A 212,175-nucleotide genomic window follows, 5' to 3' on the forward strand; every position below is an offset into this window, starting at 1 on the left:
GACTAGTAGTTTATGGGAAAGCTCACATACAGATGCTAATGCTCTTTCATTATTTTTTACTTTTATTTCTTATTTTTTACTTATCTATTTTTTTTTAACTTAACACATAGTTTTTCTTAAAACTGCATACTGCAACTGTAAATCATTTCACTGTAAATGATCGACACCTGTTGTATTCGGCGCCTGTGACAAATACAATTGATGGTAATTGTATTATTGTGGAAGAAATGATGGAAACAAGATCATTAGTGTGTCATGACGATGCGTGCAAGAGTTGATGTCGTTACAGGTTTTTTAAAAATTGTTATTTTACCTTTATTTAACTAGGCAAGTCAGTTAAGAAAAAACATTATTTTCAATGACGGCCTAGGAACAGTGGGTTAACTGCCTGTTCAGGGGCAGAACGACAGATTTGTACCTTGTCAGCTCAGGGGCTTGCAACCTTCCAATTACTAGTCCAACGCTCTAACCACTAGGCTACCCTGCCACCCCAGGTGTGGAAGGAAATTACATTGTAGACCAGTTAGCCAAAAGAGTTTTGAAATGAGATATCATTGATATGAATGTTCCACTGGGTAGAGATGAGGACAAATGTAAGATCAGAGCCATTTTGATAGATGTGTGGCAGAAGAGATGGGACTCTGAGCCCAAGGGCCGGGATTTATATGCCCTCTAAAGAAAGGTTGTGGACCAAGATGCAAAGGAAGAGGTGGTGTTTGCTCAATTGCGCTTTGGACATTGTACATTGAACTCGTCATTACATCTGTTTGGCAAGCATGTGAATGGCTTGTGTCTCGAGTGTATGGCCGATGAAACGATGGAGTATGTGTTGTTATATTGTTGTAAGTGTGTTTAAGAGAGGGACAGATTGAAGTATAGGGTCATTGAGGTTGGAAGGTATTTTGAGGATGGGGAAGGGTCTGTTAGAAGTTAGTAGGCTCTTTTTTATTTTCTCAGAAATACTGAGTTAGGTAGGAGGATTTAGAGATGTTGTAAACTGTGATTGACCACCCACTCCAGCACAGTAGGTGGCGGCATGCACCTTTAACGTTGGTTTGCGGACCGCCATTATATCATAGAAGAAGAAGTGGCCATAGGAAAGCGGAAGTAATTTCGCTTCCGGCCTACTCTGGCGATTCTTCACCAAATATGCTGTGCTTGGCATACTTTATACACTCGATCTATAAAGTACAGCGACAAACTGACCTCAGAGCAAAGACAATTCAATCTCAACGTCAACGAAAGTAACGGTCATCCCGTGGAAACTTTGGATTTGTCCTTTTACCGCTGGTGAGTTAGCATGCTATCGTTAGCTAACTGTAAGCTAAATAGGCAGCGCCAACTCAATGAATATGTGCGGTAAATTTATGTGACTTTACTGGACGCGTCTTTATAGAATAGTGGAAGGTTTATATGTGTCTTATTCAATCAAGGTTAACGTTTTTTAAATGATTATTATACACGTATGATATAGTAATGTACTAGAGACGATTTGATGAATTACGTCACGAAATGAGATGCGTTCCCTTAAAATGGTTCCCTCCACACACAACTTTTTAAATATAGCTTCACAGAATACAGTAGATAGTATTATATAAATAACATCTATGGTCCTCTCTTTATAACATCCTAAAATACACTGGAGACATTCAGAAACATAATTAGAATGCATCAATTTAACCTTTTTTGTTTGTTTGTTTGTTTGTAAAAATGAGTTCTCTCTGATATGAAAGATAAGGTCCTTATGCTTCCAAACCTTACCGCACGTGTTGTGTGTTAATGTTCAGACCAAGCATCGGGGCTATTAACAAAACTCCCCTGTACAGAAGATGCTTCATCCAATTACTGTACTTAGCTACAAAAATAACAAACGTGTGTTTTCCGAGCCACTTCTGATACCATGTTTCAGAATGATATGTTAGATAAAGGAATAACGACCGACACCAATGTCAATTTCAATAGCCTTGTTTGTGCTTGGGCTTGGGTAGGTGCAACTAAGACCCCAGAAATGACAAGGGTTTCAGTAAGAGGACTAACTGGTGTCTCCAAGTGGCCACACACCTCTTCAATGTGTGCTCTGTTACGAAGTCATCTCATTGCACTTTGACACAGCGAAAGAGCCATCATCTTTAAGGTGTTTAATTTTTTTTTTTTTACTCTCCTAGCTTTGCCATTGAGGAACTGAAGTAAGCACTTGTAGATTTTTTTGGTTTGGAACCCAGCCCTGCATCTCCATATCCACCCTGCATCTCCAAGATGCTTATATGAATGACATCAGAGTGGAATTTATTCTAATCCTTAACTCAGAACACATCGAGTCCTCTCTTACTCAGACGACACAATGCACAGAAGTCCCAATTAGCAGGAGGGATGGGGGTGAGATCTTGTTGTGTGTGTGTGTGGTGGTCACGTTTTTAGAGCATCTATCAGTTGACTCTCATACTGCTCTGAGCTCTGACATCATGTGTAGAATGTTACTGTACAGCCACTGCGTTCCAATGTAATTCCCTTATCAGTGACCTAATCTGCCATTTTCAACCCGTTTACGGGGTAGAGTGTAAAGTGTTGAGATTACTAGCCTCTAAATATAAACGTTATATAAACCTACAATATACATAAAAAGCATTCATTGATATTACAACAGCATGTCGGTTTCACATCAAAGGTTGAAATGCCATGGAAATATTAAATCGGTAACATGTGATCAGTAAACCTCAAAGTATTGGATATATATATATTTTGACACTATCCTTATACTACAGGTCATCTAAAGTGTTTGGACTTCCTGCTGTCTTCTACTACAGGTCATCTAAAGTGTATGGACTTCCTGCTGTCTTCTACTACAGGCCATCTAAAGTGTATGGACTTCCTTCTCTCTTCTTCTACAGGTCATCTAAAGTGTATGGACTTCCTGCTGTTTTTTTACAGTTAATTTACTTCCTGCTCTCTTCTTCTTCTTCTACAGATCATCTAAAGTGTATGGACTTCCTGCTTTCTTCTTCTACTACAGGTCATCTAAAGTGTATGGACTTCCTGCTGTCTTCTTTTACAGGTCATCTAAAGTGTATGGACTTCCTGCTGTCTTCTTCTACAGGTCATCTAAAGTGTATGGACTTCCTGCTCTCTTCTTCTACTACAGGTCATCTAAAGTGTATGGACTTCCTGCTGTCTTGCCATTGACTGCATTGTTGTTGTTCCCAACAGCAGGAAAACATGAGTCTAAAGAGGGACAAGCTGTTGGATGGACTGGAACAGAGTTTATACACCCTAACCAAGGACAACTTATGTTACCTGTGCGTTCGTTGTGGAATAGGATCCGAGGATCGGTTCAAAGGTAAAGAAAACAGTGAACGCACGCTGCGGCGTCAAATCATGGAGGAAATCTGGGAAAATGAGGATTCAAAGTCTTGGTTACTCCGACTGAAAGAGGACATCAGAGGTATACAGGAGGATGGTATACAGGAGGATGGTATACAGGAGGATGATAGACATGTAACCGTGAGCTCCAGTGCATCAAGCAGCGTGTCCTCGAGTCCCAGCCAGTCTGATGGTGATGGGGACGCTGCAGACTGCCGTGAAGCTGGGAAGCCTCGACAGTCGGAAGTGACTCAGCGAACACACACTGGAGAGAAGCCTTACAGTTGTAATCAGTGTGGGAAGACATTCACACAGTCAGGAAGCCTGGCAACTCATCTGAGAACACACACTGGAGAGAAACCGCATAGCTGTGATGTATGTGGGAAGACTTTTAACGTAGCCTTCAATCTGAACCGACACCAGCGAACACACACTGGAGAGAAACCCTACAGCTGTGAGAAGTGTGGGAAGAGCTTTTCTCAGTCAGGCCTACTGGCCAGCCACCGTCGTTCGCACACAGGAGAGAAACCGTATGTCTGTGATCAGTGTGGGCAGAGCTTTGTCAATCCGGGATCACTGGCAAAGCACAAGCGAAAACAACATGCTGGAGAGAAGCCTTACAGCTGCGCGGATTGTGGGAAGAGTTTCTTTGAGTCACATACCCTGGCTAACCATCGGAGGACACACACAGGAGAGAAGCCTTACAGCTGTGATCTATGTGGGAAAAGTTTTGCTCTGTCAGGAACCCTGATTAAACATAAGCTGACTCATACAGGAGAGAAACCGTACCGCTGTGACCGGTGTGGGAAGAGCTTCCGTGAATCAGGCAGGTTGAAAGTTCACCAGAGAATGCACACTGGAGAGAAACCTTACGGCTGTGCTCAATGTGGGAAGAAATTTGGTCATTCGCAACACCTGAAAGAACACCTGCGAACGCACACAGGAGAGAAGCCATTTAGCTGTGATCAGTGTGAGAGGAAATTCACTCAACCACAACACCTGAAATCACACATGAGAACACACACTGGAGAGAAGCCGTTTGTCTGTGATCAGTGTGAGAAGAGATTTGCTCATTCGCAACAACTCAAAGCACACCTGCGAATGCACACTGGAGAGAAACCTCATATCTGCGATCAGTGTGAGAAGAAATTTGCTCATTCGCAACACCTGAAAGATCACATGCGAACACACACAGGAGAGAAGCCATACATCTGTGGAGAATGTGGAAAGAGCTTTGCTAGAACAGGAACATTGAAAGTGCACCAGAAATCACACGCAGCAGGTGAAGTGTGTACAGATCTGCCTCCCCAGGATCAGTTCCAGAACCCTCAAATAAATCTGAACAGCACAAAGTTCCAGATCCATCTGCCTCCCCAGGATCAGTTCCACAACCCTCAAATAAATCTGAACAGCACCAAGTTCCAGATCCATCTGCCTCCCCAGGATCAGTTCCAGAACCCTCTAATAAATCTGAACAGCACCAAGTTCCAGACCCATCTGCCTCCCCAGGATCAGTTCCAGAACCCTCCATAAACTCAGAAAAGTCCAAAGTTCCACTGCTGGACTCCTCTAGCACTAGGCAATTATGACACCTATCTATTCTATATATATATATATATATATATATATATATATATATATATATGCGGTAAAGAGGTCAATGGAACTCGACCAAAACAATAGAAATGCCATGGACACAGGTGGGAGAAAGATGCCATGGGGGGGAAAGATCCCCAATCTCCTCATGGTCCCCTCACTATATGTTGAGGTAAAAATCAGATTATACTGCTTGTATGGATGTCAACCCCCTAACACATGTTCATGTCATCATCACCAAATCAACTGCATTATAGTAACAAAAGGACTTTGACTAACACAAATCGTTGATGGATGCTACAAGCTCATAAGAGCAGGATGTCAGCGTTTAGCAGTTACTTCTTCTCAACAGGGAAAGGGCCAACTTCAAAAATGTATCATGCAGAGGAAACAGACAAATATTTAGAAACCGGACTTCAGGAACCACTTTGTGGGCCTGTTTACATCACATAAATCACACGACGGATTGGACGAATATATCCACTTGGTTGGGTCAGATTTGTTGAATGTGAGCCAACGACGCCGTCACAGCGTCCTGCGTTTCAGTGACCTCTTTTCCCACATCTGTGCTTGAATCCAGTTCTACAGATTATGAATTTGGTTTTAATTGATTAAATATGAACCCCCCCCTCCAAATTCACTGTGTACAGAAACATTGGTTCATTAAAATCATTGAGTTACGTGGTGCGTGACCTTTTTTATTGTTTTGACTCCTCAGTTCAGTCTTGGTACCTAATATTATTAATGCATTTTATACTTGTACATTTCCTATGTGAATCACACCGTTGTTGTAAAGAACCACACCATTCTATGTGAAGACCCGTTAGAGATGACATCATCAACTACCATCACCCTGAGGCATATACAGAGAGAGAGAGAGTTCGGCCAGGTTTTAGAACGGCTGCCATGTTGGTGCCTTTATTCAGCTATGGAGAGTGTATGCAGACCGGAAGAATATCGTGTGCCAGCTGAGGTTATGCTGCAACTGTAAGTGGCGAACATGTGCCTTCATTTCCCGGATTGTCCAGTTAGGGGGAAGGAGACAGAGGTGGTCAGAGTGAAAGATGTCCAGTGTGTCTCCTACCAGTGTGTCTCCTAGGCGGTGAGAAGAGTGGAAGGGGCGAGTGGCGTTGAAGACGCCATGGTAATAGAGCCTTGCGCCAGTGAATGTTTCTCGGCAACCAAGGAATCCTGATATATTGCACGTGAAAAAAGTTGGTCTTTGTTGCATTTAGTGCATCGTCATAAACTACGCAGCACATAACAAAGAAGAAATCAGAGAACATTTTAATAATTTTTTAGTGCATACAGAACGCTCTTTTGTGACTCTGAGTTTACAGCCGAGGCCTTGCAAGAAATCCTGTCACATAATGTTCTGTCCTCACAGGCCACTGAGCCGTTGTCAGGATGTGACTTGAGTTGGACTGACAGACGGAGTAGGATAGGTTTTTAATGTTTATTTCCAACAATTTAGTTTTTTCCTTCTTCTATCGTTTACCACTTGTACAGGAGGTGGCGGAATACACCCAATACTTGTTTGCGCGGACCGCAAAAATACCGTAGAAGAAGAACAACAATGCCAGTCAAGGCGGAAGTTGCTACCTCGCAAGATAGTAGCTGAAAATAGTAGCTTGGAGCCAACTTTAAATATATCCTATTTTCAATCTCTGAAATGCAACAGCCACATGACAACTTTGTTTGAAAGTCATAAAGGATTCTTAGCCAAAACTGACGAGATAAAGCTAGCTAGCTACCTCATTTTCCACGTGGAAAAAAAGGGAGGACAGGGACTTGCTAGCTACATTAGCTTGCTAGCTAGCTGTCTATTCTACAAGGAATTTGGTGAGTTAAATAGCTAGCTTATGTTCAACAACAGCTGTAGGTGCATTAATATTTTTGTGCATTTAAGAACGACTAATGTTGACTGTCTAGATATGACGATATCGTCAATAATTCCAGTTTAGTGGTTCGTGAACAAACACGGCAGTGCAGGCCCGGTCCTGGCCGTTCTTCCGTCCTAGACGAGACAACAACAACAAAACATCCGCCCTACACAACTAAAATAGTGTAGCCAGTGTCTGCGTGGTACCGGTTGTAAAACATACATTTGCATTGTGTTATTAGTCTTGATTCCTGTGACTAATCATTTTGGCTGTTTAAGCTCTGAATATCGGCTACCCAACTTGATCAGTGAGCCCATTTGCAATGAGTCCATGTATTTACACAGCAGGAAATGCTGAAGTATTGTATTTTGTTGTTGTTATGATCAGTTAGTCAAAAACCATTAAGGAATATAAACTTGTAATCACTGATTATCATGATTTTGTCCGCAGGGTGAAACTCCTGGACAGCAGGTGTGGGTAGCCTGATTTTTAGGATGTAATATTTGTTAACATGTCATTCACATCGAATATCTTTTTTTATGGCCTTAATTTTGTTTAGTCTATTTTATCGGAGAAGCGTGCTTGTATGATGTAAAAAGTGTCTGTTTCACGACAATGTCATAGATGATGTAGCCTACCGTAGGCTGCATGATTTATGCAGATAATTTTTTGACGGGACGTTGATGGAGCGCCATAGCGACGCATCTCCAACAGCACCCTGGAGAAACACCGACCAGCTAAATATTTAGCGAAAATAATGAATTAGTTTGTCTGCCAACAATTAAGAATCATAAATGACTTAATGACTCCTTATAAATCGTAAAATGTATCAGTTTCACTTAGTCAAGAGTGTTGACAACTAAGCGACATAAAACGGATGTCTCAGTACCATGGCAACGGGTTTGAGCTGTTATACAAAACAACAGATGCATCAATTTGTATTTTTAAATTTAAGCTATTATATAAGATTCTCTCCAGAAATAATGCTCAGTATATATTGGGTATTGAACAGACAGACCGGTGCAGAATCAATAGCATGTATCTCTGGTACTGTCCTGTAGGTCTGGGCAGTATGGCTCAATAGCATGTCTCTGGTACTGTCCTGTAGGTCTGGGCAGTATGGCTCAATAGCATGTCTCTGGTACTGTCCTGTAGGTCTGGGCAGTATGGCTCAATAGCATGTCTCTCTGACACTGTTCTTTAGGGCTGGGTGATATGGCTCAATAGCATGTCTCTCTGGTACTGTCCTGTAGGGCTGGGCAGTATGGCTCAATAGCATGTCTCTCTGGTACTGTCCTGTAGGGCTGGGCAGTATGGCTCAATAGCATGTCTCTCTGGTACTGTCCTGTAGGGCTGGGCAGTATGGCTCAATAGCATGTCTCTCTGGTACTGTCCTGTAGGGCTGGGCAGTATGGCTCAATAGCATGTCTCTGGTACTGTCCTGTAGGGCTGGGTGATATGGCTCAATAGCATGTCTCTGGTACTGTCCTGTAGGGCTGGGCCATGGCTCAATAGCATGTCTCTCTGGTACTGTCCTGTAGGGCTGGATGATATGGCTCAATAGCGTGTCTCTCTGGTACTGTCCTGTAGAGCTGGGTGATATGGCTCAATAGCATGTCTCTCTGGTACTGTCCTGTAGGGCTGGGCAGTATGGCTCAATAGCATGTCTCTCTGGTACTGTCCTGTAGGGCTGGGCAGTATGGCTCAATAGCATGTCTCTCTGGTACTGTCCTGTAGGGCTGGGCAGTATGGCTCAATAGCATGTCTCTCTGGTACTGTCCTGTAGGGCTGGGCAGTATGGCTCAATAGCATGTCTCTCTGGTACTGTCCTGTAGGGCTGGGCAGTATGGCTCAATAGCATGTCTCTGGTACTGTCCTGTAGGGCTGGGTGATATGGCTCAATAGCATGTCTCTGGTACTGTCCTGTAGGGCTGGGTGATATGGCTCAATAGCGTGTCTCTCTGGTACTGTCCTTTAGGGCTGGGTGATATGGCTCAATAGCATGTCTCTCTGGCACTGTTCTTTAGGGCTGGGTGATATGGCTCAATAGCATGTCTCTCTGGTACTGTCCTGTGGGGCTGGGCAGTATGGCTCAATAGCATGTCTCTGGTACTGTCCTGTAGGTCTGGGCAGTATGGCTCAATAGCATGTCTCTCTGGTACTGTCCTGTAGGGCTGGGCAGTATGGCTCAATAGCATGTCTCTCTGGTACTGTCCTGTAGGGCTGGGCAGTATGGCTCAATAGCATGTCTCTGGTACTGTCCTGTAGGGCTGGGTGATATGGCTCAATAGCATGTCTCTCTGGTACTGTCCTGTAGGGCTGGGCAGTATGGCTCAATAGCATGTCTCTCTGGTACTGTCCTGTAGGGCTGGGCAGTATGGCTCAATAGCATGTCTCTCTGGTACTGTCCTGTAGGGCTGGGCAGTATGGCTCAATAGCATGTCTCTCTGGTACTGTCCTGTAGGGCTGGGCAGTATGGCTCAATAGCATGTCTCTCTGGTACTGTCCTGTAGGGCTGGGCAGTATGGCTCAATAGCATGTCTCTGGTACTGTCCTGTAGGGCTGGGTGATATGGCTCAATAGCATGTCTCTGGTACTGTCCTGTAGGGCTGGGTGATATGGCTCAATAGCATGTCTCTCTGGCACTGTTCTTTAGGGCTGGGTGATATGGCTCAATAGCATGTCTCTCTGGTACTGTCCTGTAGGGCTGGGCAGTATGGCTCAATAGCATGTCTCTCTGGTACTGTCCTGTAGGGCTGGGCAGTATGGCTCAATAGCATGTCTCTCTGGTACTGTCCTGTAGGGCTGGGCAGTATGGCTCAATAGCATGTCTCTGGTACTGTCCTGTAGGGCTTGGTGATATGGCTCAATAGCGTGTCTCTCTGGTACTGTCCTGTATGGCTCAATAGCGTGTCTCTCTGGTACTGTCCTGTAGGGCTGGGTGATATGGCTCAATAGCATGTCTCTCTGGTACTGTCCTTTAGGGCTGGGTGATATGGCTCAATAGCATGTCTCTCTGGCACTGTTCTTTAGGGCTGGGTGATATGGCTCAATAGCATGTCTCTCTGGTACTGTCCTGTGGGGCTGGGCAGTATGGCTCAATAGCATGTCTCTGGTACTGTCCTGTAGGTCTGGGCAGTATGGCTCAATAGCATGTCTCTGGTACTGTCCTGTAGGTCTGGGCAGTATGGCTCAATAGCATGTCTCTCTGGCACTGTTCTTTAGGGCTGGGTGATATGGCTCAATAGCATGTCTCTCTGGTACTGTTCTGTAGGGCTGGGCAGTATGGCTCAATAGCATGTCTCTGGTACTGTCCTGTAGGTCTGGGCAGTATGGCTCAATAGCATGTCTCTGGCACTGTTCTTTAGGGCTGGGTGATATGGCTCAATAGCATGTCTCTCTGGTACTGTCCTGTCGGGCTGGGCAGTATGGCTCAATAGCATGTCTCTCTGGTACTGTCCTGTAGGGCTGGGCAGTATGGCTCAATAGCATGTCTCTCTGGTACTGTCCTGTAGGGCTGGGTGATATGGCTCAATAGCATGTCTCTCTGGTACTGTCCTGTAGGGCTGGGCAGTATGGCTCAATAGCATGTCTCTCTGGTACTGTCCTGTAGGGCTGGGCAGTATGGCTCAATAGCATGTCTCTCTGGTACTGTCCTGTAGGGCTGGGCAGTATGGCTCAATAGCATGTCTCTCTGGTACTGTCCTGTAGGGCTGGGCAGTATGGCTCAATAGCATGTCTCTGGTACTGTCCTGTAGGGCTGGGTGATATGGCTCAATAGGATGTCTCTGGTACTGTCCTGTAGGGCTGGGTGATATGGCTCAATAGCGTGTCTCTCTGGTACTGTCCTGTAGGGCTGGATGATATGGCTCAATAGCGTGTCTCTCTGGTACTGTCCTGTAGGGCTGGGTGATATGGCTCAATAGCATGTCTCTCTGGTACTGTCCTTTAGGGCTGGGTGATATGGCTCAATAGCATGTCTCTCTGGCACTGTTCTTTAGGGCTGGGTGATATGGCTCAATAGCATGTCTCTCTGGTACTATCCTGTGGGGCTGGGCAGTATGACTCAATAGCATGTCTCTGGTACTGTCCTGTAGGTCTGGGCAGTATGGCTCAATAGCATGTCTCTGGTACTGTCCTGTAGGTCTGGGCAGTATGGCTCAATAGCATGTCTCTCTGGCACTATTCTTTAGGGCTGGGTGATATGGCTCAATAGCATGTCTCTCTGGTACTGTCCTGTAGGGCTGGGCAGTATGGCTCAATAGCATGTCTCTCTGGTACTGTCCTGTAGGGCTGGGCAGTATGGCTCAATAGCATGTCTCTGGTACTGTCCTGTAGGGCTGGGTGATATGGCTCAATAGCATGTCTCTCTGGTACTGTCCTGTAGGGCTGGGTGATATGGCTCAATAGCGTGTCTCTCTGGTACCGTCCTGTAGGGCTGGATGATATGGCTCAATAGCGTGTCTCTCTGGTACTGTCCTGTAGGGCTTGGTGATATGGCTCAATAGCATGTCTCTCTGGTACTGTCCTGTAGGGCTGGGTGATATGGCTCAATAGCATGTCTCTCTGGTACTGTCCTTTAGGGCTGGGCAGTATGGCTCAATAGCATGTCTCTCTGGTACTGTCCTTTAGGGCTGGGTGATATGGCTCAATAGCATGTCTCTCTGGTACTGTTCTGTAGGGCTGGGCAGTATGGCTCAATAGCATGTCTCTCTGGTACTGTCCTTTAGGGCTGGGTGATATGGCTCAATAGCATGTCTCTGGTACTGTCCTGTAGGGCTGGGCAGTATGGCTCAATAGCATGTCTCTCTGGTACTGTCCTTTAGGGCTGGGTGATATGGCTCAATAGCATGTCTCTGGTACTGTCCTGTAGGGCTGGGCAGTATGGCTCAATAGCATGTCTCTCTGGTACTGTCCTTTAGGGCTGGGTGATATGGCTCAATAGCATGTCTCTCTGGTACTGTTCTGTAGGGCTGGGCAGTATGGCTCAATAGCATGTCTCTCTGGTACTGTCCTTTAGGGCTGGGTGATATGGCTCAATAGCATGTCTCTGGTACTGTCCTGTAGGGCTGGGCAGTATGGCTCAATAGCATGTCTCTCTGGTACTGTCCTTTAGGGCTGGGCAGTATGGCTCAATAGCATGTCTCTCTGGTACTGTCCTTTAGGGCTGGGCAGTATGGCTCAATAGCATGTCTCTCTGGTACTGTCCTTTAGGGCTGGGCAGTATGGCTCAATAGCATGTCTCTCTGGTACTGTCCTTTAGGGCTGGGCAGTATGGCTCAATAGCATGTCTCTCTGGTACTGTCCTTTAGGGCTGGGCAGTATGGCTCAATAGCATGTCTCTCTGGTACTGTCCTTTAGGGCTGGGCAGTATGGCTCAATAGCATGTCTCTCTGGTACTGTCCTGTAGGGCTGGGCAGTATGGCTCAATAGCATGTCTCTCTGGTACTGTCCTTTAGGGCTGGGTGATATGGCTCAATAGCATGTCTCTCTGGTACTGTCCTTTAGGGCTGGGTGATATGGCTCAATAGCATGTCTCTCTGGTACTGTCCTTTAGGGCTGGGCAGTATGGCTCAATAGCATGTCTCTCTGGTACTGTCCTTTAGGGCTGGGTGATATGGCTCAATAGCATGTCTCTCTGGTACTGTCCTTTAGGGCTGGGCAGTATGGCTCAATAGCATGTCTCTCTGGTACTGTCCTTTAGGGCTGGGTGATATGGCTCCATTTATGTTCAAATTTATTGGCGATTCACGATATGTCTTGATATTTTAAAACGTTATTCTCTAAATAAACTTTGTTGTACAATTTTCAAGGTAAAATACACTTCATTTTTAAAAACGGTCATCAATAATAAAATAACTTCAGGGCTTGTGAAATTATACCAAGGCTGAATATATGCCTTCCACAACCATAAGACCCCACTAATAATTGAATAAAAATAGTTGTACCTGCTTTTTTTTTTATGCTGTCACTGATCTGGCTTTCAGGTCTGTCTGTACAAATGCTCTTTTTGTTACAGCTTTAACCAGAACTGTGCATGATGCACATTCACTAACAATGTAGTAGTCATAATAGGATATTAACACTGTTCTCATAAACGATCTCTCCAGCACAAGCCCACGTGCTAGTGAGTAGCCAGCTCATATTTTATATTTCAAGTTTAGAATCTATTTGCTAGCTAACAAGGCAGAACAGTTCAATTGCTATTAAAAAAAACACACCTTTCTGTCCGCCTCCAGCTGTTTGAACAGCAGGCTAGCCTGTCCACTTTGTTCACATGTTGACATCAAGTGGCCAGGCTAACCTGTCCACTTTGTTCACATGTTGACATCAAGTGGCCAGGCTAACCTGTCCACTTTGTTCACATGTTGACATCAAGTGGCCAGGCTAACCTGTCCACTTTGTTCACATGTTGACATCAAGTGGCCAGGCTAACCTGTCCACTTTGTTCACATGTTGAAATCAAGTGGCCAGGCTAACCTGTCCACTTTGTTTACATGTTGACATCAAGTACCTTATTTCTCAGAATGAGAACGATTAGCCAGTTTCTTATATAATTGTTTATAATGCTTATTGCACATTTTATAAAACACAGACTAAACAGCCAGTATAACAGTCTTTATTTGACTAAAATGCTGCTAGTGGTACGTGGTACTGTAATGCGCTCGCCACAAAATGAGCATTCATTTAGCATCTGTTTTGAGTGGTGTCTGCTCTGCTTGTGTCTAGTGTGTGTGTGTGTGTGTGTATAGTGTGTGTGTGTGTGCTCTGTTTGAAATGTGAGGAGTTGAAACATAGACAGGCATTGGTTAGAGAGGTTAACTTCTCTATTACAGTTAAATAATGTCTCCCTGTGTTTCAGGGTCCATATGACCGAGTGTTAGACCAAACCTCAAATGCAAATAGCGGGTTGAAACTGCTTGTCAGTGACGAAGAAGTGATCTCTCATCTTTGTTGTGAGTGGTAGGGACTTGGGAGAAAAGAGGCAGAGAGAGAGAGGTTTCACTCTCGCCAAAATTTTATTTTGAACCTAAACTTGTCACCTGCCTTCACTTTGGGACGACAACTCCTGTTGTTAGGGAGGAGACATGAGCATTTCGTCATCATATACAGATATCTGATGTAAAATGGGGAAAGTGCACACAGCACAGAAGGAGCAAAGGAGACCAAAAAGACAACATGAGAGCAAGTGGACATAAACCCGCATTAAAAACAAACAAAATACAACAAAAAATGTATTCTGCAATACAGGCATTTGGATTTTTTTGCAAAAACATACATTCAAATAAATGTGATATCGCCCAGCCCTACTGTCCAATTTCTGGAGTCAGGTTCAGGAATAATATCGGGGTGTGGTCGGACCTGCACACTATATTGCTGGGTGACTTGAAGGACCATGGTCAGTCAACAGGAAATATCATTGTGCTCTTTGGGTTAAATGTTTATTTTTGGGGACGTGGTCAGAAATATTGCAGACGGCGGGGTTCAAGTCCCTAGTGAGACACCATGGGAGAATGGGAGGGATGTATTGTGAGAAGAAATGGTAGAATGATGATTTACTGGGAAAGATTGAGGTTGACCTGATGCTGTCTGAAGGGTGGAATTGATGTGTGTTGGAAAAATTATATACACCAATGTACAGTATAAAAGTTTGAGGTCCTCCAATCAGGTGTGAGGGTGGGATGGGATTATGGAGGTCCTCCAATCAGGGGTGAGGGTAGGGATGTGATTATTGTATGTTTTACATTTAGCTATCTGTTTTGTGTTTTTGTTTCATGCTGTGTGTCTGCTGGTCCTGGTAGATTCATGCTGTGTGTCTGCTGGTCCTGGTAGATTCATGCTGTGTCTGCTGGTCCTGGTAGATTTATGCTGTGTGTCTGCTGGTCCTGGTAGATTCATGCTGTGTCTGCTGGTCCTGGTAGATTCATGCTGTGTCTGCTGGTCCTGGTAGATTCATGCTGTGTGTCTGCTGGTCCTGGTAGATTCATGCTGTGTCTGCTGGTCCTGGTAGATTCATGCTGTGTGTCTGCTGGTCCTGGTAGATTCATGCTGTGTCTGCTGGTCCTGGTAGATTCATGCTGTGTGTCTGCTGGTCCTGGTAGATTCATGCTGCGTGTCTGCTGGTCCTGGTAGATTCATGCTGTGTCTGCTGGTCCTGGTAGATTCATGCTGTGTGTCTGCTGGTCCTGGTAGATTCATGCTGTGTCTGCTGGTCCTGGTAGATTCATGCTGTGTGTCTGCTGGTCCTGGTAGATTCATGCTGTGTCTGCTGGTCCTGGTAGATTCATGCTGTGTGTCTGCTGGTCCTGGTAGATTCATGCTGTGTCTGCTGGTCCTGGTAGATTCATGCTGTGTCTGCTGGTCCTGGTAGATTCATGCTGTGTGTCTGCTGGTCCTGGTAGATTCATGCTGTGTCTGCTGGTCCTGGTAGATTCATGCTGTGTGTCTGCTGGTCCTGGTAGATTCATGCTGTGTCTGCTGGTCCTGGTAGATTCATGCTGTGTGTCTGCTGGTCCTGGTAGATTCATGCTGTGTCTGCTGGTCCTGGTAGATTCATGCTGTGTGTCTGCTGGTCCTGGTAGATTCATGCTGTGTCTGCTGGTCCTGGTAGATTCATGCTGTGTCTGCTGGTCCTGGTAGATTCATGCTGTGTCTGCTGGTCCTGGTAGATTCATGCTGTGTCTGCTGGTCCTGGTAGATTCATGCTGTGTCTGCTGGTCCTGGTAGATTCATGCTGCGTGTCTGCTGGTCCTGGTAGATTCATGCTGTGTCTGCTGGTCCTGGTAGATTCATGCTGCGTGTCTGCTGGTCCTGGTAGATTCATGCTGCGTGTCTGCTGGTCCTGGTAGATTCATGCTGTGTGTCTGCTGGTCCTGGTAGATTCATGCTGTGTCTGCTGGTCCTGGTAGATTCATGCGGTGAGCGGTGTGTTTGTTGGTCCTGATAGTTATGGGTGCACTCACTTCCATGCCCGCCTGGGCGTACCAAGTCCCGCCCTTGAAAAATCCCTTTGGGCCTGGGCGGGGCCTTACCGATGTCTCTGGGCAAGTGGGGGCACGAATACCCTCTGATCAGAACACCCTTTGATGTGTGCGGCCATTGGTATTGTCTGTGTTTTGTTGTTTTAAAGAAAAGAAGAAAATCAATCTACATACAGTATCAGTCTAAAGTTAGGACACACCTACCCATTCCAGGGTTTTTCTTTATTTGGACTATTTTCTACATTATAGAATAATAGTGAAGTCATCAAAACTATGAAATAACACATACAGTGGGGCAAAAAAGTATTTAGTCAGCCACCAATTGTGCAAGTTCGCCCACTTAAAAAGATGAGAGGCCTGCAATTTTCATCATAGGTACATTTCAACTATGACAGACAAAATGAGAAAAAAATCCAGAAAAATCACATTGTAGGATTTTTAATGAATGTATTTGCAAATTATGGTGGAAAATAAGTATTTGGTCACCTACAAACAAGCAAGATTTCTGGCTCTCACAAACCTGTAGCTTCTTCTTTAAGAGGCTCCTCTGTCCTCCACTCGTTACCTGTATTAATGTCTCGTTAATTAATCATTAATCAGAGGTTTTAAATGTCCAAATTCATCAATATGCTGAAATAATTTGTGATTTTGTTGAAGACCAAGACATACAAATTCCTCTACACACACACACACACACACACACACACACACACACACACACACGTGTCACACTTGTTCAGATTACTTGTATTTTGCTAAAATACTACCTTTTACAAACTGCTCACGCACCAATATTTACCAAGCTGTCACTCCAGACTGAAATGGATTAGTTTGTTCTACTGTAATAAATAGCGAGCATATTAATCACTCACATCGAAATCTATGAAAATGGGACAATTGTCTTCTAAAAAAAAAAACGACCTTGGGAATATTTCCACACCTGTTGAAGGATGACCTGTAGTAGCCATTTATCAACTGGACTTCCTGCTGTCTTCTACAGGTCATCTAAAGTGTATGGACTTCCTGCTGTCTTCTACAGGTCATCTAAAGTGTATGGACTTCCTGCTGTCTTCTACAGGTCATCTAAAGTGTATGGACTTCCTGCTGTCTTCTACAGGTCATCTAAAGTGTATGGACTTCCTGCTGTCTTCTACAGGTCATCTAAAGTGTATGGACTTCCTGCTCTCTTCTACAGGTCATCTAAAGTGTATGGACTTCCTGCTGTCGTCTTCTTCTACTACAGGTCATCTAAAGTGTATGGACTTCCTGCTGTCTTCTACTACAGGTCATCTAAAGTGTATGGACTTCCTGCTCTCTTCTTCTTCTACAGGTCATCTAAAGTTTATGGACTTCCTGCTCTCTTCTTCTTCTTCTACAGGTCATCTAAAGTTTATGGACTTCCTGCTCTCTTCTTCTTCTTCTACAGGTCATCTAAAGTGTATGGACTTCCTGCTCTCTTCTTCTTCTTCTACAGGTCATCTAAAGTGTATGGACTTCCTGCTCTCTTCTTCTACTACAGGTCATCTAAAGTGTATGGACTTCTCTTCTTCTCTTCTTCTTCTACAGGTCATCTAAAGTGTATGGACTTCCTACAGGTCATCTCTTCTTCTTCTTCTACAGGTCATCTAAAGTGTATGGACTTCCTGCTCTCTTCTTCTTCTTCTACAGGTCATCTAAAGTGTATGGACTTCCTGCTCTCTTCTTCTACTACAGGTCATCTAAAGTGTATGGACTTCCTGCTCTCTTCTTCTACTACAGGTCATCTAAAGTGTATGGACTTCCTGCTCTCTTCTTCTTCTACTCATCTAAAGTGTATGGACTTCCTGCTCTCTTCTTCAACAGGTCATCTAAAGTGTATGGACTTCCTGCTCTCTTCTACTACAGGTCATCTAAAGTGTATGGACTTCCTGCTCTCTTCTACTACAGGTCATCTAAAGTGTATGGACTTCCTGCTCTCTTCTTCTTCTACAGGTCATTCAAAGTGTATGGACTTCCTGCTCTCTTCTTCTTCTACAGGTCATCTAAAGTGTATGGACTTCCTGCTGTCTTGCCATTGACTGCATTATTGTTGTTGTTCCCACCAGCAGGACAACATGAGTGGAGAGAAGGAAACATTGCTGGAAGAAATCGAACAGAGTTTACACCCTCTAACGGAGGATAATTTACGACACCTGTGTGAACGCTGTGGAATAGATGGCTCCCAAGTTAAAGGAAAGAACCATCGCTCGTTGCGACGTAAAATCATGGAGGAAATGTGGGAAAATGCAGATTCAGTCAAATCGGAGGAGCAGGGAATGTCTTGGTTACTCCGACTGAAAGATGACATCAGAAAAATACAGGAAGTATCTAGCGTGGCGCCCATGAGTCCCAGCCAGTCTGATGATGATGATGATGATGCTACAGACTGCGATGAAGAATGGAACGTGGAGGACAACGATGGAGATTCAGATTCGATGTCAAGTAGGAACAATGGTGTGTATTAGACTACAATCTGCTTTTGTAACAGTTCATTGATTGGTCAATATTTATTAATTGACCTGTATTTGCTCAACGTAACTATTCAGTGTTGTATAGCAGCTCATCTGTGTTGGATGGGGAACATACTTCAACACGACGTCATTGTGAAATACTTTGGTACATGTGAGGAACCTTAACTTCATGTCTTTGTTTCACAGGGGACAACCCTAACGGTCGCTCGCTCAGTGGGAGAGCCTTATCATCTGGGAAGGCTCCAGGGTTGAAAGTGATCCAGCGACCTTACAGCTGTGATGTATGTGAGAAAAGTTTCCCACATTTAGGAGACCTAAAAAGACACCAGAGAATACACACAGGAGAGAAACCTTATGGCTGTGATCAATGTGGGAAGAGTTTTCGTCAGCCAGGGCAACTGACGAAACACAAGCTAACACACACTGGAGAGAAATCTTATCGCTGTGATCAATGTGGGAAGAGTTTTGCTCGAGCTGATACCAGGACTGAACACAAGCGAACACACACAGGAAGGAAATCTTATGTCTGTGATCAATGTGGGAAGGGTTTCACTACCTTAGGAGCACTGACTATACACCAGAGAATACACACAGGAGAGAAACCATATGTCTGCGCTGTATGTGAAAAGAGTTTTCGTCAGTCAGGACAACTGACTATACACATGCGAACACACACGGGAGAGAAACCATATAACTGTGATCAATGTGAGAAGAGTTTTGCCGAAGCTGGTTCCCTGACTGAACACAGACGAACACATACAGGAGAGAAACCATATGTCTGTGATCAATGTGGGAAGAGTTTCACTACCTTAGGAACACTGACTATACACCAGAGAATTCACACAGGAGAGAAACCTTTTGTTTGTGCTATATGTGGAAAGAGTTTCCGTCAAACGGTACAACTGACAAGGCACAAGAGAACACACGCGGGAGAGAAATCTTACAGAAGCTTTGATCAATGAGGGGATTCGATCATCTCGCCTGGGTTGCACACAAACTCACAGTTGACGATGCATCAGCGAACACACACTGGAGAGAGACATTACAGATGTGTGGTCTGCTGTGAGTTTTTAGTTTATTAGGATCCCCATTAGCTACAGGATTTTGGATCCCCATTCTTCACGGTTTTGGTACCGTGATGAAACTCAGTGGTGTGTCTGGTGGGGTATCTGCAGTCTATTCGGGAAAGTATTCAGACCCCGGGGGAGAAGGACCTTGGTCAGGGCGGTGACCAAGAACGCAATGGTCACTCTGACAGAGCTCCACAGTTCCTCTGTGGAGATGGGAGAACCTTCTAGAAGGACAACCATCTCTGCAGCACTCCACCAATCAGGCCTTTATGGTAGAGTGTCCAGACAGAAGCCACTCCTCAGTAAAAAGGCACATGACAGCCCTCTTAGAGTTTGCCAAAAGGCACTTGAAGGACTCTTAGACTATGAGAAATCAGCATCATGCTTTGGGGATGTTTTTCACCAGCAGGGACTGGGAGACTAGTCAGATTCGAGGGAAAGATGAACGGAGAAAAGTACAGAGAGATCCTTGATGAAAACCTGCTCAGGACCTCAGACTGGGGCGATGGTTCACCTTCCAACAGGACAATTACCCTAAGCATACAGCCAAGAAGTGGCTTCGGGACAAGTCTCTGAATGTCCTTGAGTGGCCCAGCCAGAGACCGGACTTGAACCCGATCTAACATCCCTGGAGAGACCTGAAAATTGCTGTGCAGCGACGCACCCCATCCAACCTGACCGAGCATGAGAGGATCTGCAGAGAAGAATGGGGGAAATTCTCCAAATACAGGTTAGCGTCATACCCAAGAAAACCCAAGGCTGTAATCACTGCCAAAGGTGCTTCAACAAAGTACTGATTAAAGGGTCTGAATACTTATGTAAATGTGATGTCATTTTATTTTATTTGTATAAATTTGCAACAATTTTGGAGAGAAAAGAATCAGATTTTTTCTTTGTTTGTCATTATGGGGTATTGTGATGTCATTACTATTGTGATGTCATTACGGGGTATTGTGATGTCATTACGGGGTATTGTGATGTCATTATGGGGTATTGTGATGTCATTATGGGGTATTGTGTGTAGATTGATGATGGAAATCAATTGAATCCATTTTAGAATAAGGCTGTAACGTAACAGAATGTGGGAATAAATCAAGGGGTCTGAATACGTTCTGAAGGCCCTTTGTCTGTTCTGAAGTGTATACAAATACATTAAACAAGTGGTTCGGGAATTAACACACATATTTCTTAAGACAAGACGTAGTCCATTTCTCCTCAACCCTCAACCATAAAGACTATCATCCATGTTGTTGATGTTAGTTATATGTGTGTAGTTAAAGGGCAAGACGTGCTGTTTTGTTTTGAGACAGCTTTGCTAGGTCTTTCTTTTCTGCACCTGACCATATTACCAGACAGTCCTCAAGATGGGACAAGACCAGAGTCTGAACAACTAGTACAGTTGATCTTTGCATCAGAAACACAGAACATATTTTTTATAACAGACAATATCCATCCCCATCTTCACAATAACCTAGTCAACAACTTAGTCTAACAGTTGACCTTGACAACTTCACCTCATCTTCACAACAACTTAGTCAATATGACCTGACCATGTTAACTACACCTCATCTAAACAACTTAGTCAATATGACGAGACCATGTTAACTACACCTCATCTAAACAACTTAGTCAATATGACCTGACCATGATAACTTCACCTCATCTAAACAACTTAGTCAATATGACCTGCCATGATATTCACACTCCATCTTCACATGCACAACCCCAGGTGAGGTTTAGGTCTAAGAGATGGTTGGAACCAAATACAATATGGCCTGACCATGATATTCACACCCCATCTTCACATGCACAACCCCAGGTGAGGTTTAGGTCTAAGAGATGGTTGGAACCAAATACAATATGGCCTGACCATGATATTCACACCCCATCTTCACATGCACAACCCCAGGTGAGGTTTAGGTCTAAGAGATGGTTGGAACCAAATACAATATGGCCTGACCATGATATTCACACCCCATCTTCACATGCACAACCCCAGGTGAGGTTTAGGTCTAAGAGAATGGTTGGAACCAAATACAATATGACCTGACCATGATATTCACACCACATCTTCACATGCACAACCCCAGGTGAGGTTTAGGTCTAAGAGAATGGTTGGAACCAAATACAATATGACCTGGCCATGATATTCACACTCCATCTTCACATGCACAACCCCAGGTGAGGTTTAGGTCTAAGAGAATGGTTGGAACCAAATACAATATGGCCTGACCATGATATTCACACCCCATCTTCACATGCACAACCCCAGGTGAGGTTTAGGTCTAAGAGATGGTTGGAACCAAATACAATATGGCCTGACCATGATATTCACACCCCATCTTCACATGCACAACCCCAGGTGAGGTTTAGGTCTAAGAGATGGTTGGAACCAAATACAATATGACCTGACCATGATATTCACACCCCATCTTCACATGCACAACCCCAGGTGAGGTTTAGGTCTAAGAGATGGTTGGAACCAAATACAATATGCTTTTAGATGTATTTACGCCCAGTTTATTCTGTAAGTCATTTTGCTAAGAGTCTCCGTGAGCTCCCTGGCTGTAGGTGCTGATGTATAGAGTCTGCAGTCATCAGCATACATAGTCATTTTAGCTTCTTGTAAGACAAATGGCAAATCCTTTGTAAAAATAGAGAAGAGTAAGGTGTGTTGGTTTGACAGCATGTTGAGGGGTTCACACTCTGTGGGGTTATATTTACTTTACCACCTACTGTTTGTGCTTTCATAAGATGGCTGAGAGACCGTCAATTAAAATGTTATAATGTAGAATGTTTTGCCAATGTTATAGGTAGAGTTCTCATGTTGGAATTCAATGTTATAAGTAGAGTTTTCATGTTGTAATTCAATAGGTAGAGTTAATGTTTTAATTCAATGTAATTAAAATTGAACGCATATGTGCTTGTAGTTAATACATGCCAATGTATTTCTGTTTTTAATGAGAATAAATACGAAGCTCCAATGAACCTTGGCATTCTTTTTTCCAACTTATTCTTCTGAGAACAACTAAAAATGCATTATTATTATTTTTTTTAACCTAACGTAAGATTAGCTACACGAAACATCATCGACGTAGACACACAATAGTGTTATATCTCCTATTGGGGAAAGACTAATGAACGGGCTGCACAGTCACTATGGGAGCTGTCTAGAGCGCCCGGTTAAATTGTGTATACAAGCAATTATTTTTTTAAACTCTGCAAACGGTTAAACTCGTGAGATAGAAGTTTTATGTATAGTGGGTAACATAATACTATCATCCTACATTGAAATTTGTACATTATTATTATTTGTACATATTAGATTATTTTATATTTCGCCGTCTTCCTTGATGTTTTGATCCAAATGGACAGCATACGTTTACGACTACATTACGCAAGCTCACGTTTTGACGGCATCGAATGGAAGGCATACGTCACGACTACATTACGCAAGCTCACGTTTTGACCGCATCAAATGGAAGGCATACGTTACGACTACATTACGCAAGCTCACGTTTTGACCGCATCAAATGGAAGGCATACGTTACGACTACATTACGCAAGCTCACGTTTTGACCGCATCAAATGGAAGGCATACGTTACGACTACATTACGCAAGCTCACGTTTTGACCGCATCAAATGGAAGGCATACGTTACGACTACATTACGCAAGCTCACGTTTTGACCACATCAAATGGAAGGCATACGTTAAGACTACATTACGCAAGCTCACGTTTTGACCGCATCAAATGGAAGGCATACGTTACGACTACATTACGCAAGCTCACGTTTTGACCGCATCAAATGGAAGGCATACGTTAAGACTACATTACGCAAGCTCACGTTTTGACCGCATCAAATGGAAGGCATACGTTACGATTACATTACGCAAGCTCACGTTTTGATCACATCGAAATATGGTTAATTACACTTTTTTTTTTACTTCAGATTGGTGCTGTTAATGTAAAAGTTTATAGTTATCGCTATGACACAATCGATGGCTTCATAAAACAGATCAAAATCTTTGGTTTTGGTCCGCTTGGCGGTTGCAGGACTTAGAACGCAGCTGTCAATTTCAAACGGCATGAATAATGTGGGACACTGTATAAACTATCACTAATACAGTGCCTTCAGAAAGTATTCAGATCCCTTGACTAATGCGGGACACTGTATAAACTATCACTCAAATACAGTGCCTTCAGAAAGTATTCAGACCCCTTGACTAATGCGGGACACTATAAACTATCACTAATACAGTGCCTTCAGAAAGTATTCAGACCCCTTGACTAATGCGGGACACTGTATAAACTATCACTCAAATACAGTGCCTTCAGAAAGTATTCAGACCCCTTGACTAATGCGGGACACTATAAACTATCACTAATACAGTGCCTTCAGAAAGTATTCAGACCCCTTGACTAATGCGGGACACTATAAACTATCACTCAAATACAGTGCCTTCAGAAAGTATTCAGACCCCTTGACTAATGCGGGACACTGTATAAACTATCACTAATACAGTGCCTTCAGAAAGTATTCAGACCCCTTGACTAATGCGGGACACTATAAACTATCACTCAAATACAGTGCCTTCAGAAAGTATTCAGACCCCATGAATAATGCGGGACACTATAAACTATCACTCAAATACAGTGCCTTCAGAAAGTATTCAGACCCCTTGACTAATGCGGGACACTATAAACTATCACTAATACAGTGCCTTCAGAAAGTATTCAGACCCCTTGACTAATGCGGGACACTGTATAAACTATCACTAATACAGTGCCTTCAGAAAGTATTCAGACCCCATGAATAATGCGGGACACTGTATAAACTATCACTAATACAGTGCCTTCAGAAAGTATTCAGACCCCTTGACTAATGCGGGACACTATAAACTATCACTCAAATACAGTGCCTTCAGAAAGTATTCAGACCCCTTGACTTTTTCCACATTTTGTTATGTTTACAGCCTTATTCTAAAATGGATTAAATAGTTTTTTTCCTCATCAATCTACACACAATACCCCATAATGACAAAGCAAAACCTGTTTAGACATTTTTGCTACTTTCTTTAAAAAAAAACGGAAATATCACATTTACATAAGTATTCAGACCCTTTACTCAGTACTTTTGTTGAAGCACCTTTGGCAGCGATCACAGCATTGAGTCTTGGGTGTGATGCTACAAGCTTGGCACACCTGTATTTGGGGAGTTTCTCCCATTCTTCTCTGCAGAAGGGCTTGGTCTTTGCTCTGACACACACAGCCAACTGTAGGACCTTATATAGACAGGTGTGTGCCTTTCCAAATCATGTCCAATCAATTGAATTTACCACAGGTGGACTCCAATCAAGTTGTAAAAACATCTCAAGGATGGTCAATGGAAACACGATGCATCTGAGCTCAATTCTGAGTCTCATAGCAAAGGGTCTGAATACTTATGTAAATAAGATATTTCTGTTTACAAACATGTCTAAAAACCTGTTTTTGCTATGTCATTATGGAGTACTGTGTGTAGATTGCAGATTTATTTTATTTAATCCATTTTTGTATAAGGCTGTAACGTTATTTTTAATGTTTATTTGACCTTTATTTAACCAGGCAAGTCAGTTAAGAACAAATTGTTATTTGTACCTTGTCAGCTCGGGGGTTTGAACTCGCAACCTTCCGATTACTAGTCCAACGCTCTAACCACTAGGCTACCCTGCCGTCCAAATGTGGGAAAAGTCAATAGGTCTGAATACTTTCCGAAGTATACTTTCCGCACTGTACTTTCCCAACCCTTGTCGGTTTTGATATCTCATGTCAAATTAAACAAGTTAAATATCGAAGCAACTTATTTATCAGCCTTCCAGAATCTCCATCCGACATTCTAGAATTTAGATGACTGTCTTCAACTAATTATCTTCTAACCAGTGATGTAAAAGTTCTTCTCAGATTCCGTGTGGCTTTTGAGTAGTGCTAGTTTGATTTCAAGGTGATGTTGATCGGAGTGATGAACAAAAAAGTGTAGCGGTTACACTTATCGTGATGTGCGACCCACTTGAATCAAAACGCAACACATTGAAATGTGTCCTGCCTGTCTTCTCCAGGTTGTCCTCTAACCAGTGATGTAAAAAAAAATATCTCCAGTTTCCATGTGGGTAGGGAGGTGACCGAGAACCCAATGACCACTCTGACAGAACTACAGAATTCCTTTGCTGTGATGGGAGAACCTGACAGAAGGACAACAGTCTCTACAGCACTTCAACTAGTCTGGGCTTTATGGGAGAATGGCTAGATTGAAGCCACTCCTGAAGATGGAAGCCACTCCTGAGAAAAATGAAAAAGTTACATGACAGCAGGCCATAAATCTAAATATTCTGTGGTCTGATGAGACCAAAATATAACTCTTCAGCCTGAATGCAATTTCTGGAGAAAACCAGGCATAGCTCATCACCCGTGTAACACCATCCATACCTTGATGCATGGTGGTGGCAGGATCATGCTACGGGGGTGATTTTCAGTAGCAGGGACTGGAAGATTGGCAAGGATAGAGGGACAATGAATGGAGCCACATCCTTGATGAGAACCTGCTTCAGAGAGCAAACAACCTTCGGCTGGGGTGGAGATTTATGTTCCAACAGGACCATGGCTCCAAGCATACAGCAATGCTGGAATGGCTTCAGAACAATAATGTAAAAGAATGTAAAAGTCCTTGAGTAGCCCAGCCTAAAATCCCATTGAAAATCAGTGGAAAGACTTGAAGATTGCTGTCCACGTCGTGCCCCATCTAACTTAACTGAGCTTGAGAAGATATGCAAGCAAGAAAATCCTCAAATCCAGATGTGCAAAGCTGATACAGACATACCCAAGACAACTCAAAGCTGATCCAGGCATACCCAAGACGACTCAAAGCTGATCCAGACATACCCAAGACGACTCAAAGCTGATCCAGACATACCCAAGACGACTGAAAGCTGTAATCACCACCAAAGGTGCTTCTACAAAGCATTGACCCTGGGGTTTGAATACTTATGCATTTCCTATTTCAATTTCAATAATTTAGCTAAAATTGCTAAAAACATGTTTTAACTTTGTCATGATGGGTGTAGATGGGTGAGACAAACATATATTGAATCCATTTTTGTAAGACAACTAAATAAGTAAAGGGGTGTGAATACTTTCTGAAGGCACTGTATAAGTATAGAATAGATAGTAGATTTTTTCCCTACCCATTCTAAGCAATTGATACTCGATTGCTCCAGCCTGAACGCAACAACGCCAGTCAAAGCGGAAGTTGCTATCCTGCTAAATATGGTAGCTGAACTTGTGCCACAGGACAACTTTGTTTGGACGTCGTAAAGGACCACTAGCCTTAACTGAATAGATATAGCTAGCTACATACTTTTCACGTGGAAAAAAATACGTTAGCTGGGATTTTCCACAAGGAATCTGGTGAGTTGGCCAGTTTCTGTGCACTTAAGGACTACTACTGTTTGCAGTCTAGCTATTTATGTCGACAATGTTACTAATTTGTGTTTTGTGAAGTGCAAGCACTATCACCCTGAAGTTATGTTCCCGCCCAACTAGTCGTCGGTGCATGTTAGCATGTTTGTAGAAATGTTTGTTCCCTTTAAAATATGAACAGCTCAAATGTATTTTCAAGTCAACGCCTTTAAACGACGTTATGAATTTCTGCCAAAATACTAACGAGTTTTGTAGTTAATTTGGTTGCGTCCATGTTGAAATGACGTCATTAGTCGAGATCCCAAGATTTCCCTTATTTGGCAAAAAATATGCAAGACAAACTCGTTTTGGAGATATCTGGTTATCATCAAAATAAATAAATCACGTTTTTGGAATCATTCAGCAGTTTTTACCTGATAGAAAGTACGATTGGCAATGAATGTTGAAAGTTGCATTTATAATTCATAACACTTAAATTGAAAATGATGCTGTCATTGCTTCCTGTTCACGATACATTTTGATAAATAGCCTAATGTCATAACACAGTTTTAATGTCACTCCATAACCAATACGCAGGAACAGTTCGTGATATATTGAAAACCTAAACGTACAATTTACTATCTAAAAAATTAGAATGATTGCGCCGGAGGGGATGGCTTCCGTTTATGGGCTCCTAACCATTTGTAGTGTTTTTTTTCCGCGTTGATAAATACATTTAGTAAATATTGTTTCTGCCACCGGCTCTAATGACCATAAAGTGCTTATAGTTATCAGAATAGCGATTACTCACCTCGAACTGGAGGTCAGTCGTACGCAAAGGACTTACTGTTGGGCCCGGACCAGGCACAAATCCCCTTCATTCGCAGGACGCCGATACAGGGGCCACAGATCCGGTTGTCTTGTGAGAGTCCTTCGTCAAGTGGGTAAACCGCCTCTACCATTCGTCCTATTGACGAACGTGCAATCATTGGAGGATAAACTGGATGCGCTCCGTTCGAGACTATCCTACCAACGGGACATTAAAAACTGTAATATCTTACGCTTCACTGAGTCGTGGCTGAATGACGACATGGATAATATACAGTTGGCTGGATTTTCCGTGCATCTTATTTGTCAATAACAGCTGGTGCGATCTCTGATATTAAGGAAGTCTCAAGGTTTTGCTCGACTGAGATAGAATACCTCATAATAAGCTGTAGACTACACTGTTTACTGGAAACACTTATCTCCCTCACTAGCTTTAAGCACTAACTGTCAGAGCAGCTCACAGATTACTGCACCTGTACATAGCCCACCTATAATTTAGCCCAAACAACTACCTCTTTCCCAACTGTATTTTATTTATTTATTTTGCTCCTTTGCACCCCATTATTTTTATTTCTACTTTGCACATTCTTCCATTGCAAAACTACCATTCCAGTGTTTTACTTGCTATATTGTATTTACTTTGCCACCATTTTTGCCTTTACCTCCCTTCTCACCTCATTTGCTCACATTGTATATAGACTTGTTTATACTGTATTATTGACTGTATGTTTGTTTTACTCCATGTGTAACTCTGTGTCATTGTATGTGTCGAACTGCTTTGCTTTATCTTGGCCAGGTCACAATTGTAAATGAGAACTTGTTCTCAACTTGCATACCTGGTTAAATAAAGGTGAAATTAAAATATTTAAAAAATACCAAGAGTTTTCATTTCAAGTTTTTTTGTAGCTGTCTATTTACCACCACAAACCGACGCTGTCACTAATACCGCACTCAATGAGCTGTATAAGGCCATAAGCAAACAAGGAAACGCTCATCCAGAATTGGTGCTCCTTGTGGTAGGGGACTTTAATAACAGGGAAACTCAAATCTGTTTGACTTAATTTATACCAGCATGTCACATGTGCAACCAGAGGGGGGGTGGACTCTAGACCACCTTTACTCCACACAGAGACCTATACAAAGTTCTCCCTTGCCCTCCATTGGGCAAATCTGACCACAATTCTATCCTACTAAAGCAGGAAGTACCAGTGACTCGCTCAATACGGAAGTGGTAAGATGACGCATATGCAAAGCTACAGGACTGTTTTGCTAACACAGATTGGAATATGTTCCGGGATTCACCCGATGGCATTGAGGAGTGTACCACATCAGTCACCGGCTTCATCAATAAGTGCATCGTTGACGTCATCCCCATAGTGACCGTATGTACATATCCCAACCAGAAGCCATGGATTACAGGGAACAACCACATGAGATAAAGGCTAGAGCTGCCGCTTTCATGGAGCTGGACACTAATCCAGACACTTATAAGATATCCAGCTATTCCCTCTGTTGAACCACCACATGAAGACGCACCTCCTCGTCCACACTGGCGGCAGGCCACAGGACGTTGTGCGGCCCTAAGTGTTCCAGGCTATAGTTTAGGCAAAGCGCCTATACAGGACTAAGATTTCATCCTACTACCACTGGCTCTGACGCTCGTATCACAAAGGGAAGCCCATCTGCGAGCTGCCCAGGAACACAAGCCTACCAGACAAGCTAAATGACTTCTATGTGCGCTTCGAGGCAAGCAACACTGAAGCATGCATGAGAGCACCAGCTGTTCCGAATGACAGTAATCACGATCTCTGTAGCCAATATCAGTAAGACCTTTAAACAGTGTAACATTCACAAGGCCGCAAGGCCAGACGTGTACTCGGAGCATGCGCTGACGAACTGGCAAGTGTCTTCACTTCCTGTTCCTGACAGATTCTGTACCTCCACATTTCAAGCAGACCACTATAGTCCCTGTGCCCAAGAACACCAAGGTAACCTGCCTAAATCACTACCAACCAGTAGCACCCACGTCTGTAGCTTTGAAAGGATTGCCCCAACAAATCCACAGATGACTCAATCTCTATTGCACTCCACACTGCCCTTTCACACCTGGACAAAAGGAACACCTCAGTATTGAACACCATGGTGATCCTCAAAGCTCATTGCTAAGGACCTTGGAACAAAACACCTCCTCTACAACTGGATCCTGAACTTCCTGATGGGCCGCCCACAGGTTGTTGCTTACCCTTTCCACCTATCTGCCACGCTGATCCTCAACATGGTAGACTCTCAGGGTTGCGTGCTTAGTCCCCTTCTGTACTCCTTGTTCACCCACGATTGCGTGGCCAAACACGACTCCAACACCATTAAGTTTTCCGACGGCATAACGGTGGTAGGCCTGATCACCAACATCGATGAGACAGCCGATAGGGATGAGGTCAGAGACCTGCATCCAACCGCAATGTGCAACAGAGGTTGGTGCTTACGGCACAGCACTTCCAGGACCTCTATACCAGGCTGTATCAGAGGAAGGTCTTAAATATCTTCAGAGACTCCAGCCACCTCAAGACTGTTCTCTGCTGCTGCATGGCAAGTGGTACCGGAGCACCAAGTCCAGGTCCAAAAGGCTCCTGAACAGCTTCTACTCCCCCAAGCCATAAGACTGCTGAACAGCTTCTACTCCCCCAAGCCATAAGACTGCTGAACAGCTTCTACTCCCCCAAGCCATAAGACTGCTGAACAGCTTCTACTCCCCAAGCCATAAGACTGCTGAACAGCTTCTACTCCTCCAAGCCATAAGACTCCTGAACAGCTTCGACCCCCCCCAAGCCACAAGACTCCTGAACAGTTCATCAAACTACTACCAGGACTATGGTGGAACAAACTCCCTCCGACGCCAGGACCTGAGTCAATCTACCCCCAAGCCATAAGACACCTGAAACCCCACCTCTTTAAGGAATACCTAGGATAGGATAAAGTAATCCTTCTCCCCTCCCCCCTTAAAAGACCTAGATGCACTATTGTAAAGTGGCTGTTCCACTGGATGTCATAAGGTGAAAGCACCAATTTGTAACTCCTCTGGATAAGACTCTGCTAAATGACTTAAATGTAAATGTAAATTTGCATTACCCCCACCCCCGTGCCTGACTCCTGAACTGTTTATTAGCCATAAGACATTAACAGCTTTACTCCTACCTAAGATGTACATATTACCTCCACTAACCTGTTTATTATCGATGCATTCAGTCACTACTCCTATTTGCATTAACATATTACCTTCACTAACCTGTTTATTATCGATGCATTAGTCACTACTCCTACCTGCATGTACATATTACCTCCACTAACCTGTTTATTATCGATGCATTAGTCACTTTACTCCTACCTGCATGTACATATTACCTCGACTAACCTGTTTATTATCGATGCATTAGTCACTTTACTCCTACCTGCATGTACATATTACCTCGACTAACCTGTTTATTATCAAATCAAATCAAATTGTATTTGTCACATACACATGGTTAGCAGATGTTAATGCGAGTGTAGCGAAATGCTTGTGCTTCTAGTTCCGACAATGCAGTAATAACCAACAAGTAATCTAACTAACAATTCCTAAACTACTGTCTTATACACAGTGTAAGGGGATAAAGAATATGTACATAAGGATATATGACTGAGTGATGGTACAGAGCAGCATAGGCAAGATACAGTAGATTGTATCGAGTACAGTATATACATATGAGATGAGTATGTAAACAAAGTGGCATAGTAAAAGTGGCTAGTGATACATGTATTACATAAGTATGCAGTCGATGATATAGAGTACAGTATATACGTATGCATATGAGATTAATAATGTAGGGTAAGTAACATTATATAAGGTAGCATTGTTTAAAGTGGCTAGTGATATATTTACATAATTTCCCATCAATTCCCATTATTAAAGTGGCTGGAGTTGAGTCAGTGTCAGTGTGTTGGCAGCAGCCACTCAATGTTAGTGGTGGCTGTTTAACAGTCTGATGGCCTTGAGATAGAAGCTGTTTTTCAGTCTCTCGGTCCCAGCTTTGATGCACCTGTACTGACCTCGCCTTCTGGATGATAGCGGGGTGAACAGGCAGTGGCTCGGGTGGTTGATGTCCTTGATGATCTTTATGGCCTTCCTGTAACATCGGGTGGTGTAGGTGTCCTGGAGGGCAGGTAGTTTGCCCCCGGTGATGCGTTGTGCAGACCTCACTACCCTCTGGAGAGCCTTACGGTTGAGGGCGGAGCAGTTGCCGTACCAGGCGGTGATACAGCCCGCCAGGATGCTCTCGATTGTTTATCTGTAGAAGTTTGTGAGTGCTTTTGGTGACAAGCCGAATTTCTTCAGCCTCCTGAGGTTGAAGAGGCGCTGCTGCGCCTTCTTCACGACGCTGTCTGTGTGAGTGGACCAATTCAGTTTGTCTGTGATGTGTATGCCGAGGAACTTAAAACTTGCTACCCTCTCCACTACTGTTCCATCGATGTGGATAGGGGGGTGTTCCCTCTGCTGTTTCCTGAAGTCCACAATCATTTCCTTAGTTTTGTTGACGTTGAGTGTGAGGTTATTTTCCTGACACCACACTCCGAGGGCCCTCACCTCCTCCCTGTAGGCCGTCTCGTCGTTGTTGGTAATCAAGCCCACCACTGTTGTGTCGTCCGCAAACTTGATGATTGAGTTGGAGGCGTGGGTGAACAGGGAGTACAGGAGAGGGCTCAGAACGCACCCTTGTGGGGCCCCAGTGTTGAGGATCAGCGGGGAGGAGATGTTGTTGCCTACCCTCACCACCTGGGGGCGGCCCGTCAGGAAGTCCAGTACCCAGTTGCACAGGGCGGGGTCGAGGGTACTATGGTGTTGAATGCCGAGCTGTAGTCGATGAACAGCATTCTCACATAGGTATTCCTCTTGTCCAGATGGGTTAGGGCAGTGTGCAGTGTGGTCTGTGGACCTATTTGGGTGGTAAGCAAATTGGAGTGGGTCTAGGGTGTCAGGTAGGGTGGAGGTGATATGGTCCTTGACTAGTCTCTCAAAGCACTTCATGATGACGGAAGTGAGTGCTACGGGGCGGTAGTCGTTTAGCTCAGTTACCTTAGCTTTCTTGGGAACAGGAACAATGGTGGCCCTCTTGAAGCATGTGGGAACAGCAGACTGGTATAGGGATTGATTGAATATGTCCGTAAACACACCGGCCAGCTGGTCTACGCATGCTCTGAGGACGCGGCTGGGGATGCCGTCTGGGCCTGCAGCCTTGCGAGGGTTAACACGTTTAAATGTCTTACTCCCCTCGGCTGCAGTGAAGGAGAGACCGCATGTTTTCGTTGCAGGCCGTGTTTTAGTCTGCCAGGGAGCAAGACATCCTGGTCCGTGACTGGGCTGGATTTCTTCCTGTAGTCCGTGATTGACTGTAGAACCTGCCACATGCCTCTTGTGTCTGAGCCGTTGAATTGAGATTCTACTTTGTCTCTGTACTGACGCTTAGCTTGTTTGATAGCCTTGCGGAGGGAATAGCTGCACTGTTTGTATTCGGTCATGTTACCAGACACCTTGCCCTGATTAAAAGCAGTGGTTCGCGCTTTCAGTTTCACGCGAATGCTGCCATCAATCCACGGTTTCTGGTTAGGGAATGTTTTAATCGTTGCTATGGGAACGACATCTTCAACGCACGTTCTAATGAACTCGCACACCGAATCAGCGTTTTCGTCAATGTTGTTATCTGACGCAATACGAAACATATCCCAGTCCACGTGATGGAAGCAGTCTTGGAGTGTGGAGTCAGCTTGGTCGGACCAGTGTTGGACAGACCTCAGCGTGGGAGCCTCTAGTTTTAGTTTCTGTCTGTAGGCAGGGATCAACAAAATGAAGTCGTGGTCAGCTTTTCCGAAAAGGGGGGCGGGGCAGGGCCTTATATGCGTCGCGGAAGTTAGAGTAACAATGATCCAAGGTTTTTCCACCCCTGGTTGCGCAATCGATATGCTGATAAAATTTAGGGAGTCTTGTTTTCAGATTAGCCTTGTTAAAATCCCCAGCTACAATGAATGCAGCCTCCGGATAAATGGTTTCCAGTTTGCAAAGAGTTAAATAAAGTTTGTTCAGAGCCATCGATGTGTCTGCTTGGGGGGGGGATATATACGGCTGTGATTATAATCGAAGAGAATTCTCTTGGAAGATAATGCGGTCTACATTTGATTGTGAGGAATTCTAAATCAGGTGAACAGAAGGATTTGAGTTCCTGTATGTTTCTTTCATCACACCATGTCTCGTTAGCCATAAGGCATACGCCCCCGCCCCTCTTCTTACCAGAAAGGTGTCTGTTTCTGTTGGCGCGATGCGTGGAGAAACCCGTTGGCTGCACCGCTTCGGATAGCGTCTCTCCAGTGAGCCATGTTTCCGTGAAGCAAAGAACGTTACAGTCTCTGATGTCCCTCTGGAATGCTACCCTTGCTCGGATTTCATCAACCTTGTTGTCAAGAGACTGGACATTGGCAAGAAGAATGCTAGGGAGTGGTGCATGGTGTGCCCGTCTCCGGAGTCTGACCAGAAGACCGCCTCGTTTCCCTCTTTTTCGGAGTCGTTTTTTTGGGTCGCTGCATGCGATCCATTCCGTTGTCCTGTTTGTAAGGCAGAACACAGGATCCGCGTCGCGAAAAACATATTCTTGGTCGTACTGATGGTGAGTTGACGCTGATCTTATATTCAGTAGTTCTTCTCGACTGTATGTAATGAAACCTAAGATGACCTGGGGTACTAATGTAAGAAATAACACGTAAAAAAAACTAAAAACTGCATAGTTTCCTAGGAAGCGAAGCGAGGCGGCCATCTCTTTCGGCGCCGGAAGTAGTTATCGATGCATTAGTCACTTTACTCCTACCTGTATGTACATATTACCTCCACTAACCTGGTTATTATCGACGCATTAGTCACTTTACTCCTACCTGCATGTACATATTACCTCGACTAACCTGTTTATTATCGATGCATTAGTCACTTTACTCCTACCTTTACACCCGTTTTAAATGTATCCTCATCAATACTAACCTGTTTATTATGTTGATGCATTAGTCACTTTACTCCTACACTGTCACTCTTGTGTACATATTACCTCCACTATTTTGTTTATTATCGATGCATTAGTCACTTTACTCCTACCTGTTATGTAGATGTTACCTCCATAACCTGGTTAGTGAAATAGTGAAATGCATTAGTGCTTTATTTCCTACCTGCATGTAATATACCTCGACTAACCTGTTTATTATCGATGCATTAGTCACTTTACTCCTACCTTTACACCCGTTTTAAATGTCCAAATCCATCATCAATATGCTGAAAGGAGTTGTGATATGTTGAAGACCAAGACATACAAATTACTCCCTACAAACACGTGTCACTCTTGTGCTCAGATTACTTGTATTTTGTTACTACACAATTCAAATCAAATTTTATTTGTCACATACACATGGTTAGCAGATGTTAATGCGAGTGTAGTGAAATGTGTAGTGAAATGCTTGTGCTTCTATTTCCGACCATGCAGTAATATCCAACGATTAATCTAACCTAACAATTTCACAACTACCTTTTACACACACGTATAAAGGAATGAATAAGAATATGTACATATACAGATAGACACAGGCAAGATGCAGTAGATGGTATAGAGTACAGTATATACATATGAGATGAGTAATGTAGGGTATGTAAACATTATATAAAGTGGCATTGTTTAAAATGACTAGTGATACATGTATTACATCAATTTTTCCATTATTACTTAACAAAATACAAGTATCTTAACTACTCACACATCATTTACCAAGTGGTCACTCCAGACTGAAATTGATGAGCCTTTTCTAATGTAATCTATAGTGAGCAGAAATGAATCACTCGCATCAATAATGTATTGAAATCAATGAAACTGAGACAATAGCCGTGGCAGCACCTACCATTTGCTCTCTTCTAAAAGACAAACCAACACACTCTTGGGTATACTACATATATTGATAGATATATGTTGATAGATGAGAACCTCATACCGAGCCATTTACCTGTTGATGGATGAGAACCTCATACCCAGCCATTTACCTGTTGATGGATGAGAACCTCATACCCAGCCATTTACCTGTTGATAGATGAGAACCTCATACCGAGCCATTTACCTGTTGATGGATGAGAACCTCATACCCAGCCATTTACCTGTTGATAGATGAGAACCTCATACCGAGCCATTTACCTGTTGATAGATGAGAACCTCATACCCAGCCATTTACCTGTTGATAGATGAGAACCTCATACCGAGCCATTTACCTGTTGAGGGATGAGAACCTCATACCCAGCCATTTACCTGTTGATAGATGAGAACCTCATACCGAGCCATTTACCTGTTGATAGATGATAGCCATTTACCTGTTGATAGATGAGAAACCATTTACCTGAGGGATGAGAACCTCGAGCCATTTACCTGTTGATAGATGAGAACCTCATACCGAGCCATTTACCTGTTGATAGATGAGAACCTCATACCGAGCCATTTACCTGTTGATAGATGAGAACCTCATACCCAGCCATTTACCTGTTGATAGATGAGAACCTCATACCCAGCCTTACTGTGTATCAATACTGTGTTGTGATGTTTCATTCTTCTACTACAGGTCATCTAAAGTGTATGGACTTCCTGCTCTCTTCTTCTACTACTACAGGTCATCTAAAGTGTATGGACTTCCTGCTCTCTTCTTCAGGTCATCTAAAGTGTATGGACTTCCTGCTCTCTTCTACTACAGGTCATCTAAAGTGTATGGACTTCCTGCTGTCTTCTACTACAGGTCATCTAAAGTGTATGGACTTCCTGCTGTCTTCTTCAGGTCATCTAAAGTGTATGGACTTCCTGCTCTCTTCTTCAGGTCATCTAAAGTGTATGGACTTCCTGCTGTCTTCTACTACAGGTCATCTAAAGTGTATGGACTTCCTGCTGTCTTCTACTACAGGTCATCTAAAGTGTATGGACTTCCTGCTGTCTTCTTCTTCTTCAGGTCATGTAAAGTGTAGGGACTTCCTGCTCTCTTCTTCAGGTCATCTAAAGTGTATGGACTTCCTGCTATCTTCTACCACAGGTCATCTAAAGTGTATGGACTTCCTGCTGTCTTGCCATTGACTGCATTATTGTTGTTGTTCCCACCAGCAGGACAAAATGAGTGGAGAGAAGGAAACATTGCTGGAAGAAATTGAACAGAGTTTACACCCTCTAACGGAGGATCATTTACGACACCTGTGTGAACGCTGTGGAATAGATGGCTCCCAAGTTAAAGGAAAGAACCATCGCTCGTTGCGCCGTAAAATCATGGAGGTAATGTGGGAAAATGCAGATTCAGTGAAATCGGAGGAGCAGGGAATGTCTTGGTTACTCCGACTGAACGATGACATCAGAAAGATACATAAAGAATCTACTGTGGCACCCATGAGTTCCAGTCCAGTACAACCTGCAGTGATGTCACAGAGAGGCATACCCCAGAGAGTTCCAGCCAGTCTGATGATGATGACGACGATGCTACAACCTGCAGTACCCCAGAGAGTTCCAGCCAGTCTGATGAGTCATCTGCAGTGAGGAGGCGGAGTCATCTCCAGAGAGGCATACCCCAGAGAGTTCCAGCCAGTCTGATGATGACGAAACGGGTAAGAAGAATGGAGTCGCGGCAGGGGTCCATGTGGGTCACGGGATGAAAATAGCAATGATAAAAAATTAAAAAATACATGTTATAAATAGATCTCCGGGATAGAAGAGCGCTGTCAGTGTAAACGACTGAAACAAAATAAAATATGTAGAAAAAAAGAATGGAGATGGATATATATATATATATATATAGACCTGTAGTAGAAGAGCCTATTATTGAAAAGTATATATATATACTTTTCAATAATAGGCTGTGATCTATGAAGAACATTGAAAGAGAAAAAGCTCCTAGACAATCGGGCCCTTTGATAGAGTTCTAATGTTTGAGCATAAGAATACAGCATTGGCCATGTCACAAAGGGTAGAATTGTAGGAAATGATCTTAAAACGGCAACATGTTCTTTCAGTTCCATGGCAGTGTGTGTGTGTGTATGTATGTTTTCACTGCCCAACTCCTATTGGTTGGTTGTGACTCAATACATCAGTATTGGTGGGTCAAGAAGCAAAAAAACAAAAAAAAACAAAAAAAAACTACAATCTGCTTCTGTAACAGTTCATTGATTGATCAATATTTATTAATTGACCCGTATTTGCTAAATGTAACTATTCAGTGTTGTATAGCAGCTCATCTGTGTTGGATGGGGAACATACTTCAACACTAGGTCATTGTTAAGTACTTTGGTGCATGTGAGGAACCTTCACTTCATGTCTTTGTTTCACAGGGGACAACCCTAATGGTCGCTCGCTCAGTGGGAGGGTCTTATCATCTGGGAAGGCTCCAGGGTTGAAAGTGATCCAGCGACCTTATAGCTGTGATGTATGTGAGAAGAGTTTCACTCAATCAGGAAACCTACGAAGACACCAAACGGTACACACAGGAGAGAAACCTTACAGTTGTGATCAGTGTGGGAAAAGCTTTGCTCAACCAGGAGCCCTGACTATTCACAAGCATGTACACACAGGAGAGAAACCTTACAGCTGTGATCAGTGTGGGAAAAGCTTTTCTCGTCCAGGAGCCCTGACTACTCACAAGCGTGTACACACTGGAGAGAAACCTTACAGCTGTGATCAATGTGAGAGGAGCTGCAGAGATGCCACGGCCCTGAATGAACACATGCGTACACACACAGGAGAGAAACCTTTTCACTGCCATGTCTGTGGAATGAGTTTTTCTCGACAAAGCAACCTGAATGTACACATGCATACACACACAGGAGAGAGGCCTTGCATCTGTGATCAATGTGGGAAGAGCTTCACTCGGTCAACGGACCTGACCAAACACAGACTCATTCACACCAGCGAGAAATCCTACAGCTGTGACCAGTGTGGGAAGAGATTCACTCAGTCAGGACTGCTGACTGAACACAAGAGAAAACACACTGGAGAGAAACCTTATAGCTGTAATCTATGTGGGAAGAGATTCGCTCAGTCAGGAAACCTGACGAGTCATCAGAAAACCCACACAGGCGGAGAGAAAAACGAGGCGGGTGGACAGGGAACCCACACAGGAAAGATACAGGAAGAATCTACTGTGGCACCCATGAGGCCCAGCCAGTCTGATGATGATGATGCTGCAGACTGCGATGAAGAATGGGACATGGAAAACAAGGATCGGTGTCTTAGCAACGGGATGGAGGCGGAGTCATCTCCAGAGAACCACACCCCAGAGCAGAGGCAGAGGGGTGTGAGTATTTTCCCAGAAAGTCTCAGCAGTATTTCCTTGATTCCTCTCATTCTCTGGACCTCCTGTTCTAAATAAATTAAATTAATTTGGAGGAGAAAGTCCAAGGAGGAACCTCAGGTAGTCTCCTTAATGCATTTTGTAGCAGGAGGCCCAGAGAAGTGAGAGGAGTCAAGGAAGTACTGCCGAGACTTGAGGTTTCTAAATCACTTGACCAGTAGGAGAGTGTTTCCTTCCTGATTTATACTGGCTCCCTTTTTGTGGTTTTCAGGACATGTCTCTCCCACCCGCCTCCCCTCTCCCCGAGTCCCCAGGTCCTGCCTCTCCCACTGGCACATTACTACTGGGTTTGAAGAGGGTGTCTGTGCGGCTGGTTGACTGCAGGAAAACACTGGGGCTGAGTGGAACTACGAGAGGAGGAGAAGAGAAGGGATATGGAGATTCAGTTTCAATGTTATCAAGTAGGAACAATGATGTGTATTAGACTACAATCTGCTTCTGTAGCAATTCATTGATTGGTCAATATTTATTCATTGAGGAAAATTTGCTAAATGTAACTATTCAGTGTCGTATAGCATCTCATCTGTGTTATATGTGGAAGATACTTCAACACTAGGTCATTAAGTACTTTGGTGCATGTGAGGAACCTTAACTTCATGTCTTTGTTTCACAGGGGACAACCCTAACGGTCGCTCGCTCAGTGGGAGAGTCTTATCATCTGGGAAGGCTCCAGGGTTGAAAGTGATCCAGCGACCTTATAGCTGTGATGTATGTGAGAAGAGTTTCCCTCATTTAGGAGATCTAAAGAGACACCAGAGAATACACACAGGAGAGAAACCATATGGCTGTGATCAATGTGGGAAGAGTTTTGCTCGAACTGATTACCTGGCTGAACACAAGTTAACACACACTGGAGAGAAGCCTCATAGTTGTGATCAATGTGGTAAGGGCTTCACTCGGCCTAACTGCTTGGCTGCACACAAGCTAACGCACACAGGAGAGAAGCCCTACCTCTGCTCAGACTGTGGGAAGAGCTTCTATACACCAGCAAAGTTGAAAGAGCACGAGCGATCACACACAGGAGAGAACCCTTACAAGTGTGGTCTGTGTGGGAAGATCTTTGCTTGTTCAGGTTCCCTGACTAAACACAAGCGTGTACACACAGGAGAGAAACCTTACAGCTGTGATCAGTGTGGGGAGAGCTTTTCTCGTTCAGGAGCCCTGACTATTCACAAGCGTGTACACACAGGAGAGAAACCTTACAGCTGTGATCAGTGTGGGGAGAGCTTTTCTCGTTCAGGAGCCCTGACTATTCACAAGCGTATACACACAGGAGAGAAACCTTACAGCTGTGATCAATGTGGGAAGAGCTGCAAAGATGCCACAGCCCTGAATGAACACATGCGTACACACACAGGAGAGAAACCTTTTCGCTGCCATGTTTGTGGAATGAGTTTTTCTCGACGAAACACCCAGAAAGGACACATGCGCAGACACACCGGTGAGAAGCCTTACAGCTGTGACCAATGTGGGAAGAGATTCGCTCATCCAGGTGATTTGAAAATACACATCAGAGTACACACCGGAGAGAAACCGTACAGCTGTGACCAGTGTGGGAAGAGATTCACTCAGTCAACAAACCTGACTAAGCACAGACGTGTTCACTCTGGAGAGAAACCCTAAAGCTGTGCTCTATATTGTATGAACTTCACTCAGTCAACAAACCTGACTAAGCACAGACGTGTTCACTCTGGAGAGAAACCCTAAAGCTGTGCTCTATATTGTATGAACTTCACTCAGTCAACAAACCTGACTAAGCACAGACGTGTTCACTCTGGAGAGAAACCCTAAAGCTGTGCTCTATATTGTATGAACTTCACTCAGTCAACAAACCTGACTAAGCACAGACGTGTTCACTCTGGAGAGAAGCCCTAAAGCTGTGATGTATGTGCGATGAATTTTAGCTTATTTGTATCTCATTTCATGGGCTCATATTGTCAATTAAATCATGTAGAATATTTTATAATTGTTATAATAAAAGTTAGTTTTGATTCTATTCAATTCAAATTGAATCCATATGTTAATACATACCACTATTTTAAATACAATTTTAATAAAAGGTTCTTTATTATAAATAGCTGTTTTGAACTTTGGCATTCCTTTTTCTTCACTTTGACCCTGCTGGTCATCTATGAACAGTTGAACATCTTGGCCGTGTTCTGTTTATAATCTCCACCTGGCAGAGCCAGAAGAGGACTGGCCACCCCTCATAGCCTGGTTCCCCTCTAGGTTTCTTCCTAGGTTCCCGGCCTTTCTAGGGAGTTTTTCCTAGCCACCGTGCTTCTACACCTGCATTGCTTGCTGTTTGGGGGTTTTAGGCTGGGATTCTGTACAGCACTTTGATATATCAGCTGATCTAAGAAGGGCTTCATGAATAAATTAGATTGATTGACTTGACCTATTCTTCAGAGAACAAGACAAAATGCAGCCGATTGTTTCCTGAAGTAAGACCACAGCTACACACAGCATCATGTGTTAACTGAAGTGTTTCATCTCCTATTGGGGAAGTGTCATGAACGGGCTGCTGCACAGTCACTTTCTATACTGATGTAGAGTTAAACAACAAGTTAAATAACAAAAAGCAACTGATTTATTTTCCTTCTCGGTTTTATCAGCCTTCCAGAATCTCCATGTTTCAAAAATGATGACCATACTGTTGGCCTGGTTGTATGCAGAGCTGATGACAGTACTGTTGGCCTGGCTGTATGCAGAGCTGATGACAGTACTGTTGGCCTGGCTGTATGCAGAGCTGATGACAGTACTGTTGGCCTGGCTGTATGCAGAGCTGATGACAGTACTGTTGGCCTGGCTGTATGCAGAGCTGATGACAGTACTGTTGGCCTGGCTGTATGCAGAGCTGATGACAGTACTGTTGGCCTGGCTGTATGCAGAGCTGATGACAGTACTGTTGGCCTGGCTGTATGCTGAGCTGATGACAGTACTGTTGGCCCTGCCTGGCTGTATGCAGAGCTGATGACTACTGTTGGCCCTGCCTGGCTGTATGCTGAGCTGATGACAGTACTGTTGGCCTGGCTGTATGCTGAGCTGATGACAGTACTTTTGGCCTGGCTGTAGGCAGAGCTGATGACAGTACTGTTGGCCTGGCTGTGTGCAGAACTGTTGGCCTGGCTGTGTGCAGAGCTGATGACAGTACTGTTGGCCTGGCTGTATGCAGAGCTGATGACAGTACTGTTGGCCTGGCTGTATGCAGAGCTGATGACAGTACTGTTGGCCTGGCTGTATGCAGAGCTGATGACAGTACTGTTGGCCTGGCTGTATGCAGAACTGATGACAGTACTGTTGGCCTGGCTGTGTGCAGAGCTGATGACAGTACTGTTGGCCTGGCTGTATGCAGAGCTGATGACAGTACTGTTGGCCTGGCTGTATGCAGAGCTGATGACAGTACTGTTGGCCTGGCTGTATGCAGAGCTGATGACAGTACTGTTGGCCTGGCTGTATGCTGAGCTGATGACAGTACTGTTGGCCTGGCTGTATGCAGAGCTGATGACAGTACTGTTGGCCTGGCTGTATGCAGAGCTGATGACCATACTGTTGGCCTGGCTGTGTGCAGAACTGATGACAGTACTGTTGGCCTGGCTGTGTGCAGAGCTGATGACAGTACTGTTGGCCTGGCTGTATGCAGAGCTGATGACAGTACTGTTGGCCCTGCCTGGCTGTATGCAGAGCTGATGACAGTACTGTTGGCCCTGCCTGGCTGTATGCAGAGCTGATGACAGTACTGTTGGCCCTGCCTGGCTGTATGCAGAGCTGATGACAGTACTGTTGGCCCTGCCTGGCTGTATGCAGAGCTGATGACAGTACTGTTGGCCCTGCCTGGCTGTATGCAGAGCTGATGACAGTACTGTTGGCCTGGCTGTATGCAGAGCTGATGACAGTACTGTTGGCCTGGCTGTATGCAGAGCTGATGACTACTGTTGGCCTGGCTGTATGCAGAGCTGATGACAGTACTGTTGGCCCTGCCTGGCTGTATGCAGAGCTGATGACAGTACTGTTGGCCCTGCCTGGCTGTATGCAGAGCTGATGACAGTACTGTTGGCCCTGCCTGGCTGTATGCAGAGCTGATGACTACTGTTGGCCCTGCCTGGCTGTATGCAGAGCTGAATGACAGGAATGCTGTTGGCCCTTTCGGACAAAATGCAGTTTAAGAAAAATCCTAAATGTTGGCCCTGCCTGTAGATCCAATGACAAAAGTTTGGGGAAGAACACTACTGGCTGATGACTACTGGCTGTAAGCTGGGGACCCTACCTGACCACTACTGGCTGTAAGCTGGGCGACCACTACTGGCTGTAAGCTGGGGACTACTGGCTGTTGGCCCTACTGGCTGTATGCAGGGGATGACTACTGGCTGTAAGCTGGCCCTGCCTGGGGACCACTACTGGCAGAGCTGATGACTGGGGGACCACTACTGGCTGTTGGCCCTGACCACCTGGCTGTTCATGCTGGAGCTGATGACTACTGCTTAAGATGGGCGACCACTACTGGCTGTAAGCTGGCGACCACTACTGGCTGTGCTATGCTACTGGCTGTAAGCTGACCACTACTGGCTGTAAGCTGGCGACCACTACTGGCTGTAAGCTGGGCGACCACTACTGGCTGTAAGCAGAGCTGATGACTAGCTGGGCGACCACTACTGGCTGTAAGCTGGGCGACCACCTGGCTGGGTATGCAGAGCTGATGACTACTGTTGGCCCTGCCTGACCACTACTGGCTGTAAGCTGATGACTACTGGCTGTTGGACCACTACTGGCTGTGCAAGCTGGGGGACTACTACTTAAGCTGGGGACCACTACTGGCTGTAAGCTGGGGGACCACTACTGGCTGCTGGGGGACCACTACTGGCTGTTCACTACTGGCTGTAAACTGGGGGACCACTACTGGCTGGGGGACCACTACTGGCTGTAAAGCTGGGGGACCACTACTGGCTGTAAGCTGGGGGACCACTACTGGCTGGGGACCACTACTGGCTGGGGGACCACTACTGGCTGTAAACTGGGGACCACTACTGGCTGTAAGCTGGGGGACCACTACTGGCTGGGGACCACTACTGGCTGTAAACTGGGGGATCACTACTGGCTGTAAACTGGGGGACCACTACTGGCTGTGGCTGTAAACTGGGGATCACACTGGCTGTAAACTGGGGGATCACTACTGGCTGTAAAGCTGGGGGATCACTACTGGCTGTAAGCTGGGGGACCACTACTGGCTGTTCACTACTGGCTGTAAACTGGGGGACCACTACTGGCTGGGGGACCACTACTGGCTGGGGGACCACTACTGGCTGTAAACTGGGGGACCACTACTGGCTGTAAGCTGGGGGACCACTACTGGCTGTAAGCTGGGGGACCACTACTGGCTGTAAGCTGGGGGACCACTACTGGCTGTAAGCTGGGGGACCACTACTGGCTGTAAGCATGGGGGACCACTACTGGCTGTAAGCATGGGGGACCACTACTGGCTGCATGGGGGACCACTACTGGCTGTAAGCATGGGGGACCACTACTGGCTGGCATGGGGGACCACTACTGGCTGTAAGCTGGGGGACCACTACTGGCTGTAAGCATGGGGGACCACTACTGGCTGTAAGCATGGGGGACCACTACTGGCTGTAAGCATGGGGGACCACTACTGGCTGGGGGACCACTACTGGCTGGGGACACACTGGCTGGCTGGGGGACCACTACTGGCTGGGGGACCACTACTGGCTGGGGGACCACTACTGGCTGGGGGACCACTACTGGCTGGGGGACCACTACTGGCTGTAAGCTGGGGGACCACTACTGGCTGTAAGCTGGGGGACCACTACTGGCTGTAAGCTGGGGGACCACTACTGGCTGGGGGACCACTACTGGCTGGGGGATCACTACTGGCTGGGGGACCACTACTGGCTGTGAGCCGGGGGACCACTACTGGCTGTGAGCCGGGGGACCACTACTGGCCGTAAGCTGGGGGTTTAGGATCACTACTGTCTGTATCCAAGGCTCAGCCAATCGTTCACATAACAGAATGCAACCCGCGACTGATGAGAGAAGAGACAACTAATGTGCTAGTTACAGCATCATCGGCTCTCTGGAAAGACCTCGGGAGAGTAGGAAAGACCTCGGGGAGAGTAGGAAAGACCTCGGGGAGAGTAGAAAAGACCTCGGGGAGAGTAGAAAAGACCTCGGGGAGAGTAGGAAAGACCTCGGGGGGGAGTAGGAAAGACCTCGGGGGAGTAGAAGGCAGTTTGTCAGTTACAGCAGCATGTCCCCTGAATGATAAAGAAGAGGTACTGTTGGTGAGAAGCCTGACCACGGGGGTGAGAAGGTGATTGATAGCGTACTTCCTGAGCTGTTACCAAAAAACAACTGGCATTTGGAAAGTTTGAGGTGAGGGAGAAAGTGTGGTGGAACAAGTATTTGTTAGCATTGTTAAGTTTCTTGCTCACTGGATCGAATTCCCGTTAGCTAGCCAGAGAAATGTAGATCAACATTAGCCAACTTAACTGATCAATTAATTGAGTTGATGGTGTGAAAAATTACCTGGCTAATGAAGTCAGACAGCTAGCTAACGTTACAACATCAGATGAGCTAACGTTCGTAACCTAACCAATTCACTATCGTAACTGGTATACGAATCCTTTCCGTTCCTCAAGTTATAACATGTTAGTTGATTATTGGACCCTGGCAATCTGTGAAATGTTAGTTAGTTAGTTCATTAGCTAGTTAGTTATGTGTACTGATGTTTTCCCTCTAAAGTTTGTAGTTAATTTTCAGAATGAGAGAATTAGGTGAAAATGAGGTGTTGCTTGTTAAACTTCTTATGGCTGCAATCCCGTTAACGGGATCGATATGACAACAGCCAGTGAAAGTGCAGGGCGCCAAATTCAAAACAGAATTCTCATTCAAATTCCTCAAACATGTATTTTATACCGTTTTAAAGGTAATCTTGTTGCTAATCCCACCACAGTGTCCGATTTCAAATAGGCTTTACATCGAAAGCACCACAAACGATTATGTTAGGTCACCACCAAGCCACAGAAAAACACAGCCATTTTTCCAGCCAATTAGAGCAGTCACAAAAAGCACAAATAGAGAAAATTAATCACTAACCTTAAATCCTAGTTCCACAATAAATGCTTGATTTGTTTGATAATGTCCTTTATTTATGTCCAAGTAGCTACTTTTTTTAGGGCGTTAGGTACACATATCCAAACGCTCATGCAGGTCCAGCATAACTTCGGACAACAAAAAACAGACCGATACACTGTGGTCAGTATGAGAGAGACTGAGATCCAGTATGAGGGAGAATAGTTTACAGAAATTGAGTTTAGTGTTTACTGAGTAGAACATCATTTTACAATCGCCAATCTTTTTATATAATTTTTTAAGAGAAATTAGGCAGGCAGGTTGTCTCTGGCCCACCCTCCAGGTGGGGTGGTGATAATGCACTATTAACGTTGGCAACCAAACATCAATAAACTCCACCGAAAAATAAGTTTACTAAAATAAAGTATGGTGGATAGAGTTCCCTCGGGCCCCGTTTACAATTGAAAACCATTTGGGGGGGAAATGATCCGTTCTGATCTACTTCACTCGTGGACTTCAATTGAACCAGAAAAAAAAACGTGACTCCCTAAAAACACCCCACTTCAATTTAAGTGACTTCGTAGCAGGTAGGTAAAGCATTTTCATAACCTGCTACATTAATAATCCTAACCTGCGGGGTAAAGTCGTTGCTGTATTGAAGTGGCGTGTTTTAGGGAGTCCCACAAAAAACACACAGCGAATGTGATGTCTCTGATCTGTCGATACTCGATTGCTCTGGCCTGTGACTGAACGCAACAAAACCAGACAAACCGGAAGTTGCTGCTCTGCTACTAAAGATGGTAGCCAGTTAAGAATTGAGCTAATGAATAGCTTTCAAGCAAGCTATTCATCTCAATATAAAACATACAGCGCCGTAGAAAAGGACCATTAGTCGAAACTGACGAGATATAGCCTACCTGCCTTTCCACGTGGAAGAAAACGGAGGACAGAGACGTGCTAACTACGGAGTTGGCTTTTCTACAAGGAATCTGGTCAGTTGGCTAGCTTTTGTTCAACAACAGCTTTAGCCGCATTTATGTTTTTGTGCCCTTATGAACGACGAATGTTTAGTCTAGTTATGGCGGTAATGTTATCAATTCTAGTTTTGTGAGGTCCAAACAAACCCGGCATTGTGAGTATGACACGGAAGTTTACGCCCAACTAGTACTTGATAAAGATATATTTTTGTAAAACCTTTAACGTTAGAAGGTCTGATATTGCTCCGTTTTAAAAGATAAATAGCTCAAATTAACCATAACGTTATTTTTTTCTTCATGTCGATGCCTTTTAAACGTCGTTATGAATTGCTCCAAAAATTATACCGTATGAAGTTTTGTAGATGATTAGGTTGCGGCCATGTTGATGACGTCATTAGTCAGTCTGAGTTCAGTTCTTTACATCGGCAGAGTGTACGGAAGCGTTTAGTTGCCAAAAACTCAATTGGGATTGCAAATGGACAAATGATAAGTCAATATCATGTTTTCGATTCCTTTTCCTAACTGGTATGCATTTCCTAAAATTGGTATTTTCACGATTGAGTATGCATATTGTCTGCCAATTTGCAAAATAATTCGCAAAGTGTGTTTGATATTTAAGTTCCATGGTACTATCCAGTACAACACCGATACATTTGAAAATCAAATGTAAATGGCTTAAATGACAAATAATTTATCATGTTTGCCATTTCATTTCCTTGTTGTGATAGCATGAATTGTGACAAAAATCTAAATAATTCTCAATCGACAATGCTTTTCCATACTCTGTGGTTTAAGACTCAAAATTCTAATGATCAATCAAATTCGATAACTCAATTGCAATGCTTAATTTTGCTATTTTGTTTCCTCATTAAGTGTTATCGTTTTCGATCTGTGCTGATTGTCAATCAAACGCTGTGAAGCTGTGTCAGGAGAAGTGCAGTATTATCATAAGGAGACTTGGAATATGGAGGGGAAAAGAGAGGCAGGAGGTTTGAGAGGGAGGAAGAGGGTGAACTTGAGTTGGTTAAAAATGGTGGGGAAAATTGAGATGGTTTGTTAAAGAAGAATGGTAGAAAGTGTAAGTAGAGTGAGCTGAAGACAGGAGGAGAAATGGAAGTGAATGAGGGCAATGTGGGAGGGAAATGTGAATTGTTTTGAGCTCAAGAAAAGGGCGCCATTAGGCCTCCGGAGTGGCGCAGCGGTCTAAGGCATCGCAGTGCTAGCTGCATCACTATAGATCCTGGTTCGATACCGGGCTCCGACTGCGACCGGGAGACCCATGAGGCGGCGCACAATTGGCCCAGCGTCGTCCAGGTTGTCCAGGTTAGGGTTTGGCCAGCTGTTTGCTCTATCATCATTTGAGATAGGTGTAGCGTGGTTCATTCTGCATTGTGTACTTTTAATTAGGACGCTGCCACAACTGAAGGTCTGCTAGTTGAATTATTTTTATTTGCCCTGCACACGAAGAGACAACACACATTATGTTAACCATTGGCGCAGCTCTCAGGCACCTGCGCAAGTACATGGACACTCAAACACTGTCAAACACTGTCCCAAGTACTCACAAGTTACAATAGATACCCTAGTTAGCGAGCTTTAAAACTTGTAAACATAAATCTTTTATATTATCCACATTGTAACAAACTTATGGCAGCGTAGCAGTACATTGTGTAACATTACCACGGTTTTATATTGAACAATTTCGGAGCCAAGGACAACATACCTTGCTAGCTGAAGGTCAGGCAAAAGAGAACAATAAGAGGGTACGGAAATACAGATGGACCCGCGATGGACCAAACCAAAATATACAAAACTTTTACAATCACATGTATGTACAATATTGATATGAAAAAGTGTTTGTACACCAAAGAAAAACATTAGCTATGCAGCTGTAATCGACTAAAAATAATACACTGAATTATTATCATCCTTGACCTGGCCTATTTGAATTGGTCCTTGTGTGCAACTTGGTGCATCATCTAGGGGAACAACATCACACTGCTACTTTGGCAACAGCAGTAAACATCAGTTGATCATGTAATTTCAGATACTTGAGGGTAGCCTCACGATATCTCAATACAAATGACACATGTTGTTTACTTGTCTAGGTAGCTACGTGCCAAATGGATCTAGCTGCCCCTCACGTATCTGAAAATACATGATCCATTGATGTTTACTGATCATGAAAAGCATGCAGCTCCTTGCTGTATAACTCTGATAGAGATACATGTGGAATAATCAGAAATGTATAGTTCTGACTATGAGCTTAAAAGAGGTGATGATATTAAAACCAAATAGTTACAAACATTTATTTAACAATCACCTGAAAACGGCGCGTAGTTGTCAAGGGTTTTAGTGGCGCTGGGTCTCTTTACCCCCCAGCAGCCAAATGGAACGATCAGCACCGTATTGTGACGTTTTATTGATTAGGACCTGTTGAGGATAGTATCTTCTGACTGTGGGGAGGGTTTTATTAAGAGGCCTGACGCTTGCTCTAAACATTATTAACACGCATCGCTGAAGTTCTGTATTTGGTACGTATATTTCAAATATCAGCAAAGAAAATATATATTTTTTAAACGTTTAAATGAGTACATATCGTTTTAAAGGGTTATGGTTCCAACACCTTCCATGTCTTCATGTTACATCGCTTGTTGAACTGAGAAGAGTTCCCTAAGCAAGCTGGTCCTGGGGCTCTGTTCACAAACACAAACACACCCTACAGAGCCCCAGGACAACAGCACAATTGACCCAACCAAATCATGAGAAAACAAAAAGATAATTCTTCATTGGAAAGAATTAACAAAAATCGCTTGTTGCTATTTGGTTCCCAGAGAGTACACACGGCCGTGTCTTCATGTTACATCGACCCAAAACTGAGGGTTTGACACGGCCAGTCTTCATGTTACATCGCTTGTTGTACTGAGGGTTTCCGTAGGCAGACATGGCTTCAAGAGAAGACAGGCTTGCTTGTACTGAGGTGGAAACTGAGCTGCACTTCCTAACCTCCTGCCCAATGTGACCATATTAGAGATACATATTTCCCCCAGATCACACAGATCCACTGAAAACACCTTTTGAAAAACTCAGTAACTGGGAGGAAATTCCACAGTGTGCCATCACAGCAGCAAGATTTGTGACCTGTTGCCACGAGAAAAGGGCAACCAGTGAAGAACAAACACCATTGTAAATACAACCCATATTTATGCTTATTCATTTTATCTTGTGTCCTTTAACTATTTGTACATTATAATTGCATTATAGTATGACATTTGTAATGTCTTTACTGTTTTGAAACTTCTGTATGTGTAATGTTTAGTTAATTTTTGTTTTTCACTTTATATATATTCACTTTGTATGTTGTCTAAATCACTTGCTTTGGCAATGTTAACACATGTTTCCCATGCCAATAAAGCCCTTGAATTGAATTATTGAATCTTCTGACTGGGGAGGGTTTTATTGGATTGACGCTGCTCTAAACATTATTAACAGGCATCGCTGGCAGTGTATTTGGTACCTATATTTCATATCAGCATCTAAATATATATACTTTTTAAACTATATGAGTACATATATGAGTCATCTAAAGTGTTATGGTTCCAACACTGCCATGTCTTCATGTTCATCTAAAGTGTATGGGGTTCACTGCCTGTCTTCATGGTCATCTTGTTGTACTGGGGTTCCTACACGGCCGTGTCTTCATGTTACATCGGTCATCTAAAGGGTTCCCACATGGACTTCCTGCTCTCTTCTTGTTGTACATGACTACTGAAGTGTATGGACTTCCTGCTCTCTTCTACAGGTCATCTGGGGAGGAATGGAGTTCCTTCTTCTTCAGGTCAAACACAGTGTATGGACTGGGCCAAACTTCTACAGGTCATCTAAATTTTTTTGTTGTTGAGATTCTGCTCTCTGATTAGAGGTCATTCTAGGTAATTGCATTAGGTCATCTAAATTAGGTAGTTGGATTAGGTGATTAGGTAGTTGGATTAGGTGATGAGAAGAGAACACTCTAAAGTAAATGTTGTAAATCATATTACACTGTCAATACTGTCTATCAATACTGTGTTGTGATGGTCATCTAAGGTGTATGGACTTCCTGCTCTCTTCTACTACAGGTCATCTAAAGTGTATGGACTTCCTGCTCTCTTCTACAGGTCATCTAAAGTGTATGGACTTCCTGCTCTCTTCTACTACAGGTCATCTAAAGTGTATGGACTTCCTGCTCTCTTCTACTACATGTCATCTAAAGTGTATGGACTTCCTGCTCTCTTCTTCTACTACAGGTCATCTAAAGTGTATGGACTTCCTGCTCTCTTCTACTACATGTCATCTAAAGTGTATGGACTTCCTGCTCTCTTCTTCTACTACAGGTCATCTAAAGTGTATGGACTTCCTGCTCTCTTCTACTACAGGTCATCTAAAGTGTATGGACTTCCTGCTCTCTTCTACTACAGGTCATCTAAAGTGTATGGACTTCCTGCTCTCTTCTACTACAGGTCATCTAAAGTGTATGGACTTCCTGCTCTCTTCTACTACAGGTCATCTAAAGTGTATGGACTTCCTGCTCTCTTCTTCTTCTACAGGTCATCTAAAGTGTATGGATTTCCTGCTGTCTTGCCATTGACTGCATTGTTGTTGTTGTTTCCACCAGCAGGACAACATGAGTGGAGAGAAGGAAGCATTGCTGGATGAAATCGAACAGAGTTTACACTGTCTAACCAAGGACAATTTATGATACCTGTGTGAACGCTGTGGAATCGATGGCTCCCAAGTTAAAGGAAAGAACCATCGCGTATTGCAACGTAAAATCTTGGAGGAAATGTGGGTAAATGCAAATTCGGTCAAATCGAGGAGCATGTAATGTCTTGGTTACTCCAACTGAAAGATGACACCAGGAGGATACAGGAAGAATCTACTGTGGCACCCATGAGTCCCAGCCAGTCTGATGATGCTACAGACTGCGATGAAGAATGGGACATGGAAAATAAGGATCGGTGTCTTAGCAACGGGCTGGAGGCGGAGTCAGCTCCAGAGAACCACACCCAAGAGCAGAGGCAGAGGGGTGTGAGTATTTTCCCAGAAAGTTTCAGCAGTATTTCCTTGATTCCTCTCGTTCTCTGGACCTCCTGTTCTAAATTAATTTGGAGGAGAAAGTCCAAGGAGGAACCTCAGGTAGTTTCCTTAATGCATTTTATAGCAGGAGGCCCAGAGAACTGAAAGGAGTCAAGGAAGTACTGCCGAGACTTGAGGTTTCTAAATGACTTGACCAGTAGGAGAGTTTCCTTCCTGATTTATACTGGCTCCCTTTTTGTGGTTTTCAGGACATGTCTCTCCCAGCCGCCTCCCCTCTCCCCGAGTCCCCAGGTCCTGCCTCTCCCGCTGGCACATTACTACTGGGTTTGAAGAGGGTGTCTGTGCGGCTGGTTGACTGCAGGAAAACACTGGGACTGAGTGGAACTACGAGAGGAGGAGAAGAGAAGGGATATGGAGATTCAGATTCGATGTCATCAAGTAGGAACAATGGTGTGTATTAGACTACAATCTGCTTCTGTAGCAGTTCATTGATTGGTCAATATTTATTAATTGAGGAAAATTTGCTAAATGTAATTATTCAGTGTTGTATAGCAGCTCATCTGTGTTGTATGTGGAAGATACTTCAACACTAGGTCATTAAGTACTTTGGTGCATGTGAGGAACCTTAACTTCATGTCTTTGTTTCACAGGGGACAACCCTAACGGTCGCCGCTCAGTGGGAGGGTCTTATCATCTGGGAAGGCTCCAGGGTTGAAAGTGATCCAGCGACCTTACAGCTGTGACGTATGTGAGAAGAGTTTCACTCAATCAGGAAACCTACGAAGACACCAAACAGTACACACAGGAGAGCGACCATATGTCTGTCCTGTATGCGGAAAGAGTTTCCTTATGTCAGGAACACTGTCTAGACACAAGAGAACACACACAGGAGAGAAATCCTACGGCTGTCCTATATGTGGAAAGCGTTTCCGTACGTCAGGACAATTGACTGTACACAAGCGAACGCACACTGGAGAGAAACCTTATAGCTGCGATCAATGTGGGAAGCGTTTTACTCAAGCTTGTTCCCTGACTGAACACAAGCGAACACACACTGGCGTGATGTTCCACTGCTCAGACTGTGAGAAGAGCTTCGCTACATCGGTGAAGTTGAAACGGCACCAGCAAACGCACACAGGAGAGAAGCCTTATCGCTGTGATCAATGTGGGAAGAGTTTTGCGAGAGCTTATTCCCTGACTGAACACAAGCTAACACACACAGGAGAGAAACCATATGTCTGCGATCAATGTGGGAAGAGATTTACTAACTCGGGAACACTGACTTTACATCAGCCGACACACACTGGAGAGAATCCTCGTAGCTGTGCTATATACAGTTGTAAGCACTGTGAGTGGAGTTTTGCTCATTCAGAAGACCTAGCAAGACACCACCAGAGAAAACACATGTGGGAGGGTATTCATGTCTGTGATCAATGTGGGAAGAGTTTTGCTAGTTCTGGAGACCTGATTATACACAAGCGTATACACACATGTGAGAAACAATATGTCTGTGATCAGTGTGGAAAGAGTTTTGCTAGTTCGGGAAACCTGAATATACACAAGCGTATCCACACCGGAGAGAAACCATATGTCTGTGATCAATGTGGGAAGAACTTTGCCTCATCTGGATTCCTGACTAAACACAAGCATATCCACACCGGAGAGAAACCTTACAGTTGTGAACGGTGCGAGAAGAGATGCGTTTCCAAAGGAGAGTTGAGGACGCACCAGCTTGTACACCCCAGAGAGAACTCTCTCTTCCTGTGTGATCGATGTGGGAAGAGCTTCACACACATGGGATCCCTGAATGTACACATGCGTAGGCACACAGGAGAGAAACCCTACCGCTGCGATCAATGTGGGAAGAGCTTTATTCAGCCAGTAGAATTGAAAATGCACCAACGAGTGCACACTGAGAGAAACCCTACAGCTGTGATCTATGCAGGAAGAGATTCGCTCAGTCAGGACTGCTGACTGTACACAAGAGAACACACACTGGAGAGAAACGTTATAAATGTGATATATGTGGGAAAAGATTTGCTCAGTCAGGAAACCTGAAGAGTCATCAGAAAACCCACACAGGCAGAAAGAGAACCCGCACAGGCGCAGAGAAAATCCCCACAGGCGAAGAGAGAAGTCAAACAGACAGACTGAATCACCACCACACCTCCATCCTCTCAGGCATCAGTTCTCATGATCCCTTTGTGGATTCTGGGTAAACATCACAGGATCCTTGTATTGACTCTGGGTAAACATCACAGGATCCCCTCTGTAGACTCTGGGTAAACATCACAGGATCCTTGTATTGACTCTGGGTAAACATCACAGGATCCTTGTATTGACTCTGGGTAAACATCACAGGATCCCCTCTGTAGACTCTGGGTAAACATCACAGGATCCCTGTATTGACTCTGGGTAAACATCACAGGATCCTTGTATTGACTCTGGGTAAACATCACAGGATCCCCTCTGTCGACTCTGGGTAAACATCACAGGATCCCCTCTGTAGACTCTGGGTAAACATCACAGGATCCCCTCTGTAGACTCTGGGTAAACATCACAGGATCCCCTCTGTAGACTCTGGGTAAACATCACAGGATCCCTGTATTGACTCTGGGTAAACATCACAGGATCCCCTCTGTAGACTCTGGGTAAACATCACAGGATCCCCTCTGTAGACTCTGGGTAAACATCACAGGATCCCTGTATTGACTCTGGGTAAACATCACAGGATCCCTCTGTAGACTCTGGGTAAACATCACAGGATCCCCTCTGTAGACTCTGGGTAAACATCACAGGATCCCCTCTGTAGACTCTGGGTAAACATCACAGGATCCCTGTATTGACTCTGGGTAAACATCACAGGATCCCCTCTGTAGACTCTGGGTAAACATCACAGGATCCCTCTGTAGACTCTGGGTAAACATCACAGGATCCCTGTATTGACTCTGGGTAAACATCACAGGATCCCCTCTGTAGACTCTGGGTAAACATCACAGGATCCCCTCTGTAGACTCTGGGTAAACATCACAGGATCCCCTCTGTAGACTCTGGGTAAACATCACAGGATCCCCTCTGTAGACTCTGGGTAAACATCACAGGATCCCTGTGTAGACTCTGGGTAAACATCACAGGATCCCCTCTGTAGACTCTGGGTAAACATCACAGGATCCCCTCTGTAGAGACTCTGGTAGTAAACATCACAGGATCCCTCTGTAGACTCTGGGTAAACATCACAGGATCCCCTCTGTAGACTCTGGGTAAACATCACAGGATCCCTGTATTGACTCTGGGTAAACATCACAGGATCCCCTCTGTAGACTCTGGGTAAACATCACAGGATCCCCTCTGTAGACTCTGGGTAAACATCACAGGATCCCCTCTGTAGACTCTGGGTAAACATCACAGGATCCCTGTATTGACTCTGGGTAAACATCACAGGATCCCCTCTGTATTGACTCTGGGTAAACATCACAGGATCCCCTCTGTAGACTCTGGGTAAACATCACAGGATCCCCTCTGTAGACTCTGGGTAAACATCACAGGATCCCCTCTGTAGACTCTGGGTAAACATCACAGGATCCCTGTATTGACTCTGGTTAAACATCACAGGATCCCCTCTGTATTGACTCTGGGTAAACATCACAGGATCCCCTCTGTAGACTCTGGGTAATCATCACAGGATCTCTGTATTGACTCTGGGTAAACATCACAGGATCCCCTCTGTAGACTCTGGGTAAACATCACAGGATCCCTGTATTGACTCTGGGTAAACATCACAGGATCCCTGTATTGACTCTGGGTAAACATCACAGGATCCCTGTATTGACTCTGGGTAAACATCACAGGATCCCCTCTGTCGACTCTGGGTAAACATCACAGGATCCCCTCTGTAGACTCTGGGTAAACATCACAGGATCCCTGTATTGACTCTGGGTAAACATCACAGGATCCCCTCTGTAGACTCTGGGTAAACATCACAGGATCCCTGTATTGACTCTGGGTAAACATCACACGATCCCCTCTGTAGACTCTTGGTAAACATCACAGGATCCCCTCTGTCGACTCTGGGTAAAATAGCCCACTCTGTATTCCATATACAGTGTACATTGAAGGTGGCAGAGTATGAAGTGCTGCTGGATATGTACGACACCAAGTAATATTGGTTAGTATTTTGTTACAATACGAATATCCGCAAGTGATTTTAATGTGCGTTTGTGTCTGACCACGTCCACCGGGAATTCTTATTGGTCAATAGTGGCCATGGTTTTAAATTTACTAGCCTAGAATATATTGCCTTACGAGACTTTTGTCCATAGAGGGACACCATTATCAAGTTTCCTGCAGATCAGGTCATTCGGTTGCAGAGGAGTAACGGTTGTAAAGTGTTTTTTTCCATTTTTTTCCCCATACAATTCAAAATGGCAGAAAATTCATCATGGCGGCACTTCTGGTTCTGAGGCAAATGTGTTCCTTGTGAGGAGAAGGATCTATATATATATATCTATATCTATATTCTGCATTTCATGACTTTAGGTCGAAACGGGGGTGAAGAGAGCGCAACCTTTTCAAAGTTTGCATTTTCATTCTCTTGTTATAGCGCCACCATCTGGTCAAATCAGTGTGTGTGATCTCTAAAAAGGGCAGGATGCATCATTCATCCAAGTTTTGTCAAAATCGGGCCAGTAGTGTCAGATAATTGCGTGTGACAAACCTAAAAATGTACAAACGGGATAAACAGATAAACATGGTGCTTTCAAGATAACTGGGAACTCTGGGAGGGGGGGGGGGACAAGGTCAATATATTCCAGATGAGGTCATGACATTGGTGATCTGTAACGGCTGAACCGTGATGCAATAGGGGTGTGTTCCTACCCTTAGACGCTGCTGACTACTGACAGCTCTTACAACGCCTGGATAGGTATTTCACCTATCAGCTAACCTACTGACAACTCTTACAACGCCTGGATAGGTATTTCACCTATCAGCTAACCTACTGACAGCTCTTACAATGCCTGGATAGGTATTTAACCTATCAGCTAACCTACTGACAGCTCTTACAATGCCTGGATAGGTATTTCACCTATCAGCTAACCTACTGACAGCTCTTACAACGCCTGGATAGGTATTTCACCTATCAGCTAACCTACTGACAGCTCTTACAACGCCTGGATAGGTATTTCACCTATCAGCTAACCTACTGACAGCTCTTACAACGCCTGGATAGGTATTTCACCTATCAGCTAACCTACTGACAGCTCTTACAATGCCTGGATAGGTATTTCACCTATCAGCTAACCTACTGACAACTCTTACAACGCCTGGATAGGTATTTCACCTATCAGCTAACCAACCACATATTGTTATAGCCTGGTGAGGAGGAGGAGCTCTGCAGACCGTGTCCTGAAGTAGTTTAGCCGCGCTCTGTAGAGTAGCTATTTTCTCAAGTTTTCTCAAGGAACTTGTGACATTCCTGGATTACTCATTATATTAATGAAGTCTGATTCAATCAACAAATACGACTGTTTGTTTTATTAACAACAACCAAAAGGTTACGGGTCCAAGACTGTACATATCTGGTGGCTGTGTTGGCAAAAATCACTACATATCCCATCGTGCCAAGTAGGGAGAGGCTGCCCGTTGTCACAGTTCCAAGACCAGTCAGAAACGTCCAGCTAAACCCCTACGTCAATGACGTCGGTGGATCTTTAAACTGATCTTAGGTCTGCGTTAAGTAGCAAAAAAAACAACAACAGATGGCTCGAACCAGTCATGACGATTCAACAAAACAATAAATGCTTTTCAACTTTCTTTGTCTCTGAACTTACAATAACTAGCCCCAAGTCGTTATATATTTCATTTAGCTATTTGCCTCATGACTCCTGCATACTTTGTTGACTACAAACTTTCTTTACCCAACTGTGGGACAGGCTGTTTGTTCCCACACTCAGGACTCTGACTCTCTATGGGTTACAGACTCTTGGCCTCCCATCCTATTCTAACCACCTCTCGCCAGTTTCGGTATTCATGTTACCTGATGAAATTGCTCTACAATATGTTGTTGCCATCTGATGCACATTCAGATGTCATAAATCTGCATTGCAGAGCTCTCCCTGTCCTCTGCCGTGCCTTGATTGTATTACTGTTGATGATATATCTGGAAATGTGCATGTACAGCCTGGCCCCTCTACTGTTGCTAGCCACAATTGGGCTCTGATATCTGCTTCACTGATTTCTGCTCTCGTAAAAGCCTGGGTTATCTGCACGTTAACACCAGAAGCTTATTACCTACAATGGATCAATTGAAAGTGTGGGTTCACAGCTCCAAACCAGATGTGTTGGTCATTACTGAGATTTGGTTAAGGAAGAGTGTTTTGAATACTGATGTTAATCTTTCTGGTTATCACCTTTTTTGGCAAGATAGATCTTCCAAAGGTGGGGGAGTGCTCGGTTGTCTCCAAGTCTGTCCCCAAACAATCTGATTTGCTGGTTTTAAGCATTAAACTTTCAAATAGCTCTTTGTTGACTGTTGCTGGATGCTGTCGTCCTCCATCGACCTGTACCCTACCTGCCCTAAGATCTCTCTTGGCCCCTTACACTAAGTCTGAATTTGTCCTGCTAGGTGACCTAAACTGGGACATGCTTAAACCACCACCTGTGTTTGTAATGGCTGCTCAGTGAAACGGCCTGTCCTGATTTGTCATAGATGCTTCCTAAAAAAACTTCTTAATGAGCAAACCTACCTTCATGAACTGGCCTCTGTAAAATGGTATAGAATCAGCTTGATCCCCTCTGTCGAAGACGCTTGGACCTTCTTTTTAAAAATATTTTCAGTGGTATTGTTAACAAACACATCCCCATACAGAAAATGAGAATTAAAAATGGTAACCCTTGCGGAGTTGCTCCACCTCAAGAAATGGATTTGGTGACAGGCTCGGCACACTCAAATAGTGTAGGCAGTTACTGAGTCGGAGGAGCTAAAGGGGCTACTGAAACTTGATACGCAAAAAACATCTGGGTCAGATGGTTTAGACCAGGGGTGTCAAAGTCAAATGGACGGAGGGCCAAATAAAAAAATCAGCTACAAGACGAGGGCCGGACTGTTCGAATGTTCATTGAAAAATTTTTAAATGACGCATATAGTCTAGTGAACCTAATTGAACCTACTGAAAACCTAACAAATATATTACAATATGATCAGATAAATAAAGCAATATTTTCTTATGGCTCTGTCAGTAATCTTTAATTTTCAACAGACACAAAAGACAAATTTCCTTTATATAAATATCCCCATAACATGAACATTAAATGAAAGAAACCGGTATTCAAGGCACCATCAGTAGACTATATTTTCTATTTTAGCAAAAGTGGGCTAAATTTACTTCAAAGAAAAAACAATAATAGCAATTTTCTATCATCCACTCAACTGAAATATTTTTAAAATATAATTGGATTGAAATACAAAAAAATAAAGTGCAAAAATCTATTAATCAAAAACAACACTTTGTTTAAGGAGAAGTAACATGCAGTGAAAACAAATATTAAATTTTAACTTTTAAACTTGAACTGAGTAAAAACTCTAAATATGTGAAAGCACACACATGCCCTAACAGGGCTGACCCTTAATTTGTGAAGGCAGTGAAAGCGTGCCTTCAGGAGGCCAAAGGTCATTTCAGCTCTGGCCCTGGTCCTGGCATGGGCATGGTTGTAGGCCTGCTGTGCTTCCTGGGGGTCTGTGAAAGGTGTCAGGAGAAAAGGCTGGCAGCCATACCCCCTGTCTCCCAGCAACACACCAGAGAATTCACCTGTCAACACAAAATCTCATCATTACTACCTCATAAACACAGTGATATTCTTGACACAGCCATGATGGTTATAAATAGGAGTTGTGTGGCTTACCTTGTGATAGGCACTGATAGATTTCAGAGGCCCGAAAGATTCTGGAGTCATGGACTGAGCCAGGCCATTTTGCCACAACATTGCTGATCACACAGTCAGCATTGCAGACCATCTGAAATCATAAGATGAGGAATATTACACCAATCAATGCACATCACTGGCAATGCAGAGTGTTCGTCAATGGACAATATCAAAAGTTATGTTCACCTGAACATTAATGCTGTGAAAGGATTTCCTATTCACAAAATCGGCCTCATGGGCACCTGAGGGGCTTTTATCCTTATGTGTGTGCAGTCCACTGCACCAATGACATTGGGGAAACCTGTCACACAAAGTAATGAGTATCCTACTATGTGTTAACAGTTGTCCTGTAATTTGTAGATCCTCTTACCTGCAATCCTATAGAACTCCTCTTTGATGTCACAGAGTCTTCTGTGGCCAGGGAAGGAGATGAAGACATCTGCTAACGCTTTGATAGCCAGACACACACTCCTTATTGTGCGGCAAATTGTGGCCTTGTTCAGCTGTTCTGCATCCCCACTGAGTACAGGAAGGCTCCACTAGCAAAAAAGCGCAAGGCCACACAAACCATTTGCTCCACACTCAGTGCATGGCTCCGTGCAGTGCGGCGCTTAATCCTGGGACCCAGTAGTCTGCATAGATACCTGATGCCATCTGCAGAAAACCTGTATCTTTCATATAGATGGTCATCAGGGAAGGCCAGTGGGTCCAACCGGTCCCTGAAGACCCTTTCTCGCCTGAAGGCTCTCCTCAGCACAAGTGCTTCTTCATCCACCACATCTCGCACGAATGGGCATGCCATTGTCAGAGCAGAAAGGAACACACAATTTTGGGCCTTCATATAGGCTAGTGGCCACACCTGGTGCTGGGGGGGTGGGCAAAAGAGGGCGATGCCTTATAACGATGACTTGGTTGTACTGATTGCTGGGAAAATAAAAAAACCTTAGAAAGATGCCACCGTCCTGTGTGCTCACAATAAGAGCTCATATGTCATGGCTCACTTGACTTTACGAGAATATACCTAATTTTTATTTTGAGCTGTGTCATCTTCTTGGAGCTGGGGGAGGAAAGAAAAATAATGATTAATACATTTGTGTTACAGTTAGCATACAGTGTACATTGAAGGCATATCTCACCTCCCTCTCAAGTTTTTTTATTTCAAGGTCCAGTTTCCTAATTGTCCTCTTTTATTTCGGACTCCAGTGCAAGATTTTCCATCTTTTTCTTCTTGTACTGAATGTCTATGTCTGCCAGTTCTATTTGGCGCCGGAGGTGGTTGCCATACAACTTTCTGATAGCTTGTGAGCTCTGTGAACACAATACAATTAGCGCAGCTGGAATTTGGCAGGATGTGGTGTCCTTTTATTAATACGCACTATGTTGCCAGGCTGGTTTTCCCACTGTATAGCATCTGGGTCCTGTAAAAGAAATTAGATTTTTTGATTTTGATGAGGACTCCTCACCATTGTAGAGTAAATAGTACTTTCACAGTCTTAACATGATACCTCATGCCTTCTGGAATCCAGAGAGATGGTCTCCTCCTCATCATCGTCTCCATCATGTGCTGTTGCTGCTGCACTGGGGCCTTCACCCTATCACATTTAATCGGATTCATATTGAAGCTAGTAGACAAGACATGCCAGGCCTACAGTATGCCTTTGATGGAGTACTCACTGGATCAGCATCGTCTGGTGCTTGTGCTGGTGGCTCTAACAGGAACACAGTGCTGCCAGGCACTGCAAGGCAATAGGTAAACCAAAGTCAGACAGTCCAAATTGATTCAATATGAATGTGGTTGTATCCCATGTAGAGATGGAAGGACATACCTTGAATGAAGCGGGTGGCATCTTGGGAGGAACCTATGCTCGTCTCTTTCCCCCCAGGGATCCCCTCTAAGACGGGCCTGCCTTTATTTAGCTCCAAGGCCATGTCCTCTGCTGGGGTAAGGTCAGCCTTTGGTGACCCACCACCCGTGCCTTGTCTGTGGGTATTCTTTTTCACTGCTAAAACAGTACAGCCAATGTGTGAGCAGGCACCTTCTGGGTACAATATATGCTTGTGCTTTGTTAAATATTAGTCAGGGACCATACCATTCTGCAGAATGTTCTTGTATTTGATTTTGACCTGCTGCCATGTCCGTTTTGGCCCGTTCATGTTTAATCTACACACACACACACACATTTAATGGAGTCACACTGCAAAAAATTACTTGGTATTTTTGTCTTGTTTTCAGTAAAAATATCAAAAAATTTATCATAGCTTTATACAGTGTGATGGAGTTACTTTACACAATTTCACTCATATCTGCAGTGCATTTCAATTAAAAATTTAACAGTTTCATAATTACAGTACAACTGCATTTTTGGAGATGTGAATTAAATATTTGAATTGTAATTGTGATGTTTCAGCGGAGCGGTGAGTGTGTAATTGTGCACTACTTACGCATTCAGGCGGTCTGCAATACTTTGCCACGCTTTTTCTCTTTGCTTTATCACTGTGGCGGTGTTGCCTTTCTTCTTAATTATATCTTTTACCTCCTCGTATGCCTCCATGAGGATTTGTGCTTCCGACGGGGAAAAGTACGCGGCTCTAGTTGCCATGGTAAATCAGTTAATCTGTGATCTGTGGCGGGGTCTATTTGAGTGAGCCGTGAGCGCACCTATCCAGGATTGGTTTCACCTGGCTTAATGAATCCGTGTCTGCTCATCCTGGCTTGGTCTTTGTGCAACCAATTAAGCCTGGACGCACATGTTTTGGCTTCATTGAGCTCAGCTGAGTCATTTATCCCGGATGTCTTAATTCTACTTTTGTGCAACAGGCCCCAGGAGGCCTTTTGGTAGGCTGTCATTGTAAATAAGAATTTGTTCTTAACTCACTTACCTAGTTAAATCAAATAAAACATTAATATCCTTGCTTCAAGTCCTAAGCTACAGGCAGGTACATTTGAGTATGTCATTTTATAGGCAAAAATTGAAAAAAGGGTCCGCTGTTTAAAAAATGAACCTGAATCTAGAAAATGAATGATGTCGCTTCTGCACACTGTAGACTCCACTCTGCAGCAATCTTCCAGTCGATGCACACAGCCATTGGTTGACGCATGCAACATTATGATGAAAGTCGGGAACCGAATCTCATAGGTGAACGATATTGTTATGGGTGTAAGATGGCACAGTGATGCCATCTGTTGGTAAATGTTCATTACTGCAACTCTTGTGTTTTACCGGGGTGCTTGAGATACCCGGATGTGTTGTGAGGTACTGAACAAGACTGGTTACTCGCATCAATGCCTCTGTCTCGTCATTCAACATATATGTTCATTTGGCTCCCTGGTTTGCATGCTGCTGCTGCTACTGCTTTAGAAGCGCAAAACAATTATATGCAGATAATATTAAATATTTATATAAAGAAGGTGAATCCTCACTGGGGAGAAGGCGCGAAGCTGATTTTTGTAGTGCTGTAAAAAGAGGTCTAATTTGTCCAGGAAAAAAATATATTTGAAGGCGCATTTCATGATCTGACATAATGGTAGCCTACTTTTTGCGCTTTACATTGGAGATAAAACCATAAGAATAAAGTATTTTGAAAAGAAGAGCCGTTTCGAGCCAAATGAGCCGGCGTTTTATTAATAGTCCATGATTTAATTAAAATTGAATACATACCACTTTATAATAAGATCAAATACACATCTCTTATGAACTTTGGAATACCTTTGTTTCACTTTACTAATTCTTAAGTGAACAAATAGAAATGCATCAAGTTTTACCTGAAGTGTAAGATTAGCTACACGAAGCGTCATCCATGTATTTATTCAAAATAGAATATAAAAACTCGATACTCGATTGCTGTGGCCTACGTGACTGAACGTAATAACGTCAGTCAAAGCGGAAGTGGCTGCTAAAGATGGTAGCTGACAGTCGTGCTACTTATGTAGCTTTCAAGCGATATGTTATTCTCTTAATAAACAAAATACAATATCCACAGGTCAACTTTGTTTTGACGTAAAGGATCATTAGCTGAAACTGAAGAGATATGTGTAGCTAGCTATCTACCTTTTAAACGTGGGGGGAAAAAACGGTGGGCAGACGCTTGGTAGCTACCTAACGTTAGCTGTTTTCTACAAGGTACCTGGTAAGTTGGCAACTTATGTTCTATAACCGGATGTTTTTGTGCACCTATGAACGACGTAGCTGGGTTTTCAGCGTTCATATGATACCAATTCCAGTTTTGTGACGCGCAAATAAACCCGGCAGTGTGACTGTCACAAACATTGTTGTTACTAACTAGTCCTTGGTGAATTTAGCTTTACACGTTAGCTAGCCAGATAATACGCCGTTGCAACAATGAGTGGGTCATATCAACCACCGACTATTTTCATGTCGATGCCTTTTAAACGACGTTGTGAGATGTCGCAAGCAGTTGATTTGGTTGCGGCAATATTGACGTGCCATGGGTGTTGCCAACTATTTTTAAGGAAGATTAGCTGGAGTACTACCGTATACACATAAAACCTAGCGGTCAAACAATGAATGTTTTTTTTTTTCACCATTCCCTTTCCCATAAAGGGATTTTTAGAAACACTTAAAACAAGGGCTTTGTTTCTTGTAGGCGTACCCTGGCGTGACATTTTGATAACCGTGTAAATCTATTTAGGACATGGTGATTTATCAATATATTCTGCTCTATTTACTCTTAATTTCAAATAATTCGTATCAAAGTAAATATGCAGGACTACAAGTCCCTGCAAGCTAACTTCATGTCATAGCTAGCTGACACCTGTGCTAACAGGTATTGTGTCAATTTAAAATGTGCACAAGACAGCTCACAAAATTGTCAATTTAAAGAAATTACAATTGATTAATTACTACATTTAGCTAGCATTAGTTAATCCAGATATTCTTACTTTTGCATCAATTCGGCAGGCTCGTCCAGATCACCATGGCATTTATAGTTCCTTATGATAGCCACATTAGCAGCTAACTAGCATTACATTTTAGGGGGTAAATACAGGCGACGATGTTGATAAGTCACCGTGTCCTAGAAAGATTTACACTGTTATCAAAACGTCACGCCAGGGTAAGTCTACACAAAACACAACCCTTATTTTGAAGTGGTTCTAAAATCCCCTGTGGGGGAAAATGAGTGGTACCATTTCCCTGTGACAACTAGGCTTTCTGGGTATTATGACTCGTAGTCATAAAACCCGGAAATGGTTTAATATTTTCTCACCATGAATTTGTGCGTTTTAGAACTACTTTGTGTCGTTTTACCCTGGCGTGACGTTTTATAACCTCACAAATCTAATGGACGAAGTCACTTGTATCAATAATTAGCATTGCTAATTTTGGAGAGCAAATTGAGCCTAATATTTTAATCAAATTCACCTTTCCCTAAGATAATTACAAGGCTATCAAAGCTCATGCCAAGTTGAGCCTACACCAAACACACATTTACTTTTTATTTTTTATTCACCATGTGAAAACTGAATGGCGGAAAAACTATTGGAGCCATTTCTGTGTTTTTATGGTTATTATAACGTGTCAACTGTGCCAGACTATTGGCTCCTTGATTAGTCGCTAGATGACGTTTTAACGTTGCCGCGGTGACGTCTCAGAACCAATTTGCCTTATTGTTGCACAATTGCGTAGCGTTTTCTACCTCCGTTCCATGTGTTCTTTTCTGCTTCTCCAGCTCTCGTTTGCGGCAGAATTGTGTGAGAACTCGCTAAATGCTATCCAAACCATAGAAATCTTCAAAGGCAGCCTGAAATGTAGCTGGATTTGTCGCTTCTTCGTTTTCCAATAAAAGTAAACTGGAGGGTTCTGAAAACTCCCTAAATGAAGCCACGTAGTCGTTAAATTTCGCTACGGTAGGCAAATCATTGCGACATGTAATGGAAGCGGCAGATATAGGATTTGTTCAGCCCAGGTGGATTTGTCTTTTGCCTAACTTTCTTTATGACAAATGATGGTGAATAATTGATGATTGCCGTATACATTTAAAGGTACATGGGGCATCGTGATGTCATCGTTTAACTATAAGCTCCACTCCACATTTTTCATTCTAACTAATAAAACATTTTCTTTACAGGATAAGTAATTGTCCTGACTTTCAAGAATATCTGAATTGCTTTGCCTGGCTTTTTTCTGATTGGCTGGATGTAAGTTTCACCATCCAATTATTTCAGATCTATGGGAGTGCATTCTATCCATGCTGGCTTTCCCTGGGGCTACCTGAGACATCAAACAGATAGGTGTGAGTAGGGCTGTTACGGTGACGTATTACCGCCACACCGGCAGTACCGATGGCAGTTAAATTCCATGTGACCGTGTAGTCACAGTAATTAGGCTTCTCCAAGGTCTGATGCTGCTGAGGGTCATTTAGTAATCTACCAAATTTGCTAACTGCCTGGTACTCGGCACTCATTGTCCCTTGACATCAATGCAAATGTAATCGAAAATCTAATCAAACACTTCATGTTGCGCAACATTTCTTTTATACTGATAACAAGTTCAAACAGGTGCCATTAATGCAAATAAATTCATTAAAAATCCTACAATGTGATTTTCTGGATTTTTTTCTTCTCATTATGTCTGTCATAGTTGAAGTGTACCTATGATGAACATTACTCATCTTTTTAAGTGGGAGAACTTGCACAATTGGTGGCTGACTAAATACTTTGCCCCACTGTAGATGACATGTTTTTTCACCTGCCCATGTTCATGTTAATGGTCCATTCTAAATCAAAACACATTTCACACATGTATTAGTTAGTATACGTAAAGACCACATTAAATCAATAATAGTCTGATAGGTGACAATATTAGCCTATCACTTGTTAATGATGCGTTATCGCTTGTGGGTGATGATGTATTATCACAATGCCAAGCATCGGCCATCGTGGTGTAAAGCTCACCGCCATTGGACTCTGGAGCAGTGGAAACACGTTCTCTGGAGTGATTTATTATCTTCACCATCTGGCAGTCCGACGGACGACTCTGGGTTTGGCAGGTGCCAGGAGAATGCAGTGGTCTGGGGCTGTTTTTCATGGTTCGGGTCCCTTAGTTCCAGCGAAGGGAAATCTAAACGCTACAGCAAAGGGTGGATACTTTGAAGAATCTAAAATATTTGGAATTTGTTAACTTTTTTTGTTGGTTACTACATGATTCCATACGTGTTATTTCATATTATTCTACAATGTAGACAATAGTAAAAAGAAAGAACAAATAAAAACCTTTTGTAAGAGTAGGTGTCAACTTTTGACTGGTACTGTCTATGCCCGTAAAATCTTGATATTGTATATATTGTCCAGTCGTCTTTTAAATAACTCTGGTGGATCAACCCCTCCCGGTCTTGACGTAATCTCTCCAACACGTGTAAAGCAACTACTGGAGGTGGATGATTTACATTTGATATTTCAGTCATTTAGTAGATGCTCTTATCCAGAGCGATTTACAGCAGTGAGTGGATATAATTTTCGTGCGGGTTGCAAGCACCATGCTTTACCAACTGAGCCACAAAACCTCCTGAGTTCCCTTGAAATTTTTTCAGGAGAGGATGCCACAGGCGGTAGTTCATGAATACCCCCTTTATAATTGAATTGTGTAAAATGACACATTTCCAAAGGGTTCAAAATAAAGCCTTTTCCCTGCTCAGTTCTATGTTTCTCATACTCTGTGCTGCTAGCGGGTCCGTTGCCAGGGAAGCTAACGTTGCTACTAGCGGGTCCGTTGCCAGGGAAGCTAACGTTGCTACTAGCTAACGTTAGCTGGCGAACGGTTCTTGTGGACTAGGAGACTAACGTTAATAATGAAAACATTACATAAACATACAGACCAAGGAAATACTGCTCTCTCTTACAAAGGGGCCTTGAACACTCACTTACCTTTGACATGAGGAATCTAAATGTATTAAACAAGTCCCTTCGTTGTGTAGTCGACAAACTTGGCAATTCTTCTTAATTGTCATTTTGCGATGCCACCAAAAAATTCCAACCAAATATCTGAATTTCACAAATAGTGGCAGCCTCGTTCTCATGATCAGCCTACACCTAGATATACAGTAGTTGCATTAGGTGATTTTTTAAATATTTTTTTTTAACCTTTATTTTACTAGGCAAGTCAGTTAAGAACAAATTCTTATTTTCAATGACGGCCTAGGAACAGTGGGTTCAGTGTCGTTCTGCCTGTTCAAGGGCAGAACGACAGATTTTGTACCTTGTCAGCTCGGGGATTTGAACTTGCAACCTTTCGGTTACTAGTCCAACGCCCTAACCACTAGGCTACCCTGCCGCCCTCTTTTGGTTACTAGTCCAATGCTGGTAAATGTCGTAAATAATCATATTACACTGTCAATACTGTGTTGTGATGTATCATTCTTCTATTACAGGTGAATGGACTTCCTGCTCTCTTCTTCTTCTACAGGTCATCTAAAGTGTATGGACTTCCTGCTCTCTTCTTCTACTACAGGTCATCTAAAGTGTATGGACTTCCTGCTGTCTTCTTCTACTACAGGTCATCTGAAGTGTATGGACTTCCTGCTGTCTACTACAGGTCATCTGAAGTGTATGGACTTCCTGCTGTCTTCTTCTACTACAGGTCATCTAAAGTGTATGGACTTCCTGCTGTCTTCTTCTACTACAGGTCATCTAAAGTGTATGGACTTCCTGCTCTCTTCTTCTACTACAGGTCATCTAAAGTGTATGGACTTCCTGCTGTCTTGCCATTGACTGCATTGTCATTGTTCCCACCAGCAGGACAACATGAGTGAAGAGAAGGAGGCATTGTTGGATGAAATCGAACAGAGTTTATTTACTCTAACTAAGGACAATATACTATACCTGTGTGAACGCTGTGGAATAGATGGCTCCCAAGTTAAAGGAAAGAACCATCGCTCGTTGCGCCGTAAAATCATGGAGGAAATGTGGGAAAACGCAGATTCAGTCAAATCGGAGGAGCAGGGAATGTCTTGGTTACTCCGACTGAAAGATGACATCAGAAAGATGCATAAAGAATCTACTGTGGCACCCATGAGTCCCAGCCAGTCTGATGATGATGACGATGCTACAACCTGCGGTGAGGAATGGGACAAGGATTGGTTTCCTAGCAACGGGCTGGAGGCGGAGTCATCTCCAGAGAGGCATACCCCAGAGCAGAGGGAGAGTGGTGTGAGTACATCCCAGTCGGAAAGTATTTCTGATTCTCAACAGTCTGTCTTGGATTCTTCTTGATTCAGAATCCTTCTATACTGTACAGACATTGGAGGAGAAGATCTGAGGTTCCTCCTCCTTGGACTTTCTCCTCCAATGCTTTTTGAGGAGGCAGAATAGCCCGATTGAGGAATCAAGGAAAGGAAAGAATCAAGGAAAGACTTGAGATTTCAAAATGGAAAAAACAGCAGTGGACACCTTCTCTGAGTCAAGATTACGCTCAGTGCTAAAATGCCAGCCGAGATCTAGCGCTCAATTAAAAATGTCCGCCTATGCAACATGAGCCTAATAAAACCAGTTCTGTAGTCTGTGCAGTAGACTTAATACATTATCACAGGATATTGGCTATGTTTGGCCTGCCAATATTGTTATTCTCAGGCCATATTATATTTCAGAACTTGAGCTCTGATAAAATGGATCAGTTGATGTATTTACTTGCGAGGCACAGCTGAGCATAAATTTAAATAATGTGCTTTTTTATATTACTTGACTGATGGTACCGGCATGGTTATCGTTGGCATGGTGACCACTTCTTTAAATACAGGAGTGCAAGGCTTTATCGTTGGCATGGTGACCACTTCTTTAAATAAACAGGAGTGCAAGGCTTTATCGTTGGCATGGTGACCACTTCTTTAAATACAGGAGTGCAAGGCTTTATCGTTGGCATGGTGACCACTTCTTTAAATAAACAGGAGTGCAAGGCTTTATCGTTGGCATGGTGACCACTTCTTTAAATAAATAGGAGTGCAAGGCTTTATCGTTGGCATGGTGACCACTTCTTTCCATAAACAGGAGTGCAAGGCTTTATCGTTGGCATGGTGACCACTTCTTTACAGGGAGGAGTGTTTCCCTCCCTGCTTCATCTAGTCTCTATTTCTGTCTCTATTTTTTGGGATTTCCAGGACAAGCCACCTTCCTCCCTCCAGTCCCTGGGTTGTACCTCTCCCAGGAGTGCCTTACTGCGGGGTCTGAAGTGGGCGTCTGTGTGGCTGGACGACTGCAGGACAACACCCGGGCTGAGTGGAACTATGAGAGGAGGAGATGAGGAGGAAGAGGGAGATTTGACTGATCAAAGTAAGTAGGAGGCTTTAGTGGTGTGTTAATGTGTTAATAATGTGGTCTGGGGGTTTAAGGGGTGTGTTGGTGCATTAATAATGTGGTCTGGGGGTTTAAGGGGTGTGTTGGTGCATTAATAATGTGGTCTAAGGGGGGGTTTAAGGGGTGTGTTGGGCATTAATAATGTGGTCTGGGGGATTAAGGGGTGTGTTGGTGCATTAATAATGTGGTCTGGGGGTTTAAGGGGTGTGTTGGTGCATTAATAATGTGGTCTGGGGGATTAAGGGGTGTGTTGGTGCATTAATAATGTGGTCTGGGGGATTAAGGGGTGTGTTGGTGCATTAATAATGTGGTCTGGGGGATTAAGGGGTGTGTTGGTGCATTAATAATGTGGTCTGGGGGTTTAAGGGGTGTGTTGGTGCATTAATAATGTGGTCTGGGGTTTAAGGGGTGTGTTGGTGCATTAATAATGTGGTCTGGGGTTTAAGGGGTGTGTTGGTGCATTAATAATGTGGTCTGGGGGATTAAGGGGTGTGTTGGTGCATTAATAATGTGGTCTGGGGTTTAAGGGGTGTGTTGGTGCATTAATAATGTGGTCTGGGGGTTTAAGGGGTGTGTTGGTGCATTAATAATGTGGTCTGGGGATTAAGGGGTGTGTTGGTGCATTAATAATGTGGTCTGGGGGATTAAGGGGTGTGTTTGCATTAATAATGTGTCATTAAGGGGTGTGTTGGTGTGGTCTGGGGGTTTAATGTGGTCTGGGGGGGTGTGTTGGTGCATTAATAATGTGGTCTGGGGGTTTAAGGGGTGTGTTGGTGCATTAATAATGTGGTCTGGGGGTTTAAGGGGTGTGTTGGTGCATTAATAATGTGGTCTGGGGGATTAAGGGGTGTGTTAATGTGTTAATAATGTGGTCTGGGGATTAAGGGGTGTGGGGCATTAATAATGTGGTCTGGGGATTGTGTTGGTGCATTAATAATGTGGTCTGGGGGATTAAGGGGTGTGTTGGTGCATTAATAATGTGGTCTGGGGGATTAAGGGGTGTGTTGGTGCATTAATAATGTGGTCTGGGGGATTAAGGGGTGTGTTGGGCATTAATAATGTGGTCTGGGGGATTAAGGGGTGTGTTGGTGCATTAATAATGTGGTCTGGGGATTAATGTGGGGGTGTGTTGGTGCATTTAATGTGGTCTGGGGTTTAAGGGGTGTGGGTGGGGTTTAAGGGGTGTGTTGGTGCATTAATAATGTGGTCTGGGGGATTAAGGGGTGTGGGGCATTTAATGTGGTCTGGGGTTTAAGGGGTGTGTTGGTGCATTAATAATGTGGTCTGGGGGTTTAAGGGTGTGTTGGTGCATTAATAATGTGGTCTGGGGGTTTAAGGGTGTGTTGCATTAATAATGTGGCATTAATAATGTGGTCTGGGGTTTAAGGGGTGTGTTGGTGCATTAATAATGTGGTCTGGGGTTTAAGGGGTGTGTTGGTGCATTAATAATGTGGTCTGGGGGTTTAAGGGGTGTGTTGGTGCATTAATAATGTGGTCTGTTGGAGGAAGTAATATTGTTTTGACAACACAGCTGTGTGATTCATCTTCTCTAGGACTGATAGTTTATGATGAAGACTTACACTGTATTCACTGTTTTATAAATTGTTTTGTTTACACAGGAGAGAGACATGACTATCCTGGATCCTCTGGGGCACCTCAACAACATCCTGACGCTGACAAGGCAGAGAAAAGTCTCTCCAGATCAGAACACCTCGAGAAACATGAATGGAGACCCACAGGGATGAAACCTCACCGCTGCTCTGACTGTGGGAAGAGTTGCAGATCTTCATCAGCACTAAAAAAACACCAGACAATCCATACAGGAGAGAAACCTTATAGCTGTTCCCAGTGTAGGAAGAGTTTTGCTCAGTTACAAGAACTGAAAGTACACCAGAGAACACACACAGGAGAGAAGCCTTATAACTGTGATCAATGTGGAAAGAGTTTTTGTTATTCAAGCCAGTTTAAAGTACACCTGCAGAGACACACAGGCGAGAAGCCTTATAGCTGTTCAGACTGTGAGATAAGCGTTTGTACCTCAAGTCAACTGTTATTGCACAAGCGAACCCACACAGAAGAGAAGCCTTACAGCTGCTTACTGTGTGAGAAAAGATTTTCGTCAAAATATAGTCTGAAATTACACCAGAGGGTCCACACTGGAGAAACAAATTATGGCTGTGATCAGTGTGAGGAGAGTTTCTCCTCGTCGGCAGACCTCAGAACTCACCAGAGAATCCACACCGGAGGGAAACCTCACCTCTGCTCCCAGTGCGGGAAGCGCTTCCGCCAACAGTCTGGCTTGAAAAGCCATGAGAGGATTCACACAGGAGAGAAACCTTTCCAGTGCTCCCACTGTGGGAAGACATTCAGCCACAGGGCCACGTTTAAGGCACACCAGCGGACTCACACCGGAGAGAAGCCTTACCAATGCTCCCAGTGCAGGAGGAGTTTCTCCCAAATGGGCCACCTGAAAGTACACCAACAGACGCATGCTAAAGTGAGGTCTCACCTCTGCCCACAGTGTGGTAAGGGATACTACTCTCTAGACATCTACAATGCACACATGAGAACACACAACGGGGAGAAGACTCACCACTGTGCCGACTGTACCAAGAACTTCCTCACCCTGACTCAGCTCAAAACACACAGGCGGACACACACAGGAGAGAAACCGTACGTCTGCGACCAGTGTGGGAAGAGCTTTGCCGAATCGGGAAGCCTGACTCTACACCAGCGCTCGCACACCGGGGAAAAACCTTACCACTGCTCTGAGTGCGGGAAGAGCTTTGCGCGCTCCGGGGCACTGAAGAAGCACCAGCTTACACACACTGGGGAGAAGCCTTACAGCTGTGGTCAGTGTGGGAAGAGGTTTCCCAGGTCAGATACTCTGGCTACACACATGAGAACACATACAGGAGAGAAGCCCTATAGGTGTGATCCATGTGGTGAGAGGTTCTCCTATCATAGGTGCCTGGTGAAACACATGAAAACACATGTAGGAGATACACCAGCCCTCGAGCGACCGATCACCCTAGGCCTCGGGGTTGAATGACCTATCCATCAACCAATCACACCAGGGTAGGGTAAAATGGAAATGTCTTACAGATTTAAATATGAACAGCATGGTAGCAATTGAAAGAAAAAATGTTGAGCACACAACAGTTCACCTGACACAAGACTGAATCCAAACATTACTGTTGATTTGATATTTTTCTGTACTTTAGGCCACATTGATAACATGTTACTGAACAGCCATTGCGTTCCAATTTCAACCTGTATTCGGGTGTGAGTGTAAAGCGTTAATGGCATATAATAACATTAGTAGTTTTATTATTCTATATTGGTATTAATATGGGTTCGTTGCTGAGTGTTGTAACATGGTGCCAATTTCAAGGCTATATTTCTTGAATTGATTTCAGAATGTGTTGACCCTGATTTGTTAGATTACTCCCCCAGCATTTACAAGCTGAATTGTTATGTTGTTGACTTGTTTATACATTTAGGACGTTTCTAAAAATCTGTTTTATACCAGGTTCTAACATGCATCATTTTGTCCTGATCTGGTCCCACATTCTGATTGTGACCACATTTTAAGACCGGGTGTAGACAATTAAAGGACACGTTGCGATCAGATCTTCCTGCCTACCCCCGGAGGTATTCAGGCACACATTGTGCAGATGCATCTGGACAGATGGTTGCTGATAATGGGCCTCTGTACGCCTATGTAGATAATCCATACAAAATTAGCTGTTTCCAGCTACAATAGTAATTTACAACATTAACCATGTCTACACTGTATTCATGATGAATGTGATGTTATTTTAACGGACAAAATGTGATTTTGCTTCTAAAACAAGGACATTTATTTCTAAGTGACCCCAACCTTTTGAACGGTAGTATATGTTTATATATAAAGCTACAGTCATAGTCCCAAATGGAACCCTATTCACTAGAACATATAAAGCTACAGTCGTAGTCCCAAATGGAACCCTATTCACTAGGACATATAAAGCTACAGTCATAGTCCCAAATGGAACCCTATTCACTAGAACATATATATAAAGCTACAGTCGTAGTCCCAAATGGAACCCTGTTCTCTAGGACATATAAAGCTACAGTCAGTCATAGTCCCAAATGGAACCCTCTTCACTAGGACATATAAAGCTACAGTCATAGTCCCAAATGGAACCCTATTCACTAGGACATATATATAAAGCTACAGTCATAGTCCCAAATAGAACCCTATTCACTAGGACATATAAAGCTACAGTCGTAGTCCCAAATAGAACCCTATTCCCTGGGACATATATATAAAGCTACAGTCGTAGTCCCAAATGGAACCCTGTTCTCTAGGACATATAAAGCTACAGTCAGTCATAGTCCCAAATGGAACCCTCTTCTCTAGGACATATATATAAATATATAGTCCCAAATGGAACCCTGTTCTCTATATATAAAGCTACAGTCAGTCATAGTCCCAAATGGAACCATATTCTAGGACTATATATATATATATAAAGCTACAGTCATAGTCCCAAATAGAATCCTCTTCTCTAGGACATATATATATATATAAAGCTACAGTCATAGTCCCAAATAGAACCCTATTCACTAGGACATATATATAAAGCTACAGTCATAGTCCCAAATAGAACCCTATTCACTAGGACATATATATAAAGCTACAGTCATAGTCCCAAATAGAACCCTATTTACTAGGACATATAAAGCTACAGTCATAGTCCCAAATAGAACCCTATTTACTAGGACATATATAAAGCTACAGTCGTAGTCCCAAATAGAATCCTATTCCCTGGGACATATATATAAAGCTACAGTCGTAGTCCCAAATGGAACCCTATTCACTAGGACATGTATATAAAGCTACAGTCATAGTCCCAAATAGAATCCTATTCTCTAGGACATATAGTGCACTACATCTGACCAGAGTCCTATGGGAATAGTATCTTGTCATTTTGGGTTTCATCAAAAGACTACATTTTCTTTATTGCTGTGCTGGTCTACAAGTAGAGTTATTCAGTTATCTATTACCTCCAAGTTGTCAATAAAAAAAGACATTGACTGACAATATGAGTGAACTGTGTTTTTACCGCAATGACAAACTGACAAATTGTTTTGCAATTGGGCATCGGCTAGATTATTACCCGTGACCTTACCCTGCCTATCCCAGTGCCAGTCAGAAGGTAGATTAGTAGTTTAGTCCACCTCCCAGCAGGAGGGAGGCTCCACACCTGTGACCTTACCCTGCCTATCCCAGCGCCCATTCAGAAGGTAGAATAGTAGTTTAGTCCACCTCCCAGCAGGAGGGAGGCTCCACACCTGTGACCTTACCCTGCCTGTCCCAGCGCCAGTCAGAAGCTAGATTAGTAGTTTAGTCCACCTCCCAGCAGGAGGGAGGCTCCACACCTGTGACCTTACCCTGCCTATCCCAGCGCCAGTCAGAAGGTAGAATAGTAGTTTAGTCCACCTCCCAGCAGGAGGGAGGCTCCACACCTGTGACCTTACCCTGCCTATCCCAGCGCCAGTCAGAAGGTAGAATAGTAGTTTAGTCCACCTCCCAGCAGGAGGGAGGCTCCACACCTGTGACCTTACCCTGCCTATCCCAGCACCAGTCAGAAGGTAGATTAGTAGTTTAGTCCACCTCCCAGCAGGAGGGAGGCTCCACACCTGTGACCTTACCCTGCCTATCCCAGCGCCAGTCAGAAGGTAGAATAGTAGTTTAGTCCACCTCCCAGCAGGAGGGAGGCTCCACACCTGTGACCTTACCCTGCCTATCCCAGCGCCAGTCAGAAGGTAGATTAGTAGTTTAGTCCACCTCCCAGCGGGAGGGAGGCTCCACACCTGTGACCTTACCCTGCCTATCCCAGCCAGTCAGAAGGTAGTCAGAAGTAGTTTAGTCCACCTCCCAGCCAGATTAGTTAGTCCACCTCCCAGTTTAGTCCACCTCCCAGGAGGGAGGCTCCACACCTGTGACCTTACCCTGCCTATCCCAGCGCCAGTCAGAAGGTAGAATAGTAGTTTAGTCCACCTCCCAGCAGGAGGGAGGCTCCACACCTGTGACCTTACCCTGCCTATCCCAGCACCAGTCAGAAGGTAGATTAGTAGTTTAGTCCACCTCCCAGCAGGAGGGAGGCTCCACACCTGTGACCTTACCCTGCCTATCCCAGCGCCAGTCAGAAGGTAGATTAGTAGTTTAGTCCACCTCCCAGCAGGAGGGAGGCTCCACACCTGTGGCCTTACCCTGCCTATCCCAGCCTATCCCAGCGCCAGTCAGAAGGTAGATTCGTAGTTTAGTCCACCTCCCAGCAGGAGGGAGGCTCCACACCTGTGACCTTACCCTGCCTATCCCAGCACCAGTCAGAAGGTAGATTAGTAGTTTAGTCCACCTCCCAGCAGGAGGGAGGCTCCACACCTGTGACCTTACCCTGCCTATCCCAGCGCCAGTCAGAAGGTAGAATAGTAGTTTAGTCCACCTCCCAGCAGGAGGGAGGCTGGCCACACCTGTGCCTATCCCAGCCTATCCCAGCGCCAGTCAGAAGGTAGAATAGTAGTTTAGTCCACCTCCCAGCAGGAGGGAGGCTCCACACCTGTGACCTTACCCTGCCTATCCCAGCGCCAGTCAGAAGGTAGAATAGTAGTTTAGTCCACCTTGGTTTCAACCTGTGTATATTTGGTATTTTATTAGGATCCCCATTAACTGTTGCAAAAGCAGCAGCTACTCTTCCTGGGGTCCACACAGAACATGACACATAATACAACACATCAATAGACAAGAACAGCTCAAGGACAGAACTACACACATACAGAGAAATATAATAGCAGCATAGTATAACATTACTGTAAGGCAAAACACCACTGCATTCAATGGTGAAGTTTCATGGATAAAACATCCATGCAGCATCTGCATACCAACCATGCAGTTATGTACAGTGTTGTTCTGAATGATGTACAGTGTTGTACAGTGTTGTTCTGAATGATGTACAGTGTTGTCTTGAGTGATGTACAGTGTTGTTTTGAGTGATGTACAGTGTTGTTCTGAATGATGTACAGTGTTGTTCTGAATGATGTACAGTGTTGTTCTGAATGATGTACAGTGTTGTCTTGAGTGATGTACAGTGTTGTTCTGTATGATGTACAGTGTTGTTTTGAGTGATGTACAGTGTTCTGAATGATGTACAGTGTTGTTTTGAATGATGTACAGTGTTGTCTTGAGTGATGTACAGTGTTGTTCTGAATGATGTACAGTGTTGTTCTGAATGATGTACAGTGTTGTTCTGAGTGATGTACAGTGTTGTTCTGAATGATGTACAGTGTTGTTCTGAATGATGTACAGTGTTGTTCTGAATGATGTACAGTGTTGTTCTGAATGATGTTGTTCTGAATGATGCACAGTGTTGTTTTGAATGATGTACAGTGTTGTTCTGAATGATGTACAGTGTTGTTCTGAATGATGTACAGTGAATTTTAGAGCAGACGTGTGTTACTGTACCAAAGCCTACCTGTGTATTTTGCTGTGTATCATAATGTGATCTTGCAGACATGGATTCAGCTTTGATCTGACGTCATTAAAGGAGCACCATTCATTAAAGGAGCGCCATTCATTAAAGGAGCACCATTCATTAAAGGAGCACCATTCATTAAAGGAGCGCCATTCATTAAAGGAGCACCATTCATTAAAGGAGCACCATTCACCTTTGACCTAACTTTATTAAAGGAGCACCATTCACCTTTTAATTTATTTTTAATTTATTTTTTTTAACCTTTATTTAACTAGGCAAGTCAGTGAAGAACAAATTCTTATTTTCAATGACGGCCTAGGAACAGTGGGTTAACTGCCTGTTCAGGGGCAGAATGACAGATTTGTACCTTGTCAGCTCGGGGATTTGAACTTGCAACCTTCCGGTTACTAGTCCAACGCTCTAACCAGTAGGCTACCTTTGATCTAACTTTATTAAAGGAGCACCATTCATTAAGGAGCACCATTCATAAAGGAGCACCATTCATAAAGGAGCACCATTCATTAAGGAGCACCATTCATAAAGGAGCACCATTCATTAAGGAGCACCATTCATAAAGGAGCACCATTCAGCTGTGATCTAACCAATATACACAGGCAGTTAGAAAAGCCAAGGCTAGCTTTTTCAAGCAGAAATTTGTTTCCTGCAACACAACTCAAAAAAGTTCTGTGACATTGTAAAGTCCATGGAGAATAAGAAGAGCACCTCCTCCCATCTGCCCACTGCACTGAGGATAGGAAACTCTGTCACCACCGATAAATCGACTATTATTGAGAATTTCAATAAGCATTTTTCTACGGCTGGCCATGCTTTCCACCTGGCCACCCCTACCCCGGTCAACAGCACTGCACCCCCCACAGCAAGCCTTCCCCATTTCTCATTCTCCCAAATCCAGTCAGCTGATGTTCTGAAAGAGCTGCAAAATCTGGACCCCCACAAATCAGCCGGGCTAGACAATCTGGATCCTTTCTTTCTAAAAGTTATCTGCTGAAATTGTTGCAACCCCTATTACTAGCCTGTTCAACCTCTCTTTCGTGTCGTCTGAGAATCCCAAAGATTGGAAAGAAGCTGCGGTCATCCCCCTCTTCAAAGGGGGGACACTCTTGACCCAAACTGTTACAGACCTATATCTATCCTACCTTGCCTTTCTAAGGTCTTCGAAAGCCATGTTAACAAACAGATCACCGACCATTCCGAATCCCACCGTACCTTCTCTGCTATGCAATCTGGTTTCAGAGCTGGTCATGGGTGCACCTCAGCCACGCTCAACATCCTAAATGATATCGTAACCGCCATCGATAAGAAACAATACTGTGCAGCCATATTAATTGACCTTGCCAAGGCTTTCGACTCTGTCAATCACCACATCCTCATCGGCAGACTCAACAGCCTTGGTTTCTCAAATGATTGCCTCGCTTGGGTCATCAACTACTTCTCCGACTGAGTTCAGTGTGTCAAATTTGAGGGCCTGTTGTCCGGGCCTCTGGCAGTCTCTATGGGGGGTGCCACAGGGTTCAATTCTTGGGCCAACTCTCTTCTCTGTATTTATCAATGATGTCGCTCTTGCTGCTGGTGAGTCTCTGATCCACCTATACGCAGACAACACCATTCTGTATACTTCTGGCCCTTCTTTGGACACTGTGTTAACAACCCTCCAGACGAGCTTCAATGCCATACAACTCTCCTTCCGTGGCCTCCAACTGCTTTTAAATACAAGTCTAACTAAATGCATGCTCTTAAACCGATCGCTGCCTGCACCTGCCCGCCCGTCCAGCATCACTACTCTGGACGGTTCTGACTAGAATATGTGGACAACTACAAATACCCAGGTGTCTGGTTAGACTGTAAACTCTCCTTCCAGACTCACATAAAACATATCCAATCCAAAGTTAAATCTAGAATTGGCTTCCTATTTCACAACAAAGTATCTTTCACTCATGCTGCCAAACATACCTCGTAAAACTGACCATCTTACCGATCCTCGACTTCGGCGATGTCATTTACAAAATAGCCTCCAACACCCTACTCAACAAATTGGATGCAGTCTATCACAGTGCCATCCGTTTTGTCACCAAAGCCCCATATACTACCCACCACTGCGACTTGTACGCTCTTGTTGGCTGGCCCTCGCTTCATACTCGTCGCCAAACCCACTGGCTCCAGGTCATCTACAAGACCCTGCTAGGTAAAGTCCCGCCTTATCTCTGCTCGCTGGTCACCATAGCAGCACCCACCCGTAGCAGGCGTTCCAGCAGGCATATCTCACTTGTCACCCCCAAAGCCAATTCCTACTTTGGCCGCCTCTCCTTCCAGTTCTCTGCTGCCAATGACTGGTACGAACTACAAACATCTCTGAAACTGGAAACACTTATCTCGCTCACTAGCTTTAAGCACCAGCTGTCAGATCAGCTCACATATCACTGCACCTGTACATAGCCCATCTATAAATAGCCCAAACAACTACCTCTTCCCCTACTGTATTTATTTATTTTGCTCCTTTGCACCCCAGTATTTCTACTTTGCACATTCATCTACTGTCAAATCTACCATTCCAGTGTTTTAATTGCTATGTTGTATTTATTTCGCCACCATGGCCTATTTTTTGCCTTTACCTCCCGTATCTCACCTCATTTGCTCACATTGCATATGGACTTATTTTTCTACTCTTTGTTTTACTCCATGTGTAGCTCTGTGTTGTTATACGTGTCGAACTGCTTTGCTTTATCTTGGCCAGGTCGCAGTTGTAAATGAGAACATGTTCTCAACTAGCCTACATGGTTTTAAATAAAGGTGAAATTAAATTTTAAAAATTAAAAAACTTAATTAAAGGAGCACCCTTCAGTTGTGATCTAACTTCATTAAAGGAGCACCCTTCAGTTATGATCTAACTTCATTAAAGGAGCACCATTCAGCTGTGATCTAACTTCATTAAAGGAGCACCATTCAGCTGTGATCTAACTTCATTAAAGGAGTACCATTCAGCTGTGATCTAACTTCATTAAAGGAGCACCATTCAGCTGTGATCTAACTTCATTAAAGGAGAACCATTCAGCTGTGATCTAACTTCATTAAAGGAGCACCATTCAGCTGTGATCTAACTTCATTAAAGGAGCACCATTCAGCTGTGATCTAACTTCATTAAAGGAGCACCATTCAGCTGTGATCTAACTTCATTAAAGGAGCACCATTCAGCTGTGATCTAACTTCATTAAAGGAGAACCATTCAGCTGTGCTTCATTAAAGGAGCACCATTCAGCTGTGATCTAACTTCATTAAAGGAACCATTCAGCTGTGATCTAACTTCATTAAAGGAGAACCATTCAGCTGTGATCTAACTTCATTAAAGGAGCACCATTCAGCTGTGATCTAACTTCATTAAAGGAGAACCATTCAGCTGTGATCTAACTTCATTAAAGGAGCACCATTCAGCTGTGATCTAACTTCATTAAAGGAGCACCATTCAGCTGTGATCTAACTTCATTAAAGGAGCACCATTCAGCTGTGATCTAACTTCATTAAAGGAGCACCATTCAGTTGTGATCTAACTTCATTAAAGGAGCACCATTCAGCTGTGATCTAACTTCATTAAAGGAGCACCATTCAGCTGTGATCTAACTTCATTAAAGGAGCACCATTCAGCTGTGATCTAACTTCATTAAAGGAGAACCCCCAGTGGCTTGTTCTGTACACGTAGTAGACCAGCGGTGTCCAACTCATTCCATAGAGGTTCTAGTGTCTGCTGGTTTTTATTTTTTTCTATTCAATTAAGCCCTAGACAATCAGGTGATGGGAGTTCCTTACTAAACAGTGACCTAGACAACCAGGTGATGGGAGTTCCTTACTAACCAGTGAGCTAGACAACCAGGTGAGGGGAGTTCCTTACTAAACAGTGACCTAGACAACCAGGTGATGGGAGTTCCTTACTAACCAGTGAGCTAGACAACCAGGTGAGGGGACTTCCTTACTAACCAGTGAGCTAGACAACCAGGTGATGGGAGTTCCTTACTAACCAGTGACCTAGACAACCAGGTGAGGGGAGTTCCTTACTAACCAGTGACCTAGACAACCAGGTGAGGGGAGTTCCAGTGACCTAGACAACCCTAATCAGTGACCTAGACAACCAGGTGAGGGGAGTTCCTTACTAACCAGTGAGCTAGACAACCAGGTGAGGGGACTTCCTTACTAACCAGTGAGCTAGACAACCAGGTGATGGGAGTTCCTTACTAACCAGTGACCTAGACAACCAGGTGAGGGGAGTTCCTTACTAACCAGTGACCTAGACAACCAGGTGAGGGGAGTTCCTTACTAACCAGTGACCTAGACAACCAGGTGAGGGGAGTTCCTTACTAAACAGTGACCTAGACAACCAGGTGATGGGAGTTCCTTAATAATCAGTGACCTAGACAACCAGGTGAGGGGAGTTCCTTACTAATCAGTGACCTAGACAACCAGGTGAGGGGAGTTCCTTACTAATCAGTGACCTAGACAACCAGGTGAGGGGAGTTCCTTACTAACCAGTGACCTAGACAACCAGGTGAGGGGAGTTCCTTACTAATCAGTGAGCTAGACAACCAGGTGATGGGAGTTCCTTACTAACCAGTGACCTAGACAACCAGGTGAGGGGAGTTCCTTACTAATCAGTGACCTAGACAACCAGGTGAGGGGAGTTCCTTACTAATCAGTGACCTTTATGTATTAATGAAGTACAAGGCAGGGGTGATGACACGCAGACAGTCGCCCCTCCCGTTTGCCACCTGTGTAATAGAGAACAGAGAATATATAGTGTAAAGCATCAGGATCCGGTGGACTAAAGATCCCGTAAAAGTCAGCTCCGCAGACACTCCTTTTCTTATTTGACGTTCACCTGTAAACCCTGCCCACTGGCCTGTCAGTAAGCTTGGATCCAGCCAATCAATTTGTCCCAAACTGCCTCAGGAAATGTTGCTGCTAATCAGTTATTTTACTTTTCTTTGTAAATGTGGACACAAATCAGAATGTGGACAAGTTCAGGACAAAGGATACGCATGATAGCACCAGGTATAAACAGGGTTCTTATTTCAAACATTGCTTTAAAAAGCTCTGAGGGGTCTGTAAAACCTTTTAAAAGGGAAAACTGGTGTTTAAAGTAATTGATTTTGTCTCCACCAGTGTGTGTTCGCTGGTGACCTTTAAGCACACTTGATTGTGAAAACTTCTTTACAGTCTGAGCAGTGTTAAGGCTTCTCTCCAGTGTCTGTTATCTCATCTTTAATGCTTATGATTGTGAAAAGTGGTTCCCACATTCAGAGCAGAAGTGAGGCTTCTCTCATCTGTGTTTCTGAAGTTGATATCTTATGCTGGTGAACCTTAAGCTCACTTGTTTGTGAAAAACTCTCTCCAGCGTGTGTTGTCTGGTGAACTCTCAGGCTTCTTGAGTTAGCAAAACTCTTTCCGCAGTCAGAGCAGTGGTATGGCTTCGTTCCAGTGTGTGTCCGCTGGAGTCTTTTCAGACTTGTCAATTGAGAGAACATCTTGCTACAGTGGTCGCCGACTGGTCGATCTCCAAGGCATTCCTAGTTGATCATTAAACATTTCTGTAAAAAAAAAACTTCTGTTCCTATTTATTTATTCATTGCGCGCTGTTGGTTGTATGTGCACCCAAATTCAACAGCCCTAGCACCGAGAAGGCAACGTGTTCCCATTTTTAACCATTTAATGTGTTTGAAGGTAGAACTACGCCTACCTGACAGGTCCAGAGAGCAAATCAAGTGCACCTATAGGCCTACCGCTGGCCAATCAGATAGCACAGATCACTGTGTCTGCAGTTTCCACGAGCCATAGACTGTAAAAAGAAACCTCGAACGCACAGCAAAGTGGATACTGTGAGATTTCAAAACGTTTAAAAACATGACTCGAGAACGACTCCAACGAATACAGCAAAGAGCTGATGTTTAATTTATTCAGAACTGTCCAACAATTTGTTCCAACACTTTTATAGGCCATAAAAAATGCACGTTCTCCCTATTTCCGTAAAAAGATAAACGCCAACGACAGAAGATACGTTCATCCCACCGTCGTTGTTCCCTTTATTGCCACCTGTCACAATCGGACTATGGAAGCCCAAAGTGAAGACTGCGTAAATATGTTTCTGATCGTTTATAAACCTACGTACCCAGCCATCACAATCGGACTATGGAAGCCCAAAGTGAAGACTGCGTAAATATGTTTCTGATCGTTTATAAACCTACGTACCCAGCCATCACAATCGGACTATGGAAGCCCAAAGTGAAGACTGCGTAAATATGTTTCTGATCGTTTATAAACCTACGTACCCAGCCATCACAATCGGACTATGGAAGCCCAAAGTGAAGACTGCGTAAATATGTTTCTGATCGTTTATAAACCTACGTACCCAGCCATCACAAGTTGAGAAATCCTGAGACGCTTCAAGACATAGATACTTTTAAAAAAAGACATCTTTAAGATGCCATTATGTATCAAGACATGTCTCCCAAATGTGTCTGAAAACATTTTATGGTATCTCTCTCAAACCACTAATATATAAACAACGGAGAGGCTACAGATCCGACTGTTCCGAACCCCTCTTCCCGACAGCTAAATGTCCTGAAGCTTCTGCACATGTGGGTGTACGAGATTCTCTATTTTACACACACACACACTGTGTTCTGTTTATATTCGGTTCGGTTATATAGAATCCTATCATTATGTAATCTTGAGGACAATGATTGAGCTTTGATTAACAATTTTTTTCCAGAGTAGCCTGTTCTCTGATTAGCCTGTTCTCTGAGTAGCCTGTTCTCTGATTAGCCTGTTCTCTGAGTTGCCTGTTCTCTGAGTAGCCTGTTCTCTGATTAGCCTGTTCTCTGATTAGCCTGTTCTCTGATTAGCCTGTTCTCTGATTAGCCTGTTCTCTAAGGAGTAGAGCAGAGACTGAGCGTAAAGTAAAGAATCCCCTTAGCTGTCGGGAAGAGAGGTCCAGAAAAGTTGGCCTAGAAAATGTCTTGAAGATGCTTCCCTAAATATAGTTTTCTTGTGTCTTGACGTGTCATGGTGCCTCAAGACAATGTTTTTACGACCTGTACTTCCTGTAAGACCTGTTGGACCAGATTCCACTTCCTAATCACCTTTATGTTGAATGAGGATTCTCACCACTGGACCAGATTCCACTTCCTAATCACCTTTATGTTGAATGAGGATTCTCACCACTGGACCAGATTCCACTTCCTAATCACCTTTATGTTGAATGAGGATTCTCACCACTGGACCAGATTCCACTTCCTAATCACCTTTATGTTGAATGAGGATTTCTACACCAGATTCCACTTCCTAATCACTTTTAAGGATAATTTAAGATCTACGACACAATGAAGTTATTCAGAATGGTCAGAATATTTGTATTTTGTTTAAATGCTAGTGCAGAATATTTATTATAAAAACATTTTATTTTCAATGTTGTGTGCTGCCAGGAGATGAGTCGTGTTTCATGCTCCTAGGATGGCAGCTGCTTCTTCTTCTTCATATTATTAATGTGTCCAAAGTAAACACATGCTGCTCCTACATAACCCTCCTACTTATTTTGATCAGTCAAATCTCACTCATCTTCTTCTCCTCCTTGTCTCATAGTTCCACTCAGTCCCGTTGTTTTCCTGCAGTCGACCAGCCGCACAGACACCCTCTTCAGACCCAGCAGTCTTTTACTTTGATCAGTCAAATCTTCCTCTTTGTCTCCTCGTCTCGTAGTTCCATTCAGGTCCGTTGTTTTCCTGCAGTCGACCAGCCGCACAGACACCCTCTTCAGACCCAACAGTAAGGCGCTACCCGGAGAGGCACGACTCGGGGATTCCGGGAGGGCGGAAGGGTGCGGGCTAGGGTTGTCCTGGAAACCACAGAAGGGGAGGGATGTTTAACGATAATTCACATTCCATACAGCCCCCATGGACACTCACCACAGAATTGACTGCATCTCAATGCTTTGATTGTGTTTCTGCGCATGAGCTTAGGTAGCCAACGTCGCCCTGATATCGTCTATAAGCACGATCAAGGATTTCTAGTGGATAAGCAGTTTCTACATATCTTCATACTAAACCATCTTTGCTGATACTGTAGACAAACAAAATGTTGGTTTTATTAGAGTACTTTTTGAACGGCCATTTAGGGGTATTCTATTGACTGTAGCAGTGTGGGACAAAATGGAGCTCTAAAGTTGTCCTGGGTTATATAATAGGCTAGTTGACGTTCGCGTTTCTACTGCGATATTTGAGTGGAGACAAACAGATTCTGTTCATTCAGCTGTCCTGATGAGCCCAGCTAGCTAGTTTATAGTTGTGGGTAGCAACTTCAGCCATAATTTGAAACTTGTCTGTTGAAGTTGGGACTTGGAAGCGTGTTTAAATCGGAGTAATTGTTAGTATGTATTTATTTTAATAGACATTGATGCCGTAGTTTAACATTTTCAGTGAAAATCATTACAATAAATACACTCCACCCTGGCCTGATATTGGCTACAGTATCTAGCTACTTCCCCCTCTCTCCTTACTGCGGTCAGCAGGAGGACACTGCCACACGTGTTGTCGTGTTACCGGCTTGCAACGCAAACTCTCCCGACTGAGCAGAAGCCTATCACGGTGATATGCAGATGGTTTACTACCAATATTACAAGATATTTCTCATGTAAGCTGTTATCAAGCACCTCCGAAAAGCCCCATTGCACTACTGATTCACACCGGGTTGTCGTTACATTCGCTAATTGGTCATGGTGACACCCATATGGTTACTAGCGAGCAGAAACTAGCTTGCTGGGAAGTGGGGAAGGGCTCTTCAGGACGCCTGACTGAACCCGAATCCAATCGTCTCCACGACTTTCAGCTGCACGAGATACGTCATTCATTTGGCCAGCAGGCGTGTCCGTATAGCCTCTCCCTTTCCCACTAGATGGCCAAGCTGCAAAGTCAAAGGGTAGATCATAGAAATGTATGGAAACAAACATTTGGGTTTTGGTCTTTTAAAGGTGCTACACATATTTATTAAAACAAACAAAAATGCATTCTAATTTCTGAAAATGTCCTTCGTATATCTGCAGTAATAGTGGAATGATAGTGTTTCACAATGTTACTTACCCACCAGTGTTGTGATTGGCTGTGGTATTCGCCTATTAATTTCTCCCACCCGTCCTGCATCTGTTGTCAAAATGGGAAAGCTGTTGTGTTTGTGTTATATAGTGGAAATCGGGTCAAGCGCCCAATGTCGAAAAAGTAGAATTTCCTGGTTGGTAAAATTCAACACTGTTTGCTCAATTTCAGTTTGTGCGTGAATTCAAGCACTGAATAACACAGGGAATCATTGTACCATGAAATCGCTGTGAAATATCTTTTCAATAACAGATGTTTGAAGCTGGTGGACCAAAACCGAAAGGAATAGGCTCAAGAGCAAGTCTCCGCCATGTTACAGGGGAAAAGGGAGGATATTTGTTTTGAATGAAGCCTCGTGCTGTTGTAACCCACCTAGTTTCCACATATGGGATAAATTAGGTGTAGCGCCTTTAATTAAAGGTTAGGGTTAGCAGTATGGTTAAGGTTTTTTTCTGATTTTAAGAAAATAAATAGTTGAACTAAATGGGGCTTCTGTCTTTGCCACTAGGCCAGATAGTGAGTGAGCATCTGTTCCACATTCCAGGGGTATAAGCTAAATGCCAAGATAACTAGTAAATCGGTCGGATGCATAAAATGGCGATTCAATGATAAGATAGCTACCCTAACTATGGGTGGTTATTTTGACACTAACTTTTCATTTAAGTAAATCTATCGTCAGAGCAGAACCCACAACAGAATAAACGAGTAACATTGCTAGATAGCATGCTAGTTAACTCACCTGATCCATGGCTATATTTAGCTACTAGCAAGTCTCTGTCCGACGTTCCACGTATCAAATAACTACCGTGCGTAGCTAGATCATTCACGGCGTTCAGTTAGTTGTCCTGGGTTTTGTAGTTTGAGCTGTACTTTGTAGTTTGAGAGCTGAGTCCTCCGGTAGAGAAGGTTATACTTTTTAGCGAGGCAATAACGTCTGCTTTGACTCACTGCCCTCCACCCAGAAGAGGACTGGTCACCCCTCACAGCCTGGTTCCTCTCTAGGTTTCCTCCTCGGTTCCGGCCTTTCTAGGGAGTTTTCCCTAGCCACCGTGCTTCTACACCTGCATTGCTTGCTGTTTGGGGTTTTAGGCTAGGTTTCTGCACAGCACTTTGATATATCAGCTGATGTAAGAAGATCTATATAAATACATTTCATTTAATATAATTCACATAGTTTCCTATTCCATGCGCATAGTGGGAATGTGAAGTAGGGGTCGGCAGGTAGCCTAGTAGTTAGAGCGTTGGGCCAGTAAGGTTGCTGGATCAAATCCCTGAGCAGACACGGTAAAAAAAAAAGATTGGTCGTTCTGCCAGTGAACAAGGCAGTTAACCCTCTGTTACCATCATTGTAAATAACAATTTGTTATTAACTGACTTGTCTAGTGTAGAGGACTGCTAATTCCTATGTAGGTGACATTACATTACTATTAATTCCTATGTAGGTGACATTACACTACTATAGCTGAGACAACGTATTTTCATAGTAAAACAGGTTGGGCCCCATACAGGATATCTCTCACACACACACTCACTGTAATCATCCAGAACACTGTCACAACAGGATACTCCTAGCCACAGGTGCTAGCCGGCAGTTCGGCCACAACTCCCCTGAAGATAGGGACGCACACACATTACACACTGACTCTCGAGGACAAGATAGGGACGCACACACATTACACACGGACTCTTGAGGACAGGACAGGGACGCATACGCTCTTACACACTGACCCCAGAAGACAGGGACGACGCACATACAGTACACACATAGCTGCCGAGGACACCCAGATAAGACACCCACAGATTGGCAGAAAGCCTAGACTTAGAGACAAACTAGCACACACACATAATCTCCCTCCCAGCCGAACATTGTGTGACTGAAGATAGCGCACACACCAGATCTCCTTTTCAGCTGAACATGGTGTGACGACCAAGAACAGGCATGGCAGGATTCTACGATGACGGACAGACAACAGAGCCAATGCCGGATGACTACACCCCAGCCTGATCCAATCCGAAGATCCGATCTCCTAGAAATCAACCTACTTTCTGTTCTGTATATGAAGCTTGTACCCACTGTTAGCAAGGTTCCTTTTCTGCTAGTCTCTGATGAGCTAACAGAGGGGCCCGTATATACGCTGTACCAGATATCTTCACTCTGAATAAACCTGTCGCTTGTCGTACAATCTACCACCTTGTCTGCATCGATCCTTGACCGACTCACCCTTTATCATATCCCATTATCAACACTAGTTAAAAAAAAAATGTTAGAGGTTACAGCTCCTCTTTTCTATTGGCCACATCGGGTAAATGACGTTCCCTTTGACCTTATAACCTAAGAGAACGGCAAGTCATTCACCTGTTGACCTTGTAACCTAAGAGAACGGCACGTCATTCACCTGTTGACCTTATAACCTAAGAGAACGGAACGTCATTCACCTGTTGACCTTTTAATTAACCTAAGAGAACGGCACGTCATTCACCCGTTGACCTTATAACCTAAGAGAACGGCACGTCATTCACCCGTTGACCTTATAACCTAAGAGAAACATTCACCCGCTGACGTCATTCACCCGTTATAACCTAAGAGAACGTATTTACTTTTCACGTCATTCACCCGTTGACCTTATAACCTAAGAGAACGGCACGTCATTCACCCGTTGACCTTATAACCTAAGAGAATGACGGTCGGCTGGGCTACAGTTACTAATGAAGACAACTTTAATAAATATTTTTAAATGTTTATTTGTATTTTTATGGACAAATGTAAAATGCTTCTTATTGTAATGAGGTCTGTTACTGTTGGGCTGGAACAAAAGTCTTCAAATCCAGTAAATATCCAGGACCAAAGGCCAACTATTTTGTGTTTTATATTCATGTCGATTTTAAAATGACTGTGTACAGTGTAAGGACAACATTACGTTTATCAAAGCAACCAGCGAGGGAACAGTATCTGGTTTTGTCCCAAGACAGTAATTTCCTGTTCAACACCAAATATTTGGTGGCCTTATCCGCACGTTAGTCTAGAACCATCAGCCATTAGACGGGACAGAATTCAGGGAGGATTCCTATGGGTTGTGTCCTCAATGGCGCTGCCCAAGCTGTCACATACGCTATAATGGCACAGAAATAAATATTAGTCTTCTATCTATCTCTATGGTCGAGAACAACAGGTGAGCAACAATAGTGGAATCGGCGCTTCGCCTTCAAAATAAAAGTCCCCCCCTTGAAAGTGACGCAAAAAATAGTGAAATCGGACAAGATAATACTAGACAAGGTCGGAATGTGGTTATATCAATTCAATACAAGACAATCAATCAGTTTTCAGAATTTCATTGGGGTATATATTTATTTATTTTACAATGCACAGGTTTACCTATGGATCTGGGGTCCATGAAATGGGGTATCAGCCAACTCGGTGACGCCCACAGATTACAAATATGAAGAGTTTGCAAAAAATATCAGCGTCGTAGATCTTATTGTGGAACTTGAACTGTGGTGAATCACCTTCCCTGTTAGTCTATTGTGTTTATTGGATATTCCTATTGACAAACCACCCAGCTTTGATGTAGATAGAAGGTCTATTTCCCTGCTTTTGAGAGGAGCTGGCTAAGGCACCAAGAGACTTCCAGCAATTGCGCTAACAATATGGTAACTTTAATAACTCTCAAAGTATCCCTTTAATAACTCTCAAAGTATCCCTTTAATAACTCTCAAAGTATCACTTTAATAACTCTCAAAGTATCACTTTAATAACTCTCAAAGTATCCCTTTAATAACTCTCAAAGTATCCCTTTAATAACTCTCAAAGTATCCCTTTAATAACTCTCAAAGTATCCCTTTAATAACTCTCAAAGTATCCCTTTAATAACTCTCAAAGTATCCCTTTAATAACTCTCAAAGTATCCCTTTAATAACTCTCAAAGTATCCCTTTAATAACTCTCAAAGTATCCCTTTAATAACTCTCAAAGTATCCCTTTAATAACTTAATAACTCTCAAAGTATCCCTTTAATAACTCTCAAAGTATCCCTAATAACTCTCAAAGTATCCCTTTAATAACTCTCAAAGTATCCCTTTAATAACTCTCAAAGTATCCCTTTAATAACTCTCAAAGTATCCCTTTAATAATCTCAAAGTATCCCTTTAATAAATCTCAAAGTATCCCTTTAATAACTCTCAAAGAAACATGCAATTAACAATAACAATAACAAAGTGATCACCCCGCCTCCGTTTTGGTCAAACGCTGAGGGATGGGCCAAGAGAAATGTAACCCACTCTCAGATTCATAGACAGAGATATGGATGGATGCCATCAACATGATTTCTCTAACCATGTTTTGAAGGTATGCAGTGGTTATTTACATATACAATGTTTACAAACATTGAAGTAAAACGAGCATATTTTTTTGCGCGGTTATGACGGGTTGTGACACTTAAACTAAGCTTATGAGGCATTTATAAATTACATTCTTTAAGAATCCATTTGTATATATAATTAATTTATGTGACCCATTTCAAGAAACTAGGTGTATATTCTCATGTCACTACTTCACAGGAGTGGCATTTGAACTTAGCGCATTTTTATTACATTTAAAAAAATAATAATGTTGGCAGAAATGCGTGCCTTAATAACAAACTTAATAACAAACTTGTATTCCATCTGTAAATACAAATAAAATGGTTAAATTACAAGCCTAGTTGGTTTAGCCACGAAAAAAAATACAAAACACCTGTCTCCGGATTACATCTTCAAACTAAGTGTAACCATGGCATCCACGACAGAGGGAGAAGCGTCCATCCATGTATTCAGGTAAGAGTCTAGCTAAATCACAGGAGGTTGGTGGCACTTTAATTAGGGAGGATTGGCTCGTGCTAAAGGCTGTGGCAGAATTAGTGGAATGGTATCAAATACATGAAATACATGTGTTTGGTGCCATTCCATCCAACATTCAAGGACCATTTTCTCAAAAGTAGGGTTAGAAGTAAATCCATTTTCAAAGCAGAATTACGTTCCCATTGTTCCTCAACTGCAGTGGATGATATACCATTTTGTAGCTCTGAGTCTTTACTTTTATCCGATGTAAAAAAAATAATAATAATAATTCAAATTTTGCTACACAAGACCAAATCCAGGTGGTGGGTCACTTATATGAATGTAGAAACTGCAGATGCCCATTTCCCCTATAAAGCCCTATTCATCTGTCCCCCGTTGGGATTAACTTCTGGTTTCATCAACACAGCTTTAATAAACTCATTTGAAAATAAAGGTCTTTATTCAATCAGATCCACTTTAGCCGACATCTGCATACCGGTTTGTTTTGGCGGTGCTCATTGGCTGCGTGGAATCGCGTTAACAGAAATCACATGCAGCCTCGTTAACAAGTTGGAACACTGGAATGTGAGATGTAATCTACACCTCCATTAGGATGACACAAATCCTAATTATTATTATTATTTTTTTTCAATTTGAGCTTAATTATTTCTCAGACTGGTCTCATAGATTAGATGCAACATAGTAAACTTAAAACCTAAGGACACTCAAATTAGTATATGTTATGTTTCGTATGGTTACATAAGACAGATGGTTACCTAAGGCAAGAACAAAAGGATGCGTAACATCTAGCAATCCAAAAGGTTGTCCGTTCGAATCTCATCACGTACAACTTTAGCATTGTAGCTAATTAGCAATTTTGCAATCACTTAGCATGTTAGCTAACCCTTCCTCTAACCTTAACCTAACCCCCAACTCATAGAGCTAGCTAATGTTAGCTACAACAAATTGGAATTCGTCACATATCATACGTTTTGCAAATTCATAACATATTGTATAAAATGGATGCTGGACATCCACAAATTAATCCACACCATACGTAACATATCATACTAAATGGAGTGTCTTGGATTTACGTAAAGAATAATACGAAACGTAACACAGGGTATCATACTAAATGGGGTGTCTTGGCTTTACGTAAAGAATAATACGAAACGCTCCGAGACCATGTTGTTATTTCTATATAACCTACACTGTCTCATTCTTAACTTCTAAAGCAAGTGGGGCGAGTTGTGGCTTTTGTGACAACGGTCGTAAGAGTAGCTGCTCACCGATTTGAGGCTCCAACGCAGTTCCACCACCACATCCGCTATGTGGGTGTCTGCTATCACCAGTTAAGACTTGATCTGATTTGAATCAAAGTAATACATTAGAAAAACAGATGGTGCATTACCTCTCCTAAACAGGTGTTCTACTCTGCTAGCCAGCACCTCTTCTAAACAGGTGTTCTACTCCCCTAAACAGGTGTTCACCTCTCCTAAACAGGTGTTCTACTCCCCTAGCCAGCACCTCTCCTAAACAGGTGTTCTACTCCCCTAGACAGCACCTCTCCTAAACAGGTGTTCTACTGCCCTAGCCAGCACCTCTCCTAAGCAGGTGTTCTACTCCCCTAGACAGCACCTCTCCTAAACAGGTGTTCTACTCCCCTAGCCAGCACCTCTCCTAAACAGGTGTTCTACTCCCCTAGACAGCACCTCTCCTAAACAGGTGTTCTACTCCCCTAGCCAGCACCTCTCCTAAGCAGGTGTTCTACTCCCCTAGCCAGCACCTCTCCTAAACAGGGGTTCTACTCCCCTAGACAGCACCTCTCCTAAACAGGTGTTCTACTCCCCTAGCCAGCACCTCTCCTAAGCAGGTGTTCTACTCCCCTAGCCAGCACCTCTCCTAAACAGGTTTTCTACTCCCCTAGCCAGCACCTCTCCTAAACAGGTGTTCTACTCCCCTAGCCAGCACCTCTCCTAAACAGGTGTTCTACTCCCCTAGCCAGCACCTCTCCTAAACAGGTGTTCTACTCTGCTAGCCAGCACCTCTCCTAAACAGGTGTTCTACTCTGCTAGCCAGCACCTCTCCTAAACAGGTGTTCTACTCCCCTAGCCAGCAGCTCTCCTAAACAGGTGTTCTACTCTGCTAGCCAGCACCTCTCCTAAACAGGTGTTCTACTCCCCTAGCCAGCACCTCTCCTAAACAGGTGTTCTACTCCCCTACCCAGCACCTCTCCTAAACAGGTGTTCTACTCCCCTAGCCAGCACCTCTCCTAAACAGGTGTTCTACTCCCCTAGCCAGCACCTCTCCTAAGCAGGTGTTCTACTCCCCTAGCCAGCACCTCTCATAAACAGGTGTTCTACTCCCCTAGCCAGCACCTCTCCTAAACAGGTGTTCTACTCCCCTAGCCAGCACCTCTCCTAAACAGGTGTTCTACTCCCCTAGCCAGCACCTCTCCTAAACAGGTGTTCTACTCTGCTAGCCAGCACCTCTCCTAAACAGGTGTTCTACTCTGCTAGCCAGCACCTCTCCTAAACAGGTGTTCTACTCTGCTAGCCAGCACCTTTCCTAAACAGGTGTTCTACTCCCCTAGCCAGCACCTCTCCTAAACAGGTGTTCTACTCTGCTAGCCAGCACCTCTCCTAAGCAGGTGTTCTACTCTGCTAGCCAGCACCTCTCCTAAACAGGTGTTCTACTCTGCTAGCCAGCACCTCTTCTAAACAGGTGTTCTACTCCCCTAAACAGGTGTTCATCTCTCCTAAACAGGTGTTCTACTCCCCTAGCCAGCACCTCTCCTAAACAGGTGTTCTACTCCCCTAGACAGCACCTCTCCTAAACAGGTGTTCTACCCCCCTAGCCAGCACCTCTCCTAAGCAGGTGTTCTACTCCCCTAGACAGCACCTCTCCTAAACAGGTGTTCTACTCCCCTAGCCAGCACCTCTCCTAAACAGGTGTTCTACTCCCCTAGACAGCACCTCTCCTAAACAGGTGTTCTACTCCCCTAGCCAGCACCTCTCCTAAACAGGTGTTCTACTCCCTAGCCAGCACCTCTCCTAAACAGGTGTTCTACTCCCCTAGACAGCACCTCTCCTAAACAGGTGTTCTACTCCCCTAGCCAGCACCTCTCCTAAGCAGGTGTTCTACTCCCCTAGCCAGCACCTCTCCTAAACAGGTTTTCTCTCCCCTAGCCAGCACCTCTCCTAAACAGGTGTTCTACTCCCCTAGCCAGCACCTCTCCTAAACAGGTGTTCTACTCCCCTAGCCAGCACCTCTCCTAAACAGGTGTTCTACTCTGCTAGCCAGCACCTCTCCTAAACAGGTGTTCTACTCTGCTAGCCAGCACCTCTCCTAAACAGGTGTTCTACTCCCCTAGCCAGCAGCTCTCCTAAACAGGTGTTCTACTCTGCTAGCCAGCACCTCTCCTAAACAGGTGTTCTACTCCCCTAGCCAGCACCTCTCCTAAACAGGTGTTCTACTCCCCTACCCAGCACCTCTCCTAAACAGGTGTTCTACTCCCCTAGCCAGCACCTCTCCTAAACAGGTGTTCTACTCCCCTAGCCAGCACCTCTCCTAAGCAGGTGTTCTACTCCCCTAGCCAGCACCTCTCATAAACAGGTGTTCTACTCCCCTAGCCAGCACCTCTCCTAAACAGGTGTTCTACTCCCTAGCCAGCACCTCTCCTAAACAGGTGTTCTACTCCCCTAGCCAGCACCTCTCCTAAACAGGTGTTCTACTCTGCTAGCCAGCACCTCTCCTAAACAGGTGTTCTCTCTGCTAGCCAGCACCTCTCCTAAACAGGTGTTCTACTCTGCTAGCCAGCACCTTTCCTAAACAGGTGTTCTACTCCCCTAGCCAGCACCTCTCCTAAACAGGTGTTCTACTCTGCTAGCCAGCACCTCTCCTAAGCAGGTGTTCTACTCTGCTAGCCAGCACCTCTCCTAAACAGGTGTTCTACTCTGCTAGCCAGCACCTCTTCTAAACAGGTGCTAAACAGGTGTTCATCTCTCCTAAACAGGTGTTCTACTCCCTAGCCAGCACCTCTCCTAAACAGGTGTTCTACTCCCCTAGACAGCACCTCTCCTAAACAGGTGTTCTACCCCTAGCCAGCACCTCTCCTAAGCAGGTGTTCACTCCCCTAGACAGCACCTCTCCTAAACAGGTGTTCTACTCCCCTAGCCAGCACCTCTCCTAAACAGGTGTTCTACTCCCCTAGACAGCACCTCTCCTAAGCAGGTGTTCTACTCCCCTAGACAGCACCTCTCCTAAACAGGTGTTCTACTCCCCTAGCCAGCACCTCTCCTAAGCAGGTGTTCTACTCCCCTAGACAGCACCTCTCCTAAACAGGTGTTCTACTCCCCTAGCCAGCACCTCTCCTAAACAGGTGTTCTACTCCCCTAGACAGCACCTCTCCTAAACAGGTGTTCTACTCCCCAGCAGCACCTCTCCTAAACAAGTGTTCTACTCCCTAGCCAGCACCTCTCCTAAACAGGGGTTCTACTCCCCTAGACAGCACCTCTCCTAAACAGGTGTTCTACTCCCCTAGCCAGCACCTCTCCTAAGCAGGTGTTCTACTCCCCTAGCCAGCACCTCTCCTAAGCAGGTGTTCTACTCCCCCTAGCCAGCACCTCTACTAAACAGGTGTTTTACTCCCTAGCCAGCACCTCTCCTAAACAGGTGTTCTACTCCCTAGCCAGCACCTCTCCTAAACAGGTGTTTTACTCCCCTAGCCAGCACCTCTCCTAAACAGGTGTTCTACTCCTAGCCAGCACCTCTCCTAAACAGGTGTTCTACTCTGCTAGCCAGCACCTCTCCTAAACAGGTGTTCTACTCCCCTAGCCAGCACCTCTCCTAAACAGGTGTTCTACTCTGCTAGCCAGCACCTCTTCTAAACAGGTGTTTCTCCCTAAACAGGTGTTCACCTCTCCTAAACAGGTGTTCTACTCCCTAGCCAGCACCTCTCCTAAACAGGTGTTCTACTTAGACAGCACCTCTCCTAAACAGGTGTTCTACTGCCCTAGCCAGCACCTCTCCTAAGCAGGTGTTCTACTCCCCTAGACAGCACCTCTCCTAAACACTCCCCTAGCCAGCACCTCTCCTAAACAGGTGTTCTACTCCCCTAGACAGCACCTCTCCTAAACAGGTGTTCTACTCCCCTAGCCAGCACCTCTCCTAAGCAGGTGTTCTACTCCCCTAGCCAGCACCTCTCCTAAACAGGTGTTCTACTCCCCTAGCCAGCACCTCTCCTAAACAGGTGTTCTACTCCCCTAGCCAGCACCTCTCCTAAGCAGGTGTTCTACTCCCCTAGCCAGCACCTCTCCAAAACAGGTGTTCTACTCCCCTAGCCAGCACCTCTCCTAAACAGGTGTTCTACTCCCCTAGCCAGCACCTCTCCTAAACAGGTGTTCTACTCCCCTAGCCAGCACCTCTCCTAAACAGGTGTTCTACTCTGCTAGCCAGCACCTCTCCTAAACAGGTGTTCTACTCTGCTAGCCAGCACCTCTTCTAAACAGGTGTTCTACTCCCCTAAACAAGTGTTCACCTCTCCTAAACAGGTGTTCTACTCCCATAGCCAGCACCTCTCCTAAACAGGTGTTCTACTCCCCTAGCCAGCACCTCTCCTAAGCAGGTGTTCTACTCCCCTAGACAGCACCTCTCCTAAACAGGTGTTCTACTCCCCTAGCCAGCACCTCTCCTAAACAGGTGTTCTACTCCCCTAGCCAGCACCTCTCCTAAACAGGTGTTCTACTCCCCTAGACAGCACCTCTCCTAAGCAAGTGTTCTACTCCCCTAGCCAGCACCTCTCCTAAACAGGGGTTCTACTCCCCTAGACAGCACCTCTCCTAAACAGGTGTTCTACTCCCCTAGCCAGCACCTCTCCTAAGCAGGTGTTCTACTCCCCTAGCCAGCACCTCTCCTAAACAGGTGTTTTACTCCCCTAGCCAGCACCTCTCCTAAACAGGTGTTCTACTCCCCTAGCCAGCACCTCTCCTAAACAGGTGTTCTACTCTGCTAGCCAGCACCTCTCCTAAACAGGTGTTCTACTCTGCTAGCCAGCACCTCTCCTAAACAGGTGTTCTACTCCCCTAGCCAGCACCTCTCCTAAACAGGTGTTCTACTCTGCTAGCCAGCACCTCTCCTAAACAGGTGTTCTACTCTGCTAGCCAGCACCTCTCCTAAACAGGTGTTCTACTCCCCTAGCCAGCACCTCTCCTAAACAGGTGTTCTACTCCCCTAGCTAGCACCTCTCCTAAGCAGGTGTTCTACTCCCCTAGCCAGCACCTCTCCTAAACAGGTGTTCTACTCCCCTAGCCAGCACCTCTCCTAAACAGGTGTTCTACTCCCCTAGCCAGCACCTCTCCTAAACAGGTGTTCTACTCCCCTAGCCAGCACCTCTCCTAAACAGGTGTTCTACTCCCCTAGCCAGCACCTCTCCTAAGCAGGTGTTCTACTCCCCTAGCCAGCACCTCTCATAAACAGGTGTTCTACTCCCCTAGCCAGCACCTCTCCTAAACAGGTGTTCTACTCCACTAGCCAGCACCTCTCCTAAACAGGTGTTCTACTCCCCTAGCCAGCACCTCTCCTAAACAGGTGTTCTACTCTGCTAGCCAGCACCTCTCCTAAACAGGTGTTCTACTCTGCTAGCCAGCACCTCTCCTAAACAGGTGTTCTACTCTGCTAGCCAGCACCTCTCCTAAACAGGTGTTCTACTCCCCTAGCCAGCACCTCTCCTAAACAGGTGTTCTACTCTGCTAGCCAGCACCTCTCCTAAGCAGGTGTTCTACTCTGCTAGCCAGCACCTCTCCTAAACAGGTGTTCTACTCTGCTAGCCAGCACCTCTTCTAAACAGGTGTTCTACTCCCCTAAACAAGTGTTCACCTCTCCTAAACAGGTGTTCTACTCCCCTAAACAAGTGTTCACCTCTCCTAAACAGGTGTTCTACTCCCCTAGCCAGCACCTCTCCTAAACAGGTGTTCTACTCCCCTAGCCAGCACCTCTCCTAAGCAGGTGTTCTACTCCCCTAGACAGCACCTCTCCTAAACAGGTGTTCTACTCCCCTAGCCAGCACCTCTCCTAAACAGGTGTTCTACTCCCCTAGACAGCACCTTTCCTAAACAGGTGTTCTACTCCCCTAGCCAGCACCTCTCCTAAGCAAGTGTTCTACTCCCCTAGCCAGCACCTCTCCTAAACAGGGGTTCTACTCCCCTAGACAGCACCTCTCCTAAACAGGTATTCTACTCCCCTAGCCAGCACCTCTCCTAAGCAGGTGTTCTACTCCCCTAGCCAGCACCTCTCCTAAGCAGGTGTTCTACTCCCCTAGCCAGCACCTCTCCTAAACAGGTGTTTTACTCCCCTAGCCAGCACCTCTCCTAAACAGGTGTTCTACTCCCCTAGCCAGCACCTCTCCTAAACAGGTGTTCTACTCTGCTAGCCAGCACCTCTCCTAAACAGGTGTTCTACTCTGCTAGCCAGCACCTCTCCTAAACAGGTGTTCTACTCCCTAGCCAGCACCTCTCCTAAACAGGTGTTCTACTCTGCTAGCCAGCACCTCTCCTAAGCAGGTGTTCTACTCTGCTAGCCAGCACCTCTCCTAAACAGGTGTTCTACTCCCCTAGCCAGCACCTCTCCTAAACAGGTGTTCTACTCTGCTAGCCAGCACCTCTCCTAAGCAGGTGTTCTACTCTGCTAGCCAGCACCTCTCCTAAACAGGTGTTCTACTCTGCTAGCCAGCACCTCTCCTAAACAGGTGTTCTACTCCCTGTCCAGCACCTCTCCTAAACAGGTGTTCTTCTCCCTAGCCAGCACCTCTCCTAAACAGGTGTTCTACTCCCTAGCCAGCACCTCTCCTAAACAGGTGTTCTACTCCCCTAGCCAGCACCTCTCCTAAACAGGTGTTCTACTCCCCTAGCCAGCACCTCTCCTAAGCAGGTGTTCTACTCCCCTAGCCAGCACCTCTCATAAACAGGTGTTCTACTCCCCTAGCCAGCACCTCTCCTAAACAGGTGTTCTACTCCCCTATCCAGCACCTCTCCTAAACAGGTGTTCTACTCCCCTAGCCAGCACCTCTCCTAAACAGGTGTTCTACTCTGCTAGCCAGCACCTCTCCTAAACAGGTGTTCTACTCTGCTAGCCAGCACCTCTCCTAAACAGGTGTTCTACTCTGCTAGCCAGCACCTCTTCTAAACAGGTGTTCTACTCCCCTAGCCAGCACCTCTCCTAAACAGGTGTTCTACTCCCCTAGCCAGCACCTCTCCTAAACAGGTGTTCTACTCCCCTAGCCAGCACCTCTCCTAAACAGGTGTTCTACTCCCCTAGACAGCACCTCTCCTAAACAGGTGTTCTACTCCCCTAGACAGCACCTCTCCTAAACAGGTGTTCTACTCCCCTAGCCAGCACCTCTCCTAAGCAGGTGTTCTACTCCCCTAGACAGCACCTCTCCTAAACAGGTGTTCTACTCCCCTAGACAGCACCTCTCCTAAACAGGTGTTCTACTCCCCTAGACAGCACCTCTCCTAAACAGGTGTTCTACTCCCCTAGCCAGCACCTCTCCTAAACAGGTGTTCTACTCCCCTAGCCAGCACCTCTCCTAAACAGGTGTTCTACTCCCCTAGCCAGCACCTCTCCTAAACAGGTGTTCTACTCTGCTAGCCAGCACCTCTCCTAAACAGGTGTTCTACTCTGCTAGCCAGCACCTCTCCTAAACAGGTGTTCTACTCCCCTAGCCAGCACCTCTCCTAAACAGGTGTTCTACTCTGCTAGCCAGCACCTCTCCTAAGCAGGTGTTCTACTCTGCTAGCCAGCACCTCTCCTAAACAGGTGTTCTACTCTGCTAGCCAGCACCTCTCCTAAACAGGTGTTCTACTCCCCTGTCCAGCACCTCTCCTAAACAGGTGTTCTTCTCCCCTAGCCAGCACCTCTCCTAAACAGGTGTTCTACTCCCCTAGCCAGCACCTCTCCTAAACAGGTGTTCTACTCCCCTAGCCAGCACCTCTCCTAAACAGGTGTTCTACTCTGCTAGCCAGCACCTCTCCTAAACAGGTGTTCTACTCTGCTAGCCAGCACCTCTCCTAAGCAGGTGTTCTACTCCCCTAGCCAGCACCTTTCCTAAACAGGTGTTCTACTCCCCTAGCCAGCACCTCTCCTAAGCAGGTGTTCTACTCCCCTAGCCAGCACCTTTCCTTAACAGGTGTTCTACTCCCCTAGCCAGCACCTCTCCTAAACAGGTGTTCTACTCTGCTAGCCAGCACCTCTCCTAAGCAGGTGTTCTACTCCCCTAGACAGCACCTCTCCTAAACAGGTGTTCTACTCTGCTAGCCAGCACCTCTTCTAAACAGGTGTTCTACTCCCCTAGACAGCACCTCTCCTAAACAGGTGTTCTACTCCCCTAGCCAGCACCTCTCCTAAACAGGTGTTCTACTCCCTAGCCAGCACCTCTCCTAAACAGGTGTTCTACTCCCTAGCCAGCACCTCTCCTAAACAGGTGTTCTACTCCCTAGCCAGCACCTCTCCTAAAAACAGGTGTTCTACTCCCCTAGCCAGCACCTCTCCTAAACAGGTGTTCTACTCCCCTAGCCAGCACCTCTCCTAAACAGGTGTTCTACTCCCCTAGCCAGCACCTCTCCTAAACAGGTGTTCTTCCCCTAGCCAGCACCTCTCCTCTGCTAGCCAGCACCTCTCCTAAACAGGTGTTCTACTCCCCTAGCCAGCACCTCTCCTAAACAGGTGTTCTACTCTGCTAGCCAGCACCTCTCTAAACAGGTGTTCTACTCCCCTAGCCAGCACCTCTCCTAAACAGGTGTTCTACTCCCTAGCCAGCACCTCTCCTAAACAGGTGTTCTACTCCCTAGCCAGCACCTCTCCTAAACAGGTGTTCTACTCCCCTAGCCAGCACCTCTCCTAAACAGGTGTTCTACTCCCCTAGCCAGCACCTCTCCTAAACAGGTGTTCTACTCCCCTAGCCAGCACCTCTCCTAAACAGGTGTTCTACTCCCCTAGCCAGCACCTCTCCTAAACAGGTGTTCTACTCCCTAGCCAGCACCTCTCATAAACAGGTGTTCTCTCCTAGGTGTTCTACTCCCTATCCAACAGGTGTTCTACTCCCCTAGCCAGCACCTCTCCTAAACAGGTGTTCTACTCTGCTAGCCAGCACCTCTCCTAAACAGGTGTTCTACTCTGCTAGCCAGCACCTCTCCTAAACAGGTGTTCACTCTGCTAGCCAGCACCTCTCCTAAACAGGTGTTCTACTCCCTAGCCAGCACCTCTCCTAAACAGGTGTTCTACTCCCCTAGCCAGCACCTCTCCTAAACAGGTGTTCTACTCCCCTAGCCAGCACCTCTCCTAAACAGGTGTTCTACTCCCTAGCCAGCACCTCTCCTAAACAGGTGTTCTACTCCCCTAGCCAGCACCTCTCCTAAACAGGTGTTCTACTCCCCTAGCCAGCACCTCTCCTAAACAGGTGTTCTACTCCCCTAGCCAGCACCTCTCCTAAACAGGTGTTCTACTCCCCTAGCCAGCACCTCTCCTAAACAGGTGTTCTACTCCCCTAGCCAGCACCTCTCCTAAACAGGTGTTCTACTCCCCTAGCCAGCACCTCTCCTAAACAGGTGTTCTACTCCCCTAGCCAGCACCTCTCCTAAACAGGTGTTCTACTCCCTAGCCAGCACCTCTCCTAAACAGGTGTTCTACTCTGCTAGCCAGCACCTCTCCTAAACAGGTGTTCTACTCTGCTAGCCAGCACCTCTCCTAAACAGGTGTTCACTCCCTAGCCAGCACCTCTCCTAAACAGGTGTTCTACTCTGCTAGCCAGCACCTCTCCTAAGCAGGTGTTCTACTAGCCAGCACCTCTCCTAAACAGGTGTTCTACTCTGCTAGCCAGCACCTCTCCTAAACAGGTGTTCTACTCCCCTAGCCAGCACCTCTCCTAAACAGGTGTTCTACTCCCCTAGCCAGCACCTCTCCTAAACAGGTGTTCTACTCCCCTAGCCAGCACCTCTCCTAAACAGGTGTTCCCCTAGCCAGCACTCTCCTAAACAGGTGTTCTACTCTGCTAGCCAGCACCTCTCCTAAACAGGTGTTCTACTCTGCTAGCCAGCACCTCTCCTAAGCAGGTGTTCTACTCCCCTAGCCAGCACCTTTCCTAAACAGGTGTTCTACTCCCCTAGCCAGCACCTCTCCTAAGCAGGTGTTCTACTCCCCTAGCCAGCACCTTCCTAAACAGGTGTTCTACTCCCCTAGCCAGCACCTCTCCTAAACAGGTGTTCTACTCTCTAGCCAGCACCTCTCCTAACAGGTGTTCTACTCCCCTAGACAGCACCTCTCCTAAAAACAGGTGTTCTAAACAGGTGTTCTACTCCCCTAGACAGCACCTCTCCTAAACAGTGTGTAGCCAGCACCTCTCCTAAGCAGGTGTTCTACTCTGCTAGCCAGCACCTCTCCTAAACAGGTGTTCTACTCTGCTAGCCAGCACCTCTCCTAAACAGGTGTTCTACTCCCTAGCCAGCACCTCTCCTAAACAGGTGTTCTACTCCCCTAGCCAGCACCTCTCCTAAGCAGGTGTTCTACTCCCCTAGACAGCACCTCTCCTAAACAGGTGTTCTACTCCCTAGCCAGCACCTCTCCTAAACAGGTGTTCTACTCCCCTAGACAGCACCTCTCCTAAACAGGTGTTCTACTCCCCTAGCCAGCACCTCTCCTAAGCAGGTGTTCTACTCCCCTAGCCAGCACCTCTCCTAAACAGGTGTTCTACTCCCTAGACAGCACCTCTCCTAAACAGGTGTTCTACTCCCCTAGCCAGCACCTCTCCTAACAGGTGTTCTACTCCCCTAGCCAGCACCTCTCCTAAGCAGGTGTTCTACTCCCTAGCCAGCACCTCTCCTAAACAGGTGTTCTACTCCCCTAGCCAGCACCTCTCCTAAACAGGTGTTCTACTCCCTAGCCAGCACCTCTCCTAAACAGGTGTTCTACTCCCCTAGCCAGCACCTCTCCTAAACAGGTGTTCTACTCTGCTAGCCAGCACCTCTCATAAACAGGTGTTCTACTCTGCTAGCCAGCACCTCTCCTAAACAGGTGTTCTACTCCCCTAGCCAGCACCTCTCCTAAACAGGTGTTCTACTCTGCTAGCCAGCACCTCTCCTAAGCAGGTGTTCTACTCTGCTAGCCAGCACCTCTCCTAAACAGGTTTTCTACTCCCCTAGCTAGCACCTCTCCTAAGCAGGTGTTCTACTCCCCTAGCCAGCACCTTTCCTAAACAGGTGTTCTACTCCCCTAGCCAGCACCTCTCCTAAACAGGTGTTCTACTCCCCTAGCCAGCACCTCTCCTAAACAGGTGTTCTACTCCCCTAGCCAGAACCTCTCCTAAACAGGTGTTCTACTCCCCTAGCCAGCACCTCTCCTAAGCAGGTGTTCTACTCCCCTAGCCAGCACCTCTCATAAACAGGTGTTCTACTCCCCTAGCCAGCACCTCTCCTAAACAGGTGTTCTACTCCCCTAGCCAGCACCTCTCCTAAACAGGTGTTCTAGCTAGCCAGCACCTCTCCTAAACAGGTGTTCTACTCTGCTAGCCAGCACCTCTCCTAAACAGGTGTTCTACTCCGCTAGCCAGCACCTCTCCTAAACAGGTGTTCTACTCTGCTAGCCAGCACCTCTCCTAAACAGGTGTTCTACTCCCCTAGCCAGCACCTCTCCTAAACAGGTGTTCTACTCTGCTAGCCAGCACCTCTCCTAAGCAGGTGTTCTACTCTGCTAGCCAGCACCTCTCCTAAACAGGTGTTCTACTCTGCTAGCCAGCACCTCTCCTAAACAGGTGTTCTACTCCCCTGTCCAGCACCTCTCCTAAACAGGTGTTCTTCTCCCCTAGCCAGCACCTCTCCTAAACAGGTGTTCTACTCCCCTAGCCAGCACCTCTCCTAAACAGGTGTTCTACTCCCCTAGCCAGCACCTCTCCTAAACAGGTGTTCTACTCTGCTAGCCAGCACCTTTCCTAAACAGGTGTTCTACTCCCCTAGCCAGCACCTCTCCTAAACAGGTGTTCTACTCCCCTAGCCAGCACCTCTCCTAAACAGGTGTTCTACTCCCCTAGACAGCACCTCTCCTAAGCAGGTGTTCTACTCCACTAGCCAGCACCTCTCATAAACAGGTGTTCTACTCCCCTAGCCAGCACCTCTCCTAAACAGGTGTTCTACTCCCCTAGCCAGCACCTCTCCTAAACAGGTGTTCTACTCCCCTAGACAGCACCTCTCCTAAACAGGTGTTCTACTCTGCTAGCCAGCACCTCTCCTAAACAGGGGTTCTACTCTGCTAGCCAGCACCTCTCCTAAACAGGTGTTCTACTCTGCTAGCCAGCACCTCTCCTAAACAGGTGTTCTACTCCCCTAGCCAGCACCTCTCCTAAACAGGTGTTCTACTCTGCTAGCCAGCACCTCTCCTAAGCAGGTGTTCTACTCTGCTAGCCAGCACCTCTCCTAAACAGGTGTTCTACTCTGCTAGCCAGCACCTCTCCTAAACAGGTGTTCTTCTCCCCTAGCCAGCACCTCTCTTAAACAGGTGTTCTACTCCCCTAGCCAGCACCTCTCCTAAACAGGTGTTCTACTCCCCTAGCCAGCACCTCTCCTAAACAGGTGTTCTACTCTGCTAGCCAGCACCTCTCCTAAGCAGGTGTTCTACTCTGCTAGCCAGCACCTCTCCTAAACAGGTTTTCTACTCCCCTGGCTAGCACCTCTCCTAAGCAGGTGTTCTACTCCCTAGCCAGCACCTTTCCTAAACAGGTGTTCTACTCCCTAGCCAGCACCTCTCCTAAGCAGGTGTTCTACTTCCCTAGCCAGCACCTTTCCTTAACAGGTGTTCTACTCCCCTAGCCAGCACCTCTCCTAAACAGGTGTTCTACTCTGCTAGCCAGCACCTCTCCTAAGCAGGTGTTCTACTCTGCTAGCCAGCACCTCTCCTAAGCAGGTGTTCTACTCTGCTAGCCAGCACCTCTCCTAAACAGGTGTTCTACTCTGCTAGCCAGCACCTCTTCTAAACAGGTGTTCTACTCCCCTAAATAGGTGTTCACCTCTCCTAAACAGGTGTTCTACTCCCCTAGCCAGCACCTCTCCTAAACAGGTGTTCTACTCCCCTAGACAGCACCTCTCCTAAGCAGGTGTTCTACTCCCCTAGACAGCACCTCTCCTAAACAGGTGTTCTACTCCCCTAGCCAGCACCTCTCCTAAACAGGTGTTCTACTCCCCTAGACAGCACCTCTCCTAAACAGGTGTTCTACTCCCCTAGCCAGCACCTCTCCTAAGCAAGTGTTCTACTCCCCTAGCCAGCACCTCTCCTAAACAGGGGTTCTACTCCCCTAGACAGCACCTCTCCTAAACAGGTGTTCTACTCCCCTAGCCAGCACCTCTCCTAAGCAGGTGTTCTCTCCCCTAGCCAGCACCTCTCCTAAGCAGGTGTTCTACTCCCCTAGCCAGCACCTCTCCCAAAACAGCCAGCACCTCTCCTAAACAGGTGTTCTACTCCCTAGCCAGCACCTCTCCTAAACAGGTGTTCTACTCCCCTAGCCAGCACCTCTCCTAAACAGGTGTTCTACTCTGCTAGCCAGCACCTCTCCTAAACAGGTGTTCTACTCTGCTAGCCAGCACCTCTCCTAAACAGGTGTTCTACTCCCCTAGCCAGCACCTCTCCTAAACAGGTGTTCTACTCTGCTAGCCAGCACCTCTCCTAAGCAGGTGTTCTACTCTGCTAGCCAGCACCTCTCCTAAACAGGTTTTCTACTCCCTAGCTAGCACCTCTCCTAAGCAGGTGTTCTACTCCCCTAGCCAGCACCTTTCCTAAACAGGTGTTCTACTCCCCTAGCCAGCACCTCTCCTAAACAGGTGTTCTACTCCCCTAGCCAGCACCTCTCCTAAACAGGTGTTCTACTCTGCTAGCCAGCACCTCTCCTAAACAGGTGTTCTACTCTGCTAGCCAGCACCTCTCCTAAACAGGTGTTCTACTCTGCTAGCCAGCACCTCTCCTAAACAGGTGTTCTACTCCCCTAGCCAGCACCTCTCCTAAACAGGTGTTCTACTCTGCTAGCCAGCACCTCTCCTAAGCAGGTGTTCTACTCTGCTAGCCAGCACCTCTCCTAAACAGGTGTTCTACTCTGCTAGCCAGCACCTCTCCTAAACAGGTGTTCTACTCCCCTGTCCAGCACCTCTCCTAAACAGGTGTTATTCTCCCCTAGCCAGCACCTCTCCTAAACAGGTGTTCTACTCCCCTAGCCAGCACCTCTCCTAAACAGGTGTTCTACTCCCCTAGCCAGCACCTCTCCTAAACAGGTGTTCTACTCTGCTAGCCAGCACCTCTCCTAAGCAGGTGTTCTACTCTGCTAGCCAGCACCTCTCCTAAACAGGTTTTCTACTCCCCTGGCTAGCACCTCCCTAAGCAGGTGTTCACTCCCCTAGCCAGCACCTTTCCTAAACAGGTGTTCTACTCCCCTAGCCAGCACCTCTCCTAAGCAGGTGTTCTACTCCCCTAGCCAGCACCTTTCCTTAACAGGTGTTCTACTCCCCTAGCCAGCACCTCTCCTAAACAGGTGTTCTACTCCCCTAGCCAGCACCTCTCCTAAACAGGTGTTCTACTCTGCTAGCCAGCACCTCTCCTAAACAGGTGTTCTACTCCCCTAGCCAGCACCTCTCCTAAACAGGTGTTCTACTCCCCTAGCCAGCACCTCTCCTAAGCAGGTGTTCTACTCCCCTAGCCAGCACCTCTCATAAACAGGTGTTCTACTCCCCTAGCCAGCACCTCTCCTAAACAGGTGTTCTACTCCCCTAGCCAGCACCTCTCCTAAACAGGTGTTCTACTCCACTAGCCAGCACCTCTCCTAAACAGGTGTTCTACTCTGCTAGCCAGCACCTCTCCTAAACAGGTGTTCTACTCCGCTAGCCAGCACCTCTCCTAAACAGGTGTTCTACTCTGCTAGCCAGCACCTCTCCTAAACAGGTGTTCTACTCCCCTAGCCAGCACCTCTCCTAAACAGGTGTTCTACTCTGCTAGCCAGCACCTCTCCTAAGCAGGTGTTCTACTCTGCTAGCCAGCACCTCTCCTAAACAGGTGTTCTACTCTGCTAGCCAGCACCTCTCCTAAGCAGGTGTTCTACTCTGCTAGCCAGCACCTCTCCTAAACAGGTGTTCTACTCTGCTAGCCAGCACCTCTCCTAAACAGGTGTTCTACTCCCCTGTCCAGCACCTCTCCTAAACAGGTGTTATTCTCCCCTAGCCAGCACCTCTCCTAAACAGGTGTTCTACTCCCCTAGCCAGCACCTCTCCTAAACAGGTGTTCTACTCCCCTAGCCAGCACCTCTCCTAAACAGGTGTTCTACTCTGCTAGCCAGCACCTCTCCTAAGCAGGTGTTCTCTCTGCTAGCCAGCACCTCTCCTAAACAGGTGTTCTACTCCCCTGGCTAGCACCTCTCCTAAGCAGGTGTTCTACTCCCCTAGCCAGCACCTTTCCTAAACAGGTGTTCTACTCCCCTAGCCAGCACCTCTCCTAAGCAGGTGTTCTACTCCCCTAGCCAGCACCTTTCCTTAACAGGTGTTCTACTCCCCTAGCCAGCACCTCTCCTAAACAGGTGTTCTACTCCCCTAGCCAGCACCTCTCCTAAACAGGTGTTCTACTCTGCTAGCCAGCACCTCTCCTAAACAGGTGTTCTACTCCCCTAGCCAGCACCTCTCCTAAACAGGTGTTCTACTCCCCTAGCCAGAACCTCTCCTAAACAGGTGTTCTACTCCCCTAGCCAGCACCTCTCCTAAGCAGGTGTTCTACTCCCCTAGCCAGCACCTCTCATAAACAGGTGTTCTACTCCCCTAGCCAGCACCTCTCCTAAACAGGTGTTCTACTCCCCTAGCCAGCACCTCTCCTAAACAGGTGTTCTACTCCACTAGCCAGCACCTCTCCTAAACAGGTGTTCTACTCTGCTAGCCAGCACCTCTCCTAAACAGGTGTTCTACTCCGCTAGCCAGCACCTCTCCTAAACAGGTGTTCTACTCTGCTAGCCAGCACCTCTCCTAAACAGGTGTTCTACTCCCTAGCCAGCACCTCTCCTAAACAGGTGTTCTACTCTGCTAGCCAGCACCTCTCCTAAGCAGGTGTTCTACTCTGCTAGCCAGCACCTCTCCTAAACAGGTGTTCTACTCTGCTAGCCAGCACCTCTCCTAAACAGGTGTTCTACTCCCCTGTCCAGCACCTCTCCTAAACAGGTGTTCTTCTCCCCTAGCCAGCACCTCTCCTAAACAGGTGTTCTCTCCCCTAGCCAGCACCTCTCCTAAACAGGTGTTCTACTCCCCTAGCCAGCACCTCTCCTAAACAGGTGTTCTACTCTGCTAGCCAGCACCTCTCCTAAACAGGTGTTCTACTCCCTAGCCAGCACCTCTCCTAAACAGGTGTTCTACTCCCTAGCCAGCACCTCTCCTAAACAGGTGTTCTACTCCCCTAGCCAGCACCTCTCCTAAACAGGTGTTCTACTCCCTAGCCAGCACCTCTCCTAAACAGGTGTTCTACTCCCCTAGCCAGCACCTCTCCTAAACAGGTGTTCTACTCCCTAGCCAGCACCTCTCCTAAACAGGTGTTCTACTCCCCTAGCCAGCACCTCTCCTAAACAGGTGTTCTCTCCCTAGCCAGCAAAGCAGGTGTTCTACTCCCCTAGCCAGCACCTCTCATAAACAGGTGTTCTACTCCCCTAGCCAGCACCTCTCCTAAACAGGTGTTCTACTCCCCTAGCCAGCACCTCTCCTAAACAGGTGTTCTACTCCCCTAGCCAGCACCTCTCCTAAACAGGTGTTCTACTCTGCTAGCCAGCACCTCTCCTAAACAGGTGTTCTACTCTGCTAGCCAGCACCTCTCCTAAACAGGTGTTCTACTCTGCAGCCAGCACCTCTCCTAAACAGGTGTTCTACTCCCTAGCCAGCACCTCTCCTAAACAGGTGTTCTACTCTGCTAGCCAGCACCTCTCCTAAGCAGGTGTTCTACTCTGCTAGCCAGCACCTCTCCTAAACAGGTGTTCTACTCTGCTAGCCAGCACCTCTCCTAAACAGGTGTTCTACTCCCTGTCCAGCACCTCTCCTAAACAGGTGTTCTTCTCCCCTAGCCAGCACCTCTCCTAAACAGGTGTTCTACTCCCCTAGCCAGCACCTCTCCTAAACAGGTGTTCTACTCCCCTAGCCAGCACCTCTCCTAAACAGGTGTTCTACTCCCTAGCCAGCACCTCTCCTAAACAGGTGTTCTACTCCCCTAGCCAGCACCTCTCCTAAACAGGTGTTCTACTCCCCTAGCCAGCACCTCTCCTAAACAGGTGTTCTACTCCCCTAGACAGCACCTCTCCTAAACAGGTGTTCTACTCCACTAGCCAGCACCTCTCATAAACAGGTGTTCTACTCCCCTAGCCAGCACCTCTCCTAAACAGGTGTTCTACTCCCTAGCCAGCACCTCTCCTAAACAGGTGTTCTACTCCCCTAGACAGCACCTCTCCTAAACAGGTGTTCTACTCTCTGCTAGCCAGCACCTCTCCTAAACAGGGTTCTACTCTGCTAGCCAGCACCTCTCCTAAACAGGTGTTCTACTCTGCTAGCCAGCACCTCTCCTAAACAGGTGTTCTACTCCCCTAGCCAGCACCTCTCCTAAACAGGTGTTCTACTCTGCTAGCCAGCACCTCTCCTAAGCAGGTGTAGCCAGCACCTCTCCTAAACAGGTGTTCTACTCTGCTAGCCAGCACCTCTCCTAAACAGGTGTTCTTCTCCCCTAGCCAGCACCTCTCTTAAACAGGTGTTCTACTCCCCTAGCCAGCACCTCTCCTAAACAGGTGTTCTACTCCCCTAGCCAGCACCTCTCCTAAACAGGTGTTCTACTCTGCTAGCCAGCACCTCTCCTAAGCAGGTGTTCTACTCTGCTAGCCAGCACCTCTCCTAAACAGGTTTTCTACTCCCCTGGCTAGCACCTCTCCTAAGCAGGTGTTCTACTCCCCTAGCCAGCACCTTTCCTAAACAGGTGTTCTACTCCCCTAGCCAGCACCTCTCCTAAGCAGGTGTTCTACTTCCCTAGCCAGCACCTTTCCTTAACAGGTGTTCTACTCCCCTAGCCAGCACCTCTCCTAAACAGGTGTTCTACTCTGCTAGCCAGCACCTCTCCTAAGCAGGTGTTCTACTCTGCTAGCCAGCACCTCTCCTAAGCAGGTGTTCTACTCTGCTAGCCAGCACCTCTCCTAAACAGGTGTTCTACTCTGCTAGCCAGCACCTCTTCTAAACAGGTGTTCTACTCCCCTAAATAGGTGTTCACCTCTCCTAAACAGGTGTTCTACTCCCCTAGCCAGCACCTCTCCTAAACAGGTGTTCTACTCCCCTAGACAGCACCTCTCCTAAGCAGGTGTTCTACTCCCCTAGACAGCACCTCTCCTAAACAGGTGTTCTACTCCCCTAGCCAGCACCTCTCCTAAACAGGTGTTCTACTCCCCTAGACAGCACCTCTCCTAAACAGGTGTTCTACTCCCCTAGCCAGCACCTCTCCTAAGCAAGTGTTCTACTCCCCTAGCCAGCACCTCTCCTAAACAGGGTTCTACTCCCTAGACAGCACCTCTCCTAAACAGGTGTTCTACTCCCCTAGCCAGCACCTCTCCTAAGCAGGTGTTCTACTCCCCTAGCCAGCACCTCTCCTAAGCAGGTGTTCTACTCCCCTAGCCAGCACCTCTCCCAAACAGGTGTTCTACTCCCCTAGCCAGCACCTCTCCTAAACAGGTGTTCTACTCCCTAGCCAGCACCTCTCCTAAACAGGTGTTCTACTCCCCTAGCCAGCACCTCTCCTAAACAGGTGTTCTACTCTGCTAGCCAGCACCTCTCCTAAACAGGTGTTCTACTCTGCTAGCCAGCACCTCTCCTAAACAGGTGTTCTACTCCCTAGCCAGCACCTCTCCTAAACAGGTGTTCTACTCTGCTAGCCAGCACCTCTCCTAAGCAGGTGTTCTACTCTGCTAGCCAGCACCTCTCCTAAACAGGTTTTCTACTCCCTAGCTAGCACCTCTCCTAAGCAGGTGTTCTACTCCCCTAGCCAGCACCTTTCCTAAACAGGTGTTCTACTCCCCTAGCCAGCACCTCTCCTAAACAGGTGTTCTACTCCCCTAGCCAGCACCTCTCCTAAACAGGTGTTCTACTCTGCTAGCCAGCACCTCTCCTAAACAGGTGTTCTACTCTGCTAGCCAGCACCTCTCCTAAACAGGTGTTCTACTCTGCTAGCCAGCACCTCTCCTAAACAGGTGTTCTACTCCCCTAGCCAGCACCTCTCCTAAACAGGTGTTCTACTCTGCTAGCCAGCACCTCTCCTAAGCAGGTGTTCTACTCTGCTAGCCAGCACCTCTCCTAAACAGGTGTTCTACTCTGCTAGCCAGCACCTCTCCTAAACAGGTGTTCTACTCCCCTGGCTAGCACCTCTCCTAAGCAGGTGTTCTACTCCCTAGCCAGCACCTTTCCTAAACAGGTGTTCTACTCCCTAGCCAGCACCTCTCCTAAACAGGTGTTCTACTCCCCTAGCCAGCACCTTTCCTTAACAGGTGTTCTACTCCCCTAGCCAGCACCTCTCCTAAACAGGTGTAGCCAGCACCTCTCTAAACAGGTGTTCTACTCTGCTAGCCAGCACCTCTCCTAAACAGGTGTTCTACTCCCCTAGCCAGCACCTCTCCTAAACAGGTGTTCTACTCCCCTAGCCAGAACCTCTCCTAAACAGGTGTTCTACTCCCCTAGCCAGCACCTCTCCTAAGCAGGTGTTCCTCCCCTAGCCAGCACCTCTCATAAACAGGTGTTCTACTCCCCTAGCCAGCACCTCTCCTAAACAGGTGTTCTACTCCCCTAGCCAGCACCTCTCCTAAACAGGTGTTCTACTCCACTAGCCAGCACCTCTCCTAAACAGGTGTTCTACTCTGCTAGCCAGCACCTCTCCTAAACAGGTGTTCTACTCCGCTAGCCAGCACCTCTCCTAAACAGGTGTTCTACTCTGCTAGCCAGCACCTCTCCTAAACAGGTGTTCTACTCCCTAGCCAGCACCTCTCCTAAACAGGTGTTCTACTCTGCTAGCCAGCACCTCTCCTAAGCAGGTGTTCTACTCTGCTAGCCAGCACCTCTCCTAAACAGGTGTTCTCTCTGCTAGCCAGCACCTCTCCTAAACAGGTGTTCTACTCCCCTGTCCAGCACCTCTCCTAAACAGGTGTTCTTCTCCCTAGCCAGCACCTCTCCTAAACAGGTGTTCTACTCCCTAGCCAGCACCTCTCCTAAACAGGTGTTCTACTCCCCTAGCCAGCACCTCTCCTAAACAGGTGTTCTACTCTGCTAGCCAGCACCTTTCCTAAACAGGTGTTCTACTCCCCTAGCCAGCACCTCTCCTAAACAGGTGTTCTACTCCCCTAGCCAGCACCTCTCCTAAACAGGTGTTCTACTCCCCTAGACAGCACCTCTCCTAAGCAGGTGTTCTACTCCACTAGCCAGCACCTCTCATAAACAGGTGTTCTACTCCCCTAGCCAGCACCTCTCCTAAACAGGTGTTCTACTCCCCTAGCCAGCACCTCTCCTAAACAGGTGTTCTACTCCCCTAGACAGCACCTCTCCTAAACAGGTGTTCTACTCTGCTAGCCAGCACCTCTCCTAAACAGGGGTTCTACTCTGCTAGCCAGCACCTCTCCTAAACAGGTGTTCTACTCTGCTAGCCAGCACCTCTCCTAAACAGGTGTTCTACTCCCCTAGCCAGCACCTCTCCTAAACAGGTGTTCTACTCTGCTAGCCAGCACCTCTCCTAAGCAGGTGTTCTACTCTGCTAGCCAGCACCTCTCCTAAACAGGTGTTCTACTCTGCTAGCCAGCACCTCTCCTAAACAGGTGTTCTTCTCCCCTAGCCAGCACCTCTCTTAAACAGGTGTTCTACTCCCCTAGCCAGCACCTCTCCTAAACAGGTGTTCTACTCCCCTAGCCAGCACCTCTCCTAAACAGGTGTTCTACTCTGCTAGCCAGCACCTCTCCTAAGCAGGTGTTCTACTCTGCTAGCCAGCACCTCTCCTAAACAGGTTTTCTACTCCCCTGGCTAGCACCTCTCCTAAGCAGGTGTTCTACTCCCCTAGCCAGCACCTTTCCTAAACAGGTGTTCTACTCCCCTAGCCAGCACCTCTCCTAAGCAGGTGTTCTACTTCCCTAGCCAGCACCTTTCCTTAACAGGTGTTCTACTCCCCTAGCCAGCACCTCTCCTAAACAGGTGTTCTACTCTGCTAGCCAGCACCTCTCCTAAGCAGGTGTTCTACTCTGCTAGCCAGCACCTCTCCTAAGCAGGTGTTCTACTCTGCTAGCCAGCACCTCTCCTAAACAGGTGTTCTACTCTGCTAGCCAGCACCTCTTCTAAACAGGTGTTCTACTCCCCTAAACAGGTGTTCACCTCTCCTAAACAGGTGTTCTACTCCCCTAGCCAGCACCTCTCCTAAACAGGTGTTCTACTCCCCTAGACAGCACCTCTCCTAAGCAGGTGTTCTACTCCCCTAGACAGCACCTCTCCTAAACAGGTGTTCTACTCCCCTAGCCAGCACCTCTCCTAAACAGGTGTTCTACTCCCCTAGACAGCACCTCTCCTAAACAGGTGTTCTACTCCCCTAGCCAGCACCTCTCCTAAGCAAGTGTTCTACTCCCCTAGCCAGCACCTCTCCTAAACAGGGGTTCTACTCCCCTAGACAGCACCTCTCCTAAACAGGTGTTCTACTCCCCTAGCCAGCACCTCTCCTAAGCAGGTGTTCTACTCCCCTAGCCAGCACCTCTCCTAAGCAGGTGTTCTACTCCCCTAGCCAGCACCTCTCCCAAACAGGTGTTCTACTCCCCTAGCCAGCACCTCTCCTAAACAGGTGTTCTACTCCCCTAGCCAGCACCTCTCCTAAACAGGTGTTCTACTCCCCTAGCCAGCACCTCTCCTAAACAGGTGTTCTACTCTGCTAGCCAGCACCTCTCCTAAACAGGTGTTCTACTCTGCTAGCCAGCACCTCTCCTAAACAGGTGTTCTACTCCCCTAGCCAGCACCTCTCCTAAACAGGTGTTCTACTCTGCTAGCCAGCACCTCTCCTAAGCAGGTGTTCTACTCTGCTAGCCAGCACCTCTCCTAAACAGGTTTTCTACTCCCCTAGCTAGCACCTCTCCTAAGCAGGTGTTCTACTCCCCTAGCCAGCACCTTTCCTAAACAGGTGTTCTACTCCCCTAGCCAGCACCTCTCCTAAACAGGTGTTCTACTCCCCTAGCCAGCACCTCTCCTAAACAGGTGTTCTACTCTGCTAGCCAGCACCTCTCCTAAACAGGTGTTCTACTCTGCTAGCCAGCACCTCTCCTAAACAGGTGTTCTACTCTGCTAGCCAGCACCTCTCCTAAACAGGTGTTCTACTCCCCTAGCCAGCACCTCTCCTAAACAGGTGTTCTACTCTGCTAGCCAGCACCTCTCCTAAGCAGGTGTTCTACTCTGCTAGCCAGCACCTCTCCTAAACAGGTGTTCTACTCTGCTAGCCAGCACCTCTCCTAAACAGGTGTTCTACTCCCTGTCCAGCACCTCTCCTAAACAGGTGTTATTCTCCCCTAGCCAGCACCTCTCCTAAACAGGTGTTCTACTCCCCTAGCCAGCACCTCTCCTAAACAGGTGTTCTACTCCCCTAGCCAGCACCTCTCCTAAACAGGTGTTCTACTCTGCTAGCCAGCACCTCTCCTAAGCAGGTGTTCTACTCTGCTAGCCAGCACCTCTCCTAAACAGGTTTTCTACTCCCCTGGCTAGCACCTCTCCTAAGCAGGTGTTCTACTCCCCTAGCCAGCACCTTTCCTAAACAGGTGTTCTACTCCCCTAGCCAGCACCTCTCCTAAGCAGGTGTTCTACTCCCCTAGCCAGCACCTTTCCTTAACAGGTGTTCTACTCCCCTAGCCAGCACCTCTCCTAAACAGGTGTTCTACTCCCCTAGCCAGCACCTCTCCTAAACAGGTGTTCTACTCTGCTAGCCAGCACCTCTCCTAAACAGGTGTTCTACTCTGCTAGCCAGCACCTCTCCTAAGCAGGTGTTCTACTCCCCTAGCCAGCACCTTTCCTAAACAGGTGTTCTACTCCCCTAGCCAGCACCTCTCCTAAACAGGTGTTCTACTCCCCTAGCCAGCACCTCTCCTAAACAGGTGTTCTACTCTGCTAGCCAGCACCTCTCCTAAACAGGTGTTCTACTCTGCTAGCCAGCACCTCTCCTAAACAGGTGTTCTACTCTGCTAGCCAGCACCTCTCCTAAACAGGTGTTCTACTCTGCTAGCCAGCACCTCTCCTAAACAGGTGTTCTACTCCCCTAGCCAGCACCTCTCCTAAACAGGTGTTCTACTCTGCTAGCCAGCACCTCTCCTACGCAGGTGTTCTACTCTGCTAGCCAGCACCTCTCCTAAACAGGTGTTCTAGTCTGCTAGCCAGCACCTCTCCTAAACAGGTGTTTTACTCCCCTGTCCAGCACCTCTCCTAAACAGGTGTTCTACTCTGCTAGCCAGCACCTCTCCTAAACAGGTGTTCTACTCTGCTAGCCAGCACCTCTCCTAAGCAGGTGTTCTACTCTGCTAGCCAGCACCTCTCCTAAACAGGTGTTCTACTCTGCTAGCCAGCACCTCTCCTAAACAGGTGTTCTACTCCCCTGTCCAGCACCTCTCATAAACAGGTGTTATTCTCCCCTAGCCAGCACCTCTCCTAAACAGGTGTTCTACTCCCCTAGCCAGCACCTCTCCTAAACAGGTGTTCTACTCCCCTAGCCAGCACCTCTCCTAAACAGGTGTTCTACTCCCCTAGCCAGCACCTCTCCTAAACAGGTGTTCTACTCTGCTAGCCAGCACCTCTCCTAAGCAGGTGTTCTACTCTGCTAGCCAGCACCTCTCCTAAACAGGTTTTCTACTCCCCTGGCTAGCACCTCTCCTAAGCAGGTGTTCTACTCCCCTAGCCAGCACCTTTCCTAAACAGGTGTTCTACTCCCCTAGCCAGCACCTCTCCTAAGCAGGTGTTCTACTCCCCTAGCCAGCACCTTTCCTTAACAGGTGTTCTACTCCCCTAGCCAGCACCTCTCCTAAACAGGTGTTCTACTCCCCTAGCCAGCACCTCTCCTAAACAGGTGTTCTACTCTGCTAGCCAGCACCTCTCCTAAACAGGTGTTCTACTCTGCTAGCCAGCACCTCTCCTAAGCAGGTGTTCTACTCCCCTAGCCAGCACCTTTCCTAAACAGGTGTTCTACTCCCCTAGCCAGCACCTCTCCTAAACAGGTGTTCTACTCCCCTAGCCAGCACCTCTCCTAAACAGGTGTTCTACTCTGCTAGCCAGCACCTCTCCTAAACAGGTGTTCTACTCTGCTAGCCAGCACCTCTCCTAAACAGGTGTTCTACTCTGCTAGCCAGCACCTCTCCTAAACAGGTGTTCTACTCTGCTAGCCAGCACCTCTCCTAAACAGGTGTTCTACTCCCCTAGCCAGCACCTCTCCTAAACAGGTGTTCTACTCCGCTAGCCAGCACCTCTCCTAAACAGGTGTTCTACTCTGCTAGCCAGCACCTCTCCTACGCAGGTGTTCTACTCTGCTAGCCAGCACCTCTCCTAAACAGGTGTTCTAGTCTGCTAGCCAGCACCTCTCCTAAACAGGTGTTTTACTCCCCTGTCCAGCACCTCTCCTAAACAGGTGTTCTTCTCCCCTAGCCAGCACCTCTCCTAAACAGGTGTTCTACTCCCCTAGCCAGCACCTCTCCTAAACAGGTGTTCTACTCCCCTAGCCAGCACCTCTCCTAAACAGGTGTTCTACTCTGCTAGCCAGCACCTCTCCTAAACAGGTGTTCTACTCCCCTAGCCAGCACCTCTCCTAAACAGGTGTTCTACTCTGCTAGCCAGCACCTCTCCTAACGCAAAGCCAGCACCTCTCTAAAAGGTGTTCTAGCCAGCACCTCTCCTAAACAGGTGTTCTCTGTTCTACTCTGCTAGCCAGCACCTCTCCTAAACAGGTGTAGTCTGCTAGCCAGCACCATCTCCTAAACAGGTGTTTTACTCCCCTGTCCAGCACCTCTCCTAAACAGGTGTTCTTCTCCCCTAGCCAGCACCTCTCCTAAACAGGTGTTCTACTCCCCTAGCCAGCACCTCTCCTAAACAGGTGTTCTACTCCCCTAGCCAGCACCTCTCCTAAACAGGTGTTCTACTCTGCTAGCCAGCACCTCTCCTAAACAGGTGTTCTACTCCCCTAGCCAGCACCTCTCCTAAACAGGTGTTCTACTCCCCTAGCCAACACCTCTCCTAAAAAATAATATCAAAATAACCAGACATGTTTTCTCTTACATCTTACAGGTAGTGTCTTCTACCCCGATGTAGACGCTGAATAGGAATACATATTATTAATAAATACCGTTATGAACAGGTAGTGTGTTAATTTTTTGGGGTACTCTATTGTTGTAAACTTGCTATTTTTCACATCCAAAGTGTTTTTGTTTGTTACCGAGATGAGACCATACTATTCCTTTCAAGATGAGCCCATACTATTCCTTTCAAGATGAGACCATACTATTCCTTTCAAGATGAGACCATACTATTCCTTTCAAGATGAGCCCATACTATTCCTTTCAAGATGAGCCCATACTATTCCTTTCAAGATGAGACCATACTATTCCTTTCAAGATGAGACCATACTATTCCTTTCAAGATGAGACCATACTATTCCTTTCAAGATGAGACCATACTATTCCTTTCAAGATGAGACCATACTATTCCTTTCAAGCCACACAAGCATCACATGCAAACATAACCGGATTATATGTAGAGGAATGACACACACACACACACACACACACACAGAGAGAGAGAGCCAAGAGTTTGAAAATAACAATTTAATCACATAAAGCATACAAATGGAATCTGATGTGCTCTATACTCAAGAATTCATGTCTTGAGATTTGTTTTAAAACATACCAATTCTTTTTTAGTAGACTTTATCCAATTAGATTTCATATGGCATAACAAAAAGCACACATTTTCTGTAACAAATATGAGATAATGGGAGCACTTGTTCTCTCATGAATTCTAAGTATGTGTGATGTACTAGAGCTCTTTCCACGCTGGGAGCAGTGGTAAGGCTTCTCCCCTGTTCTCTTCTCCCCTGTGTTTGTTACCTCATGGTCCTTCAGGTTCCCTAACTGGGTAAATATCTCTCCATACTGGGAGCATTGATATTGTTTCTCTCTAGTGTGGATTCTTTCATGCTCTGTCAGTTGCCTTACCAAGGTAAATCTCATTCCACAGTAGGATCAGTGGAAAGGCTACTCTACAGAGTTTGTTAGCTCATGTTAATTTTATTCCACAGTGGGAGTAATTCCAAAAGGCTTCACGCTTGTGTGTACTTTCTCATGCTGTTTCAGTTTGCCTAATTTCTTAAAACTCTTTCCACACTGGGAGCAGTGGTAAGGCTTCTCCGCTGTGTGTGCTCGCTCATGTATTTTCAGACTCCCTAGCTGGTTAAAACTCTTTCCACACTGGGAGCATTGATAGGGCTTCTCTCCTGAGTGTATTCTCTCGTGTGTTTTCAAGTTACATGACATGGTGAAATTCTTTCCGCACTGTGAGCAATGGTAAGGCTTCTCTCCCGTGTGTGTTCTTTCATGGTATTTCAGGTATGCGGGCTGGGAAAAACTATTTTGACACTGGGAGCATTGGTAGGGCTTCTCTCCAGTGTGTATTCTCTCATGTCGTTTCAGGCCGTTTAACCGGCTAAATCTCTTCCCACACTCTGAGCAGTGGTAAGGCTTTTCTCCAGAGTGTAAACCTATATGTCTTTTCAGGGAATCTGATGATGTAAAACTATTTCCACACTGGGAGCATTGGAATGGTTTTTCTCCTGTGTGTACACTCTTATGCAATTTAAGATGCGATGCCCGTGAGAATCTCTTTCCACACTGGGAGCATTGGAACGGCTTCTCTCCTGAGTGTATTCTCTCATGTGACTTCAGGGAACCTGATGAGGAAAATATCTTTCCACACTGGGAGCATTGGAACGGCTTCTCTCCTGAGTGTATTCTCTCATGTGATTTCAGGGAACCTGATGAGGAAAATCTATTTTCACATTGAAAGCAGTGATAAGGCTTCTCTCCAGTGTGCGTTCTCTTATGTTTTTTCAGGTGCCCTAACTGGATAAATCTCTTTCCGCACTGAGAGCAGTGATGTGGTCTTGCTGATTTGGACATCACTGGGTCTGGTTCCTCAGCGGGACACGTCCCACTTTCAGAGTAAGAGTCTGGTCTCTCTCCTGCCAAAGACAGAGTATTTTTCAGTTTAACAGAGAATTTCCAGAGTGGGCTCTCTGTTACCTTTGAAGTAATGACAATTTTACACGTAGAAATTGACATTATAGGCCATTAACCTCTCTAGGGGTGTGGGACGGTAGCGTCCCACCCGGCCAACATCCAGTGAAATTGCAGAGCGCCAAATTCAAAAACAGAAATACTCATCATAAAAATTCATAAAAACATACAAGTGTTATACATCGGTTTAAAGATGAACTTCTCGTTAATCCAACCACGGTGTCAGATTTCAAAAAGGCTTTACGGCGAAAGCAAACCATGCGATTATCTGAGAACAGCGCCCAGCAGACAAATCATTACAAACAGTTACCAGCCAAGTGGAGGAGTTACTGCACTCTGTTATGTAATGTTCTGTACTGCATTCTACTGTTCCGTTCTGTACTGTTACACAAGTCAGAAAAACGCTAAAATTAATCACTTACCTTTGATGATCTTCATATGGTTGCACTCACAAGACTACCATTTACTCAATAAATGTTTGTTTCATTCGATAAAGTCCCTCTTTATATCCAAAAAACCTCCAAAAAAGCGTTTTGTTCAGTAATCCACAGGCTCAAAGGCAGTCACAACAGGAAGACGAAAATATAATCAATCCTCAAGTTGTTTTTAGTCATAATAATCAATAATATTTAAACCGGACAAAAGCTTTGTCAATATAAAAGGAAAACAAGAAAGGCACGCTCTCTCTGAGACACTGAATGGTCCACTCATTCAGAGTGGTCTTACTCCCACATTGTTCAGAATACAAGCCTGAAACAATTTCTAAAGACTGTTGACATTTAATGGAAGCCATAGGAAGTTCTGTACTGAAATCTACTGTTCTGTTTTTTACTGAACTCTACTGTTATGTTCTGTACTGCACTCTACTGTAATGTTATGTACTGCACTCTACTGTAATGTTATGTACTGCACTCTACTGTAATGTTATGTACTGCACTCTACTGTAATGTTATGTACTGCACTCAACTGTTCTGTTCTGTACTGCACTCTACTGTTCTGTTCTGTACTGCACTCAACTGTTCTGTTCTGTACTGCACTCAACTGTTATGTTCTGTACTGCACTCAACTGTTATGTTCTGTACTGCACTCTACTGTTCTGTTCTGTACTGCACTCAACTGTTCTGTTCTGTACTGCACTCAACTGTTATGTTCTGTACTGCACTCAACTGTTATGTTCTGTACTGCACTCTACTGTAATGTTCTGTACTGCACTCTACTGTAATGTTATGTACTGCACTCTACTGTAATGTTCTGTACTGCACTCAACTGTTCTGTTCTGTACTCTACTGTTCTGTACTGCACTCTACTGTTCTGTTCTGTACTCTACTGTTCTGTTCTGTACTGAAATCTACTGTTCTGTACTGCACTCTACTGTTCTGTTCTGTACTGAAATCTACTGTTCTGTACTGCACTCTACTGTTCTGTTCTGTACTGAAATCTACTGTTCTGTACTGAAATCTACTGTTCTGTACTGCACTCTACTGTTCTGTTCTGTACTGAAATCTACTGTTCTGTACTGCACTCTACTGTTATGTTCTGTACTGTACTCTACTGTTCTGAACTGTACTCTACTGTTCTGTACTGCACTCTACTGTTATGTTATGTACTGCACTATACTGTCATGTACTGCCCTCTACTGTTCTGTACTGCACTCTACTGTTCTGTACTGCACTCTACTGTTCTGTACTGCACTCTACTGTTCTGTACTGCACTCTACTGTTCTGTACTGCACTCTACTGCTATGTTCTGTACTGCACTCTACTGCTATGTTCTGTACTGCACTCTACTGTTATGTTCTGTACTGCACTCTACTGTTCTGAACTGTACTCTACTGTTCTGTACTGCACTCTACTGTTCTGTACTGCACTCTACTGTTATGTTATGTACTGCACTATACTGTCATGTACTGCCCTCTATGTTATGTACTGCACTCTACCGTCATGTCATGTACTGCACTCTACTGTTATGTACTGCACTCTACTGTCATGTCATGTACTGCACTCTACTGTAATGTACTGAACTCTACTGTTCTGAACTCCGCTGTTATGTTCTGTACTGCACTCTACAGTTATGTTATGTTCTGTCCTTTGATGTCCTTTGATGTCCAAACTTCAGAATGTGTCCGGACCAACCAAATGTGGTCTTGTTTGGGGGGCAGAAGCTCATTAAAATAATAGCCAGTGTATAGAACAATACCCGAATATGCAAAGTAGGACAGTGCATATTTCTACCTTTGTGTACCTATTCAGGATACATCACCACGAAGAGAGAACCCACTTCCCTTACTGTACTTCAATAACCAAAACAGATGTTTTTCAAAGTCAGTGTGTGATGTCATAGATGACACCTCATTCTTTCTGCAGACATCGTTGATTCTTAATTCGGAGTGAATATTTAAGTGTTTTTTTGGAATGTACACAAACACAAAAGGGAGATGGAACCAACATCCTGTAACCAAATTTTGCATCTGCACAGTTCCTGACAGTATAAGTGTTTCGTTGTTGTTGTTGTCAAATGTTAAAAGTAGTGATTGTGCATAGAGTGGAAAGGTTTGTTCAGCTTTGAAATCAATGTTTTTTGTTGTTGTTTGGCATACATTGAAAGTAAGACATCTGAGTCTCGGCGATTCCATACCTTTAACAATTCCTACTACAGAACAAATGGCTCAAAGTGTAGAACTTCAGTAGAATGCCCATTTAATAAAGATAAATAAAGGGGAAATCTGCAGTTGCTACGTCCACCTTTCTGGGCTTATACATTAATTACATGTACCCATTGATTCTTGAAAATATAAGTTATTAATGCCTCGTGAGCTTAGTTCAACTGTCATACCCCCACCAGAACCCACTATATACAATCAAAACAAGGTTAAAACTATCGTTTTGGGTGGTCAGTCTTTGCATCCATAGTTCTGTCTATGAATCTGAGAGTGGTTACGTTTCATCAGCCCCATCCCTCAGATTTTTACAGGAACAGGGGCGGGGATCTCGCTTTGATATTGTTTCAACTGCAGATTTCCCCTTAAAAACCACTCGTTTGGATCAACAACTGCGGCGCTTGTGCCCATGTTTTTAAGATAGTACACTACTCACTGGTGTTAATCAGATCTCCGGTCTGCTCTTCTTCCTCCTCCAATGTGACAGTAATCTCCCCCTCCTCTTCTTTCACTGTGACAGTCGTCGCCTCTTCCTCCCCTTTCACTCCGAAAACTTCTTCCTCTTCCTCGTAGTCTTCCTTCACAGTAACATCCTCCTCTTTCACTCTGAAAGCTTCTTCTTCTTCTTTCAATGTAACAGCTTCATATTTTTTAACTGTGACAGCCTCCTCTCCCTCCTCCTCTTTCACAGGAGCTTCTTTCTCTGTCCAGCAGACCTGCTCTTCTTTAGCAAGGGACAAGCTCATGGTCGAATATGTTAGCTAGCTAGTTAGCATTAGCGAATAGCCCACTAACGTTACTAGGCAATAAGTTAATAAGTAATCTTACCGACAACATAAATATGACATTTTATGAAGTATAGTAAATAAGCAGATGGTGTGTTTAAAACACGGAGGTTAATATACACCAAAAAATGGTCAATGAGCTCCAATGTTTCGGTGTTATGTTGGCTAGCTAGCTGTAAAGATGGCTGAATCAGTAGCAGAGTTGTAGCTGTTGTTGAAGAAGCGTCCCGCGCCGTCCATTAGATTATACGTCACGCAAGAGGCACCAGCTGAAAGACTCGTATTGCCATCTGCTGACTCATGTGGGTAAACGCAATTTAACAAAAATAATATTCTTGCAATTAATTAAACACTAGGCAGGTTTTCATTTACTCAGGATATTTCGAAAAGCAATGTCGCAGAAAGAAAATCATTGCGACCTGTGTAACAAACGGCAGGAGAAATCTTCAAAAGATACAATTTTAGTCTCAGTTAAGCAGGGCTGGAATGGTCTTCTGTATAACTTTCTTTATTGCAACAAAATATGATGGAAAATGTGCAGTTGGGGCTGTAACACAGGGTTATAAACTGGATGTTTCATCTAGTATAACATCCGGTTCAGAGTTACACCCAGCATTCGGCTCAGAGTTACATCCAGCATCCGGCTCAGAGTTACAGTGCCTTCAGAAAGTATTCATACCCCTTGACTTATTCCAGATTTTGTTGTGTTAAAGCCTGAATGCAACATGGATTAAATAAATACAAATTCTCATTGATCTAAACACAATACACCATAATGACAAAGTGATGTGATAAGTTTGCAAATTTATTGAAAATGCAAAATAGAAATATCTAATTTACATAAATATTCACACCACTGATTCAATACATGCTAGAATCACCTTTGGAAGAGATTACAGCTGTGAGTCTTTCTGGATAAATCTTATATTTGCAGATTATTATTCCATAAAATTCTTTAAGATCTGTCAAGTTGCTTGTTGGCTTTGTGTTTTAGCTTATACACTTTGGGTGGTGTATCCATACACCTAGTCACTACAAAGATACATACGTCCTTCCTAATTCAGTTGCCAGAGAGGAAGGAAACTGCTCAGGGATTTCACCATGAAGCCAATGGTGACTTTAAAACTGTTACAGAGTTTAATGCCTGTGAAAGGAGAAAACTGAGGATGGATCAACAACATTGAAGTTACTCCACAAGACTATTTGAAGTTACTCCACAAGACTATTTGAAGTAACCCCACAAGACTAACCTAAATGACAGAGTGAAAAGAATGAAGCTTGAATACAAACAGAATACAAATATTCATCAAAAAGTTTGGTAAAAGGCACTAAAGTAAATCTGCAAAAAATGTGGCAAAGAAATTAACTTAATGTCCTGAATACATAGTGTTATATGAATACATCATGTCATGTGATTAAACTAATCACGGAATAGAAATTAACTAGGGAGTCAGGGGCACCACAGGAAAATGTTGTTTAAATAGTTACAATTTCCCAAATTGAAATCCCTTCAGATATTTTCATAACTTATCGATTAGTCACTTATTTATGTATTATTACCTCAGTCATATTCAAAATTTCGCAAAACCCCTTGGATATCTGCACGAACCCTAGCATAAATTATGAATCAGCGATATTCAAATTGGCGTAATTATTTATTTACTAACTAACTAAATAAATCACACAGAATTACATAAAGACACACACAGGACAGGTTATACATTGGTTACTCACATGATACACTGAAAAGTCCCTAGGGGACTAAACCGATATGACGGCTTGGTAGACAAAGGAAAGGGGTGGGGACCGATAAAGAGTGGGGAAAACAAATTGGACCCATGTACATACAATTGATAACCACGCTCATGGAAATGCCAACCCTTTTGCACATGAACAGCTGCTCATTCGAAAATAAATTGCAATTGACATATTTACGAGTGTATAGCTCTGTTGTCACTCTCTGTGATCGCCCGTCCGTCTGCTGAATCAGTCGACAGAAAGTCAAGTCCACCAGAGATCAAAATCTTTTAGATGCACTACTGTTCCACTGGATGTCATAAGGTGAATGCACCAATTTGTAAGTCGCTCTGGATAAGAGCGTCTGCTAAATGACTTAAATGTAAATGTAATGTAGTTGTAGCTTGTTATAATAGATACGTCAGGCATACCAATGGTTGTTCGATAGTGAAATGTTCTCCAGAATGGATCTTTCAGAGTACCATTCGTCGTTCGATCCGTCGCGTTTACCAGACTAAGGTACTCAAACAGCTGCAGACTGAATACGTAGTGTTCAGTTTTGTAGAGATTTTCTTAACCATTTGTAAAGTATGGACTGAGTCCCTACGTCCTCTGGTCTGTATTTAAATTGCCAACCATGTCACTACCGCTCCATGATCTCAATGGTTGATGATTCAGGTCACAGCTAGAACCACTTCACACACCAGCAGCAACCTGGGATGTTTTGGCGTGGCCACTGCCTGATCATAAGTTATGAAAAACAATTCTCATTTAGAACACTAAAATCAAATTGTTATATTTTCAAAAGTATTCTTATGCTTAATCATTTATTTTATACAACATTCAGATAGTAGTTGAGATGTGTATACAAACAAACAAACATACAGTAATGTGGGTCTTCTGTCTTTAATGAGGTCACCAAAGGAAACAAATTCGACATTCCTTGATTTCCCACCGACCATTCGAACTGTCCGGATTTACAGAAATACGGTTTCACCATCCAACCTTTTGAATGATAAAGTTCGGCCAAGTCTCTCCCTGTGTCCCACAGTCACATATTCCAATTATACAGACCCAGAAACAGAGTACTTAAGACCGTCATAGAACTGCCCAAGGGCACGTCATGACCTCTATACCAGGCGGTGGACCTCTATAGCAGGCGGTGTCAGAGGAAGGCCCAAAAATTGTCCAAGACTCCAGGCACCCTAGTCATAGACTGTTTTCTCTGCTAGCTAACTTAACTACCTAGCCAGCTTAACTACCTAGCCAGCTAGCTAGTTTAATTACCTAGCCAACTACCTAGCTAAACTGCCTGTGTTTATGTGAAATCTCTCTTTCCACACTGGGAGCAGATGTAAGGCAACTCCCCAGTGTGGGGTCCATGGTCTTTCAGGTTCCCTAACTAGGTAAATATTTTTCCCCACTGGGAGCAGTGGAATAGCTTCTCTCTTTCAAGGCTTCTCTGCAGAGTATGTTAGCGCATGCTTTTTCAGGTATCTTGACTGGGTGAAACTCTCCACACTGGGAGCAGTGGAAAAGTTATTTTCCTGTGTGTCATCTCATGTGTTTTCAGTCTCCTTAACCTGTTAAAACCCTTTCCACAATGAGAGCATTGGAATGGATTTTCTCCTGTGTGTATTCTTGTGTGCTCTTTCAGATGCGATGACTGAATAAATCTCTTTCCACACTGGGAACAATGGAAAGGCCTCTCTACAGAGTGTGTTCTCTCATGTTTTTTCACGTCCCCTGGTGAGAAGAATGTATTTTCACATTGGGAGCATTGATATGGTTTCTCTTCAGTGTGCATTCTTTCATGCACTTTTAGATACCCTGATCGTCCGAAACCTTTCCCACAATGAGAGCATTGATAAGGCTTCTCCTCCCCTGTATGTATTCTCTCATGCTTTTTCAGGCCCCGTAATGTAACAAAACCCTTTCCACACTGGGAGCAGGTGTGAGGCTTTTCTTCTGTGTGTGTCCACTGATGTGTTTTTAAAGTCCATAACTGAGTAAAACTCTTTCCACACAGGGAGCAGTGGAAAGGCTTCTCTCCTTTGTGTATTCTCGTATGTTTGATCAGCCCCCCTACCTGAGTAAAACTCTTTCCACACAAGGAGCAGTGGAAAGGCTTCTCTCCTGTATGTGTCCTCTCATGAGTTTTCAGGTTCCCTATCCAGGTAAAATTCTTTCCACAATGGGAGCACTGGAAGGGCTTTTCTCCAGAGTGTACTCTTTCATGTTCTTTCTGGCTCCCTAACTGGGCAAAACTCTTTCCACAATGGGAGCAGGGGAAGGGCTTTTCTCCTGTGTGCATTCTCGTATGCATTTTCAGGTGCCATGATTGGGTAAAAGTCTTTCCACAATCGGAGCAGCCGTGAGGCTTCTCTCCTGTGTGCCTTCTCTCATGCATGTTCAAGTGCCATAAACGGGTAAAACTCTTTCCACACTGGGAGCAGTGGAAAGGCTTTTCTCCTGTGTGTGTCCTTTCATGTCTTTTCAGGCTATATAACCTGGTAAAACTCTGTCCACAATGGGAGCAGTGGAAGGGCTTTTCTCCTGTGTGTGTCTTCTCATGTCTTTTCACGTGTAATAGCCGGGTAAAACTCTTTCCACACTGCGAGCAGTGGTGTCGTCTAGCTGATGTCTCTGGTTCCTCTGAGTCTGGTCTTTCTCCTGCCAAAGACAAACCCAGAGTGTTTATTTAAATCGAGACCTCAATTAAACCTCCATATGACACAACTGTCTTGCTATGAAGTTTAATCTAAATCAGATCCCTCAATAACCTGGGGACAGTAAAAAAATATTATTAAAAAACAACAACATTATGTAGAGGTCCAACTCGAATCTTGCCGTCATGGAATGTCATGTTTTTAGGCTGAACAGAGCTCTATCCTAATAGATAGAGGACTACAGTATTTAAATCAATGTCATAGGATGCATTTGATCCATTGATAATGTTTTGTTGGTGGCCCACTCTTTGATGGTAAACATGGTATGGTATCCACGTGTTCCTCTGACTCTGGGAAAGTAGATACAAATCCCAGGATCCCTTTAACAATTCCTATACTGGACAAAAAAACATAAATAGGAAAACTTGTTTTTTATGAAGCTGAACATGACAGAATGGACATTTTTGTAAAAATCATATATTTATTTTTATACAAAAGGCAACGAATTGGTGGTATGGCCCAGGAAGCCATGTAACCAATCATAGCCCTCCATTTACTTGTATCGTTAAAACATCTTACAAATCACCAGCAGAAGGTGAACTTTTTGTATCCATTTTCACATTCATTCTGTTGGTAAAGCAAATTGGATCGTAACTCTACAAGTAGCAGACATCCCACTCTGTAACATTGATATGCCCGTAGAGTACATTATGTTCAACAATATATATATTTTAATGTGCTAAATCAAACCTGTTATATTTTCAATGTGTATTTCTATTTTTCAATGTTCATAAATAACACCTCACATATTCTAGTAAAGCTTCATATGACCCTTTTCTCTCTCTCTCTTTGTAGCACCTACAGATTAAACATTATGGAGTCTTAAAGGAGGCCTGTATCACCTGCAGTTTAAACATTATGGAGTCTTAAAGGAGGCCTGTAGCATCTAATGATGAAACATTATGGAGTCTTAAAGGAGGACTGTAGCATCTAATGATGAAACATTATGGAGTCTTAAAGGAGACCTGTAGCATCTAATGATGAAACATTATGGAGTCTTAAAGGAGGACTGTATCACCTGCAGTTTAAACATTATGGAGTCTTAAAGGAGGCCTGTAGCATCTAATGATGAAACATTATGGAGTCTTAAAGGAGACCTGTAGCACCTGCAGATTAAACATTATGGAGTCTTAAAGGAGGACTGTAGTATCTAATGATGAAACATTATGGAGTCTTAAAGGAGACCTGTAGCATCTAATGATGAAACATTATGGAGTCTTAAAGGAGGACTGTATCACATCTGAAACAGATTAAACATAATGATGGAGTCTTAAAGGAGGACTGTGCAGATTAAACATTATGGAGTCTTCTAATGATGAAACATTATGGAGTCTTAAAGGAAGACTGTAGCATCTAATGAGGAAACATTATGGAGTCTTAAAGGAGACCTGTAGCATCTAATGATGAAACATGGAGTCTTGCTGATCCAAGATGGCGTAGCAGTAAGTCGTCCTGTCGTGCCGTGTCCCCTGTGTATATCTTTTTCGGTTTTTTACATATTTTTCTTTGCATATCTCTTTAAAAACTTTTTGCTAAACCTAAGCTTCCAAATACTCTCCTGCAACCCGCCTCACCCAATGTAGCTATTTTTCCTAAAGTATTTATATTTATATTTACTTCGGAACCGGAACCCCTCAACTGAAGCTCAACTGAAGCTAGCCAGCTAGCGGTCTTCAGCTAACCTTCAGCCCGGAAAGCTCTCGTCAGTTCGAACAACGCGACTCTAACCAGAGCATAACGGACCTATTTATTTTTTCATCCCTGGATTCTTCCCCGGATTCCCACCGCAAATGGAACATTTTTCAGCTGGATCTTCACAACTAGCTAGCTAGCTATCTACGAACTGTTAGCTTGCTAGCACAGGCCTGCTAACCGTCTGCATCGCCGCGTCCCAAACACCCATATTTACTTTCTATTGCTTTTTGATTTTTAATTTGTTTATACCTTCCGGAAACCTGCCTCATCCAATGTGATACGGAATCGCTATTATTTTTATTTTTTCAGAACACACTCAAGAACCTCCAGAAGCTAACCAGCTAACTAACTAGCTACAAGCTATTTAGTCATTGTTAGTTTTTTAAAACCTGGATAACACTCGCCAGTCCAGCTTCCCTGCCCCATCCACCGCTGCCCCCTGGACACTGATCTCTTGGCCACATAGCTGATGCACGCTGGACTGTCCATTAATCACGGTACTCCATTCTGCTTGTTTGTTTTATCTGTTGGCCCCGTTGCCTAGTCAACGCCATTTTACCTGCTATTGTCGTGCCAGCTGATTAGCTGTTGTTGTCTAACCTACTGTTTTAGCTAGCTTTCCCAATTCAACACCTGTGATTACTGTATGCCTCGCTGTATGTCTCTCTCAAATGTCAATATCCCTTGTATACTGTTGTTCAGGTTAGTTATCATTGTTTTAGTTCACAATGGACCCCTAGTTCCACTCTTCATACCCCGGATAACTCCTTTGTCCCACCTCCCACACATGCGGTGATCTCACCCATTACAACCAGCATGTCCAGAGATACAACCTCTCTCATCATCACCCGGGGCCTGGGCTTACCTCCGCTGTACCCGCACCCCATCATACCCCTGTCTGCGCATTATGCCCTGAATATATTCTACCAAGCCCAGAAACCTGCTCCTCTTATTCTCTGTCCCCAACGCTCTAGGCGACCAGTTTTGATAGCCTTTAGCCGCACCCTCATACTACTCCTTCTCTGTTCCGTGGGTGATGTGGAGGTAAACCCAGGCCCTGCATGTCCCCAGGCACCCTCATTTGTTGACTTCTGTGATCGAAAAAGCCTTGGTTTCATGCATGTCAACATCAGAAGCCTCCTCCCTAAGTTTGTTTTACTCACTGCTTTAGCACACTCTGCTAACCCTGATGTCCTTGCTGTGTCTGAATCCTGGCTCAGGAAGGCCACCAAAAATTCAGAGATTTCCATACCCAACTATAACATCTTCCGTCAAGATAGAACTGCCAAAGGGGGAGGAGTTGCAGTCTACTGCAGAGATAGCCTGCAAAGTAATGTCATACTTTCCAGGTCCATACCCAAACAGTTCGAACTACTAATTTTGAAAATTACTCTCTCCAGAAATAAGTCTCTCACTGTTGCCGCCTGCTACCGACCCCCCTCAGCTCCCAGCTGTGCCCTGGACACCATTTGTGAATTGATCGCCCCCCCATCTAGCTTCAGAGTTTGTTCTGTTAGGTGACCTAAACTGGGATATGCTTAACACCCCAGCAGTCCTACAATCTAAGCTAGATGCCCTCAATCTCACACAAATCATCAAGGAACCCACCAGGTACAACCCTAACTCTGTAAACAAGGGCACCCTCATAGACGTCATCCTGACCAACTGGCCCTCCAAATACACCTCCGCTGTCTTCAACCAGGATCTCAGCGACCACTGCCTCACTGCCTGTATCCGCTACGGAGCCGCAGTCAAACGACCACTCCTCATCACTGTCAAACGCTCCCTAAAACACTTCTGTGAGCAGGCCTTCCTAATCGACCTGGCCCGGGTATCCTGGAAGGACATTGACCTCATCCCGTCAGTTGAGGATGCCTGGTCATTCTTTAAAAGTAACTTCCTCTCCATTTTAGATAAGCATGCTCCGTTCAAAAAATGCAGAACCAAGAACAGATACAGCCCTTGGTTCACTCCAGACCTGACTGCCCTCGACCAGCACAAAAACATCCTGTGGCGGACTGCAATAGCATCGAATAGTCCCCGTGATATGCAACTGTTCAGGGAAGTCAGGAACCAATACACGCAGTCAGTCAGGAAAGCTAAGGCCAGCTTCTTCAGGCAGAAGTTTGCATCCTGTAGCTCCAACTCCAAAAGGTTCTGGGACACTGAAGTCCATGGAGAACAAGAGCACCTCCTCCCAGCTGCCCACTGCACTGAGGCTAGGTAACACGGTCACCACCGATAAATCCATGATTATCGAAAACTTCAATAAGCATTTCTCAACGGCTGGCCATGCCTTCCGCCTGGCTTCTCCAACCTCGGCCAACAGCTCCGCCCCCCCCCCCCGCAGCTCCTCGCCCAAGCCTCTCCAGGTTCTCCTTTACCCAAATCCAGATAGCAGATGTTCTGAAAGAGCTCCAAAACCTGGACCCGTACAAATCAGCTGGGCTTGACAATCTGGACCCTCTATTTCTGAAACTATCCGCCGCCATTGTCGCAACCCCTATTACCAGCCTGTTCAACCTCTCTTTCATATCGTCCGAGATCCCCAAGGATTGGGAAAGCTGCCGCAGTCATCCCCCTCTTCAAAGGGGGAGACACCCTGGACCCAAACTGTTACAGACCTATATCCATCCTGCCCTGCCTATCTAAGGTCTTCGAAAGCCAAGTCAACAAACAGGTCACTGATCATCTCGAATCCCACCGTACCTTCTCCGCTGTGCAATCTGGTTTCCGAGCCGGTCACGGGTGCACCTCAGCCACACTCAAGGTACTAAACGATATCATAACCGCCATCGATAAAAGACAGTACTGTGCAGCCGTCTTCATCGACCTTGCCAAGGCCTTCGACTCTGTCAATCACCATATTCTTATCGGCAGACTCAGTAGCCTCGGTTTTTCGGATGACTGCCTTGCCTGGTTCACCAATTACTTTGCAGACAGAGTTCAGTGTGTCAAATCGGAGGGCATGCTGTCCGGTCCTATGGCAGTCTCAATGGGGGTGCCACAGGGTTCAATTCTCGGGCCGACTCTTTTCTCTGTATATATCAATGATGTCGCTCTTGCTGCGGGCGATTCCCTGATCCACCTCTACGCAGACGACACCATTCTATATAATTTCGGCCAGTCATTGGACACTGTGCTATCTAACCTCCAAACGAGCTTCAATGCCATACAACACTCCTTCCGTGGCCTCCAACTGCTCTTAAACGCTAGTAAAACCAAATGCATGCTTTTCAACCGATCGCTGCCTGCACCCGCATGCTCGACTAGCATCACCACCCTGGATGGTTCCGACCTTGAATATGTGGACATCTATAAGTACCTAGGTGTCTGGCTAGACTGCAAACTCTCCTTCCAGACTCATATCAAACATCTCCAATCCAAAATCAAATCAAGAGTCGGCTTTCTATTCCGCAACAAAGCCTCCTTCACTCACGCCGCCAAGCTTACCCTAGTAAAACTGACTATCCTACCGATCCTCGACTTCGGCGATGTCATCTACAAAATGGCTTCCAACACTCTACTCAGCAAACTGGATGCAGTCTATCACAGTGCCATCCGTTTTGTCACAAAAGCACCTTATACCACCCACCACTGCGACTTGTATGCTCTAGTCGGCTGGCCCTCGCTACATATTCGTCGCCAGACCCACTGGCTCCAGGTCATTTACAAGTCCATGCTAGGTAAAGCTCCGCCTTATCTCAGTTCACTGGTCACGATGGCAACACCCATCCGTAGCACGCGCTCCAGCTGGTGTATCTCATTGATCATCCCTAAAGCCAACACCTCATTTGGCCGCCTTTCGTTCCAGTACTCTGCTGCCTGTGACTGGAACGAATTGCAAAAATCACTGAAGTTGGAGACTTTTATCTCCCTCACCAACTTCAAACATCAGCTATCTGAGCAGCTAACCGATCGCTGCAGCTGTACATAGTCTATTGGTAAATAGCCCACCCATTTTCACCTACCTCATCCCCATACTGTTTTACTTATTTACTTTTCTGCTCTTTTGCACACCAATATCTCTACCTGTACACGACCATCTGATCATTTATCACTCCAGTGTTAATCTGCAAAATTGTAATTATTCGCCTACCTCCTCATGCCTTTTGCACACATTGTATATAGACTCCCCCTTTTTTCTTTTTTTTCTCTACTGTGTTATTGACTTGTTAATTGTTTACTCCATGTGTAACTCTGTGTTGTCTGTTCACACTGCTATGCTTTATCTTGGCCAGGTCGCAGTTGCAAATGAGAACTTGTTCTCAACTAGCCTACCTGGTTAAATAAAGGTGTTCTCAACTAGCCTACCTGGTTAAATAAAGGTGTTCTCAACTAGCCTACCTGGTTAAATAAAGGTGTTCTCAACTAGCCTACCTGGTTAAATAAAGGTGTTCTCAACTAGCCTACCTGGTTAAATAAAGGTGTTCTCAACTAGCCTACCTGGTTAAATAAAGGTGTTCTCAACTAGCCTACCTGGTTAAATAAAGGTGTTCTCAACTAGCCTACCTGGTTAAATAAAGGTGAAATAAATAAAAATAAATACAAATAAAAAGGAGGACTGTAGCATCTAATGATGAAACATTATGGAGTCTTAAAGGAGGACTGTAGCATCTAATGATGAAACATTATGGAGTCTTAAAGGAGGACTGTAGCATCTAATGATGAAACATTATGGAGTCTTAAAGGAGGACTGTAGCATCTAATGATGAAACATTATGGAGTCTTAAAGGAGGACTGTAGCATCTAATGATGAAACATTATGGAGTCTTAAAGGAGGACTGTAGCATCTAATGATGAAACATTATGGAGTCTTAAAGGAGGACTGTAGCATCTAATGATGAAACATTATGGAGTCTTAAAGGAGGACTGTAGCATCTAATGATGAAACATTATGGAGTCTTAAAGGAGGACTGTAGCATCTAATGATGAAACATTATGGAGTCTTAAAGGAGGACTGTAGCATCTAATGATGAAACATTATGGAGTCTTAAAGGAGGACTGTAGCATCTAATGATGAAACATTATGGAGTCTTAAAGGAGGACTGTAGCATCTAATGATGAAACATTATGGAGTCTTAAAGGAGGACTGTAGCATCTAATGATGAAACATTATGGAGTCTTAAAGGAGGACTGTAGCATCTAATGATGAAACATTATGGAGTCTTAAAGGAGGACTGTAGCATCTAATGATGAAACATTATGGAGTCTTAAAGGAGGACTGTAGCATCTAATGATGAAACATTATGGAGTCTTAAAGGAGGACTGTAGCATCTAATGATGAAACATTATGGAGTCTTAAAGGAGGACTGTAGCATCTAATGATGAAACATTATGGAGTCTTAAAGGAGGACTGTAGCATCTAATGATGAAACATTATGGAGTCTTAAAGGAGGACTGTAGCATCTAATGATGAAACATTATGGAGTCTTAAAGGAGGACTGTAGCATCTAATGATGAAACATTATGGAGTCTTAAAGGAGGACTGTAGCATCTAATGATGAAACATTATGGAGTCTTAAAGGAGGACTGTAGCATCTAATGATGAAACATTATGGAGTCTTAAAGGAGGACTGTAGCATCTAATGATGAAACATTATGGAGTCTTAAAGGAGGACTGTAGCATCTAATGATGAAACATTATGGAGTCTTAAAGGAGGACTGTAGCATCTAATGATGAAACATTATGGAGTCTTAAAGGAGGACTGTAGCATCTAATGATGAAACATTATGGAGTCTTAAAGGAGGACTGTAGCATCTAATGATGAAACATTATGGAGTCTTAAAGGAGGACTGTAGCATCTAATGATGAAACATTATGGAGTCTTAAAGGACTGGCATCTAATGATGAAACATTATGTAGCATCTAATGATGAAACATTATGGAGTCTTAAAGGAGGACTGTAGCATCTAATGATGAAACATTATGGAGTCTTAAAGGAGGACTGTAGCATCTAATGATGAAACATTATGGAGTCTTAAAGGAGGACTGTAGCATCTAATGATGAAACATTATGGAATCTTAAAGGAGGCCTGTAGCACCTACAGATTAAACATTATGGAGTTTTAAAGGAGGCCTGTAACAGCTAATGATGAAACATTTTGGAGTCTTAAAGGAGGACTGTAGCATCTAATGATGAAACATTATGGAGTCTTAAAGGAGGACTGTAGCGTCTAATGATGAAACATTATGGAGTCTTAAAGGAGGACTGTAGCATCTAATGATGAAACATTATGGAGTCTTAAAGGATGACTGTAGCATCTAATGATGAAACATTATGGAGTCTTAAAGGAGGACTGTAGCATCTAATGATGAAACATTATGGAGTCTTAAAGGAGGACTGTAGCATCTAATGATGAAACATTATGGAGTCTTAAAGGAGGACTGTAGCATCTAATGATGAAACATTATGGAGTCTTAAAGGAGGACTGTAGCATCTAATGATGAAACATTATGGAGTCTTAAAGGAGGACTGTAGCATCTAATGATGAAACATTATGGAGTCTTAAAGGAGGACTGTAGCATCTAATGATGAAACATTATGGAGTCTTAAAGGAGGACTGTAGCATCTAATGATGAAACATTATGGAGTCTTAAAGGAGGACTGTAGCATCTAATGATGAAACATTATGGAGTCTTAAAGGAGGACTGTAGCATCTAATGATGAAACATTATGGAGTCTTAAAGGAGGACTGTAGCATCTAATGATGAAACATTATGGAGTCTTAAAGGAGGACTGTAGCATCTAATGATGAAACATTATGGAGTCTTAAAGGAGGACTGTAGCATCTAATGATGAAACATTATGGAGTCTTAAAGGAGGACTGTAGCATCTAATGATGAAACATTATGGAGTCTTAAAGGAGGACTGTAGCATCTAATGATGAAACATTATGGAGTCTTAAAGGAGGACTGTAGCATCTAATGATGAAACATTATGGAGTCTTAAAGGAGGACTGTAGCATCTAATGATGAAACATTATGGAGTCTTAAAGGAGGACTGTAGCATCTAATGATGAAACATTTTGGAGTCTTAAAGGAGGACTGTAACAGCTAATGATGAAACATTTTGGAGTCTTAAAGGAGGACTGTAGCATCTAATGATGAAACATTATGGAGTCTTAAAGGAGGACTGTAGCGTCTAATGATGAAACATTATGGAGTCTTAAAGGAGGACTGTAGCATCTAATGATGAAACATTATGGAGTCTTAAAGGAGGACTGTAGCATCTAATGATGAAACATTATGGAATCTTAAAGGAGGCCTGTAGCATCTAATGATGAAACATTTTGGAGTCTTAAAGGAGGACTGTAGCATCTAATGATGAAACATTATGGAGTCTTAAAGGAGGACTGTAGCATCTAATGATGAAACATTATGGAGTCTTAAAGGAGGACTGTAGCATCTAATGATGAAACATTATGGAATCTTAAAGGAGGCCTGTAGCACCTACAGATTAAACATTATGGAGTTTTAAAGGAGGCCTGTAACAGCTAATGATGAAACATTTTGGAGTCTTAAAGGAGGACTGTAGCATCTAATGATGAAACATTATGGAGTCTTAAAGGAGGACTGTAGCGTCTAATGATGAAACATTATGGAGTCTTAAAGGAGGACTGTAGCATCTAATGATGAAACATTATGGAGTCTTAAAGGAGGACTGTAGCATCTAATGATGAAACATTATGGAATCTTAAAGGAGGCCTGTAGCATCTAATGATGAAACATTTTGGAGTCTTAAAGGAGGACTGTAGCATCTAATGATGAAACATTATGGAGTCTTAAAGGAGGACTGTAGCATCTAATGATGAAACATTATGGAGTCTTAAAGGAGGACTGTAGCATCTAATGATGAAACATTATGGAATCTTAAAGGAGGCCTGTAGCACCTACAGATTAAACATTATGGAGTTTTAAAGGAGGCCTGTAACAGCTAATGATGAAACATTTTGGAGTCTTAAAGGAGGACTGTAGCATCTAATGATGAAACATTATGGAGTCTTAAAGGAGGACTGTAGCATCTAATGATGAAACATTATGGAGTCTTAAAGGAGGACTGTAGCATCTAATGATGAAACATTATGGAGTCTTAAAGGAGGACTGTAGCATCTAATGATGAAACATTATGGAGTCTTAAAGGAGGACTGTAGCATCTAATGATGAAACATTATGGAGTCTTAAAGGAGGACTGTAGCATCTAATGATGAAACATTATGGAGTCTTAAAGGAGGACTGTAGCATCTAATGATGAAACATTATGGAGTCTTAAAGGAGGACTGTAGCATCTAATGATGAAACATTATGGAGTCTTAAAGGAGGACTGTAGCATCTAATGATGAAACATTTTGGAGTCTTAAAGGAGGACTGTAACAGCTAATGATGAAACATTTTGGAGTCTTAAAGGAGGACTGTAGCATCTAATGATGAAACATTATGGAGTCTTAAAGGAGGACTGTAGCGTCTAATGATGAAACATTATGGAGTCTTAAAGGAGGACTGTAGCATCTAATGATGAAACATTATGGAGTCTTAAAGGAGGACTGTAGCATCTAATGATGAAACATTATGGAATCTTAAAGGAGGCCTGTAGCATCTAATGATGAAACATTTTGGAGTCTTAAAGGAGGACTGTAGCATCTAATGATGAAACATTATGGAGTCTTAAAGGAGGACTGTAGCATCTAATGATGAAACATTATGGAGTCTTAAAGGAGGACTGTAGCATCTAATGATGAAACATTATGGAATCTTAAAGGAGGCCTGTAGCACCTACAGATTAAACATTATGGAGTTTTAAAGGAGGCCTGTAACAGCTAATGATGAAACATTTTGGAGTCTTAAAGGAGGACTGTAGCATCTAATGATGAAACATTATGGAGTCTTAAAGGAGGACTGTAGCGTCTAATGATGAAACATTATGGAGTCTTAAAGGAGGACTGTAGCATCTAATGATGAAACATTATGGAGTCTTAAAGGAGGACTGTAGCATCTAATGATGAAACATTATGGAATCTTAAAGGAGGCCTGTAGCATCTAATGATGAAACATTTTGGAGTCTTAAAGGAGGACTGTAGCATCTAATGATGAAACATTATGGAGTCTTAAAGGAGGACTGTAGCATCTAATGATGAAACATTATGGAGTCTTAAAGGAGGACTGTAGCATCTAATGATGAAACATTATGGAATCTTAAAGGAGGCCTGTAGCACCTACAGATTAAACATTATGGAGTTTTAAAGGAGGCCTGTATCACCTGCAGATGAAACATTATGGAGTCTTAAAGGGGGCCTGTAGCACCTACAGATTAAACATTATGGAGTCTTAAAGGAGGCCTGTAGCATCTAATGATGAAACATTATGGAGTCTTAAAGGAGGCCTGTAGCATCTAATGATGAAATATTATGGAGTCTTAAAGGAGACCTGTAGCACCTGCAGATTAAACATTATGGAGTCTTAAAGGAGGCCTGTAGCATCTAATGATGAAACATTATGGAGTCTTAAAGGAGGCCTAGGTAAGGCCTAAAAATCTCACAAATATCGTAACTGCAAGTAATTATTTCTCAATTATGCTTTAAGATACAAATTCCAAATAGATGTCAACAATCCTTCCTCCAAAGAACCCTTCTATGGATGAAATGTTGTGAGAAATACAGGGTAGGCCGGGTCTCCAAAAAGCCTCTCTGGAAATTAAATGTAACGTACGAGAAGAGTGTATTATTTAAAACAATATGTCTATTATTTAACCAAATCAAAAAAGGGTACTTCTGAGCCTACTAATATGTTGAATAAATGAATGGGAAAAATTAATTGCATTTCTGAATCTAGACATACTCCATATTTTAGGGCCCGTTATAAGGAGAATAATGACAACAAGATGTTGTCTGTGTCATGTCTGGTTTACAGATCCCAGGTCTGACAGTATAATGACAACAAGATGTTGTCTGGTTTACAGATCCCAGGTCTGACAGTATAATGACAACAAGATGTTGTCTGGTTTACAGATCCCAGGTCTGACAGTATAATGACAACAAGATGTTGTCTGGTTTACAGATCCCAGGTCTGACAGTATAATGACAACAAGATCTTGTCTGGTTTACAGATCCCAGGTCTGACAGTATAATGACAACAAGATGTTGTCTGGTTTACAGATCCCAGGTCTGACAGTATAATGACAACAAGATGTTGTCTGGTTTACAGATCCCAGGTCTGACAGTATAATGACAACAAGATCTTGTCTGGTTTACAGATCCCAGGTCTGACAGTATAATGACAACAAGATGTTGTCTGGTTTACAGATCCCAGGTCTGACAGTATAATGACAACAAGATGTTGTCTGGTTTACAGATCCCAGGTCTGACAGTATAATGACAACAAGATCTTGTCTGGTTTACAGATCCCAGGTCTGACAGTATAATGACATGCTATGAGATGTTAGGTTGCCCTCTGTTATAGGCTTGTGTTTGTATTTTTGCTATGAGATGTTAGGTTGCCCCCTGTTATAGGCTTGTGTTTGTATTTCTGCTATGAGATATTAGGTTGCCCTCTGTTATAGGCTTGTGTTTGTATTTCTGCTATGAGATGTTAGGTTGCCCCCTGTTATAGGCTTGTGTTTGTATTTCTGCTATGAGATATTAGGTTGCCCTCTGTTATAGGCTTGTGTTTGTATTTCTGCTATGAGATGTTAGGTTGCCCCCTGTTATAGGCTTGTGTTTGTATTTTTGCTATGAGATGTTAGGTGGCCCCCTGTTATAGGCTTTGCTCGATTTCATTTTTCGAAGTTGATTCTGTTTGATTAATTGGAATCATTCTTGTTGGTCAGGATGTGTTGCACCTGTTGTCTCGCTAGTCAGTCGTTAGATTCACCTGTGCTGACACAGTTGATATTTAAGAGCGGCTGGCCCAGCGCTCCAGTTGGCGTGAGAGACGTTGGAAGTGCTTTACCGAGGTTGAGCTCCTCCTCCTCTTTGAGTGTGATCAAAACAAATATTTTCCCATTGTGTTCTCCTCTGTGGTTTGCTCCACCAGTGTTTTTATTATAAGTTGGTGTGGGTTTTTAGTTTGGTTTGCCTTTTCTGGGACAAATTTAGTGGGCACTAATGGTGGGTGTCTATTAGGCCCCTGATTTTTGTTGCTTTTTAACTTCCAGCTGACACCCCCATGGGTGTCTTTGAGACCCCCTCCTAAAAGCCCACCTGTTTCCTACACTCCCATGAGTGTCTGAGACCCCCTCCTAAAAGCCCACCTGTTTCCTACACTCCCATGAGTGTCTGAGACCCCCTCCTATAAGCCCACCTGTTTCCTGGTGGTTGTTCAGGGCTTATTTGTTAGTTCCCCATTTCTGTTGAGCGGTGATATATCCCCCCTTCGTAATAAATGAACTGTAACAGAAGCAGATTGGAGTCTAATCCAGTGGGGTCGCGGGACTTTAAAGGAACTCAGTCCGGCTTTAAACGTACTCTTGAAAGTGGTAATAGTAAAATACACAAAGTGCAATATAAAAATTGGGCACTGGATCATCAGTTCCTCGTCTTGTCAGTCATTACATACCTTAGAAAGCTATTTATAATTAGTCAGAAATGTCCAGATCAACTAGCCCATGTCAGCTAACATATTTTTTATATTGGTCCCCCCCCCCATATATTATTATTGTAATTTTCTAATAATTTGAGTGCACATTAGACATGGCAAAATGTATAGAATTACAAGAAAATGTGCTTTAAAACGGCTACATTTTGTTAGCACCCCATGACATCATGCATAGCTTGAAACCTGCAATATTCTCTCAACCAAACAAGAGGGATGTGAACAGTTTGTGCCCATAGAAAGACGTGGCGTGTGCGAGGGAGGGGGCGCGGGATGTTCCCCATTACTGGAAGGGGGCACCGCCCGAGTGAAGAAGTTTGGGAACCCCTGGTCTAATCCAATCTAATCACACACAGTTGTTATTACTTGATGCCATTGAATCACCCTCTTCTCCTTCTCTCACAGTTCCACTCAGCCCCGTTGTTTTCCTGCAGTCCACCAGCCTCACAGACACCCTCTTCAGACCCCACATTAAGGCGCTACCGGGAGAGGCACGACCCGGGGACTCGGGGACAGGGGAGGGGTGTGGGAGAGATGTGTTCTGAAAACCACAAAAAAATAAAGACAATCAATTTAGGGGAAAACTCTCCTACCTGACAAGGAATTTAACATTCTCAAAAGTCTTCCCCTTGAGTCCTCTCATTCTCTGAACCTCCTGCTGTAATTGGAGGAGAAAGTCCAAGGGGAGGAACCTCCTGCTGTAATTGGAGGAGAAAGTTCAAGGGGAGGAACCTCCTGCTGTAATTGGAGGAGAAAGTCCAAGGGGAGGAACCTCCTGCTGTAAATGGAGGAGGAAGTCCAAGGGGAGGAACCTCCTGCTGTAATTGGAGGAGAAAGTCCAAGGGGAGGAACCTCCTGCTGTAATTGGAGGAGAAAGTCCAAGGGGAGGAACCTCCTGCTGTAATTGGAGGAGAAAGTCCAAGGGGAGGAACCTCCTGCTGTAATTGGAGGAGAAAGTCCAAGGGGAGGAACCTCCTGCTGTAATTGGAGGAGAAAGTCCAAGGGGAGGAACCTCCTGCTGTAAATGGAGGAGAAAGTCCAAGGGGAGGAACCTCTATTTACCAACTACATTTACATACAGTGAGCTCCAACAGTAATGGGACAGTGACACATGCTGCTGTTGTTGTTGTTTTGTCTTTGTACTCCGGCACTTTGGATTTGAAATGATACAATGACTATGAGGTTAAAGTGCATACTGTCATGTCTAATTTGAGGGTATTTTTCATCCATATCAGGTGAACCATTTAGAAAGTACACCACTTTTTGTACAATGTCCCCCTGATTTTAGGGGACCAAAAGTATTGGGACAAATTCACCTTTATGTGTATTAAAGTAGTAAAAAGTGTCGTATTTTGTCCCATATTCCTAGCACACAATGATTACATCAAGCATTTGACTCTACAAACTTTTTGGATGCATTTTCTGTTTTGTTTTGGTAGTGTTTCAGATAATTTCGTGCCAAATATAAATTAATAGTAAATAGTGTATTGTATCATTTTGGAGTCACTTGTAATATAAATAAGAATATAATATGTTTTACATTAATTAAGTTTTACATTAATGTTTTACATTAATTTTACATTAAGTTCTACATTAATGTGGATGCCACAATTACGGATAATCCTGAATGAATGGTGAATAATGACGAGTGAGAAAGTTAGAGGCAAAAAAAAAATATCAACCAAAAAGCACATAGTTCGTTTTCATGAATTTATAGGATAAGCCTATATTCTATACTCACACCACCCTCCCTCTGCACTGGCTTGTGCTTCTCTGGAGCCGACTCCGCCTCCAGTCTGTTGCTAGGAAACCAATCCTTCATGTCCCGTTCTCCGTTGCAGTTAATGGCGTCGTCATCATCACCACCAAACTGTCTGGGGCTCACGGGTGCCACGCTAGATCCTTCCTGTATCTTTCTGATGTCCTCTTTCAATGTAGAGCTCTGGGAGGGCCAGAAAGGAGCATATTGCCTCGTTTTTGGCTCTGTAAAGGGAAGAGTTTGACTATCGGTTACAAAAAAAACAGAGGGGTGTAGCTTGCTCTCTACCGTCATATGATTTCAGACATATCACTCATCATCCTAGGCTCTTCCGTCGGAGAGGAATTGACGAGAGAACTCTGAATACAAACTACACTAAAATGGAAGTCAACAGAATGCTTCTTTAAAACCACATATTGGTTCAACAACTGCATAGTTTATGCCCCTGTTTTTAAGATAGTACTCACTTGTGTTAATCAGATATTCAGTCTCCTCTTCTTTCAATGTGACAGCCTCGATCCCCCCTTCCTTTTTCACAACAAACGGTATTTTCTCTTCTTTCACTTCAACATCCTCTTCTTCTTTCAACGTGATAGCCTCCATTTTATATTTTTTCATTCTGAATGTTTCTTCCTCTCCTTTCACGGTAATATCACCATCTTCCTCTTTTACGACAACGTTCAGCCTAAGAGCTTGTTTCTCCATCCAGCAGACCTCTTCTTCAGCAGGGGGGGAGTAACTTTGTGAGTTCATGGTCGGGGATGTTAGCTAGCTAGCATTATCGACTACCCTGGTGCTAGTAGGCTCCGTAGCAAATTTAGCAAGCGAATTAAGTTTAAATCAACTAGTACATACATTAACAGCGCTGTGTTTAAAACTATGGGATTCGTGTAGTTATACAATTATTCAGAGATTCAATGTTTCAGTTTTATGTTGGCTAGCAAGCTACCGATGTGGTTGAATTAGTAGCCGTGTTGTTGTTGTTGATGAAACATCCGGTGCCGTCACACAGGATTAGACGTCACGCAAGAAGCGCCACCTAAAATACTCACATCGCCATCTGTTGACTGGAGTGGGTAACACAGTTTAGAATAAATATTCACCACACTATTTATTCTGGCAAACAATGTCTGAATGACATAACAAATAATTCCAAATAAGCAAATATGTTTTCTCTTTTGTTACAGCTGATACATTCCTCTAAGCCCTGGATATGAATATGTACATACTGAATTTATACTGAATATATACTGAACACATCAAATCAAACTTGATTTTATTTTTATTTTTTCAAAAATAATTGTGCCAATTACCACAAGTGTAGACATCACCGTGAAATGCTTTACTTACAAGCTCTTAACCAACAGTGCAGTTCAAGAAGATTTAAGAAAACATTTATCAAATAAACTAAAGTAAAAAAATATTAAAAAGTAACACAGTAAAATAACAGTAATGAGGCTATATACAGGGGGTCAATGTGTGGGAGTACAGGTTAGTCGAGGTCATTTGTACATGTAGGTAGGGGTGAAGTGAGTATGCATAGATAATCAACAGCGAGTAGCAGCAGTGTACATGTAGGTAGGGGTGAAGTGAGTATGCATAGATAATCAACAGCGAGTAGCAGCAGTGTACATGTAGGTAGGGGTGAAGTGAGTATGCATAGATAATCAACAGCGAGTAGCAGCAGTGTGCAAAACAAACAGAGGGGGTCAATGTAAATAGTCCGGTGGCCATTTGAGTAATTGTTCAGCAGTCTTATGGGTAGAAGCTGTTAAGGAGCCTTTTGGTCCGAGACTTGCCGCTCCGGTACCACTTCCATGTGATGGCAGGAAGCTCGGCATCAGTGATGCACTACCCTCTGTATTTTATTTTTTATTTAACGAGGCAAGTCAGTTAAGAACAAATTCTTATTTACAATGACGGCCTACCGGAGAACAGTGGGTTAACTGCCTTGTTCAGGGACAGAATGGCAGATTTTTACCTTGTCAGCTCGGGATTCGATCTAACAAGCTTTCAGTTACTGGCCCAACACTCTAACCACTAGGCTACCTATCGGCTTACGGCCAGATGCTGAGCAGTTGCCATACCAGGCGGTGATGCAACCACTCAGGATGCTCTCAATGGTGCAGCTGTAGAACATTTTGAGGATCTGGGGAGCCATGCCAAATCTTTGCAGTCTCCTGAGGGGGAAAAAGTGTTGTCGTGTCCTCTTCACGACTGTCTTGGTGTGTTTGGACTGTGAGAGTTTGTTGGTGATGTGGACACCAAGGATCTTGAAACTCTTGACCCGCTCCACTACAGACCCATCGATGTTAATGCAGGCCTGTTTGGTCCACCTTTTCCTGTAATCCACAATAGCTCCTTTGTCTTGCTCACATTGAGGGAGAGGTTGTTGTCCATCATTGTCAGTGATCAGGCCTACCACTGTTGTGTCGTCAGAAAACTTAATGATGGTTTTAGAGTCGTATTTGGCCACTCAGTTGTGCGTGCACAGGGAGTACAGGAGGGGACTAAGTACACACCCCTGAGGGGCCCCAGTGTTGAGGATCAGCGTGGCAGATGAGTTCTTGCCTTCTCTTACCACCTGGGGGCGGACTGTCAGGAAGTCCAGGATACAGTTGCAGAGGGAGGTGTTTAGCCCCAGGGTCCTTAGCTTAGTGATGCTATGGGCACTATGGTGTTGAACGTTGAGCTGTAGTCAATGAACAGCATTCTCACATAGGTGTTCCTTTTGTCCAGGTGGGAAAGGGCAGTGTGGAGTGCGATTGAGATTGCATCATCTGTGGATCTGTTGGGGCGGTATAAGAATTGGAGTGGGTCTAGGGTATCCAGGAGGATGCTGTTGATGTGAGCCATGACCAGCCTTTCAAAGCACTTTATGGCTACCGACATGAGTGCTACGGGGCGGTAATCATTTAGGCAGGTTACTGGGAGGATGCTGTTGATGTGAGCCATGACCAGCCTTTCAAAGCACTTCATGGCTGCCGACGTGGGCCCACCCACGTCGGCCTTGGGCACAGGGACTTTGAAAAAATACTGTTATAATAGGAATTGTTTTCTCTCTGTTATTTTTTCACATCTAGATGTGAACATACTGGGTTCATACTTGTGAACATTAAAAAAATGTTAATTCTCCATCTCAAAATCTGCATCAGTCAATTAAAATCCTCAACGTAGTTACACATGATGTTGCTGTTCCAGAAGCTGTTTTTGGTCATAGGAAATTATGGCGGAGACATTATGTACGAAAACAAGTAAAGATCAGCGTAAAAGAAAACAGAAAAAGTAGCAGAATTAGTCAGGAGACCGTAAAATCTACCACTGCAGCACCATCTTTTCATAAAAACCCGAAAAGCCGAAAAGATTTAGAACGGGCCCTCAGATCCTCCAAAAGTTCTACAGCTGCTCCATTAAGAGCATCTTGACTGGCTGCATCATCACTTGGTATGGCAACTGCTTGGCATCCGACCGTAAGGCAATACAGAGGGTGGTGAGGACTGCCCAGTACATCATGCTCCCTGCCATCCAGGACCTCTATAACAGGTGGTGTCAGAGGAAAGCCCGGGAAATTGTCAAAGACCCCACCCACCCACCCAAGCCATAGACTGTTCACTCTGCTACCGCACAGCAAGCGGTTCTGCTACTCTGTTTATTATCTATCCTGCCTAGTCAATTTTATACCCCTACCTACATATACATATTACCTCAATTACCTCGTACTCCTGCACATTTGTACTGGTACTAATTGTATATAGCCTCATTACTACCTGGTACCCCTGCACATTGACTCAATACTGGTACTCCTTGTATATAGCCTCATTAGTACCCCTGCACGTTGACTCAGTACTGGTACCCCTGCACATTGACTCAGTACTGGTACCCCTTGTATATAGCCTCAGTACTGGTACTCCTTGTATAAAGCCTCATTACTACCTACAGGCTCGTTATTGTTATTTGTGGTGTTACTATTTTCTATTTGCTAATTTTCCTCCTTTTTAACTCTGCACTGCTGGGAAAGGGCTCGTCAGTCAGCATTTCATGGTAAAGGCCTGTCGTATTCGGTGCATGTGGCAAATACAATTTGATTTGTTGTTTTAAATAGTTGAACGTGATCAAACACTTTTTTCTGAAAGCATCCTGGGGCTCTTGTTAAGGACAACGACATCATGAACTGGACCAAGTACCAGGATCATTTAGCCAAACACCCGGTTGCCTCTGCCAGTAAGCTGAAACTTAGCCACAAGTATACTGAACAAAAATATAAACGCATCACGCAACAATTTCAAAGATCTCACTGAGTTACAGTTCATATAAGGAAATCAGTCCATTTAAATAAAGAAATGAAGCCCTAGTCTATGGATTTCACATGACTGGGAAACAGATGGTGCTCACAATGGGCCTCCGGATCTCGTCACAGTGTCCTTGTGGGTGCAGAAATGGGTGGGCCTGGCTGCCAAATGGGTGGGCCTAGCTGCCAAATGGGTGGACCTAGCTGCCAAATGGGTGGGCCTGGCTGCCAAATGGGTGGGCCTGGATGCCAAATGGGTTTGCCTGGGAGGGCATAGGCCCCACCCACTGGGGAGCCAGGCTCAGCCAATCAGAATGAGTTTTTCCCCTCAAAAGGGCTTTATTACAGACCAAAATACTCCTCAGGACCCGCCACCCTCAGACCATCCCACAGGTGAAGAAGCCGGATGTGGAGTACCTGGGCTGGCGTGGTTACACGTGGTCTGCAGTTGTGAGGCCGGTTGGACGTACTGCCGAATGCTTTAAAACAACGTTGGAGGCGGCTTATGGTAGAGAAATGAACATTCAATTCTGTCAACAACTCTGGTCGGCATTCCAGCAGTCAGTGTGCCATTTTCACGCTGTGTTTTGTGACAAAACGGCAGATTTTAAAGTGGCCTTTTATTGTACCCAGCACTTGGTGCACCTGTGTAATGATCACGCTGTTAAATAATCAGCTTCTTGAAATGCCACACCTGTCAGGTGGATGGATTATCTTGGCAAAGGAGAAATGCTCACTAACAGGGATATAAACAAATTTGTGCACACAATTTGAGAGAAATAAGCTTGTTGTGCTTTTTAGCTTTTCGCTATTACAAGGTGGACACTTATCCGACCAAGCTATTTCAACTTAAATGTTTTTTATTGATTTTCAAAAAAAAAAAAATTTTTTAACAGAGTGGTGAGGGTAGGCAACAGCATCTCCACCCCGCTGATCCTCAACACTGGGGCCCCACAAGGGTGCGTTCTGAGCCCTGTCCTGTACTCTCTGTTCACCCACGACTGCGTGGCCCCGCACGCCTCCAACTCAATCATCAAGTTTGCGGACAACACAACAGTGGTAGGCTTGATTACCAACAACGACGAGACGGCCTACAGGGAGGAGGTGAGGGCCCTCGGAGTGTGGTGTCAGGAAAATAACCTCACACTCAACGTCAACAAAACTAAGGAGATGATTGTGGACTTCAGGAAACAGCAGAGGGAACACCCCCCTATCCACATCGATGGAACAGTAGTGGAGAGGGTAGTAAGTTTTAAGTTCCTCGGCATACACATCACAGACAAACTGAATTGGTCCACTCACACAGACAGCATCGTGAAGAAGGCGCAGCAGCGCCTCTTCAACCTCAGGAGGCTGAAGAAATTCGGCTTGTCACCAAAAGCACTCACAAACTTCTACAGATGCACAATCGAGAGCATCCTGGCGGGTTGTATCACCGCCTGGTACGGCAACTGCTCCGCCCACAACCGTAAGGCTCTCCAGAGGGTAGTGAGGTCTGCACAACGCATCACCGGGGGCAAACTACCTGCCCTCCAGGACACCTACACCACCAGATGTTACAGGAAGGCCATAAAGATCATCAAGGACAACAACCACCCGAGCCACTGCCTGTTCACCCCGCTATCATCCAGAAGGCGAGGTCAGTACAGGTGCATCAAAGCTGGGACCGAGAGACTGAAAAACAGCTTCTATCTCAAGGCCATCAGACTGTTAAACAGCCACCACTAACATTGAGTGGCTGCTGCCAACACACTGACACTGACTCAACTCCAGCCACTTTAATAATGGGAATTGATGGGAAATGATGTAAAATATATCACTAGCCACTTTAAACAATGCTACCTAATATAATGTTACATACCCTACATTATTCATCTCATATGCATACGTATATACTGTACTCTATATCATCTACTGCATCCTTACGTAATACATGTATCACTAGCCACTTTAACTATGCCACTTTGTTTACATACTCATCTCATATGTATATACTGTACTCGATACCATCTACTGTATCTTGCCTATGCTGCTCTGTACCATCACTCATTCATATATCTTTATGTACATATTCTTTATCCCCTTACACTGTGTATAAGACAGTAGTTTTGGAATTGTTAGTTAGATTACTTGTTGGTTATTACTGCATTGTCGGAACTAGAAGCACAAGCATTTCGCTACACTCGCATTAACATCTGCTAACCATGTGTATGTGACAAATAAAATTGGATTTGATTTGACTTTACGGGAATACTGTGTTCACATCTAACAGAGTGTGACTTTAAGGGAATACTATGTTCACATCTAACAGAGTGTGACTTTAAGGGAATACTGTGTTCACATCTAACAGAGTGTGACTAAGGGAATACTATGTTCACATCTTACAGAGTGTGACTTTAAGGGAATACTGTGTTCACATCTAACAGAGTCTGACTTTAAGAGAATACTGTGTTCACATCTAACAGAGTGTGACTTTAAGGGAATACTGTTTTCACATCTTACAGAGTGTGACTTTAAGGGAATACTGTGTTCACATCTTACAGAGTGTGACTTTAAGGGAATACTGTTTTCACATCTTACAGAGTGTGACTTTAAGAGAATACTGTGTTCACATCTAACAGAGTGTGACTTTAAGGGAATACTGTTTTCACATCTAACAGAGTGTGACTTTAAGGGAATACTGTGTTCACATCTTACAGAGTGTGACTTTAAGGGAATACTATGTTCAGAGATGTTGGCTTTAAAGGGGCAATCTGTCGTTGCTACATCCATTGTTGGACTGATACATTAATGATATGTACCCCTTGATTCTTCAATAATATAACTGACTTGTTGTAAAGGTGGCATCCTATGGACTTAATATGTATCTACTGATTAGAAGCAATGTTCCAACATCTAGTGGAAAGCCTTCCCTGAAGAGTGGAGGCTGTTATAGCAGCAATGTTCCAACATCTAGTGGAAAGCCTTCCCTGAAGAGTGGAGGCTGTTATAGCAGCAATGTTCCAACATCTAGTGGAAAGCCTTCCCTGAAGAGTGGAGGCTGTTATAGCAGCAATGTTCCAACATCTAGTGGAAAGCCTTCCCGGAAGAGTGGATGGAGGCTGTTATAGCAGCAAAGCGGGTGCAATGCCATCTGCCCCTTTAAAGCCACACTCTGTTAGATACAAATGTCAGAGTGAGCCACCATAGCAAATATCAACAACGGAGAAAATACCACAGAGCACACGATTATGTGTAGTGCTGGAGGAATGACGCACACAGATACAAACACACACAGAAAGAAAACACAGCCAGAGTTTGAAAATGATAATTTAATCACAGAGCATCTACATTCAAACATTCAAACTCTACTTTCCAACTGACATACACAGCCAGAGGTTAAAAAAGTTTAATCAGGTCTACATTCAAACTCTATATTCAGTTCATGTGTTTAAATAAAAAAACATACAAATGTAATTTGGAATGCGCTTTATACAATTTGATTTCATGTAGCATAAACATAAAAGCACAATTTCTCAGTCAAAAATATGAGACAAGTGTGGGAGCAGTATGTGTGTTCTCTCATGAACTTTAAGTCCATTTGATGTGTTATATTCCTTTCCACACTGTGAGCAGTGGTAAGGCTTCTCCCCTGTGTGTGTTACCTCGTGGTCTTTCAGGTGCCCTAACTGGGTAAATATCTTCCCACACTGGGAGCATTCATAACGTTTCTCTCCGCTGTGGATTTTTTCATGCTTTTTCAGTTGCTGAAACAAGGTAAATTTAATTCCACAGTGGGAGCAGTGAAAAGTCTTCTCCCGCGTATGTCTTTTCTCGTGCCTTTTCAGGTACTGTAAATTCCTAAAACACTTGTCACAATGTGAACAGCGGAAAATCTTTTCTACAGAATGTGTTTGCTCATGGTTTTTCAGGGACCCTGATGTGGAAAAACTCTTTCCACACTGGGAGCAGGGGTAAGGCTTCTCTCCTGTGTGTGTCCTCTCATGTGATTTCAGGTCCCATAACCGGGGGAAACTCTTTTCACACCGGGAGCATTGGTGGGGCTTCTCTCCTGTATGTTTTCTTACGTGATCTTTCAGGGTCCCTAAAGAGGTAAATCTATTTCCACATTGAGTGCAGTGGTAAGGCTTTTCTCCTGTGTGTATTCTTTCGTGTGATTTCAGGCTTCCTAACCTAGAAAAACTCTTTCCACACTGGGAGCAGTGGTGTCGTCTTGCTGGTTTAGACGTCTCTGGGTCTGGTTCCCCTGAAGGACTCTTCCCGCTGTCAGAATGAAAGTCTAGTCTCTCTCCTGCCAAAGACAGACAGTATTTAGTAAACAGGGAGACCTGGGCCCATATTCACAGAGCGTCTCATTGTAGGAATGCTGATCTTTCCATACAATCTAATTCATTATTATATAAAAGTCAATGCGCTTTTCAGCACGCTTTGTGGATACGAGCCCTGAATAAAACCTCCACATTATCAAACTGTCTTCTCTGAAGTTTAATCCAGAATAATCAAATAAGCAATATGATTCTGCATGGTCTTAATTCTGTCCTCTGAAAAGGCAAGATTTCAACCAAATGTCATGAAATCAGACATGAAATGGTTGTAATTAAAGGATATATGACGCAGTACCATAGAGATTTCAATCAGATCAGTCTGTTTTACCTTATAGCTAAAATACGAAGGATCTAACAATACCATTGAGATTTTAAAAAACAAATTACGCAGAATTTCAATCCTGTTTGTAAGATTTCAAATATCGATCAAAATCAAACCTTTTTGTCTTTTGATCAATGACCAAGATATGTCTGTCTCATAGGGTGGGGTATGACTGGCAGAAAGGGTCAACTTGGATCTGATTCTAGACGTGTCACTCTCATCATCCTATGACCTTCATTGAAGAGGTATTGACGAGCGAACTCCAAATATCAAACCAATACCTAATGCTAATGGCGTCTCCAGCAGGTCATTTGCCAGCAGCATACCACCCTGCATACCACTGCTGGCTTGCTTCTGAAGCTAAGCAGGGTTGGTCCTGGTCAGTTCCTGGATGGGAGACCAGATGCTGCTTGAAGTGGTGTTGGAGGGCCAGTTGGAGGCACTCTTTCCTCTGGTCTAAACAATATCCCAATGCCCCAGGGCAGTAATTGGGGACACTGCCCTGTGTAGGGTGCCGTCTTTCGGATGGGACGTTAAACGGGTGTCCTGACTCTCTGAGGTCATTAAAGATCCCATGGCACTTATCGTAAGAGTAGGGGTGTTAACCCCGGTGTCCTGGCTAAATTCCCAATCTGGCCCTCAAACCATCACTGTCACCTAATAATCCCTAGTTTACAATTGGCTCATTCATCCCCCTCCTCTCCCTTGTAACTATTCCCCAGGTTGTTGCTGAAAAAAAATGAGAACGTGTTCTCAGTCAACTTACCTGGTAAAATAACGGATAAATAAATAGCTCGCCAAACAATTCCAAAAAAAGTAAATGCAATTTTTCACGTGTTCCACCGCGAACAGTCATAAACAAATCTCACAAAAGCATTACACGGATTTGGTCCTGCCGTACATACCTACACCTACGCTACGGTCACAAGATGCCTCCTTATTGTCCCGAGAATTTCTAAGCAAACAGCTGGAGGCTGTTTCTCGGCTACCCGGATAAAGCACTAAATAAACTTCAGTTAGAGCTAAATACGGCTACTAGAACCCAAAAAATGTGATCATATTACTCCAGTGCTAGCCTCCCTACACTGGCTTCCTGTCAAGGCAAGGGCTGATTTCAAGGTGTTACTGCTAACCTACAAAGCATTACATGGGCTTGCTCCTACCTATCTCTGATTTGGTCCTGCCGTACATACCTACACGTACGCTATGGTCACAAGACGCAGGCCACCTTATTGTCCCTAGAATTTATAAGCAAACAGCTGGAGGCAGGGCCTTCTCCTATAGAGCTCCATTTTTATGGAATGGTCTGCCTACCCATGTGAGAGACACAGATTTGGTCTCAACTTTTAAGTCTTTATTGAAGACTCATCTCTTCAGTAGGTCATATGATTGAGTGTAGTCTAGCCCAGGAGTGTGAAGGTGAACGGAAAGGCACTGGAGCAACGAACCGCCCTTGCTGTCTCTGCCTGGCCGGTTCCCCTCTCTCCACTGGGATTCTCTGCCTCTAACCCTATTACCGGGGCTGAGTCACTGGCTTACTGGTGCTCTTCCATGCCGTTCCTAGGAGGGGTGCGTCGCTTGAGTGGGTTGAGTCACTGACATGATCTTCCTGTCCGGGTTGCCCCCCCCCTGGGTTGTGCCGTGACAGAGATATTTGTGGGCTATACTCTGCCTTGTCTCAGGATGGTAAGTTGGTGGTTGAAGATATCCCTCTAGTGGTGTGGAGGCTGTGCTTTATCAAAGTGGGTGGGATTATATCCTGCCTGTTTAGCCCTGTCTGGGGTATCGTTGGATGGGGCCACAGTGTCTCCTGACCCCTCCCGTTTCAGCCTCCAGTATTTATGCTGCAGTAGTTTATGTGTCAGGGGCTAGGGTCAGTCTGTTATATCTGGAGTATTTCTCCTGTCTTATCCGGTGTCCTGTGTGAATTGAAGTATGCTCTCTCTAATTCTCTCTCTTGGAGGACCTGAGCCCTAGGACCATGCCTCGGGACGACCTGGCCTGATGACTCCTTGCTGTCCCCAGTCCACCTAGTTATGCTGCTGCTCCAGTTTCAAATGTTCTGCCTGCAGCTATGGAACCCTGACCTGTTCACCGGACGTGCTACCTGTCCCAGACCTGCTGTTTTCAACTCTCTAGAGACAGCAGGAGCAGTAGAGATCTTCTGAATGATCAGCTATGAAAAGCCAACTGACATTTACTCCTGAGGTGCTGACCTGTTGCAACTGTTTGAACATCTTGGCCATGTTCTGTTATCTCCACCCCTCATAGCCTGGTTCCTCTCTAGGTTTCTTCCTAAGTTCTCGCCTTTCTAGGGAGTTTTTGCCTAGCCACCGTGCTTCTACATCTGCATTGCTTGCTGTTTGGGGTTTTAGGCTGGGTTTCTGTAAAGCACTTTGTGACATCAGCTGATGTAAGAAGGGCTTTATAATTCAATTTGATTGATTGAAGTAGCAGACACCGCAAGCTCCCAGCTACTATCTAAACAACACAACATTATCCCCACCTTTGGTTAGACACTATTGGCTTTAAAAGCCAAGCCTTACACAATATCTGCCAATTAATTTCCAGCAATATCGCCCCTGTCTGTCTCTGTGGTGCGCGTGTTTGTCTTTCACTCTGCCTAAAGCCAGTTGATGTCGTCTTGTGGGTTGATGGAAATACTTTCCCCAAAATCTTCTCAGTTAAACGTTAACTGCAAATTGTAGTACCTGGCAGAAGTATATCATGAGGAAGTGTATCATTTGTATCCATTATTTGTTATTTGCATAACTTTGTCATGAAATGAGTAGCAGCAGTACAGAACCATCGCTAAACCGGCTCATTAGATGGAACATTCCTCACTTGCTCGACAGGCAATTAAAGGGGATGTCAGTTTTCTTCCAGACCATTTTTTTTTCTAACGTGATTTAACCATTGACATATTCTCAGAATATCCAGTTTCATTGTTTCTCTATAAAACAATTGTCATTTTATATGAAAAAACAAGCAAATATAAAACCAGAAAAGTAAAACAGAGAAAACATCATTTGGGAAAGTAAAAAACAAAATCACAGATTTTATAGGGCCCCCATTAGAGTTGTTTATTAATGATTATTTTACCCGGTATATTGACAGAAAACATAGTGCACTACAATCTCTTGTACACTAAGGACCTGGGGGAAGAGTTGGCAACATAGTGTATAAGAGAAAGTAGCGTACTAAAAACACAGGAAGAGCTGCAGCTTCCCCAGTGATTTTACCCACACGCTGCTCCTGGTCAGGAGAAGGGCAGCTTCCCCAGTGGTTTTACCCACACGCTGCTCCTGGTCAGGAGAGGGGAAGTTTCCTCAGTGGTTTTACCCACACGCTGCTCCTGGTCAGGAGAAAGGCAGCTTCCCCAGTGATTTTACCCACACACTGCTCCTGGTCAGGAGAAAGGCAGCTTCCCCAGTGATTTTACCCACACACTGCTCCTGGTCAGGAGAGGGGAGGTTTCCCCAGTGGTTTTACCCACACGCTGCTCCTGGTCAGGAGAGGGGAAGTTTCCCCAGTGGTTTTACCCACACGCTGCTCCTGGTCAGGAGAGGGGAAGTTTCCTCAGTGGGTTTACCCACACGCTGCTCCAAGACAGGAGAGGGGAAGTTTCCTCAGTGGGTTTACCCACACGCTGCTCCTAGACCGGAGAGGGGAAGTTTCCTCAGTGGGTTTACCCACACGCTGCTCCTAGACAGGAGAGGGGAAGTTTCCTCAGTGGGTTTACCCACACACCGCTCCTGGTCAGGAGAAGGGCAGCTTCCCCAGTGGTTTTACCCACCTGAGAAGAAGAATGTGCCTAATTGGAAGCTAGAAAAAAATTAAGACTGTACTCACTGGTGTTCATCAGAACTCCAGTCTCGTCTTCTTCCTCCCCCTCCAATGTGACAGTAATCTCCCCCGCTTCCTTCATTTCAAAAAGTTGCTCCTCTTCTTTCAATGCGACAGTCACCTCCTCCTCCTCTTTCACTACAAACACGGCACCCTCCTCTTTCTGTTCATCCCCCTCTTTCACTCTGAAAGCTTCTTCCTCTTCTTTCACTCTAACATCCTCTTCTTCTTTCAATGTTGATGCGTCCTCTTCCTTCACTGTAACGTCCTGTTCTTCTTTCACTGTGATAGCTTCCTCCACGTCCTCTTCTTTTACAGTAAATTCTTCTTCTTTTACAGTAAATTCTTCTTCTTTCACGTAAATGTTCAGCCCTGGAGTTTCTTTCTCCGTCCAGCAGACCTCATTTTCTTTAGCAGAGGAAGAGTAGTTTAGTGAGCTCATGTTCGGGGACGTTAGCTAGCTAGCTATTTAGCATTAGCGACTAGCCTAGTGCTGGGCTAACTTAACAAGCCAGATAGCTGATAACGTAAATATGAACTTAAACGGAGTAACTAGTACATACATATACAGTGTGTTTAAAACACTGTGATTAATATACACTAAATTAGTCCAAAGAGCTTCAATGTATCATGTTTGCTAGCGAGTTACCGAGATGGTTGCTGAAGAAACCTCCCGTCCCGTCCACTAGATTTTACGTCACTCGAGAAACATCACCTGAAAAAAATCACATCGCCATCTGCTGACTGGAGTTGGAAACACAGTTTAACAAAACAAAAATAATTCTGCAAACAACGTCAAAACAAATAATTGTGAAAACAACCAGACGTGTTTTCTCTGTAGCTCTTACAGAACATAATTTTCTCTAGGCGGACGTAGAAGCGGAATGTATGGTGGCTCGTGGTGCGCGGGGCAGCTGATTGTTCACCCGCAATTGATAATAGCTCATCCGCAACCGCCCGACGACTCCATGTGAAAAAGTGAAAATCTGAGGCACGTACACAACCCTAACCCGCTAATATTAGGAAATACGCCGTAGACTACAGTCAGATAACATTTTTTTGACAGGGGGTACATTAGTTTTGTTTGTTTGCCTGATTTATATTGTAATGAAACAGGCAGGGAGCAGGTCTCGAACCCTCGACCTTCTAGCCCGAAGTCCGGCGCGCTATCGACTGTGCCGCAAAAGCTTGCTCGAACGGCAGTGTATAAACCTAGGGTCGTTACAATATGTTCCGGCTTACAATTCTCAACATTTTGGTAAGCTATTTGTTAGGCTCGTCAAGCTGTCTATAATTAGATACATCAAATCAAATACAATCCCATACAGATATTTAGCAGATGTTATTGAAGGGTGTAGCGAAATGCTTGTGTTCAAAGCTCCAACAGTATAGTTGTATCTAACAATTCACACATCTAAAAGTAAAATAATAGAATTAAGAAATATATAAATATTAGGAAAAGCAATGTCAGAGTGGCATTGACTAAATACAGTAGAATAGAATACAGTATATACATATGAGATGAGTATTTTAAATATTTTTTTATTTCACCTTTATTTAACCAGGTAGGCTAGTTGAGAACACCATGGTGTAACAATACCCAGCTGGGTCTATACTGCTCTTACATGGTGTAACAATAACCAGCTGGGTCTATACTGCTCCTACATGATGTAACGATAACCAGCTGGGTCTATACTACTCCTACATGGTGTATCAATAACCAGCTGGGTCTATACTGCTCCTACATGATGTAACGATAACCAGCTGGGTCTATACTGCTCCTACATGGTGTAACAATAACCAGCTGGGTCTATACTGCTCCTACATGGTGTAACAATAACCATCTGGGTCTATACTGCTCCTACATAGTGTATCAATAACCAGCTGGGTCTATACTGCTCCTACATGGTGTATCAATAACCAGCTGGGTCTATACTGCTCCTACATGGTATAACAATAACCAGCTGGGTCTATACTGCTCCTACATGATGGAACAATAACCAGCTGGGTCTATACTGCTCCTACATGATGGAACAATAACCAGCTGGGTCTATACTGCTCCTACATGGTGTACCAATAACCAGCTGGGTCTATACTGCTCCTACATGATGTAACGATAACCAGCTGGGTCTATACTGCTCCTACATGGTGTAACAATAACCAGCTGGGTCTATACTGCTCCTACATGGTGTAACAATAACCATCTGGGTCTATACTGCTCCTACATAGTGTATCAATAACCAGCTGGGTCTATACTGCTCCTACATGGTGTATCAATAACCAGCTGGGTCTATACTGCTCCTACATGGTATAACAATAACCAGCTGGGTCTATACTGCTCCTACATGATGGAACAATAACCAGCTGGGTCTATACTGCTCCTACATGATGGAACAATAACCAGCTGGGTCTATACTGCTCCTACATGGTGTACCAATAACCAGCTGGGTCTATACTGCTCCTACATGGTGTAACAATAACCAGCTGGGTCTATACTACTCCTACATGGTGTACCAATAACCAGCTGTGTCTATACTACTCCTACATGATGGAACAATAACCATCTGGGTCTATACTGCTCCTACATGGTGTATCAATAACCAGATGGGTCTATACTGCTCCTACATGGTGTACCAATAACCAGCTGGGTCTATACTACTCCTACATGGTGTAACGATAACCATCTGGGTCTATACTGCTCCTACAAAAACAATAAATAGATGTAGATGTATAATGAATGTCCACTAATGACTAACACAGTTAAACAAATATTCAGTTAGACTTTTATTCAGATATAAATGTTGCAAAGTCATTACATTTTCAGCTTGATGTCTGCTACACAAATGAACTCAATGCAACTAAATTCGAGAGTTTTCATGGTTAAAATCAAGAAATGCACAAGGGTAGAAACAAGAAACGCATTTTATTCATCTGGAAAAGTATTTACATTTTGAAAGACCAATATCCAAATCATACAATAAACATCGAAGTGTTTATACATGAACACAATCAATCAAAACTCATAATTAAAAACATGTCTTGAGAAGAAAAAAACAACAAATGTAAGGCATATTTTTGAGTTTCATACATACAAACCAAAAAACACAAATTCTTAGTAAAAATATATAAAATATACAGTTGAAGTCAGAAGTTTACATACACCTCAGCCAAATAAAATCAGTTTTTCCACAATTCCTGACATTTAATCCAAGTAAAAATCCCCTGTTTTAGGTCAGTTAGGATCACCACTTTATTGTTAGAATGTGAAATGTCAGAATAATATCATCACATCCCCAGTGGGTCAGAAGTTTACATTCACTCAATTAGTATTTGGTAGCATTGCCTTTAAATTGTTTAACTTGGGTCAAACGTTTCGGGGAGCCTTCCACAAGCTTCCCACAATCAGTTCGGCGAATTTTGGCCCATTCCTCCTGACAGAGCTGGTGTAACTGAGTCAGGTTTGTACAGGCCTCCTTGCTCACACATGCTTGTTCAGTTCAGCCCACACATTTTCTGTAGAATTGATGTCAGGGCTTTGTGATGGCTACTCCAATACCTTGACTTTGTTGTCCTTAAGCCATTTTGTCACAACATTGGATGTATGCTTGGGGTCATTGTCCATTCGGAATACCCATTTGCGAACAAGCTTTAACTTCCTGACTGATGTCTTGAGATGTTGCTTCAATATATCCACATCATTTTCCTACCTCGTGATGCCATCTATTTTGTGTTGTGCACCAGTCTCTCCTACAGCAAAGCGCCCACACAACATGCTGCCACCCCCGTGCTTCACGGTTGGGATGGTGTTCTTCGGCTTGCAAGCCTCCCCCTTTTTCCTCCAAACATAACGTTGGTCATTATGGCCAAACAGTTCTATTTTTGTTTCCTCAGACCAGAAGACGTTTCTCCAAAAACTTTCATGCACAAAGTAGATGTCCTAATTACTTGTCAAAACTATAGTTTGTTAACAAGAAATTTGTGGAGTGGTTGAAAAACGAGTTTTAATGATTCCAACCTAAGTGTATGTAAACTTCTGACTTCAATTGTATACAGTACCAGTCAAAACTGTTGACACACCTACTCATTCAAGGGTTTTTCTTTATTTTTTTAAAACTATTTTCTACATTGTATAATAATAGTAAAGACATCAAAACTATGAAATAACACATATGGAATCATGTAGTAACCAAAAACGTGTTAAACAAATCCAAATATATTATATATTTGACATTCTTCATAGTAGCCACCCTTTGCCTTGATGACAGATTTGCACACTCTTGGCATTCTCTCAACCAACTTTTCCCCTCATCAAATCTACACACACAAAAAAATATATTACATTTACAAAAATATTCAGACCCTTTACTCAGTACTTTGTTGAAGTACCTTTGGCACACCTGTATTTGGGGAGTTTCTCCTATTCTTCACTGCAGATCCTTTCAAGCTCTGCCAGTAAAAATAAAGAAAATCCTTGAATGAGTAGGCGTGTCCAAACGTTTGACTGGTACTGTATGTCAACACACAGCCTCTCTATTCTCTCATGTGATTGCAGGTCCTCTTACTGGGAAAATGTATTTCCACAATGAGAACATTGGAAAGGCTTCTATCCTGTGTGTGTTCCTTCATGCCTTTTCAGGTTCACTAACTGGGTAAAACTCTTTCCACACTGGGAACATTGGAAAGGCTTATCTCCTGTGTGTGTCCGCTCATGTGATTTCAGGTCCCCTTGCTGGGTAAAGCTCTTTCCACAGTCTAAGCAGTGGTAGGGCTTCTCCCATGTGTGTGTTCTCAAATGCCTATTCAGGTTCCCTAACCGGGTAAAACTCTTTCCACACTGAGAACATTGGAAATGCCTCTCTGATAAGTGTGTTTTCTCATGTGATTTCAGGTCACGTGATGAGAAAAATGTATTTCCACACTGGGAGCATTGATATGGCTTCTCTCCAGTGTGTGTTCTTTCATGCCTTTTCAGGTTCACTAACTGGGTAAAACGCTTACCACACAAGGAGCAGTGGAAAGGCTTCTCTCCTGTGTGTGTTCCTTCATGCCTTTTCAGGTTCACTAACTGGGTAAAACTCTTTCCACATTTGGAGCATTGGAAAGGCTTCTCCCCTGTGTGTGTCAACTCATGCTTCTTCAGTGTCACTAAATAGGTAAACCTTTTTCCACACAGGGAGCAGTGGAAAGGCTTCTCTCCTGTGTGCATTCTCTCATGCATTTTCAAGTTCCCTAACCAGGTAAAACTCTTTCCACACAGGGAGCAGTGGAAAGGCTTCTCCCCTGTGTGTGTTCTCAAATGCATATTCAGATTCCCTGACCGGGTAAAACTCTTTCCACACTGAGAGCATTGGAATGGCCTCTCTCCTAAGTGTGTTCTCTCATGTGATTTAAGGACCCCTGATGAGTAAAAGAAAAAATCGCACTGGGAGCATTGATATGGCATCTCTCCAGTGTGTTTTCTTGCATGCACTTTAAGATGGCCTGAGTGTCTAAAACTCTTTCCACACTGGGAGCAGTAGAAAGGGTTCTCTCCTGTGTGTGTTTTCTTATGTTCTTTCAGGTGCCCTAACCTGATAAATCTCTTCCCACACTGGGAGCAGTCATGTGGTCTTACTGGTTTGGATGTCTTTGGGGCTGCTTCTTCTGAAGGACTCTTCCCGCTGTGAGAGTCTGGTCTCTCCTCTGTCAAAGAAAAACATAGTATTTGGTTAAAATGGGACCTGAATGAAACCTCCACATGATAAACCTGTCTTCCTATGAGGTTTAATCTAGACTAGATCCCTCAATAAAAGAGCAGAGCACGTCATCACAGAGTGGCTGTAGTGCTTTGTTGGCAAATAATAACACTATTACATTTAAGGTGGATTAACTCTTAAACTGGGTTAAATCAAGGTTTAATATGTAACCTTGTTGCACCAAACTTAAAACCTAGATTTGAATGAATCCTAGAATCCTATGTAATCCTGCTAGACTAACTTTAATTTGGAATTTTAATCCAAGATCAAATGTAATCTTGTTGCTCCATTGTTAAAAAAAGAAAAGTTTCATTTAAACTGCTACTGATTGAAGAAGTTTAAATGCATCAAATGTCCATGCATGTGCTTTATTTTAGGTGCGATACACAATGTTAGCTCCTGTGGTTTATCCGTGAATGTACAATTCAACTAGCCAGCTAACTCATTAACATTTTTTTTAATCATTAGCCCGAAGTGAAAGCTCACTTTGCTAGCTATCTAGTAAGCTAGCAATGACCAATGCTGGTTTGTTTCCAAAGAAAAATAATTAGAACATGTTGCTATGGTGAATCCATCGACACGTGTCACTAACCATAGTTTAGTTGATTTAACCTTACATGAACTAATCCAGGGTGAAAATTAAGTGGTGCAACACATCTCTGATTAATAATAAATCTAGATGTACAAACATTAGATTAGGTTGCTCTGGATAATAGCATCTGCTAAAAAATGTATGAGGAGATTTTGTACAGTCGGCTAAAAACAGTGGCGAGTAGACAGACCTATGGTACTTTTTTCTCCAACCCACATAGGCCTACCTAGCGAAATGATCTAACATTAGCCCCCTTTCAGCATTGTCTTTAAAACACTCCTGAGTCCATTTCCACAGCCCAGCGGAAAACTAAATTAGCATTAAAAAAATCCTCATAAAAATGTGTTTAAACTAGATACTGTATCTTAATGGTGTTTAATCAGGATGGCTCCTGACAAAACATGGTTTAAATTGATTTAGTGACCACATCAAATTGGCTAGCTAGCTAGCTAATAACAGATCATGTCAATATATAATAAGAGTTTACGTCAATGTGGCTAGTTAACAAGCTAATAACAGATCACGTCAATGTGACTAGTTAACAAGCTAATAACAGATTATGTCATTATGGCTAGTTAACTAGCTAATTTTCAGGGGATAAACTAGATGGCTATATTTGCTTGCCATCTGTAGTGGTGATGACAGTTGGTGTGACTGACAACTTTACCAGAAGGAGGACTTGCCGATGTCAAACTCTTTCCAAAATCCTAATCTCTGATGAAGCAAGCTAAACGACACGTTGTTTGCTTAGCTAATGGTTCTGGCTGCCCCTCGCGTATCTGAAAATACATGATCCATTGATGTTTACTGATCATGAAAAGCATGCAGCTCCTTGTTGTATAACTCTGATATAGATACATGTGGAATAATCAGAAATGTGTAGTTAGGACTATGAGCTTAAAAGAGGATGATGATATTAAAACCAAATAGTTACAAACATTTATTTAACAATCACCTGAAAACGGCGCGTAGTTGTCAAGGGTTTTAGTGGCGCTGAGGTCTCCTTACCCCCCAGCACCGTATTGTCACGTTTTATTGATAACGACCTATTAAATTACCAGAGAGGCTATTTCATAAACCCTCAAAGCTCCAGATTTCTATTGAATCAGTCCGTCTTACCTTATAGGCCTGACTCAAATATTAGGGACCTAATAACACCATAGAGATTTGAGTTTTGAGAGTGAACAAAGAACTACAAAAATAGATATTCAGAGATGTTTTGGTTTAAATGGGGAAATATATATCCAAAATAGGAGCATTGTTAACGTTTTGTGAATGGCCCCTAGCCCTGGATCATGATTCAGTTCCATGACATTACATATAAGAGTCATTTGATCATGACTCAGTTCCATTACATTACACATAAGAGTCATTTGATCATGATTCAGTTCCATTTTTTAATTTTTAATTTTACTAGGCAAGTCAGTTAAGAACAAATTCTTATTTTCAATGACGGCCTAGGAACAGTGGGTTAACTGTTCAGGGGCAGAACGACAGATTTGTACCTTGTCAGCTCAGGGATTCGAACTTGCAACCTTACGGTTACTAGTCCAACGTTCTAACCACTAGGCTCCCCTGCCGCCCCGTGACATTACATATAAGAGTCATTTGATCATGACTCAGTTCCATTACATTACACATGAGTCATTTGATCATGACTCAGTTCCATTACATTACACATAAGAGTCATTTGATCATGACTCAGTTCCATTACATTAACAGAGCATGTCCTTGGACTGTAAGGAGTAACAGACTGTTCATTATTGGGCTAGGTTGCCCCCAGTCTTTCTAGCTTTAACAATTCCTACAGAATATAATTATTAAAGTGTATAACTTCAGTAGAATACCCCTCTAAAACCACACAACTGCAGAATTTATTCCTTTGTTTTTAAGACAATACTCACTGGTGTTAATCAGATCTCCAGTCTCCTTCTCTTCATCCTCCCCCTCCACCCTGAAAGCTTCTTCCTCATCTTTCACATCATCTTCTTTTTTCAATGTGATATCTTTCTCCTCCTCTTCATTCAATGTGATATCTTTCTCCTCTTCATTCAATGTGATATCTTTCTCCTCTTCATTCAATGTGATATCTTTCTCCTCTTCATTCAATGTGATATCTTTCTCTTCTTCTTCATTCAATGTGATATCTTTCTCCTCTTCTTCTTCTTTCAATGTGATATATTTCTCATCTTCTTCTTCTTTCAATGTGATATCTTTCTCTTCTTCTTCATTCAATGTGATATCTTTCTCCTCTTCTTCTTCATTCAATGTGATATCTTTCTCCTCTTCTTCTTCTTTCAATGTGATATATTTCTCATCTTCTTCTTCTTTCAATGTGATAGCTTTCTCCTCCTCTTCTTTCAATGTGATATATTTCTCATCTTCTTCTTCTTTCAATGTGATAGCTTTCTCCTCTTCTTCTTTCAATGTGATATATTTCTCATCTTCTTCTTCTTTCAATGTGATAGCTTTCTCCTCTTCTTCTTTCAATGTGATATATTTCTCATCTTCTTCTTCTTTCAATGTGATAGCTTTCTCCTCTTCTTCTTTCATTCCAAAAGCTTCTTTCTCTTCTTCTTTCAATGTGATATCTTTCTCTTCTTCAGTCAATGTGATATCTTTCTCCTCTTCTTTCAATGTGATAACCTTCTCCTCTTCTTCATTCAATGTGATATCTGTCTCTTCTTTTAACGTGATAGCTTTCTCTTCTTCTTTCAATGTGATATCTTTCTCCTCTTCTTCTGTCACTCCAAAAGCTTCTTTATCTTCTTCTTTGACTGTGACAGTCATCTCCTTCTCTTCCTCTTTCACGAAAATGTTTAGTCCCAGAGCTTCTTTCTCCGACCAGCAGACCTCTTCTTTAGCAGGGGGGAAGTAGCTTATTGAGCTCATGGTCTGGGATGTTAGCTAGCTGATAAGCATTACTAAAAGGGAACGGGGGATACCTAGTCAGCTGTACAATTGAATGACTTCAACTGAAATGTGTCTTCCGCATTTAATCGACATCCACGTCTTCTGCGCCCGGGGAACAGTGGGTTAACTGTCTTGCTCAGGGGCAGAACTGCGATTAGCCTATAGTGCTAGTGCTATCTTAACCAGAGCTGACTAACAACGTCAATATGAAATGAATCAACGTTATACGCAGACAGTGTGTTTAAAACTCTGAGGTTAATACCTATATAATGGTCCAAAGAGCTCCAATGTTTTGGTTTTATGTTTGCTAGTAAGGTACGGAGGTGGTTGAATCAGTAGCCATGTTTAAAAAAGTAAGCACCCGGTCCACTAGATTATACGTCACGCAAGAAGCATCACTTTAATTTTTTTTTTTTTAAACCTTTATTTAACTAGGCAAGTCAGTTAAGAACAAATTCTTATTTTCAATGACGGCCTAGGAACAGTGGGTTAACTGCCTGTTCAGGGGCAGAACGACAAAATGTGTACATTGTCAGCTCGGGGGTTTGAACTTTGAACTTGCAACCTTCCGGTTACTAGTCCAACGCTCTAACCACTAGGCTACCCTGCCGCCCCATCGCCATCTGCTGACTGGACTGAGTAACGCAGTGTAGGAAAAATATTCACTACATTGTTTATTCTGGCAAATAGTGTCATAAGAAGTCATTTCAAAACAACCAGATGACGTGTGTTCTCTTACTTCTTACAGATATGCTTTCCTCTATGCAGATTAGACCTGAAAGGGATTCAACAGAACAATTAGATATTCAGCTAACTTGCCTAATTATTATGGAGGGGGGATGTTTAAATATATTTTTCCTTATTATTATTGAGCCTTGTGAAGCTATCAATTACACTTTGTATGTTGTATCAATACACCCAGTCACCACAAAGATACAGGCGTCCTTCCTAACTCAGTTGTTGTATCAATACACCCAGTCACCACAAAGATACAGGCGTCCTTCCTAACTCAGTTGTTGTATCAATACACCCAGTCACCACAAAGATACAGGCGTCCTTCCTAACTCAGTTGATGTATCAATACACCCAGTCACCACAAAGATACAGGCGTCCTTCCTAACTCAACTGCCAGAGAGAAAGGATGGTGTATCAATACACCCAGTCACCACAAAGATACAGGCGTCCTTCCTAACTCAACTGCCAGAGAGAAAGGATGGTGTATCAATACACCCAGTCACCACAAAGATACAGGCGTCCTTCCTAACTCAACTGCCAGAGAGAAAGGATGGTGTATCAATACACCCAGTCACCACAAAGATACAGGCGTCCTTCCTAACTCAACTGCCAGAGAGAAAGGATGGTGTATCAATACACCCAGTCACCACAAAGATACAGGCGTCCTTCCTAACTCAACTGCCAGAGAGAAAGGATGGTGTATCAATACACCCAGTCACCACAAAGATACAGGCGTCCTTCCTAACTCAGTTGATGTATCAATACACCCAGTCACCACAAAGATACAGGCGTCCTTCCTAACTCAACTGCCAGAGAGAAAGGATGGTGTATCAATACACCCAGTCACCACAAAGATACAGGCGTCCTTCCTAACTCAACTGCCAGAGAGAAAGGATGGTGTATCAATACACCCAGTCACCACAAAGATACAGGCGTCCTTCCTAACTCAACTGCCAGAGAGAAAGGATGGTGTATCAATACACCCAGTCACCACAAAGATACAGGCGTCCTTCCTAACTCAACTGCCAGAGAGAAAGGATGGTGTATCAATACACCCAGTCACCACAAAGATACAGGCGTCCTTCCTAACTCAACTGCCAGAGAGAAAGGATGGTGTATCAATACACCCAGTCACCACAAAGATACAGGCGTCCTTCCTAACTCAACTGCCAGAGAGAAAGGATGGTGTATCAATACACCCAGTCACCACAAAGATACAGGCGTCCTTCCTAACTCAACTGCCAGAGAGAAAGGATGGTGTATCAATACACCCAGTCACCACAAAGATACAGGCGTCCTTCCTAACTCAACTGCCAGAGAGAAAGGATGGTGTATCAATACACCCAGTCACCATAAAGATACAGGCGTCCTTCCTAACTCAACTGCCAGAGAGAAAGGATGGTGTATCAATACACCCAGTCACCACAAAGATACAGGCGTCCTTCCTAACTCAACTGCCAGAGAGAAAGGAAACCACTCATGGATTTCACCATGAGGCCAATGGTGACTTTAAAACAGTTAGAGTTTAATGGTTGTGATGGGAGAAAACAGAGGATGAATCAACAACATTGGAGTTACTCCACAATACTAAGCGAAATGACAGAGTGAAAAGAAGGAAGCCTGTACAGAATAAATAATATTGCAAAACATGCCTCCTGTTTGCAATAAGGCACTAAAGTAATACTGCAAAACAATATGGAAAATAAATTAACATTTTATATTTGGGGCAAATCCAACACAGCACATCACTCAGTAACACTCTTCTTATTTTCAAGCATGGTGCTGGTGTAACGGATGTGAAATGGCTAGCTAGTTAGCGGTGCGTGCTAGTGGCGTTTCAATCGGTGACGTTACTTACTCTGAGACCTTGAAGTAGTGGTTCCCCTTGCTCTGCAAGGGCCGCGGCTTTTGTGGAGCGATGGGTAACGATGCTTCATGGGTGACTGTTGTTGATGTGTGCAGAGGGCCCCTGGTTCGCGCCCGGGTATGGGCGAGGGGACGGTCTAAAGTTACACTGGCAGCATCATGTTATGGGTATGCCTGTCATCGGCAAGGACTAGGGAGTTTTTTAGGATAAAAAGAATAGGAATAGAGCTAAGCACAGGCAAAATCCTAGAGGAAAACATTGTTCAGTCTGCTTTCCAACAGACACTGGGAGACAAATCCACATTTCAGAAGGATAATAACAGCCAAATATACACTGGAGTTACTTACCAAGACACACTGGAGTTACTTACCAAGATACACTGGAGTTACTTACCAAGATACACTGGAGTTACTTACCAAGATACACTGGAGTTACTTACCAATATACACTGGAGTTACTTACCAATATACACTGGAGTTACTTACCAAGATACACTGGAGTTACTTACCAATATACACTGGAGTTACTTACCAATATACACTGGAGTTACTTACCAATATACACTGGAGTTACTTACCAAGATACACTGGAGTTACTTACCAAGATACACTGGAGTTACTTACCAAGACAACATTGAATGTTCCTGAGTGGCCTAGTTACAGTTTTGACTTAAATCGTCCTGAAAATCTACGGCAAGACTTGACAGAGCTTGAAGAATTTAAAAAAATTATAATGTGCAAATATTGTACAATCCAGGTTTGCAAAGCTCTTAAGAGATTTACCCAGAAAACTCACAGCTGTACTCGCTGCCAAAGGTGATTCTATCATTTATTGATTGAGGGGGTTGAATACTCATCTAATCAAGACATGTATTTGTTTCTCTTCCACTTTGACATTAGAGTATTTAGTTGAAAAACTAAAAAGACAATTAAATATATTTTTTATCCCACTTTGTAATACAACAAAATGTGGAAAATGTCCAGGGGTGTGAATCCTTTCTGAAGACACTGTACGTGAGATGCAAAATCTCTTTCCACACTCTTCCCTGGTGATATTTCAGGTAAATATCTTTAGGGAGAAATATATATTTCTCTGCTGTGTGGATTCTTTCAAGGCTTCTCTCCTGTGTGTGTCATCTCATGTGTTTTCAGGCTCCATAACTCCATAATAAAATGATTTCTCTGGGAACATTGGAAAGTCTTCTCTCCTGCGTTTATTCTCTTATGTGATTTCAGGCCCCCCTAATGGTTAAACTCTTTTCACACTGGGAGTAGTGGTTTCGTCTAGCTGGTTTGGATGTCTCTGGCTGGGGTTTCACTGAGTCTGGTCTTTCTCCTGCCAAAGACAAACAGGGTTTGTTTAGGCAGAAAGACCTGAATGGAAACTACATGATCCCTCCCGTAAATGTTTGCATTTGATGTGTTTTCTGAGTGAGAGGGATGCTGTAAATCAAGAGGCCTGCTGTAAATCAAGAGGCTTGCTGTAAATCAAGAGGCTTGCTGTAAATCAAGAGGCTTGCTGTAAATCGAGAGGCTTGCTGTAAATCAAGAGGCTGTAAATCGAGAGGCTTGCTGTAAATCAAGAGGCTGTAAATCAAGAGGCTTGCTGTAAATCAAGAGGCTTGCTGTAAATCAAGAGGCTGTAAATTGAGAGGCTTGCTGTAAATCAAGAGGCTTGCTGTAAATCAAGAGGCATGCTGTAACTCAAAAGGCTTGCTGTAAATCAAGAGGCTTGCTGTAAATCGAGAGGCTTGCTGTAAATCGAGAGGCTTGCTGTAAATCAAGAGGCTTGCTGTAAATCGAGAGGCTTGCTGTAAATCAAGAGGCTTGCTGTAAATCAAGAGGCTTGCTGTAAATCAAGAGGCTTGCTGTAAATCAAGAGGCTTGCTGTAAATCAATAGGCTTGCTGTAAATCAAGAGGCTTGCTGTAAATCAAGAGGCTTGCTGTAAATCAAAAGGCCTGCTGTAAATCAAGAGGCTTGCTGTAAATCAAGAGGCTTGCTGTAAATCAAGAGGCTTGCTGTAAATCAGTGGAAGTGTTGAGTCCTCACCTCTAATGTTTGGATTCAGTCTTGTGTCAGTGGAAGTGTTGAGTCCTCACCTCTAATGTTTGGATTCAGTCTTGTGTCAGTGGAAGTGTTGAGTCCTCACCTCTAATGTTTGGATTCAGTCTTGTGTCAGTGGAAGTGTTGAGTCCTCACCTCTAATGTTTGGATTCAGTCTTGTGTCAGGGGAAGCGTAGAGTCCTCACCTCTAATGTTAGGATTCAGTCTTATGTCAGGGGAAGTGTTGAGTCCTCACCACTAATGTTTGGATTCAGTCTTGTGTCAGGGGAAGTGTTGAGTCCTCACCACTAATGTTTGGATTCAGTCTTGTGTCAGTGGAAGTGTTGAGTCCTCACCTCTAATGTTTGGATTCAGTCTTGTGTCAGTGGAAGTGTTGAGTCCTCACCTCTAATGTTTGGATTCAGTCTTGTGTCAGGGGAAGTGTTGAGTCCTCACCACTAATGTTTTTTTTGTGTTTTTTTACCTTTATTTTACTAGGCAAGTCAGTTAAGAACAAATTCTTATTTTCAATGACGGCCTAGGAACAGTGGGTTAACTGCCTGTTCAGGGGCAGAACGACAGATTTGTACCTTGTCAGCTCAGGGGTTTGAATTTGCAACCTTCCGGTTACTAGTCCAACACTCTAACCACTAGGCTACCCTGCCGCCCTTTGGATTCAGTCTTGTGTCAGGGGAAGTGTTGAGTCCTCACCTCTAATGTTAGGATTCAGTCTTGTGTCAGGGGAAGTGTTGAGTCCTCACCTCTAATGTTTGGATTCAGTCTTGTGTCAGGGGAAGTGTTGAGTCCTCACCTCTAATGTTTGGATTCAGTCTTGTGTCAGGGGAAGTGTTGAGTCCTCACCTCTAATGTTTGGATTCAGTCTTGTGTCAGGGGAAGTGTTGAGTCCTCACCTCTAATGTTTGGATTCAGTCTTGTGTCAGGGGAAGTGTTGAGTCCTCACCACTGTAAGGGAATACCCCCCTGTATTGGACAAAAATGAATGGCATGTCATTGGCATCGGACAAACCATATACACATTGTCCAATACCACCCAATTCGGCGTTGATTCATCCAAAGTGTATTGCAAATGCCATATGGCAATTGCCAGTTGTAACACTTTAAAAATCCAACAGGTGGCGAATCCGTTCCACCTTGGTTTTTCATATTGGATATGTAACCCAAGTCAACGTCCAAAAGCAAAATTTTGAAAAAATGATTTTTTGTGAAAAACTTATCACCCCTTTAAACAAGTGCTTTCTGGACCGTTTTTTGAAATTATTTAGATTTTTTTTGTCAATTACACATGTGTAAGAACTGTATGAATACACTTTTGTCCAATTTTATTATCATATATATTATTTTTTTTACATGCGCATAAGTAATATGTTTTGTCCATTTTCAATATGATTTCATAGGAAGTCAAAAGTCAAAAGTCAAAAATGTCAAAATTTTGTAAAAAACTTCACACCCTTAAAAAAGTGCTTTCTGGACCGTTTTTCGAAATTCTTTCGAATTTTGTGTCAATTACACACGTATAAGAACTGTATCAACATACTTTAGTCGTATTTTATTATCATTATTATTATTATTTTTTTTTTACTTGTGCATAAGGAATATGATTTGTCCCATTTGCAATATGATTTCATAGGAAGTCAAAAGTCAAAGTCAAAAGTCACTTTTTGGGGGGCCAAATGCCATAAGAAATTTGACATGCTCAAAAATCCTGCAGAAATGCAAAATTGACTGGCCTGATGAACTCGGGATGGCCGGGCAGTGATAGTTGTTCCTTTCCATCACTCGTTGTGTTGATTTCATCATGTCCATTTGGTGATGTTTTTTTAACTATAGAATCATATTGCAAATGCACGTGCATTTGCAATATGTTTCAATGGGCATTTACCATCACGAATTTGACATGGCAGAAATGCAAAATTGACTGGCCAGATGAACTCGGGATGGCCGGGCAGTGATAGTTGCTCCTTTCCATCGCTCGTTGTGTTGACTTCATCATGTCCATTTTGTGATGTTTTTTCACTGTTGAATCATATTGCAAGTGCGTGTGCATTTGCAATATGGTTCAATGGGCATTTACCATATGAAATTTGACATGCTCAAAAATCCTGCAGAAATGCAAAATTGACTGGCCTGATGAACACAGGATGGCCTGGCAGTGATAGTTGTTCCTTTCCATCACTCGTTTTGTTGATTTCATCATGTCCATTTGGTGATGTTTTTTCACTATAGAATCATATTGCAAATGCACGTGCATTGTTGTGCAACTGGTAACCCAAAAATAAAAATATGGTTGTAAATGCATTTACCGGGACTCCTATTGTCCATGCCCGCTATGGGAGTACCCTACTACAGCCCTCTATCAATGGGGGTCGTCCTGAGTGCTTTATGGACTGTTTAAAATATTCTGATGGATACGCATTGTTGTGCAACTGGTGATTGAAAATAGGCACCTAGTAACCCAAAAATAAAAATATGGTTGTAAATGCATTTACCGGTCATTCTGATATTAATGCCCGCTATGGGAACACAGGATGGCCGGGCAGTGATAGTTGTTCCTTTCCATCACTCGTTGTGTTGATTTCATCATGTCCATTTGGTGATGTTTTTCACTATGAATCATATTGCAAGTGCACGTGCATTTGCAATATGGTTCAATGGGCATTTACCATATGAAATTTGACATGCTCAAAAATCCTGCAGAAATGCAAAATTGACTGGCCAGATGAACTCGGGATGGCCTGGCAGTGATAGTTGCTCCTTTCCATTGCTCGTTGTGTTGACTTCATCATGTCCATTTGTGATGTTTTTTTCACTGTTGAATCATATTGCAAATGCACGTGCATTTGCAATATGTTCAATGGGCATTTACCATATGAAATTTGACATGCTCAAAAATGCAAAATTGACTGGCCTGATGAACACAGGATGGCCGAGCAGTGATAGTTGTACCTTTCCATCACTCGTTGTGTTGATTTCATCATGTCCATTTGTTTATGTTTTCTCACTTTTGCAAAGTCACTGTGCATTTGCAATATGGTTCAATGGGCAGGTACCATCACGAATTTGTCATGCTATAAAAATCCTGCAGGAATGTGAAATTGACTGGCCCGATGAACTCGGGATGGCTGGGCAGTGATTCTGGTTCATCTCAATGGCTCGTTAGGGTTGATTTCAGAATGTCACTTTGGTGATGGTACCTCACTGTTTAAACATATTGCAAGTGGACAAGAGTCACCAGCAAGTCACCGTCCATCAGTCAATTAGATATCATTCTGACACCAAACTGATACAAACTGACACTAAACCCACTTTTTCCAACTCGTTTAGTAGCCAACTATCACATACTTCAGAGCTGGCCCAAAATTCACAACGCCTTCGGTTCAAACCATAAAAAAACATAAAACACGTAGTTACGTTCTAGCTGCGGGTCCATTTCTTATGTTATGTGTAGGCCTAGCTGAGGCGATCCCGAATCCCAAGTTTCGGCTCGATCGGTCATTTGGTGTCCGAGCAAAACCCTAATTGGTGCTGAAAATCCACTTTTTTCCATGACTTGCTACGGAGTCCTTGAATGAGCTATCGGACAGAAACGTTGGGGTCTGTCTATATGGGCCGAGACGGTCGCAATGCACCTAGTCTTGCGACTCTGGGACATTTCTAAATGTCGCCATTTTCGTGATGCAAAAATGAATTGAAGTCATTGCAAATGTACAAGGCTGTTTCTAGAGCCACGTAACTCACCACGCACTATCGACCTGAGGTCTAGAACAGGATTCTAAAATTTCGGAACTCTAGGTCTGACGGTTCTTTAAAAGTTCCAACAAGGTTAACTAATTTAGGCAGTGTATGTCTCTACGCACCCCAATGGGTCCCTACTTCCAAGCTGTGTGTGTGTGTGATTTAGTTTTCCTTTGAAATTTTATGGGAAAAATGACTGATTTACAGTTCATGGGGGTTGCCTAATCACATATATGAAGTTTTGGAAAGATCTGACTTTTTTAACCCCTCGAAACAGCCCAAGAGACACCAATTATGGCACTTCCGGTTGGCACAGGAAGCTATAAGTCAACACATATCCTCACTGGGGTATGCTTTTACAGAATCCTGAGTTTTAAGTCCTTACGTTAAGAATTGACTGATTTACACAGGGTTGAATGCACTATGTCTATCAAACTGCAGGCAGGGTATGGATAAACACTTTTAGGGTGATTTTAACCACTTCCGGTTGGTCCAGGAAGCTTAGAATCAACACAGGTAGACCTCGTAGTGGCCTGATGGACTGTCATCGAAGACAGGTTCATACGACATTCATAACCCACATAGGCTTCAGGTTGAATTTAGGGGTGCAGGCAATGTATTCCTATGGGGAGAGAAGTCAATGCAAACTCTTTGAAGTAAACACCTTCTTTTAACTATTAAGGGTTAATGCCACACGGTCAAGGTTAGGCTTGCACGGATCGGGAGGACCTTAGGAACGTACCTGAGGTCGAATTGTGCTTCTCACCCTAACGGTTCTCTCACTGTCACCCAAAAGCAAATGACGTTGTGGGGCAGGCTTCATTTTGGGCCTACTTTTCTAATGTCGCTGCGCTTAGACCGAGCGAGCTACGGTCAAGCGGGATATCTCGTTGAACTCGGCACGGCCTAGAGATTATGTTTATGCCATTGCCTGATCTCTGTGTCTTTGAGCACCACACTTTGTCACTCCATCCTTGCTGTGTGTGTGTGTGTGTGTGAGAGAGAGCTATTCTTTGACATCTGTTGGGAGAAGTGACTGACTTACAGTTTATGGGGGTTGCCTAATCACACATATGAAGTTTTGAAAAGATGTGACCTTTTTAACCCTTGGAAACTGCCACTGTGACACCATTTAAGGCACTTCCGGTTGGCACAGGAAGCTATAAATAAACTCATATCCTGATTGGGGTATGCCTTTACAGAATCCTGAGTTTTAAGTCTTTACGTTAAGAACTGAGTTATTTACGGAGGGTTTAGTGAGTGTGTGTTATTAAAGAAAATCATAGAAAATCACAGAAATCTCGCAGAGCTCCGCAGCACACTTTAAAAAGATTCGTAAGAACACCCTGCAACTGGATCTGTAACCGTTGAAAAAAAAAACACCTATCCGTAAACATCACCAATCTGTCATTGTACGATTTCTCTTAAATGACGATAGATAAATGGCTGGTTCTTTTTTTATTGACACCAGAGGCTCCTTGACTTTGACATGAAGTGGAAAAATAATTTCTCTATTTTCATTTTGGACCTTTAATCCCAGATAAATGGCCATAACTCAAAAAACCGTTGAGGCCTAGACGCCATCTTGTTCGGGGCCAACTGCCCATTATGCCAAACCTACGCTCACCGAGTTTCGGCTTCGAAATATTTTCCGTTTTCGAGATAAGGCCCCGTCGTGAATCGTGATGTTTTGTCCAATAGCAATATGATTGCTTATGCCCTCTTGTGGGAATTTCCGGGACAGCGGAAAAATGACCAAAATCTTATTATTTTTGTAAAACGGAAACCGAATGTCCGACAAAGTTCATTTGATGACTTCCCGGTAGGTCCGGCCCTGCCGCTCGGCCCGACGCCGTCCGCGAATTTTACAAACGATTTCGGACGTCTAGTAAGGGACCGTACATTTGCAATATGGACTTTCTCACTAACCATACAGCTACTGCCGAAATGTTCCCTTAAGGTATGTAATGTTAGAATTCAGTCTTGTGTCAGGGGAAGTGTTGAGTCCTTACCTTTTGGTCTGATAATTTCCCAATGTTCTCCAAATTGTTGTCTTTTAATTGCTACCATGGTCATGTGCTTTTTATATTTCTTCTGTTAGAAACATTGACATCTTGGCCCAATCCACACAATACAATTTGCACCCGTCTAAAGGGTTGACCCAACTCTGTATTTTTCCCCAGAACAATCACATGATGCTATTTCATCTTGTTTATTTGTTTTAATCAATTTGATGTAAAAAGGATGATGTCACAAATGCCCATCTCCTCCCTTGGATTGAACTGTAGCCTCGTTGCATTACCTAGAGTACTAACCTGTGGTCCACGGTGGTACTGCAGGTGATGAACACATGTTTTTTTCTTAAGATTTTTTTACCAGTTGGGAGTGTGCAAAACATTAAGGACACCTTCCGAACTACATATTCTCTATCTCTTATATCTCCTCTACCCCTATCTATCTCCATCTCCTCTACCCCCTCCATCTATCTCCTCTACCCCTCCATCTCCCTCTCCTCTACCCCTCCATCTATCTCCATCTCCTCTAACCCTCCATCTCCCTCTCCTCTACCCCTCCATCTATCTCCATCTCTATCTCCTCTACCCCTCCATCTCCCTCTCCTCTACCCCTCCATCTATCTCCATCTCCTCTATCTCCTCTACCCCTCCATCTCCTCTATCTCCTCTACCCCTCCATCTCCATCTCCTCTACCCCTCCATCTATCTCCATCTCTATCTCCTCTACCCCTCCATCTCCTCTCCTCTACTCCTCCATCTCCTCTACCCCTCCATCTCCTCTCCTCTACCCCATCTATCTATCTCCATCTCCTATATCTATCTCCAATCTCCATCTCCTATATCTCCTCCATCTATCTCCAATATCTCCTCCATCTATCTCCATCTCCTCTATTCCACCATCTATCTCCAATATCTCCATCTCCTCCATTCCACCATCTATCTCCATCGCCTCTATTCCACCATCTCCTCTATCTCGTGTCATAGTATACCCCTCTGTAGGACTCCAGAATGACACACACAGATACACACAGAGTGTGAGTTTAAAATGGGCAATTTAATCACAGAACATCTACATTCTTTCTGACATACTCCATATTCAGGTCATGTGTTGAAATAAAAAAACACGTTTATTTTTGAGTCTGATTTTTATAATTTGACTTCATATCTCTTTCCACACTGGGAGCATTGATAATGTTTCTCTCAGGTGTGGACTTACATGCTCTTTCAGTTGCTATAACCATGTAAGTTTAAATCCACAGTGGGAGCAGTGGTAAAGCTTCTCTTCAGAGTGTATTATTCAGGCTCCCTAACCAGATAAAACTCTTGCAACACTGGGAGCGGTGATGAGGCTCATCCTGTGTGTGTCCTCTCATGTCTTTTCAGGTCCCCTAACGGGTATAACTCTTTACACACTGAGAGCATTGGAAAAGCTTCTCTCCTGAGTGTGTCCTCTTGTGTGATTTTAGACACCATGATGAGGAAAATCTCATTTCACACTGGGAGCAGTGGTAAGGCTTCTCCCTGTATGTATTCTCTCGTGTCTTTTCATGCTCCCAAACTCTGTAAAACTCTTTTCACACTGGGAACATTGGAAAGGTTTTTCACCTTTGTGTGTCCTCTCATGCCTTTTTAGGTTCACTAGCTGGGTAAATATCTTTTCACAGTATGAGCAGTGGTAGGGCTTCTCCCTGTGTGTGTTCTCAAATGCCTTTTCAGGTTCCCTAACTGGATAAAGTCTTTCCACACTGGGAACATCGGTAGGGCCTCTCTGCAGTGTGTATTCTTTTATGCTTTAGCAGGTCCCCTGATGAGAAAAAGTATTTTCACAGTGGGAACAGTGGTAAGGTTTTCTCTTGTGTGTGATCTCTCGTGTATTTTCAGGCTCCCTAATTGGGTAAAACTTTTATCACATTGGGAACAATGGAAAGGCTTTTCTCCTGTGTGTATTCTTTCATGTTCTTTTAGGTAACATAACCACTTAAAACTCTTTACACAGTGGGGACACTGGTGTGGTCTCACTGGTTTGGGCGTCTCTAGGTCTTGTTCCCCTGAAGTACTCTTTCTGCTGTCAGAGTGAGAGTGTGGTCTCTGTCCTGCCAAAGACAAACAGTGTATTTAGGTAAATACTAAACAGGGACCTGAATAACACCTGCACATGATAAAACTGTCTTCCTCTGAGGTTTAATCCAGAATAGATCCCTCAATAACCTGAGCTCAGCATTTTAGGTTGTTTAATACAAATCAAAATTGTAATTGGTTGTCTTGATTCATCATTTGAAAAGAAACTGAAAGTCAAGATTTCAACCAAATGTCACGAAATCAGACATTAGTTGTAATAATAAAGGACATAAAATGTGGAGAGATTTTAGAAATTTAGCTCTTCTTTTCACAAGAGCAATTAGATTGACTTGCCTCCCTATACCTTATAGCTGAAATATTAAGGACCTAATTAAGGACTATGTGTCTCCCTTATAGCTGAAATATTAAGGACCTAATTAAGGACTATGTGTCTCCCTATACCTTATAGCTGAAATATTAAGGACCTAATTAAGGACTATGTGTCTCCCTATACCTTATAGCTGAAATATTAAGGACCTAATTAAGGACTATGTGTCTCCCTATACCTTATAGCTGAAATATTAAGGACCTAATTAAGGACTATGTGTCTCCCTATACCTTATAGCTGAAATATTAAGGACCTAATTAAGGACTGTGTCTCCCTATACCTTATAGCTTAAATATTAAGGACCTAATTAAGGACTACGTGTCTCCCTAAACCTTATAGCTGAAATATTAAGGACCTAATTAAGGACTATGTGTCTCCCTATACCTTATAGCTGAAATATTAAGGACCTAATTAAGGACTACGTGTCTCCCTTATAGCTGAAATATTAAGGACCTAATTAAGGACTACGTGTCTCCCTTATAGCTGAAATATTAAGGACCTATTACAGGACCATGTGTCTCCCTATACCTTATAGCTGAAATATTAAGGACCTAATAAATGACTGTGTGTCTCCCTTATAGCTGAAATATTAAGGACCTAATTAAGGACTACGTGTCTCCCTATACCTTATAGCTGAAATATTAAGGACCCATCACAGGACCATGTGTCTCCCTATACCTTATAGCTGAAATATTAAGGACCTAATAAAGGACTGTGTGTCTCCCTTATAGCTGAAATATTAAGGACCTAATTAAGGACTACGTGTCTCCCTATACCTTATAGCTGAAATATTAAGGACCTAATAAAGGACTGTGTGTCTCCCTTATAGCTGAAATATTAAGGACCTAATTAAGGACTATGTGTCTCCCTATACCTTATAGCTGAAATATTAAGGACCTAATTAAGGACTATGTGTCTCCTTATAGCTGAAATATTAAGGACCTAATTAAGGACTATGTGTCTCCTTATAGCTGAAATATTAAGGACCTAATTAAGGACTATGTGTCTCCCTATACCTTATAGCTGAAATATTAAGGACCTAATTAAGGACTGTGTCTCCCTATACCTTATAGCTGAAATATTAAGGACCTAACACAGGACTATGTGTCTCCCTTATAGCTGAAATATTAAGGACCTAATTAAGGACTATGTGTCTCCCTTATAGCTGAAATATTAAGGACCTAATTAAGGACTATGTGTCTCCTATACCTTATAGCTGAAATATTAAGGACCTAATTAAGGACTACGTGTCTCCCTATACCTTATAGCTGAAATATTAAGGACCTAATTAAGGACTATGTGTCTCCCTATACCTTATAGCTGAAATATTAAGGACCTAATTAAGGACTGTGTCTCCTATACCTTATAGCTGAAATATTAAGGACCTAACACAGGACTATGTGTCTCCCTTATAACTGAAATATTAAGGACCTAATTAAGGACTATGTGTCTCCCTTATAGCTGAAATATTAAGGACCTAATTAAGGACTATGTGTCTCCCTATACCTTATAGCTGAAATATTAAGGACCTAATTAAGGACTACGTGTCTCCCTATACCTTATAGCTGAAATATTAAGGACCTAATTAAGGACTATGTGTCTCCCTATACCTTATAGCTGAAATATTAAGGACCTAATTAAGGACTATGTGTCTCCCTTATAGCTGAAATATTAAGGACCTAATTAAGGACTACGTGTCTCCCTATACCTTATAGCTGAAATATTAAGGACCTAATTAAGGACTATGTGTCTCCTTATAGCTGAAATATTAAGGACCTAATTAAGGACTATGTGTCTCCCTATACCTTATAGCTGAAATATTATGGACCTAATTAAGGACTACGTGTCTCCCTATACCTTATAGCTGAAATATTAAGGACCTAATTAAGGACTATGTGTCTCCCTATACCTTATAGCTGAAATATTAAGGACCTAATTAAGGACTGTGTCTCCTATACCTTATAGCTGAAATATTAAGGACCTAACACAGGACTATGTGTCTCCCTTATAACTGAAATATTAAGGACCTAATTAAGGACTATGTGTCTCCCTTATAGCTGAAATATTAAGGACCTAATTAAGGACTATGTGTCTCCCTATACCTTATAGCTGAAATATTAAGGACCTAATTAAGGACTACGTGTCTCCCTATACCTTATAGCTGAAATATTAAGGACCTAATTAAGGACTATGTGTCTCCCTATACCTTATAGCTGAAATATTAAGGACCTAATTAAGGACTATGTGTCTCCCTTATAGCTGAAATATTAAGGACCTAATTAAGGACTACGTGTCTCCCTATACCTTATAGCTGAAATATTAAGGACCTAATTAAGGACTATGTGTCTCCCTTATAGCTGAAATATTAAGGACCTAATTAAGGACTATGTGTCTCCCTATACCTTATAGCTGAAATATTAAGGACCTAATTAAGGACTATGTGTCTCCCTATACCTTATAGCTTAAATATTAAGGACCAAATTAAGGACTACGTGTCCCCCTATACCTTATAGCTGAAATATTAAGGACCTATCACAGGACTACGTGTCTCCCTATACCTTATAGCTGAAATATTAAGGACCTAATTAAGGACTACGTGTCTCCCTTATAGGTGAAATATTAATGACCTAATTAAGGACTATGTGTCTCCCTTATAGCTGAAATATTAAGGACCTAATGAAGGACTACGTGTCTCCCTTATAGGTGAAATATTAAGGACCTAATTAAGGACTATGTGTCTCCCTTATAGCTGAAATATTAAGGACCTAATGAAGGACTACGTGTCTCCCTTATAGGTGAAATATTAAGGACCTAATTAAGGACTACGTGTCTCCCTTATAGGTGAAATATTAAGGACCTAATTAAGGACTATGTGTCTCCCTTATAGGTGAAATATTAAGGACCTAATTAAGGACTATGTGTCTCCCTATACCTTATAGCTTAAATATTAAGGACCAAATTAAGGACTACGTGTCCCCCTATACCTTATAGCTGAAATATTAAGGACCTATCACAGGACTACGTGTCTCCCTATACCTTATAGCTGAAATATTAAGGACCTAATTAAGGACTACGTGTCTCCCTATACCTTATAGCTGAAATATTAAGGACCTAATTAAGGACTACGTGTCTCCCTTATAGGTGAAATATTAAGGACCTAATGAAGGACTATGTGTCTCCCTATACCTTATAGCTGAAATATTAAGGACCTAATTAAGGACTGTGTCTCCTATACCTTATAGCTTAAATATTAAGGACCTAATTAAGGACTATGTGTCTCCTATACCTTATAGCTGAAATATTAAGGACCTAATTAAGGACTGTGTCTCCCTATACCTTATAGCTGAAATATTAAGGACCTAACACAGGACTATGTGTCTCCCTTATAGCTGAAATATTAAGGACCTAATTAAGGACTATGTGTCTCCCTTATAGCTGAAATATTAAGGACCTAATTAAGGACTATGTGTCTCCCTATACCTTATAGCTGAAATATTAAGGACCTAATTAAGGACTGTGTCTCCCTATACCTTATAGCTGAAATATTAAGGACCTAATGAAGGACTACGTGTCTCCCTATACCTTATAGCTGAAATATTAAGGACCTAATTAAGGACTATGTGTCTCCCTTATAGCTGAAATATTAAGGACCTAATTAAGGACTACGTGTCTCCCTTATAGGTGAAATATTAAGGACCTAATTAAGGACTATGTGTCTCCCTATACCTTATAGCTTAAATATTAAGGACCTAATTAAGGACTACGTGTCTCCCTTATAGGTGAAATATTAAGGACCTAATGAAGGACTATGTGTCTCCCTATACCTTATAGCTGAAATATTAAGGACCTAATTAAGGACTATGTGTCTCCCTTATAGCTGAAATATTAAGGAACTAATGAAGGACTACGTGTCTCCCTATACCTTATAGCTGAAATATTAAGGACCTAATTAAGGACTATGTGTCTCCTTATAGCTGAAATATTAAGGACCTAATTAAGGACTATGTGTCTCCCTTATAGCTGAAATATTAAGGACCTAATTAAGGACTACGTGTCTCCCTATACCTTATAGCTGAAATATTAAGGACCTAATTAAGGACTATGTGTCTCCCTATACCTTATAGCTTAAATATTAAGGACCTAACACAGGACTATGTGTCTCCCTTATAGCTGAAATATTAAGGACCTAATGAAGGACGACGTGTCCCTCTATACCTTATAGCTGAAATATTAAGGACCTAATTAAGGAGTATGTGTCTCCCTATACCTTATAGCTGAAATATTAAGGACCTAATTAAGGACTACGTGTCTCCCTATACCTTATAGCTGAAATATTAAGGACCTAATTAAGGACTATGTGTCTCCCTATACCTTATAGCTGAAATATTAAGGACCTAATTAAGGACTGTGTCTCCCTATACCTTATAGCTGAAATATTAAGGACCTAACACAGGACTATGTGTCTCCCTTATAGCTGAAATATTAAGGACCTAATTAAGGACTATGTGTCTCCCTATACCTTATAGCTGAAATATTAAGGACCTAATTAAGGACTGTGTTTCCCTATACCTTATAGCTTAAATATTAAGGACCTAACACAGGACTATGTGTCTCCCTTATAGCTGAAATATTAAGGACCTAATGAAGGACGACGTGTCCCCCTATACCTTATAGCTGAAATATTAAGGACCTAATTAAGGACTATGTGTCTCCCTTATAGGTGAAATATTAAGGACCTAATTAAGGACTATGTGTCTCCCTTATAGGTGAAATATTAAGGAACTAATGAAGGACGACGTGTCTCCCTTATAGCTGAAATATTAAGGACCTAATTAAGGACTATGTGTCTCCCTATACCTTATAGTTGAAATATTAAGGACCTAATTAAGGACTATGTGTCTCCCTATACCTTATAGCTGAAATATTAAGGACCTAATTAAGGACTATGTGTCTCCCTATACCTTATAGCTGATATATTAAGGACCTAATTAAGGACTATGTGTCTCCCTATACCTTATAGCTGAAATATTAAGGACCTAATTAAGGACTATGTGTCTCCCTATACATTATAGCTTAAATATTAAGGACCAAATTAAGGACTACGTGTCCCCCTATACCTTATAGCTGAAATATTAAGGACCTAATTAAGGACTATGTGTCTCCCTTATAGCTGAAATATTAAGGACCTAATTAAGGACTATGTGTCTCCCTTATAGCTGAAATATTAAGGACCTAATGAAGGACGACGTGTCTCCCTATACCTTATAGCTGAAATATTAAGGACCTAATTAAGGACTATGTGTCTCCCTATACCTTATAGCTGATAATATTAAGGACCTAATTAAGGACTATGTATCTCCCTATACCTTATAGCTGAAATATTAAGGACCTAATTAAGGACTATGTGTCTCCCTATACCTTATAGCTGAAATATTAAGGACCTAATTAAGGACTATGTGTCTCCCTATACCTTATAGCTGATATATTAAGGACCTAATTAAGGACTACGTGTAACCCTATACCTTATAGCTGAAATATTAAGGACCTAATTAAGGACTATGTGTCTCCCTTATAGGTGAAATATTAAGGACCTAATTAAGGACTATGTGTCTCCCTTATAGGTGAAATATTAAGGAACTAATGAAGGACGACGTGTCTCCCTATACCTTATAGCTGATATATTAAGGACCTAATTAAGGACTATGTGTCTCCCTATACCTTATAGTTGAAATATTAAGGACCTAATTAAGGACTATGTGTCTCCCTTATAGCTGAAATATTAAGGACCTAATTAAGGACTATGTGTCTCCCTATACCTTATAGCTGAAATATTAAGGACCTAATGAAGGACTATGTGTCTCCCTTATAGCTGAAATATTAAGGACCTAATGAAGGACTATGTGTCTCCCTATACCTTATAGCTGAAATATTAAGGACCTAATTAAGGACTATGTGTCTCCCTTATAGCTGAAATATTAAGGACCTAATGAAGGACTATGTGTCTCCCTATACCTTATAGCTTAAATATTAAGGACCTAATGAAGGACTATGTGTCTCCCTATACCTTATAGCTTAAATATTAAGGACCTAATTAAGGACTACGTGTCTCCCTTATAGCTGAAATATTAAGGACCTAATGAAGGACTATGTGTCTCCCTTATAGCTGAAATATTAAGGACCAAATTAAGGACTACGTGTCCCCCTATACCTTATAGCTGAAATATTAAGGACCTATCACAGGACTACGTGTCTCCCTATACCTTATAGCTGAAATATTAAGGACCTAATTAAGGACTACGTGTCTCCCTATACCTTATAGCTGAAATATTAAGGACCTAATTAAGGACTACGTGTCTCCCTTATAGGTGAAATATTAAGGACCTAATGAAGGACTATGTGTCTCCCTATACCTTATAGCTGAAATATTAAGGACCTAATTAAGGACTATGTGTCTCCCTTATAGCTGAAATATTAAGGAACTAATTAAGGACTATGTGTCTCCCTTATAGCTGAAATATTAAGGACCTAATTAAGGACTACGTGTCTCCCTATACCTTATAGCTTAAATATTAAGGACCTAACACAGGACTATGTGTCTCCCTTATAGCTGAAATATTAAGGACCTAATGAAGGACGACGTGTCCCAATATACCTTATAGCTGAAATATTAAGGACCTAATTAAGGACTATGTGTCTCCCTATACCTTATAGCTGATATATTAAGGACCTAATTAAGGACTATGTATCTCCCTATACCTTATAGCTGAAATATTAAGGACCTAATTAAGGACTACGTGTCTCCCTATACCTTATAGCTGAAATATTAAGGACCTAATGAAGGACTATGTGTCTCCCTTATAGCTGAAATATTAAGGACCTAATGAAGGACTATGTGTCTCCCTATACCTTATAGCTGAAATATTAAGGACCTAATTAAGGACTACGTGTCTCCCTATACCTTATAGCTGAAATATTAAGGACCTAATTAAGGACTACGTGTCTCCCTTATAGGTGAAATATTAAGGACCTAATGAAGGACTATGTGTCTCCCTATACCTTATAGCTGAAATATTAAGGACCTAATTAAGGACTATGTGTCTCCCTTATAGCTGAAATATTAAGGACCTAATTAATGACTACGTGTCTCCCTATACCTTATAGCTGAAATATTAAGGACCTAATTAATGACTACGTGTCTCCCTATACCTTATAGCTGAAATATTAAGGACCTAATTAAGGACTATGTGTCTCCCTATACCTTATAGCTGAAATATTAAGGACCTAATGAAGGACTATGTGTCTCCCTTATAGCTGAAATATTAAGGACCTAATGAAGGACTATGTGTCTCCCTAGACCTTATAGCTTAAATATTAAGGACCAAATTAAGGACTACGTGTCTCCCTATACCTTATAGCTGAAATATTAAGGACCTATCACAGGACTACGTGTCTCCCTATACCTTATAGCTGAAATATTAAGGACCTATCACAGGACTACGTGTCTCCCTATACCTTATAGCTGAAATATTAAGGACCTAATTAAGGACTACGTGTCTCCCTTATAGGTGAAATATTAAGGACCTAATGAAGGACTATGTGTCTCCCTATACCTTATAGCTGAAATATTAAGGACCTAATTAAGGACTGTGTCTCCCTTATAGCTGAAATATTAAGGAACTAATGAAGGACTACGTGTCTCCCTATACCTTATAGCTGAAATATTAAGGACCTAATTAAGGACTATGTGTCTCCCTATACCTTATAGCTGAAATATTAAGGACCTAATTAAGGACTATGTGTCTCCCTTATAGCTGAAATATTAAGGACCTAATTAAGGACTGTGTCTCCCTATACCTTATAGCTTAAATATTAAGGACCTAACACAGGACTATGTGTCTCCCTTATAGCTGAAATATTAAGGACCTAATGAAGGACGACGTGTCCCCCTATACCTTATAGCTGAAATATTAAGGACCTAATTAAGGACTGTGTCTCCCTATACCTTATAGCTGAAATATTAAGGACCTAATTAAGGACTACGTGTCTCCCTTATAGCTGAAATATTAAGGAACTAATGAAGGACTACGTGTCTCCCTATACCTTATAGCTGAACTATTAAGGACCTAATTAAGGACTATGTGTCTCCCTTATAGCTGAAATATTAAGGACCTAATTAAGGACTATGTGTCTCCTATACCTTATAGCTGAAATATTAAGGACCTAATTAAGGACTACGTGTCTCCCTTATAGGTGAAATATTAAGGACCTAATTAAGGACTATGTGTCTCCCTATACCTTATAGCTGAAATATTAAGGACCTAATTAAGGACTATGTGTCTCCCTTATAGCTGAAATATTAAGGAACTAATGAAGGACTACGTGTCTCCCTATACCTTATAGCTGAACTATTAAGGACCTAATTAAGGACTATGTGTCTCCCTTATAGCTGAAATATTAAGGACCTAATTAAGGACTATGTGTCTCCCTATACCTTATAGCTGAAATAGACGCACCTCCTCTCTGCTTACCTCGTGTTTCTGAGACGCACTTCCTCTCTGCTTACCTCGTGTTTCTGAGACACACTTCCTCTCTGCTTTTACCTTGTGTCAAAATAAAAGTCCCCCACAAGTTATTCATTTTTTTGTGCGCATCTGCAGGACAAAAGAAGCTATACTTACTGGTGTTAATCAGATCAGAATCAGTCTCCTCCTCCTCTTTCACTCCCAAAACGTCTTCCTCCTCTTTTATTGAGATAGCCTCCTCTTCCACGCTAGAAGGTTCTTCCTCTTCTTTCACTATAACATCCTCCTCCTCTTCCTTTTTTATTCTGAAATCTTCTACCCACTCCTCTTCCACTGTGACAGCCTCTATCCCCTCTTCCTCTTCCACTGTGACAGCCTCTATCCCCTCTTCCACTGTGACAGCCTCTTTCCCCTCTTCCTCTTCCACTGTGACAGCCTCTATCCCCTCTTCCACTCCAAATGTAACATGATCTTCCTCCTTTATCGTTCTGGAAGCTTCTTCCTCTCCTTTTACTGTAATATCCTCCTCTTTCACGACAATGTTCAGCCCCAGAGCTTCTCTCTCCGCCCAGCAGACATCATCTTCTTTAGCAGGGGAGGAGTAGTTTAGTGAGGTCATGGTTGGGGTTGTTAGCTAGTTTGCATTAGCGACTAGCTTAGTGCTGGGCTGAGTAAAAATGTCAACAAATTGAACAAGCAAATTACTTTTAAGTTAACTGGTATATACGTTAACAGGATTGTGTTTAAAAAGAACTTCAATGTTTCGGTTATATGTTGGCTAGCAAGCTGCCGAAGGGGTTTTGAATCGGTAGCTTTGTTGTTGTTGTTGTTGAAGATGTGTCCCGTCCACTAGATTATACGTCACCCAAGAAGCGCCACCTGAAAGACTCACATCGCCTGCTGCTGACTAGTGGGTAACGGAGTTTAGAAACAAACGAAAACAATGTCATAAAAATGTACAGGCAATATTTCTAGACTTAGACCTGAAAATGAGTATGTACATTATAAACTAGAATAGTAATTGTTAAAAAAAAAAACCTAGCTAAACCAATGTTAACAATATAATCTCAATTGGCTTCCATGAGAGTGCAGCACTAATTACATAGGTCCATTATCTTCAACACTTACTGTTGTGAAGGGTTATGGCACCCCTACATACATGACTCTAATTGCCTCCAATTACCAAAGGCCACACCCCTTCCCTCCACACCTGTTCCCATCACCTTTCCTCTACATTTTTCACTCGTGTTTCCCCATATAAGCATTATGATTATTCCTGAGCCTGTCATGCTTGGTGTTGCCATAGTAATCGGTCATGCTTGGTGTTGCCATAGTAATCCGTCATGCTTGGTGTTGCCATAGTAATCTGCCACGCTTGGTGTTGCCATAGTAATCCGTCATGCTTGGTGACGTCATAGTAATGGTTAATGCTTAGTGTTGCCATAGTATTGGGTCATGTTTGATTATGCCATAGTAATGGTTAATGCTTAGTGTTGCCATAGTAATGTGTCATACCCCATAATGAGGACCTAAAAAACAGGTTTTTAGGCATATTTTAAAACAACATAAATACCTTATTTACATAAGTATTCAGAACCTTTGCTATGAGACTCACAACTGAGCTCAGGTGCATCCTGTTTCCATTGATCATCCTTGAGATGTTTCTACAACTTGATTGGATTAAACCTGTGGTAAATTGAATTGATTGGACATGATTTGGAAAGACACACCCCTGTCTATATAAGGTCCCACAGTTGACAGTTCAGCAAAAAAAAAAAAAACAAGCCATGAGGTCGAGGGGATTGTGTTGAAGCACAGATGTGGGGAAGGGTAACAACAACAACACCAAGCCATGAGGTCGAGGGGAAGTGTTGAAGCACAGATGTGGGGAAGGGTAACAACAACAAAACCAAGCCATGAGGTCGAGGGGAAGTGTTGAAGCACAGATGTGGGGAAGGGTAACAACAACAACACCAAGCCATGAGGTCGAGGGGAAGTGTTGAAGCACAGATGTGGGGAAGGGTAACAACAACAACACCAAGCCATGAGGTCGAGGGGATTGTGTTGAAGCACAGATGTGGGGAAGGGTAACAACAACAAAACCAAGCCATGAGGTGGAGGGGAAGTGTTGAAGCACAGATGTGGGGAAGGGTAACAACAACAACACCAAGCCATGAGGTGGAGGGGAAGTGTTGAAGCACAGATGTGGGGAAGGGTAACAACAACAAAACCAAGCCATGAGGTGGAGGGGAAGTGTTGAAGCACAGATGTGGGGAAGGGTAACAACAACAAAACCAAGCCATGAGGTCGAGGGGAAGTGTTGAAGCACAGATGTGGGGAAGGGTAACAACAACAAAACCAAGCCATGAGGTCGAGGGGAAGTGTTGAAGCACAGATGTGGGGAAGGGTAACAACAACAACACCAAGCCATGAGGTCGAGGGGAAGTGTTGAAGCACAGATGTGGGGAAGGGTAACAACAACAACACCAAGCCATGAGGTCGAGGGGAAGTGTTGAAGCAAGATGTGGGGAAGGGTAACAACAACAAAATATGTCTGCAGCATTGAAGGTCCTTAAGAACAAAGTGGCCTCCATCATTCTTAAATGGAAGACGTTTGGAACCAACAAGACTTCCTAGAGCCGAGAACATCGTCAGATCTGTATACTTGGACTTTGATTGAGCTTTTCTAGTATTAGTAGCCATTTTATAAGTTCAACATTTGCAAAACAACCAGTTTTCAAAGTTTCTGAAAAGCTGTCCTTGAAATAGTCTTGATATGTTTGTCAAAACAGAGATCAGGGTGTGTATCTTTGTCAAATAAGCACCAATCGGGGTCAAACAAAGCTAGCTAGATAGCCAATATTCTTATAATTTTTGTCCAAAAGGAAAAGGCATCCTGTCGCACAAGGTTAATCATTGGCTATCTAGCTAACAGATATGCTTGTTCTAGGTCCCAAGAAACAAAGATATCTTCTGTTGAATCTGACAATTAATCTTGATGGTTGTACAGTCGTCTCAAATAAAACTGTGAAGGACCTCGGCGTTACTCTGGACCCTGATCTCTCTTTTGACGAACATATCAAGACTGTTTCAAGGACAGCTTTTTTCCATCTACGTAACATTGCAAAAAATCAGGCACTTTCTGTCTAAATATGATGCAGAAAAATTCATCCAGGTTAGACTACTGCACTACTTTCCGGCTACCCGGATAAAGCACTAAAGGGTGAAAGAGGAGCGATTACAATAGATGAAACCAAGTCTAGATTTAACCTTAGCCTGCAGCTTTGATATGTGCTGCGAGAAGGAAAGTGTACCGTCTAGCCATATTCCCAAGTACTTGTATGAGGTGACTACCTCAAGCTCTAAACCCTCAGAGTTTGTAATCACACCGGTGGGGAGGGGAATTCTTCCTACCAAACCACATGACCTTTGTTTTGGAGGTGTACAGAACAAGGTTAAGGGCAGAGAAAGCTTGTTGGACATTAAGCTTTGTTGTAGAGTGTTTAACACAAAATCCGGGGAGGGGCCAGCTGAGTATAAGACTATCATCTGCATATAAATGGGTGAGAGAGCATTCTACTGCCTGAGCTTTGTTGTTGATGTAAATTGAGAAGAGTGTGGGGCCTAGGATTGAGCCTTGGGGTACTCCATTGGTGACAGGCAGTGACAGAGACAGCAGATGTTCTGACTTTATACACTGCACTCTTTGGGAGCAGTAGTTAGCAAACCAGGCCAAAGACCCCTCAGAGACACCAATACTCCTTAGCCGGCCCACAAGAATGGACTACCGTATCAAAAGCTTTGGCCAAGTCAATAGAAATAGCAGCACAACTTTGCTTAGAATCAAGGGCAATGGTGACATCATTTAGAACCTTTAAAGTTGCAGTAACATATTCATAACCTGAGAGGAAAACAGATTGCATGGTGTAACAATACATCATGTAGATGTATATAATGAACAGACTAGGTCTATACTGCTCCTACATGGTGTAACAATACATCATGTAGATGTATATAATGAACAGACTAGGTCTATACTGCTCCTACATGGTGTAACAATACATCATGTAGATGTATATAATGAACAGACTAGGTCTATACTGCTCCTACATGGTGTAACAATACATCATGTAGATGTATATAATGAACAGACTAGGTCTATACTGCTCCTGCATGGTGTAACAATACATCATGTAGATGTATATAATGAACAGACTAGGTCTATACTGCTCCTACATGGTGTAACAATACATCATGTAGATGTATTTAATGAACAGACTAGGTCTATACTGCTCCTGTATGGTGTAACAATACATCATGTAGATGTATATAATGAACAGACTAGGTCTATACTGCTCCTACATGGTGTAACAATACATCATGTAGATGTATATAATGAACAGACTAGGTCTATACTGCTCCTACATGGTGTAACAATACATCATGTAGATGTATATAATGAACAGACTAGGTCTATACTGCTCCTACATGGTGTAACAATACATCATGTAGATGTATATAATGAACAGACTAGGTCTATACTGCTCCTACATGGTGTAACAATACATCATGTAGATGTATATAATGAACAGACTAGGTCTATACTGCTCCTACATGGTGTAACAATACATCATGTAGATGTATATAATGAACAGACTAGGTCTATACTGCTCCTACATGGTGTAACAATACATCATGTAGATGTATATAATGAACAGACTAGGTCTATACTGCTCCTGTATGGTGTAACAATACATCATGTAGATGTATATAATGAACAGACTAGGTCTATACTGCTCCTGTATGGTGTAACAATACATCATGTAGATGTATATAATGAACAGACTAGGTCTATACTGCTCCTACATAGTGTAACAATACATCATGTAGATGTATATAATGAACAGACTAGGTCTATACTGCTCCTGTATGGTGTAACAATACATCATGTAGATGTATATAATGAACAGACTAGGTCTATACTGCTCCTACATAGTGTAACAATACATCATGTAGATGTATATAATGAACAGACTAGGTCTATACTGCTCCTGTATGGTGTAACAATACATCATGTAGATGTATATAATGATCTATTGGTGTTCCACGTTAAAACATTTTCAAACACAATATTTTGCATCAATCAAATCCTTTTTACAATCAACACCTGAGTTTTCTCTGACATGGTGGAATAGTACTAATGGGAATATTCACGAGGTCGTGAATGTTTTTCATGTCAACAACTTAATGTCATCAGAACTACGTCATCACATTTTAGCTTGATGAATCGTACACAAATGAATGACATGAAACAACTACATTCAAGAGATTAAGGTTAAAACAAAGAAATGCAACTTCCAATAAATCTACTTCATTGTTTACGTTTTGAAATATCATCAAATGAACATCTAAGGATTGATACCATCCAATCAATCAAAGTTCCTAATCAAAACAAAATGTTAATATCAGATTTTCTATATATGATCGTGGTCTCGATAAAAAAATAAAAAGTAGACCTATTATTTTTTTCCAAAAGCTTTCATACATACAATTTTGGTTTTGTGTGGCATAAACAAAAACACATTCTCAATCAAAAACATAAGTCAGAACACAGCCTCTCTATTCTCTCATGTGATTTCAGGTCCTCTGACTGGGAAAATGTCTGTCCACACTGAGAGCAGTGGTATGTCTTCTCCTCCTGTGTATGTATTCTTTCGTGCTTATTCAGATGCCTTAACCGGGTAAAACTATTTTCACACTGGGAGCAGTGGTAGGCCTTATCCCCTCCTGTGTGTGTCCTCTCATGCTGGTTCAGGTTTCCTAACTGGGTAAAACTCTTTCCACACAAGGAGCACTGGTAGGGCTTTTCACGTGTGTGTATCCACTCATGTGTTCTCAGGTTCCCTAACTGGGTAAAACTCTTTTCACAGTGAGAACAGTGATATGGCTTCTCTCCTGTGTGCGCCCTCTCATGCGATCTCAGGTGCCATAAACTGATAAATATTTTTCTACACTGGGAGCAGTGATAGGGCTTCTCTGCTGAGTGTGTTTTCTCGTGTTTTTTCAGGCTCCCTGAATGGGTAAAACTCTTTCCACATTGGGAACAGTGATGAGGCTTCACTCCAGAGTGTATTCGCTCATGTATTTTCAGGTAACATAAATGGGTAAAACCCTTGCCACACTGGAAGCAGTGGTGAGGATTTTCTCCTGTGTGTATTCTCTTATGTCGTTTCAGGCTGTCTATCTGGCAAAACCTCTTCCCAAAGTCTGAGCGGTGGTTAGGCTTTTCTCCTGTGTGTGTTCTCCCATGCTCTTTTAGTGTCCATAACCTCTTAAAACTCTTTCCACAATGGGAGGTGGGGTGTTGTCGTCCCGCTGGTTTGGGCGTCTCTGGGTCTGGTTCCCCTGAAGGACTCTTCCCGCTGTCAGAGCGAGAGTCTGGCCTCTCTCCTGCCAAATACAAACAGAGTATTTGGTTAAACAGCCCTAACTGAAACCACCACATGATTAAACTATGAGGTTTAATCCAGACTAGATCCCTCATAAAATGGTACATTTGGATCTTGAATGCTGAATGGTTGATAGCTGTTAGTTAATCACGATGATCCACAGGTAATGCCTGTTGACAGTTCCATTCTACACATCCACTGTCCCATCAGCCGGGCCAGGCAATTTATAAACTAAGCTCCACTCTGAAAAAATATTTTGACATTATTACCCCTTAGCTTCTAGTCTCCAACTCAATCATCAAGTTTACTGACAACACAACAGTGGTAGACCTGATTACCAGCAACAATGAGACAGCTTAAAGGGAGGTGGTGAGGGGCCCTGGCGGAGTGGTGCCAGGAATATAACCTCTCCCTCAACCTCAACAAGGAGCTCACAGCTTAAAGGGAGGTGGTGAGGGCCCTGGCGGAGTGGTGCCAGGAATATAACCTCTCCCTCAAAGTCAACAAAACCAAGGAGCTGACAGCTATAGGGAGGTGGTGAGGGGCCCTGGTGGAGTGGTGCCAGGAATATAACCTCTCCCTCAACGTCAACAAAACCAAGGAGCTGATCGTGGACTTGAGGTGTCAGCAGAGAGAACATGCCCCTATCATATCGACGGGCCACAGTCAAAAGTTAAGTTCCTCTGCTTGCACATCACCGACAACTTAAAATGGTTCATTCACAAAGACAGTGTGGTGAAGAAGGCGCAAAAGCACCTCTTCAACCTCAAGAGGCTAAAGACCCTAAAACCCTGACAAACTTCTACAGATGCACCATCGAGAGCCTCCTGCTGGGCTGTATCACCGCCTGGTACGGCAATTGCACCATTTGCAATCGTAGTGCTCTCCAGAGGGTGGTGCGGTCAGCCCAACACATTACCAGGGGGCACACTACCCTCCAGGACATCTACAGCACCTGGTGTCACAAGAAGGCCAAGAAGATCATCAAGGATCCCGAGCCACAGCATGTTCACCCTTCTACCATCTAGAAGGCCGGCGGCAGTACAGCTGCATCAAAGCTGGGACAGACACACTGAAAAACAGCTTCTATCTCCATGCCATCAGAGAGTTAAATATTCACCTCTAGCCGGCCTCCGCCCAGTACCCTGCACTGAACTTAGTCACTGTTACCACCCGGCTACCACCCGATCCTCTACCCTGCACCATAGAGACTGCTGCCCTGTGTACATAGTCATTGAACACTGGTCACTTTAATAATGTTTACATAGTGTTTTACCCACTTCATATGTATATACTGTATTCTAGTTATGGCTCATCCTATATAACTAACGCTGTACCCACCATACAACCACCCAGTACTCCACCCTGTATTCTAGTTATGGCTCATCCTATATAACTAACGCTGTACCCACCATACAACCACCCAGTACTCCACCCTGTATTCTAGTTATGGCTCATCCTATATAACTAATGCTGTACCCACCGTACAACCACCCAGTACTCTAGTTATGGCTCATCCTATATAACTACTGCTGTACCCACCGTACAACCACCCAGTACTCCACCCTGTATTCTAGTTATGGCTCATCCTATATAACTAATGCTGTACCCACCGTACAACCACCCAGTACTCTAGTTATGGCTCATCCTATATAACTACTGCTGTACCCACCGTACAACCACCCAGTACTCCACCCTGTATTCTAGTTATGGGTCATCCTATATAACTAATGCTGTACCCACCGTACAACCACCCAGTACTCCACCCTGTATTCTAGTTATGGCTTATCCTATATAACTAACGCTGTACCCACTGTACAACCACCCAGTACTCCACCCTGTATTCTAGTTATGGCTTATCCTATATAACTAATGCTGTACCCACTGTACAACCACCCAGTACTCCACCCTGTATTCTAGTTATGGCTCATCCTATATAACTAACGCTGTACCCACTGTACAACCACCCAGTACTCCACCCTGTATTCTAGTTATGGCTCATCCTATATAACTAACGCTGTACCCACTGTACAACCACCCAGTACTCCACCCTGTATTCTAGTTATGGCTTATCCTATATAACTAACGCTGTACCCACTGTACAACCACCCAGTACTCCACCCTGTATTCTAGTTATGGCTTATCCTATATAACTAATGCTGTACCCACCATACAACCACCCAGTACTCCACCCTGTATTCTAGTTATGGCTCATCCTATATAACTAACGCTGTACCCACTGTACAACCACCCAGTACTCCACCCTGTATTCTAGTTATGGCTCATCCTATATAACTAACGCTGTACCCACCTTTTTTTTATTCAGATACTGTCCATAAACACCATTATATATATATATTTATATTCTGGACTCTGGCAATTGCTCGTTCTGATACTTCTTAATTTCTTTCTTCAAATGTTTTGGATTTGTGTGTATTGTTTGGTATTAAGTTTTGCTAGTTATTACTGCACTCTCTCCTCTCTCTCGGTCTCTCGCTCTTCAAATTTTTTGGATTTGTGTGTATTGTTTGGTATTAGGTTTTGCTAGGTATTAGTGCACTGTTGGAGCTGGAAACATAAGCATTTCTACACCTGGGATAACATCTACAAATATGTATATGTGATCAAATAAAATGTGTGTAGAATATGCCCTTTGAAAGCCACACAGTTCAACAACAGTAGCGTTTGTGCCCATGTTTTTAAGACAGTACTCACTGGTGTTCATTAAATCTCCAGCCTCCTCTAATGTGACAATCTCCCCCTCCTTCAATTCCAAAACTTCTTTGTCAGTCATCCTCCCCCTCCTCCTTTCACTACAAAAACCGCATCCTCCTCCTCTTCTTTCACATTAATATCCTCCTCTTTCACTCTGAAAGCTTCTTTCACTGAAATGTCTACTGAAACAGCCTCATCCTCTACTTCTTGTTTAACAGCCTCCTCTCCACTTTCACGAGAGCTTCTTCCTCCGCCCAGCATGCCTCCTCTTCTTCTTGTTTAACAGCCTCCTCTCCGCTTTCACGAGAGCTTCTTCCTCCGCCCAGCATGCCTCCTCTTCTTTAGCGGGGTGCAAGTAACTCAGTGAACTCGTGGTCGAGGATGTCACTTAGCTAGCTAGTTAGAATTAGCGACTAGCCTAGTGCTATTGCCAATTTAACAAGTGTAACGGATGTGAAACGGCTTAGTTAGCGGTGTGCGCTAAATAGCGTTTCAATTGGTGACGTCACTTGCTCTGAGACCTTGAAGTAGTAGTGCCCCTTGCTCGGCAAGGGCCGCGGCTTTTGTGGAGCGATGCTTCGAGGGTGACTGTTGTTGATGTGTGCAGAGGGTCCCTGGTTCGCGCTCGGGTATGGGCGAGGGGACGGTTTAAAAATATACTGTTACACAAGCCAGCTAGCTAACTAACAGCAACAGCGTACATATGACAGTAAATTGGGTAACTAGTAGATACGACAGAAGTGGGTTTAAAACACAGTGGCTAACCGTCACTGAACGTGTCTAATGGGCTCAAATGTTTCGGCTATGTTGGCTAGCAAGCTAACGAGATGGCTGACAAGAGCAGCGTCTGCTTCTTCTTTGGTATTATGGCGGTCTGCAAACAACTGTTATAGGTGTTATGCCGCCACCTACTGTATGGCTGTGTATCAGCCTACTCTGTAGTATGAATTCTTTAAACTGGACAAAAAAAATGACCTAGCAACTAACCTTACATCCATTAAAAACTCATCACTATTCCACTACTTTGGCCATATCTGATCCTACACCAGGACAGTAGCCTGGGAGGACGGGACACTATCGCTCAAAACACCTTGTAACTCTTCTGCAGTAAAATCGCATACACCCAAGTACTTCTCTGCAGTCGCCACCACAGCATCTGTCCTCTGGGATTCCTGCGGTACAATTCTATGCCGCGTACAAAACAAATGGGAATTCGGAAATCTCCGACTTCCGATTCAGTGCGTTCAACACAACTGGGAAATAAAGGGGGAAACTAGCTCCGACTGGGAAAAGCCGATTTGAACGGTCGTTCAACTCGGAATTCCAACTTGGGATCTCGGGCCTCTTTCTAGAGCTCCGACTTTCCGACCTGAAGATCATGATATGACCACGTATTTTTCCGAATTCCCAAATGTTTTGAATGCGGCACTAGCTCTGCGTCTCGTCAGCAACACAAAAAACTTCCCTGAGTTATGGAATGTCTACATTTGGGTTTTAAAACATGTTCCAAGGTCAAATAAATGCCCCCAACAATTACCTTTAAAAGTATTGTAGGGAATAAAAGTATTGTAGGGAATAGTCAGAAGGGTTTAGTTCGATTCCAGGCTGTATCACAACCGGCCGTGATTGGGAGTCCCATAGGGCGGGGCACGATTGCCCCAGGGTGGTCCAGGTTTGGCTGGTGTAGGCCGTCATTGTAAATAAGCTTATATGTCACACTAGCAGCATCACCGGAAAGATGCAAATCGCCATCTGCTGACTGGAGTGGGTAACGAAATTGAGGAAAAGTAAAAGAAATTCAGAAAAAACGTATATTTTTCATGTATTTTATTAAAGAAAAACATTATATTGAGACGTAAAAAGGAAACCAAGCGTTGATTAGTTCAGAATGTTTATGAGTAAGAATTTAAAACATACCTAACATCTACTACAGATCAGTGGAGGCTGCTGAGGGGAGGACGGCTCATAATGATGGCCGGAATGGAGTGAATGGAATGGTATCAAACATTCCATTCATGTGTTTGATAACATTCCATTCATGTGTTTGATAACATTCCATTCATGTGTTTGATAACATTCCATTCATGTGTTTGATAACATTCCATTCATGTGTTTGATAACATTCCATTCATGTGTTTGATAACATTCCATTCATGTGTTTGATAACATTCCATTCATGTGTTTGATAACATTCCATTCATGTGTTTGATAACATTCATGTGTTTGATAACATTCATGTGTTTGATAACATTCCATTCATGTGTTTGATAACATTCATGTGTTTGATAACATTCATGTGTTTGATAACATTCATGTGTTTGATAACATTCCATTCATGTGTTTGATAACATTCCATTCATGTGTTTGATAACATTCCATTCATGTGTTTGATAACATTCCATTCATGTGTTTGATAACATTCCATTCATGTGTTTGATAACATTCCATTAATGTGTTTGATAACATTCCATTCATGTGTTTGATAACATTCATGTGTTTGATAACATTCCATTCATGTGTTTGATAACATTCCATTCATGTGTTTGATAACATTCCATTCATGTGTTTGATAACATTCCATTCATGTGTTTGATAACATTCCATTCATGTGTTTGATACAATACATCATGTCGATATATATAATAAACATCCACTATTGGACACATTACTAATATTGAGTTACACCCCCTTTTGACCTCAGAACAGCCTCAATTTGTCGAGGAATGGACTCTACAAGGTGTCAAAAACATTCCACAGGGATAATGGCTCATGTTGACCGCAATGCTTCCCACACTTGTGTCAAGTTGGCTGGTAGTGAATCTCCACCCCGAATAGCTCCTTACGTCTCATCCCACAGACGTTCAATTGGATTGAGATGGCTTGTGATCGATCTGTTGAAGACCCCTGACTCAGTGTAGACAATTTGATTTCATGTTGCATAAACAAACACACACATTTTCAGTCAAAAAACATGTGTCGGTAAAACAGCTGGCTATACTTGAACATGAGCATTTAAAGTTATACTGAACAAAAATGCAACATGTAAAGTGTTGGTCCAATGTTTCATGAGCTGAAATAAAAGATCACAGAAATGTTCCATTTGCACAAAAAGCTTATTTCTCTCAAATGTTGTGCACAATTTTATTTACAATCCTATTAGTGAGCATTACTCCTTGCCAAGATCATCCATCCACTTGACAACAGGTGTGGCATTTCAAGAAGCTGATTAAACAACATGAACCCGAGTAGTGCAGGTTTCTTAGGCACTGCATCTCAGTGCAAGAGGCATCACTACAGTCCCTGGTTCGAATCCAGGCTGTATTACATCTGGCTGTGAATGGGAATCCCATAGGGCGGCACACAATTGGCCCACAATTTCCTAGTTAAATAAAGGTTACATCATTACACAGGTGAATCTTGTGCTGGGGACAATAAAAGGCCACTCTAAAATGTGCAGTTTTGTCACACAACGCCACAGATGTCTCAAGTTTTGAGGGAGCGTGCAATTGGAATGCTGACTGCAGGAATGTCCAACATAGCTGTTGCCAGAGAATTTATGTTAATTTCTCTACTTTGAGCCGCCTCCAACGTTGTTTTAGAGAATTTGGCAGTACTTCAAACAGCCTCACAACCGCAGACCATGTGTAACCACGCCAGCCCAGGGCATCCACATCCGGCTTCTTCACCTGCGGGATCTTCTGAGGCATAGGCCCACCCACTGAGTATTTCTGTCTGTAATAAATCCCTTTTGTGGGGAAAAACTAATTATGTTTGGCTGGTCCTGGCTCCCCAGTGGGTGGGCCTATGCCCTCCTAAACCCACCCATGGCTGCGCCCCTACCCAGTCATGTGAAATCTGTAGATTAGGGCCTAATCAATTTATTAATTGACTGATTTCCTTCTATGAACTGTAACTCAGTAAAAATCTTTTAAATTGTTGCATGTTGCATTTTATATTTTTTGTTTCAGTACAAATGGGTTATCGTGCACAAAATGCTTATCAGCAAATGAAATGCGTTGATGGCCAAAACGCTAAATTGTAGTCACATCAGCCCTATGCTAACTTCAACAGCTAGTACTGCTTATATCCTGGCACAAGTGCATCAGCCAATTAAAATCGTTAGAAGTAGTTAGACCTGTTTCAACACTTGCATCCTGGATTGAAGTGTCTAACATACTTCAGTCCAAAAGCATGTTCTGGTCATTAAAGCAACGATCACGTATTGTGTTGAAAAGGGACAGCTTGAAAATGAAGATTTTTATTTATTTTACTAGGCAAGTCAGTTAAGAACAAATTCTTATTTTCAATGACAGCCTAGGAACAGTGGGTTAACTGCCTGTTCAGGGGCAGAACGAAAGATTTGTGCCTTGTCAGCTCGGGGGTTTGAACTTGCAACCTTCCAGTTACTAGTCCAATTCTCTAACCACTAGGCTACCCTGCCGCCCCCAAAAGAATGAATTTAATAAGGAGCTACCTCTTTCTTCAGCAACACACTGCTATTGCATAATAATCATATTGCATAGGCTATATTACACGGACGCGTACACCTAAATGTAGGCTGACGTTCTCTATACATTTTATAATAACATTTGGCTGTCATTTGTATTGTGGCGTACTGCAGGTCAGCCACCAGGGGGAGACTCATCGAGGGCCTGCTGACAGACGGAGTAAACATCACGAGGCGCTGGCTCCATCTGCTGGACGTGCCAGGTCTCGACGGGCTCTCCGGCCAGGACTAATTGGGGCTGATTGGGAGTTGGTGAGTAATCAGGGGCTGATTGGGAGTTGGTGAGTAATCAGGGGCTGATTGGGAGTTGGTGAGTAATCAGGGGCTGATTGGGAGTTGGTGAGTAATCAGGGGCTGATTGGGAGTTGGTGAGTAATCAAGGGCTGATTGCTCACCAGATGTACAAGTCCCATAATGCTGCCAGAAGGGCAGCACACAGGGGAGAGAGTGGGGGAAGAAAGGACTCCTGTATAGTTAGGGACAGTTACAGAGGTAACAGGAGTGTGTTCAGTTTTTGATCCCCACAGGATACAGCAAGCCCCCGGAGCCCAGAAGATGGAATCTCGGAGAGGGTCTCATGGGGGAGAACTATTCTTTTGAACTATTCTTTTAATAAACACCTTTGAAACTGAGCTAATCCTACTCTGCCCGTGTCTGATCTGTGTAACTGTTTTGACCCAACCCCCCTGGTCTGCCACAGTATATTCTTATGTTGGCTACACTTAGACACAGGCCTACACTATTTGATAGTTTATGCATTACTAGAATAATCCACTTCGTCACACGCGTTTTGGGTCGAGCATCAAGGACCGACATTGAACAGTTTTTTCCTCAATAACCCACGGTGGTTAAAAAGTTTGATGCGAGGTGGACTCGAACCCACGGTTAAAAAGCTTGATGCGAGGTGGACTCGAGCCCACGGTGGTTAAAAAGCTTGATGCGAGGTGGACTCGAGCCCACGGTGGTTAAAAAGCTTGATGCGAGGTGGACTCGAACCCACGGTTAAAAAGCTTGATGCGAGGTGGACTCGAACCCATGGTTATAAAGCTTGATGTGAGGTGGACTCGAACCCACGGTGGTTAAAAAGCTTGATGTGAGGTGGACTCCAGCCCCACGGTTAAAAAGCTTGATGTGAGGTGGACTCGAACCCACGGTGGTTAAAAAGCTTGATGTGAGGTGGACTCGAACCCACGGTTAAAAAGCTTGATGCGAGGTGGACTCGAACCCACTGTTATAAAGTTTGATGCGAGGTGGACTCGAACCCACAGTTAAAAAGCTTGATGCGAGGTGGACTCGAAACCCACGGTGGTTAAAAAGCTTGATGCGAGGTGGACTCGAACCCACGGTGGTTAAAAAGCTTGATGTGAGGTGGACTCCAGCCCACGATGGTTAAAAAGCTTGATGTGAGGTGGACTCGAAACCCACGGTGGTTAAAAAGCTTGATGCGAGGTGGACTCGAAACCCACGGTGGTTAAAAAGCTTGATGCGAGGTGGACTCGAAACCCACGGTGGTTAAAAAGCTTTAGCAGTGTGTGCCACCTAGAAGTGATGATGATAGTGATAGCCAGTGGTGTAAAGTACTTAAGTGAAAAATACTTTAAAGTACTACTTAAGCCGTTTTTTGGGGGGGGTATCTGTATGTTATTTTACTGTTTTGACAACTTTTACTACATTCCTAAAGAAAATAATGCATTTCCCTGACACCCTAAAGTACACTGAACATGTTGAATGCTTAGCAGGACAGGAGAATTGTCAAATTCACGCACTAATGAAGAGAACATCCATGGTCATCCTAACTGCCTCTGATCTGTCTCTCTAAACACAAATGTGTCATTTGTAAATATGAGTGTTGGAGTGTGCCCCTGGCTATCCATACATTTAAAAAACAAGAAAATGGTGTCTTCTGGTTTGCTTAAATATAAGGAATTTGAAATTATTTATACATAAGTACATTTAAAACCAAACAGTTTAGACTTTTACTCAAGTAGTATTTTACTGAGTGACTTTCACTTGAGTCATTTTCTATTATGCTGATGGATTCTGGGTACTAACTCCTAAACTTGGGACTCCTAAACTACACCAGAAGTGAATGGTTATCTGTAGGAGGAAAGTATATAGTGGATGCAATTAAGCTTGGAACGTGCTGAGTGCAGGGAAAGCGATCTCACGTGGCAAGCATTGATAAGGGGAGAGAGCCATGGATGAGTGATGACGGGGGTCGAGGTCAGGTCCCGTTAAGGGAGAAAGACAAGTTTACGTCCCGTATCACTAAGTTTCCTGCCTAGCAGTAAAGATACAATGTAGGTTCAGATGAACAAGAGGAGACTCAGCCTGGGAGGAAGGGTTAAATATCAGTGCTTGATAAGGGGAGAGAGCCATGGATGAGTGATGGATGAGTTAAATATCAGTGCGTGATAAGGGGAGAGAGCCATGGATGAGTTAAATATCAGTGCTTGATAAGGGGAGAGAGCCATGGATGAGTGATGACGGGGGGGTTAAATATCAGTGCTTGATAAGGGGAGAGAGCCATGGATGAGTGATGACGGGGGTTAAATATCAGTGCTTGATAAGGGAGAGAGCCATGGATGAGTGATGACGGGGGGTTAAATATCAGTGCTTGATAAGGGGAGAGAGCCATGGATGAGTGATGACGGGGGGTTAAATATAAAGCAATGATAAGGGGAGAGAGCCATGGATGAGTGATGACGGGGGTTAAATATCAAGCAATGATAAGGGGAGAGAGCCATGGATGAGTGATGACGGGGGGTTAAATATCAAGCAATGATAAGGGGAGAGAGCCATGGATGAGTGATGACGGGGGGTTAAATATCAAGCAATGATAAGGGGAGAGAGCCATGGATGAGTGATGACGGGGGGTTAAATATCAAGCAATGATAAGGGGAGAGAGCCATGGATGAGTGATGACGGGGGTTAAATATCAAGCAATGATAAGGGGAGAGAGCCATGGATGAGTGATGACGGGGGGTTAAATATCAGTGCTTGATAAGGGGAGAGAGCCATGGATGAGTGATGACGGGGGGTTAAATATCAAGCAATGATAAAGGGAGAGAGCCATGGATGAGTGATGACGGGGGGGTTAAATATCAAGCAATGATAAGGGGAGAGAGCCATGGATGAGTGATGACGGGGGGGTTAAATATCAGTGCTTGATAAGGGGAGAGAGCCATGGATGAGTGATGACGGGGGGGGGGGGGGGGGGGTAAATATCAGTGCTTGTGTGAACAACGTCTTTGTCCGATGCAGCTGTATTGACCCTCTGGGAAGAATGAACTTGGTTTTAAAGCTTTCAGAGTCTCCTTTGAGTTTTAACTCTGAATATTAGAACCTAAGAAAGGTCATCGTTGCTTTTACCCAAGTATGACAGTTGGGTTGATCCACCACTGACGATAGACTACATGACTGCTACACTGGATGATAAATCCATAAGGCTCTTTGTTTTTTAACAACGCTAAACTTTTTTTTGTAAGGACCCGATTTATCTTTTTTTCCCCCCATAAAAACACAAGGCCAGGGTTTACCTATTTTTTAAAAGAAATACCATTGGTTGGTGTATAGAGTATCTAAGATATTTGATTGGCTGAGGCAGACGTTGTGCCAGGATGTAATCACTGCCACCTGGGGAGGTTAGCATAAGGCTAATGTTATCTGATGGGAGCAGCTACAAATTAGCGGTCAGTCACATGTAGGTGAATCAACACTGTTCATTGGCTGATATGCATCTTGTGCATGAAACCCATTTACCTTCATATGCTTGCTTATGTTCGCAAATATGGCCCCAGACTCTATATTCAATCATGCGATTTCATGTTCTCTTTCCACAATGAGAGCAGTGGTATGGCTTTTATCATGTGTCCTCTGGTGTGATTTCAGGCTCCCTAACAAGGTAAAAGTAATTCCACATTGAGAGCAGTTGAAATATTTCTCTCCTGTGTGTATTCTTTCATGTGTTTTAAGGCTTACTAACCCCCTAAAACTCTGTCCACAATGAGAACAGTGGTAAGGCTTCGCTCCCGTGTGTATTTCTTTATGCTTACTCAGGTACCTTAACCGGGTAAAACTCTTTCCACACTGGAAGCATTGGAAAGGCTTCTCTCCTGTGTGTATCCTCTCATGCTCTTTGAGATTCCATGACTGGATAAATCTCTTTTCACACTGCAAGCATTGGAAAGGCTTTTCACCAGTGTGAATTCTCTCATGTTCTTTCAGCTTCTCTAACCGTGTAAAAGCATTCCCACACTGGGAGCATTGGAAAGGCTTCTCTCCCGTATGTGTCCTCTCATGTGTTTTCAGGGTCACTAACCACCTAAAACTCTGTCCACAATGACAACAGTGGTAAGGCTTCTCTCCTGTGTGTATTCCTTTATGCCTATTCAGGCACCTTAACCGGGTAAAACTATTTCCACACTGGGAGCATTGGAAAGGCTTCTCTCCTGTGTGTATTCTCTTATGCTCTTTCAAATGTGATGACTGGATAAATCGCTTTCCACACTGAGAGCATTGGAAAGGCCTCTCTACGGAGTGTGTTCTCTTATGCTTTTTCAGGTCCCCTGATGAGAAAAATGTATTTCCACATTGGGAGCAGTGGTGTGGTTTCACTGGTTTGGGCATCTCTGGGTCTGGTTCCGCTGAAGTACTCCCGCTGTCAGAGTAAGAGTCTGGTCTCTCTCCTGCCAAAGACAGAGTATTTGGTTAAACAGAGAGACCAAAATGAAACCTCCATATGATTCAACTATCTTCTTATGAGGTTAAATTCAGACTAGATACCTCATTATTTACATTTGACTCATTTAGCACAACGCTCTTATCCAGAGAGACTTACAGGAGCAATTAGGGTTAAGTGATTTTTCCCCTAGTTGGCTTTGGGATTCAAACCAGGGACTTATCATAAACTCCTAGTTCCCAGTGGGAAATTTCACTTGACTGACCCTCTAAATCGGAATTACAAGTGGGAAATTCTGAGAAAATGTTACTCGAGTTGTGACGTTTTACCACCGACCTTTGACCTTTTCAACCAAAATCAATTTTTGACAATGACAACCTTATCAATTTTTATAATGTGGCTAAGTTTGACTAACGTCAATGCTAAGCAAGCTAGCTAACTTTATTATTAGCTAAATGTTAAATCTTATTGGGTTGAAGAATTGTTTCGACATCAAAAGCACTTGAACACGTCAGACTTCCCACTTCCTAGTTTCCCACTTCCCAGGAGCACATGAATGCCCAATAGTTCCATGTCAGACTTCCCACTTCCTAGTTTCCCACTTCCCAGGAGCACATGAACGCCCAATAGTTCCACCATGTCAGAGAAAATTAAGGTGCTGAATGTCAAAAGGATTGAATGAATTTTGTACGAATATAAATCAAATGTGGAACGCCACGAGTGGACGTTCATTATATTTGGTATTTTATTAGGATCCCCATTAGCTGTTGCAAAAGCAGCATCTACTTCCTGGGGTCCACACAAAACATAATACAGAATGACATAACACAGAACATCAATAGACAAGAACAGCTCAAGGACAGAACTACATACATTTTGTAAAAGGCACACGTAGCCTACATATCAATGCATACACACAAACTACCTAGGTCAAATAGGGGAGAGGGGTTGTGCCATGAGGTGTTGCTTTATCAGATTTTTTAAACCAGGTTTGCTGTTTATTTGAGCAATATGAGATGGAAGGAAGTTCCATGCAATAAGGGCTATTTACATTTTCTTGAATTTGGGGACTATGAAAAGACCCCTGGTGGGATAAGTGTGTGTGTCAGAGCTGTGTGTAAGTTGACTATGCAAACAATTTGGGATTTTCAACACATTCATGTAAAAGAGGAAGTGATGCAGTCAGTCTCTCCTCAACTCTTAGCCAAGAGAGACTGACATGCATAGTATTTATATCAGCCCTCTAATTACAATTAAGAGCAAAAATGTGCCGCTCTGTTCTGGGCCGGCTGCAGCTTAACTAGGTCTTTCCTTGCAGCACTGGACCACACGACTGGACAATAATCAAGATTAGACAAATCTAGAGCCTGCAGAACTTGCTTTTTGGAATGTGGTGTCAAAAAAACAGAGCATCTCTTTATTATGGCTAGACCTCTCCCCATCTTTACAACCATTAAATCTATATGTTTTGACCATGACAGTTTACAATCTAAGGTAATGCCAAGTAATTTAGTCTCCTCAACTTGTTCAACAGCCACACAATTCATTACCAGATTCAGCTGAGGTCTAGCACTTCTGGAATGATTTGTACCAAATAGAATACTCATAGTTTTAGAAATGTTCAGGACCAGTTTATTACTGGCCACCCATTCCAAAACAGACTGCAACTCTTTGTTAAGGGTTTCAGTGACTTCATTAGCTGTGGTTGCTGGTGCTTATATAGTTGAATCATCAGCATACATGGACACGCATGCTTTGTTTAATTCCAGTGGCAGGTCATTGGTAAAAATAGAAAAGAGTAGAGGGCCTAGAGAGCTGCCCTGTGGTACACCACACGTTACATGTTAGACATTAGAGACGCTTCCATTAAAGAAAACCCTTTGGGTTTAATTAGATAGATAGCTCTGAATCCACGATATTGCAGAGGTTGACAAGCCATAGCACATACGTTTTTTCAACAACAGGTTATGGTCAACAATATCAAAGGCTGCACTGAAATCTAACAATAGAGCTCCCACAATCTAATTATTATCAATTTCTTTCAACCAATCATCAGTCATTTGTGTCAGTGCAGTACATGTTGAGTGCCCTTCTCTATAAGCATGCTGAAAGTCTGTTGTTAATTTGTTTACAGAGAAATATCATTGTAATTGGTCAAACACCATATTTTTCCAACAGTTTGCTAAGAGCTGGCAGCAAGCTTATAGGTCTGCTGTTAGAACCAGTAAAGGCCGCTTTACCACTCTTGGGTAGCAGAATTACTTTGGTTCCCCTCCAGGCCTGAGGAGGACAAAGACTTTCCTCTAGGCTCAGATTAAAAATATGACAGCTAGGAGTGGCTATAGAGTCAGCTTCCGTCCTCAGTAGCTTTCCATCTTAGTTGTCAATGACAGGAGATTTTTCATTACATTATTGATCGATAACAAACATTTTTCCACCTCTCCCACTAACTTTACAAAATTCAAACTTGGACTGCTTTTCTTTCATTATTTTTTTATTTTTATGCATGAATATAATTGCTCCCTGTTTGTCGTGGGAATTTCCTGCCTAAGTTTGCCCACTTAGCCAATGAAATAATAATTAAAATAATTGGCAAAATCAAATGGTTTTGTGATGAATCTGATTCGATAAAAGACGGAGTTGAATGTCTTTCTGCCCATCATTTCATTTAAATTACTCCAAAGTTTTTTTTCCATCATTCTTCATATCATTGATCTTGGCTTCATAATAAAGTTTATATTGCTTGTTGAGTTTGGTCACATCATTTCTCAATCTCCAGTAAGTCAGCCAGTCAGATGTGCAGCCAGACTTATTAGCAACTCCTTTTGCCCCATCTCTTTCAACCATACAGTTTTTCAATTGCTCATCAATCCATATACATCTACATGATGTATTGTTACACCATGTAGGAGCAGTATAGACCTAGTCTGTTCATTATATACATCTACATGATGTATTGTTACACCATGTAGGAGCAGTATAGACCTAGTCTGTTCATTATATACATCTACATGATGTATTGTTACACCATGTAGGAGCAGTATAGACCTAGTCTGTTCATTATATACATCTACATGATGTATTGTTACACCATGTAGGAGCAGTATAGACCTAGTCTGTTCATTATATACATCTACATGATGTATTGTTACACCATGTAGGAGCAGTATAGACCTAGTCTGTTCATTATATACATCTACATGATGTATTGTTACACCATGTAGGAGCAGTATAGACCTAGTCTGTTCATTATATACATCTACATGATGTATTGTTACACCATGTAGGAGCAGTATAGACCTAGTCTGTTCATTATATACATCTACATGATGTATTGTTACACCATGTAGGAGCAGTATAGACCTAGTCTGTTCATTATATACATCTACATGATGTATTGTTACACCATGTAGGAGCAGTATAGACCTAGTCTGTTCATTATATACATTGTTACACCTAGGAGCAGTATGATGTTATTATTACATCTACATGATGTATTGTTACACCAGGAGCAGTATAGACCTAGTCTGTTCATTATATACATCTACATGATGTATTGTTACACCATGTAGGAGCAGTATAGACCTAGTCTGTTCATTATATACATCTACATGATGTATTGTTACACCATGTAGGAGCAGTATAGACCTAGTCTGTTCATTATATACATCTACATGATGTATTGTTACACCATGTAGGAGCAGTATAGACCTAGTCTGTTCATTATCTATACATCTACATGATGTATTGTTACACCATGTAGGAGCAGTATAGACCTAGTCTGTTCATGATTATATACATCTACATGATGTATTCATTATATACATCTACATGATGTATTGTTACACCATGACCTAGGAGCAGTATAGACCTAGTCTGTTCATTATATACATCTACATGATGTATTGTTACACCATGTAGGAGCAGTATAGACCTAGTCTGTTCATTATATACATCTACATGATGTATTGTTACACCATGTAGGAGCAGTATAGACCTAGTCTGTTCATTATATACATCTACATGATGTATTGTTACACCATGTAGGAGCAGTATAGACCTAGTCTGTTCATTATATACATCTACATGATGTATTGTTACACCATGTAGGAGCAGTATAGACCTAGTCTGTTCATTATATACATCTACATGATGTATTGTTACACCATGTAGGAGCAGTATAGACCTAGTCTGTTCATTATATACATCTACATGATGTATTGTTACACCATGTAGGAGCAGTATAGACCTAGTCTGTTCATTATATACATCTACATGATGTATTGTTACACCATGTAGGAGCAGTATAGACCTACATCTACATGATGTATTGTTACACCATGTAGGAGCAGTATAGACCTAGTCTGTTCATTATATACATCTACATGATGTATTGTTACACCATGTAGGAGCAGTATAGACCTAGTCTGTTCATTATATACATCTACATGATGTATTGTTACACCATGTAGGAGCAGTATAGACCTAGTCTGTTCATTATATACATCTACATGATGTATTGTTACACCATGTAGGAGCAGTATAGACCTAGTCTGTTCATTATATTCATCTACATGATGTATTGTTACACCATGTAGGAGCAGTATAGACCTAGTCTGTGCATTATCTACATGATGTATTGTTACACCATGTAGGAGCAGTATAGACCTAGTCTGTTCATTATATACATCTACATGATGTATTGTTACACCATGTAGGAGCAGTATAGACCTAGTCTGTTCATTATATACATCTACATGATGTATTGTTACACCATGCAGGAGGTATAGCAGTTCATTATCTACATGATGTATTGTTACACCTAGTATAGACCTAGTCTGTTCATTATATACATCTACATGATGTATTGTTACACCATGTAGGAGCAGTATAGACCTAGTCTGTTCATTATGTTCATTATATACATCTACATGATGTATTGTTACACCATGTAGGAGCAGTATAGACCTAGTCTGTTCATTATATACATCTACATGATGTATTGTTACACCATGTTAGTCTGTTCACCATGTTATGGAGCAGTATAGACCTAGTCTGTTCATTATATACATCTACATGATGTATTGTTACACCATGTAGGAGCAGTATACCTAGTCTGTTCATTATATACATCTACATGATGTATTGTTACACCATTATAGACCTAGTCTGTTCATCTACATGATGTATTGTTACACCATGTAGGAGCAGTATAGACCTAGTCTGTTCATTATATACATCTACATGATGTATTGTTACACCATGTAGGAGCAGTATCGACCTAGTCTGTTCATTATATACATCTACATGATGTATTGTTACACCATGTAGGAGCAGTATAGACCTAGTCTGTTCATTATATACATACATGATGTATTGTTACACCATGTAGGAGCAGTATAGACCTAGTCTGTTCATTATATACATCTACATGATGTATTGTTACACCATGTAGGAGCAGTATAGACCTAGTCTGTTCATTATATACATCTACATGATGTATTGTTACACCATGTAGGAGCAGTATAGACCTAGTCTGTTCATTATATACATCTACATGATGTATTGTTACACCATGTAGGAGCAGTATAGACCTAGTCTGTTCATTATATACATCTACATGATGTATTGTTACACCATGCAGGAGCAGTATAGACCTAGTCTGTTCATTATATACATCTACATGATGTATTGTTACACCATGTAGGAGCAGTATAGACCTAGTCTGTTCATTATATACATCTACATGATGTATTGTTACACCATGCAGGAGCAGTATAGACCTAGTCTGTTCATTATATACATCTACATGATGTATTGTTACACCATGTAGGAGCAGTATAGACCTAGTCTGTTCATTATATACATCTACATGATGTATTGTTACACCATGCAGGAGCAGTATAGACCTAGTCTGTTCATTATATACATACATGATGTATTGTTACACCATGTAGGAGCAGTATAGACCTAGTCTGTTCATTATATACATCTACATGATGTATTGTTACACCATGTAGGAGCAGTATAGACCTAGTCTGTTCATTATATACATCTACATGATGTATTGTTACACCATGTAGGAGCAGTATAGACCTAGTCTGTTCATTTATACATACATGATGTATTGTTACACCATGTAGGAGCAGTATAGACCTAGTCTGTTCATTATATACATCTACATGATGTATTGTTACACCATGTAGGAGCAGTATAGACCTAGTCTGTTCATTATATACATCTACATGATGTATTGTTACACCATGTAGGAGCAGTATAGACCTAGTCTGTTCATTATATACATCTACATGATGTATTGTTACACCATGTAGGAGCAGTATAGACCTAGTCTGTTCATTATATACATCTCATGATGTATTGTTACACCATGTAGGAGCAGTATAGACCTAGTCTGTTCATTATATACATCTACATGATGTATTGTTACACCATGTAGGAGCAGTATAGACCTAGTCTGTTCATTATATACATCTACATGATGTATTGTTACACCATGTAGGAGCAGTATAGACCTAGTCTGTTCATTATATACATCTACATGATGTATTGTTACACCATGTAGGAGCAGTATAGACCTAGTCTGTTCATTATATACATCTCATGATGTTACACCATGCAGGAGCAGTATAGACCTAGTCTGTTCATTATCTACATGATGTATTGTTACACCATGTAGGAGCAGTATAGACCTAGTCTGTTCATTATATACATCTACATGATGTATTGTTACACCATGTAGGAGCAGTATAGACCTAGTCTGTTCATTATATACATCTACATGATGTATTGTTACACCATGTAGGAGCAGTATAGACCTAGTCTGTTCATTATATCATTATGATGTACATCAGTATAGACCTAGTCTGTTCATTATATACATCATGTATTGTTACACCATGTAGGAGCAGTATAGACCTAGTCTGTTCATTATATACATCTACATGATGTATTGTTACACCATGTAGGAGCAGTATAGACCTAGTCTGTTCATTATATACATCTACATGATGTATTGTTACACCATGCAGGAGCAGTATAGACCTGGTCTGTTCATTATATACATGATGTATCGTTACACCATGTAGGAGCAGTATAGACCTAGTCTGTTCATTATATACATCTACATGATGTATTGTTATACCATGTAGGAGCAGTATAGACCTAGTCTGTTCATTATATACATCTACATGATGTATTGTTACACCATGTAGGAGCAG

The 212,175-nt window shown here is 43.5% G+C and overlaps 10 protein-coding genes and 3 long non-coding RNA genes across 21 annotated transcripts; 5 read left to right on the forward strand and 8 right to left on the reverse strand.

The window, feature by feature from the left end:
* Positions 1-1,097: 1,097 nt before the first annotated feature.
* Positions 1,098-5,633, forward strand: LOC115120984 (zinc finger protein ZFP2-like). 2 transcript variants are annotated; one of them, XM_065002217.1, is made up of 2 exons: positions 1,098-1,290; positions 3,205-5,633. In XM_065002217.1, exon 2 carries the CDS (start codon positions 3,214-3,216, stop codon positions 4,888-4,890), a length of 1,677 nt encoding a protein of 558 aa, XP_064858289.1. In that variant the 5' UTR covers positions 1,098-1,290; positions 3,205-3,213; the 3' UTR covers positions 4,891-5,633. The 2 variants fall into 2 exon arrangements, with proteins under 2 accessions (XP_064858289.1, XP_064858290.1); XM_065002218.1 differs by having other exon boundaries at positions 3,208-5,633.
* An 884-nt stretch (positions 5,634-6,517) lies between these two features.
* On the forward strand, positions 6,518-22,364 carry LOC115117697 (zinc finger protein 239-like). Of its 2 annotated transcripts, none has more exons than XM_065002243.1 (3): positions 6,518-6,795; positions 17,905-18,289; positions 18,493-22,364. In XM_065002243.1, exons 2-3 carry the CDS (start codon positions 17,911-17,913, stop codon positions 19,266-19,268), a joined length of 1,155 nt encoding a protein of 384 aa, XP_064858315.1. In that variant the 5' UTR covers positions 6,518-6,795; positions 17,905-17,910; the 3' UTR covers positions 19,269-22,364. The 2 variants fall into 2 exon arrangements, with proteins under 2 accessions (XP_064858315.1, XP_064858314.1); XM_065002242.1 differs by having other exon boundaries at positions 6,519-6,795; positions 17,902-18,289.
* A 14,816-nt stretch (positions 22,365-37,180) lies between these two features.
* On the forward strand, positions 37,181-41,084 carry LOC115117634 (zinc finger protein 845-like). The gene is made up of 5 exons (XM_065002177.1): positions 37,181-37,191; positions 37,247-37,317; positions 38,038-38,999; positions 39,268-39,457; positions 39,670-41,084. Exons 1-5 carry the CDS (start codon positions 37,181-37,183, stop codon positions 40,677-40,679), a joined length of 2,244 nt encoding a protein of 747 aa, XP_064858249.1. The 3' UTR covers positions 40,680-41,084.
* An 18,112-nt stretch (positions 41,085-59,196) lies between these two features.
* Positions 59,197-63,055, reverse strand: LOC135559980 (uncharacterized). 2 transcript variants are annotated; one of them, XR_010458624.1, is made up of 9 exons: positions 62,206-63,055; positions 61,942-62,118; positions 61,790-61,851; positions 61,621-61,707; positions 61,252-61,533; positions 61,137-61,172; positions 60,486-61,039; positions 60,095-60,206; positions 59,197-60,000 (listed from the first exon to the last, which is right to left on the reverse strand). It is a non-coding gene; the product is annotated as an uncharacterized LOC135559980 (long non-coding RNA). The 2 variants fall into 2 exon arrangements; XR_010458623.1 differs by having other exon boundaries at positions 61,252-61,707.
* Positions 63,056-63,981: 926 nt separating this feature from the next.
* On the forward strand, positions 63,982-73,866 carry LOC115119680 (zinc finger protein 883-like). 3 transcript variants are annotated; one of them, XM_065000889.1, is made up of 4 exons: positions 63,982-64,243; positions 68,501-69,278; positions 70,223-70,394; positions 72,038-73,866. In XM_065000889.1, the coding sequence occupies exons 2-4, from the start codon at positions 68,874-68,876 to the stop codon at positions 73,468-73,470; spliced, it is 2,010 nt and encodes a 669-aa protein (XP_064856961.1). In that variant the 5' UTR covers positions 63,982-64,243; positions 68,501-68,873; the 3' UTR covers positions 73,471-73,866. The 3 variants fall into 3 exon arrangements, with proteins under 3 accessions (XP_064856961.1, XP_064856960.1, XP_064856962.1); XM_065000888.1 differs by having other exon boundaries at positions 68,865-69,278; XM_065000890.1 differs by having other exon boundaries at positions 68,868-69,278.
* Positions 73,867-85,274: 11,408 nt separating this feature from the next.
* On the reverse strand, positions 85,275-123,916 carry LOC115118310 (zinc finger and SCAN domain-containing protein 2-like). Of its 4 annotated transcripts, XR_010458625.1 has the most exons (4): positions 87,824-87,948; positions 87,073-87,132; positions 86,835-86,896; positions 85,275-85,832 (listed from the first exon to the last, which is right to left on the reverse strand). XR_010458625.1 is itself a non-coding variant. In XM_065000892.1 (3 exons), the coding sequence occupies exons 1-3, from the start codon at positions 87,830-87,832 to the stop codon at positions 85,548-85,550; spliced, it is 354 nt and encodes a 117-aa protein (XP_064856964.1). In that variant the 5' UTR covers positions 87,833-87,933; the 3' UTR covers positions 85,275-85,547. The 4 variants fall into 4 exon arrangements, 3 of the variants coding, with proteins under 3 accessions (XP_064856964.1, XP_064856965.1, XP_064856963.1); XM_065000892.1 differs by lacking the exon at positions 86,835-86,896 and having other exon boundaries at positions 87,824-87,933; XM_065000893.1 differs by lacking the exons at positions 86,835-86,896; positions 87,073-87,132; positions 87,824-87,948 and adding an exon at positions 123,327-123,916.
* A 546-nt stretch (positions 123,917-124,462) lies between these two features.
* LOC115127094 (zinc finger protein 883-like) lies at positions 124,463-144,149 on the reverse strand. The gene is made up of 4 exons (XM_065000894.1): positions 143,650-144,149; positions 143,165-143,406; positions 141,790-141,964; positions 124,463-128,085 (listed from the first exon to the last, which is right to left on the reverse strand). Exons 1-4 carry the CDS (start codon positions 143,933-143,935, stop codon positions 126,902-126,904), a joined length of 1,887 nt encoding a protein of 628 aa, XP_064856966.1. The 5' UTR covers positions 143,936-144,149; the 3' UTR covers positions 124,463-126,901.
* LOC135559983 (uncharacterized) lies at positions 129,780-142,828 on the forward strand. Its single transcript, XR_010458626.1, has 2 exons — positions 129,780-130,333; positions 141,829-142,828. It is a non-coding gene; the product is annotated as an uncharacterized LOC135559983 (long non-coding RNA).
* Positions 144,150-150,761: 6,612 nt separating the features above from the next.
* Positions 150,762-156,662, reverse strand: LOC135559981 (zinc finger protein 501-like). The gene is made up of 2 exons (XM_065000895.1): positions 155,970-156,662; positions 150,762-151,761 (listed from the first exon to the last, which is right to left on the reverse strand). The coding sequence occupies exons 1-2, from the start codon at positions 156,403-156,405 to the stop codon at positions 150,986-150,988; spliced, it is 1,212 nt and encodes a 403-aa protein (XP_064856967.1). The 5' UTR covers positions 156,406-156,662; the 3' UTR covers positions 150,762-150,985.
* A 2,205-nt stretch (positions 156,663-158,867) lies between these two features.
* On the reverse strand, positions 158,868-164,659 carry LOC135559982 (oocyte zinc finger protein XlCOF6-like). The gene is made up of 2 exons (XM_065000896.1): positions 164,195-164,659; positions 158,868-161,645 (listed from the first exon to the last, which is right to left on the reverse strand). Exon 2 carries the CDS (start codon positions 161,404-161,406, stop codon positions 160,567-160,569), a length of 840 nt encoding a protein of 279 aa, XP_064856968.1. The 5' UTR covers positions 161,407-161,645; positions 164,195-164,659; the 3' UTR covers positions 158,868-160,566.
* Positions 164,660-177,469: 12,810 nt separating this feature from the next.
* On the reverse strand, positions 177,470-187,582 carry LOC135559867 (uncharacterized). Its single transcript, XR_010458568.1, has 3 exons — positions 186,742-187,582; positions 186,592-186,663; positions 177,470-177,710 (listed from the first exon to the last, which is right to left on the reverse strand). It is a non-coding gene; the product is annotated as an uncharacterized LOC135559867 (long non-coding RNA).
* A 3,941-nt stretch (positions 187,583-191,523) lies between these two features.
* Positions 191,524-196,604, reverse strand: LOC115117926 (zinc finger protein 239-like). The gene is made up of 2 exons (XM_065000897.1): positions 195,750-196,604; positions 191,524-193,035 (listed from the first exon to the last, which is right to left on the reverse strand). The coding sequence occupies exons 1-2, from the start codon at positions 195,826-195,828 to the stop codon at positions 192,176-192,178; spliced, it is 939 nt and encodes a 312-aa protein (XP_064856969.1). The 5' UTR covers positions 195,829-196,604; the 3' UTR covers positions 191,524-192,175.
* Positions 196,605-203,471: 6,867 nt separating this feature from the next.
* LOC135560319 (gastrula zinc finger protein XlCGF7.1-like) lies at positions 203,472-205,576 on the reverse strand. The gene is made up of 2 exons (XM_065002178.1): positions 205,477-205,576; positions 203,472-204,944 (listed from the first exon to the last, which is right to left on the reverse strand). Exons 1-2 carry the CDS (start codon positions 205,574-205,576, stop codon positions 204,070-204,072), a joined length of 975 nt encoding a protein of 324 aa, XP_064858250.1. The 3' UTR covers positions 203,472-204,069.
* Positions 205,577-212,175: the final 6,599 nt, after the last annotated feature.

This window comes from Oncorhynchus nerka, linkage group LG15 (assembly GCF_034236695.1).
Source record: "Oncorhynchus nerka isolate Pitt River linkage group LG15, Oner_Uvic_2.0, whole genome shotgun sequence".
NCBI classification, from domain to species: domain Eukaryota; kingdom Metazoa; phylum Chordata; class Actinopteri; order Salmoniformes; family Salmonidae; genus Oncorhynchus; species Oncorhynchus nerka.

Coding starts and splice junctions, on each gene's coding strand:
- LOC115120984 (XM_065002217.1), top strand. CDS start 3,214: ATGAGTCTAAAGAGGGACAAGCTGTTGGATGGACTGGAACAGAGTTTA.
- LOC115117697 (XM_065002243.1), top strand. CDS start 17,911: ATGAGTGGAGAGAAGGAAACATTGCTGGAAGAAATCGAACAGAGTTTA. Junction 18,290..18,492: donor GATGTCAAGTAGGAACAATG/GTGTGTATTAGA, acceptor TTTGTTTCACAG/GGGACAACCCTAACGGTCGC.
- LOC115117634 (XM_065002177.1), top strand. Junction 39,000..39,267: donor CAGAGCAGAGGCAGAGGGGT/GTGAGTATTTTC, acceptor TGTGGTTTTCAG/GACATGTCTCTCCCACCCGC. Junction 39,458..39,669: donor TTCAGTTTCAATGTTATCAA/GTAGGAACAATG, acceptor TTTGTTTCACAG/GGGACAACCCTAACGGTCGC.
- LOC115119680 (XM_065000889.1), top strand. CDS start 68,874: ATGAGTGAAGAGAAGGAGGCATTGTTGGATGAAATCGAACAGAGTTTA. Junction 69,279..70,222: donor CAGAGCAGAGGGAGAGTGGT/GTGAGTACATCC, acceptor TGGGATTTCCAG/GACAAGCCACCTTCCTCCCT. Junction 70,395..72,037: donor GGGAGATTTGACTGATCAAA/GTAAGTAGGAGG, acceptor TTGTTTACACAG/GAGAGAGACATGACTATCCT.
- LOC115118310 (XM_065000891.1), bottom strand. CDS start 123,636: ATGAGCTTGTCCCTTGCTAAAGAAGAGCAGGTCTGCTGGACAGAGAAA. Junction 120,180..123,326: donor CGGAGATCTGATTAACACCA/GTGAGTAGTGTA, acceptor TGTCTTTGGCAG/GAGAGAGACCAGACTCTTAC.
- LOC115127094 (XM_065000894.1), bottom strand. CDS start 143,935: ATGAACTCACAAAGTTACTCCCCCCCTGCTGAAGAAGAGGTCTGCTGG. Junction 141,965..143,164: donor CAGTGCAGAGGGAGGGTGGT/GTGAGTATAGAA, acceptor TGTGGTTTTCAG/AACACATCTCTCCCACACCC. Junction 128,086..141,789: donor GGGTGATTCAATGGCATCAA/GTAATAACAACT, acceptor TGTCTTTGGCAG/GAGAAAGACCAGACTCAGAG.
- LOC135559981 (XM_065000895.1), bottom strand. CDS start 156,405: ATGAGCTCACTAAACTACTCTTCCTCTGCTAAAGAAAATGAGGTCTGC. Junction 151,762..155,969: donor TGGAGTTCTGATGAACACCA/GTGAGTACAGTC, acceptor TGTCTTTGGCAG/GAGAGAGACTAGACTTTCAT.
- LOC135559982 (XM_065000896.1), bottom strand. CDS start 161,406: ATGCCATATCAATGCTCCCAGTGCGATTTTTTCTTTTACTCATCAGGG.
- LOC115117926 (XM_065000897.1), bottom strand. CDS start 195,828: ATGACTGACAAAGAAGTTTTGGAATTGAAGGAGGGGGAGATTGTCACA. Junction 193,036..195,749: donor TGGAGATTTAATGAACACCA/GTGAGTACTGTC, acceptor TGTATTTGGCAG/GAGAGAGGCCAGACTCTCGC.
- LOC135560319 (XM_065002178.1), bottom strand. CDS start 205,576: ATGGTGGAACTATTGGGCGTTCATGTGCTCCTGGGAAGTGGGAAACTA. Junction 204,945..205,476: donor CATTCATGTGCTCCTGGGAA/GTGGGAAACTAG, acceptor TGTCTTTGGCAG/GAGAGAGACCAGACTCTTAC.